The following is a 243,326-nucleotide window of genomic DNA, read 5'->3' as shown; positions in this document are numbered from 1 at the left end:
ATTCAGGCCCTCGTCCTCCGCCGCCGGGGGCGGCGCTGATTTATCGCGGCTGTTATTCCCAGCCGCGGGACTCGTCGCCGTGGGCGGTGTTCCGCGCTGTTGCGCGGCCACAATGCGAGAGAGAGGCAGCTGCCGCCGCCGGCCGCGAGGATAACTCAGCCGCCAGCGCTGAGCCGCCGCAGTCAGTCCGGCCGCGCCGCAGATGGTGCCGGACCGAAGTTCGCGCATACTTCTCCGCAGAACAGCCCGCGACGGACGTACAGCTGCTTCCCGAACTCGGACCTCTTGAACTTTGCAAAATTTCTCTGTTTTTCGGCGTGAGTTGTGGAACGCCTTGATCTCTGGAACGTGCTTGGTGATACACGACGGTATCACTCACGCCACAAGTGTTTGTGTAGGGTGGTGTGGAGAAGTATATAGCTCCATCACTCACACTATATGCACGATGCACATATGAATCAAGATATCTATTTTACCCCGAATATACGTGAATAAACAGAAAAAGAATAAATAAATACCGACGCACAACGAAGGAATTACCCGAATGGGACAGAAATCGATACATATCACGTACGTGTACAAATAAGCAAGTGATGACAAGTTCAGAAAAATGGAACTTTTTTCAAGAGAAAGAAATTCACAAACTGAGAAAGTCAATAATGCGTTGATCCACCTCTGGCCCTTATACAAGCAGTTATTCGGCTTAGAATTGAATGACAGAGTTCCTGGATGTCCTCCTGGGAGATATGGTGCCAAATTTTGTCCAACTGTGAAAATTCAGAGCTGTTTGGAGGGCCCTGCACATAACACTCCCAACGTTCTCAACCCACCAATGTCTGGGGAATCTTCAGACACGCTTTCGCTCGTGATCGGGGCCTGGAATCTCATTAAATGGAGTAGAATTGTCTTCAGTGATGGTTCCCGCTTCGGAATGACTCCTGATGACCAGCTATGTGTGTAGAGCACTTGCCCGCGAAAGGCAAAGGCCCCGAGTTCGAGTCTCGGTCCGGCACACAGATTTAATCTGCCAGGAAGTTTCAGCGACGTCCCAGACAGTGGTGGGATACCAAACAGACTGTCATCCGCCATACGTCCCAACAAGCAGGAGTGATGGTCTAGGGTGTCATTTCATTACATTGCAGGGCCCATTTCGTTGTCATCTGTGGCACCCTTGCAGCACAGCGGTTCGTCGACGATATTCTACACCCGTTTTGTTGCCCTTTGTGGCACTGGGCGTACATTTCAGCAAGATAATGCCCTCCCGCACACGGGGAGAATTTCTACTGCTTTTATTTGTGCTTGCCAAGGCCTAACTCGGTCAGCAAGTCTCTCCCCAATTGGGAACATTTGGAGCAGTATGGTCAGGGCCTTCCAAGCAGCTCAGGATTTTGGTGATCCAACGCGCCAGTTGGAAAGATTTTGACACGATATCTCTCAGGAGGACATCCAACAACTCTAGCAATAAATCCCAAGACGAATAACTGCATGCATAGGGCCAGAGGTGAACGAATGCACTCTTGACATGCGCCATTTGTCAAACTCTGTCTTTTGAATAAATCATCCAATTTTTCTGAAAAGTAACTACTTGTTCGTTTCTACATGTCCGTCGTATGTACCGATTTACCTCCCATTCGGATAATTCCTCCGTTGTCCTTGGTTTTTTTTGTCTTAGAGTGTAGTTTGACATACGTGTATTCATGCATGCCAAGTTTAAAAGAACCAAAAATCTCCGAGATTAGCGGCGTTTTACTGAAACTCAAACCTTAGAGCACACGTCATTGGTAGATGTTTTTAATAGTTTCCACAACCAAACTGTACCTCGAAATCTTACAGAAGATCCGAAGAGATTCTGGTTGTAAGTAAAGTTCACCAGCGGCAAGACACAATCAATACCTTCATTGCGCGATAGCCAAGGTAATGTCACCGATGAGAGCCCCACTAAAGTGGAGTTACTGAACACGGACGGCTTTTCCGAAACATCTTCACCAAAAAAGACGAAAATAATATTCCAGAATTCCGTCAAGAACAGCTGTCAACATGAGTAACTTATAAATTGACATCCTGTAGGTCAAGCAACTCTGCTTCTCCGTTTTGCAACAGATGGCAGTAGCGGCAAGTCGTGGTGCACGTGGTACGTCGTAAGCAAGCTTAGGAATTTTTAAGCATAACGGCAATCAAATATTAGTCGTTTTATGATTGCGTCATAAAGTTATTCTCGAGTTTAGTATGTCCCTTACGAGCCCAATTCTCATCATTTTTGGGAATTTTAAATTTCCTGCTTTGATATGAAGAAATCTGCGACTGAGGCTCATTAAATTTTAGGTGAAACCTATGATGAGGCACCTGTTAGTGGAATAATGGGTAGAGCATAGTCTCCACCCTTCAAAAACTGTGATTCTGACGTCGAAAGCAATTAATGCGTTTGATCAGAGCACTGAAAGACGAACAGTCACAGTACGGCAATAGAAATGAGACGTGATTTTGCAGCATGAGAGTGCTCGACCCCATATCGTAAAACGTACTTGGAAATGATGAAAATACCGCGCCGGCCGCTGTGGCCGAGCGGTTCAAGGCGCTTCAGTCCGGAACCGCGCGACCGATACGGTCGCGGGTTCGAATCCCGCCTCGGGCATGGATGTGTGTGATGTCCTTAGGTTAGTTAGGTTTAAGTAATTCTAAGTTCTAGGGGACTCATGACCTCAGAAGTTAAGTCCCATAGTGCTCAGAGCCATTTGAACCATTTGAAACATCAACCACTTCGCCTATCTTGGTTATGGAAGCACACACCATTCTAGCACCAACTATTTGCCTCGTGTGAACTCAATCATAACCGTCATAAAGCACTCACAACTTCACACAACGCCGTTCTTATCATGACTGTCGCTTGGGACGTACTGAAAAAATTGCTCAGATGCCATTCGTGTTCAAGTACAGCAGCGCCACATGCACGTTTGGCTAGCTCCGGCATTTATGTTCAGTATGCATTACTCACGGTGTTTCCACATTTTTGTCCGACCGTTGTGTGACGCAGTGGTTAGGTGCCACAGCGCTTCCACTGTGGTCAGAAAAGTGTCAATGACGAAGAATGAACTGGCGGACCATTTGTGAAATGTAGGAAACCGCAAAATAAATGGAGGCCGAAGTGCTCTAAAACCACCGTTTCGCAATCGAAGCTGTAATGGAAGAAATGAAAATCAGCAATTTTACAACATCTTCCAAATGCATTTTGAACATGACAAAATCCGTTGTTGTAGGTGGTGTGGGCTACCAACACAAGTACAAGGCCGCCACCTCGTACCTTGAAAGGTCTCTTGGATTCCTTTCATGTTAATTTCTTAAATCTGTTGTCATTTACGGCATGAATTCCTCTTCTAAATTTACTGTGGTGTTTCTGACTATCTGGGAGGAGGCTGGGCAGTGAGACGTGTTACTTTTACACATAAACAGAAAGATCTGTCACACTACTACACTTTAAAACACAGTTTATATGTAATTCATGTCACACAGTCTCATACAGAACCTACATCCGCTTTCTTTTATATACTGTATATGATAAGATACCGTCATCCCCGGCCGGCCGGTGTGGCCGTGCGGTTAAAGGCGCTTCAGTCTGGAACCGCGTGACCGCTACGGTCGCAGGTTCGAATCCTGCCTCGGGCATGGATGTGGGATGTCCTTAGGTTAGTTAGGTTTAATTAGTTCTAAGTTCTAGGCGACTGATGACCTCAGAAGTTAAGTCGCATAGTGCTCAGAGCCATTTGAATCATTTTGAACTGTCATCCCCCTTCCCTTCTGTGTGAGAGGATGAATGAGCAAATGTATTTCTAGTTGCTTGCTTGATGGTAGCAGACAAGCCTGTCTGCTAGAGAACAGTAGGACCAACGTTGGAACAGGTAGCTACGCTTTCTAAAAGCAGAGAGGTTTCTATTCTTAGTATGGTCCTGTCCGTCCCTTGTCATGTTGGTATAGCAAGCTGCCTCTCTGGTCACTTCCGTTTGTATCTGTTAAGCACGCTCAGTAGGGGCCCAGGTCAGTCTGTCCGCGGCGAGCGTCTGAAGTGGTAAGATCTCCGGCTAAGCGCGTGTCTGCGAAGTCCGTAAGACAATGGATTTCTAAAGTTCAGCCTAACTGAAAATTTAATCACCTTTATTTCAGGTTTAGCTCTAAAATATCTAATGTTATCTTAAATTGCAACGCAGTGTAATTCCAGTGTGAAGTTCAGAATATCTTCCGGTAGTTGCTTTGTCACTACTTTGTGAGTAAAGTGGACCCACGTGTTGATCAATAACTCTAACTAAGATCATCAATCTTAAATGCGAATGTGCATGAGATTATAACGTCACGTCTTGACAATATTTTTCAATATAGCAACTTTTCTTTATGTTCAACCCACGTGGGGTGTACTTTGTGAGACCAGTACCACGTGCTTATACAATTGTTTGACCCATCAGGTTAATAGTAAGACGATAGTAATCAGTTCGATGTTTTTCTTTTGTAAATTGCGTTTCGATGTAATTTATTTTAATTATCAAAATTATTGTGGAGTTACACTCTTTGTGTAAACCAAGTTGACCACGTGAAGCATGTGGTGTAAGCATCAAAGTAGCCCTCAGCTATTCTTTTCGGGAAGATTTCACAGAGAGTTAGTATGAATTTAGTATACCAGTATATGGTAATTTCATGACGGACAGGATTGCGCTACGAACATAACTTCTTTGGGTGAAAATTGAATCGGTTGGTTGTGGTTAATTTCCTCTTGCATATGTTTCAACGTTCTTCGTGTGATATTTTATGAATGCAGTGATGTATGTAGTATCCCAATCTTGGCTCCCTATTTGATGTGTTTCGTAAGATTACAAACTCACATTTACACAATCCTAAATAAGGCACCAGTTCAGTTATGAATCAAGTTTGATATGCTGAAATTTTAACGGAACAATGATCAATATTAAAATAAATGTCCAAATATAAACTGATTTATTTCTTTTTATTTAAATTGTCTTTTTATATATATATCACCGGTTATCATGAGTACTAAAAGATTATAATTAATGTTAGTCTGGTTGGGAATTTGGTAAGCTACACTGGATACCTGGTGAAACAGTTGCGCAGTAATGCAAGGTTAACTTCCTCAGATAGCTCACAGCTTTTAACCCACTTTTATGGTCTTGAACATCAGCAACGCTTGCAGAACAAGTTAATGCAACAACATTACAACCTCATCACACGCCTCCAGCTAAGCTCCGGCCAGCGATCACACATGGAAACAATCGCCTAACGCCAAAGCGCCGCCTGGGTGAAAACTCAGCACTAAGATCGATACGGACTTGGAAATAAGCGAGCACCGTAACAGTAGGGTTCCGCAACAGCTCACAGCTCGCCGAATCGAGTCAGTAGTGGAAATTTTGCAGCTGCGTTAGGCCAGTCCAGGTAGCTTCGTTAGCAGCCTAATCACCATGGACGAGTGCTGCGCTTCTATACTGGTAAAGGCAGATGTTGGGAAAGATCAGCTTGGGTTAGGCCTACTGAGCCCACGATTTATCGCAGTTTATAACACTTGTTGATCTAGAATACCCCTTCGTAGTTGAGTGGTTAGCGGCTGAATGGTTCAAATGGCTCTGAGCACTATCGGACTTAACATCTGTGGTCATCAGTCCCCTAGAAATTAGAACTACTTAAACCTAAGGACATCACACACATCCAAGCCCGAAGCAGGATTCGAACCTGCGACCGTAGCGGTCGCACGGTTCCTTTCCTAGTTCCGGGGAGTGAAGTGTGTTCTGCCGACGACGAGTGAACAAGTTTTTAACATAAAAATTTTCTAACATATTGCAGTTGCACATTCATTCGTGTTTTTTTTTCTTCTGTTTAACGTGTAGTTATTTTAATCGTACAATAATCACAACACCCTCCAAGTGTTATTCAGTGTTTGATTGCTAAAGCACGATATACTCCTCCGCCACTGTTCCTTACACCAAATCGGTTTCGATCATAGTAAAAATGCTTCTGCGTCTCAATATACGATTAACACAATACCGTGATGTGTGTTGAACTAATATTCACCAGTTTCTCAGCTTCGAGAAGCTTGTGATCGAGCGCAGTAACATAGTTCAGAACGTCTCGTAACAGACGATAACATTCGAAAATCTTTACCCACTCTTCCTCCATAAGTACAGTCGCTATCATCATTAAGTAAAAGGGCAACTAGATGACCGACACCATGGAAAAGTCGGTCACTAAAGTATGTGACTTGTTTTATAATCTGATCCGCCTTAAGCTCTCACACATTATAAAGACGAAAGAGGTCTGCACTGGAACTTCCTGGTAGATTAAAACTGTGTGACAGACCGAGACTCGAACTCGGGATCTCTGCCTTTCGCGGGCAACTGCTCTACCATCTGAGCTACTCAAGCATGACTCACGCCCCGTCCTCGCAGCTGAACTTCCGCCAGTACCTCGTCTCCTACTTTCGAAACTTCACAGAAGCTCTCCTGCGAACCTTGCAGAACTAGCATTCCTGGAAGTTTGGAAGGTAGGAGACGAGGTACTGGCGGAAGTAAAGCTGTGAAGACGGGGCGTGAGACTTGCTTGTGTAGCTCAGATGATAGAGCACTTGCCCGCGAAAGGCATAGGTCCCGAGTTCGAGTCTCCGACAGGCACACAGTTTTAATCTGCCAGGAAGTTTCACACCAGCGTACACTCCACTGCAGAGTGAAAATCTCATTCAGGTCTGCACTATCTGATCAAAAGTGGTCCTACGAAATACAGAATTCACCGCTAGATGTCACGAGCGGTTGATCCGCCACTGTAAAAGAAAGTGGAGAGTGCTTCGTTGCCAGTGGAGAAACAGTAGCTGCATAATGAGTCGGTCAGGAGAGCACAGTAACTTCGAATGTGGAATGGTTACCGGAGATCATCTGAGTAACAGATCCATCAGGGATACTGCAACCCTTCTAAAGCTGCCCAATTCGACTGTTGGTGATGAGACTGTGAAGTGGATGTTCTAAGGAACTATCACAGCTAGATCAAGGGCAGGCAAACCTCATGTACTGAGGAACATTGACCATTGAGCACTGCAGACGGTAGCTGTAAAAAAGCGGGAGGAATGTATTGTGACTTCAGAGGGCTACCAGTAGTCCAGCTAGTGCAATACTTGGGCGCAGCGATTTAATTAGAATAGTGCACAGCTGTCCAGCAGCCCCTCACAAGCCATATATTTCTGTAACCGTTGACGTAAAGACCGACGCCACTGGCCAGTGGATGACTGGAAATGAGTGATTTAACAAAGAAATTCGCCAAACAGCCGTGCAAATCGAGAAGTTATTTTATTTTCACTACCAGTTTCTGAAATTCAATATGCCATCTTCAGGTTCCAGATGTGCCTCTCAAAAATTACTGATGTCGGCATGCTGGCGCCATCTGTTTCTGGATGTCGTGAGTTCTTACCTCCAGTGCAGTTGCAAGTCAAGTCTTCGAAGGAAGCACTTCAGGCAACAATTCACGACATCCAGAAACAGACGGCCCCAACATGCCAATATCGATAATTTTTTAGGGGCGTATAGGGGGCTTTAATTTCCGAAACTGGTTGCGAAAATAAAATAAAATATCATCTTAATTTGCACTACTGTTTGGAGAATTTCTTTGTTAAATATTTGACCATTCGCTGTCCCACGTCCACAATGGACTAACAGAAACAAATGATATGGGGTGATGAACCACGCTATATCCTGTAGCAATCCGGCAGAAGGGTCTGAGTTTGTCGGTTGCCTGTAGAACGTTACATTCCACAATCTGTAGCGAGGAGGAGTGGGTAATGTTATGGTACTGGCATGTTTTTCGTAGTTAGGGGGTGGTACTCTCAGGCGCTTAATGGAATGCTAAATGCGGAGGGATATGAATACGTTTTACAGCATTACGTATTGTGTACATTACAGGAACAATTCAGGGATGACGATAGTTTGTAACAGTCTGACACTACACCACGTCATTACGCAGCAACTGTGAGGCAGTAGTTTGTGGGCGATAACATTCTTGAAATGGACTGGCCTGCCCAGAGTTCTGATCTGACGCCAATGGAACATCTTTTGGATGACTCAGAATGTCGTCTTCGCTCCAGCCCCAGCGTCTAACTTAACTACCCTCTCTGGTTTAGAATCTTGAGGAAGAATGGGTTGTCATTCGTCCACAGACGTTCAGACACCACATTGAAAGTGCCCTCACCAACGTTAAAATCATGATAAAGGAAAAGGGTGGACACATCACATACCAAATTACATTAATAGGTGTGAAACGCCTGGTTAAATCCGCAGGACAGAACAGGTAGTTGGAATTGTGGAAAGGGGCCAAAAATGAGTGGCTGTCAGTTACACTCGAACACATATAACTTTTATAATTGCGTAGGCTTCCGCGACCAGAGTCAGTCGACATAAAAGTTTTCTGGGTTTGGTACCGTGTCATAATGTAAAAACTACTGCTGCTATAGAAAAGCCAACGTTTCGGCCACGATTGCAGCGGCCTTCTTCTGGGTCTAATGGTGCGTTCTAGCTATGCAGTGTCGAATGAGAAGTTTGCTGTTGTTTACCAACTGCTGTACGTCGGCCGCGCGGTGGCAGTTACTCGCCGGTAGTGCTCGTGCCTCGTGTTGACAGTGCGGTCTGTTGGGCTCTGATTGCTGGCAGCCAAGATGGGGCAAGCCTGAGTCCATCCTCCCTGTTCATGTTGTTAGGGTGTTTAAGTATTTCGATGGCCTCTCTGATTTTGCGTTTCGTCATAATTGGCTGCTTGGCCAACACAGAGGCTTCGCTGAATTTTATTTCTTTTCCGCAGTCATGGTGATGTTCTGCCACTGCGGATTTATTGTGTTGCCCTAGACGAATGTAACGCTCGTGCTTCAGAATGCACGTTGCTATTGGCCTACCAGTCTCGCCGATGTATGCCTCTCCACATTCGCATTCCACCTTGTAAACGCTTACAGTGTGTAATGCATCCACCTTGTCCTTGGTGGAGCCTAGCACGTCCTGGATCCTACGACCACTATAGAAGACAGGCTGCACTCCAACGCGGCGAAGGTGTTTGCCTATTCGGTCAGTTACGTTTTTCACATACGGTAAGCGTACTGTTGGCTGCAGTTTGTCTATTTCCCGCTTATCTTTCTTGCTTGTGATGGTCGACAAAGCTATGTTTATCGACTTATGGCTGTAGCCATTGGCTAAAAACATTGTGTGTAACCTTTTGAGCTCAGGTGTGATGTTTTGAGCATCACTTAGGCGCTGAGCACGGATTGCCAAAGAGCGGATGAAAGAGTTCTTCTGCGCTGGGTGGTGGTAGGATTGGGCATGCAGATACCTGTCAGTAAGTGTAGGCTTACGATATACTCTGTGCCCCAGTGTGCCCTCCGTTCTCCTGTACACTTCGACGTCTAGAAACGGGATAGTACCATTCATCTCTACTTCCAGCGTGAACTGTATCTTCCCATGCATACTGTTCAGATATTCGTGGAACTTGTGTAGCTCCGTTTCACCATGAGGCCATATAGCGAACGTGTCGTCCACGTATCTAAACCAGCAACGTGGTCGTAAAGGAGCTGAACTGAGGACCGTTGCTTCAAAGGCTTCCATGAATATGTCGGCTGCCAGCTGAGTTAGGGGAGACCCCATTGCTACGCCGTCTGTCTGCTCGTAGTACTTTCCTTGCCATTTGAAGTACGTTGAAGTCAGGCATAACTCACCCATGTCTGGCGGGACATGCTCCTGAAGGATGTGGATGGTTTCATCTACTGGCACGTTCGTAAACAGTGATTTCACGTCAAAGCTGACCATGATGTCCGTAGGTAAAATTGTTTCTCCCTTTAGGCGTTCTATAAAGTGTGTCGAGCTCTTCACATAAGAGTCCGTCGTGCCAACTAGACGTCTTAGTTTGCAGGCTAGGTACTTTGCCAAGTTGTAAGTAGGCGAATTGATCCCATTCACTATTGACCACAAAGGGCAACTTTCCTTATGTATCTTTGGAACACCGTAAATTCTAGGAGAGACTGGTATTCTGGGAATAATACCCTTGGCTGTGTCAGCGTCAATTCTCGAGTCCTTAATCGCGGCCTGCGTCTTTAGAATTATCTTCGCCGTAGAGTCCGCCCTTAGTTGCTTGTAGATGGGATCATTTAATAATTCTTTCATCTTGTCTTCGTACTGCAAGGTGTCTAAGATGACAGTAGCATTGCCTTTGTCTGCTGTTAATACCACAATTTCGTCGTTGTTCTTCAGTTCCCTGATAGCTGCTCTTTCCTCTCTGTTAAGGTTGTGTTTCTGTGGCTTGGCACGTAGTAGGACTCGAACGGTTTCCTGTCTAATTTTCTCAGCTTCTATCGCAGATGTGTGCCGGAGTGCTGTTTCCACGGATTCGATAATTTCTTCCTTGGGAATCCGCTCAGGTGTGACGGCAAAGTTTAGTCCTTTAGCTAGTGCTTCTGTAGCTGCGTTGCTGATGGGATGAGAAGAGAGGTTCACCACTGTTCGAGACGTATCCAGTCGAGGCGTAGTGTTCCGTGTTGTCTTTGCTAGCTGCTCAAATTTCTTCTTCTGGCGAATGGCGGCGGTTTCACTAGCTGCATACGCTTGCAGGTGAGTGATTCTGTCGATGTTATTCCAGTCGGTAGGCGATAACGTAGATGATAGCAGAAGATGTATTTCCAGCAACTGTTTGTTTTATCACGTAATGAAATCTTATATTAAAAACTATACATAGATAAAGGAGAGAAAGAGAAAGAGCGAATGAAAATAGAGATAATACTAATAATCCTCCATTAGTCTAATTTTTCGCCTGTCTTATCACGGATCAGCCAAGAACTGGGAGGGCCTTACTTTACTGTATAGACTTATGTGTGAAAGTGAAGGGATCTTGAAGACAACAGATACACGTCTGTACAGACAAGACATTACACAGAGATAGCGGCTAGCTGCATTGATAATCTATTCTTAGATTAAAGAGACGGCAACTTATTATCCGAACATTTAAAATGTTAAAAGCTGCACTCGACTTATCAAGTGCAACAAGATGCTCGAATAGTATCTCCTGCCTCCATTCATGCAGGGCTTTGTATCAGTTTCCGATCGTTCAAAGTAGCGTCCTGCGTGAAATGGTGTTGCCGCCGAGATGGTAACCAGTCAGCGATTTAGATCACCGAACAGTTCCATTCCTTTTGAGTAGCTACGTGTATGCACTGAGGTACCGAAGTGGTACGTACATAGTTTTCGACGTCATACTACACAAACACCCACAGTGAAGGTAATACCTCTGACATTTAAGTGCCTAAGGGCGCACAGGCGATTTCATTTTTATTTATTTTAGTTAATCTGCCAGCTTTACACAATAATAAGTTGCTACAGCGAATAGTGATTCATCCTTCAAAATCACTTGTTTCCAGGCATCCAGACTGCCTGGACTACTGGTAGCCCTTTCAACGCACATTTCTTCCGCTGATTTATTAAGATTTTTTACAACCATATACTTAAAATGTTTTAGTATTTTAATAGTTTTACAGCTTTATGTACTTCGTCGGTTGATTTGGGGGGAGGGGACCAAACAACTAGGTCACTGGTCCCATTGGATTAGGGGAGGATGGGGAAGGAAGTCAGCCGTGGCTTTTTAAAGGAACCATCCCGGCATTTGCCTGATGCGATTTAGGGAAATCACTGAAAACTTAAATCATGATGGCTGGACGCGGGTATCAACCGTCGTCCTCCCGAATGTGAGTCCATTGTGCTAACCACTGCACCACCTTGCTCGGTTTTATGGACTTGAAAACCTCAAACTAGTTAGGATGCGGAAATGCTTAAAGTTAACAGTATCTGTATCAAGGTGTTAGAAAAATAGGGACGCAGGTAAGAATTTATCTTTGCAGACTGCCACCAGTGACTTGACGCGACGACACGAAATCTCCGATGAGGAGAAGAAATTAGTGTTTCAAACCCTTCTTATTACCTGCAGTAACGTCATTAGCAGCTTTGGAGTTGTCCGCAGTTCCTCAAAGTATTATGTATGCAATTGATTTACAAGTCAAGTATGTCGACTCTGTGAGAAGCCTACAGTCTGTAACGAAGGTACCCTGATACTAAAGTGTAAAAATCTGTGGCACACGATACGCTGAGAAGTCCTAACAGATCAGAGGAACCACATAAACTGATTCGCCTTCAGTGGATACAGTGTTGGTATAAATACTAGCGAATTCGCTGACCAGGTGGTTTTGAGGCTTCATACGACCTCAGGTATTTCAAGGTGACCTCACGACGAAAGACACTGTTACTTTTGAGACTGTTTGAGTTTGTCGAATGAGTACCGTTATATTTAGTACGTTCCCAAACTATGGTTCCTGCCCTTTGAAATATGTATTATTGCAATAGAATGAGATAAATAAATAACGAGGGATCAAATATGCTATACAATGTTTTAAAAATTACTGACTGTTGTTCTCTTAGGCTAGCTCTTAGCCCCTTAGGTAGATCCACAGGAAAAGTAGCAGTGTATCTCTTCAAAATGGCTTTTCCTGAAACCAATAAAGTAAGATAATAGAAAATACCTATTGTCGACTAATTTCGTGGCTCTTAGTCCTCCTTAATTGAATCTGCTGCTCATAGAATGCATGATTAAAAATTGTTTTCGTATTCTGACCAGTTAAAGAACGAGAATGTAATTATCTGATCTCTGCCTGGGTTTGGCCACGTCTAAGATTCAGTATGTTGTCGTACAGTGAATGGTCACATTCGACAAAGTTGGCTATTCTCGGTGTCTCATTCCGACGCCATCATCTACCTTCCCAACCTCAGATGACGGTACGCGAGAACCCCAGCGCTGAGTATTTAGTTCTGTTTTGATTTAGTTTAGCACTTTACACTTTACACTTTACATTTCCCGTGATTCATAATGTAGAACGTTTCAGCAGGTTTCTCTGTGAAAGCATGAGTACACGCTGGATTTATTTTTCGTCTTAATAAAAAATATATATATAAATGTAATAACTTTAGCTTTTGTGCGAGAGTAGGCTTCAGTTGTGTGTAATGGAGAATATTTTTGTGCCTAATTGTATTATTAGGAATGTTCTGGTTACTTTCAAGTTGCATCTCATTCGTCACAACAAACTTCAGAAGTTTGGTGTTAGAGGATGGACGGTAGATACTATCCTTACATCAAATTTCTGTTCACTGACTTTTTTGTATCTTTGTACAGTTGGCTACGAGTATTATTACATTTGACGTCAATGAAGGGAAGCAGGCAAGGTAAGGTAATTCACTAATGTTCTAACACGATAATTATAAATCTAAATTAGTGCAAATGTTGCCGAACTAAAGCGTTTCAGAACATATGTCATTTGAGATTTCCTATTCCTGTTCCGATCAGTATACACACTCAAGAATTTTGAAGAGCCACTTTTGCATTTCTTCTTTCGTACGTGACGTACTTTTACTAATAATTGGACATCTCGCCTCGTGAAGAACTGAATGAACCGTTTTTATTTTTAAATTAAGTGATTAGTCGTTTACCGAAAGCGAGTCAACAGCACTTTTGAATATTTAATTTCGCTCCTTCTATTTGTAGCTCTGTTGGACTTGATTATGATGGCACTAGTTCTGCTTTATCAGTGTAACCTCGTATGCCATTTATATGTGGAAAGAACAGAAGTGGTTCCAGAATTGAACTCTGTGGAAAGCCAGCAGTAATTCGTCCATATTCAGAAGGAGATTCGTCGTGAGAGTTCCGTGGGCTCTCCAACATGACTCTTTGCGTCTTAGCAGTTAAATGTGAAACGAACTAATTACCCATTGCTCTTCAGAAGCTAAATCTTCAAGTGTCTCCAAAAGAATGATGCAATTTGCACAGTCAGTTCTGCAGTAATGATGTGGTAGCAGCTTGCATAAGCCCAGTATCAATGTTTCATATGTTTCCTGCCCTCTGTTGTTATTTTCTTCCTCAGTATTAGCCCAATTTATGGAAGCCAGTGGGCTTGCATAAAACCAGCAACGTTCTTACAGAGTGTGATTTGCTTGGGTTGACGGCGGTCCAGCTCTGCATATAGTGCCGACCAATGAGCGCTCGACCATTCGTCTGGATACAACGCCGGCGTCGAGTGGCGCATAAAGCAGGCACGGCGCCGCAGGAAGCGTCGCATAAAAACAAACGGCGGGGGCTAATGCTTCCGATGCTGCGCTCCGCTGTCTGCGCCATCGGCATAGCCGTCGCCGTCGCCATGGGCGTCGCCGTTGCCAGAGACGCCGTCGGCGGTAAACTTGGGGCTGGAGCCTCGACAAGGAGCCTGCCGGATCCGAAGGCAACTGCTGTGACAGTCGTTTTCGGAAATGTCACTTTAATTTGCTTCGCACTGACACACCGTGCTACGAAATTATAATGCTTCTTCTCGTCAACGTCTAGTATGGATTCCACTGTACTCAAGTTTTGGTAAATTTATTTTATTTATTTCTGCAGCCTGATACCCTTTCTGTCATCGCACTCGTCAGTTACCTTAGGGCATGAAGTCTTATACGCCGATTGTCTGTAAACTGCGGGAATTTCGGTCCGTGTGTTCGTGTGTCGTATTTTCTGAGGTGGAAAGTGGGGACCAGCCCAGCATTTGCCACACTTTGCCTGGCCAGTGCATCGGTAGCGGTAGTTAACCCACCGCACAGATTCGATCCGGGTGTGAATCACCTTTCTGTTTCGCGAACTATCACACTACGTGTTGCGCTATACAAGCAGGTCGAGCTACACCTCTCACATCAGTAGCTTTGTTATGATGAGTTATCCTGAGGAAGCCACCATCCGTTCAATTATCGTGCCCGCAGTTCATTTTGTCAACTTGAAAATCAGTGTACTTCAAGCTGGCGCAATGGATTGTGGGCACAGTAATAAAGATATCTTTCTGAAAGGTAGCTAAATTACTCTTGGGGCATGTCCGCAAGTAGTAACATCTTAATTTTTTATTTTAATTTAGCCGTTCGCGGTGGCCGAGCGGTTCTACGCGCTTCAGTGCGGAACCGCGCTGCTGCTACGGTCGCAGGTTCGAGTCCTGCCTCGGGCATGGATGTGTGTGATGTCCTTAGGTTAGTTAGGTGTAAGTAGTTCTAAGTTCTAGGCGATGTTCAAATCCCATAGTGCTCAGAGCCACTTTAATTTATTCACTAGTTATTGCAGAAAACGCGACCAAAGACGCACGACAAAACCACAATTTTGTTTCAAACGACCGTCATTTTAATATCTTTTTTTCAAATTTGAAAAAAATTGTTCTCTTACACCGTGCGCGATATTCTATAGATCAAGAAAATTTTTCGTTCTTTGATTTCAGAGAAAATTTGCTGACCGTATGACTTCCGTCGTACATACGTCTCATTTTGGACAGAAACCCTAAAACATTGTCCAAGAATCAATAAATAATGTGCAGAGAGCTTTGCGTTGTTTGCCTCTTTAGTTTCTCCAAGAAAATCGCTATTTTATAGGATGACAGGTGACTGGACCTTCGAATCACATTTTTCATGACTACATATAATTGAAGATCGACACATAAATTTAAAATTTTCCTGGACATATGCAAATTTGGGAAAGTAAAAGCAGACGTTCCGTGATGGTTACGAGCCCAAAATCTATTACAGCCTTAACAAGTTTATTTAAGTTTTATTTTATTCCCAATGCTTCTGTTCGTTCATTCATCTTGCGTATTGTTTCCTGAAAATCACTTTCCGAGAATATAATTAGTTTCCTACGTATCAGTATTACTCCCATACATATTGCAGCCATTGCTTTGAAAAGGGCATCTCCAGATATCTGTACATTCTTTAACCAACACATGTACGAATTAAAGTCCTCTTGTGTTGTTTTATAAACTGTTCTATCCCATCAGGTTGAAATGTTTATTGTTTATTATTACAAAAAATGCAGTAGTTTACTGTCACCGTCTTAGTAAATTTGCCATCAAATCACCATAGTATCTCCAGTTCATCTCTATTCCGTACTGTTTCGTCGACAGTAACATACCAATCTATCGACTGTTCCGCTGTCTTGTTATTGTCACGTATACCGAAAACAAAATGGCATAATAGCGGAACGTTTATCAATAATCGAAAAGACGTGCAGGTATCAACTAAACAAAGCTTAACAACGACATTTTCAGACACAGAAAGAAGAGCAAAAGACGTGATAGGCATGCAAACAGTTGCGGTAAGAGATAACTGTTCAGCACTGCTTATACTTACAGTATACTGACACATCGAAACCACACTCAAATCCAAAACTGAAGGCAGGTTCATCAGGGCAGTGCAACACTTAAAACCGAAAGCACTTCTGAAAGCACTATTATTGACACCAGCGTACAGCCAGAACAGAATTGACCTCCTGGAAAGAGGGTATGGCTATTTACACAAACATAGAGAATGGCAGGATCCTTATATTTGTTTAAAGATAGAAAATTCAGGGATATACAAACACCAGAATGAAAAATTCTCCTATCGTAGCACAAAAAGAGGCGTATATGTCCTGGGAAGAGTTGGGGATGTAAAAGAAGGGAACTAGCTTTCCGACTTATCTGGCAGCTTCAAAGACATTTAAAACAAAACATTGCTCTTCTGCTCAGGACATATCCGTCTTTTTTGTGCTGCGGTAGGAGCGTTTTTCAATCTGGTTCTCCATTTTTACTCTACAACAATTTTGACATTAGACCACCATAGATTGACAATCACTGTAGATTTTTGTTGACTCAGGCGACGACTGATCCGGTATACATCTTTTATTGGCTTTTATTGCTTATAGCGTCCGCCCCCGGTAGCTGAGTGGTCAGCGCAGCAGAACGTAAATCCTAAGGGCCCGGGTTCGATTCCCGGCTGGGTCGGAGATTTTCTCCTCTCAGGGACTGGGTGTTGAGTTGTTCTAATCATCATCATTTCATCCCCATCGACGCGTAAGTCGCCGAAGTGGCGTCAAATCGAAAGACGTGCACCAGGCGAACGGTCTATCCGACGGGAGGCCCTAGTCACACGACATTCTTTTTTTATTGCTTATAGCGTGGTAGTGGATAACGCTTTCACATATCCAAAGGACGAACATTAATTATAGGTCTTTGCCTACCTTCTTATAAAATTTGAACCGATTCCTAAACGTCTGAAACATGGATGTGGTGCACGAAAGAAAAAGAAAGAAAGTGGATTTTGCAGGTAAAACCCGAATGAAGTAACAGATCTGAAAGTGAAATTTTAATTTTATTGTAAGAATGCATGTTTTATTGATTTGATTCAGTTTAAAGTGTTTCCATACATTCAGTTCACGTAATAAGAATGCTTCCTGCTACATTTAGCTCGACGTTAAACCATCGTATCTCGACAACGGATGAAAACCTTTGGATAAAAAATTTCATTTTGATTGTTCCCATTTATCTACACACGGGCAAAGTTTAAACAGAAACGTACAAATTTAAAGTATGGAAATGGTGCGCTTCGAAAATCTCCCAGAAAAACATTAAACCATCGTATCTCGAAACGGATAAAGATTATTGGATAAGAAATGTTGTTTTAACATGATCCACTTACCTGTCTCCGTACAAAGTGTGAACCGATTCTTAAAAGTTTAAAGAAGTGGCGCGCCCCAAAAACCTTCCAGGAAAACGCGTTTTTTGCATGTAAAACCCAAACAAAATAAGGTTTTATTCCAGATGGGTAAAACGTATCTTAGACCAAGGTCCCAATCACGGTGGACCAAAGATCATCTATCAGTCTCGCTCCAGTCCGGAGTTATTTAACGGTGACTGTTTTTGCACGTAAAATCCGAACGGTGGACATACAGATGGTGCCACTCGTTGATCAATTTCATCCCAATACAAATCTTTTGGAAAATAAGTTAATCGATTCGTGTAGTTTGTCCGGGTGTCAGCACCGGTTGGTCGTTCAAAACTTATTTAATATACTTAACATAGCTACATTAAGACATATGTTCTAATGATTGTACATATGGCCGCTGATCAGGGCTAAGCCAGAAACTTTTTACCCCATGTTCCTAGCTCAAATATGAACCGAGCACCAAGACCCCCCCCCCAAAAAAAACCGCGATTCTGTGGCAGCCTTTTCAGACATGTGTTTCAGAAATCTTAATTACTATCTAACTAATAATTCCTAGTGGTTGGATTTGAAATGGTGACCAACAGCATGCCCACCATCGCTGCTAACCACTACCTTACACTGCCCACACCAGAGCTCTCGGTGGTATGTTTCCAAAGGTGTCACATAGTAAATAATGGCCAATAAATCATATTCTGTATCAGATATGAGCAACAGAGAGCTAAAGCAGTGACACGTAAGAAATGTAAAACAAAAGAATAAGAGTATGTCCACTGATGAGGACGAGCTATCAGCGAAATCTTTTTGACCAAAGGAAACAAAATATTTGCATTATTATGGACCCTCAAACTCCAAAGTGAAAAGTATTTAACCCTGAACCTACTCTTGAATGCTCAAGTACGACATTAGTGTTACATTTCGTTCGTTCATTGATTGATCGCGTTAGTCCTTACACTCAGTGAAGCAAAATGCTACCATACATTCTATATGTTCTTCTTCAGTTTCTTAATCATCGGACTCCTCAATACCTGTCATCAATTCATAGCTGTAGAAGAACATCTGGTACTAAAATGATGGTAAAATGTGCTAACGACTAACAGAACTACTACCGTTTCATCAAATAAATAAGAAGTGTCGTTCCTTCTCTGTCTTACCTCGACCCAGTCATCACTGTATATATATCTATGTACTCTTTACTATGCTTAATTATGACATAGCTCTCTGAGGCACTCAACTGCTTCTACACTGTATTTTAAGTAAACTTAAATGGGTTATTGTCTGTAATCCATTTGAATGCCACTAGGCCCCCGTATCACTTTGCTCACGTATACATAACAATAACAACATACACTGGAAAACAAACTTCTCTAATACTTTGAAACATCCCCTTAGAAAAATTTATGAATGATTGTACTGATAAACCCCTTACGTTGTTTGATTTTCAAACAGCTGAGCAAAACTGAACGTACTCAGACATTTCTCTCTTTACTTATTCTGATCATCACTAAACTGACACACAATCTTTTTAGCGCAACGCAATCTGACTTTCAATCATCTCTACAAAAGAATGGCCCTGACTAACAATAACCTATACCTTTCATGAATCACTTACCTCACAAAAATCTTCGTTACTCGAACTACTGCAATAAAGCGAGCGACAATATTGCCAGCTAAATAAAAGATTCTAACTACTGAAGGCATTAACTACTGACAGGCATAGTTATTTTGATAGAGAACAAACAATGTATTTACCGTAATAGTGTTCAAAAGTCTAAATATATATATATCAGTTCATGACATCCAAGTCTTACAAATTTACTGTCTATGATGGACACACGTCCAGATCAGCCGCTCTCAAAATTCTGCCATCTCTCTCCCCACATCCACCACTGTTGGCACCTCACCTCCAACTGCGCAACGCTACGCGCTGTTCACATCCAACTGCTCAACACTACAATAACGAATATTACAACAATGCCAACCAGCCACAGACGGCACACTGCACAGCCAGTGATTTTCATACAGAGCGCTACGTGGCGTTACCAATATAAAAGCTTAAACAGCCTACTTACATAGCCCCCACACTCCCCACAAAAGATTTTACAAATTGTTTTGGGCACTGGACAATACATATTTGTTAAAAAAAATTCATATTAACGCTAACAAATATATCAAATGCATACACTTATCGATACAATGTTGGTCAAAAGCTAAAATTTTCTCGCAGTCCATAAAGACAGTCCTGAGCATTCACCACACTATGAATTACAATTTTATGCACAAAGTCTGAGCAGTAAAAGAAAATTCACACGGAAGTAGTGGATTTCCATGCAGTCTTGACGAAGTAGTGTTGTCCTTTGAACAGAAATATAATGCTGATTCTTGACATGGAGACAGGTAATAGTCCACAACAGAGCAAACCCACAGCAGAGTCAGTCGAAGTTAAAAAATATTGGTAGGTAGGTCATCACAGAGCAGATCCCTGTAGTCCAGTTAGAGATTACGGTATTGGTGGGGCACCAGAGGTGCAGAACCACTGCAGTCCTTGTAGAAATAATGGTACTCGTGGGCCATCAAAGATGCAGACCCACTGTAGAGACGGCCAGCAGCCATCTGTTGCGACTGTGCAGGTGCACAATCGCCACCAAAGAGTATTGCAGACAATATAGCAAGTCCATTAACCTCCACTTGTGCACTCACAAAGTATTTGGAATTGTCCTTAGAACCAGCAATACTGTTAACCAGTCCCTTGCTGAATTATTAACACATGTGCGAACACTAATAGTCCCAACTTCTCACATATTGTGCATATACTATGACCAACAGAAACGTATTCAGTGAAATGAAACTTAATTTGAAGAACTGGTGTCTATACAACTATAAATTTACAACATAAGCATACAATTACAAAGGTACAAAATACATCATTAAAGAACATAACAATACAGATAATATTCTTAGTAATACACGCATTACAAAACATGTACATCAGTGTTACAGGAATTATGAGATAAGTTGTTTGTTGTTGTGGTCTTCAGTCCTGAGACTGGTTTGATGCAGCTCTCCATGCTACTCTATCCTGTGCAAGCTTCTTCATCTCCCAGCACTTACTGCAACCCACATCCTTCTAAATCTGATTAGTGTATTCATCTCTTGGTCTCCCTCTACGATTTTTACCCTCCACGCTGCCCTCCAATGCTAAATTTGTGATCCCTTGATGCCTCAGAACATGTCCTACTAACCGGTCCCTTCTTTTTGTCAAGTTGTGCCACATACTCCTCTTCTCCCCAATTCTATTCAATACTTCATCATTAGTTATGTGATCTACCCATCTAATCTTCAACATTCTTCTGTAGCACCACATTTCGAAAGCTTCTATCTCTTCTTGTCCAAACTATTTACCGTCCATGTTTCACTTCCATACATGGCTACACTCCATACAAATACTTTCAGAAACGACTTCCTGACACTTAAATATATACTCGATGTTAACCAATTTCTCTTCTTCAGAAACGCTTTCCTTGCCATTGCCAGTCTACATTTTATATCGTTTCTACTTCGACCATCATCAGTTATTTTGCTCCCCAAATAGCAAAACTCCTTTACTACTTTAAGTGTCTCATTTCCTAATCTAATTACCTCAGCATCACCCGATTTAATTAGACTACATTCCATTATCCTCGTTTTGCTTTTGTTGATGTTCATCTTATATCATGCTTTCAAGACACTGTCCATTCCGTTCAACTGCTCTTCCAAGTCCTTTGCTGTCTCTGATAGAATTACAATGTCATCGGTGAACCTCAAAGTTTTAATTTCTTCTCCATGGATTTTAATATCTACTCCGAATTTTTCTTTTGTTTCCTTTACTGCTTGCTCAATATACAGATTGAATAACATCGGGGATAGGCTATAACCCTGTGTCACTCCCTTCCCAACCACTGCTTCCTTTTCATGCCCCTCGACTCTTATAACTGCCATCTGGTTTCTGTACAAATTGTAAATAGCCTTTCGCTCCCTGTATTTTACCCCTGCCATCATTAGAATTTGAAAGAGAGTATTCCAGTCAACATTGGCAAAAGCTTTCTCTAAGTCTACAAATGCTAGAAATGTAGATTTGCCTTTCCTTAATCTTTCTTCTAAGATAAGTCGTAAGGGCAGTATTGCCTCACGTGAGATAAGTAAATAAATAAAATAATGAGAATAGTTTTTGAAACATTAATTTCACACATGAGCATTAAAGCAGAACAGATAACGTCTAAACATCTTTACAAATTAAATAACATATTATTCTACAACATAACTCTTATCAGATAAACATATAAGGACAGGAAGAACACAAATACACAAGGGTACACAAACACATAGCGGAAAGGAAAGGACAGGGTTTGTTTTACTGCAGCATTTTGCAAACAAAACTTTCTTTACTTCTTGGAGATCTCCCTTCGTTCATCATTATTCCCAAAAAGTCCTATCTATACCTGCTTTCTGTAATCTATTCATATCCTCTTCCAAAATAATTATTTTTCATTGTAAAGTACCCTTTTTTTAAAAAAAAACTTTTTTCGTATAACTTTTCAATGCATTTCTTCCAATTCATCACAACTCATTTTCTTATATAGCCTACCCCCTCTTAAGCGCCGGCCGAAGTGGCCGTGCGGTTAAAGGTGCTGCAGTCTGGAACCGCAAGACCGCTATGGTCGCAGGTTCGAATCCAGCCTCGGGCATGCATGTTTGTGATGTCCTTAGGTTAGTTAGGTTTAACTAGTTCTAAGTTCTAGGGGACTAATGACCTCAGCAGTTGAGTCCCATAGTGCTCAGAGCCATTTTTGAACCCCTCTTAAGCCATCTTAAGTCTACTGAGCTCAGATGTATAAACTAAGGGGCAAGGCAATGCAGCACCACAAAACAATTAACACAAACAGAGATGACAAAAAATGCAAATTGGCAAAGCAAGCAGCATTATATCTCAATTAGCAAAGCAAATGCAACATTGCAACTAATATGAGCCAATGTGCAGCAACAACAAAAATAAATCAGTAGTAAAACTGGCTTAACAGAGTAATACAAAGTGAAATTCAGTAGCACTATGCCTGGCAAACAGCAGCAGCAAATGCAATAACTTATACTTAAATATGACATAGCTCAAGCAGAAGAAATAGTACACTAAAGACGACAATGCAGATAAGGGAAACGTCTATTCACATCTTAGTGTCATGTCATTAAAGTGTTGCACCACAACAACTTATTCTATCAAAAAAAAAATTACCAAGTAGTTGAAAAGAAAATTACGTATGCAGTTACTGTTATTAGTCCCTTCTTATAATTCTTTCCTTTCCAAGTGTTCCTTTCTCGAAGAATGTGGATCATAAAATTATTATTGAAAAGATCTGTTGACACAAAGTGTTCACATTAGCAAATGCATTTAATTTTATTTTATAAAACCAATGCTGCAACACAGCTGGAAACCAGATATCAAATGAAATAAGCAACTATGTAAAGCAAAGCATAAAAACACCATTCAATAGCCATGTGGCGTTTCATAAGTCAGTAGAAATTCTCTCAACTCTCGTAGAAAGATACTTGTCATAATCAGGTGTGTAGATGTAAAAATATTTCCCATCAATTCATAAGTATTTCAGTAAGTAGCACAAAGTAAGTTCTCCACAGTAAAATCATATGTTTCCAAGTAATAGCGTGTCATAGTTGCGATGCTTTCTACAAAGGAATGTCAATAGCGAGGTTAATGGCCTCTTTTTTCCCCTCCTAATGGCTTTTTCTCCAGGCAACAGGGACAACTGGGCACCCACAACGCATTACGTGAAGGTCACTTAACTTTCTTACCGAAATATTTACGACAGCAGTTTCCGCTACATTGACATTCTCATATTAAAAAAATTGACACATCGAAAAATTACAGTAGAAATGCGTAGAAACGAAATCTCATGAATAGCAGTGTTGTGATACATTCACACATGGACACACAAGTCATAACTCTTAAAGTACGATTCTTGGGTTCCAACATCCTTTTTCACAAACCAGAGTCCCTAACCACTACTCATTATTCCTTACCTTATTACACATACACATATTCGTGGACACTTCTTCAATATTTCATCATAATAAATATGTAGCATTATCAAATTCCTTGTATAGCATCAGCTTATTGATCATAAACATACCTCAACAGCATAATACGCATCATCGTCGTAATAATAACATCATAACACACCAGTCAAATCTCAAAAACGTCGTAGCTTTCTGCAATAATTTCAAAACCTAAAAAACATATTCTCTGCTCATTTCAATAGTGTCATCTACCTCAAACGTACTTTAAAAATAATGATCCCATACCAAATACATCATTCAAAGCTCTCATAGTATCACAATGGTTCCGAAAAAAATATGAACAGTTCACAAAGTACAGACAAAATACAATTTCACAAGTTTGAAGTTATCCAACTGTATAATTGCGTAAACATGTGTCTCTGACATAGTAAAAAAAAATGTTTGTCTCTCTCAGTTAAATGATCAGATAGCTGTGTAATTCTGTATTACAGAAATATGGTACCAATGTGTAAAGTTGTATAAGCAAATACCATATTAGCTAGGGCTCCTAGCACTCGCTACACACTTAGTACACAAAGTAGGATTAATGTAATTATACCCTGAGGATTAATGTGATTATAGCCTCAGGTGTTACAGATTACAGCAATGGAGTGAAATGTATCATGGAAAATATTTGTATATTTGTAATTCAAAAATCTTTACAAATAAATGTTTTAAGTACAAAATTAATTGCACAGATACGTGTACTGTAGCGCTAAACTGTGCGTCTTGTAAGATAATCTCTGTCATTACTTAAGGATAAAAAAATGTGCCGAGTGTCGTAATTATCGTCAACCGTAAGCAAAATTCTGTAGAAGTCAATGTACTTACCTCGTAATAAACAAAAGCGAAATGCTATGCGTATAGATATCGTAGTTATTACGTGCAGTACCGTGATCAAAAAAGTATTATACTGTAATGTATTGTTGTGCTACGAAAAAGGCTGTCTCATTGTAGCTATACCACAAAGGTTACTACTAAAACATGTTTTCCTTTCCGGAAGAATTCAGAAAAACTGTACAGGTATAAAACAGATACACCGCAAAAGCAACAATGTAAACTGTGTCACACATTAGTAGCATCGTGATATAATCGTGTAGCTATCAAATAAACTAACCACTGTGTCATCTGGTATCTCTCAGAATGTACTTTAATCTTAGAATGTAATTTCCAAAATGTTGCATTAAAATCTCATTAGCAGTACCGGTATATGTTCTAAGTATGTAAGCCTTATAGTTGTTACGTAATCATGCAATGAACAAGGAAGAATGTACACACAACAACACTGTGTCACCTGTTCACTATAGAAATACATTCGTAATTACTTTCTAAATAAGTAGCCTAGGTTCTTGACTGGACAGTTAACTTTAAATCATTGATGCATGTTAACAGTTTCTAAGTGTGTCAAAGCGTACTAGTAATGTGAAGTGAAAAATTTTATAGCAAAGACTAAATTAAAAAACAGATTATCTCTCAATAAACGGATTTACATGTGAAATGTGGTGCAATCTTTTACTCTTCCTAGTACGCAGAGTTTCAACTTCAACGCAATTATCATGCGGTATACGTCGGATTCTGTAAGGTCCATCGTAAATCAGAAAGAATTTGTGACTCAAGTGTTTCTTCTTACGTGACAGTGAATGAGCTTTAATGAGAACTTTCGGACCAATATATAATTTCTTTGCATTTGCTTTACCGTGTAGTTTTCTCCTTTTGTCTGCAGCAGAATTTATATTTTTAATAGCCAGATCAATTATGTCTTTGTGTCGAAGTTTACGTGTATTCGGAAAAGGTACTAGCTATCTGATTCTGTTCAGTGGTTCTTCATTCTTCAGTACAAGAATAGGTGGTAAATCAGTGGAGTCATGAGGCATTTCATTCAGCACGTTTTGAAATAAGTGTAAATATCTGTCCCAATGCTGATGCTTCCTGTGACAATAAAGTCTGCAAAGCTTATTGACTTCCTTCATCATCCGTTCAGACGGGTTACAATGAGGTGAGTACAATGAAATAAAAACAGGTTTGATTTTATGATTCCGAAGCATGCGTGACAAACAGCAGACCTGAAATGCGGTCCATTATCTGAAATGACTTTACCAACGTGTCCAACTTCACGTAAGAAACTTTTAACAAAGGCATTGGATACAGACCGTCCAGTGGCTCTACGTAACGGTGTGGAAGAACAAATTTTGAAGTAAGTTCAACAGCGACTAGAACGTACGAAAATCCATTAAATGTTCTGACAAGGGGATCCAAGCGATCAACAGCAGCAAATTCTTTTAATTTAGAAGGAATGATAGGAAACAACGGAGCACGATGTGAGATGGTAGATGGTTCAGCTTTTTGACAAAAATTTACAAATAGACAAGACTCTTCGAATTCTCTTTTCTATATTGTTAAAATAACAAGTCGTCCGAACAATATGATAACATTTTCGTGGACCAAAATGTGCGTAGCTGAAACGAATGTACCAAATGAGCTTATTAACAAAATGTTCAGGAATACAAAGTACCCATCGCTTGTCACCAACAGTGCAGCGTTTGAAGAGTATGTTGTTTCTAACAAGATAATAATGCCGAATCTGTGTGTGTGTCATTTCATGCCATTTGCTCTTGATGTCTTTCCAAATTGGATCTTTATCTTGTTCATGAGCAATGTCCTTTAAAGATGTGGTGATGAAGTTTTCAAAGGCGACTTTCTGAATGTAGAGAACACTGAAATTTTTCTCGAGGTTGCCTTCTGTGTTACTTTTCTCAAGCCCAGCCGGTGCGCGTAACAGTGCGTCCGCAACAATGTTCTCCTTGCCGGAAATGTAGACTATTGTGAAGTGGAATTCTTGCAGAAACAGTGCCCAAAGTTTTAACCTGTCATGATTTAATTTTGAAGACATAAGAAATTGTAATGCACGATGATCATTGTATACTTTTACGTGCTTACCAGAAAGAAAGAAACGGAATTTGTTAAATGTCCAAACGATAGCTAAAGCTTCTAATTCAGAAACGGAATAATTTTTCGGATTTTGTTAGCACTCGGCTAGCAAAAGCAATGGTTTTCTGAACAGTAGTGTCATTTTCTATGCCTTCTTGAAATAAATGGGCACCAAGACTGACTTTCGAAGAATCCGTGCTAAGGTAGAAATCTTGTGACAGATCTGGATGAGCTACTATTGGAGCGTTAAGCAGCGCTTCTTTCAAAGAATTGAATTCCAACTGTGCTTGTTCGTCCCAGGTACAAATAGTAATTTTTCCAGTGAGAGAACAAAGTTTTGGTGTAACTAGAATATGCATAATCAGAAAACGACGGTAAAAATTTACGAGACCTAGAAAACTGCGGACTTGTTTTTTTGTGGATGGAACTGGAATGGCTCTGATTGCTTCTAACTTTTCAGGATCCGGCTGAATACCTTCAGAAGAAATAATATGTCCCAAAAACCTCACCTTTGACCTACCGAATTCAGACTTTTCCAAGTTAACTGTAATTCCAGATTCTGCATAAATACGTAACAAACTGTTGAGGATGCGATTATGTTGTTCCCACGAGGCTTCTGCTATTAGAATATCGTCCTCATATAAGGTGATGTGACGTTTTAAGAACACAGGTAATATGGAATTTAGCCTGCGAATGAATGCTGCCGAAGAAATGTTCAAACCAAAAGGAAGTTTACGAAACTGATAACAAACGCCGAAACAAAGGAAAGCTGTGTATTTTCTACATTCTGGATGAAGTTCGATCTTATAAAAGCTGGATCTGAGATCAATAGAAGACAACACTTTTACACCATTAAAATTTTGAAGAAGTTCTTCCAACGTTTGCGGCCTGCCTGTTTCAGGAATGATGATAGTATTGATTTGTATCGAATCTAAAACAAGCCTGATCGATCCATTTTTCTTCTCAACAACATGTAATGGATTGTTGTATGAGCTTACTGCAGGCTCAATAATGCCCTCGTCAAGCATAGATTGTATTTCTGTTCTAACACGGTCCCTATAATGTGCCGGAATTACGTATGGTCTAATACAAAATTTAGTATGCTCACGAACACGAAATTGGTATTGAAATCCCTTGATTGTTCCTGTTTTGTGAGTAAAAACTGTGGAATGTGCTTGTAAAATCTCAAAAAGGTCTTGCCTATCAGTATCATTACAATTCTCAATTGTTTGAATTTTATTCTGAATTAACTCATTAGTATCAAATGCGCCGTCGATATCATCCCTGTCAGTACTTGCAGATTGACTGTTAGTGTCAAGTTCCGTCGAAAATTCCGAACTGTTGTCTAACAAGAGGTAAACCCGATTAATTTCTTCGTCATGGTTTGAGAGCCAATCTTCAAATTTCAAAGTTATTGACTTTCCTTCTTTCTCTAAACTTATTTCAGCATCGTGAAAGTTTAAGATTGCTTTGTATTCATTCAAAAGTCTACTCCCAATATAATTTCCGTCGACAATAATGGAACAATAAGAAAATTCATAGAGAAGCTGTGGCTTTGACAAAAGAATTCTAAGTAGGTTTGTTGGCGTACATCTACACATTTTCCGAAGATTGCACCTTGTAATTTAATCTTACGTAACGGAAGTGTGGGGCAATCGTTCGATTTGTTGCATTTGCTAAAGGCTGTTTCACTAATTACTGAAATGGGACTGCCAGAGTCAAGTACTGCCGTAAATTTTACGTCATTTACTGTAATGTGAATTACAGGATATGCAATGTTGTTATGTTATACGTCGTGTTCCTGGAGTAAGATGTCCCTAATGTCTTCCATTTTTACGTAATTACTAGCCACCGCAGCTACGTCGTCAGCTTCATAAGTACGTTTTGTGGCTGCCAGCGGTGTGAGTCATTGCCTACTGTCTCTTTGTTGGCGCGTGTCATTATTGGGATTAGGAGACCTAACTTCTACAAATTCACCTTGTCGAGAGGACCCTGCCCTGTTTGAATCCCGCCAGTTCTGATGACATTCAGGTCTGTCGTTATGTCGGTAGTTTCCATAGTTTCTTTCTAGTCGGTCATGTGGTGGAGAATTTCCCCCGGAATCGTAGCTGCGCGGTGGACCGCTGCGTCTCAAATTGTTCTGTCTCACTTTATAATAATTATGTTGGTTCCCATATTGTCGTGATTTTCATGAACAATAGTTTACAGTTCCTTTATGGCTGCTTCGTGATTCTATAATACATTTTCATGACGCTAAAAAATAGGTTGAAAATGCTCACAAATTTGTGTTTTTACATTACAGTCTTTTTGACATTTCGATTCGATTTTAAGTAACTCAGCAGTTAAACCTTCACGTGTTTGTTCAAGCATTTGTTCCATTGAGTCTAACTTTTCAAGCTGTTGCTGTGTTTGTCTCTGATTTTGTTCCATCGTGTCTAACTTTTGAAGATTTTCTTCCATTGTGTCTAACTTTTGAAGCTTTTGTCCCATTTGTTGCATTAATTGTAATAACAACGCACTGGTGTCTGAAACATGTTCGGCAGGGCTATTCGGCAGTGCATTTGAAGCGGCATTATTCGCATTTCGAAAAGAAGAAAAGGTGTCTTGACTTATTTGAGAAAAGGGTTCGGACGCAAAACCTGAATCTACAGTGTTTGCAAGATTCTGTCCTGTCATTTCGGAATCGTGAGGCGAGCTGTTGGCGACCGATCGATCGATAATGCTACCCTATTCATTAATTGTTTCACTGTCTACACCATTATTTGCCGCCCGCTCCATTTCCCTATGCACAATTACCAAATTACTACTTTGAATGACTATTAATTGGTTCAAATGGCTCTGAGCACTACGCGACTTAACTTCTGAGGTCATCAGTCGCCTAGAACTTAGAACTAATTAAACCTAACTAACCTAAGGACATCACACACATCCATGCCCGAGGCAGGATTCGAAGCTGCGACCGGAGCGGTCTCTCGGCTCCAGACTGTAGCGCCTAGATCCGCACGGCCATTCGGCCGGCCGTCTGTTAATTCATTACACGGTGGTGCTGATAAGCTACGTTTATCATCACTATCATTTCTCAACTTACTTTGGAGCCTAGTGTTACGTTTTTTACACGCCATAATTATCACACGATAACAAGAAAAGCACAATTTGAAGAGCAAAAATAAGAAAACACATTAACATAGCACTGAAAATAATATCTAGTTAATTGCAAGCGCAGCTGCGAAATACTTGGTGCAAATCTACATGAATGCCACAACTGTTTTACTGTACAACGGTGAAATACTACAACTCAAAGGAAATTCTCTCTATAATTACACGCTAGCAATAAACAATAGCTACACTAATTACACAAACTACAAGAAAAAATCAGAAGATTCCAGTGAGGTATCCTTGACTAAGGGTTGACATATGAAACGTCCCCTTAGAAAAATTATAAATGACTGTGTTTAAACTGGCACACAATATTTTTAGCGCAACGCAATCTGACTTTCAAAAATCTCTACAAAAGAATTGCCCTGACTTACAACAACCTATAGCTTTCATGAATCACTTACCTTACAAAAATCTTCGTTACTCAAAGTGCTGCAATACAGCGTGCGCCAATACTGCCAGTTGAATAAAAGATTCTAACTACTGAAGGCACTAACTACTGATTGGCATAGTCAGCAAATGAAAGATTTTGATAGAGAAAGGACAATGTATTTGCCTTAATAGTGTTCAAAAGTCATAATATATATACCAGTTCATGACATCCATTCTTATAAATTTACTCTCTCTGATGGACACACGTCCAGATCATCCGCTCTCAAAACTCCCCACATCCACCACTGCTGGCGGCTCACCTCCAACTGCGCAACGCTACGCGCTGTTAACAGCCAACTGGCCAACAGTAAAATAGCAAATTCCAACAATGCAAACCCGCCACAGACTGCACACAGCACAGTCAGTGATTTTCATATAGAGCGCTACATGGCATTACCAACATAAAAACCTAAACAGTCTACTTACAAAATTACTAATGATATTCAGCAAGTTCTGTCTGAAGCGCTCTACAATTACAGATCCTGACCCAGGTGGTCTATAAAAGCATCCGATCACCATTTTTGACCGTTCTTTTATACTCAGTTGCACCCAGATTGATTCACATTCGGAATCCATGATAACCTCGATAGATTTTTATCGAATTTTTACTGCAATAAACGCGCTGCCACCATTGACGACTAACTTATCCTAACGGTAAACATTCAAGTCTGAACTTAGGATTTCGTTGTCATTGACGTCTGGTCCCAACCAGCTTACTGTTCCCAATACCATCTGTGAATTACAACCTTCAATAAGCAATACTAGTTCTGGGACCTTTCTTTGGATGCTCCTGCAGTTTACTAAAATCATATTAACCTTTTCTATCTCTGATCTGCGAGTACCAAGATTCTCTGAGGTCGGCGTGGCTGATTTAACAGTCAAATCGTGTTTGCTCCCAAGGGAGGGGTTCTCTAACCTAAAACAGTCCCGTGTGCATGCCACACGTACTCCGCTACCCTAGTAGCCTCTTCCCTACAATTCTGCACCCGATAGAGGAGGTCGAGAAATTCGCAGACTCGCAGAGTCGTCTGAACCTCTGGTTTTGACCTTCCACTCTGCTCCAAACTAGAGAATCGCGATCAACCTTGGCTACGATGCTACAAATATACAGCTTAGCCTGCACCCCGCATGCAATGGTAGTTGCCTTCACCAAATCAGCCAACCGCCGAAAGGAGCCGAGGATGGCCTCAGAACCCAAGCGGCAGGCCTCATTCGTGCTGACATGTGCCACTACACGCAGCCGGCTGCACCCTGTGCGCTCGATAGCCGCTGGCAGGGCCTCCTCTACATCAGAGATGAGACCTCCCGGCAAACATACCAAATGCACACTGGAATTCTTTCCCTCCTTCTCTGCTATCTCCCTGAGGGGCTCCATCACCTGCCTAGCATTGGAGCTCCCAATGACTAACATACCCACCCTCTGGAGAGGCATCCCGTGCTGGCTCAGAGTTATCATCAACACTGGGAAGCACCTCGTACCTGTTGCTAAGACTGAAACGTGTACCCCTTGAGGATTAATGTAATTATACCCTCAGGTGTTACAAATTACAGCAATGGAATGAAATATATCACGGAAAACCCTTGTATCATTGTACTTCAAATATCTTTAAAAAATAAATGTTTTAAGTACAAAATTAATCACTCAAATACGTGTACTGTAGCGCTAAACTGTGTGTCTTGTTGTAAGATAATCTCTGTAGAAGTGTCGTATTTATCGTCCTCCGAAAGCTAAGTTCTGCAGAAGTCAATGTACTTACCTCATCATAAACGAAAGTGAAAATCTTTGCGTATAGATATCGTAGTTATTACGTACCTGACCGTGATCAAGAAAGTACTATAATGTAACGTATTGTTGTGCTACAGAAAAGGCTGTCTCATTGTAGCTATACCACAAAAGTTACTACTAAAACATGTTTTACTTTCCAGAATAATTCAGAAAAACTCTGCAGAACTAAAACAGAAACACTGCAAAAGCAACATTGTATATTGTCACTCATTAGTAGCGTCGTGATAAAATCGTGTAGCTGTCACATAAACTAACCACTGTGTCATCTGGAATCTCACAGAAAGTACTTTAAATCCAGAATGTATTTTCAAGTAAACCAAAATGTTGCATTAAAATCTCATTAGCAGTACCAGTATATGTTCTAAGTATGTGAGCCTTATAGTCGTTACGTAATCGTGCAACTAACAAGCAAGAATGTACACACACAATAACACTGTGTCGTCTGTTCACAATAACAATGCATTCGTAATTTCTGTTTAAATAAGTTCTCTTGGTTCTTGACTGGATATTTAACTTCAAACATTGCTGCATGTTAACAAGTTCTTAAGTCTGACAAAGCATACTAGAAATGTGAAGTGAAAAGTTTTATGGCAAAGACAAAGTTTAAAAAGCAGATTATCTCTCAATAAATGATTTTACATGTGAAATGTGGTGTAAACCTTTACTCTTCCTAGTACATAGAGTTTCAACTTCAAAGCAATTATCATGTTGTATACATCGGTAAAGAATGCTAAAATTTTTCTCAAGGCTAGCGTCTTATGTTACTTTTCTCGGAGCCAGCGGGCGCACGCGGCTGCCTGCTGTGCGAGTCATTGTCTGTCTCTTTGTTGGCGCGCGCCGTTATTGGGATTAGGAGACCTAACTTCTACAATTTCACTCTGACGAGAGGGCCCTGCCCTATTTGAATCCCACCAGTTCTGATGCAATTCAGGTCTGTCGTTACGAATATATCGTCTGTCGTCATGTCGGTAGATTCCGTAGTTTCGTCCTTGGCCGTCACGTGGTGGAGAATTTCTCCCTGAGTCGTAACTGTGCGCCGAACTGTTGCGTTTGAAGTTATTCTGCCTCCCTTGATAATAATTGTTTTGGTTCCCATATTGTCTGTTTCTCTGATTGTCTCTGTGATAGTCATTACTACGGAAATGCGATCTTTCTCTGTAACTATTACTCTGCCAGTGGTTGTCATACGGGTGGTGTCTGTTTTGGTCACGATTTACGTTGTAGGAATAGGCTTGTCGTGTCCAGTTATTGCTTCTGTCGTCACGGAATTGTGACGGATGTGACCTGTAGTGATTGTTTTCCTGTTTTCGCATCCCGCGACTGTCTGTGTCAATTTCTAATTCTTGTAAGAGTCCCTGAAAAGCTTCAATGTCGTCTTTGCAACGTCCTGCCAAAATAATATGTCGTAAATGTTCAGGTAATTTGATTAAGCAAATGCGGATGAGTTCTGAGGGGCTGTATGGGTTTGACAGGCACTGATTCTTGTGCAACATGTCTTCAAAATATTTCACAAGACTGGAGTATTCAGATTGTTCAAAGTGTTTCATCATCATGATGCTATGTTTTACTCGGTCTTGTGTAGCTTGAGACCAATATGCTGAGAAGAAGGCATGGTAAAATTCTCCTTCACTGTGACAATCGTGAATGACCGATCGCATTCTTACAGCTGGTTCATTCTCTAAGTAGCCACACATAAATTCTAATCTGTGTTCTAACGAACAGTTGGGAGGAAAACAATGAGAGAATCGATGGAGCCATGCTTGCGGATGAGTGTCGTTGCCAGAATTCTTAAACGTTTTGAATTTACGTGTAGTAATGAACAGCTTATAGTCAAAGTCATCATGTCGGCGAGTCGCATATCGGTCATTGTTACGTCGTTTCGGCGGTTCCATTTCAAAATTCGGTGCACCTTGCCAATTTCTTTCATAATTTCCGAAATGCGCTGTGTTATTATTTTGTGGCTGTTCCGTATTTCTATGTCCCTCTTCCTGTATTGGGGCGCGAGTGTCCTCTGAAATACGTAATTCTTGTATTACCTGTGTCAGCTGATCTTGTACTTCCCGGATTCCTCTTTGGTGTTGCGTATTAATTTGATTCTGATTTTGTTTGAATTTCCTAATTTGTTTGCACTCTTCTGTGTCATTAAGATTATCACCTACCTTCGTAGATAAATTAGTGAACTGATCCGAAAGTTCGGCTACTTTCTCCGATAGTGTACTTATTTCCTCAGTGTGTTTTTCTGAACCACGTTTCAGAGTGTCCATTTGTGTTGAAATCGAATCTACTGTGTCCTTTAAGTTTTCTTGAGTTTTTGCAAGTTGCGTAACCAAATCGGTAGATGCAACTGAGTCAATTTTAGCTTGCAAGGTGTCGTGATTTTCTTGAACAATAGTTCGCAGTTCTTTTATGGCTGCTTCGTGATTCTGTAATGCATTTTCATGCCGCGAAAAAATACACTCCTGGAAATGGAAAAAAGAACACATTGACACTGGTGTGTCAGACCCACCATACTTGCTCCGGACACTGCGAGAGGGCTGTACAGGCAATGATCACACGCACGGCACAGCGGACACACTAGGAACCGCGGTGTTGGCCGTCGAATGGCGCTAGCTGCGCAGCATTTGTGCACCGCCGCCGTCAGTGTCAGCCAGTTTGCCGTGGCATACGGAGCTCCATCGCAGTCTTTAACACTGGTAGCATGCCGCGACAGCGTGGACGTGAACCGTATGTGCAGTTGACGGACTTTGAGCGAGAGCGTATAGTGGGCATGCGGGAGGCCGGGTGGACGTACCGCCGAATTGCTCAACACGTGGGGCGTGAGATCTCCACAGTACATCGATGTTGTCGCCAGTGGTCGGCGGAAGGTGCACGTGCCCGTCGACCTGGGACCGGACCGCAGCGACGCACGGATGCACGCCAAGACCGTAGGATCCTACGCAGTGCCGTAGGGGACCGCACCGCCACTTCCCAGCAAATTAGGGACACTGTTGCTCCTGGGGTATCGGCGAGGACCATTCGCAACCGTCTCCATGAAGCTGGGCTACGGTCCCGCACACCGTTAGGCCGTCTACCGCTCACGCCCCAACATCGTGCAGCCCGCCTCCAGTGGTGTCGCGACAGGCGTGAATGGAGGGACGAATGGAGACGTGTCGTCTTCAGCGATGAGAGTCGCTTCTGCCTTGGTGCCAATGATGGTCGTATGCGTGTTTGGCGCCGTGCAGGTGAGCGCCACAATCAGGACTGCATACGACCGAGGCACACAGGGCCAACACCCGGCATCATAGTGTGGGGAGCGATCTCCTACACTGGCCGTACACCACTGGTGATCGTCGAGGGGACACTGAATAGTGCACAGTACATCCAAACCGTCATCGAACCCATCGTTCTACCATTCCTAGACCGGCAAGGGAACTTGCTGTTCCAACAGGACAATGCACGTCCGCATGTATCCCGTGCCACCCAACGTGCTCTAGAAGGTGTAAGTCAACTACCCTGGCCAGCAAGATCTCCGGATCTGTCCCCCATTGAGCATGTTTGGGACTGGATGAAGCGTCGTCTCACGCGGTCTGCACGTCCAGCACGAACGCTGGTCCAACTGAGGCGCCAGGTGGAAATGGCATGGCAAGCCGTGCCACAGGACTACATCCAGCATCTCTACGATCGTCTCCATGGGAGAATAGCAGCCTGCATTGCTGCGAAAGGTGGATATACACTGTACTAGTGCCGACATTGTGCATGCTCTGTTGCCTGTGTCTATGTGCCTGTGGTTCTGTCAGTGTGATCATGTGATGTATCTGACCCCAGGAATGTGTCAATAAAGTTTCCCCTTCCTGGGACAATGAATTCACGGTGTTCTTATTTCAATTTCCAGGAGTGTAGGTTGAAAATGCTCACAAATTTGTGTTTTTACGTCATTACAGACTTTTTGACATTTCGATTCAATGTTATGTAACTCAGTAGTTAAATATTCACGTGTTTGTTCAAGAGTTTGTTCCAATGAGTCTAACTTTTGAAGCTGTTGCTGTGTTTGTCTCTGATTTTGTTCCATCGTGTCTAACTTTTGAAGCTTTTGCTGTGTTTGTCCCATTTGTTCTATTAATTGTAATAACAATGCATTGGTGTCTGAAACATGTTCCTCAGTGCTTTTCGGCAGTGAATTTGCACCAGCAACATTCACATTTTGACAAGCGGAAAATGTGTCTTGACTCATTTGAGAAAACGGTGAGAACCCAAAACCTGTGTCTACAGTATTTGCAATATTGTGTTCTGTCATTCCCGATTCCTGAGGCGAGCTGTTGCCGACCGATCGATCGATAATGCTTCCCTGTTCACTACCTGTTTCACTGTCTACACCATTATTTGACGCCCGCTCCATTTCCCTATGCACAGTTACCAAATTACTACTTTGAACATTAGTAAATTCATTACTCGGCGGCGCTGATAAGCTACGCTCGTCGTCACTATTATTTCTCAGTTTACTTTGGAGCCTAGTGTTACGTTTTTCACACGCCATTATTGCCACAATATTTCACACGATAACACAGAAAAACACAATTTGAAGAGCAAAATAAGATAACACATTAACATAGAAATGGAAATAATGTCTACTTAAATACTTGGTGCAAATCTACATGCATGCCACGACTGTTTTACTGTACAACAATGAAAGACTGCAACTACAAAGGAGATTCTCTCTACAAGTACACACTAGCAATAAACAAAAGCTACACAAATTACACAAACTACAAGAAAAAAACAGGAGATTCCAGTGAGGTATCCTCGGCTAAGGGTCGACATATGAAACGTCCCCTTTGAACAATTATACAATGCTGTGCTTAACCTGACACACAATATTTTTAGCGCAACGCAATCTGACTTTCAGAAATCCCTACAAAAGAATGGCCCTGATTAACATTAACCTATACCTTTCGGAAATCACTTACCTCACAAAAATCTTGGTTACTCGAACTACTGCAATAAAGCGAGCGCTACTACTGCCAGCTAAATAAAAGATTCAAACTACAGAAGGCACTAACTACTGATAGGGATAGTTAGCAAATGAAAGATATTAATAGAGAACAAACAATGTATTTACCTTAATATCATCATATGTATATATAGCAGTTCATGACATCCAAGTCTTACAAATTTACTGTCTCTGATGGACACACGTCCAGATCAGCCGCTCTCAAAACTCCGCCATCTCTCTCCCCATATCCACCACTGCTGGCGGCTCACCTCCAACTGCGCAACGCTACGCGCTGTTCACATCCAGCTGCCGCTGCCCAACACTACAATGGCAGACAACAATGCAAACTAGCCACAGACTGCACACAGCACAGCCAGTGATTTTCATACAGAGGTGGCGTTACCAATAAAAAAACCTAAACAGCCTACTTACAAGACGTAGGGTGCCAGCCGCACGGCCTGCTCACTCTTTCGCCTTCCGCCCAGTCGAACCCACCACTGTCTGCCACCCACTCTGGAGTGAGGACGGGCCGGTCAGATGTTGCTTATCGTAAGCCATAGCGACGTCCGGATCACAGGGTATTTCATTGGCACCAAAGGTATCGCAGGTCTCGTCAATGGCGTCCCGACGTCACCGCAACTTTGAGCATTAGCTAGAAGCTCGTCGGCGGTAGCCAACGCAGCCTCCAGCTGTTTATGGACAGCAGCAAGCTCTCCTTGAAGTCCGCTCACTTCCCTCAGTCCCTAGCCATATCGTACTGTGTACAAAAGAGATATAAGGTCTCAAATGGCGCTACTGATTTTGAAAATATACAAAAGGAGAATAAAGTAACACTAAAAGTTGGTGTGCAGATTTCTCACTGTACTCTGCGACCGCAAGCTATTAGACAGAGCCGGCCGGAGTGGCCGAGCGGTTCTAGGCGCTACAGTCTGGAACCGCGCGACCGCTACGGTCGCAGGTTCGAATTCTGCCTCGGGCATTGATGTTTGTGATGTCCTTAGGTTCGTTAGGTTTAAGTAGTTCTAAGTTCTAGGGGACTGATGACCTCAGAAGTTAAGTCCCATAGTGCTCAGAGCCATTTTAAACGTTTTTTATTAAAGAGAAATAAATATCTCTACTGAAGTTGATGTATTTACACATACCTGATATTAGAAATCCTGTTTGCCGAAAAGTTACTGCACGAGATAAATATTCAAACTAGAATGCACTGATCTAAGCTGTATGCTGCCTACTAGCACAAAATTAAAACTCAGTGGCGAGGTGGAGTTTCTGGCGACGGGAAAATTTACACTAGCAATCCGCCCTACATCGGCCGGTGTTTGCGAGCGGTTCTAGGAGCTTCAGTCCGGAATCGCGCTGCTTCTACGGTCGCAGGTTCGAATCCTGCCTCGGGCATGGATGTGTGTGATGTCCTTAGGTTAGTTAGGTTTAAGTAGTTTTAGGTCTAGGGGACTGATGACCTCAGATGTTAAGTCCCATAATTCTTAGAGCCATTTGAACCAAACCGCCCTACACAAGGATATACACAAGACTTATGCAACAAGAGAAACAGCGATTAATTTTCTAACCATTAATCTACGCAGTAAAATACACAAGTACAATTTACTTCTTTGTAGAAGTACGTGAACAAGAAAACAAAGACTAAATTAATCTACAGTTCATCAGACAAGCGCTGCTGCTTCTCTACTGCGCGTCCTCTCGGCGTGGCGGCTGCCGTTACACTCACACTACTGAAGTTGGATTGGTTGCTGTTAATCGGAGCCTATTTTCAATGTTTTGCACTGTAAGTTTAATTCATTTTTATTATATCATTTCGAGCTGCATAAGATTTTGGGGCGCAATTAATTCGCTGAGCCAGACTGATTTAGTGACGATCGCAATGTTGGGAATCATCGTAAATATGCTTTTATTATCGTTATCCGTCTACTGACAAAGATGCATTCCCGTGAAGCTCCTACCTCTAACTGACGACAGTTGACTGTAGCAGGATGCCGTGTGGTGTATCTCTGGACCATGTGGTGTTTCAAAAGTCTAATCAGGAAACATCGCGTTTCTTTACCGCTTGAGATGATCCAGTGGGGACTCCAGACGCGGCGGACGACGAGAGCTAACCACTATTGCATCGTAGTCGACGGCCGGCGCTGGAAGAACCGTTGAAACATCATGCTGACCATTATTAAAATATGTTTTATGTTTTTTTATAAAAGAAAATGGAGTTCAATGTTGAATGTGGATGTCAATTAGTTATCAACTGTTAAATAAACTTCGAGTTGGAAGATAAAACATTCAGTTGACTCTGTTGTTACGACATACATCGTAAATATTACTTATGTGTGAAATTTGCAAATTTTACTAAAAATCAGACTTCTTGAAGAGATTCTGGCAGAATTTTATCAGGAGTGTGGACGATCTTCAATAATTAACTAGTTTAAAGTTTTATTAATGAGAAGTCGACTAGTATTGATATTTTGAAAATAATCGATACTGTGAAGTGTACTAAAATTCTGTTTTAAAACTTTATCGGCGATTGTGGTCAAGAAAATCGATTTTAAAGTGGAATATTTCGTTAAATGAGAACAAGATTGATTCTTTAGTGACATTAATTAATTATTTAAGGAAAAATTAGGAGAATTTCAATTTATTCTGGCAAAGATAGCAAGGAGTGTCAGACCGCACAAAGAACATATATAAACTCTGTGACTTTGTTGAACTGTGAAAATTTTTTTTATTATAAAACTTTTAAACAACAGGGACTGGTGAATTTTGCTGCGTCTATCCTTATCTTCTAGGTTGAATCTGCTACAGCTTAATGTTTTTCTTTGTGGATTTTTCAAGTAACTAGGAAAAGAACTTATAATTTGATCTGCGGTGGACCGTCGATATTGGGTACACGGTTAGGCTGTTGTGAAGCCTGTTGGTTTGCAGATTGCCTTTCTTTCCCCTGCTGCAGACTTCGTTGCTGAGTTGCTGCGAAAGAATCGGCGGTTCATCGCAACCAGTCTTCCGTCGCTGACCGGAGACAGCTGAGAAAATGTCGGCGTCTCCAGTTCAAATAAACAAAATTTACTTAAAATTCATACAGTGAAGATTCCACTCCCGTCAATATTTTGATGTACATCGATATCTTGAATGGACCAGGGAAAACTTCACAATGAATTTAGATGGAGTACACCGGTGAAACAGAAGTTATTTTCTAACTGTGAGCGCTCGCACTATTGATACATTTGGTGAACGAAGTGCACATTCATTGAAACCTCGCACTCCACAGACAGAGACGCACAAATGATGAAAAAGTTCTAAATTGGCCATCATTTACGGAAGTAAACACAGTAGTCACTGATTCAGATAAATAGTTCGTTGATCTGTCACAGTGCATTTGCACAACACTGCCTTCATACAATTAAAACAGGGCTCTGATGACCTCGATGTTGAGCGCCCATAAGCCCCAACACACCACCACCACAATTAAAACAAATAAAGTTTTACTTGTGAGCGTATTCGTCGCTTTACTCTTGTTTCATTCCTTTCGTATACACGTCTTCAGAGTACAGGTAGTTATTGAAAATTCAACTTGACATTGCTGCCATCTGCAATTTCTTGAAATATATTCACTTTAACTCTTTTTCGTTAAAGTAGTTCCGCCCACACTATAAATATTATATGAAAGTATAGCGTCCTTCCTCGTTGCATGAACCGCTCCTCCGCTGAAGTACAACCGTCAATCTCAGTTCGCCATCAACTTTCTCTCTTTTCCTACCGCGATTGCGAAACACAGCAGTTAATTTTTAAATTACATACATTTACGAGGGAAGAATTAATTTACAAATAAAGCTTCACTGACCTTTTACATTTGTATTAAGAAAATCGGTAAACAAAATGTACTAATTTTGCATTGAAAATTCAATTCACAAAACAGGGACTATTATCAAATCAACACCAAGAAATTACACAATAGGAAGCAAACTCTGTCACAGTACATCCGGCATCTTGGCTGTGTCGATGTCTGGTCTGTTTCTTATCGCATTGAGCCTTCAAAGCCAAAATCTGTTCCGCTGTCATTAAATAGCTATGAAGTTGGGAGCGGGGAGGACAGGTTATTAATCCCGCTCTCTCGTCCCAGTAGAAGAATTCATGGACGTGATCTGCCGCTGCCTCGCTCCCAACACTTCCTCTGTCTCTTTCGTCATTTCATCTGTATTTCAGTGAATAAACTACCCAATAACTTGCATATATCTAATACAGAGTGCTCAGAAAAAGAGACTGAAAATTTCATGTATGTTCCGAATGGTGTGTCTAGGGGGTAACGTTGAGAATCTGTTGCTCAATGTGTGCCTTCAGTTCAGCTACGATCATACTTGGAGCAGTGAAAAGATAAACCCACAACCATAAGACACACCGATGAAGAGCAGGTGATATGGATTTTCCTTTAGGGCAATGGCGGCTGGTAATTCTAGAGTTTACGAAATGCCTCTGTAGAAGGTGCTTCACTGGCTGTGCAATGTGCGGGGAAGCGCCATATTGCATAAAGATTATTCTACCCAGACATCCACGCTGGTCGAGGATTGGAATGACTTTGATGCGCAAAAGACTCTCATTGGGTTTACCAGTGACGGTATAGGTAGCAGGATCTGCAGGACTCATCTCCTCCAAAAAATACTGCCTTACAAAAAACTGCCGTCAAACCGCACCACAGCCATTTTTGCAGAATGATGTGGTACCGGTCGGTGTGCGTTCAGATTTTCCTTTGCCCATATATGGAAATGGACTTCATCTGTCCACAAAATGTTCCATGGCCATTCACTGTCCACTTCCATGCGAGCAAGAAATTGACTTGGTCAGCAGGAAGCAACTCCTGAACATTGGTAATTTTTTATGGATAGTAATGAAGCATGTTGCGTAGCATTTTATGCGCCATGCTCCCAGGCATGTCAAACATCCGGGCAATTATCCATGCACTGCATATTTGTTCATCACCACACGACTCTTCCTGCAATGCTGCGGCTACATCTTCGACAGAAGTCGCATCAACTGCTTTCCTTCCTCTGTTCCCTTGCACTTCAAAAGAACATGTCTTTTAGAATTTTGTAATCATTTTCTCCAGATCCTTAACAGACATTGGACGAATGTATTTTTTTGTACCCTTGAATGTCCAGAACTTCTTCAGGTTTACTGGCTCACAATCACCGTTCTTACCAGCAGCACCCGATCCTTTGTGGAGACAGTCATTTCACGTATCTCAGAAGGCAAAGTGAGGAACAGCGATGTGCCGTGCTTCTGTTAGTGTGCATACTCTGACACAGGCAGCGCTCTCTATTGCTTAAATTTTACCATCTTTTTTTCCGTGACGTTTCCCCCCGTGTAAATAACAAGCGTTCAAATCTGACGTAATTTTGAGTTGTGATCCTCTTTCTACAGCGTTTTGAAACTGAAACTTTAGTTATGGACGCCAGTATATATGGTAAACGTGCATGTACAACCGACGGGATACAGCGTATCGAGCTTTTAAATGTGATTCTGACGTAGCGACAGTCAAAATGTGTTAAGGGGTACTTAAAAAGTGAATAAATAAAGAAGTAAAATAAAGATATAATAGCGATCAAGAGGGACAACTACACTGATTAATGATAATGATGATGGACTTGTATAATGATCTTATGTCTTTTGTAGACAAAATAATCTTGAATAGTGATTCACATATACGTGGTGTCAGGGGTATATGTATGGAATATCTATTGATGACTGGCAGTATACCAAACAACTTTACATCGGTATTTCCTTAATTTACAGACTCATCATTGCAGCTGTTATGAGTGGTATGTTTTCAGTATAGTTAGTGCCTGTAAGTATGCAACGCACAAGCAAGCCATAAATGTTTATTTTCTCCTGCGCAGCAGGACAGGTTCTGAAGGACGGATGCGTGGAAGCAAAGCGGTAAGTCTATACAGACAAGTGTAGTCCACTTCGTGGCACAGTTACGACCATGCAGAAAATATCGAGTCGTAAATTATGTGATGTGTCTGCGGGAAGACTGTTAGACACAAATAAAAAACAAGTAACATACTGAAGTGCGTACATATTGACGAATGAGTAATCACAATATCTGTACCTATACCCCTACAAGCCTGTATAAATTTATGAATATTAATAATACCTAGTAACATCATGCTCCTTCGATGTAATGATCCTTACTGCAGTCTTCCATACTAATGTTCATAAAACTACAGATGCACTTTATCTGGAGGGGGGAGGGGGAGCGGGCGATGGGGAGGGGGAGTCAGAATTGCGGCTGCCTAAGGGATGCAAAAGCCAATCGGGTTTTCGTGCACTGAGATCATGTAATCTGAGAGCTCTCTGGTGCTGTATATGCGTGGCACACCTCATCGGAGAGAGTGCGTGATGGAAGGGTGGTCTTGCCTGGCGATGCGCAAGCGGGAAACTTAGAAGTGTCATCTCTCCCATTGTCCTGAGCAGCATGCAGCATTCTGGGTCAATACCGGAGCGTGAGATCTTTGCCAGTATTTATTGTTATTTTGCTGTTTTTATTCAGGGTTGATACAGTTAAAGCCAAAGGCCTTGCCGCAGTGATAACACCGATTCCCATCATATCAACGAAGTTAAGCGCCGTCGGATGGGTGACCATCGTCTGCCCAGCGCTGTTGGAAAGCGGGGTGCACTCAGCCCTTGTGAGGCAAACTTGTAACCTCCCCCTCACTTACCGGCCTTAATGACAGTGAAAAATGAAACCGCGTGTACCTAATGGGAGTTTTGGAAAAGCAATCGTCACCGAAGTTAACCTGTCGGTAAAGAGGGAGGAAAGGGTTACATCTAAATGAAAGGAAATGTGCTAATGAAACTGGTGGAAATTAATTTTGAAAAGGGGTAAAGTTAATAAGGAAAGTAAATGTGCAGCCGTTACGTTAACAATTAACTATCGGTAATTAGGTATTTGAGATTTGGGGGAAATTACGGTCGCCAGTCCTAAGGACAATTACTATAGTAACTGAAAAAGAAAGGTTATTACACATATAATTAGCACTAGAAGCGTGGCAACTGAAGGTTGACACGTGTAGTGTGAAAACTGAAAGTTTGTCAGAAGTAATAAATTTCGCTACACCCTGACTTAATTTAGCAAAAGAATTAATAACCGGAAAATCGAAAGTTAATTTAGTGACTGAAGTTAATAGTGAGCTTTCTTTCTGAAGCACATCGAAATTCAGTAAAATACGGTTAGTCTTGGACTACCTCAACAATCATTTCAAAAGCTACTTGAATCTACGCAATTTAGAAAGAAGAGATTTAACTTTGAACTTGAATTAAATGATTCTGAACAATTAACAATAGTAAAATTTAGTACGTACCAAGCTGAGCTGCAGTCACAGGTAAGCTAAAATACGGTAACAAAGCTCGCACTCTTAATTCGTGCTTGTGTAATCTGAATATTGTAGCCAGCTATTAATGCCATAATTGAACTTTGAAATTAAAGCAGTGAAAACTAATTATATTATTTTAATGCTGGCGTTTGAATTTCAACGACACTCGGGTTCATTTCGGAAAAGGAAGGGACCCTGCTTGGCAATGCAATTGGGACAATGAGCAACAAAGGTTCATGCTAAGTTGCTGTAATTTTGCGAGGCAAATGGAACAATTTGAAAAGCTGAGGTCTGCCATACAGTTCTGAAACTTTACGTGCTTTTAGTCTTCCTTGTTGGTTGATTGAAGGTTTGAAGCCGTCGATCGAGGAGGTGGCGACAGTCACTCATTGTCGGCCGTCGCTGTTGCAGAAGCTGGATGTTGGCGCGCCTTCTTCTCGACACGGTCACCAGGCGAAACGGGCTCTTGATGTGCGCTAGTTAATGTTTCCCGTCCGCGACACCATGTCAGAAACTATCATCGCGAGTCGAGCGCAATTACATGCTGCCAAACCCCGAAAGCGCGGCAACTCGCGGGAGCTTCACACAACACACCTGCTCCACTCGCTACTCCCGCCAGACCCTCACTGCTCAGCCCGCGCTCCACGCGGCAGAGTTAACACTACCAAAGATCCTACACACTTTGATTCTTCACACGACCTATCGACGTAATCGTTCGATAGCAGTTTTCCCTAGGCAAGACCCAGCGTAAAAATACAAATAATATTTACGAAACAAACCAATTATACATCGACATAAGTGCATAAATATATATATATCCAAACAGTAAAGCAATTACAATATATGAAGAGACAGAAATGTCATATCTTGAGGTAACAAAACAAGGAAAAAAATAATAGTACAATAGATGGAAATAGGAGGATATGCATTTCCGGAGCTACTTGATTGGTCTCGTAAACTCACATACGGCTGGAAGAGCGCTGTGCTGACCACACATCCCTCCATATTAGCATTCAGTGACGCCTGTGGGCTGAGGATGATACGGCGGCCGGTATGTACCGTTGGGCCTTTATGGCCTGTTCGGACGAAATTAAGTTTTTAGTTTTTTTTTATATAATTAAAGTGCAGATATCCATGGAGGTCCCATGTGAGATGTAACTATCGGATGGTAGTGAAACTTGATGGACATGCTAATGCGTTAACATGGAGCCAAATTATCTGGAAAAAAATAGTTCTGATTTTGGTCACCAGGCGCAAATCTTGCAGTGTACAGTATCTAATCGACGTCTCTGGTGCTTGTATTGAAAAAACTGTGTGACTGCAGTTAATAATAAAATCAATATTGTGCCTTTCTCACTGGTTTGACTTCTTCCGCCTATGTCCCGTTCCTAATCCACTAAATATGGAAATATTACTATACATCTCTCTTACATTCACTGCGCCAGATTTGCACCTCGTGGCCGTAATTGGTAGTAACTTTCTTCCATGGTAAATCAGTTCTGCATTAACGTATTACAATATCTACCAAGCGTCACTACCACACTGCATCTCTATGAACAGCTTCACTTTATGTATAACCATCACACTTACACATCTACATACTTTTATCAGGTACCTGGGGAAAATTATTTTCTTCGTTACTTAACAGAGGTTCTCTCTGTGGATGCGGTGAAATGCTTTGGTATCATAATGGGGTCTATTGATATATGAGTGGCTTCAGTTGCATTTGGCACACCCGGAGCAAATTATGGATTGTCTTCCTCTTTGGATTGAGACAGTAGCTAAGGCTCTGTTCATCACTGACGATCAACGGCATGAGATGCAGAGGGCAATGGAAACCGCTGCATTAAAGACAGGGCATCTGGCCTGTAACTGAAAAAGTGTCATGATGATCTATCCAATGGCAAAAGATTCCGGAATAGACCCCTATTCGGATCTTCGGAAGGGGACAGCTAAAGGGGAGGTGACCATGAGAAAAAGATTGAATAATCAACGAAAGGATAACACTCTACAAGTCGGTACGTGGAATGTCAGAAGCTTGATAGTGGGGTAGGGTAGCTAAAAAATCTGAAAAGGGAAATACAAATGCTCAATCTTGATATGTTAGGGCTCAGTGAAATGAAATGGAAAGAAGAGAAGGATTTCTGGTCAGAAAGAAAAGGGTACTATCAACAGTAGCAGAAAATGGTACAACGCTAGTATTATTCGTTATGAATAGGATGGTAGGATAGAGAGTGTGTTACTGCGAACAGTTCAGTGATACGATGTTCTACAGCAAGCAACGCCAATGATAGAAAATGTATTCATTCCGACGTTATGCTGAAGATGAAGAGTTAGAGAAACTATATAAGGATGTTGAAAGGTAATACAGTACGTAAAGGGAGATGAAAGTCTAATACTCATGGAGGACAGGAATGCAGCTGTTGAGAAAGGAGAAGAAGAAAAGGTTACAAGACAATATGGGCTTGGGACATGGAATGAGAGATAAGAAAGACTAATTGAGTTCTGTAATAAATTTCAGCTAGTAATAGCGAATACTCTGTTCAAGAATGGGAGGTAGCTCATGTCCCTAGTTTAACCTTAAAATACCCTACACGTGCCTCCTGGGTGGTGCTAATTGAGCAACAGTGAATACAGGCTGCCAGACTATCCATAGGATCTCCTGGAAATGACATATCAACTAAATTGCAGAAAAAGCTCTTTCCAAAGCCCATTAATAAGAAACATTGGACCAACTATCAACTGAATATCGAAAGCATTAGCAGGGCAAAGTGTGACTACCTATCAACATTTTTGCTCGACAACAATATCGATGTCGTCGCCATTCAGGAAACTCGCGTTTCCAGCAAAGAAGTATTTCGAAGCCGAGGTCGAATTCCTGGATATTCTACACTTGGTGTATGGAAATTCTATGTAGTCCGTAACAACATAAAGGAAGCTTCACTGATTTCTGTAAGTGTGGAGGCAGATATACATACAGTTGTCATAAATTGCACGTAATACTATTACAAATGTTTACAAACTACCCAAAACAACATGTCCCGATTTTGTCCTACACTCAGCAGAACATCCTGCAATTTACACAGGAGACCTCAATAGTCACCATGAACTTTGGAAGTACTCACGGAATGATGAAAATGGGAATATGCTTGCAGAATAGGTTGAAGAGGATAATCTTCATCTAGTGTTTGTTGCCAAAGATCAAGGTACTTTCAAGTCAGCTGCTTGGAGCAAGGATTAAGATCATGACTTATGCTTTGTTAGCTGCAACGAAAGTGGCTTTCCCATCAACGCCACAAGAAAAGTGGTAGATGCCTTTCCTCACAGCCAACACAGACCTGTAACAATACAAACTGACTGCACGGTTCCTGTCATACGATAAACCCCGCATACTCGATGGAATTTCCATGAAGCTGACTGGACGATGTTTGCGACCGGGCTGGAGAAGACCATTTGCTGGATCCCTACACCACTTAAGGACTATCAACGCTTCATTGGTGCAGTAACAGCAACACCTAAAAAGTGTGTGCCAAGAGGATACCGGAAAGAATATGTTCCAGGATGGAATGATGAAAGCGAAACATTGTACCACCACTTCCTGCAAAGTGGTGACCCAAAGACAGACGCACGGAAATATTGTCCAGCTTGGACATGTCTCGGAGGCAGAAATGGGCAGAAACAGTCGAAAACATGGACTTTACCCACTCGAGCAGGGAGCATGGAGTCTTCTGAGAAGACTGCGAGAAAGTGCACCAGTATGCAGAAACAATCAGACCAAATTGCTTCCCACATCGTTACTACCTCAATAGTGCCTCCCGACAAAACATGCAAGACATATCAGACGACAGCTTCGTGACCTGAAAAAGACGGCATCTCGCTCATCTGAGTATGCCCGTCTCTTCACAGTTTCAGATACTGACTCTGGACTCAAAGACTTCAAACCTTTTAAGGTGCCTGGATTCGGTGGTATCCATCCAGTATTCCTAATGCATATGAGAGGAAAATCTAAGAAATGGCTGGCAGAATTCTTAACTCACAGCCTAATGACTGGTCAGCTTCCATTGGAGTTTAAAAAGGCGAAGATAATATATGTTCTGAAACCTGGCTAACCCAGCAGCGTGGTAGAAAGCTATCACCCCAATGCCATACTTAGCTGCTGCATAGCTAAAAGTTTTTTGAAAGGCTAGTATATAACAGAATAAGTTGCGCTGTCCTAGAGAATGTTCCAGTTGATCAGGCACGCTTCAGACCAGGGCGTTGACCAAGTATTGTCTCTCGCATCCCTCATCGAGTCAGGATACCAAATGAAGCAGAAAACATCTGTGGCGTTTGTTGACCTAACTGCCGCCTTCGACACTGTGTGGACGGAACGCCTTATCTACAAATTTCTCCGCATTATACCCTGTAGAACAATGGCTCGACTGGTTAACAGCATGCTAAGCGATCGGAAGTTCGAGGTACTCATAGGAAGCGAAATAAGTAAGGAGAGAAAGCTAAACAGCGGATTGCCCCAAGGATCAGGTCTCCCACCATTACTGTTCAATCTATATCTATCTGACCTACCTGACACTTCTGCTACGCCTAGGCCTGTCTTTAGCTGTACAACACCAGGAAATGATGACAACAGAAAATATTCTAACCACTGTCCTGTCTGTATTAGACAATTACTTCAAAATCTGGAGACTCCAACCCAGTGTGAGTAAAGCAGAAGTGTGTTGCTTCCATTTAAATAATCGGCTGGCGAACGTAAAACTGGAAGTAAGTTTCAGAGACAGAATTCTTCGTCATAATGGGAACCCAAAATATATTGGTGTCATGCTGGACCGTACACTATGATTCAAGCAACGCCTTCTTAACTTAACTCAAAAGCTGAGGACTCTAAATAACATCCTCCATAAGCTAAGCGGAAATAGCTGTGGATCTTCAGCAACCACCCTGCGATCTTCAGGTCTTGGTATGTTGTACTCGAGTGCTGAGTATTGTGCACCAGTTTGGATGAACAGTCATCATACATGGCTTGTTGATATCCAGCTGAATATGACAATGCACATAATATCTGGCGCAATCAGATCTACCATAGTTTATTGGCCTCCACTGTTAACCGGTATGATGCCTCCTGATCTACGCAGATGTACTGCCCTTTTGAGGGAATTCCACAATATCTCAAGGAATTCTAACCTACCCGTTCATAGCGACTTTCCACTTTTAAATCGTAACAGACTGAAATCACGCCATCCAACTCTGTGCGATGCTGCTGACGTGGTTGCTAAGGATTTCAAACCCCTTGAAGAACGGAAATGTCGGTGGGAAACACTGACAGATGTGTGCCTGCATAACATCTTCTCAGGTGCGAAACTTCCAAGTGAATTCGAGCTACCACGCAAGACCTGGACTACCGTCAACAGAATCCGTACCGGCCATGGCCGATGTAGGGATGCTCTCTTTAAATGGAAGAAGCTGTCTAATCCAGCCTGTGACTGCGTGGTTCCATACCAGACTGTTCACCACAGTGTCAGTGAATGCAGGATTCGAGCCTATCACGGAGCCGAAGGGGACTTCCGCTAGCAACTCCAGATACAGTGCGCTGGATTGAACGACTGGATATTCAGTTGTAAAGTCAAACTTAAGTTTCTTGTATGTAAATATGTACATATGTATATGTAATTAAATTTTATGATATGTCTGTATTAGCTATAAGCTAAATAAATAATAGTCAATAATCACAAGAGGAGGCAGTCATACTTGGAAAAGGCCGGGTGATACGGGAATATTTCAGTTAGATTACATCATGGTCACACAGAGATTCCGAAATCAGATACTGGGTTGTAATGAGTGCCCAGGAGAAGATATAGACTCAGATCACAATATAGTAGTGATGAAGAGAAGGCTGAAATTTAAAATATCAGTAAAGAAGAATCAATACGCAAAGAAGTGTGATTCGGAAGTATTAAGGCTATGGAAACAGCAATAGGGAATAGCTCAGTAGGCAGTACAGTTGAAGAGGAATGGATATCTCTAAAAAGGGCCATCACAGAAGTTAAAAAGAAAAATATAGGTACAAAGAAGGTAACTGCGGAGAAACCATGGGTAACAAAGGAAATATTTCAGTTGATCTATGAAAGAAAGAATTACAAAAATGTTCAGGGCAATTCCGAAATTCAGAAATGCAAGTCGCTGAGGAATGAAATAAATAGAAAGTGTAGGGAAGCTAAGACGAAATGGCTGCATGAAAAATGTGAAGAAATCGAAAAAGAAATGATTGTCGGAAGGGCAGTCTCAGTATACAGGAAAGACAAAACGATCTTCGGTGACATTAAAATCAAGGGTGGTAACATTAAGAGTGTAACGGGAATTCCACTGTTAAATGCAGAGGAAAGAATGGACAGGTGGAATGAGTACATTAAAGGCCTCTGTGAGGGGGAAGACTTGTATGATGTGACAGAAGAAGAAACAGGAGTCGATTTAGAAGAAATTGGGGACCCAATATTAGAATCAGGATTTAAGAGAGCTTTGGAGGACAAAAATCAAATAAGGCAGAAGGGATAGATAATATTCCGTCAAAATTTCTAAAATCATTGAGGGAATTGGCAACAAAAAGACCATTCACACTGGTGTGCAGAATGTATGAGTCTGATGATATACCTTCTGACTTTCGAAAAAAATCATCCGCACAATTCCGAAGACTGCAAGAGCTGACAAGTGCTAGAATTATCGCACAATCAGCTCAACATCTCGAGCATCCAGGTTGCTTACAAGAATAATACACTGTAGAATGGAAAATAAAACTGAGGACGTGTTAGATGACGATCAGTTGGCTTTCGGAAAGGTAAAGGCACCAGAGAGAAATTCTGACGTTGCGGCTGATAATGGAAGCGAGACTAAGGAAACATCAAGACACTTTCATAGGTTCAAAAAGGCTCTGAGCACTATGGGACTTAACTTCTGAGGTCATCAGTCCCATAGAACTTAGAACTACTTAAACCTAACTAACCTAAGGACAGCACACACATCCATGCCCGAGGCAGGATTCGAACCTGCAACCGTAGCGGTCACGCGGTTCCAGACTGAAGCGCCTAGAACCGCACGGTCATACCGGCCGGCACACGTTCATAGGATTTGTCGACCTGGAGAAAGCGTTCGGCAATGTAAAATGGTGCAAGGTGTTCAAAATCTGAGAAAAATAGGAGTAAGCTATGGGGCAAGATGGGTAATATACAGTATGTACAAGAGCCAAGAGGGAATAGTAACAGCGGAGGACTAGGAAAGAAGTGTTCGATTAAGAAGAGTGGAAGACAGAAATGCAGTCTGTAGCCCCTACAATTCAATCTGTACGTCGAAGAAGCAATGATGGAAATGAAAGAATGGTTTAAGAGTGGATTTAAATTCAAGGTGAACGGTTATCAACGACAGGATTCGCTCATGACATTGCCATCCTGAGTGGAAGTGAAGAAGAATTGCATGATCTGCTGAATAGAATGAGCAGCGTAATGAGTACAGAATATGGATTGAGAATAAATCAAAGAAAGGCTACAGTAATGAGAAGTGGCACAAATCAGAACAGCGAGAAACTTAATATTAGGATTGATGGTTACAAAGTTAATGAAAATAATCAGTGACGGACGGAGCAAGGAGGACATCAAAAGCAGACTAGCACTGACAAAAAAGACATTCCTGGACAAGAGAAGTCTACTAGCATGAAACATAGGCCTTAATTTGAGGAATAAATTTTTGAGAATGTATGTCTGGAGTACAGCATTCTTTGGTAGTGAATCATGGACTTTGGGAAAACCAGAACAGAAGAGAATCGAAGCATTTGACATGCTGTGCTACAGTCAAATGTTGAAAATTAGGTGGACTGATAAGGTATAGAATGAGGAGGTTCTGCGCAGAATCATAGAGGAAAGGAATATGTGGAAAACACTGACATGGAGAAGTGACGGAATGATAGGACATCTGTTAAGACATCACGGAATGACTTCCAGATGGAGCTGTAGAGGACAAAAACTATAGAGGAAGACAGAGATTGGAATGGATCCAGCAAATAATTGAGGACGTAGGTTGCAAGTGCTGCTCTAAGATGAAGAGGTTGGCACAGGAGAGGAATTCGTGACGGGCAGCATCAAACCAATCACAAGACCGAAAAAAAAAACAAAAAAAAGAAGAAGAAGAAATTGGCTACATCTACATGGATACTCTGCAAATCAAATTATTTAATTGCCTGGCAGAAGGTTCATCGAACGACCTTCACAATTCTCTATTATTCCAATCTCGTATAGCACGCGGAAAGAATGAACACCTATATCTTTATATCTTTCCGTACGAGCTCTGATTTCCCTTATTTTATCGTGGTGATCGTTCCGCCCTATGTAGGTCAGTGTGAACAAAATATTTTCGCATTCGGGGGAGAAAGTTGGTGATTGGAAGAATTTCGTGAGAAGTTCCGTCGCAACGAAAAACGCCTTTCTTTTAATGATTTCTAGCCCAAATCCTGCATCATTTCTGTGACACTCTCTCCCATATTTCGCGATGATACAAAACGTGCTGAATTCCTTTGAGCGTTTTCGATGTACTCCGTCAGTCCTATCTCGTAAGGATCCCACACCGCGCAGCAGCATTCTAAAAGAGGACGGACAAGCGTAGTGTAGGCAGTATCCTTAGTATGTCTGTTACATTTTCAAAGTGTCCTGGCAATAAAACGCAGCATTGATTATCCTCCCCCACAACATTTCCTATGTGTTCTTTCCAGTTTAAGTTGTTCGTAATTGTAATACCTAGGTATTTAGTTGAATTTACGGCTTTTAGATTAGACTGATTTATCGTGTAGCCGAAGTTTAACGAGTTCCTTTTAGCACTCATGTGGATGACCTCACACATTTCGTTATTCAGGGTCTACTGCCACTTTTCACACCATTCACATATTTTTTCTAAATCGTTTTGCAAATTTGTTTTGATCTTCTGACGACTTTATTAGTCGACAAACGACAGCGTCATCCGCAAACAACCGAAGATGGCTGCTAAGATTGTCGCCTAAATCGTTTATATAGATGAGGAACAGCTAGAGGTGGTGTTACACGGCATAAGTTTTACGTCTCCTCGGAGTGATTGAATTTTTTGTGGTTTTGGCTTATCCGCCATCTTGTCCATACGTATGCAGTTCAGTGGAAGCTTCACGGGCAGTGCAGAGGCGCAGGCAGCGGCCGCGGACGTTCCGTCAAAGTTCGCAGACGCCTGCCCACAGGCGCCGGTGGGCGGCGCGGCGCAGCAAATCGCATTAACGTGTCCGGCGCTTGGCCGCGGATTCGCCGCGCTGCCGCTGCTGCTGGTGCTGGTGCTGCAACTGCAGCCCGGCCAGAGGGCGCCACAATCGCATTGCGGTCAAGGACCAGTGCGCGGGGCACAGTGGCACCGGCCGATCCTCTTTGTGGCCGCTGGCGGGCCCCGGATTTGGCTTCATTAGCGGGACTGGCCCCACAGCCGATTGTGGGCGGCAGAGAGCGGCCGGGATTAAGCGCTGCGCCGCCTGTCCGGCCGGGGGCGGCGCCGGCGCCGGGGGCGGCGTCGACGTGCGCGCCTCTCGGCCGCCGCGACCTGCGGTCCCCGCAGGGGCATCGACACGGCACGGCCGGCCAGATTACCGCTCCGTGTTATTACCCGCCCGTCATACGACTGGACCCGCACGCTGCAACCGCTGCAAAGCCGGCTCAGCGCTTTGTCAAGGACGCATTTTACCAGGCACGGCTGGTTGTGATTCAATTAAGACCCTACAGTAAGATTTCTACGCTTCACGAGATCCGAAAGGTGACGCATAGCGAAATTACCGTACTAGAGCGAGCTGTAGAGGGTAAAAACTGTAGAGGAAAACAGAGACTGGGATACATCCATTAATAACTGGGGGTCTAGGTCGCATAGTTAAAAATGGCTCTGAGCACTATGGGACTTAACATCTGAGGTCATCAGTCCCCTAGAACTTAGAACTACTTAAACCTTTTCTTTGCTTCGAGATGACTCGGTGTTGTCATCATCATCATCATCATTCGTCTTCATTACGGTCGGAGGAAGGCAATGGCAAACCACCTCCGCTACGACCTTGCCTAGTCGCCGGGCGGGTCTCCCGCATCGTGCCGTACGCTCCTCGGTTGCAAGTACTACTCTGAGATGGGGGAGGTTGGCACAGGAGAGAAATTCGTGGCGGGCCGCAGCGAAGAGTCAGAAAACTGACAACTGAAAAAACAAAAGAAAGGATATCCGGACGCGGCCTCCCCTACCGCTTATTTACGCCAGTCTTTTACCAGTAGAGGATGTGCTGTCACCGCCAATCAGGCAGTGCCCTCTCCGGCAGCTTTCGTTTCCGCTCAGTTTCGTACGCTATTAGAGTTCTACATACTGTGGGCAATGGAAATTATTAGAACAACGAAAGAGAACAATGTCTACTGGACGATGTCATCACTACCAGGTATAGAGAAATGTGATCAGCCTACGAAATGTATGTGCACGAATTCCAAAAGGAACAAGTGCAGACGCCGTTTAAAAGCGGAAAATGACAGATTAGAATCATGGTTGAGCAGGAGCATTCTTGCCCCCATGACGAAATAGAAGTGCACATTTAAATGTGAATGCAGAAAAGCAGGAAAAGAGTCCGCAAAGGAAGGATGGTGGTTGTTGTCCGATTTTTCAAAGTAGAATTTCGAGAATTGAAAGACAAAGTTTCAGATTTTCTCCCAAATATGCCAGTTTGTGAGATTCAGTGTGCAAAGACATTTTGAAGTTAACTGACGATAATATTTGTTTTGCAAATTGACCATGGGTCGGTTCATGACAGAAGAGTCTTATTCTTCTGTTCTGAAGAAGCAGTGACAATCGTGTTTGGAAACGGAATTGTCCTTCTGGACGGAACATTTGCGAGTTGATCCAAATATCTGAAACATCTGTACACGATATATGTCAACATCGAAGTACAGGAATGAAGGTGGTTTCTGTTTTACTTCCTTTCCTCTCAGACATGATTCAAAATACATATGAAATACTGTGAATATTAGCTTATCCAGTCCGTTGACGCAAGTCGAGAGCGTGGAGTGTGAGTTGTTTTTATCCAACACTTAAGAGTACGGTTTACTGATGCAAGACGAGCGAATGTAATGCTCGTTGCTTTGACGCTGAATATGAGGAGAAACTACGTAGTACTGATATAAGACGAATGGGTGCAATACTCGTTCCTTTGACAAAATAACAGGTAATTTATTATTGCAATAGGCCACTCTGCACGAAGAAAACGCCGACATGTTGAAATGAACCAACTGGGAGTACAACCGATAAAGGATCTTGAAATCTAAGTCAAGACTGGGATTACAAGTTATTTATTTGTTCTAAAGATTGACATAAATGACAATGAGATTCATAGAGAACAAAGTTCCGTATAATTAAACTTAAATTACAGAATGACGATAACGTAGTGGGAGTACAAAAACTGCGGAAGGCCCTATGGAGCTTATCTGGGCGCCTAAATAATCGAAGTCAACACTGCAACAAGACGCCACGAATGTAACCAAAATAGGCAACACAAGTCAAAGTATGCAAGTAACGAATGTACTACGGCAGTTGCGCTATTTATGTTTCCTTAATCCTTTGACCACCATTGGGACTTAGTGTCTCGTGATAGGTTATTAGAGAAACAACTGGAAATGCTTACATATGCCACTGGTAAAGGGAAGCCTACTAATGGTTAGCAGATTGCACCTTTAGGTTGTCTATGCTCAAGATTCATTGTCAACAGTTGTCTCCGTCTTGTCACATCGAATTAGTTGGCACATGCATCCAGGCAGCCCAGTTACTAGATACGCAAAACGGGTTGCCTTCCCGGACACACGAACTGACTCTTACCAAATATCATATGAAGCCCATATTGAGGACCTGTAGTGTGAGTTACCAACTCTTGTCCACTAATATGTGTTTGTTTTCGGTATGTCTTGTAGTTTCTGCGCAATCGTCTTTTCAGGCGCTGAGGTACTCTTGAATAATTCTGTACGTCCTACACCCCACCCCCAACACTCTTGGAAAACCAAAGGGCAGGAAATATTCTTTTCTATATTGTTACTTCTGACTAAGTCAATAATTAAAATAACCATACATTAATGTTTTTCAAATATAATTGGTAGTCAAAGAGTTAAACAGGTACCATATATCGAGAAGCACTAAACAATTGCTGGAGATGATGCTCTCGCTATGGGCCTGGAGCAGAACGGTCCCCCCACGATGGCCCTGAACGAAATGCGCAGAATCCAAGTTCATGGCCCTCAACTCTCTATTCTCTAAAATACTATACATGGAGGGGATGTTATTGCCAATGTGACTGGCGAGAACTGTCGCTAGCTTCGTGAAAAAGTTGGGGAAAGCACGTGTAACTTCCTTTCTTATATATATAAGATGCACAATTTCGAACAAGAACTTGGTACTTGGCTGAAGCAGTGTCCCCGTAACTGCTCATCCTTACGCGTCAAGAACTCTGTCCAGACTGACTCAATACTGTTGGATGAACCAAATTTTTACGGCGAACGCAACAGACTCTCCCACACACGTGAGAAGGTGCACGGCATCTGAACTTTTCAAGTCACACAGAAAAGAAAGAATGTCGTGCTCAGTTATTCTGGAGGGTCTGAGGGGCGGACGTAGTGTGCACAGACCCCAGCGGTGCAGGAGCTACCCCGGCTTTCAGTAGCCACGCACCGGGTCGTTGACCATGTTCCACGAACTGCCCATTCCCTTCGGCCTAATGAGATTCAGCGGCTGTCTCTCTGCCGACAAGGAGGCTATAGAGGCGCTTCCAGGCGCACACCATCCTCCGTGGTGACCTCAGGGCTGCCATCTCAGACACACTCCACCAGCATACTCACCAGGTAACTGAAAACGTCATATTGTGACAGAAACGTCTCAACTCTTGTTTTTTTCAAATTTAAAAATGTTCATTCAGAACAGCAGTGCTATACTTTGAAATGGCTTCAATCCAAACTATGACAGCAGTGTTCCCCAAAACATCTCTTTCTGGTCGAGTTTTCGCTTAGACCGATGTCTGTGGGAGAAAAAACAAGAAATGGATGAATACTGGATAGAGAAGCAGTTCGACTGTTTTGCCGCATGTGTTCTGCAGTGTCATCTTCCACGGAACAGTGATGAAGCGTGTTTCGTAATAACGATGAAAATGCCCGATGGAGAAAGATCACGCAATTTGCAGACTATATGTTCAATCAATGGATGGAAAATCTTAGTATACCAATAGAAATATGAAATTTTCTTGTCAGAGGAACAGGACATGATCGCTGCAAAAGGTTGACCAAGAAAACCAAAGATCTCAATGAATCAATAACATCCAAACGCATACTTTCCGATAAATAAAGTGAAGGAGGAAGAAATAAATCCTATGCCGGAAATTAAGAAAGATTCCATTGGCCCGATTCTTCGAAAAAGGGAAAAAAAGATAGAGAAATCTTAACAAGAGATTAAAAAACATTATAAAAATGTGTGTCTGAAGGATTTGAAAAGATGTTACAGAACTAAGGCTTTCTTATAAAAATTGACTGAGAAATAAAAATTCATAAAATAAAACATAAAGCTGAATGATTTGCTGCAACAGTATTGCATAAAGAAAAGAAATAAACAAAAATTAAATTAAATTATAAAAAACACATTTAAAATGCCGATGTACTTTGTGGATAGCCAATAAAATGAGAAGGGATATCGGAAAATCTACGGTTACATCACGTTGAAGTCACCCTCATAGGTCGCAAGGACCATGCATGCATGTCCAGAGGAACACTGCATTGTGATTCTGAACAACACATGCACTGCAGTATCGTATTTATTGGTCGACACTGGCAAGCGGCTTTCAGTTATTATGTCTCCCCTGCATGGGAATATTTGTACATAATGAATGTACGGTTGCAAGTTTTAGACACATGATTAACGAACGACATATGGATGTTTGGGTCGGGCCTTTGAGCGTGCTCAGATATCCTAATGGTAAGGCGACCGCTCGTGATTAGCGGGAGACCGGAGTTCCAGTCCCACTACGACACAAATTTCCGCTGTCGTAATTCCATTATACACCAGGTGGTCGTCCATATTCTCAATGCGCATACATTATGTGTAAATTCAGTAATTCTAAAAACTTCAAATTGTCATTCGGTATGTAGCTTTCAGATTTCTGCGTACTTGGAGCAATGTACCATGGTCTGTTCTATGTCTTCTTAAATGAAATCTAAAGGACTTTATACAGATTAAATTTCGAGAAAAGATATGACTTCACTTTTTAACATGTTTGAAAACCAATTTTTAGTATCTAACATTTGAGTAATGGAAATAAAAATTCAGTTTAATTTTCTACACGCTTCCCAATAAGATCGCAGAATGATCTAATTTCTTCCCAAATTCCATGTCTCTAGTAATTAGTTACAGCGCTTTGTTCTTTCTGAATAATGGAAGTAAAATTCAGATCAATTTACCCTTTTGTAGTTGATGGGACACACGTTACACTAAAGTGATATGGTCTAGCGGTATCGTCTGTGATTCATACTCAAAACGTCTTCGGTTCCGGCTTTCAGTCCCGCCGCTGCTTACATTTTTTATTAATAATCAGCATTGGCGGCCGAAGACTTGCGCCATAAGAAGTACCCCTCATTCTGCCAACGGCCTTGTCAAAGAGGGCGGAGGAGCGGACAGAGGTTCAGAGCACTCCCCCGTCCTATTCTCGTCCTAGGGGTGGGAAACTGCCCCTAAAGGCGGAAGAATCAGCAATTATAAACGGCATAAGAATGCAGAAGGCAATGGGAACCACTGCAAAAAGACACGTTAAGTGTATCCATAGAACATGTGGCCTGTAATTGAAAAAGTGTCCGGATGATCTCTCCATTGGTAAAAGATTCCGGAATAGTTCCCCATTCGGATCTCCGAGAGGGGACTGCCAAGGGAGAGGTTACCATGAGAAAAAGGTTGAATAATCAACGAAAGGATAACGTTCTACGAGTCGGGGCGTGGAATGTCAGAAGCTTTAACGTGGTAGGGAAACTAGAAAATCTGAAAAGGGAAAAGCAAAGGCTCAATCTAGGTATAGTAGGAGTCAGTGGAGTGAAGTGGAAAGAAGATAAGGATTTCTGGTCAGATGAGTGTAGGGTAATATCAACAGCAGCAGAAAATGCTATAACGGGAGTAGGATTCGTTATGAATAGGGAGGTAGGGCAGAGAGTGTGTCACTGTGAACAGTGCAGTGACAGGATTGTTCTTATCAGAATCGACAGCAGACGAACACCGACAACGATAGTTCAGGTATACATGCCGACGTCGCAAGGTGAAGATGAAGAGAGAGAGAAATTGTATGAGGATATTGAAAGAGTAATACAGTATGTAAAGGAGGATGAAAATCTAATAGTCAAGGGGAACTGGAATGCAGTTGGGAAAGGAGTAGAAGAAAAGGTTACCGGAGAACATGGGCTTGGGATAAGGAACGAGAGAGGAGAAAGGCTGATTGAGTTCTGTAAAAAGTTTCAGCTAGTAATAGCGAATACCCTGTTCAAGAATCACAAGAGGAAGAGGTATACTTGGAAAAGGCCGGGAGATACGGGAAGATTTCAGTTAGATTACATCACGGTCAGAGAAAGATTCCGAAATCAGATACTGGATTGTAAGGCGTACCCAGGAGTAGATATAGACTGAGATCACCGTATAGTAGTGATGAAGCGTACATTGAAGGGAAGTTAAAGACATTAGTCAGGAAGAATCAATACGCAAAGAAGTGTGATACGGAAATACAAGGGAATGACGAGATACGGTTGAAGTTCTCTAAGGTTATTGATAAATACGGAATAGCTCAGTAGGCAGTACAGCTGAAGAGGAATGGACATCTCTAAAAAGGGCCATCACAGAAGTTGGGAAGGAAAACAGAGGTACAAAGAAGGTAACTGTGAATAAACCATGGCTAACAGAAAAAATACTTCCGTTGATCGATGAAAGGAGGAAGTATAAAATGTTTCAAAAAACTCAGGAGTACGGAATACAAGTCGCTGAGGAATGAAATAAACAGGAAGTGCAGGGAAGCTAAGACGAAATGGCTGCAGAAAAAATGTGAAGACATCGAAAAAGAAATGATTGTCGGACGGACAGACTCAGCATACAGGAAAGTAAAAACATCCTTCGGTGACATCAAAAGTAAGGGTGATAACACTAAGAGTGCAACGGGAATTCCACTGTTAGATGTAGAGGAGAGACCGGATAGGTGGAAAGAATACATTGAAAGCCTCTATGAAGGGAAGACTTGTCTGATGTGGTAGAAGAAGAAACAAGAAGCGATTTAGAAGAAATTGGGAATCCGATATTAGAATCAGGATTTAAGAGAGCTTTGGAGGACTTAATATCAAATAAGGTATAACGAATGGATAACATTAAATTAGAATTTCTAAAATCATTGGGGGAAGTGGCAACAAAACGACTATTCACGTCGTTGTGTAGAATGTATGAGTCCGGCGACATACCATCTGACTTTCGGAAAAGCATCATCCACACGGTTCCGAAGATAGCACGAGCTGGCAGGTGCGAGAATTATCGCACAAATCAACATAACAGCTCATACATCCAAGTTGCTTACAAGGATAATATACAGAAGAATGGAAAAGAAAAGTGAGGATGCGCTTGATGACGATCAGTTTGGCTTTAGGAAAGGTAAAGACACGAGAGAGGCAATTCTGACGTTGCGGTTAGTAATGGAAGCAAGACTAAAGAAAAATCAAGACACGGTCATAGGATTTTTCGACCTGGAGAAAGCGTTCGGCAATGTAAAATGGTGCAAGATGTTCAAAATTCTGAAAAAAGTAGGGGTAAGCTATAGAGGGAGACGGTCATATACAGTATGTACAACAGCCAAGAAGGAATAATGAGAGTGGACGACCAAGAACGAAGAGCTCGCATTAAAAAGGGTGTAAGACAAGGATGTCGTCTTTTACCCCTACTGTTCAATTTGTACATCGAGGAAGAATTGATGGGTATACAAGAAAGGTTCAGGAGTGGAATTAAAATTCAAGGTGAAAGGATATCAATGATACGATTCGCTGATGACAGTGTTATCTTGAGTGAAAGTGAAGAAGAATTACATGATCTGCTGAAGGGAATGAATAGTCTAATGAGTACAGGGTATGGATTGAGAGTAAATCGAAGAAAGACGAAGATAATGAGAAGAAGTAGAAATGAGATCAGCTAGAAACTTAACATCAGGATTGATGGCCACGAAGTAGATGAAGTTAAGGATAAACACCCAATCTAGTACAACACAAAAAAACAAAAATACATAAGAAAAAGGACATACATAAGTTAAGTAAGGGAAAATTACTCAAAAAGCCAAAGAAATCATCAAATTAAAAACAGGAGAAAAATAATAATACTTTTACCTTGGCAGGAAAATAACCAAAGACGGACGGATCAAGGAGGACATAAACAAGCAGGCGAGCAATGGCAAAAAGGGCAATCCTGGCCAAGAGAAGTCTACTAGTATCAAATATAGGCCTTCATTTGCGGAAGAAATTTCTGAGAACGTACGTTTGGAGTACAGCATTGTATGGTAGCGAAACATGGACAGTGGGAAAACCGGACCAGAAGAGAATCGAAGCATTTGAGGTGTGGCGCTACAGACGAATGTTGAAAATTAGGTGGACTGATAAGGTAAGGAATGAGGAGGTTCTGCGCAGAATCGCAGAGGAAAGGAACATGTGGAAAACACTGACAAGGGGAAGGGACAGGTTAATAGAACATCTGTTAGGACATGAGAGAATGACTTCCTTGGTACTAGAGGGAACTGCAGAGGGAAAAAACTGTAGAGGAAGGCAGAGATTGGAATACATTCAGCAAATAACTGAAGATGTCGGTTGCAAGTGTTACTCTGAGGTGAAGAGGAGAGAAATTCGTGGCGGTCCGCATTAAATCAGTCAGATGACTGATGACCAAAAAAAAAGAAGTGATATGAAGTTTTGAGTGTTTGGACGTCTATATCTCACATCTATCTGATGATAGCTTTCCGAAGTTGGATGAAAATACCATGGGCTATGGGATGGATATATAGACGGCTCTGAGCGATCAAATGGGGCGACGTTGTATATAGTTGTTCTGTTTCACGAAAATCAGATGAAATCACCATCTTCTCCATTCCAAGAAAGTGTGAAGTAACTAATTTTGTTTTCTCTTACATCACAGAGATTGTTTTGAAACATTACTACACATATCAGTAATTCTGCTGAGCTGTACATCATGTAACCTCCACACTATACGTTTCTGTATGAAATTCATCCCAACTTTACCCCCACTCTCTAAAAGTCTATATAAACTACGTACCCACAAACTGTTATCCAAATTAAACTCGTATGCCGCGCGGGGTAGCCGTGCGGTCTAGGGCGTCTTGTCACGGTTCGTGCGCCCCAACCCGTCGGAGTCGAGTCCTCCCTCGGGCATGGGAGTGTGTGTTGTCCTTAGCGTAAGTTAGTTTAAGTTAGATTAAGTAGTGCGTAAGCCTAGGGACCGATGACCTCAGCAGTTTGGTCCCATAGTCCTTACCACACATTTCAATTTCAATTTAAACTCGTATGCTAACATTTGACTGAACGGAACCTAATTTGAGCTGAACTGTAACTGGTCTGAATACAGCTTGTCTTTATATTAAATGCGCAAAAGAAGTAAAACAATTATCTGACCGTAATTATGATTTCCACTTACCTCGCGTCTTGACAGAATTGTTCTCGAAAGTGCAACAGCAAACAGTAAGCGGGCAGCTACTAAGCTAGATTTCTGTTTCTAAATAAATATTCAAACTGTTGCGTACCACATGGTGCAACTTGCTAATGGGTAACGATAAACCTTCTTTAAACATTGGGGTGGGGATAGTAACTATTACTATGAAATGATATGCCAAGACAACTATTTTAGAATAAAGTATGTATTCAAAAACACAGGGTAAAGCTTTCCGTGATCTTCATGCATACACATACACACACACACACACACACACACACACACACACACACACACAGAGTCACGCATACACACTCACACGCTCACACACACACGCACGGACAAGTAACATTGGTCGGAACAATACTGTGCTTAACAAAATGATTTGAGAAGAGTATGATGTTAACAGAGAATTTCTATAAAAACAACTCAGCTTAATCAGTTTATATCTTAATGTATGACTTAGAGAAGTGGGATGGTCTTTCTCTCAGCTCTGAGCAAGTTAACTAGCTGCCAATAATTATTACAACAAATTAGCTGATCAGTGCTGCCGTCTTACCTCAGATTTCTTCTCTTCAAAATTATAACAGTATTCAAAATTTATATTCTCTTCTTCTTCCAACATATACATCATATTTATCCTTGCTGTCCTTTACAACAAATATTTCTTCATCTAACAGATACAATCCAAGTCAACACAGCACTACTGAATAGGACATCACCTACCGCACGTCAACTAATTATGTATTAGACTGCGCAAAGGCAAAGCCTGTGCCACAACAAGACCAAAGACCGCTTAACAATAAGATAACTTGCTCTCTCTCTCTGAGGTGAACATGGATAACTTACAAAAATCAAAATGATATGACGACCTTGTAATAATTTGTATGTAGTGGGACGTATATGCCCCAGGAAAACTTCCTAGAACGTAGAAAAAGTGTGTGTGATAAGTCAAAGCCATCTTCAATTGTTATGTTGAAAACTTGTGTGCGATATTTGATGTTTTTCATTGTCAGAAGAAAACATGTGTTTTAGTACTAGTTTGTTACACTTTTTTCATAATTTTCATCCTGATGAAATCATTCTAAAGTTAAATATTGAACTCTGGTAACCTTATATGGACATGGAAACAAGGTTCTAGTTATGTTCACGGGCCACACGTGTCCCACTTTTCAAAATCTATCTGCTTAAAATGTTTTTTAACACGGGTTTTGACCTTTTATTTTTTTTAAATACGCTAAATTAATTTTAACGATGAAATAGTTAACAATGCTTCTCGATGATATTGTAGAATGGGCTAATTTCTTTCCAAATTACATCTCTCCAGCATAAGTTAATGTACTTATCTCTTCCTGAAGTTATTAGTTTTTGTAGAATACACATCACTTGAATTTTAGTTTATAATGAATTTAGAGGCTGTCGTTGAGCTTACGTACCTTTCTTTGAAGTAACATCATTACTTTGCTCCAAGAGATCAACATTATTTGTACCATCTGTAAAACATAGAGGCTCGGTTCTGTGATTTCGTGTTTCAACGCCTCGAATTTTATGTTTGCGAACTGCAGTTCCGAAAACAGCGTGACTTACATTTAATTCTCATAGGAAACCACCAAAAACCTGTACCTGCTTTGGCAATTATTGTAGATCAACGATCGTTAATCCTGCACATCATTGGTGTATCGTTAAAACTATATGACCAGGTCATTATGAACACTAAGGTACTAAGTATGAAATATTTTCAGTGCATTTGTGCTGGCGTAGGTTGTCACTAGTACACAGGTCGGCAAAGATGTAGCAAGAAGATCGATAGTAGGCGCTGGATGAAGCGCGCCTATCAGGAGGGAGGCCAAAGAGAGACTCGCAAGCAACAGGCCGCCAACGCCCTCTCGACCACAAGTTTTTAGATCGCCCCTGTGGACCGGAGGGATCAGTCTGCCTCAGTCAATCAGTCAGTCTCCTTTCCAGACTCAGTTACTAGCTCACAGACTCAGGCACTAAAGCAGTCGCTCCATCACTAGCTCAATCACTGGCGCACTAACTCGCATTCTAGTTTGGCGTCTGTCATTCATCGCTTAGCGGGACTTGTACTCCACCAGCAGTCAGGCTAACGTGGACTAGTAGTGAAGAGCTTGTACCACAACACATGGCCTCTTAAATTTAAGTAGCTTGCTGTTTTTGTAAATAAAGAACCCTGTCAATACAAGTGTGCAGTTGTGTTGTAGACAGAGGATACCGGCCACCAAACAGCAACCTCTCCCTTGTTTCCTATGGTATAAGAGTCTACAGGGTCGACGAGGACGCTAAAGCATTTGTGCAATATTCCCTTCTCTCCTGCCTTTCGAGGATTTGCGAAAGAACTACAGCCACGCGCTCCAGGTGACGCACTATGTTATAATATTCCGCTGCCAATAAAAGAAACAATTGTTTGACAGATCTGTACCAACGGATACAGGACGAATTTCATGTTTCTTTTGCAATCCACTACTTGAGATATAGCATTAATAAGACAAGACACAAAGGAATTAATGACATTCACTGCCACTGGGCATTGATTTAAATAAATGGGGAAAATCGAAAATTTGTTCCAGATCAGGATATTAACCCGGATTCCTGCTTACTAAACGGATGCGCAACCTCTCGATCTGTTAGAAAGAACAGACGCCGCATATATATAATTAAGTTGACGACGGTCAGTGGTCCCTTCAGGCTGGATGCACATGAGTTTCGAACGCTTATGGGAATCGGCAAAATGGCGCGAGTAATGAAGAAAATGGGTAAGGGACACTTCATTAGAAGTGTGTGGATAAGTTAAGAATTTGGGTCTTATGAGATGCGTGGTAGTGTAGGCTGGGCAATTGCGATGGCCACTCATACCGGATGGCTAAGAGGTCAGAGCATCTGCCCAGTAAGCAAGAGACCTAGTTTCGAATGCTGATCCGGGAGAAATTTTCAACTTTCCCCGTTGATATAAGTCAATGCCCACTTGCAGCCAATGTCTGTAATTCCTTTGTGCGTTTAGATATCATATAGTTTAGTTCCAGTTTACTAAAGCAGAACGAGCCCTCTCCTTTGGCTACAACCTTCTCCAGCTAATTACTGGTTCTAAACAGTGGCACATGACGGTAACCAAAAGTAATGCACATTAGACCGCAGACACTATCAAGTCCCAACAGACAGCCTCTTACAACAGTGGCCCGCAAAAAAGAATGCCAGTTTCACACTGCTTCTATCAACTGAAATATTGCTACAACTCTTGACTTTAAAAAACCCTAAAGAAAAGTTTATAACAACGGTTTCAAATCCAATGTATACTCGTCAACGCCCCTGCTCCACAAGAGTTCATTATAGACATTAAGACTGCATAAATATGGATCAACTCAGAAAAGTGTGTAACAAAATGCTTTCAGCCAATCGATGCCGAAGTTCTAGAGTAATTGACATTTCTTTCAATAATGGGTATTTCCTATCTTTCTGTGTGCATTCACTCAGCGCCCTAGTTACTGAGCCTTGCTGTGGCTCGCATTGGTGCTGTTTGTAGGTTTCTGCCCTCTGTTGGAGGCCAGACAGTATCGTTTAGTTGGCATGGTTGCGATTGTTTGTCTTCTTCTCGTGTTGACTGGTGCCACTCGGTTTCACAAGCGTTGCCCGTCCGCTAGTGGCAACAGCGGCGGTTATCGATATGTAGTAATTGTTGCACTATCTTAGGGGCGACGTCGTTGTTTTGCCGGGTCGTGTGAGTGTGTGAGTTCGGTTGGGGACTGAGAAGAAGCGAGGTCCACGCAGTGCGAAAACACGCCGGGACCGCTGGCAGCACGTATGGACTGCCGGATGGAAGGGCTGTGGTCACGAGGCTGCACGACTTTATCGTTAACCGGATCCTGCAAGCTTTAAGATGAGTGCATTTCAATCCAAGTAGAGAAACTTTCTTGATGCAATAATTTATCAACAGCCGTATTTATTGTGGAAATTTATTTTATGAACTTCTTATGTGCTACCAATTTCGGCATTAGATTGATGCCATTTTCAGGCCCCTGTACAATGAGTAGAACAAATGTACTATTATAAAAATATAGAACATACTTTAATACTTGACAGGTATCGTGTCAACTATGTAAGTGGCTCAAAAAGACATATTGTATATCATTAAAACTATATGTAACATTAGGGCAAACATGCTTCTGCCTATGTCATGCTGTTGTTAATAGTTTTCACTGTTTTACTCGAATATAGCATGATAGATGATCATATGTATACGCTGTTATTCATAAATCCGTACCACATAGTTGTAACAGGCCATGCAACATATCAAATGTACTGCATACAATCATATGCCCAGTGGAAGAATATTCTTTAAATAATTAACTAATATAAACAAATAATAAAATAAATTAAAATACAAGAAAATGTGACATAACTATGTCAGAACACGTAAGTTACATATGTGTAGCCTAGGTCGTATTATGTCTGGTACGACAAATATCTGCCACAATGTTATCGATAAAAAGCATAAAAGAGTTTGTCTTAAAACCCAATTGCATTCACGAATTAAACCAATGCAATCGTACTTTAAAAATCATCAAACACCTGGTCATCATAGAGACTTCATTAGAACTCCTATGTAAAACCAACCCGCACTGTGCTGAGTGGATTAATGCACCGACAGTAGCTGCCGCATGTACTCATAGTTACAAAGAAGATTCTCAATCTCTGTATATCCCAAAATGTCTGTCTCCCTACATATAAGTCCTATACAATTATGTAGGATTACAGCAAGTGGAATTGAACGAATAAAAAGGAAAGAAAGAAGAAAAAGAAAAATATAGGAGGCCGCCTGTAAGTCTAAACATAAACCTCCAAATGAAATGTATAGTATCCCTAAGACTAAGACATAACCATGTCAAGTCATTCTCAAGGTTGCATTAAGGCCGCGTGTAGTAATGTATGAGATGACTATCAGGATCTTAAGTACATCATCCAGTGTCATCATATTCTATCTAATGACCTTAATGAGTCGGAAACTGTCAGCATTGGTAAAAATGTCACGGTACCTAAAAGCTGGTCAAAATATTTGAGTAGCTAAAATCAAACAATAACGAATTTATACCTATCAGCTAAGTATCAAGGAATGCAGTGTTACATCAGGTATAAAATTGGTTAAGTGGCAACTCAAGAGTGCCTTATATTGGCAAGAGTGCCTTATATTGGCAAATATCAAAATATCATCTAAGTGTATAAGCAAAATTCCAAAGTATTATACTAAAGTCCCCATGATCATCAGTATTTAAGTATTACAAGTATCTCATTTGAAGATGTATAGCAACATTGACCTAACAATATCTATGAGAGTATAAGTGATTTTGCTGGTACGTCACTGATGACCAGGACCAACAAGCTAAAATATATGTCACTGCCTATTTATACATACCGATATCATTAAATCTTGACAGGGTAACACCTATAACGCTGTGTCTGTAAACTGTTCATTCATCCTAGGTACCAGGTTTAATTCGTGAATGCAAGTGGGTTTTAAGACAAAATCTTTTATACTTTTTATCGTTAATATTGCGGCAGTTATTTGTCGTACCACACATAATACGACCTAGGCTGCACATATGTAACTTATGTATTCCGACATAGTTATGTAACATTTTCTTGTATTTTAGTTTTATTTAATTATTTATTTATATTAGTTAATTATTTAAAAAAATATTCTTCCCCTGGACATGTGATTATATGCAGTACATTTGATTTATGGCCTATTACAACTATGTGGTATGGATTTATGAATAACAGCGTATACATACGATCATCTATCATGCTATATTCGAGTAAAACAGTGAAAACTATTAACAATAGCATGACATACGCAGAAGCATATTTGCCCTAATGTTACATATACACTCCTGGAAATTGAAATAAGAACACCGTGAATTCATTGTCCCAGGAAGGGGAAACTTTATTGACACATTCCTGGGGTCAGATACATCACATGATCACACTGACAGAACCACAGGCACATAGACACAGGCAACAGAGCATGCACAATGTCGGCACTAGTACAGTGTATATCCACCTTTCGCAGCAATGCAGGCTGCTATTCTCCCATGGAGACGATCGTAGAGATGCTGGATGTAGTCCTGTGGAACGGCTTGCCATGCCATTTCCACCTGGCGCCTCAGTTGGACCAGCGTTCGTGCTGGACGTGCAGACCGCGTGAGACGACGCTTCATCCAGTCCCAAACATGCTCAATGGGGGACAGATCCGGAGATCTTGCTGGCCAGGGTAGTTGACTTACACCTTCTAGAGCAAGTTGGGTGGCACGGGATACATGCGGACGTGCATTGTCCTGTTGGAGCAGCAAGTTCCCTTGCCGGTCTAGGAATGGTAGAACGATGGGTTCGATGACGGTTTGGATGTACCGTGCACTATTCAGTGTCCCCTCGACGATCACCAGTGGTGTACGGCCAGTGTAGGAGATCGCTCCCCACACCATGATGCCGGGTGTTGGCCCTGTGTGCCTCGGTCGTATGCAGTCCTGATTGTGGCGCTCACCTGCACGGCGCCAAACACGCATACGACCATCATTGGCACCAAGGCAGAAGCGACTCTCATCGCTGAAGACGACACGTCTCCATTCGTCCCTCCATTCACGCCTGTCGCGACACCACTGGAGGCGGGCTGCACGATGTTGGGGCGTGAGCGGAAGACGGCCTAACGGTGTGCGGGACCGTAGTCCAGCTTCATGGAGACGGTTGCGAATGGTCCTCGCCGATACCCCAGGAGCAACAGTGTCCCTAATTTGCTGGGAAGTGGCGGTGCGGTCCCCTACGGCACTGCGTAGGATCCTCCGCTCTTGGCGTGCATCCGTGCGTCGCTGCGGTCCGGTCCCAGGTCGACGGGCACGTGCACCTTCCGCCGACCACTGGCGACAACATCGATGTACTGTGGAGACCTCACGCCCCACGTGTTGAGCAATTCGGCGGTACGTCCACCCGGCCTCCCGCATGTCCACTATACGCCCTCGCTCAAAGTCCGTCAACTGCACATACGGTTCACGTCCACGCTGTCGCGGCATGCTACCAGTGTTAAAGACTGCGATGGAGCTCCGTATGCCACGGCAAACTGGCTGACACTGACGGCGGCGGTGCACAAATGCTGCGCAGCTAGCGCCATTCGACGGCCAACACCGCGGTTCCTGGTGTGTCCGCTGTGCCGTGCGTGTGATCATTGCTTGTACAGCCCTCTCGCAGTGTCCGGAGCAAGTATGGTGGGTCTGACACACCGGTGTCAATGTGTTCTTTTTTTCCATTTCCAGGAGTGTAGTTTTAATGATACACACTATGTCTTTTTGAGCCACTTACATAGTTAACATGATACCTGTCAATTGTTAACGTATGATCTATATTTTTTATAATAGTACATTTGTTCCACTCATTGTACAGGGACCTGAAGATGGCACAATGTAATGCCGAAACTGGTAGCACGTAAGAAGTTCATAAAATTAATTTCTACAATACATAGGCTGTTGGTAAATTATTGCATCAAGAAATACATGCCAGCCGTTGTCCCACAGTCCATAATGGATCAACGAAGATTAAAGTAGAGAGACTTCCACCACTGTGATATCTCGCGATTCTCCAGTGACATGGGTTCGTGTTGCTGCTCGTGGAGACGCCAAGGCGAACAGCAGCGAATGGAGTGGTTGGGGAAGGCCTATCAGATTAGCTTTCCTCGACTTCTTGTTATTATTTACTGCGTTCAACTTGTTACAATTTGTTAAGTTCAACCAGAGGTAATTCTTCTTGCCTGGTGGCCGCTAACGCCCCAGTTACCTGCCCTGGGGGTTAGTGTATGAACCGGCAGTGTAAATTTCCTCGTCTTGCCACTGCTGTTCGGTAAGGCGTGTAGTTTTGACAGCTTTCTTGATAGTAGGCCGGTTGGTGATTCTTCTACTCGCGTGGTAATGATTCCTTTCTCGTTCTGGGCGCTCTAAACACAACGCAGTAATTTGGACGTAGTGCAGACCGCCGGTTCCGGCTTTGGCGTATTGTTCCATCGTTGCATTTGATTTATCGGACGTCAGGTAGCTTCAGCAATATTATCATTAGTCATTCGTTAGACTGCCACTTGTCTGAGTTACCATCTTGTGAAGTGAATGCAACTCTTGGCTGCCTATCTCTTCGCTCGCGAAAGTGTTTGATGCCGGACCATCTCAGAGGTCGATTCCTGGAGCACGGTCCAGACCAGTTCCTTGTTTGTTTTTTTTTAATTATCTTTTGCTATTGTATTTGCTGTTTTACAGCAGGTTTCAAATTTTTTTATATTATTGCCGTTACTGGCGTGTAAGGCCTTCAGCGTGATTGTGGTCATTTGCCTTAAAATTCTAATTTGGTATTTGTATTTTAGCAGTAAGCCTTAAAACTTTATTTACTGCCATTCCTGGCGTCTGATGCCTTCTGCTGTGTTTGTGGAGGCTTGCCTCTAATATTTCAGTACCTGTAATTTGTAAGTTGCAGCGAGTTTTAAACAATTCTTAATTTATTTCCATGGCGTGTAAGGCCTCTGCCCAGATCACAGTGGCTTGATTTTAAAACATTATCTGTTGTATCTGTATTTAATGGTGATTTGCTAAATTGTAACTCACTGAAACACTTTTATTTACACAGTTGTTTATTCTTTCATTAATAACGTGTGGTATTTTTTATTTATTGTTGAGTCTGGAATTATTGGTTTAAAATGAATTCTATGTAACTGTAAAAGGCAACCAATAGTAACTGATTACGGCCCCGTCCACAATCGTAACAGAATCCTGCCTTGCCTTGACTACCAGGTTACAGTTACTATTACTCGTATTTATAGTCAGTGACACCAATTTAGTAAAATACCAGATGTTTGGTACTACTGACGGCCTTGGGAGAGCCAGTCCTGTCAAAACTCTACCATCTGGTGATAAAGATGTATGAAACAGGCGAAATACCCTCAGACTTCAAGAAGGATATAATAATTCCAATCCCAAAGAAAGCAGGTGTTGACATATGTGAAAATTACCGAACAATCAGTTTAATAAGCCACAGCTGCAAAATACTAACACGAATTCTTTACAGACGAATGGAAAAACTAGTAGAAGCCGACCTCGAGGAAGATCAGTTTGGATTCCGTAGGAACACTGGAACACGTGAGGCAATACTGACCTTACGACTTATCTTAGAAGAAAGATTAAGGAAAGGCAAACTACGTTTCTAGAATTTGTAGACTTAGAGAAAGTTTTTGACAATGTTGACTGGAATACTCTCTTTCAAATTCTAAAGGTGACAGGGGTAAAATGCAGGGAGCGAAGGGCTATTTACAATTTGTACAGAAACCAGATGGCAGTTATAAGAATTGAGGGACATGAAAGGGAAGCCGTGGTTGGGAAGGGAGTGAGACAGGGTTGTAGCCTCTTCCCGATGTTATTCAATCTGTATATTGAGCAAGCAGTAAAGAAAACAAAAGAAAAATTCGGAGTAGGTATTAAAATCCATGGAGAAGAATTAAAAACTTTGAGATTCGCCGATGACATTGTAATTCTGTCAGAGACAGCAAAGGACTTGGAGAGCAGTTGAATGGAATGGACAGTGTCTTGAAAGGAGGATATGAGACGAACATCAACAAAAGCAAAACGAGGATAATGGATGTAGTCGAATTAAGTCGGGTGATGCTGAGGGAATTAGATTAGGAAATGAGACACTTAAAGTAGTAAAGGAGTTTTGCTATTTGGGGAGCAAAATAGCTGATGATGGTCGAAGTAGAAAGGATATAAAATGTAGACTGGCAATGGCAAGGAAAGCGTTTCTGAAGAAGAGAAATTTGTTAACATCGAGTATAGATTTAAGTGTCAGGAAGTCATTTCTGAAAGTATTTGTATGGAGTGTAGCCATGTATGGAAGTGAAACATGGACGATAAATAGTTTGGACAAGAAGAGAATAGAAGCTTTCGAAATGTGGTGCTACAGAAGAATGCTGAAGATTAGATGGGTAGATCACATAACTAATGAGGAAGTATTGAATAGGATTGGGGAGAAGTTTGTGGCACAACTTGACCAGAAGAAGGGATCGGTTGGTAGGACATGTTCTGAGGCATCAAGAGATCACCAATTTAGTATTGGAGGGCAGCGTGGAGGGTAAAAATCGTAGAGGGAGACCAAGAGATGAATACACTAAGCAGATTCAGAATGATGTAGGTTGCAGTAGGTACTGGGAGATGAAGAAGCTTGCACGGGATAGAGTAGCATGGAGAGCTGCATCAAACCAGTCTCAGGACTGAAGATCACAACTACAACAACCAGATGTTTGACCGGTGTATCTATACAAACAGAAATATAATTGTAAAAATCATAAAAATGTTCAGTTAACATCATGGGAGTGTTCTTGATATTTATGCGAACCCAGAAACTCTTAGAAGTGCGCTGTACGAATAATGGAAACCTTCCACAGCAAAATGGATTCGACGTACGGGAATATACTCAAACACCAGGTGAACATGAATTTGAGGAGATTCTTGCCTAAAACACTGAGCTAAGGCGGAAATCTGCTGAATACTGCGCACAGTCTCACCAAGCAGAAAGTAGTCATTGTCTGTGGCGATTTTATGAACGGTACGGAAAATAAACAAACCAAAGTTCCAAATTAGAACATCAGGTCGAATAAGTAGCTACCACTATGACTTCATAAACCATGGTTGCAAAATAGTGACAGCCACTATTTACTGGAGAATGGTAGAAGCCGACCTCAAGGAAGATCAGTTTGTGTTCTGAAGAAATGTAGAAACAGGCAAGGGAATACGGACCCTGCGATATATACTGAAGTACGAAAAACATACGTTTACAGTGTTTACTGAAATCTTTTGATAGTGTTGACTAGAATACACTCATTGAAATTCTGGACGTGGTAGGGATAAAATACAGGGAGCGCAAGGCTATGTCCAACTTGTGTAAAAAAAGGAGGCGGTTATAATAGTCGAAGAAATTGAAAGAGAAATAGTAATTGGGAACGGAGCAAGACAGACTTGTAGCCTATCCCAAATGTTATTTCATTTGTATAATAAGCAAACTGTAAAGGAAACCAACAATAAATTTTATAAGGGAGCTGAAGTGCACGGAGAAGGCAAAAAAATTTTGAGATTTACTGATGACTACATCTACATCTACATCTACGTGATTACTCTGATATTCACAACAAAACGCCGGGCAGAGGGTTCAATGAACCACCTTCAAACTGTCTCTCTACCGTTTCACTCTCTAACGGCGCGCGGGTAAAAAGAGCACTTAAATTTTTCCGTGCGAGCCTTGATTTCTCTTATTTTATCGTGATGGATCATTTCTCCCTATGTAGGTGGGTGCCAACAGAATGTTTTCGCAATCGGAGGAGAAAATCTGATTCTGTCAGAGACGACAAAGAACTTGGGAAACAGTTGAACGGAAAAGACAGTGTTTTAAAAAGAGGTTATAAGAAGAATATAAAGAAACGTAAAACATTGGTGATGGCGTGTAATCGAATTAAATCAGCCGATGCTGAGGGACTTAGATTAGGAAATGATGCGTCAAAATCAGTAGACGAATTCTACTTCTTGGGCAGAAAGTTGACAGATTAGTGGAGAGGACATAAAACGCAGATTGGCAATTGCAAAAAAATATTTTTTGAAAAACAGAAATTTATTGGGATTGAATATTATTTTAAGTGTTAGGAATTTTTTCTGAAGGTATTTGTATGGAGTTCAGCCTTGTAATGATGTGTAACATAGACAACCAAAAAATTCAGAAAACAAGAGAAGTTTTTGGAGTGAGTGCTACTGAAGATTGATGAAGATTAGATCGGTGAATAGGATAGGAAATGAGACGGTACTGAATAGATTGAGGAAAGAAAACTTGATCAAATGATGGAATAGATTGGTAGAGCACAGAGGTTCAAAGAATATTTACGAGAGGCGAGAAATGCAACACACTTTTTTTCTAGAAGCAGGTTGGTGTTAGGATTCCAGTACGCCATACTATACCCCACTCTTTTGGTTATGGCCGGCCGTGATAGACGAGCGGTTCTAGGTGCTTGAGTTAGGAACCGCGCGACTGCTTCGGTCGCAGGTTCGAATCCTGCCTCGGGCACGGATGTGTGTAATGTCCTTAGGTTAGTTAGGTTTAAGTAGTTCTAAGCTCTAGGGGACTGATGACCTCAGATGTTAAGTCCCATAGTGCTCAGAGCCATTTGAACCATTTTCTTTTGGCTATGAAACTCTATTTTTCACCATAACCTCCTTTCAATGCGACGGCCTTACGGCACTTTCCTGCGAAGACCCGTATTCCGCATGGCACCACTTTGCCGGTCAACGTCGGAGCCAACGTCTTGTTTCGTCAATAACTTCCCCCTCACCCACGTACTGCTTACCGCGGAGTCTATCCTTCAATGCGCCAAACAGATGGAAGTCGGACGGTACGAGATCGGGCCTTAGCGAGGATTAGAAAAAACAGTCCAATGAAGTTTTGTAAGCCCCTGTCGGTGCGTAGACTTCTGTGAGGCATGCGTTGTCATGGCGAAGGAGAGGTTCGTTTGCATTTTTGTAGCAACGAACACGCTGAAGTCTTCTTTCCTTTTTTCAATTTCCTGAAGGTAACACAATACATTGCCCCGTTGAGCGTTGCACTGTGAGGGAGGACATCAAACAGAAAAACTCCTTCAGAATCCCAGAACACCGTCGCCTTGACTTTACCGGCTGAGGGCGCGAGTTTGTACTCTTTCTTCCAAGGAGAGGTGGTTTGGTGCCACTCCATGGATTGCCGTTTTGTTTCCGGTTCGAAGTGGTGAAGCCATGTTTCATCGACTGTGATGATATCGACAAAAAATTGTCACGATCACCCTCGTAACGCGCAAGCAATTCTACACAGATCGTCCTTCGTTGCTCTTTACGATCTCCTGTTAGGAGGCGAGGAAGTTAGTAGTCACACAGCTTCGAGTAACCCAGTTGGCGGACGCGTCCGTCAGTACTACCGACAGAGACGTCCAGTTGATCGGCGAGCAGTCTGACTGTTAACTTTTTATACCTGGTATTCACAGTCATGTAGAATTTTATAAAAGACATTATATTTACGCCAGTGACTGTAACATTTTCTTTATTTCACGATTGCAATTTCGGCCTTAGGTCATTATCAAATGAAGATGTTATGGCTATTAGGCTCATTTTAGGTTGACATGGCCTAATAGCCATAACATCTTCACTTGATAATGGCCTAAGGCCGAAATTGCAATCGTGAAATAAAGAAAGTGTTACAGTCACTGGCGTAAATATGATGTCTTTTATAAAGCGTCTGACTGTGATCCGTCAATTACCCAGAATGAGAGTTTCCGCACGTCCTAGCATTACAGGAGTCACAGCTATGTGGGGTCAGCAGACGTGACCTTTGTGTGCTGATGACAGACGCCTAGCCCACCGGCTCACCGTACTTTTGTTCGTCGGCAGATTTCCGTAGGCATTCTGCAAGCGCCTGTGGCTATCTGCGATGCTCTGGTTTTCCACCAAAAGGAACCCGATGATAGCTCTCTGCTTGGAACACACCTCCGTTACAGACGCCATTTTGAAGGGTACCTATAGCGCCGTCACCTGTCGGCGCTTCATGAAACTATAGGGGCTAACGCGAGAATATTCCACGGGTGTACCATAACAAATTCCGTATATCTTCAACCGAAATTGGCCAAACAAAATCTGGTATCGATAGCAACGATGCCACGGCATAGCTTCAACGGTTGGCAGTATCACGAGACACCGACGACAGCGCTCTCTAGCTGGTGCTGTTCAGCTCTAGGAGCTCCGCTGCAGATTTAGCCCATTTCATCAGGTGCAGCCAGCCAGGGAACTTCGCTTCAGCTTTGCTCTACATACGACGGGTCTAAGACTTCGCATCTGTACAAAGTTATGTATTTTTCTTGCTCCAGTAAACCACTTTTTCTCACTGCAGTACCGACGTAATTTTTCCTGCTCCTGCTCCTACCCACGCTCCGCCTTCCAGGCGGGATGCAAAACAAAATGCTTTGCATTACTTACTGAACGCCCTTCTTTATTTGGTAATGGGGAGAGTAGTGGGGGATGGGAACTGTAGAGTGACTAGTTTCATCGCGTTCAGAAGGATGTACATTGCGGCAGTTATGCAGGAATTAAGAGGCTGCACAGATTGGAATAGCACGAAGAGATGCACAAACTGGTCAGCGCTGAAGAGCACATCAACACGTGGGTTCTAAAGCCGATAAAAAGTCGTCTTAGTTTCTGGAAGGTTGTGGCCCGCTTTCCAGTGCGCGACATAATAAAGCGCCGGTCGGCTGGGAGCCGCGGTCGGCAGCGTCCGGAGCCCACGACTCGGCGCCTGCGCCTGCGCCGGCACCGGCCAGCCACGCCCATAAATCAGCGGCGGAACAATGCGAGCGCTCATATCGCCCGCGGCCGCCCGCCGGGATATCTCATTAGGAGAGCTCAAAGGCGCCGCCGCCGGCCGCTGATTCCCGATACGCGACAATTTACATGGGAGCGCGTGGCCGGCTCTCTGCGCAGCCCGGCTGCGGCTCCTCAGTTCACTGTCCTCCTACTGGGCGGCCACCAGCGCGGAGGCGCCAAGCCCAGTAGCCGGCGTACTCTCGCGACTCTTCTATACGTGAAGCGTAAAGTGTACTGAGTATACATCTTACGGCTCCTTCCCTGAAGTTGCAGTTTTATCAGTAATAAAACGTCATGAAATGAATTTTATCCATAGTGGATGCTGTCGAACTCCGTGACTGTTCCTTTATAGGGTGTAGAAAAATATCCGCTACCAGTCACAATAAAAGGTTATTTATTTGTTTTGCAAAACTATCACCACAGCATAACTCTAATAATGGTGCTTCATATTTATGTAAGTACAGATATATTTTCGTGAAATGCTGCCTTACCACTTGCAATTGCCCCACTTGTATCTTTGTACTCTCCAGCAGATATTTTTTTTGTATTTATACAGTGATCTCCAACAGTATAAACATGTACATGAATGTATAAACACCTGAGGATGGGCGCAAGCCCGAAACCGGTCGTGTGACAAATAAATAACATTCTATTGTGACTGGTAGCGGATATTTTTCTACACCCAATAAAATGTCATACTTAGACCAGGGGATTTCGAATTACATTCTAAGAAACAAAAATCGATACACCACGAAGGAATTATTTCAATAGGACAAAAATCGGTAGATGTGATACAGCGCTAATCCGCCTGAAACAGGAAATGTTGGAACAGTGCGCCAGTTCTTCACAGAGTTCAAAAATGGTCCAAATGGCTCTAAGCACTATGGGACTTAAATTCTGAGGTCATAAGTCCCCTAGAACTTAGAACTACCTAAACCTAACAAACCTAAGAACATCACACACATCCATGCCCGAGGCAGGATTCGTACCTGCGACCGTAGCCGCCGCGTGGTTCCAGCCTGAAGCGCCTAGAACCGCTCGACAACAGCGGCCGGCCTCCTCACAGAGTCAAAGCCGTTTTGCCTGCAGTGTGCGCCAGTAACTGTATGTCGCCGCATGAAAGGCTGTTTTCTGTAACAGTATTGACTGGACTGCCATAGTTAGAGAATACAACCTAACAAATTAACGTGTACCACGCACAATAACGTGAAATCTTAAATTCTTTATGTTACTTATACAAGAACATAGGATATGCCGTCTGTTGTAATCAAACATTACTGGGTTATTTCGCAAAATACTGATTTGGCACGTCTTTTGAAGTGTCTGCGCATGAGGCTATTTCGCCCTGTACACGTGGGGCTATTTCCGCTCGGTCAAATTATTAGTTTAATAGATGTTTAATGCAAAATTTTAGAGAACATGTTTTCTTCATTTCTTTTCAGATGGTCCATAGATGTCGTTATTGTTGTCTTCAGTCCAGAGACTGGTTTGATGCAGCCATCCATGCTACTCTATCCTGTGCAAGTTTCTTCACCTCTGAGTAACTGCTACAACCTACATCCCTCTGATCTGCTTACTGCATTCCTCTCTTTGTCTCCCTCTACAATTTTTACCCTCCACGCTTCCCTCGAATACTAAACTGGTGATACCTTGATGCCTCAGAATGTGTCAAACCAACCGATCCCTTCTCCTAGTCACAGGCAACGGAAGACAGCAAAACGAAAGCTGAAATTTTAAATTTAGCATTTGAGAAATCTTTCACGCAGGAGGATCGTACAAACATACCGCCGTTTGAGTCTCGTACAGATTCCCGTACGGAGGACATAGTGATAGACATCCCTGGGGTTGTGAAGCAGCTGAATGGGTTGAAAATAAATAAATCGTCAGGTCCTGATGTGATTCCAATTCGGTTTTACAGAGAGTACTCTACTGCACTGGCTCCTTACTTAGCTTGCATTTATCGCGAATCTCTTGCCCAACGTAAAGTCCCGAGCGACTGAAAAAAAGCGCAGGTGACGCCTGTATATAAGAAGGGTAGAAGGATGGATCCTCAAAATTACAGACCAATATCCTTAACATAGGTTTGTTGCAGGATTCTCGAACATATTCTCAGTTCGAATATAATGAATTTCCTTGAGACAGATAAGTTGCTGTCCATGCATCAGCACGGCTTTAGAAAGCATCGCTCCTGCGAAACGCAACTCGCCCTTTTTTCACATGATATCTTGCGAACCATGGATGAAGGGTATCAGACAGATGCCATATTCCTTGACTTCCGGAAAGCGTTTGACTCGGTGCCCCACTGCAAACTCCTAATTAAGGTACGAGCATATGGGATTGGTTCCCAAATATGTGAGTGGCTCGAAGACTTCTTAGGTAATAGAACCCAGTACATTGTCCTCGATGGTGAGTGTTCACGGGGGTGAGGGTATCATCTGGAGTGCCCCAGGGAAGTGTGGTAGGTCCGCTGTTGTTTTATATCTACATAAATGATCTTTTGGATAGGGTGAATAGCAATGTGCGCCTATTTCTTGATGATGCTGTGGTGTACGGGAAGGTGTCTCGTTGAGTGACTGTAGGAGGATACAAGGTGACTTGGACAGGATTTGTGATTGATGTAAAGAATGGCAGCTAACTCTAAATATAGATAAATGTAAATTAATGCAGATGAATAGGAGAAAAAAGTCCTGTAATGTTTGAATACTCCATTAGTAGTGTAGCGCTTGACAGTCACGTCGAGTAAATATTTGGGCGTAACATTACAGAGTGATATGAAGTGGGACATGCATGTAATGGCAGTTTTGGGGATGGCGGATAGTCGTCTTCGGTTCGTTGGTAGAATTTTGGGAAGATGTGGCTCATCTGTAAAGGAGACCGCTTATAAAACACTAATACGACCTATTCTTGAGTACTGCACGAGCGTTTGGGATCCGTATCAGGTCGAATTGAGGGAGAACATAGAAGCAATTCAGAGGCGGGCTGCTAGATTTGATACTGGTAGGTTTGATCATCACGCGAGTGTTACGGAAATGCTTCAGGAATTCGGGTGGGAGTCTGAAGGAAAGGAGGCGTTCTTTTCGTGAATCGCTACTGAGGAAATTTAGAGAACCACCATTTGAGTCTGACTGCAGTACAATTTTACTGCTGTCAACTTACATTTCGCGGAAAGACCACAAAGATAAGATAAGAGAGATCAGGGATCGTACAGAGGCATATAGGCAGTCATTTTTCCCTCGTTCTGTTTGGGAGTGGAACAGGGAGAGAAGATGCTAGTTGTGGTACGTAGTACCCTCCGCCACGCACCGTCTGGTGGATTGCGGCGTATGTATGTAGATGTAGATGTAGGTTCCTCTTCTCCCCCATTCTGTTCAGTACCTCCTCAGTAAGTTTCAGGATTCTTCTGTAACACCACATTTCGAAAGCTTCTATTCTCTTCTTGTCTAAACTAGTTATCGTCCATGTTTCACTTCCATACATGGCTACACTCCATACAAATACTTGCAAAAAAAGACTTCCTAGCACTTAAATCTCTATTCGATATTAACAAATTTCTTTTCAAAATGTTCAGATGTATGTGAAATCTTATGGGACTTAACTGCTAACCTCATCAGTCCCTAAGCTTACACACTACTTAATCTAAATTATCCTAAGGACAAAAAGACACACCCATGCCCGAGGGAAGGCTCGAACCGCCGCCGGGACGAGCCGCACAGTCCATGACTGCAGCGCCCGAAACCGCTCGGCTGATGTCGCGCGGAAAATTTCTTTTTTTCAAAAACGCTTTCCTTGCCATAGTCAGTTCAGATTTTATATCCTCCCTACTTCGACAGTAATCAGTTATTTTGCTTCCCAAATAGCAAAACTCATTTACAATTTTAAGTGTCTAATTTCGCAAACTTAATTTGACTACATTCCATTATCTTCATTTTGTTTTTGTTCATATTCATCTTATATCCTCCTTTCAAGACACTGTTCATTCCTTTCAGCTGCTCTTCCAGGTTCTTTGCTGTCTTTGAGAGAATTACAAAGGCGTCGGCACACTCCAAAGTTTTTATTTCTTCTCCATGGATTTTAATTCCTACTCCAAATTTTTCTTTTGTTTCCTTACATACAAAAGAAAAACGCCATGCGCTTCCTGGTCCGATGAAGTAATGAAACACGCAATAACAAGTATTATAAGCGGAGACGTGAGTGTGAGAGGAGCTGCTGCATTGTTCAAAATTCCTTATTTGACATTTAAAGATAAGGTAACTGTTTATTAAAGGACAAGCCCGTCTCGTCAACATTGAAGAGAAAGAGTTTCACAAAACTGAGCAAGTCAATAACTCATTGGTCCAGCTCTGGCTCTTATGCAAGTAGTTATTCGACTTGGAACTGATTGATAGAATTGTTGGGAATCCTCCTGAGGGATATTGTGCCAAATTCTGTTCAGGTGGATCGTTAGATCGTCAATATCCCGAGCTGGTTTGCGGGATCTACCCATAATCCTCCAGATGTTCTCAGCTGGGGACAGATTCGGCAACCTTGTTGGCCAAAGTAAGGTTTGGCAAGCACAGGCGGCATATCTCGCTGAAATTAAGCAGGTCACCATGAAATGCAATAGAAATGGGCATAGAGTATCGTCGACGTACCGCTGTGCTGTAAGGATGCAGCGGATGAGAATTAAAAGATTCCTGCTGTGAAAAGGAATGACGTTTCAGACCACCACTCCTGGATAGCGGACCGTAGTGCAGGCAACTCACAGCTTGGTATCCCACCGCTGTTTCCGTCGTTTCCATTTATTTTCGCTGGCCGTCGAGGCTCAGGTCGAAGCGGTACTCATCAATGAAGACAATTTAACTCCAGTAATGAGACTCCAGGTCGAAGAAGTGTGTGAAGACGCCCTGGACACTGGTGGGGTACCAATCCGGCTGTCGCCCACCATACCGCCCGACAACCAGATGTGATGGTTTGGAATGCCATTTCACTTCATGAGAGGACCCCTTTGGTTGTCATCCGCGACATCCTTGCAGCACAGCAGTACGTCGACGATATTCTTGTTATTGTTGCCTGGGTATACATTTCAGCAAGATAATGCCCGCCCGCACAAGGCGAGAGCTTCTACTACTTGTTTTCGTGCTCGCCAAATCCTACATTGGCCAGCAAGGTTGTCGGACCTCTCTCCAATTGAGAATGCTTGGGTCATTGTGGGCAGGGCTCTCCAACCAGCTCTGGATGTGGAAGATCTAACTCCTCAACTGGACAGAATTTGGCACAATATGCCTCAGTTAGACATTCTACAACTCTATCAATCAGTTCCAAGTCTAATAACTGCTTGCATAAGGGCTACAAATGAAATAACGCGTTATTGACTAATACAGAGTTATTTCTCTTGAATTGTCCAATTTTTCTGTAATTGTAGTGACTTGTTTGTCTGTACGTGTATATTACGTCTACCGGTTCCCGTCCCTTTAGGATGGCTTAGAATGCAATTTATATATATTAACAATATTGTACTCTGTGTGTTTGTGAATACATTTAGCCGCCCAGTGTGTCCGAGCGGTTCTAGGCGCTTCAGTCTGGAACCACTTGGCCACACTGGCCGGCTAAATGTATTCCCAAACACACAGAGTACAATATTGTTAACCGCTCGACCGCTACGGTCGCAGGTTCGAATCCTGCCTCGGGCATGGATGTGTGTGGTGTCCTTAGGTTAGTTAGGTTTAAGTAGTTCTAGGGGACTGATGACCTCAGATATTAAGTCCCATAGTGCTCAGAGCCATTTGTACCATTTTTTGTGAGTACATTTACATGGAAGCACACACGGACAAAAAGTGAGTTTTAACAACAATATAAATAAGCCATATTGGAAGAATATACAGGGTGGAGAAAAAGAACGTAATAATAAAATCAGAGCGGCGTCGAAAAGAGCAAAATTTAAAGATGTGTCAGGCTAGCAGATTCCATATCATCAAAATTACTAACAGCGCTAGAGGAGGCTCTCTGATCCAAAAACAGGAAGAAACAAATTGTGATATTGTAAGGTCAGTGCTATTTACAATGAAATCTAAAGACTGTAGGATTTTAGATAATGTACAGAAAGTATAAATTAATTTTTTACTCTAGCAAGCGCAGTAGATCAATAAAATGATGAAAAATAAAGAAGAAATAAAATTTTAAACAATCTTTCACCCTCAAATCAAATTTTTAAAGCAAATGCTCGAAATCCCTGCCTCCCACGTCAGAAACAAGTACAGGATAACACAGCAGCAGCTTAAATTTTGGTAATTTCCTAATTAAGGATCTGAGTAAAAGAAAAAGCAACGAGAACAAAGAAGATTGATCTCACACAAGTAATCAAGGTAACTATTAAGTACTTCTGATTTTGCTTCTCATTCTCATGTATTCTCATATCATGTGCGTCAGACTCATTAAAGTGCGAAATAATGTGCAATTTGTATTTGGTAATCTTAAGAATTGAGAGAATGCAGAAGTTCCACACTAGGTTCGCATTCGAAAGGACGGAAGTTCAAATATCCATTCGGCCAATCAAATTTAAATTGGATAACTTAAATTCGGTAAGACTTGAATTACGTTGGAGCGTCCCTGCGTGGGACCTTCGAAAATAACACGTCTGATTTCCTTCCCATTCCTTCTCCAAAGCGAGTATGTGCTCCACCCCTAATGATCTCGTCGTCGACGGTGCATTAAGCCCTAATCTTTCTTCTTCTTCTACTACAAGTCGTGATACTAGTAGGGAATTCAGACTGTAACGATAACTCGGTCCAGGGTATTCCATATCGCCCAGACTGTTACCAGCGCTGGAGGAAATTCTCGGGACCCTGAACTGGAGTAGAAAGGCAAAAATGTTAATGAACGTGTCTGAACACGCCCTCCCTTTTGCTGATGACACTGTATTACTTGTAGCAAGTGGAGATCAACAACAAATAACTGTAAAAGTTAGCAGACCAAATTTAAAAGTAGGGTTAAGAAGCAGTTACAAACAGAATAAAATGTTATTAAAAAGGTGATTATCATCCTCTCGATTACTCTTCTTGAGACCCGTATCCCGCATTTTTTTTAATTTGCCAACCACATTTCTGTGGTAAATATTCAATATTTGTCAGAGGAGATGTACGCCGTGTAGCAGGCACAAACGTCCAGCAACATTACGGTGAACCACTCTCACATGTGACATGTAGACTGCGTACCTCGTGTCATATGCTTCCTGACGTTCCTTGGCGAAGGGGTACTTGTGGACTAGACATCCTCACTTTTCCCAAGTACTGTTCTAGGTAATGAAAGCGATTGGTCCAGTTAGCAGAGGGGAACGGTCATCAGATTTCGTATGAGGGAGGAGAAAATTTATGGAACACTTTACTGCTTAATTTGAGTACCCTTGTCGATAAGCACATGGTGAATGATACCATACAGCATAACAACCGTGCAAGTTGCGGGGTTCTGCGTGAGACCGAATATCAACTAGAAAAGTTTACTATCTAGATAAACCTGGCTTTGCAAGGCCTTCCTCTCTACCGAGAGAAATTCGTTGCTTGTGGATTGTGGAACTTTGTAGCAGAATATATCGTGTCTTTTTTTTCTGATTGGTTTGATGCTGCCTGCCACGAATTCCTCTCCTGTGCCAACCTCTTCATCTCAGAGTAGCACTTGCAACCTACGTCCTCAATTATTTGCTGGATGTATTCCAGTCTCTGTCTTCCTCTACATTTTTTCACTCTACAGCTTCCTCTAGTACCATAGAAGTTATTCATTGATGTCTTAACAGATGTCCTATCATCCTGTCCCTTCTCCTTGTGTTTTCCACAGATTCCTTTCTTCTATAATTCTGCGCCGAACCTCCTCATTCCTTACCTTATCAGTCCATCTAATTTTCAACATTAGTCTGTGGAACCACATGTCAAATGCTTCGATTCTCTTCTGTTCTGGTTTTCCAACAGTCCACGATTCACTACCATACAGTGGCCGTGCGGTTAAAGGCGCTGCAGTCTGGAACCGCAAGACCGCTACGGCCGCAGGTTCGAATCCTGCCTCGGGCATGGATGTTTGTGATGTCCTTAGGTTAGTTAGGTTTAACTAGTTCTAAGTTCTAGGGGACTAATGACCTCAGCAGTTGAGTCCCATAGTGCTCAGAGCCATTTGAACCATTTGAACTACCATACAATGATGTGCTACAAACGTACATTCTCTGAAATTTCTTCCTCAAATTAAGGACTATGTTTGATGCTAATAGACTTCTCTTGCCCTTGTTGCCATTGCTAGTCTGCTTTTGGTGTCCTTCTTGTTCCGTCCATCATTGATTATTTTAGTGCCTAGGTAGCAGAATTCCTCAAAAATCAAAAATACCACCTACCTAGACGTTGTTTTCATCCTCAAGACACGTTGAAACCCCACAAAAACGAGATTTTAAAAATTTTCTTTTATTTCCCTCCTCCTTCGGTACAGAGATTGAACAGTAGGAACGAAAGACTACATCCCTGCTCCCACTCTTATTATTCCCCCTTGGGTCTTGTACATACTGCATATCATTTGTCTTTTACTACAGCATACCATTATTTTTCTCAGAGTTTCGAACATGTTTGCTCCATTTTACACTGTCGAACGCTTTTCTGAGATAAACAGATCCTATCATCGTGTCTTGATATTTCTTCAGTCTTGCTTCCATTATCAACCGCAACTTCAGAACTGCCCCTTTCTTTACCTTCCCTAGAGTGAAACTCACCGTCGTCTAACAGATCATCAGTTTTATTTTCCTTTTTTCTGTATATTATTCGCCAGCAACTTGGATGCATGAGCTGTTAAGCTCACTGTGCGATAGTTGTCGCACTTGTCGGCTCCTGATATCTTCGGAATTGTGTCGATGATGTCTTTCCGGAAGTCTGATGATATACCACCAGTCTCATACATTCTACACACCAAAGTGAATAGTCGTTTTGTTGCCACTTCCCCCAATGATTTTAGAAATTCGGATGAAATGTTATCTATCCCTTCCGCCTTACTTAATCTTAAGTTGACCAAAGCTCTTTTAAAATGTGATTTTAATACTGAATCCTCTGTCTCTTTTCTGTCGCCTCTCTGTCGCCTCCTTGCCACGTAATCAGACAATTCCTTCCTCCGCTCTCTCCTCTGCTGTTAACAGTGGATTTCTCAGTGCACTCTTAATGTTACCACCCTTGCTTTTAATTTGGTTTAAATGGCTCTGAGCACTATGGGACTTAACTACTGAGGTCATCAGTCCCCTAGAACTTAGAACTGCTTAAACCTAACTAACCTAAGGACATCACACACATCCATGCCCGAGGCAGGATTCGAACCTGCAACCGTAGCGGTCGCGCGGTTCCAGACTGTAGCGCCTAGAACCGCTCGGCCACTCAGGCCGGCTTGCTTTTAATTTCATTGAAGGTTGTTTCGACTTTTCTATATGCCGAGTCAGTGTTCCCGACAGTCATTTCTTTTTCGATTTCTTCTCATTTTTCATGAAGCTTTTTCACCTAAACTTCACCACACTTTATATTTATTTCATTCCTAAGTGACTTGTATTTCTGTATTTCCCTACCGTTTTTGTATCTTCTTCTTTCTTCGATCAACTGAAGTATTTCTTCAGTTATCCATTCTTTCTCCGCAATTACCTTCCTGGAATATATGTACAAAAAAAAAATGGTTCAAATGGCTCTGAGCAGTATGGGACTTAACATCTGTGGTCATCAGTCCCCTAGAACTTAGAACTACTTAAACATAACTAACTTAAGGACATCACACAACACCCAGTCACTACGAGGCAGAGAAAATCCCTGACCCCGCCGGGAATCGAACCCGGGAATCCCGCGCGGGAAACGAGAACGCTACCGCACGACGCATCTATGTACAGAGTGATTTTTTTCCACCATGTACAAACTCGGGATTGATCGATGAAAGGATACGGAATAAAGGAGACCTAATGAACTTACGTCCGGAACTGCACGGTTTCTATGCTAGAGACCATTTTTTCAGTCATACTTTGTTACAGAGACTGCGGTCTAATACGCGCTGTACCATGTAGCTACAGTTAAATTATACATGGTTTCCTCCTAGAGGGTGGTACTGTTCCTCTCCTGACATTGTAATTCGCAGTGTTGTGTCTCATTCACTTTTCTTGCTGACCCAGCTTGTAATGGCTGCGATGCAGCGTTGCACATAACGCTTCCGTGTTCGAATCGAGAGCTTGCCGAGATGGTGTTAACTTACGGTATGGATATGGCAGCGGGCAGCGGGCAGCAAGGTCTTATCTGGAGACCTATCCCCACCGACAACAACCACAAAATTTAATGTTTGCAACAGTGTTGCGCCATTTGTCTGAGATATTGTCGTTTCAGAAAGTAGGAAGACACGAAGGGCGTACCCGAAATATTCGAACACCAGACTTTGAAGAAAATGTGATACTGTGGAAGGCGACCGCCCTGTCAGTACCAGGCAGTTGGCTCACCAGTACGGGATAATCCAGGAGACGGTGTGGAACATTGTCCACGACAATATTGTTACTACCCTTATCACTTACAGCGTGCGCAGGGCTTACTAGCGACAGACTTTCCACATTGAGAGCAGTTTTGTCACCAGGCATCCACGATTCCGGGATTTGCGTCATCTATCCTATTCACAGATGAGGCGACCTTTATGCGGAGTGATATCTTCAACTTTCATTACAGACATCTGTGGGATTGTATCTAGAACCCTCATGGTATGGTGCCAGCGAATCATCAGCATCCGTGCAGCCGGTATGTGTGGGATGGGATAATTTACGACCGTATTTTGAGACCAGCCTTCCTTCCACGTCTCCTAACAGGCCGGAACTATCGGCGTTTCTTGCGGGTGAATTTACCTCCCCTGGTGCAAGAAGTGCCATTGACGATTCGAAGTGTTTTGTGGCTGGTACATGATGTTGCACCAGCCCACTTCGCCGTTAACGGTCGGACGCTTCTCAATCCTATCTTCCCTTGTCGATGGATCGGACGAGGGGGTCCAGTAACATGTCATGCTAGCTCACCGGATCTCAAAAAGTGCGATTTCTGGATATGGGTCCATCTCAAAAGCATCGTAAATGCATAGCCCTTTCTAGATGTGGAGACACTGGAGCAGCGTATTCGTGCTGCCTTTGAAACTCTTCGTACGCAGACTGGCCGACGTGAATGTGTGAAACAGAACATGCTACAACGCGTACACGCTTGCATATGGAACCCATTCTCAACGCATACTGCAACTGTGGCTGCCTTCCCGCGAACCGTTCGTGCTGGTACAGGGAACGGGAGAAAGTGACATCTGTACAGAAAGCACCCTCATCCACACAACATAATTTTTGCTGTGGAGTTTAGATGTAGATGTTGATCCCTATACTGAAGTCGAGAAACTGCGGAATCCGTTACGGTAGAAGTAGAACTCAAGTTCAAAAAAATGGCACCGAGCATTATGGAACTTAACATATGAGGTCATCAGTCCACTAGAACTTAGAACTACTTAAACCTAACTGTGGTGTCACCGCCAGACACCACACTTGCTAGGTGGTAGCTTTAAATCGGCCGCGGTCCATTAGTACATGTCGGACCCGCGTGTCGCCACTGTGTGATCGCAGACCGAGCGCCACCACAAGGCAGGTCTCGAGATACGGGATAGCACTCGCCCCCAGTTGTACGGACGACGTAGCTAGCGACTATACTGACGAAGCCTCGCTCATTTGCAGAGCCAATAGTTAGAATAGCCTTCAGCTAAGTCAATGGCTACGACCTAGCAAGGCGCCATTAGTAACATTGCATGTATCTAAAGAGTCTCACTTGTATCGCCACAATCTCCAGATGTACCAAAAGGATGGATTAAAGTTAAGTATTCCAGAAGCTACGTACTTTTCTTTATAGCATTCATTACGTATCCTGTTTCAGACCTCACGCCATCCTGCTTTAACTTAGCGCGTGCCTTTCGGCTTCCTCTCATTGTGTCTAGGCTGTCTTGTCTAGACACAACACTAACTAACCTAAGGACATCACACACATCGATGCCCGAGGCAGGATTCGAACCTGCGACCGCAGCTGTCGCGCGGTTCCAGCGCCTAGAACCGCTCGGTCACAGCGGCCGGCCAGAACTCGAGTTTCCTAGGTGTTGACTGGCCAAATGGAATGACACTGATGCTGACAATAAGAGAACAGTGGGACTGAGGATAAATGCTGGTGCGGCCGTTTGAGGTGGCGGAACTTTCTAGTACCCGATGTCTGTTTGGGGCGACTGGGTTACCTCCAACTGCTTGTAGACTGCGCATTCTCTTGTATGGGACCGCGCGGTATTAGCCGAGCGGGCTGGGCGCTGCACTCATGGACTGTGCGGCTGGTCCCGGCGGAGGTTCGTGTCCTCCCTCGAGCATGGGTGTGTGTGTTTGTCCTTAGGATAATTTAGGTTAAGTAGTGTGTAAGTTTAGGGACTGATGACCTTAGCAGTTAAGTCCCATAAGATTTTACACACATTTGAACATTTTTTTTCTTGTATGGGAATAACAGGCACATGATCTTCTCACAATCAACCAACATTATAATGTGATTTCTAAATGAGAACCGCTTTATGTTCTCTTTCATACAGAATGTAAATGTAATTACTCGCTGTGGCCGAGCGGTTCCAGGCGCATCAGTCCAGAACTGTGCTGTTGCTACGGTCGCAGGTTCGAATCCTGCCTCGGGCATGGATGTGTGTGATGTCCTTAGGTTAGTAACGTTTAAGTAGTTCTAAGTCTAGGGGACTGATGACCTCAGATATTAAGTCACGTAGTGCTTAGAGCCATTTGAACCATCTGTAATTACTCCTGCCCACTTCATGCGGTTGGTCTCAAATATTAATTATAGTTTAAGTTTATTGCACTCGTTTTCCTGGTACTGTGTTAAAAATGGCCAGCAAAGCATTAAGTGTGTATACTAACTTGCACCGCCAGATGCATTGGTTTGTGATCTCCTGGCTCAAGGTTACTTTCCATAAGATATGAACTTTTGGTGGCTCATCCCTCCCTGACTCTCCCACCCACGTGGGTTTCCGCAGCCGTTAGTGTCCGGTGCCGCAGCGCCGTCGGTCACTGCCCGAAGAGCGACGCGGAGTCCCGCAGCACTGCTGTTTGCCCGCCCGTCCTGAGCAGCAGATTGCAGAATCTGGTTAGCGGCGTCTCATTTGGCGACTGCTTTGTTAATGCCGGCCAGAAGAAGCACGGGCGGGCTTCGTTAACCGGCCTCGGGGGCAGGCGGCCGTGGAACGCTGTGCGCCGGGCCCGGCCAGCCGCGTCCCCGCTACTAACTCCGGATTTCATTTGCAGGAGTCTCCCCCTCTCAACCCCGCCGCCCACCACATCCGAGATGCATTACATGTGTGGCTGCGCCTTCGCGAAAGAAGGGGGGAAAAAAGACAGGGATGCGTCGGGCTCGGTAAGAGGATTGCCAGGCCTGTGTCAACAGCCTCGTGGCCGAATCCTAATTGCGCGGCGTTCGGTAGCCGCCGATCCCCAGACTCTGCACTGGCGATTCAGGCGGTAGAAGGAAACGCTGCAACCAAGTCTGGTGCACCGGCCGCTGCCCGGGGAAACGGCGAGAAGGCGTAAACGGGGCCTATGAAATTACAGGTTCCACAATACCTGACAGAGGAAGGAAGAAGGACTAGAGTATAATGGTCTGTCGACAGCGCGGTCGCTACAGGCGAAGCACAGGCTCGGATTACGAAAGGACGGGGAAGTAAATCTGCCGTGGTGTTTTTAAAGGAACCATTCCAACATTTACCTGGAGCGATTTAAAGAAATTACGGTGAACTACTTTACTTTACTTTACTTTACATGTGGCAAGGGCCTTATTGACCATACGCCTGTTCTATGAGCCTCTTCCACTTCTGCCTGTCCAATGCGCTGTTTGTCCGGTTGCTGTTGCTGTTCATCCTAGTTGTGTCCTCCCGAATGTTATCCCGCCATCTGATTCTGGGTCTCCCTCTTCCTCTCGTTCCATCTATTGTTCTGCTGAATGCCATTCTAGGTAGTCTATTCTCTGTCATTCTTGCTATATGGCCTGCCCAAATCAACCTTCTCCTCTTGGGCACTTCGACGATGTTGTGGCGTTTGTATAGCCCTCTTAATTCTTCATTTCTTCTCATTCTCCATTCCATGTTATTTTCGTCGTATACAGGTCCAAAAATTTTCCTTAGTACTTTTCTTTCGAGTATTAACAGTTTTTCTTCGTCTTTCTTTCTAAATATTAATGTTTCATATCCATATAACATCACAAGTATAATGGTCGATTGGTATAAGTGGATTCTGAAGTTACTACTAAGTGATCTTTTTCTTAGCATTTTGATGAAACTAAAAAGTGTCTTGTTTGCTGTTGATAAACGGGCATCTATTTCTATATCAGTTCTGTTGTTATTACTAAAAAGTCTTCCTAGGTACTTGAAGTGGTCAACAGTCTTGACGTTGAATCCATCTACAGTCAAACGTGCATCTTTTCTGCTTTTCTTAGTTATGGACAGGTATTATGTCTTTTCTTCATTAACATGTAATCCTGTTTCCTCAGCAATTTTGTAGTAATTTTGCATCATTCTGATTAATTCTCTTTTGTAACTACTTATTTGTGCTACGTCATGTGCATAGGGAAGTCTTGTAATGTTCACATCCTGAAGCTGGATCCCTTGTGGACTGGTTTTAGAAAATTCTCTATCGATCTTCTCTAGGACAAGGTTAAATAAAATAGGTGAAATGGCATCCCCTTGTCTCAGTCCAGTGTACACCTTAAAATCTTCAGTTTCTCCTACCGGTGTCTGTATGCGACACAAAGTTTCATCTATACGCATTTTAACTAATCTGATTAATTTTGATGGTATTTTAAATTCCTTCATTATATTTAGGAGTGTCTGTCGGTGTATGTTATCATAGGCCTTTCTAAAATCAACGAATAATATGTGGACATCTACAGTGAATTCCCACGCCTTCTCAGTTACTTGTCTTAGGGTGAATAAGTGATCTAATGTGGATCTGATTCTGCGGAAACCGCATTGGTAGTCCCCAATCAGTTCTTCTGTTATTGGTATCAGCCTGTTTAATAGGCAGCTCAATAAGATTTTGTAGGTGACATCCAGTACGGCAATACCTCTGTAGTTACCACAGACTAATGGATCATTCTTATTAAATATGGGGCACACAATTGCAGTTTTCCAATCTGCAACAACAAAACGACGTATTCCACGAAGTTATAGGAAATGATACACCCCCTGCTGGAGCAGGGAGACGAAATACCTACACAGAGAATACCAAAGAAGGGGCAACCCAGCCCTGGGAGACAGGATCTTACAATCTGTCAATGAATCGCGCAAGAAAAGGTGAACAGAAACTACAGAAAATCTAGATTTCACTAATAGAAGTAGGAAAGCATGGTCCCTCCTAGGAAGCAAGGTGGAGGAACAGTCATCGCAAATCAAGAATCTGACGTAGCACCTTCCTAAGTAACGCTACATTAAAGAAAGGCACAAAAGCGTAAAGTTGATCCCGTTTTCGTAAAAGGAATAAAGAAACAACTCAAGGACAAGAGAGAAAAATAGAAGACCACCATCTCTCCTTATCTTTCACAGAGGAGGAACTTGACGTAGTAATCAAATCCCTCAAAAACAGGTAAGCTGATGGACTGGATGGTAAATTTCCCGAGATCATTAAACAACTAGGAAGGAAGTCACGACAATGGCTATTACAATGTTACAGTGAAATACTGGATAGTGGAAAAATACCTCAGCAGTTTAAAATCACAAAAACTATTGCTATATTAAAGCCAGGAAAACCTAAAGAAGTCTCAGCAAGCTATCGCTCAATCGTACTACTAAGCATTTGTTACAAAACGCTGGAAAGACTTCTGTATAACCGAATACATTCAATAACTGATGACGCAGCCCCCAGACACTAAGCAGCATTTCATGCGAACCGAAGCTGCTGCGGGCAAGTTTTCTCCCTAACATCATTTACAGAAGCAGACATCCAAAATAAAAATAAAACCTCAGTGGCATTATTGACCTCACAACAACCGTATGGCCGGATGTATTAATAAATCACCACTGACAGTGTACATTTTAGCTACACCGATGACCTAACGACTGCAGCTCAAAGCAGCACATCCGAAGAAGATGAAGAAACCATAGCGACCTGGAAAAGCTCGACCAACATTACAAAATGTGGAGACTTAGAGCGAATCCTCATAAAACAGGGGTCAGCTCATTCCATCTAATCAACAGAAAGGCAAACAAAGACTTGAATGTAATCTTCTACAACAAAAGAACTACGACGTTGTCGACACACCAAATATTTGGGTGTGACTCTCGACAGATTCCTAACATTTAGCTAAAATCTAGAAATAACACATTAAGAAACCTGGTACGTGCCAGCTGGGTATCTATCGCAAACACCTTAAGTACTCCAGCACAAGCACTTCTGTATCCTGTCGCCGAAAATTGTTCTCCTGTTTGGAGCAAAAACAGGCATGTTTACGGATGTCTGTGTAACCACAGTTGTATCCAGGCATGTACTTCTTCGTCCGAAACAAATCGACGTCCATGAATGTCTTTCATTAGAGCCTCAAAAATATGGAAATCACATGGGGAGAGATCGGGACTGTACGGTGGATGTGTAAGGACTTCCCAGTGAAACAACCTGCCAACAAATTGCCCAAGAATGCATATCACTGGATCTTTATTCTGGCAGTCGTAACTTCAAACAGCCATCTTGAGGTTATTCATGTATGATTTATTCATTAATTACTAAACGATAGGGTGCTTGGTCAGGGTAAGTGGAACATGTTGGTTTTTAGACTTGGACATATAACAAATCAAATTTATTGATAAAAAATTAAAACATTGCGTTTCGATGCAAGAAATAAATTACAATCAGCCAAACTGTAGCAGATTAATAGCCATACGTTTTTAGGTAACAAGACAAATCAATCGTCATCTTCAAAAACACTGCAGGCAATTAACTCCAATTTTTACAAACCGAGCTTCCAATCCAAAGCCTCAACCACATAAATTACAAGAATACATGAAACACACACACACACACATACACACACACACACACACACACACACACACACACACACACACACACACACACACATACATAAAGTTTACTACAATGACTTCTTATGGTACATCCATTGGGTTTGTACAGTACCTTATTAAGAAAATAAACATAATTTCTTACGAAAACAAGAACAATTTTGATTAGTTACAAAAGGTCGTTACAAAATATAGCAGGGTCTCTCCTAAGTGTATATCTTGAAAACAAAAACAGTGAAAATCTTTATCTCATGACGATGATTATCAGTCTTCCCCACGCAGGGATGAGGTCTTCCACTCCGCCAGGCACGCTCTGGATGAGACCACCAAGTTTGTCTTGGGGTATGAGGTCCCTCTCCTCAGTGGCAGCTTCAGTGAGATCCTGAAGATTGCCAGGTGGAGTCGGACGCTGAGCAATGGCCAGCTTCAATAGGTCGCATGCACTCTCAATTTCGTTCATGTCTGGAGACTGTGCTGGTGCAGGCATTCTGTTGATGTTGCGTCTTTGAAATACCGAGACCTTGGATTCTCTTCGACTAGAATGAAAGAAAAGCCACTATCTTGGCTCTGTCAAAGTGTTGTATGCCTCTTCGTGGCATTTTGCTGCACTGCTGAACATAAACTGAATGAAGCTGTTGTTGATACTGAATTGCTCGCGGTGGACCGCTGCCGCAGCGGTATGTTTACATGACTGAATGAGGTGCCTAAGCCAATGAGACCTCGAATATCGCAGACTATATTTTGCGATAGTATTCCAAACTTTTGTTGAGAATATGTTTCCATGTATTGTAGTAATTTTTGTGCTCGAGGCGTTGGATTGGTTGCTTGGTCTGTAAAAATAGGAGTTAACAGCTACTCATTTGTAAATGCCTGTAGTCTTGCTCCTCAAATGTTGTATGGTTTTCACAGAATGGATTGGTAGTCAGGGGCTCGTAATCTTTGATAGTGTACTTTTTGTACAAACGTACAATTTATTAAATGGAACAATGCGTATTGATATTACCAAAACGAATGTAAGGTAAATTAGAATGGTAGTGGTGTTTGTTGCAGGATCCTAGTGCGAGTCGTTTACAAGATATCGTATTTTGAGAAGTTCCCACACCGACATATGGTTGTGCCATTCAACCTGCGTAATTGCTAGGTACGACTTTGTTATCTTTGCTTACAGTGTGCTAGTGTGTACCCTGACTGCATTGTAACTTGCTAGTCAGTTACTGCCTGACTGTCCATGCAGTAGATCGTGAGTGGGCGATGGGATTTACCAGGTCAGAAAAGGCCGAGACACTCAAGGTGTACTTGGGGTCTAGGAATAATCCAGTTCGTTCATGTGCGGTATATGCGGCGAGGTTCCCAACAGACGTCAGCCACCTCGGCAATTATTTATCAACCAGTTACGTGAAAATGGTAGTGTAACACCTAGACAACGTAACAGAATGAAACAAATGACGACAGAAGAAGGGGGAGAGGAGGAAGTGAATGTCCCTGCTGCTGTTGCAGCTGATCCGCACTTTAGTTCCCACACACGAGGAAGTGGCATGAGCCAGGCAAGTGTCCTATGCAAGCTACTTCGACATAGGTCCCATCCCTATCACATCTCTGTCCATTAAGAGCTATGTGGAAACGATTATGTGAATCGTGTTACCTTCTATACACGGGCATTAAGACAGGATAATCCAGATGTATCATGTAATTGTTTAATGATGAAGCCACACTTACCAACCAGGGCCACGTCAACCGCCGAAAGATGCACTACTTGTCTTGACAATCCCAGTCAGCTTCGTCAGGTGGAACGTCAGCGCCCATGGAGTGTAATCATGTGATGTTGGATAGTGGACCATCTGCTCATAGACAAAACACTGTACGTGCAGAAGTATTGAAACCTCCTAAGAGATCGTCTTCCATGGAAAAAAGCAGACGTTCCTCTGCAGACTACCAACATGATCGCTGTCCAGCACATAGTTCTCGAAGTACTGCAGCATGTCTTAAAGAATTGATTCCAAATCGTTGGATTGGCTGCAGAGGTCCTGTACCTTGGCCTCCCCGTTTCCTGGCTTTTACTCATGTAGACTTTTTTCTGTGGGGAAACCTGAAAGACGTTGTTTACAAGGACATACCAACTATACCCGATGAGTTGCAACGATCTGTTATTGTGTCCTGCTCGGACATTTCCGCTGAAATTCTAGCATGTGTGTAGCATTCGTTCATTATCAGACTGTATTTCCGCTGCCGGTGGTCATTATGAGCACAACCTGTGATGGTCAGTTGTCTCGTCACTGGCCAGAACCAACATAACTAGTGTATGCATTTGTGTTGTTCTTTAGTGTATGCTACCATAGGTACTGTACAAGTGTCGGTGCGGGAACTTTTCAAAATAAGATGTTTTGTAAACGACACTATAATTCTGAAGCAAACACCACTGACATTTTAATTTCTCTACTTTTAGTTGGTTATTGCCAACAGGGATTTTTCCATTAAAAAGTGAGTGCTTGCATAAAAAATGCACTTTCTAAGTATTGGAACATCAGCGACCTTGGCGGGTTAATGTATTGTGCGGCATTATGGGAGGAAGGATACTTGGCCCGCATTTTATCGATGGCAATCTAAATGGTGCAATGTATGCTGATTTCCTACGAAATGTTCTACCGATGTTACTACAAGATGTTTCACTGCATGACAAAATGGCGATGTACTTCCAACATGATGGATGTCCGGCACATAGCTCACGTGCGGTTGAAGTGGTATTGAATAGCATATTTCATGATAGGTAGATTGGTCGTCGAAGCTCCATACCATGGCCCGCACGTTCACCGGATCTGACGTTCCCGGATTTCTTTCTGTGGGGAAAGTTGAAGGATATTTGCCATCGTGATCCATCGACAACGCCTGACAACATGCGTCAGCGCATTGTCAATGCATGTGCGAACATTACGGAAGGTGAACTACTCGCTGTTGAGAGGAATGTCGTTACACGTATTACCAAATGCACTGAGGTTGACGGACATCATTTTGAGCTTTTATTGCATTAATGTGGTATCTACAGGTAATCACGCTGTAACAGCATGCGTTCTCAGAAATGATAAGTTCACAAAGGTGCATGTATCACATCGGATCAATGGGAATAAAATGTTCAAACGTACCTATGTTCTGTATTTTAATTTAAAAAACCTTCCTGTTACCAACTGTTCGTCTAAAATTGTGATCCATATGTTTGTGTCTATTACAACGCTAATTAAAATTTTCATATTTCTTTACGTACTACACGAATATGTAATAAAAAATGGGGGTTCCAATTTAAAAAAAAAACACAGTTGATATCCGTTTGACCTACGGCAGCGCCATCTAGTGGGCCAACCATAGCGCCATCTGGTTTCCTCCTTCAAGCTAGACGAGTTTGGTGCTTTGTAGTTTTTTCGTTTGATGCTTATTTCGTGAGATTTTTGGCCCGGTCACTATCAGTGGACCACCCTGTATATCCAACCATCTTTGTTGTAATCCTGATACCAACAGTGCACTAAACATTTAAAAGAAAATTAAAATGGTGTAACTTTAATAAAGTAGTATGTTGGCATCTGCAGCCCACTGAATATTTAAAAACACTTTAAATTAATAATCCTTTTGGTTAAAGTGTTATACACTCCTGGAAATGGAAAAAAGAACACATTGACACCGGTGTGTCAGACCCACCATACTTGCTCCGGACACTGCGAGAGGGCTGTACAAGCAATGATCACACGCACGGCACAGCGGACACACCAGGAACCGCAGTGTTGGCCGTCGAATGGCGCTAGCTGCGCAGCATTTGTGCACCGCCGCCGTCAGTGTCAGCCAGTTTGCCGTGGCATACGGAGCTCCATCGCAGTCTTTAACACTGGTAGCATGCCGCGACAGCGTGGACGTGAACCGTATGTGCAGTTGACGGACTTTGAGCGAGGGCGTATAGTGGGCATGCGGGAGGCCGGGTGGACGTACCGCCGAATTGCTCAACACGTGGGGCGTGAGGTCTCCACAGTACATCGATGTTGTCGCCAGTGGTCGGCGGAAGGTGCACGTGCCCGTCGACCTGGGACCGGACCGCAGCGACGCACGGATGCACGCCAAGACCGTAGGATCCTACGCAGTGCCGTAGGGGACCGCACCGACACTTCCCAGCAAATTAGGGACACTGTTGCTCCTGGGGTATCGGCGAGGACCATTCGCAACCGTCTCCATGAAGCTGGGCTACGGTCCCGCACACCGTTAGGCCGTCTTCCGCTCACGCCCCAACATCGTGCAGCCCGCCTCCAGTGGTGTCGCGACGGGCGTGAATGGAGGGACGAATGGAGACGTGTCGTCTTCAGCGATGAGAGTCGCTTCTGCCTTGGTGCCAATGATGGTCGTATGCGTGTTTGGCGCCGTGCAGGTGAGCGCCACAATCAGGACTGCATACGACCGAGGCACACAGGGCCAACACCCGGCATCATGGTGTGGGGAGCGATCTCCTACACTGGCCGTACACCACTGGTGATCGTCGAGGGGACACTGAATAGTGCACGGTACATCCAAACCGTCATCGAACCCATCGTTCTACCATTCCTAGACCGGCAAGGGAACTTGCTGTTCCAACAGGACAATGCACGTCCGCATGTATCCCGTGCCACCCAACGTGCTCTAGAAGGTGTAAGTCAACTACCCTGGCCAGCAAGATCTCCGGATCTGTCCCCCATTGAGCATGTTTGGGACTGGATGAAGCGTCGTCTCACGCGGTCTGCACGTCCAGCACGAACGCTGGTCCAACTGAGGCGCCAGGTGGAAATGGCATGGCAAGCCGTTCCACAGGACTACATCCAGCATCTCTACGATCATCTCCATGGGAGAATAGCAGCCTGCATTGCTGCGAAAGGTGGATATACACTGTACTAGTGCCGACATTGTGCATGCTCTGTTGCCTGTGTCTATGTGCCTGTGGTTCTGTCAGTGTGATCATGTGATGTATCTGACCCCAGGAATGTGTCAATAAAGTTTCCCCTTCCTGGGACAATGAATTCACGGTGTTCTTATTTCAATTTCCAGGAGTGTACTTTATCAACATTGCCGAAATGACACACAGTAGGAACACAAGTACCCAATACAAAATCACCAAGCCTAATACTAATCCGCAAGTAAAAGGGGACGAGGAAGTATATTTTTAATAAAGACAAAAATCTCATCTACTCATGCTAAACACAAATACACTGAAGTTTACAGCTTGAAAATACTCGTATTTTACTGTAGGAGGTAAGAGGAGCAAGAAATTACATCCCACACTGGCTGGGGCCACAACTAAGATAAACAACTCCGTAAAGAAACCGAGGGTTACAGCATCGACTTAAAAAAAAGCGCCGTGAATGAACCGAATGCCTGACGAACAACACCGCCCAAACGCCGATCAGGCACAATATAACCTTCTAGTCACACTACTGTGTCCCCCTCAGCACGAACATACTGAATAACCTTTACCAACAACAGTCATATCGTTGAGCACAGCCAACTAGCAGACAGCTTCCTGCAGGCTGAGCCGACCGCGGTGGCCGAGCGGTTCTAGGCGCTTCAATCTGGAACCACGAGTCTGCTACGGTCGCAGGTGCGAATCCTGCCTCGGCCATGGATGTGTGTGATGTCCTTAGATTAGTTAGGTTTGAGTAGTTCTAAGTGTAGGGGACTGATGACCTCAGCTGTTAAGTCCCATAGTGCTCAGAGCCATTTGAACCTGCAGGCTGATTCCACTGGCAACAACAGCTGACAATCACGCTAACATGTAACCCCTTCAATTTAGTATGTAGTAAGTGGCATACGTACTTGCACCAGTGCACCATCTTCCGTACACAGCAGCGTGAGGGAAAGAGAAAGAGAGAGAGAGAAGGACGGGTGGAGAGTGACACCCCTGCCGCCTGTCACTTGCAAGCTGCTCCTGCAGTTTGCCTGCGGCGCTCCGAGGTTGCACTTCCGTCGATGTCGCCCACCGGCTGACTCCCTGCTGATTTCCAGCACCAGACGAAACTACGTATAGTTCTTCGTGTCCGAAGAGAATCCTCAGCTACAAAATCACTTGCTGCGACACTTCTCTGGAAACGATAACAAGAGATGTTCCCCGAACGGCTCAAATTAAATGGTTGAATCTTTCTCCCGTGCAATCCAACTAAGATACTGACTTTTCCATGATGGTCTCGAGACTGACGAAACGTTAAACCGTTGTAATCCTACTAGCGTCCTCAGCGGCGCCAGGAAAGACGTAACAAATCTTTGTAACCAATACATTTTAGAAAGCGTATCTAATCCACGACAGTGGACCCTTAAAAACTGTCAACTCTTTGCTTAATGTGTGTGACGACAATTAGTGATGTTTCAGTGCAGATGCTCTCTTAGTCCAAATTCTCGAGGGAAGCAGTGTATGGTTGCGAGCAAACAGGGCAATGGTGTGGGCAGTACATCTGTAGTGTGCAACAATTTTGAAATTTAGGTTGGACGACAAGTGCATTCGAGTAGCCCAAAGGGTTAGGGCAACCGCTTTAGTAAAGCGAGAAATCCGAGTTCGAATCCCTGCCGCCCCAAATTTTCACTTGTCGCCATTGAATTTATCTGAGTGCCTGATTGCGACTAAGATCGGAATTTCAATTTCGTCATGTACTCTTTAGCATTGTTGCTATGTCTGAGCTACTTGCTAAACACCATACATACGAGAGAAACCGTAAATTTAAATAATACACTGGTGCGCAAAACCTAAGGACTTACGTAACTTTGGTTTTATTTCTCACCACCAAGTAACATAACTCGACGAAACTTGGACTATTTGTAGAGAGCACTGCTACAGTATAGTACGAAACCAACTGAAAGAAATACGCAATGAGACGAACAGAAATGACACCTTTGTTCAAAGACAATAATTACATTGAATACACTGCGATTTATTATCGTCCAAAAAAAATGGCTCTAAGCACTATGGGACTTAATATCTGAGGCCACTTAATGTTCAAATGTGTGTAAAAACTTATGGGACTTAACTGCTAAGGTCATCAGTCCCTAAGCTTACACACTACTTAACCTAAATTATCCTAAGGACAAACACACACACCCATGCCTGAGGGAAGACTCGAACCTCCGCCGGGACCAGCAGCACAGGTCATCAGTCCCCTAGACTCAGAACTACTTAAACCTAACTAACCTAAGGACATCACACACATCCATGCCCGAGACAGGATTCGAACCTTCGACCGTATCAGTAGCGCGATTCCGGACTGAAGCGCCTAGAACCGCTCGGCCACAGCGGCCGGCTTGTGATAGTTCCCTGGACATTACAGACAGTGTGGTTCTTAATACACCGTCGGAGAAAAAGTTAGTGTACCATTTTAGAAGTTTCCAGTTCATTCCAGATTTATTGTTGCAACAGTGCATATCGAGTACATGAAATTATTACAGTTGTAGATCAATGGCACAAGCGGTTCTGGGATACCAGGGTATCGACCCACACAGAAACACCCTTATTGATACGTAGTGCAGCCTCGACAGGTGACAACGCAGGCGCTGACTGCGGCATCCAGTCGATCGAACAGGTGCCGAATACTGTTTTGGGATACGCTATTCCACCCCTGCTCCACCTGTTCACGTAGTTCTGCAAGAACTGCTAGCTGAAGGGTCGCAGGAGTCGCTTCTCATCTCATCATATCTCACACGTGCTCGAGATCGTGCTGACCACGGGAGTTGCTGCACGTCTTGCAGAGCACGTTGAGTTTCACGGGCCGTGTGTGCAGGCATTATCCTGTTGGAACAACACAGCACATTCTTGTTGCAAGAACGGAAAAAGAACGAGCCTTTGCAACATTCTGCACGTACCGAGCGCTGGTTAGCATCTCCTCCAGAAATATCAAAGGTGAACGACAGTTGTAACTTATCGCACCGCAGACAATGAGCCCTGTCTACGAGATAGTGCTGACCACGTCCACATCGCGCAGGCAAACCACCTTCACTTTCATGCAGGCTGAATCTCCTTTCATCGCTGAAGACCATGGCACGCCATTCCATCTTCCAAGTGGACCTCCGATGACACCAGACGTCGATGCTGTGGTGTGAAGGGAAGACGGGCTACATATGTGCTTGCCCGTGGCACCCACTTCTAATAACTGGTTCGCAACAGTTCGTGCTAACACCCCGAGGCCCGTCAGTCCTCCTATCAGTGCTGTGGTAGCTGTACGATCGGCCACTGCTGCCCTCACAACACGATGAACGTGACGGGCGTCTGTGCTGCGTGGACATCCAGAATCTAGGGTACGACTGTGAGAATGTTCACGTGCCCACTGATATCAGCGTCGTTGCACAACTGACGCAGCAAGACATATGCTTTTGGATAGGGTCCACCTTTAGCAAAACACAGAATAGGCAACATACCCAAAAAAACAAGGGGTAAAAATAGACTACAGGATAGACAACTCAACACAGAGATAACTAAGGACAACCAACACAAGTACAGACAAACACAACACATCTGGTATTTACTAACTAACATGACAGGACTGCAAATCAGTTTATATAGGGCAGACAAGCTGAAACTTTAATATCAGATACACAGAACAGCATTAAAAAGTAGCAGCAGTCTTTCCACATTTGTTGAACACCTTATGGACAAGAAACATAACCCAACAAACATCAGTTCTGATTTGAAAATTCTCAAATGTAGAAACAGACCATCACAAAAACTACTAATTGAAGAAAATTATCAGATACAAAATGCCTTAGTGGAAGGAAAACAAGTGATAAATGAATATACAGATCTCTGCAACAGAACTCTGTTCTCTGCCCTCAAAGTATTATTATTCAAGACCAACCTATAGAGCTCTCACCCCCTTCCCCCCCACACCCCCCCCCTCACACAAAAGTACTTATAATAATAATAATAATGAAACTTCCTGGCAGATTAAAACTGTGTGCCCGACCGAGACTCGAACTCGGGACCTTTGCCTTTCGCAGGTAAGTGCTCTACCAACTGAGCTACCGAAGCACGACTCACGCCCGGAACTCACAGCTTTACTTCTGCCAGTACCTCGTCTCCTACCTTCTGCTGTGAGTAGCGCGCGTGAGTCGTGCCTCGGTAGCTCAGTTGGTAGAGCACTTGCCGGCGAAAGGCAAAGGTCCCGAGTTCGAGCCTCGGTCGAGCACACAGTTTTAATCTGCCAGGAAGTTTCATATCAGCGCACACTCTACTGCAGAGTGAAAATCTCATTCTGGAATAATAATAATGATGAAAAATCCTCAAACCTGAAATCTCTCTCTATCTCTCTCACACACACACACACACATACACAAATGCACAGACACCTCTGAAAGATTCAGAACAACTTCCAGGAGCACCTTCAACTGTTGCACCATCAGCCATCTTGTTTTTGCACCTTCAACTGTTCCATTGCCCGCCATGTTTGTTTTTATAGCTGATAAACAGTGAAACAGTAACAGTGACAGTGACTGTGACAGTGACAATGACATCTCAATATACAGTGTCTGACACTGATGAAGATGAGGGAAAAGAAAACGTAAGTGAAACATAATGTAAATAGACAGACACGCACATACAATTAATTAATTTCAGGCATAGAAATAACAATTGTTAAATCTTAATTTTGGCTTAAAAAATTTATCTACTTTAAGGTGTAAGTGGTTACAGATGACAAATTGTGGAACAAAACAGTCACTGTAGATACACAATACATCAGAAAAACCACACCATGTGTTAAAAAGGTATGAATTCATAATTTTTGTGTTTTTTCAAATATCTGTAATTACGGTTGAAAAACTACTAATTACATGTATACGAACAGTAAAGAACATTCTTTATCTTCAACAGACATAAAATAAAGCGCACTGAAGGTGCTGCAACTGCAGTAAAACATGTTTGTGTTTTGCTATCCAAAAACATATGTATTGTTAAAGCAAAGACAGAAAAACGAGCTACAACCCCAAAATGATTATTATGACCCAGCAAGTCCAACTTGCGTGGCAATTCCCCGGAAGGACCATCCCGTCACGAGAAAGACCACTATTTGACCTAAACTCGCTCAGATGGCTGTAGAATGTACGAATAGGACGCACGAGTGTGTCCCCGTGGCATGGTTCCCTGCTTCCTTCACACATCTGCACCACACTGAGCCTTCTGATAGTGAGCAATGCCACTAAGCTATCTGTTGGCGGACGACGCTGAAATCATTGTCAGTACACCTACTATAACCCAGGTGGCATTTCCGTCATCGAATCAAAATCGACTTCGTCTTTCCGGATGTAGTAATTTTTTTTCCGCCAGTGTAGGTTGTTTGATCACGGCAGACAGTAACGCGCTTCCATGTTCTCCGTAAGTCTGGGAAGGAATTCTTGACATAGAGCGTTCCATTCTTCAACAGATATGATTCGTGACTCACTGTCTGTGCATGAAGTAACTTACAACAAGCGCAACGCAGTTCTGCAATGTGTGAAAGGCGCTCCGTCTCTAACAGGCCCACCTCTTGCCACTATCATATCACATTATCACCATCTACACTCGGTCTCTCTTACGTGTCATTAGAAAACGTGTCTCCTCACATACCTAGACGGTACCCAACATCAATAGTCCCCACCTGCATGCTGAGAGATTCGCGCTCGGAAATCTTGTCCATCGCGGTTTGTGCTAAATTAAAAATGCTCTGCTAGGAGGTTGCCAAAAGTGTATGTCGACGGTGCGTGTTGTCGAGCTCAGAAGTAGTGCAGCTATCGTGGGCGGCTGGACAGATGGCTACCGTGCGACGCGGTCCGATTTACGGCGGCCGTCCGGAATTAGCATGCGGTGGCGTGAGGCGGCCGCCGGCCGGCCCCACCTGCCGCTGCTCCTGTTTGCGGGAATTATTGCTCAATCCGTGTTCATAACTCGGAGTGCCGGTTTATGTGAGATTAAACACCCGACGGCGGCACACATCTGAAGGAGCGGGCTGGCGCGCGTTAACGACGGCCCGGCCACTGCATCGCTCAGCGCGGCTCCACCGCACGCTACCTGCAGCCAGCCTTCCAGGCAACACGGCCCGCTGCTGGTGCACACCCCAGAGATAAATCCTGCATATCCTTCCTCTCCTCCGACTCTTCTAGCTTGGGAGCGGCGCTTTTGCCGCACACTCTGAGGTGGTCTCGAGTTCATTCCCCGGTGGAGGCACTAATGTTCGTTGCTAACACAGCGTCACAAGACTCTAAATCCTACACTGACGGTAATAAAATGTGACGCATAGTATGGAGTCAAACGTGTGTGCGCAGTGTACAGAGCGCTCCTTTTGCGTCGTCAAACTGTTCATTCCTTAATACAGAAGTGCATGCTCTGTGCCTGAACATCACGCACAGTGGAGTGAGGGGTGAGAAGTGAGACAGATCAATAGCTGTGAAACTTCTGCCATTCGCATGAAGCATGTAGCCATAATTGATACTAAAGAACAAAAAGCATGAGGTCATCCAGAAGAGTTCAAAAAAATTGCGTTTTCGATCATACGATGTCGTTATTGTTGTGGTGGTGGTCTTCAGTCGAAAGACTGGTTTGATTCAGCTCTCCATGCTACTCTACCCTGTGAAAGTCACTTCGAGTACCTACTGCAACCTACATCCTTCTCTATCTGCTTAGTGTACTCATCTCTTGGTCTTCGAGTACCTACTGCAACCTACATCCTTCTGAGTCTGCTTAGTGTATTCATCTCTTGGCCTCCCTGTACTCCAGTACATCCCTCCAGTACTAAATTGGTGATCCCTTGATGCCTCAGAATGTACGAGTATCCTATCAATCGATCCCTGCTTCTAATCACATTGCGCCACAGATTTCTTTTCTCTCCAATTCTGTTCAGTACTTCCTCATTAGGTACCTGATCTACCCATCTAATCTTCAGCATTCTTCTGTAGCACCACATTTCAAAAGCTTCTATTTCTTCTTGTCTAAACTGTTTATCGACCATGTTTCACATACATGGCTACACTCCATACAAATACTGACACTGACATCTATACTCGATGTTAACAGATTTGTCTTCAGAAAGACTTTCCTTGCCATTGCCAGTCTACATTTTATATCCTGTCCTTCAACCATCATCAGTTATTTTGCTCCCCAAATAGCAAAACTCATCAACTACTTTAGGTGTCTCATTTTCTAATACAATTCCCTCAACATCGCCTGGTTTAATTCGACTATATTCAATTATCCTCGTTTTTCTTCTGTTGATGTTCATCTTATAGCCTCCTTTCAAGACATTGTCCATTCCGTTCAAATGTTCTTTCAAGTCCTTTGCTATCTCTGATAGAATTACAATGTCATCGGCGAACGTCAAAGTTTTTCTTTCTTCTCCCTGGATTTTAATGCCTACTTCAAAGTTGTCTTTGGTCTCCGTTATTGCTTGTTCAGTGTGCAGATTGAATAACACCGGGGATAGGTGGCGACCGAGCGGTTCTAGGCACTTCAGTCCGGAAACGCGCAGCTGCTACTGCCACTGGTTCGAATCCTGCCTCGGGCTTGGATGTGTGTTATGTCCTTAGGTTAGTTAGGTTAAATTGGTGCTAAGTCTAGGGGACTGATGACCTCAGATGTTAAGTCCCATAGTGCTTACTGTCATTGGAACCATTTGATAGGCTACAACCCTGTCTGACTCCCTTCTCAACCAAAGCTTACCTTTTACCTGTATTTTTTCCCCTGCCACCTTCAAAATTTGGAAGAGAGTATTCCAGTCAACATTGTCATAAGCTTTCTCTAAGTCTACAAATGCTATAAAAGTAGGTTTGCCTTTCCTTAATCTAGCTTCTAAGATAAGTCGCAAGGTCAGTATTGCCTCGCGTTTTCTTACATTTCTACGGAATCCAAACTGATCTTCCCCGAGGTCGGCTTCTACCAGTTTTTAAACGGTACATCACATAAGTTTAAAGGTTGTCGACTCAATGATATGCCTAGGGATTACTATTACTTACATGTTAAACTGGAACCGTCACATAGAAGACGAACCAAAGACTGTGTTTCATTAACAGAAAACTTAGAAGATGGAAAAAAATCTACTCGAATGCCTACACAACGCTTGTCTACCCTCTTTTTTTGCTTGCGCGATATGGGATAAAAGCAGATAGGACTGACGGAGGCCATCGATAGCGTTCAAATAGGGCCCGGCTCGCGTTGTATTATCTCGAAATAAGGGAGAGTGTCACGGACATGCTAAGCGAGTTGGGGTGGCTGTCTACATCTGAATCTACATCTAAGCACCGCAAGCCACCTTATGGTGTGTGGCGTAGGGTAGTTTGGGTAGCTCTATCACTTCGCCCTCTTCCTGTTGCAGTCACGAATAGTTCGCGCGAAGAACGATTGCTAACAAGTTCCCGTGTGCGCTCGAATCGCTCTCACTTTACCTTTTTGACCTTTTCACTAGATATATGTAGGAGGAAGCAACACATTTGTTGATTCTTCTACGAACGTACGCTCTCGTAACTTTAGCAGTAAACCAGACAGTGATGCAGAACGCCCCTCTAATCACTAAAAGAACGTTGTTTTCGTTCAGGCGAGATCTTTTCGAAAAATTACCATTACCAACTTTCTCAGAATTCCTAAATAATTTGTTGACTCCCACCTACGCAGGAAGAAACGACCACCGTAAAAAAGTAAGGAAAATAAGACCTCTCACGGAAAGATTTAGGTGCTCACTTTTCCCGCATGCTACTCGTCAGTGAAACAACCGAGAAATAGACTGAAACGGTTTTTATGCATCCTCTGGAAAACATTTAAGCGTGATTTGCACAGTATTGGAGTAGATGTATGTATATGGTGTTAGCAACATCTCCTGGAGTTTGTGTGTCTAGATTCTGTGTTACCTACGCAGCTTCGAAATAGAAATTAGAGAGAAGTGCTAAGCCCAGTCATCGTCCAGCTAGCCGTAAGAAACCCAGCTCTACCTCTACTTTTGTGCTCCGCGAGCCGTCTTACACTTTGTTGTGGATGATACTTCTGGTACGACTATCGCTTTACCCCTTCACTGTTCCATTGGCGAAAAGCTATAGGAAGAATGTCTATCGATAAACTTTTGTATGAGCGCTCGTTATCTCGTCGCCTGAGGCCGGACTCTTATAGGAACGAACGGTCCCGGAATTTCAACAGTAAACCTCTCAGTGGCGCGCAACGCCTCTCCTGTCGCGCGTCCGCAGCTCGTGGCCGTGCGGTGGCGTTCTCGCTTCCCGCGCCCGGGTTGCCGGGTTCGATTCCCGGCGGGGTCAGGGACTTTCTCTGCCTCGTGATGATTGGGTGATGTGTGATGTCCTTAGGTTAGTTAGGTTTAAGTAGTTCTAAGTTCTAGGGGACTGATCACCATAGATGTTAAGTCCCATAGTGCTCAGAGCCATTTGAACCATTTTTTTCTTGTCGCGTCTGCTTCCTGCACGCAAAACGTGGTGTCAGGCACACTCCTCAGCTGCAGCTCAGAACTTCCGTTGCAGCTTTGACTGAATTCGATAACAGGAAGACCCATCGAGAGACATTACACCGCACACTTCATAGGCGTAATGATGTAGGGAAGTAACTGATAGTAAGAACTAGTGCGAAGCCTCGTCTTGGATGGCACAAAAAAGGCTATCGGTGGTCTGCAGAACCGATGAATAGATCAAAAGAAGATGTTTCTCTGCTACCATCGAATATGGAGTAGTATGAACAATTTAGAAGAAGTGTTGCTAATGCACCGAGAGAGGAGGTCTAATATAAACTTCCGATCTATAAATTCGTTTAAATTTTTGATAAATTCCCTCGAAAAGTATACACCATAATTCAAGTCAGGCAAACTGAAGCCAATGAGGACGTATTTTCCTGATGATCACAAAGTATGAGTATGTGAGTAATGAATCAATTTTATTAGAAGATAGTTTCTTCCAATTTACAAGTTTAAAGTTTACTAACGGGTGAAACAATAACAGAAGACACGAACCAAATTACGTAAGTATTCCGATTTATATTTGGCAACTGACGAGCTACTGCTTGTTGATGTGGTCGAAAACTTTCGTATCCCATGTTGTAAGACATATGAACTAGATCCTGCTCATTACATTACTTCATCTGGCTTGAGTGAAAAAAAATGGTTCAAATGGCTCTGAGCACTATGGGACTTAACATCTGTGGTCATCAGTCCCCTAGAACTTAGAACTACTTAAACCTAACTAACCTAAGGACATCACACACATCCATGCCCGAGGCAGGATTCAAACCTGCGACCGTAGCGGTCACGCGGTTCCAGACTGAAGCGCCAGAACCGCACGGCCACACCAGCCGGCGCTTGTGTGAATTGCAGTTTATTCCCGATACCGAATAAGTTCATTTGTTGGAAAGGGAATTGCAGGTGATAGCCTTTATCTTGATGAGCACCACAGCTGACAGATTTTAAGGATTAATGGAAACCACACCAGGTGCATAATTACTCACCTATTGTGACATCAACAGAACTTGGCAGCTTGAAGACGTGTTAAAACGGAAACTGGTCGTAAAACAATGGCGTGTAATTACACAGCTGAGGTGGTTTTCATTAACCATTGAATCACTGGAGAGGGTATTGTTCATTGTTCATGCAGACATGAGGTTGCAAACAACAGATTCATGTCTAGTTATGATGAAAAAAACTGACGAATATTACATTATGTATCTTGATGTGCATAGCCTTTCCAATTGGGTAATATTACAGTATCTTCAAGTGACCAGTTTTGTATGGCTTTCTGCGTAGAGTGTTGAAACTTTTAATGTGAAAAATGTACCAAACGATTCTGACGTAGGATTTCAGAAGAGGATCTTGAATATCCTGAGAGTATTCACGATTTTCGTCAAAGCTTCAAACATGCACCGTACATACACTTTAGATTTCCCTGTAAAACACAGATTTATTATTCCATTTGTAAAAAAAGGAGGTTGGAATACTGAAGGATTAACTGAATGGTGAAACTATTACTGAATTTGTTGGTCTGCAAACTAAAATAAATGCACTCGAGAGTGAGTCAGGGCCATAATATGTAGAGCGAAGATGTGAAACTGTCTTCTGTTAATGACCTATTCAGCGATGGTTTCTGGTAACGAGTGTTGAAGTGTGAAGTTAAAACAACTTTACATTAAGTAATTCAATCCAACTACCAAGTAGTTCCTACTGTTAAAGAGCACAAGTAGCTTTATGAGCACAACATGATAAACGTTTCCTACTTCCTGATCAAGTAAATATCTTAGCTTGGAGATGGTGATTGATTTTATTGTGTGTGCTTTTCACATGAAAATACTATACTACGACTGTGAATATCTTTACATACACTCCTGGAAATTGAAATACGAACACCGTGAATTCATTGTCCCAGGAAGGGGAAACTTTATTGACACATTCCTGGGGTCAGGTACATCACATGATCACACTGACAGAACCACAGGCACATAGACACAGGCAACAGAGCATGCACAATGTCGGCACTAGTACAGTGTATATCCACCTTTCGCAGCAATGCAGGCTGCTATTCTCCCATGGAGACGATCGTAGAGATGCTGGATGTAGTCCTGTGGAACGGCTTGCCATGCCATTTCCACCTGGCGCCTCAGTTGGACCAGCGTTCGTGCTGGACGTGCAGACCGCGTGAGACGACGCTTCATCCAGTCCCAAACATGCTCAATGGGGGACAGATCCGGAGATCTTGCTGGCCAGGGTAGTTGACTTACACCTTCTAGAGCACGTTGGGTGGCACGGGATACATGCGGACGTGCATTGTCCTGTTGGAACAGCAAGTTCCCTTGCCGGTCTAGGAATGGTAGAACGATGGGTTCGATGACGGTTTGGATGTACCGTGCACTATTCAGTGTCCCCTCGACGATCACCAGTGGTGTACGGCCAGTGTAGGAGATCGCTCCCCACACCATGATGCCGGGTGTTGGCCCTGTGTGCCTCGGTCGTATGCAGTCCTGATTGTGGCGCTCACCTGCACGGCGCCAAACACGCATACGACCATCATTGGCACCAAGGCAGAAGCGACTCTCATCGCTGAAGACGACACGTCTCCATTCGTCCCTCCATTCACGCCTGTCGCGACACCACTGGAGGCGGGCTGCACGATGTTGGGGCGTGAGCGGAAGACGGCCTAACGGTGTGCGGGACCGTAGCCCAGCATCATGGAGACGGTTGCGAATGGTCCTCGCCGATACCCCAGGAGCAACAGTGTCCCTAATTTGCTGGGAAGTGGCGGTGCGGTCCCCTACGGCACTGCGTAGGATCCTACGGTCTTGGCGTGCATCCGTCCGTCGCTGCGGTCCGGTCCCAGGTCGACGGGCACGTGCACCTTCCACCGACCACTGGCGACAACATCGATGTACTGTGGAGACCTCACGCCCCACGGCAGTACGTCCACCCGGCCCCCCGCATGCCCACTATACGCCCTCGCTCAAAGTCCGTCAACTGCACATACGGTTCACGTCCACGCTGTCGCGGCATGCTACCAGTGTTAAAGACTGCGATGGAGCTCCGTATGCCACGGCAAACTGGCTGACACTGACGGTGGCGGTGCACAAATGCTGCGGAGCTAGCGCCATTCGACGGCCAACACCGCGGTTCCTGGTGTGTCCGCTGTGCCGTGCGTGTGATCATTGCTTGTACAGCCCTCTCGCAGTGTCCGGAGCAAGTATGGTGGGTCTGACACACCGGTGTCAATGTGTTCTTTTTTCCATTTCCAGGAGTGTATATCAATAAATATGTCAGGTCATTTGGATACTTTTGAACATGGCTCAAAATGCAGATCTTTCAGATATATTTGAAAATGACAGTTACACCCTGATTGGCTGTTTCGTTTCAGTGCTCAGCAAAATACCACTCTGTGATTACCTGTTTCGTTTTAATGGCTGGTAAAATACTAGGCTGTGACTGTCTGTTTCGTTTTGATAACTGGTAAAATAGTCAACCGTGATTGGCTGTTTTTTTGGATTGTTTAAAATTTCCTGTCTGCGATATGTTGAATTTTTTTTAATTTCCTGCTAGCGTCATCTCGGACTGTGACGTCATCGTCGCTGCATATAGGCAACCCGTAAATTTTGACAAAACAGCCCTCAGCGGCTCCTGAACCCCGGTCTGAAGGGTGGGCCAAAGAGTATCTTGCTACTGTACTGCTACGTCTCCTACTTCGACATCAAACCAAAATCCAAAAACATATTCTGTTAGACTGCAAAATAAAAAAGTATATCAGACGGTTCTTGCTTGGTTTTGTGGCTGAGCATACTGCCATCAACCAGGTACAAAAAAACAATCTACGTGGAAAAATCTCAATAGAAAATATCAACAAAAGAAAACAAAATAAATGGTTTCTGAGAAAGCACGCAAAGAGAACATGCCACCGTCAGTACTACTGGGCAATTATACTTCTGAGCAGAGACGAGCAATTTAAATATCTGGTATCTCTTATGAAATTAAACGGAGATTAATACCAGTCAGTAGATCTTATTTTGCATTAAAACCTAACTCTCCTCAAAGTTCATAACTCATATTGCCAAATTAATGATTTGTAAAACACCTTTAAGATCAGTGCTTAAATATGCCTCGGAAAGTTGGTCATTAACATCATAAGATATTGGACTGTCAGATGCCGTTGAGGTATAGGTGCTTCGAAGTTCGTAAGCACAATCTGTGAAAGAAGAAGATGGAGGAGGAGATAGAGTGATGAGCCGTACACTTTATATAAAGATCCACCGTTAGAATAACAATGAAATAAACCAAAATGAGATGGGCAGGGCACTTGGCACTGATGAATGTCAGAGAAGCCGCTTAAAGGACGTTAGAAGGAACTCCAGGGGATCAGAGAGGACGGGGTTATCCGAGAACCAGATGGAGTGATGGAGGACTCGCAGAAAATGGAACGCTCGAGCGTTGGATCGCGATAACTGGCTGAGAAATGTTGAAGAGTCAAAGGTTAAAAATGGAGTATGGGCCCACAGAAAAAGTAGAAGAAAATACCAAAAACGACACATTAAAAGATTGCAAAAATAGAGAACAAAAAACAGAGAGTGAAATGACAAAGTTTCATGCACTTTAATGCTCTCATACAGACATGATTACATAAAATCATGTCGGATGAAACCAGTTAAGTCTCTGAAACGGTGCCGCTTTATTTGCATAAGTATCCGCTCCTGGGTTTCAGACTGGATCCCCATTTATATTCAATGCCGAGGTGCTATTCCAGAACATGAAGAGCCTCAGAAACTCTGTTCGTGTGTAGGGGGGAATTTAAAGTAGATCGGGGTGGCAGTGAGAATTTGGATCGAGGAGTGGGGCATGCACTTGTGTGAACCACTGGGCCAATGGTTAACGCATCTACTTAATAAGGAGGAGATCTGGACTCGATTCCCGGCCGCTTCAGTCTATAAACATAAAAATGCAGAGTCTGGGTAGCATACACTACGAAATTAATGCATTACTGTAACCACTGACAGCAGGACCGGCGCACTTGTTGGGAGTGACATCTTCATTTTTACAAAACTGGCGGTATCCGTTTTCGCTGTGCTTAGAAAAATCTACAAGAAAACAAGTGGATAGCATATCTTTATTTCTTCATTCACACAGCTCAAACTACGCAGTGAAGGGATTAAAATCGTGATTGGTACACATTCTTACAAGTGTAGATATTAATATCCTGCTCAGGTAGAAATTCAGAAACAGGGAGAGTATTCTGATTACGGATTGAAGATCTATATTGACATTTGTGACAGTTAGGAATCATTCCTCAGCTTCTTCCTCATCCACCAATTTTCCTAACATTACTTTGAAGTCAGAATGCGGTTGAGCATTTTTCATTAAAAGGCCAGAAATACAGACTTCTTTCGCCAATTGGCACTTCTCGTCATTCTAAACGAGACCTATCTGAGCTGAGACGGACAAAAGATGACTTACCCACGTCTCTTCTCTTCTTCTGTAGTGCAACTCACAATATTGTAGGTGCCCCGGTGGTCCCAGTCGCCTACAGTGGACTGGATGGCCGAGCGGTGACCTCTCCAGTTGTCAGGATGCTAGGAAATGACTGTGGACACGTCATAAACGCCAAAGAAACATTATTAATTCATAACACCTTTATTCCTGCCGAGTACAATGTGGCTTGGTGATATCAACGACCTTCCCCGAGTCCTCACTGACTCGTAGTGATGACATCAGATCCGGGCTGCACAGTCTTGCTAGCGCAGCGCCGCGTCCTGTGACGTAGCGGAGGAATGTCCTTACTTCGTACTTCGGCCGCGCGTGGGTGGTGGCGCCCGGCTGGCCGGCCGGCTCGGCTGCGGACGGCAAGCCACTGAGTGTAGGAGGCTCCGGGTTGGAGTCCCGGCGCTGTCGGCACGAGAGGCGTTCTCGTAGTGCGGAGTGTACTCTATCCCACCCCGTCTTCTTCCCTGCTCCTGCTGGTGGCTCGTCTGCGGTGGACGGGCGGAACGGGCTGCAGTCCCCCAGCGTCGTCGGCTCACCCGGTTGTGACGGCGGATGCACAGACAGGGCCTAGGCCCTGCACGATCTCGACGATGGCTAACTGATGTGGTCAGCATTGGCGGCGAGCCAGTCTGCCACGATGTCTGCTAATCCTGGGGTGATGATTGACAGCGGTAGCAGAGAGGACCAGAGTTGGTACTGTCCACTCACGTCTGTTGCTGGATGGGCCGCCCTTTCTGCAACGTCTCCTTAATAAAGATTAGCAAGTCGATCACCGAGCTGAGCGCTGCGCAGCGTCCCAGTGCACATCTAACTGCAAGTCTAACTGCGAGTGCCTTGTTGCTAACGAAGCTGGCGTATTTAAAGGAAGCACGAGCGACGTCCTGACGTCATGCTCGTTTGTAATGACCGCATTCGTTCCACTTATACTGCTGATTCATCTGTCGCACTCGCCCCTTCGGTGTTCTTGCGACAGAGTTACGGGTTGTTATGGCAGACTTAGGCGAAGTTGTGAAATGCAGTACAGCTGACGCTATACCTCTGTCTTGCACTCTACGAAAGTCTCCATCTAACACAAACCCACGTGCTAAGCAATTCTCTCTCGTATGCTGTGTGTAACCAGGCCATTGCCCCTGCGTGATGACACATTCCGATATATGTGCAATCCTCTTACCTCTTGGCTAACGTACTGCCTCTGGCTCTCGGCATAGGCAACGAAACTTTGACAATATTCCACGTTTCCAACTCTTTACTACTCCGAGACACTACACATCCCCCTCCTTTAAGAAAATTCGTCCCGAATTTTACAATTCTGTACTTACTGGTTGTGCACGCCATACTTCCTTATACTCTACAGGTATCTTACAACTACTCCTTCCACACTGTCAAACTTTTCTTATCCGCTAATAATCTATTTACACTTAATACTGATTCCAATCTTATCATTGATTATCTATTTATATTACTTTCCACTATTCCTGATTCATCCCATAGGTATTTGATGTACGGTTGTCATTTCAGAACGAGACATCTTTTTCCGTACACAAAAGTAAGTTGCACGAATAAACACTAGAACTAAGATTTTGCTAGTCGTTGACACACCAAATATAATTGTGTTTTGCTTACGTTTCTCCCAATATTGCTGCACGTGCTGCAGTAGTTGATTAACTGAGATCTGCTCTTTTTCTGAGATAATCAGGCTATCTAAAGATTGTAGCAATGTGGGATCCAAGGACTCGTTAATAAACGTGAGGTTCTGGCGAGGCAATATGTGTGGTGGTTCCTCTGGATAATACAAGATAGGCTGTGTCACGTTAATCATTGTTGTACCTGTGAAAGTAGCTGTTAGGTGATAATGCTTCCCCACTATTTCACATCCAGTGCCATTAATCAACAACCCACTGCCCTGCAATTCAAGCTTTGATATATCTGTCAATCAACCATTTCTGTAACAAGTGGCAACTACGGTCTCTAGTTCGAACACAGAGTAAATCCAATGTTCCCCAACTTTCTGAAATTTCGGTCTCGGAAGTAACACCTTCTTTTCGCATTCTAAGGTTCCCATATTCCCCAAGAACAACTGCATCTCACACGAATGATTGTGGGTTGCCACCTCCTTTGCTGGACGAATAAAAACACTTCCCCTGAAACAGTCTGTCAAATCTTTCGTAGACATTACCACAAGAGCACTCCTCCGTCTTGAAACTAACAACACTTCCCGAGTTTTCAGTTGCATCCACTGTACTATTTAAGCTCCTTATATCTTTCTCGTCCGCGGTTCCAAACACTGTTTTCAGCAATTTTCCCCCTGCATCCAACCACCCTCGTTCCCAGCGAACGAGCGTTTGCGGGACCACTTCCGTTACTTGTTGCAGCTGCCTTCTCAGCTTTTTGTATGAGAGCTTCAATTCCTGATACTCGTTCCGTATGCTTTGAAACAACCCCTCCTTCTCCGTGGCCGCCTGTAGTGCCGTAAACTTATCATGTAGTGTCCGTACATCATTCTTCACTCCCCATATATTATACGTGAACACACGGCTTGACAATACCACATCTAATTGTCCTGCAAACCAAATTCCCTTATCTAGTGGTTGCACCTGCACCACCTCTCCTCTGCAACAGTGTAGCAGTACCAGACTGACGAAAAGTCTGACGGCACCTGACGGCACCTGAAGGAAAAGGAAGCCATGTCAATCGCTCCCTTCCTTACCACGTCTAAAACACACAAATGACAAGTAAAAACTACACATACCGTATTACCTAATAACAATAAATACAACATGCTCCTCCCCGAGGACACCTAATCTACTTATCCCTAGACCTAAGTGCGTAAGGAACGTTCCTCTGCTGTTCTTTTAGCTTCGGTACCCTCACACCCTTTGTTACTGCTGGAGGAATCTGCGGTACGCATCCACTGCGCCCTTAAACAGCTTAATCCTACTCACATGAACTACTGACGACTTGGTTGGTAACTGCAACTTTACGTTCACTGGAGACACTATTTCATTTACCTGATACGTTCCAGAATATTTCGTCAAAAACTTCTTCGTTTTACCCTTCGGAACATGAGGATTAGCCAACAATACCCATTGACCAATTCTGTATTGCGGCAGTTTACCTGTTCTTTGCCCAATACTCTCTTGTTTCTCCAAAGCTTTAGTATTATCACGCCGTACCCTTTGCCAAATCTCTCTCAGTTTCTTGGCTAAATTCTTCACTGACTCATCCTGTGAACCTACCTAAGGTTTGAGCACATCAGATGGTGATGGCATTTTCCGACCATAAATTACCTCAAACGGAGAGAGCCCACTTCCTGTATGAACTTTCGCGTTATATGCGCTTGTCGACAGATTTAAATACACGTCCCAATCCGTGGGTTCTGAATTTACGTAATGACTAATCATCTTAACTAACGTCCTATGAACCCGTTCTGTTCATCCATTCGACTGAGGATGAAATGGGCTTGTCCGCAATTTCTTAACTTTCAATAAACGGCATAACTGCTTCATCAACTCCGACTTAAAGTTACTACCCTGATCTTAATTATAGTATCAGGCACACCATACTTCAGCAACCAGTTACTAACTAAGGCTTGCGCAACAGTGCTTGCCTTCTGATCTGGAATAGCTACCATTATCAGGTATCGGGAAAAATGATCTAATATTGTTAATACGTATCGATTACCCGCTTGGATCTTGTTAAATGCTCCGATTACGTCTAATTCTATGAATGCGAACGGACGATCCGCTTCAGGTAGTCTCTGTAACTGAATTTTCTGATGACTTACATCTGCTCTATGCGCACACGGTATACAATTTTGCACATACTGCTCTACATCATTGCGACGTGTCTTCCACCAAAACCTTTCAGCTTCCCGTCTATCAGTCGTTCTTTTACCACCATGACCCGACAATACATGGTCGTGCGCTTGTTTCAACACTTCTTCCCTCAGCGTAGTTCGCACTTCGTCTTCCTGCAAAGCAACCTATCCTGCATTTCAAACTGCGGTTGCGTTCCGAACAATTGACACTCTCTGTCAGTGGCTTGCGCCTTTATCCACTCCTTCTCACTTATGCCCACAACTTGTACAGCTGCTATTTTTCTACTAAGCGCATCTGCATTCGTATGTTTTACCCCTGGTTTGTGAATTACCTCGTAGTCAAATTCACTTAGTTTCAGTGCCCATTTCGTTAAACGACTCGAAGGATCTTTCAACCCCAACAACCATTTCAATGCTGCGTGATCCGTAATCACTTTGGCTAACGTACTGCCTCTGGCTCTCGGCATAGGCAACGAAACTTTGACAATATTCCACGTTTCCAACTCTTTACTATTCCGCGACACTACAATATTTCCAGAATATGGAAATAGATTCAGTTGTCCCTCTTCAGGTTTTCCATAGATTGCAATACGCATTTTGTGTCTGATATCTAAAATGGAAAGAGTTACACCATGAAGCACCAGTCCGGTGTTAGTCAAACTTCGTGGAAATGTTCGTCACATAATAGGTATTATACGATTAAACTTTCATCCTGTTCGGAAAAGTCGTCAATCATCAACATCAGTGTTAGTGCACTCGTTTATTCGCTGTGGCATGAAGGAAAACTGCCTCCAAGTGCACATGAAACACATGTTGCGTCAGTTAATGATGATTGCTGGCTAGAGGCTGGTATGAAACCATAAGTCTTCCCATTATATCCCATACATGCTCGATGGCTAATAGGGGATTATGCAGGCCAGCCAGCCAAGTATCCTTAGAGCCGTGGAAGTGTTTGTGGAGTGAACTGCAGTGTTTTTTCTTGCGTTGTCCTGCTGGAACATGCCATATGATACAGTGCTCATGAAGATGTTTCAATGCGGTTTACCAATCTTACCACATACTGACGAGCATTCAGCCACCTTGCAGCAATTTTCATATCAGTCCTATTGTCATATCCAGTAGTTGTCCGCCCCGGTAGCTGAGTGGTCAGCGTGACGGAATGTCAATCCAAAGGGCCCGGGTTCGATTCCCGGCTGGGCCGGAGATTTTCTCCGCTCAGGGACTGGGTGTTGTGTTGTCCCAATCATCATCATTTCATCCCCATCGACGCGCAAGTCGCCGAAGTGGCGTCAAATCGAAAGACTTGCACCAGGCGTACGGCCTGCCCGACGGGAGGCCCTCGTCACACGACATTTCATTTCATTTCATCCAGTAGCTAAACGCACCAAGAGTTGGACAGGCATGGGTCTCGAGAATCGCCGCATCCTGTGACCTTTGAGCAGGTCTTTTGTGGAAACGCTGGCATCGATCCGAGCGTCACAAACAAAAGTGGGACTCATTGCTGAATACCACAGAATGCCACTCAGTGTTCGAGTTGTCTCTGTCTCATGGAAGTGGCGTCAGTGCAGATGGTACGTGGCTGCTGGAGGTCACAACACAGATTTCAACAGTCCGTCGGAGTGTTCGTGCTGACCTCTGCTCGGAATTCAGCTATAGTCATTCATCTGTTTGCCAGAAGCGGCCGTACACTATTTCCATCTTTTCGTGATGTAGTCCCTCTGGGATGACCTGTGCGTATCCTTCTTTACATTTTTTTCTCCTGAATCCATCTCGTCAACACTCATTCTGCAGTCATTACACCACATTTCTCTGTGCGATCTGTCTGTGTCCTTCATACCAACGTCTAACGTCCATAATAGCCGTCGTGTGTATATGTGTATCCACTTGTAGATAGGCTTCTTTTTTGTTCTGAAAATAAGCTTACATAAGGATGGAATTTTAACCAACGTATCCCACAGACATAGAAACACTGTGGTACCGGTTTGATAGATTTCGGTCTATGGGTTTACGATGCAACACTTTCTATTTGAGTTACATGTGAAGGTCTTTCACACAAACCACGAACCATTGCGTCATATACGGCACAACAAAATTATAGAATTATTTTTTCGAAACCCTGCAATTGTCTCCAATTCCGACGCATAAGTCTAAGGAAAAACTCATCCAAGGAGTGTCGAAGGCGTTGCCTAACCCTCAGTTGTTAGAGCAGATGCGAGACTAAATTGGTGTCGAAGTTCCAGACGGGTTTTTAAAGGGTTCGACAAAAGTGCGTGGGTGGCAACGAGGATGTAGCCTAACTGGTCAGTCTGAGAAAGACCCTTTGGCATTTTATTCACGTACGTGGCAATGTAATACCCCTGCCTCCCAAACTCTGTGATCGCACAACAGGAGGGTGCATAACAGAAGCACTGAAAAAACATAAAACGCCTTTACTGCTTAGGATCACGTTCAAATTTCGCCTAATAGCTTTCAACGGTCTCTAGTGGTTCCACCCTGTATACCGAAGCCAAAATTGCACTCCAAAGACGTCAGATCACGTTCGATAGGGCTGCAGCTCCTTTATGTCCTTAAAGTAAGGTTGAAACGCCAGGGGTGGCAGCAGTGTCGAATGTTGTCAAGAACGTCGTCCTGCTGCTCGTCACACAGAAAACTGTCGTTTTTAACAACGAAATTCGTGCGGATCAACGCGCGTAGGGAAAGGGTGGTTTTATTGACGCCCTTTACGCCACCCCTTGAAGCCTCTTCAAGTCGGTTCTGAAAGACGGTGTATCTGAAGTGTTTCCCTCGTCCATCCATGAGAAAACAGCGTGATTTTAACGCTGGATGTCGCGGTTCTGTCCATCGTAGAGGCGGCACAAGAAGGAGTGTGTGTGACACTCCACTATGGCGCTGGGCAGAATTGTGGTGGAATTTGGTGCCAATGTGACATCATTAACCCACCTCGTAGCTCACATGTACTTCTGAGCGTCACCGAGTCCGAGATGACGTCGCAGGGCGACACGCTCCTGCACCATTACAGAGGATGTTTGTACAAACTCCTGAGCCAAGTTTCAAACTTACGAATTAAGGCAAATAGTTACAGGGTTTCGGAAAAGTGATCCTTTAATTTTGTTACAGTGTGTTGTAAAGTAGCAGATTTTGCACCTTACATTATGCTAAATCAGTACTAATACACCGAATAATAATTGATAATTGGTCCACCGGTAGGAGAGAATGGACACAGAAAAGGAAGTTGTGTGTGTCATGTCAAACTAACGAGATGGCCGCAGAGGCTGTAACACGGCCGGAACCCCTAAGGAAGGTGTTTATGTCATGTCAGACTAACGGGATGGCCGCGGCCGGACCCCTTTGTCGGCTGGCACTTCAGACCACCAAAGACGTTCGGAGAGGCTGGGCCATCACAACAAGAAGCGAGAAGGAGCCATATGCGAAAGAGAGAAAGACGATTTCGCGCCACAGTGGAAAATTTGCGGAAGACTGTGACGGGATTAGCGCAGAGCGCGTAGAGATACATATCAAAAGTTTGACGGCAACAGTAACTGCGGGAGAATTCCGTGTCGTGGTTGGATACAAACTCTCACGGATACATGGTAGTCTGTGTCGTGATTGGCTACCAACGCGCACGGATCCATGCGGCGAAGAACGGCCAGGTTTGCAAAAACTCTGAAGGAGGACTCTGGGGTCGGCAGTGGACTAGAGCAGTCGCGGTGTCTGGCTGCCCTGCTTGGAGAGCGTGGAGAGAAGTAGGTTGGAGAAATTACCGGCATTGAGTCCAGTGGTTACTCTCCAAGTCTGAATAGTGTAGAGCATACGACTCCACACACGTAGCATTATCTGTTCCTCCGAGGAGAGAAACAGACTTGTACTAACTTGTGGTGTTCATATGCAATCTGAAGTGTACCTTTGCTGCCGCGCACTTGAGTCGACCAACTACTCTTGGCATTAGTGCAAGTAGCTTGAGTATTGACTCGTGACGGACTCCGCAATTGAACACTTACGTACAGGAGTTTACGGACGCAAACCACGTCCACGTTGCAGGTTAAAGCCCAGCTCGCTCATGGGAAAGACGCCATCAGGACGTTGGCAGGGCCGACCGTCGTAATCATTACGGAGAATTACGGTGATATTAGCAATCATCTGCCAAAGTAGGGCACTGCAATTCTAAATGAGTTCGTATTCCGCTAGCTCTTTGACTGGCGCTCTCTGAGTCTGTGTCCGTTCAGGCAGAACTTCAATAGTCACTTGCGGGTTCAGTGTTGAGTTAAGTAGTTAGGAAAAGAGGATGCATTGTGCCAGTGATAGCCCAGTTAGGTTAGCGAGTGTATTGGAGTGTCATGTTAGGCTAGAAATGTGTTGGACTGTCATGTTAGGCTAGAAATAATGCTCATCCTGTTTTCTGAATAAATCTTAATTTGGTATCATATTCTAATCATCGCATTATTGATTTCGTAGCTAGCAGTCACCATATTTTTGTTTAATAATTAGAGTGTAATGATAATTTCGACGCAAATGATACTGGGGGCATAACCGCGTGTTTAAACAGACCCAACTTAAGTTAGATAGCAACTCATGGTCGACTAAGACTACCAATAGATATTTTTCAGTATATCGATAATTTTACAATAAACTCCCCGTACGTTGCAGTGTAACTCGAAAAAGATGGTGAACATTAAAAGTAAATCGACCTCCAAGCCGGATGCTGTGTGTGCATGGTGTTGATCTGAGATTCTGTTATTCTGCGCAACGGATTAATCTGAGATGTACTCTTTACCCTGTGGCTCCTGCAAGATGCAATTTCCACCCCCACACTACTACAGAAGTCAGACAGACGCTCCTAACGTTCTAAAGAGAAATGCGTGAAAAACTTTCAGCAATAAATATCTTCTGGAGTCGTCTGCTGTAAGGCAATGACCCAAATTCACAAAATTTCTAATGTAACTAGTGGGATACTTGGGTACTGGAGTAGTGTTAGTTAGTGTAAGAAAAACATGAAACAAACGAAAATTATTATTTATTTTGCAAAAATTCTGAGATTTCACAATGGCACTTTTAGTTATGAATTGAACAAGTTATATCCTGGTTCTTTTCGGAATGTGAAGTTACCTCCCAAAGATAGGATTCGCTAATGAAATTTCTATACAAAGTTTAAGATGGTTGTTGACTTGGCAGAATGGCTGAGAGGCGTGCCTACTCAACTTGAATAATTATCCTTTAGAATGTTGCTAAGTACGGTCGAGGCTGTCGTGTGTGAAATGCAGTGAAGTGTACTGTTGTGGAGGAAATATGGGGCTCGCAATAGCTTTAGCGCACAATACCGTAAGCTGCGATGACTGCTGTCTGCACCGCTCGCTGCTGACATATAAGATAACTCTCGTTCTGTCTGGATTGACCTTCGCCAATCAAATGCTCCCTACACCTTGATGAAGTCAAGGATTCCTATTCGCCCCTAGTCTAACTATTGGCATGGTACACCGGTCAGATAACCAGTCCACCGCAATGCCACTCAAAACTTCGCTCGCAGGCGTTTAACTATAACTCTGTCCGATCTCACCGCACAATAAGTGTGTCGGCCAACACAGTGAACAACGCTTAAGCGCAAGGACTCAATATAGAGAGTCGCACTTCGATTCACTCTCGACAGAGGTGCTCTCCCAGTGAAGTACTGAGGAGAGACTTGTTCCTCGCTCCAAGAGCAGCAACAGAACGGCACCTCTCCACGCCAGACGTGAAAGGATATATCTTTCGGTCTCTTCCATTAATCCTTCAGCTCAAGGCGTCAGAAATATCGTTTGCCAATCATCATTGCTCTTCTAAAATGGGAGAATTGTAAGTAGGCTGTTTATGTTTTCTTATTGGCAACGTTACGTAGCGCTCTGTATGAAAATCACTGGCTGTGCTGTGTGCAGTCTGTGGCTAGTTTGCATTGTTGTCTGCCATTGTAGTGTTGGGCAGCGGCAGCTGGATGTGAGCAGCGCGTAGCGTTGCGCAGTTGGAGGTGAGCCGCCAGCAGTGGTGGATGTGGGGAGAGAAATGGCGGAGTTTTGATATTTGTAAGAATGGTTGTTATGAACTCCTATATATATTATGACTTTTGATGACTATTAAGGTAAATACATTGTTTGTTCTCTATCAAAATCTTTCATTTGCTAACTATGCCTATCAGTAGTTAGTGCCTTCCGTAGTTTGAATCTTTTATTTAGCTGGCAGTAGTGGCGCTCGCTGTATTGCAGTAGTTCGAGTAACGAAGATTTTTGTGAGGTAAGTGATTTGGGAAAGGTATGGGTTAATGTTAGTCAGGGCCATTCTTTTGTAGGGATTATTGAAAGTCAGATTGCGTTGCGCTAAAAAATATTGTGTGTCAGTTTAAACACAGTCATGTACAATTGTTCTAAGGGGATGTTTCAGAATGACGTTTCGTTTAAGGCGACCAATCCGGAAATCTGTAGTATCAGCGTTTGGCGTTTGTCGTCTCCCTGTGAAAATCTCTGAAAGTGCGTACTATGTGTAAAGAATGCGTAGGCTGGCCCCTCCCACACAATGTAGCGGAATTTGCTTTTAAGCAGAACACGGGGTCGTTCCTCCTTTCCCTCGGGCGAACGCTGTCTGCTCCATGGGCGTCCACTGGCCGACGTAGATGGGTTGGGACTGGCCTCCTGGCGTGCGGTTGCCTCTCTCGAACTAAAAGCTCCTGTGACCGTCGTGTCTGGAATGTATGTGTGTACGCCAGCCTCGAGTATTTCAACCACGGTGGGCACTTGGGATTTATTAGTTATTTGCATATGGTTTACATGAATTCATACAACATTGACTTTATCTTATCGAGTTTGGGATCGAATGAAGCGTCTTGATGTGCGGAACATGATTGTGAGGGCGGAGTATGTAAGCAATGAAGGTCAGGAGACCACGAGGTCTTACAGTTGCCTGCAGTCACGTTTCGACTGTCGGCACATCTTCAGGGCATACAGAAAATCGTGGTAGTGCGATCTCCATGCTGCCATTTGTCAGATAGTGCCAAAGTTATAAGCCTGGGTGTGTGTGTGTGTGTGTGTGTGTGTGTGTGTGTGTGTGAGTGTGTCTGTGTGTGTGTTGAAGAGGGGAGAGGGGGTGGAGGGACGACCACTCCTTGATCCTCGGTCGGCCTGCATGACGGACGACCCATATCAATGACTTGCAAAGGGCCGCCGCAGCCGAGATTACCGAACAAGCCACTCGATTCGCGACGCGCGGTGGGTTCGAGGGAGAGGCCTTTCGCCCTCTTGCAGGGATTTTTGCTGCTTCCCTTCCCCCCGCGGCGCTTCTATTGCCCTCATCGAATTAAGGAGATCCCCGGTGATGAGGGATGGCCGGGCTTAGCGGAATGCGCAATGCGCACCCCGGGGCGCAGCGGAGCGCCGTCTGAGCCGCAGGGACAGGCAATTAGGGCGGCGCTGATCCTGTTAGCTGACCTCTGGCTACTTGCTCCGCAAACACCGCGTCGTTAGGTCGGCGCCCGCTCCTCACAAGAGAGGCGGAGACCTGCACGCCGACGGCACGGAGCGCTCGGCAACACGTGGTCCCCCACCAAAAGAGCAGCTCTGCGACGTATGAGACTAGAGCTCAATGTGTATGGCCGCTGAGGAAAATTGAAAAGTAGTCTTTGTAGTAGTGGACGTTCATATTACCTTAATTAAAGATGACCTTTTAGTAAAGTGAATGAAACCCCAAAGGAGGTTATTTTATACACGCTCTGGATGGCCCAAGGTATAATTCGTTACATACAAGCATATTTCGTACAACGAACATTCTTTGGCATCTAAATTTTTTTACTGTTGATAACTGATTAACTTTATCATTAGTGAACCTTATCTTGTCTCCCGTGAGCAACCTTTACAGTACACCTAATCAGCAACATACCCGTGCATATTACAAAAAAGGCTGTACGTGTGTGTGTGTGTGTGTGTGTGTGTGTGTGTGTGTGTGTGTGTGTTTGTGTCGCACATTTCCTCCTAAAACATATCCCTTACTGTCAGGCAAAAATCGCCGTGGGTGTGACAAGCACTTACTTATCATATTTCAGGAGATATATGCCGGCCGCGGCAGCCGAGCTGTTCTAGGCGCTTCAGTCCAGAACCGCGAGACTGTTACGGTAGGAGGTTCGAATCCCGCCTCGGGCATGGATGTGTGTGATGTCCTTAGGTTGGTTATGTTTAAGTAGTTCTAAGGTCTAGCGAACTGGTGACCTCAGATGTTGTCCTATAGTGCTTGGAGCCATTTGAACCATTTGAATAGTGTCCACTGGTGCGCGTTCCTGTTACACGGCACCAAATGTCCATTTTTTTTTTCATCATGGAGTAATTGCTGACACACAATGTTAGGGTTCTTCGTTCCCCAGTACCTCCTGTCCTGTGAATTCACATGGCCGGAAAGTTGAAACCATGCTTCATCACCGACCGCGTTACCGCGCCTTCTTCGCCAATTACCTACACGCCATCTTTACGTCACACGTGCTCAGCTGGATGCTGCCACATGCCGACGACACTCTCCACTCCCGCCCCCCCCCCACCCCCCCCACCCACCCCCCACCCCCATGGTGACATCTGAGACTCTCCGCGCTACTTTCTATTTTGTAACCCACAGTGGAATAGGTGCATGGACACACGCCTACTTTCTTTTATGCACTATACCAGAGCACGCTGGTCATTCCCCCAACTTTACTGTCTAGTGCTTCACACCTCTTAGCTCACTTCAATATTATTGTTATTATTTTTTCCGACACATTGTTAATAAAGACTTTTGGTCCCCTTGTTCGAGTGTAATGTCTCGTGTTGATTCCTCTGAAGGATGAAGTTTCTGTTGTGTTTATGCTTGCACAATTAAAGATATTTTGTTTACTTACCCTGTTCCCGGTACAAAAGAAAATTAGAGGAGACCGATTCAGGAATGGGAAGGGGTACGCATCGTGGCCAGGCCTCGGGTTTCGATCCCTGCCCGCCTTGTCTCCTTGAGCTCAGAATTGACCACTCTACTCTTTATTCCTTAAAAAAAAAAAAGGTGCCTAGCGCTGCTGCCTCTGGATCACGGGGTCCCAGGTTCGATTCCCGGCCAGGTTGGGGATTTTTATCTGCAAGGGGACTGGTTGTTTGTGTTGTCCTCATCATTTCATCGTCATTAGTGAACGGACTGTGACTGTGTAAAGATTGGGATTTTTTACGGGCGCTGATAGCCGCGCAGTTGAGCACGCCACAAACCAAACATCGTCTTTGGTGTGATAGTGACACCGCAACAAGGATTTCAGTTGCATCCATATGACTGGTATTCATAACAACATTCAAGCTAGGTAGAATCATGTTGATTTCGCGTTATCTTTTACATTCGGACTTCACGTGCAGAATACTGGGACTTTGTTCTCATTTTCAGTTGCTTCAGAACGTGTGGTGATTTGAATCCGTGTTTGTGCGAGGCGTCATTACAGTCAAGTGACACAAACCGTTTCCTTCAGTTCGATTTGTATTCACAGCCGCGATGGCAAAACTGGATATTTAACCTGCCCGTAAATTATATTGAGTTTCTGATACATTCAGACTTCGCGTGGTGATCTGAATCCGTCTTCGTGCTAACCGTGCCAAGACACACAAACAGCTTCCCTCAGTTCTATGAGCCGGCCGCAGTGGCCTAACGGTTCTAGGCGCTTCAGTCCGGAACCGCGCAACTGCTACTGTCGCAGGTTCGAATCCTGCCTCTGACAGGGATGTGTGTGATAGCCTTCGCTTAGTTAGGTTTCAGTAATTCTAAGTTCTAGAGGACTGATGACCTCAGACGTTAAGTTCCATAGTGCTCAGAGCCATTTGAACCTCACTTCTATGTTTCTTCACAGCCGTCATGTTAAAACAGTATATCTAAACTGCGTCTAAATCACATTGAGATTCTGACATATTTAGATTACGGAATCCATTATCTCACATCTTTTTCCTGGAATTGCGAATTCCATCATATGTACTCGTACTTGCCTCCATGTCTGAATCGTTAAACTTTGTTTTATGGGGAAACGTATTTCTTACAGTCACGTTACATTTGCTTGGAAGTTACACTGCCAATGCGTTCTTGACTAGTATTCGTTTTTGTGAGAAATTTTCAGCAATAAAAAAGTTGACGTTCATGGAATTGCCCGAGATATCCTGCGACTGAAACAACGTAACTGCAAACCGTTGTATTCACCACACCGGATGTTCTCTGAATATTGTGCAATACAGGTAACTGACTTTAACGACCCAGCCTACTCTGGGTCACTACGTGTCAGGATGGGTGAGAGAAATGGTGAGAGAGAGGGCAGATTCGCTCTGGGCGTGCAGTTAAGCTGTGATAGTATTGATAGGTGTTTATTCAAGTTGCCTAGTACAGCGCGCTGGCTGGCCTCAAGTCTGTACTATATGTGTGCAAATGCAGCCAGTTGCGGAATACACTGACACCCCGATGGCGTCCGTGACGTCCATTTTCCTGGTTTTGGGGCGGCAGCTGCCCCGGTGACGTGTGGGTCGCCGGAAGGCAAAGAACGAGTGCGACCCCTCAGTCCCTATGGAGTTTCACCGGCTAAGAACCCCTGTGCGTTCTCGTGAGCCCCACGTCGCGATGTTACGCGTGATAGCCAACAAGAGGTTCCAATGGGCAATGAGTTCTAGTGGCTAGTGTGCTTCCCCCCCCCCCCACCCCTCCACCCCCCCGAGCTGGGTCATAGCTTGGGGTCTGTTGGCCTAAATCTATCAGAGGGGGGGAGGGGGGGAGGGAGCTGGCTGCACATCAGCTTCCCGTAGCGATGGGGTTTTCCAAGTCCCACAGCTTCCACGCCGCAAGTACAGTGCACCTCATGCTGGAACTCAGTGAGCTAGCAGACAAGTAGCCAGCCGATCTTCATCACCAAGTGTTAGCTGTGGTTTCTTTGCAACTCAATATCTGTCATTCTACCCAGTTTAAGATGCAGAAAGAATAGCGGCATGACTGAATGCCTTGAGTACTGAGTCACAAGATGTTACTTCAGTCTTGGTCACACTGTGTTGCGGCGTTAACTATTCAATGCTCCTCAGCCATGACCAGTGTCACTAACTCCACTTGGCCGGAGTTCAAAAAATGGCTCTGAGCACTGTGGGACTTAACTTCTGAGGTCACCAGTCCCCTAGAACTTAGAACTACTTAAACCTAACTAACCTAAGGACATCACACACATCCATGCACAAGGCAGGATTCGAACCTGCGACCGTAGCGGTCACGCGGTTCCAGACTGTAGCGCCTAGAACCGCTCGGCCACTCCGGCCGGCCTTGGCCGGAGTGTTTTGATGTAATACCCAATGGCTTACGTAATTAGCACATCAGTCAAGCTGGCCCTAATGCCTAGTATGTGGTTTGCATTTTATACAGTTTTTCAGTATTCAGTTCTGTTATTTCCATTTTTGTTACACTTTGTGTAAGCATTGTGTTATGTGGCAGTTTATTCCCAACTTGTAATACAACATATTTCATATTGTAATATGCATACCCAAATAGTCAACATAGTCGATTCTTTAAGGCTGTATGACAAATGTAGACAGTACTCAAAAAATAGCTCTGAGCACTATGGGACTTAACATCTATGGTCATCAGTCCCCTAGCACTTATAACTACTTAAACCTAACTAACCTAAGGACATCACACAACACCCAGTCATCACGAGGCAGAGAAAATCCCTGACCCCGCCGGGAATCGAACCCGGGAACCAGGGCGCGGGAAGCGAGACAGTACTCACTGCTGCCAGTTATTACACAGGTAATTATTTCTTTATTATAGTGAGGGGGACCTGTTATTTTTGGGAGGTCTTTCTAGCTGGCTCTGAACATACACGTTGACTTGAATGCACCAGATTCATAAAGTTATTTGGAGCTGAAAGCAGCCCTCCCAAGCAAGTAGATGATAAAGAATTTGCTATGCTCCAATTCTACACATTAGGCAACTGGGGTGGCTTGTCCACTATAAAACTGCTTTGTGTGAGATGCTAGGAGGAATGCTTTTAGAAAAGATAAAATCTAAAAGCCAGCTGTAGCCCTCAGAACAGCAAGGTAGAGCACAGTACCAGTATTTCTTGGTGGATACACCACAGAAGAATGTTCATGCAAAATCCTAATAACAGAGTTTCTAACAAAGCCTGTTATTGGCTCACAATAATTATTTCTGTAGAAGACATGGTCTCCTGTGCATGTGTAGATGTTAGCCTTTTGGTTATCTGGGACTAGAAACCTATCATGGACTGGGAGGGATTTTTCTGCCTACCTCCCCAAGGCAGACCATCATTGGTTAACTATAACAAAATCCACAAGAGTCGGAGTTAGTTAAATTGGCTCCCAACATTCCTATGCAGAGAGATCCAGTTAAGTTTAGCAGAGTTAAGGTGGAAGACACTTACTGCTGGGGCATGAAAGGAAGTACACGTGCTACCAAGAGATTGACGAGTACACGCTTGCTGCCGAGGTGTCACGTCTCCATGTTAGGACTGAGTGCACAGGGCGAAATGGGCTCAGAATCTCCAGCCGCTACTACCACCATCTGCACTCACAACATTTAAGAGTGGTAAGAACCAGTTGGCGATGCATTCAATGAATCAAGCGGAGCATGAGGCTATTTAACTTATATCATGGTTTAATGGCACAGTTTTAATGTTTGCAACCAGCTAGCTGCTTTCATCGCGCACTTCGGCAATTCCATTGGTGTTCATACTTACTTTCCTTCAAGCCCTAACCGTTTTTGCAGTCTTTGGGCATATCCTGATATAGCTTCTGTTATACTTTCATGCAGGCTAAATTCCACTACCACAATCCTTTTGTCCACCAGTTAAATATTGACACACATAATTCAGTGGATAATTCATTTATTTTTTGTTTTATGGTTTATTTTTGAGCCATCAGTCTTCTGACTGGTTTCATGCAGCTCGCCATGATTTCCTATCCTGTGACAACCTCGTCATGTCAGAGCAGCACTTGCAACCTACATCCTCGATTATTTACCGAATGTATTCCTATCTCTGTCTTCCTCTACAGTTTTTGCCCTCTACATCTCCCTGAAGTATCATGGACCTCATTCCCTGATGTCTTAACAGATGTACTATCATCCCGTCCCTTCTTCTTGTCAGTGTTATCGATATATTCCTTTCCTCTCCGATCCTGCGCAGAACCTCCTCATTCCTTACCCTATCAGCCCACCTAATTTTATATTTATTTATTTTACACGTCTAGTTCCGTAGGACCAAATTGAGGAGGAAATCTCCTAGGTCATGGAACTGGCCAGTACATGAAACTACAACATAAAGGTTACAACAGATAAAATAAAACCTTTATCAACTAAAAAAAAAACAAGGCATAAATTTAAGTAAATTCAATCAACAATATAACTTAGGAATCAGCTTAATTTTTTAAGGAACTCCTCGACAGAATAGAAGGAGTCACCTATGAGAAGACCATTCAATCTCGATTTCAAAGCGCGTGGATTACTGCTAAGTTTTTTGAATTCTTGTAGTAGCTTATTGAAAATGAATGCAGCAGTATACTGCACACCTTTCTGTACAAGAGCCAAGGAAGTGCGATCCAAATGCAGATTGGATTTCTGCCTAGTATTAACTGAGTGAAAGCTGCTAATTATTGAGAATAAGCTGATATTGTTAACAAGAAATGAGAGTAAAGAATATATATATTGGGAGGCCGATGTCAGAACAGCCAGACTTGTGAACAGGGATGGACGAGAGGTTCGCGAACTTACACCACTTATTGCCCGAACTGCCCGTTTATGAGCCAAAAATATCCTTTGAGAATGGGAATGGTTACCCCAAAATATGGTACCATACGACGTACATAAATGCAAATAAGCAAAGTAGACTACTTTTCGTGTCGAACGATCATTTACTTCAGATACCGTCCGAATAGTAAAAATGGCAGATTAAGTCTTTGAACAAGATCCTGAATATCGGCTTTCCATGACAGTTTACCATTAATTTGAACATCTAGAAATTTGAACTGTTCCGTTTCACTAATAAAATGTCCATTCTGTGAAATTAAATGTCCGGTTTTCTTGAATTCTGTGTTAGAAACTGTAAAAACTGAGTCTTACTGTGATTTAGCGTTAGTTTGTTTATTTTTCTTCAACCCAAGAACTTACTTCATGAACTGCACTATTTGAAAAAGAGTCAATGTTGCAAACAACATCCTTTACTACCAACATTCGTCTGTAGCACCACATCTCAAATGCTTCTCCTCTGTTCCAGCGGTACTAGTCCATGTTTCACTACCATATAATTCAGTGCTCCAAACGTACATTCTCACAATTTCTTCCTAGTGGATTTCTCTTGACCAGGAATGCCCTTCTTGCCAGTGCCAGTCTGCTTTTCATATCCTCCTTCCTCAGTCCGTCATTGCTTATTTTGAAACTTCCTGGCAGATTAAAACCGTGTGCCCGACCGAGACTCGAACTCGGGACCTTTGTCTTTCGCGGGCAAGTGCTCTACCATCTGAGCTACCGAAACACGACTCACGCTCGGTACTCACAGCTTTACTTCTGCCAGTATCTCGTCTCCTACCTTCCAAACTTTACAGACGCTCTCCTGCGAACCTTGCAGAACTAGCACTCCTGAAAGAAAGGATACTGCGGAGACATGGCTTAGCCACAGCCTGAGGGAGGTTTCCAGAATGAGATTTTCACTCTGCAACGGAGTGTGCGCTGATATGAAACTTCGGTAGCTCAGATGGTAGAGCACTTGCGCGCAAAGGCAAAGGTCCCGAGTTCGAGTCTCGGTCGGGCACACAGTTTTAATCTGCCAGGAAGTTTCATATCAGCGCACACTCCGGTGCAGAGTGAAAATCTCATTCTGGAAACCTCCCCCTGGCTGTGGCTAAGCCATGTCTCCGCAGTATCCTTTCTTTCAGGAGTGCTAGTTCTGCAAGGTTCGCAGGAGAGCTTCTGTAAAGTTTGGAAGGTAGGAGACGAGGTACTGGCAGGAGTAAAGCTGTGAGTACCGCGCGTGAGTCGTGCTTCGGTAGCTCAGATGGTAGAGCACTTGCCCGCGAAAGGCAAAGGTCCCGAGTTCGAGTCTCGGTCGGGCACACAGTTTTAACCTGCCAGGAAGTTTCATATCAGCGCAGAGTGAAAATCTCATTATGGATTGCTTACTTTGCTGCCTAGGTAGTAGAATTCCTTAACTTCAGCTAGTTCGTGGCCATCATTCCCGATGTTAAGTTTTTCGCTGTCCTCATTTCTGCTACTTTTCATTATTTTCGTCTTTTCTGATTTACTCTCAATCCATATTTTGTACATATTAGACTGTTCATTCCGTTCAGCAGATCATGCAATTCTTCTTCACTTTCACTCAGGATAGCAATGTCATCAGCGAATCGTATCATTGATATCTTTTCACCTTGAATTTTAATTCCACTCCTGAACCGTTCTTTTATCTTCATCATTGCTTCTTCGACGTATAGATTCGTTCTTGTTCGTCCGCTCTTACTATTCCCTCTTGTCTCTTGTACACAGTCTGTCAACCGTCTCTCCCTACAGCTTACCTCTATTTTTCTCACAATTCCAGACATCTTGCACCATTTTACACTATCGAAAGCTTTTTCCAAGTCGACAAATCCTACGAATGTGTCTTCATTTTTCGTTAGTCTTGCTTCGATTATCAACTGCAGCGTCTTAAAGCCAAAATGATCGTCATCTAAGACATCCTCAATTTTCTTTTCCATTCTTCTGTATATTATTCTCGTCAGCAACTAGGATGCATGAGTTGATAGGCTGATTGTGCAATAATTCTCGCGCTTTTCAGCTCTTGTAATCTTCGGAATGGTGTGGATGATATTTTTCCGAAAGTGAGATGGTATATCACCACTCATACGGTCTATTCCTTTCTTCTTATTTGTTCTTAGGTCCTCCAAAGCTCTCTTAAATTCTGATTCTAATACTGGATCCACCATCTCTTCTAAATCGACTCCAGGTTCTTGTTCCATCACATCAGACAAATCTTCCCCGTGATAGAGGCCTTTAATTTATGCTTTGTATCCATCCGTTCTCTCCTCTACATTTAAGAATGTAATTCCAGTTACACTCTTGATGTTATCACCCTTGCTTCCAATTTCACCGAAGGTTGTTTTGACTTTCCTGTATGCTGAGTCAGTTCTTCTGACAATCATTTCCTTTTCGATTTCTTCACATTTTTCATTGCAGCCATGTCGTGTTAGCTTCCCTGCACTTCCTATTCATTTCATTCCTCATCGACTTGTATTTCTGCATTCCTGAATTTCCCTGAACATTTTTGTACTTTCTTCTTTCATCGATCACCCGAAGTATTCCTCCTTTACCCATGGTTTCTTCTCAATTACCTTCTTTATACGTATGTTTTTCTTCCCAGCTTCTGTAACTGTCCTTTTTAGAGATGTCCATTCCTCTTCAACTGTACTGCCTTCCGAGCTATTCGTTATTGCTGTATCTATTCCCTTAGAGAAGTTCAATCGTATAGCGTCATTCATAAGTACTTTCGTGTTCCGTGTTCCACTTCTTTGCTTATTTATTCTTCCTGACTAACCTCTTAAACTTCAGCCTGCTCTTCATCACTACTGCATTGTGAGCTGAGTCTACATTTGTTCCTGAGTACGCATTACAATCCACTATCTGGTTTCGGAATCTCTGCCGGACCACGATTTAATCTAACTGAAATCTTCCAGTATCACCCGGACTTTTCCAAGAATATCTCCTCCTCTTCTGATTCTTGAACAGAATATTCTCCGTTACTAACTGAAATTTATTACGGAACTCAGTTAATCTTTCTCCTCTCTCATTCCTTATCTCAAGACCAAATTCTTCTACAACCTTTTATTTTACTCCTGCCCCTACAATTGCTTTCCAGTCCCGCATGACTAAAAAATTTCATCTCCCTTTACGTAGTATTATCCATTCAGTATCCTAATATACTTTTATTGTAGCAAACGAAATTGTTATAGTTATTGCTAGTTTCTTTTATAGGAAGGTGAGACCTTTCATTAATATATACATATGTGTTGTGTGAGACGTGGTCGGCTCGCGTTAGTGCCCTTTTTCCTTTTGGGCATTTTGTCACCGTCGAGTGGCATCTTATTCCTCCCTCAGTTACTATCTGAACGAGTTGCTCTCTTGCCTCTGTCAGTGGCAGCGGCAGCGTTTTTGATACTAGTACCGCTATAACTTCTTTGGTGCGGCAGTTATATTTCCGTATCATGGTGTGTGGGGCATGCGCCCGTCCTGTCCACCTCACCCTCACCCTCACCTACCTTGGCCTCACCATTGAGCGTCACCTCACCTGGATCCCTCATCTCCACTCCATCCAGTCCAAAGCCCACAACCGTCTCCGACTCCTCAAAGTCCTCTCTGGCCGGATATGGGGGTTGCACCCCTCTACCATCCTCCACACCTACAAACCCTTAATCCATCCCATCCTCTGTTATGCCAGTCCTGCCTAGATATCTGCCCCCCCCCAAATTCTATAAGTCCCTCCAGATCCTTGAGCGTCATGCACTCCGCCTCGCCTTCCGTATACGCCTCCTGTCCCCCACAAGGATCCTCTATGATCTCATTCCTTTCCCCCATCTGCTCCTATTCCTCGAACATATCCGCATCCTCTACACCTCCCGCCGCCTTGATCCCCCTCACCCCCTGGTTGCTCCTCTCCTCTCCCATCCCCGCCCCCTGCCACGTCTTCACTGTTGTGTCCCCCCTACCCTCCATCTCTACACCCTTCATCTCCTTTCCCAAGGTGGCTTCCATCAACTCCCCCTCCCAGATGATGCCCTCTCTCCCCCCCATTTATCCTTCCTATCAACTCTGATCCTCACTCCCCCTCCTTTCCTCTGTCCTTTTCCTGGGTTCCCTCTCCTCCCCTTCCATCCTCTTTTTTCCCCACCTCCCCTCTCTCTGCCCCCTTCTCTCCCCCGAGTCCTTTTGCATTTCCTTCCTCTGCCTCTTCTCATTCCCTCTCGCGTCTGCCCTGCCCCTCTCCCCCTTTATGAGTCCTCTCCCTCCTTGGTTCCCCCCCCCCTTTTCGTTTTTTCCTTCCTCCCTCCTTGTTCTTCCCCCTCCTCCAGCGTGGCTCGGGAGTGTCATCTTTGTGCCGCCATTTTCGTGCAGTGTTTTACAGTGAGTGTTCCATGTTGTGTTTTTTTTTGGGAAGTGTTGCGAACGGCCATCATACTGTCGCTTCGTGTGCTTTTTATCTCTTGCGAACAGAAACCAGACTGTCGCCATGTTTTTTAATTGTGTGTGTACTACATTACTTGTCTGATTCCTGTGTCTTTTATTGTCATTGCCAACCCCTTTTGCTTTCTGTTTTAACTTTCCGCATTTTTCCGCCATTTTACACTTTAAGTCACCGTTTTATCGCCTGTTTTTCGTATTTCTTTTCTTCTTCCGTTTTTTTAAAAAAAAGTCTGTAGGCTGTAGAGCAGCGTACTAAGCTGCTGTCAGCCCGCCCCCTTCGGGGGGAATTGAAAATCAATAAAGAAAAAAAAAATGTGTGAGGCAGTTAGTCGGTTGCGGCGGAGCAGCGAGGAAGTCTCTGCGGCGTGTGATCCGGCCGGGGCCGCTGACGGCGTGTACGCGAGGTCGGAGTTGTGTGCTGGAACTGAGTAATCAGTGAACCTGTCATGAAAGCCCAACCATTGTGTCATCTCTTCGTTGATTGCTGGTTGTTGCATCCTGGGCTGTCCCCGCAAGCAGCAACGTGATGGTGTGTTGGAGTCTGCAAAATTTTGCACCTGTCTCCCTGTATGGTGTTTAACTTTTGAAATGATTATAATTTATTAGTGAGGTGCACCAGCGATATCTTCTGCCTTGTGGCCGTTAACGTTCCAGATACCTACCCTGGTCGTTTGCGTAGTTTTGTGGCAATGTGTTTTCCTCGCCGTGTTGATGCTGTCCAGCACGGCGTGAAGTTCGACAGCTTGGTGTTGTTCTCCTTTTCTGAATGTTTATTGTGCCTTGATTGTGTTTATATGCTAATTATTAAGACATAATCCTGCTGCAATCCTCGTCTTTGGTGGTACTTTTGGTTCTCGTGCTGTTGGTCGGGTGGAAGGGAATTGATTAGGCGGCTGGTTGGTTCGTCAGCCGTCTGTAGGTCGTGCTGCAACCCGATTGATTAGTGTTACGCTTGGCTGTCTGTCTCAACTAAACAGTGGTCAGAGTTTCCTCCCCAGGCCGACCCTTGGAACATTCCTGAGCACCACTTTTTGTTGTTTGTGATTGTCATTTTATTTGGTCGCAGGTACTGTGCCAGGCCTTCATATTGCTTAATGTATAATGGCTCCAGGAAACATCATGACAAAAAATTGCGCTGATGAATTTTTCCCCCTCCATTAGCTGACATCCATCAGCTTTTGAGATTACTTATTATTATTACTGCACATCAGCATCCAACTGAAGAATGTGAACGACGTTTGTGATAGTTCTGTTCTAAAGAGAAGTTGGCAGTGTTAGACATTAGGTATTAGACAATTTGGCATTAGCCATTAGCGATGAAGCATTAGCCATTAGCTTTTAGACATTAACCATTAGGTATTATCCATTAGCTGGTAGGCATTAGCCATTAGCTTTTAGACATTAGCCATTAATCACTAACCATTAGGCATTCTGCATTAGCCATTGGGTGTTATGTGTTAGCCATTTGATGTTACGCATAGAGTGTTAGTTGTTAGCCATTACCATTAACTGCTAAGAGTTACAAGTTAGGGTTAGCTGTTAGCCATTAGCCATTAGATGCTATGCATTAGTTGTTAAGTAATAGCCATGAGGCATTAGCCATTTGCCATTAGTGTTTAGGTGTTAACTGTTACGTGTATTTGATGCCTCATTGTGCTTACAAAGTGTTGAAAATCTCACTTATCAAAATGGTTCAAATGGCTCTGAGCACTATGGGACTTAACATCTATGGTCATCAGTCCCCTAGAACTTAGAACTACTTAAACCTAGCTAACCTAAGGACATCACACACATCCATGCCCGAGGCAGGATTCGAACCTGCGACCGTAGCAGTCGCGCGGCTCCGGACTGAAGAGACTAGAACCGCTAGACCACCGCGGCCGGCTCTCACTTATCATACAACTTTATTTGTGCTCATATGTTCAATTAGGTCCTGCTTGTTAAGATAAGCATGCAAGTTATGCATATTTTAATAAGTAATACAGACAAGTTAGGTACAGAAATATTTAACTTGAACGTTCGTTGTCTTACAAAATGTGAGACATCTCATATAAATGATAAACAATTTAATTTTTTTTCAGATATGGACTCTGACATTTTTGTATGAAATGTCATATCTTTCACTGTTACCGTCTTCGGACGTCTCTCGTGAGTGTGTTTATAAAAAATTCATGTTGTTTTGAAGTAGCATATAGTAATAAAACATCTTATTCCTTCCCAAAATTGAACACCATATTCCTTTCTTCCCTAAAAAATCCTGATGTGTGTGTTTGTTGGGCTACTTTTACCAGACGCTGATGTAGTTGATTAAAATATTGCTTTTTTTTCCTTGTGATGCTTTACCTTCATTCACCCCTTCTAAACTGGTGATAAACAAAAGTCAGGTGATGACAACAAACACACATTGTCAGACTGCACACGTTTTATATATTTAGATACTGCTGCAGTGTACACATTTCATACGCTGATGAATTTTTAGAATAGTGTGAGATTTTTCACAAGCATCATAGATGAGGTGAAGCAATTAATTTTAGCCATACAAGGATTTTTGTACTTATCCTCAAACTGGACCCCAAACAATCATAATAATAATTATCCATTTATTGTTCTACTGACACATTATCTTCACTCTACCCTCTCCCTGGCATACTTTTTAGAGTTAATAATCGTGATTTATAGAGAATAACATTGCGGCAGTCGGTGTAAACATACCCCTTTTGCATTGTCGACGCACTTTGAGGACAATTTTGAATATTGTGACACCATAGATGTCTGAAAAATAATTAATTTAAGGCTCTGTTGTGTCTTACATCCATTGAGGTCCATAGACTGAAATTTGAACTTTTTGCCAGTACAGACGGGTGGGGGTCAGTGAGAACAATTTGTGGTATAGAGCTCGAACGTTTGTCACTTTTTAAGTTGAAGTTGTGGTAAGTTCCTATGGGACCAAACTGCTGAGGTCATCGGTCCCTAGCCTACACACTACTTAATCTAATTTAAACTAACTTGCGCTAAGGACAACGCACACACCCATGCCCGAGGGAGGACTCGAACCTCCGACGGAGGGAGCCGCTCGGACCATGACAAGGCGCCTCAGACCGCGCGGCTCACTTCTTAACGGTGGAGCCATCTGTTGAAAGTAAGTAAGTAGGATATTAAACAGCAATTGATTTTATTTCACATTTTCGGGGTGTACGGAGTAGTATTTAAGGTAAAACTCATGTTTGACAATTATAAATTCCTAAGTAGGTATTTATATTTTGTAGGCAGATGCTGCTTTTTATATTTATACACTTGTTCCAGTACTGCATAGCGAATGATCCACAGCTTCGAATGAAATTTGCTGATGTGACTGATCAGTCATTTATAAATGACTTTCTGGAAGTCACTTATGACAACGTAGATGACAACACTCAGCATTTTAAGTAATGCTTTGACGTATTTTTTTATAACCATATTGAATACTTTTGAGAATAGCCCTGATCTAGTCACGCTGTAGTAGTAATACTAGGCCCTGATTTTCTGATAAATAATTGAGATCGTTCGGATACTTTTGACCATATCCCAGTGGGATTACACTGTAGTTAGCCTTTTATTGCTAGGCTCTGACTGGAGGAGAGCAGAGGTTAGTGGAACACTCTGCAATGTATGTGCGCCATTTTACTTACATAATGCACTTGTTTGACCTTGCATTCATTTTATTATTATGGCAGAGGTAGAAATCTCTACACAAATAACATAGTTTCACACACCTTTCAGCGAGACGTAAATGTCCTTCAGAATTAATGAATGTCTCTGACTTTAATTTGAGGGTTACGTAAGTTTTTACTGCGTATTTGGCTGTATATCTCAGTCGTTCGAGGAAGGAAAGTTTATGTCGGAAGTGATGTAATTTGACACCATTATCACACACTACACTCTGGTTGGAAAGAAGAGTGAGCTGTAGAGTACATAGCACACAGTTGGTTTGTATGATGATAAAGAGAACTGACTTGTGAGACTGGTTGGAGAAAAGAGGAATGGACGGTTTTTTTTAATTTTCTTCTAACGCAATTGGGCTATTTCCACCGTCTTGGATCTATAATACTGCGCTCTGATTGGTTGGAGATAAGGATATGCTTGGCTTCCCACTTACGTGGATGATGAGGTCGCTGATAAAGGCTATGACATCACTGATGACATAACTGATAAGAATGATGGCATGACGTCACTAAGGAAAACAAAGTGGGCCAAGATGCTCACGCCGTTAATACTGTTATTAAGATTTTGCTTTCGTGGAGATTTACATCCCTAAGCGTTTAATTAAAGAATGCATTGTACGTTGTAGGTTGCATTGTGCTTTATTAAAAGCGTACTATTAGCTAATTTTGGCTGTGACTTATGAGCAAGCTCATTTGCTATGTCGCTTGTTACAAATAGTGCGCATCACATGTACACTGAAGAGCCAAAGAAGCTGGTACACCTGCCTAACATCGTATAGGGCCCCCGTGAGCACGCAGAAGTTCCGAAACACGACGTGGTATGGACACGAATAATGTCTGAAGCAAGTGCTGGAGGGAAATGACACCTTGAATCTGCCAGGGCTGTCCATAAATCCGTAAGAATATGAGGAGATAGATAACTCTTCTGAACAGCACGTTGGAAGGCGTCCTAGATATGCCCCATAGTCTTCGTATCTGGGGAGTCTGGTGACCAGCGGAAGTGTTTAAACTCAGAAGAGTATTCCTGGATCCACTCTGTAGCATTTCTCGAAGTGTGGGGTGTTTGTCCCGCTGGAATTTCCCAAGTCCGTCAGAATGCACAATGGACATGAATGGATGCAGGTGATGAGACAGGATGCTTACGTACGTGTCACCTGTCAGAGTCTTATCTAGACATATCAGGGGGTCCCATATCACTGCAACTGCACACGCCCCACACTATTAGAGAGCCTCTACCAGTTTGAACAGTCCCCCGCTGACATGTCTCCGTACCCATATACGTCCATGCGCTCAATACAATTTGATTGGATTGGATTCTTTGGGGGGAAGAGACCAGACAGCGAGGTCATCGGTCTCATCGGATTACGGAAGGACGGGGAAGGATGTCGGCCGTGCCCTTTTAAAGGAACCATCCCGGCGTTTGACTGGAGTGATTTAGAGAAATCACGGAAAACCTAAATCGGGATGGCCGAACGCGGGATTGAACCGTCCTCCTCCCGAATGCGAGTCCAGTGTGCTAACCACTGCGCCACCTCGCTCGGTAATGCAATTTGAAACGAAACTCGTCCGCACATGCGTGCTAAAGCCCATATCGATGTCGTTTCGTTGAATGGTTCGCACACTGACGCTTGTTGATGACCCAGCATTGAAATCTGCTGCAATTTTCGGAAGGATTGCCCTTCAGTCGTCGTTGGTCTTGTTCTTGCAGGATCATTTTCCGGCCGCAGCGGCGTCGCAGATTTGATGTTTTACCGGGTTCCTGATATTCACGGTACAATCGTGAAACGGTAGTACGGGAGAACCACCACTTTACCACTACCTCGGAGATGCTGTGTCCCATCGCTCGTGCGCCGACTATAACATCACATTGAAACTCACTTAAATCTTGATAACCTGCCATTGAAGCAGCAGTAACGTATCTAACAACTCTGCCACACACTTGTCTCATACAGGCGTTGGCGACCGCAGCGCCGTATTCTGCCTGTCTGCATATCTCTATATTTCAATACGCATGTCTATACCAGTTTCTTTGGCGTTTCAGTGTATAAAAACCTCTTCCCTCTGGACCTGAAAAAGAAACTTGCTCCAAAATATTTGCAGTTATTGATTACTGTGATGTTATCCTGCAAGATCTCTCTCCATAAAGCTCACAGCACCAAGAACTGGTTATGAATGCCTGTGTCTGTTATATCTGAAATGTTCAACTCTTTGATCAAATTTCACCATCACATGCACCGCTGTCCTGATTGCGTGCAGATAAGTGCAGAGATATTCGTAACCTCTCTCTTCTCTAGCATCTTATCAACGTACACTGTCGCTCACACCCGTCCTATGCCGTAACGCTCTTGTCTGGACAACACGGCAGCAACACCATCACAGCAATATCCTTCATATCCCACTCTATCGATCAGCCACTTTGTCGAAGTCGTTCTCAGTAACAGGAATCTGACTCTGGAATAACCTCCAGAATTACTTTAGAGATCTAAATGACATCTCAAGCTTCAGAAAACAGTTAATGACATATCTACTGAAGCAACAATAATTATTACCATTGTCCATGTATGCACTGCTTACCCTTTTACATCCTCCTTTCCAATCAGATCTTCCTCGTTTACCAGTATTCTTGGATGGTGCAGTCTCCTTTTCTTTCCCCAGAACTCGCTGTATCTTAAAACTTCTGCATTGTACACCTATAAATTCTTTTTATATGTCACCATAATTATTGTTATTATTGTCATTATCATTATCACCATCATTATTATTACAGTTATCATTGTCACTGGCGGCAGCAGCAGTAGTACAAGTACTGACAGTACTGACTATTAATTCATATTCGTATTATTTACTCACATTGTCACTTTAGATACTATAATAATTTTAATAGTATTTGTCATATTAAAATCGTTATTTCTTAGGTAAGTATGATGTAAAAAGGTACCGTATGTGTGAAACAGATCAGGTTAATTAACGTGATTTTTACACCTTTGTTGAAGGTGGATTGCAGGGCATAAATGCTAAATATTTTATGGCTGTAAGCTGATGTACAGTGCTGCATTATTTGTCACAACGGAATTCATTTGATTGTATTTCCTGATCAATGCCCGAATGCTCACATTCTTATTACTAACAATGGGCATATGTCAGTGATCACCAATTTTATTATGGGGCCGTATGTCTGGGTAGTAAATAATGTAACTTTGTGAATTGCATTCCGTGAAATCACATATTGTTGTGAACACTCTTTGTGCCCTGAAATACATTCCAAGACAGTGAAATAACCGACTGATAATGCCATCTGACTTCTTATGCACTTGACACATTCCACATCGTAACCATCACCGTGATATTCATCAATGGAACACGTAACTAACTAATAGGACGACAAATGTGAGTTGTCAGATGAGTTGTTAAGCACGGTCCTAAGATGCTATAAGTCTGAACCTCATGACCTACAACGAAGTGAACCTTGCCATGAGATCATCCAAATTTAAGAAAAAACCTACCGTCATACAATGGAAATGTCCTAGTCAACTAAAACTATTAGTGGTGGCCCAACTAAGCATGAACGTAGGGTTACCACAATGAAATCTGGTTTCGCAGGACAGAGCGGATCAGGTTGTGCAAAGGGCCCAAGGTCAATTACTGTTAGTTATACAAGAACACACACAGCTTTATTCCTAAAATCCATGCACAGTTTTCTCTTTAAAACAACAAAGATCAATTCACGGCTGAGGACCTAAGTAACGTCTCCAGGATTTAGAGTAATAGATGAAGGTCTTACTTAAGTAAAATTACAATATCTTCTCGGCTAAAGGCCAAAATAATATTTCAGATCAGCTAAGGAAATTCCCTAAAAGCCAAACATTTACAAATTCCGGCTAAAGCCCTTATTAAGGAAAATTCAAGTTAATTCTTCGGCTGAAATCCAGATCCCAGATCACTATCTTCTCTGGTTTCAGTCCTTGAGGAAGAATCATAACTCCTTCGCAGACATTCGACATCTCATTGAAAGTATCCCCCATTATAGCTAGAGCTGTCACAAAGGCGTAGTGTAGGCACACTCCATGTTGATGAGAGGTGACTTAGTGACGTTGAAAGTGACGGCAGTCCAGAGTAAAAACCACTTTAGTCTGTTATCGAAAGTATTTGTTTTATTCAGTGACGAGTTTCAGTCATAATGATCATCTACATATAGATCTAAAAAAAGAACGTCATATTTGTCAATAAGAGATTTATGATAGTTACCAACATTAACAAAAGAGGCAAATAAAATATATACCCATGACTTACATTGTCACATGGTATAAAAATATGATGAATTTTGGTAAACAGTCGTGGCGAACAAGGTTCGGTCATTACCACACAGTTTATAGCTGCAGTACAAACAAGTGAGGGAGCAAATAAAAACAAGGAAGAGTGGTAATCCAGGTCGTCAAAATCTTGACAACAGTGCTTGTACTAGCTATAAACTCAACACAACATTAAATGTAAAACTGAAAGCAGCGTTCACGAAAAACTGGGAGTTAAGAAGAGCTGTAAAGTGGCTAACCCGCCATTAAAGATATAACCATTCCTAAGTATGCAATTTTGCTACCATTAATATCACTAAGTCTTACACCAATGTCTCCATTAGTAAAACTATCGAGATTATAGAACGTAATCTGATGTCTCACAAGAAAACCAGCACAGCAGAAATCATAGAGCTCGTTGAAATGCTTCAACTCGTGCTGTCCTGTAATTACATATTACTAAAAACAAGGCCTCGCAATGGGAAACGGCGTAACTGTTACACTGGTAGATATTTTTTATCAGTGTCTTAGAAACAAAACTTTTTAATACATTCGTAGTCGGTATATGTCTAGTACTTTACGATAAACGTTGGGTACACGACATCTCTGTGATGCAAAAAGGTAGTAGTGAGACATCGATGATTTGACGCTATAATTTTGTTCTGCCCATCTCAAAATTAATTTTAGCACCGAAATAGAGAAAAATAGCTCTATGAACTATTTCGAGTTAACGATCACTAAAACTGACAGTAGACATACTTTCATCATTTATATATAACCTACGTATACACACGACGTTATTCATCCCAAATCTTGTCACCCAATGCGGTACAAAAGATACTTTTTTATTTCCATGATTTATGAACTTATTCACTTACCATTAGACAGACAAGAGATGCGTACAGAAACAGCCGTGACAAAGGAATACATTGAGAGTTTTGAGATGTGACAGTATACTAAAGTAAAGAAAAAATAAGAACACAAACACTCAGAAGAAGAGCAAGCAAGGAAAAGTAGGAGAAATTTTATGCAGATGACATGTTATATAAAAATTTATCAGTAGTTAGAGAAATAACTGAAGAACACAACCATCAGACGCGATTTTCAAATAAATAATACTGTGAGACTACGGTTTGGACACTAGGTAGACCACAAACGTAAGAAATTTTCTAATTCAGGTATCTATAAAATACTTTGTGATGATTCTGAGAAATTTTATAACGAAGAGATAGGCATGAATTTTAATATCACGTTTAGGGAACACCCACAGAACAAAAGCGCATTTGGACGACACCCGACTGAACACGAGCGTACTGGAAACATATCTTGTAACATGCAAATCGTACATACTGCACCAAGGGCCGCCTATTGAACCTTTTCGAGGAAATAAATGTCTACGGGAATAAGAAATGTACCTCTCAAAAACTTCTGAATGAACAAAATGAACGTTCTCTACACGTCTATTTTTCACTTTATGACAGGGTGTTGCAGCTCTTGCATGTCGTGATGCTGTGCTCGTTTCATTTGTTTTCTGCCCTGGCCATGCGCTGCCAACGTTTTCTTGGCTCTGTTCTTGCGAGCCAACTTGTGCCGGAGGCTTTTTTCGTGCTTTGAGGTGCTGCTTTCAGTTAACTTCATTGCATGCTGCTATGTCGCAGACACCTATTTTAGAGGTAGCATTTATATTTTACCTAACATTTTACGGTGTACCCGTCTTTACGCTCTAGTTCTTTTTTAGGTGCATTTTAACTTATGCTATTTTGATTCATACAGGATATTAAAACATTGTAAACAGTGCTTACGGTCAGCGACATCTAGCTGCCAAGGTTCCTCAGCTGTTTGTGCTGCAGCTGTAAGCAGTGTGTTAAGGACGGTCCTACATTACGGGTCATCAGTGTTAACCATAATATTATCATGTTTTTATACCACGTAACGATGCTAGTCATGCAAATAAACGGGGTGACTGTAAAACCAGTACCTATTTGTAACAATGAATATTTCAATATCATAGTTTTATTTTAACTGGATACATTATTAGGGCGTACAATTTGGTTATTAAGTTACATTTCAGCATATGCATCCGCTTTTTCCACACAACTTTTGAATCTTTTAGGATCAGAACCCACGGCTTTTCTTAACATTCCATCTGGGACACTTTCAAATGCTTCACGGATTTTTGTTCAACACGATTAATGTCGTTCGTTTTTAACTTGTACACTTCGTCCTTGGACCAATACCAAAGAAGAAGTTGCATTGAGGCTCAATGAATCTGCTTGACATAATCGCCCGCATCTCGTGGTCGTGCGGTAGCGTTCTCGCTTCCCACGCCCGGGTTCCCGGGTTCGATTCCCGGCGGGGTCAGGGATTTTCTCTGCCTCGTGATGGCTGGGTGTTGTGTGACGTCCTTAGGTTAGTTAGGTTTAAGTAGTTCTCAGTTCTAGGGGACTGATGACCATAGATGTTAAGTCCCATAGTGCTCAGAGCCAGCCATTTGACATAATCTCACGCCAGATGGTTACTTTGAGCCTTCACTGAATTTTTTCGTTACATTTGAATCCAAATTTGTCTAATAATTTCAAATGCGACGCTTCATGGAATCTCCAATGAGAGATATCGCTTCATTGCTTCATTATACTACAGGATATCTCGGCCGTGCGAGATTAGCCGAGCGGTCTCAGGCGCTGCAGTCATGACTGAGCGGCTGATCCCGGCGGAGGTTTGAGTCCTCCCTCGGGCAAGGGTGTGTGTGTTTGTCCTTAGTATAATTTCGGTTAACTAGTGTGTAAGCTTAGGGACTGGTGATCTTAGCAGTTAAGTCCCGTAAGATTTCACACACACACTACAGGATATAGCCGTACCGATCGAGACAATCATCTTCCCTACAAATGAAAATCTCGCAAAATTCTATTCTACGGTTATCACCGAACAGTTGTTGCACGTAATGCGGCTTCCAAGGCCGCAAAAATAGCTCACATTTTAAAATGATTGTGACGTGACAGTCCCATTTCGCTTAAAGCTTGTTTGGTTGATTTTGAAGGACTGTGTTCAAAAATGTGCTGAACCAAATTCATTTTGTCTTCCGATTGGTTGTTAAGGGTCTTCCAGATAGACTTGTATATTACACACTAGTAGTTGTCATTAATTTCTTAAAACCGGTTTTTATTGTCTTATGCGTTGCATTGCTCACTCGCTCTTGCTTCCATCATTTCTGAACTTACACCACAGACTCCCAAACTTCATACCCGGCGATACTGTTACCTCTGTGTTCTACTATGAGACACAAGCAATTTTTTTGTTTTTTACTCGATCAAACCACTGACATCATAAATAGTAAACATTACATTAAAATGTTCAAATGTGTGTGAAATCTTATGGGACTTAACTGCTAAGGTCATCGGTCCCTAAGCTTACACACTACTTAACCTAAATTATCCTAAGGACAAACACACGCACCCATGCCCGAGGGAGAACTCGAATCTCCGCCGGGACCAGCCGCACAGTCGCTGACTGCAGCGCCCCAGACCGCTCGGCTAATCCCGCGCAAACCTCACATTAGTCAACGTTATTACACCCCAGCAAGAACTGATGCTACTTTCTAGAACAGTCAAAATTAAAAACAGCTATTTACTTTACAACTACCCTGTATTTCATTTGCCTCTTTTGTCAACTTCAAGAACACACATGTGTTTACGAACTTCCAGCATGATGGAGTAATTGCTGGGCAGCAACTTGTGTTAATCAGTCCAATGGAGATACATAAAAAGTTGCAAATTTCACTTTTATTTACTCGATGACTGTCAACAACCTTGCCGCAATGGTAACAACAGTTCCCGTCAGATCACCTAAGTTAAGCTTTCTCGGAATTGGTTAGCACTTGGCTGCGTCACATTCTGGGTCTGACGAGTGCTGGTGGCAAGCGTGTTGCACTCCGCCCTTGTGAGGCTATTTGAGGAGAAACTTGACTGAGAAGTAGCGGCACCGGTCACGGAAACTGACGTTCGGTGGGCTGACCACATGCCCCTCCATATCCGCATCCGGAAATGATGTCTGAGGGCTGAGGATGACATGGTGGTCGGTCAGTACCGTTGGGTCTTCACGGACTGTTCGGAATTTTTTTCTTTTTTTACTTGATGACTAGTTTCGAGTCGGCACCCATTTTCAAATAATTCAAACAATCAAAATGGCATTTTCCAAAACATACGAACCATTCAACGTAAGAAACATATACGTATAACATCGTGCAAATGAACAGTTGCAGAGCAAGTAATCAAAATAGTATTTCCCGAAATATAAGAACTTTGTTAAGATAACAAACAAATGCGTGCAACAAAGTGCAAATGATATGCTCTGTAACTGTTCATTTGCATTTTGTTGCACGCGTATGTTTGTTATTTTGACAAGGTTCTTGCATTTTGGGAAATACCTTTTTGATTATTTGGATGATATGAAAGTGGGTCCAACCCGGAACTAGTTATTAAAGAAATAAAAGTGAAATTTGCAACTCTTCTGTTTTTGCGTTTTACAGGTACGTTTGTTAGCTCCTGTCCGGACAACATGAATCACAGTAATACTTGCGGTTGATAACTTATCATAATGATATTATACATATATGTGCACATTCCTTTTCAGATGAATCCGAAGATGATGGTTACTATTGGAACTGGTCACTGTATAAAACAAAGACTTTCGATCACAGAATATTATGATTTTAGCATAAAGACGCTCGATATTAACGTTCACTAATAAGTGTCAGGATATTTTTGAGCAGAGAGTAAGTTCGATCCGACGTAGTGATATTCCTCTTTTGCAATAATATTCTGTACATATATGTGCTTGCTTTCCTATATAACTTTTTTGTTAAGATTTTAACACAAGATTATGCCCCGTAATGAGTAGATCATGACATCAGTTTAATTTATGCATTAAATCAATCTTTATACGAAACACTGAAAAACAAATGTTTGCTGCCGATGGAAGCCATCAGACGCACAAATTGTCACTGGGAGAGGGTGACAATTTCAGCCGTTTAGTAACATATACTGACGTCCAAAATTCAAACAACAATCGGAAATTTTGCGAGGTTGCGTTTATTTTGTCACAAAACAGTATAAACATGTGATGGTAAAGTAGAGGCAATGTAAATAATACAGAATGCAAGCAACTGCAACATGTATAACGGTAGACAAAAACGTTTGTTTTTCTCCAACTTGACGGGTACGTATACAAATTCTGACAACTGCTTAATGTGCTTAGTATGAGTTGTGACCACCTCTGACAACAATACAGGCTTGAGGACGACGGGGAATACTGTGAATGATGTCATCAGTCTCATACTGAGGCAATATCGCCTATTCTTCCTGCAGATCTGCTCGCAAGTCTTAGAGGATGATTGGTGGATGTTGACGTGATGCAACCTTCCTCCCTCGTGCGTTCCAGACACGCTCTATGGGATTCAAATAGGGAGAGCGATCAGGCCACACCATGAGTGCAGCATATTCCGTTTTCAAGAAAACATCAACCACCAGTGCTCCATGAAGTCGAGCATTATCATCCATTAGTACGAAGTGTGGACCCACAGTACCTCGTGACAAGATCTCGTCGCAGTCCCTGACAGCAGAGTCACCTGTACAGTTTCACGCAGAGGTGTTAGAGCTGTCAACGTAGTCCCTGCTCACGATACTAGGGATCCTCCTCGATATCGGTCTCTTTCCACAATTTTTGGATCTCGAAATTGTGTTCCTTCAGATGTGAATCCATCGAGAATCACTCTCCAGACGAAATCGGGACTCATCTGTGAAAAGGACATTGTCCCACTGTTCGACCGTCCAGGTGGCATAGTGACGACTCCAATCTAGACTTCCCATCTGTGAAGACCCGTCAGAGGTACACATACACCATATCTCCGACAGTAAACGCCACTCTGCTGAAACCTTCTACGCACCATTTGCCTCGACACAACACGCCCGGTGGGTGATTCGGTCAAATGCCAGTTGTCTTTCAGTACTAAGGCGGTACCGTCGTGCCCTTGCGGCCAAAGAACGGTCCTCTCTTTCTAATGTTATACGTGGTCGGCCCTGCCCTCGTCTTCGGGATACAGCTTCGGTCTCTATAAAATGTCGTCACATCCGAGAAACAACAGAACGATTCACAGGAAGCCATCGGGACACATCAGTTTGCGACTGTCCTGTTTCCATTCTTCCTATGGCCCTTCCACTGCAGAGAGTCTGGTAGGTATCTTCTCTGCGCCATACTGCTCCGTCTATGGCTGTATACACTGCCATTGCGGATGTGGTTCTACCCAGCAAACACTACACCGTTTGATAGGCGTCCTTATCTCACCGTTGGGAGATTGTCCGTTGACCGGAATGCCATCTCTCGTGCAGAACGCGATCGTAGTGACGTCTGTTGACTGTATGATTATATCGTGGATTAGACACAGAACGGGGAAAAACCGGCTTGTTGCTTTAATTTTGGACACCAGTGTAGATACGGCGTTTAATTGTCTCGTGCAAGATCCATACAGGACGCTTATCGCTTTATAAAATCTATCACCTTATCGATACAGGTTACTTATACGTTCCTAAAATCGAATAACTTATTCGCTCGTTCCCTAAAAAAAATGGTGTTGTGAATGTGTTTGTGCGTGTGTGTGCACGTGGTGGTACCTTCATTAAATGTTGATGTATCTGTTTAAAAGTTCTTTGACAAGCCATAGTTCCGAGTGCAGGAGAATTTGTTCGTAACGCTTGTCATTTATTGTTTTATTTTTCTTTCCTCGCCATGCATTATCTTCCCCCCCCCCCACCCCCACCCCCCGCAACCTCACAAACCGGTGATGATAAAAGAAAACCAGTTAGATGATGACGGTACACACATGACAATGAATACACTTTACGTATTTAGATACTGCCGCAATGTAAACAGTACATATTCTGACGATTGTGGAATATTGCTACATTACTGACAAGGATCATAGATGAGGTAAAGCAATAAATTTCAGCCTTTCAACGGTTTTTTTGTGTCTATATAGGTTTCCAAATTTTTTCAATAATTGCTAACAACTATATGATTCTAGTGATGCATTATCTTCACTCTCCCCTCCCCCTGACACATACTTTCTAGAGTTCACAATCGTGCTATATGGACAAAGAAACGTAGCACTGCCATAATCGATGCTTACGTAGGACACACGATCAAAAAGCAAAGTGAATTTTTTTTTTCTTAAAGAATCTCTGGTTCTCATCAACAACACAATTCCCTCAGATAAAATACGCTTTTGCGAGCGCTATTACCAATCTTGGAAGCACTTCTCGAAGTCACTTTTAGGTATGGTGTTCAGCGATTCATTTTTATCTCATCAGTGACGGAAAAACGGCGTCCTTTCATAGTTCTCTTCAGCCTCAGGAATAGGAAGTAATCGAAGGGGACTACTTCTGCCAAATACGGTGACTGACGCAACATAGCGGTTTTGTTTTTTGCCAAAAAATTCACAAACAAGCATTAAGATATGAACAGGAGCATTATCGTGATGCAATTTCCACGAGTGATTTTGCCAGAATTCTAACCGTTTTCTTCATATTGCTCCATGGAAACGGCGCAGAAATTCGAGGTAGTATTCCTTGTTCACTGTACCACCGTAAGGCAGGAACTTACGACACACTATCCTAGTGTACTCGAAGCAAGTAGTGAGAAAAAGGTTCACATGTGATCGATCTTGGGTTTTTTTCGGTCTTGGCTCTTCAAGCAGTTTGCATCGGGACGACTGGGTTTTGATTTCGACATCATACCTAAATACCCATGTTTCATCAACTTTTATAACCTTCTTTAGAAGTTCTGAGTCATTCTCGACTTCATTCGGCAATTTCTGATTGATGCCTACACAATGTCACTTTTGGTCGAAATACAACAATTTTGAAACAAACATTGCTGCTACATGTTTCATGACGAAAACGTCCAAAATCATTGCTTCGAATGAGCAAACGAATATGCAGAAATCATCATCAACCTCTCTGACGGGGATTTGGCGATTTTTCACAACCATTTTCTTTGGTTCTTCCACATTGTTGACAGTAATTGATGTGCTAGTGTGTCCAGGGCGGTCGTCGTCTTCAGCGTGTTCTCGAACCTCTTTGACATGTTTATAACATGAACTCTTGTCTTACTCATAGTAGATTCGCCAAAAGCCACACCTCAATATTTCGAACACGGTGCTGCTCTTTATTCTTTTTTTCCACTCAAACTTCGAAGCAAATTCATTGATCCATATCTTTCGAAATTAAGAATTTGATGAGCACTCGAAAACATGTACAGCCTTTTAGACTGTAAACGATAAAATAAATATTCAAAACAGCTGAAAATGTAAACATACATTAGGAACATGTGTACCAACACAATAAAAATATTTGAAAACTGGATTTATAGAGGTCATGAAATTAGAAAATTTCCGTTACTTATTGAACACACCTCATATCTTCCAGACAAATTAGAATATTGAGACACCAAGACGTAAGAAAAACAATTTAAGACTCTGTTGTATCTTAAAACGAGTGTGGTCTATATATTGACCTTGTAACGTTTTTACCAGTACAGACACCTTGCGGGGACAGCGAGAACAATTCGTGGTACAGAGATCGAACTTTTGTCGCTTTTCAACAGTGGAGCCATCTGTTGGTGAAAGTAAGCGACTGAGATGTGAAACAGCAGTTGATTTTTGTTTTCGGGGTTTACTGACTAGTATTTAACGTAAAACCTATGTTCGACAACCATCTATTCCTAATTTGCTGTTTTTATTTTATAAGAACATAATGCTTTTTAATCATTTATAGATAAAACGTCGTATACTCGTTCTAGTACTGTTGTTGTTGTTGTGGTCTTCAGCCCAGAGACTGGTTTGATGCAGCTCCCCATGCTACTCTATCCTGTGCAAGCTTCTTCATCTCCCACTGCAACCTACATCCTTCTGAATCTGCTTACCGTATTCATCTCTTGGTCTCCCTTTACGATTTTTACCCTCCACGCTGCCCTCCAATACTAAATTGGTGGTCCCTTGATACCTCAGAACATCTCCTACTGCAACCTACATCCTTCTGAATCTGCTTACCGTATTCATCTCTTGGTCTCCCTTTACGATTTTTACCCTCCACGCTGCCCTCCAATACTAAATTGGTGGTCCCTTGATACCTCAGAACATGTCCTACCAACCGACCCCTTCTTCTAGTCAAGGTGTGCCAGAAATTTCTCTTCTCCCTAATTATATTCAATACCTCCTCATTAGTTATGTGATCTACCCATCTAATCTTCAGCATTCTTCTGTAGCACCACATTTCGAAAGCTTCTATTCTCTTCTTGTCCAAACTATTTATCGTCTACGTTTCACTTCCATACATGGCCACACTCCATACAAATACTATCAGAAACGACTTCCTGACACTCAAATCTATACTTGATGTTAACAAATTTCTCTTCTTCACAAACACTTTCCTTGCCATTGCCAGTCTACATTTTATATCCTCTCTACTGCGACCATCATCAGTTATTTTTCTTACCAAATAGCAAAACTCCTTTACTACTTTAAGTGTCTCATTTCCTAATCTAATACCCCTAGCATCACCCGCTTTAATACGTCTACATTCCATTATCTTCGTTTTGCTTTTGTTGATGTTCATCTTGTATCCTCCTTTCAAGACACTGTCCATTCCGTTCAGCTGCTCTTCCAGGTCCTTTGCTGTCATTGACAGAACTGCAATGTCACCGGAGAACCTCAAAATTTTTCTTTCTTCTCCATGGATTTTAATTCCTACTCGAAATTTTTCTTTTGTTTCCTTTACTGCTTGCTCAATATACAGATTGAATAGCATCGGGGATAGGCTAGAACCCTGTCTCACTCCCTTCCCAACCACTGCTTCCCTTTCACGCCCCTCACCTCTTATAACTGCCATCTGGTTTCTGTTCAAAAATGTTCAAATGTGTGTGAAATCTTATGGGACTTAACTGCTAAGGTCATCAGTCCCTAAGCTTACACACTACTTAACCTAATCCTAAGGACAAACACACACACCCATGCCTAAGGGAGGACTCGAACCTCCGCCGGGACCAGCCGCACAGTCCATGACTGCAGCGCCCGAGACCGCTCGGCTAATCCCGCGCGGCATCTTGTTTCTGTACAAATTGTAAATAGCCTTTCGCTCCCTGTACTTTACCCCTGCCACCTTTAGAATTTGAAAGAGAATATTCTAGTCAACATTGCCAAAAGCTTCCTCTAAGTCTAATATTGTATAGCAAAAAATTGGGATGAAATTTACAGAGTGGCTGGTGAGACAGTCCATAAATGAGTTTTTGGAAGTCAGTGATGCAACATAGTTGACAATATTTTCGGTAACACCCCTTGTTATATGGGACGTTCGGTGACCGTGGCCGCTGCACTAATTGCGCTGCGGCGCGGCTCGGCACCTCCGGTCGGTCCCCGGCAGCCACGACAAGAGCGACACAAAGGGCCGGCGCGCAGCACGCGAGGCTCCTCCGCCGTCCGGTCCGCCCTCGCGGAGGCGAGTTATTTAGTGGCCGGCGCGCATGCGCCGTACATTACAAGCTGGTCCGGGCGGCCTAAGCGATAGCAGGCAGGCTCTCAAAGAGCGCGGCTGCAAACGAGACGCCGCCGTGAGTCAACGCCGCAGACGCACGCGGCGTCGGCACCCCTTTTGTCGGCGAGGGCGCGCGCGCTCGCCTACCAAAACCTCACACCGGCCCAATTAGAAAAATATGAGTTATCGCCGGTGCGCGGCGATTCATAAGGGGGGCCCCGAGACCGGACCCGGCTCCGGTACGGGCGTCGCGGCGGCGGCGGCGGCGTCTGTGGCCGCGCGCGACAGCTCACAACAAAACCAAGAGGCCGCCCCCGCCGCCGATGTATTCGTTATTGTTTTAAATATGTTTTGGTCTTATTTACGGTCGCGGCGGCCTGCCTTTATGCCGGCCGGCGCTCCAGGGAGGTCCGGCCATCCTCCGAGGCTTCTCTATAAATCAATAACCCCTCCCTCCCACCTCCATACCGCCTCCCCCACCACTCCTCCTACTCGCGTCCTCCCACTGCCGCCGAGTCGCAAGGAATCTCTCGCCGCATGCCCGCTGACCGCCACACTCGGCCCTACGTCTCCCGTCCTTCCAATACCCATCCAGTGGGTGCAGTCACGCGATCGTTGGAGCGCTCCACACACACACACACACACACACACACACACACACAGGTACGGACTTAAAGTCGTGTGTACAAGCTTAGTTCAAATTTTAGGATGTACACTACTGGCCATTGCAATCAAAATTGTACAGTATTCTTTTCGAATTTGGAATACCAAAGAAGTATGTTAGACTTACAGAAGCGAGTTTGAAAAACACGAAAGATAGAGTACACGTGGGGAAATTGGAGTCAGAACAATTTGTAGTAAAGAACGGACTTAAGCAGGGAGATGCCTTGTCTCCGCTACTTTTTAATTTAGTCTTAGAATATATTGTAGGAATGGCAGCAGATAATTCAGAGGGTGTGGAGTTAAATGGAAATATTAAGACATTAGGGTATGCAGATGATCTAAACATCATTAGCGATACGAAAGAATGTGTTCAAAATGGTTCAAATGGCTCTGAGCACTATGGGACTTAACATCTGAGGTCATCAGTCCCCTAGAACTTAGAACTACTTAAACCTAACTAACCTAAGGACATCAGACACATCCATGCCCGAGGCAGGATTCGAACCTGCGACCGTAGTGATCGCGCGGTTCCAGACTGAAGCGCAAAGAATCTGTAACAGCAAATGCGAATGCGTTAATCAAGGCTAGTGAAGATGTAGGTCTAAGGATAAGTGAAGACAAAACTAAATACCTGGTTACTACTAGAATGCCAACAGTAGTAGATCAGGAAATGTTAAGAGTTGGAGACATGCACTTTGAAAAAGTGAACACATTTAAGTATCTAGGCGCGGACATCACTTCGAGAAATGAGATTGAATACGAACTGAAGAAGAGATTACCGGCGGGAAATGCGTGCTACTTCTCACTGAATAGATTACTTTCATCACGGATATTGTGTAGGAATTTAAAGATTAGAATATACAAAACTATTATTCTACGAGTTATGCTGTATGGGTCTGAGACTTGGTCTCTCACTGTGCAAAACGAAAATCCGTTTCGAGTATTTGAAAGCAAAATTTTGAGGAAAATTTTCGGAGCAAAAAGGGATGACATTAGTGGAGAGTGGCGAAAACTGCATAACGAAGAGGTTCACGAACTCTATTCGTGCCCTGACATAATCAGTATTGTTAAATCACGTAGGCTGCGTTGGGCGGGTCACGTAGCTCGAATGGATGAGTTCAGGGCAGCACGCAGAGTACTGGTAGGGCACCTAGAGGGAAAAAGTCCCGCGGGGAGACCGAGGTGTAGATGGGAGGACAATGTGAAGGCTGATTTGAGGAGCCTAGGTATTGAAGGTGAATGGGAGGAAATAGCCCAAGACAGGGACAGATGGCGAAAATACGTTGCTGCGGTAATGGACTCTCGAGTCCGGTATGATCAGTGAGTAAGTAAGTAAGTACACTACTGGCCATTAAAATTACTACACCACCAATATGACGTATTACAGACGCGAAATTTAACCGATAGGAAGAAGATGCTGTGATATGCAAATGATAAGCTTTTCAAAGCGTTCACACAAGGTTGGCGCCGGTGGCGACACCTACAACGTGCTGACATGAGGAAAGTTTCCAACCGATATCTTATACACAAACAGCAGTTGACCGGCGTTCCCTGGTGAAACGTTGTTGTGATGCCTCGTGTAAAGAGGAGAAATGCGTACCATCGCGTTCCCGACTTTGATAAAGGTCGGAGTGTAGCCTACCGTGATTGCGGTTTATCGTATCGAGACATTGCTGCTCGCGTTGGTCGAGATCCAATGACTGTTAGCAGAATATGGAATCGGTGGGTTCAGGAGGGTAATACGGAACGCCGTGCTGGATCCCAACGGCCTCGTATCACTAGCAGTCGAGATGACAGGCATCTTATCAGCATGGCTGTAACTGATCGTGCAGCCACGTCTCGATCCCTGAATCATCAGATGGGGACGTTTGCAAGACAACAACCTTCTGCACGAACAGTTCGACGATGTTTGCAGCAGCATGGACTATCAGCTCGGAGACCATGGCTGCGGTTACCCTTGACGCTGCATCACAGACAGGAGCGCCTGCGATGGTGTACTCAACGACGAACCTGAGTGCACGTATGGCAAAAAGGCCTTTTTTCGGATGATCCAGGTTCTGTATACAGCATCATGATGGTCGCATCCGTGTTTGGCGACATCGCGGTGAACACACATTGGAAGCGTGTAATCGTCATCGCCATACTGGCGTATCAGCCGGCGTGATGGTATGTGGTGCCATTGGTTACACGTCTCGGTCACCTCTTGTTCGCATTACACGGCACTTTGAACAGTGGACGTTACATTTCAGATGTGTTACGACCCGTGGCTCTACCCTTCATTCGATCCCTGTGAAACCCTACATTTCGGCAGGATAATGCACGACCGCATGTTGCAGGTCCTGTACGGGCCTTTCTGGATACAGAAAATGTTCGACTGCTGCCCTGGCCAGCACATTCTCCAGATCTCTCAGCAATTGAAAACGTCTGGTCAACGGTGGCCGAGCAACTGGCTCGTCACAATACGCCAGTCATTACTCTTGATGAACTGTGGTATCGTCTTGAAGCTGCACGGGCAGGATCTATACACCCAAACTGCATAAAAATGTACTCACATGTCAGTTCTAGTATAATATATTTGTCCAATGAATACCTGTTTATCATCTGCATTTCTTCTTGGTGTAGCAATTTTAATGGCTAGTAGTGTACGTTTTATAAATATTGTGCAATTTACACTGGTCAACAACATTTTTGTTGAATTCTTCATTTACAATTCCTGAGGGAATTTTCTTCTGTCTTTCCAACTACAAGAAAATGCATGTTTTTTGTCACCAGTTTCGTTTTATTGAAGTAAAGTGTCATCAGTGCTCAGTAGTTAAAGGTACTTGAAATTTGATTTGTTTTTAAGATCGAGGAACAGTTCGTTAACAATTTGTTGGTTTTTACTTACGGTGATTTCTGATGCTTTTTCGCCTACATCAGGAAATGCTGTCTGCTAGCATGTCTCTTGTTTCTTTCTTCATAAGACACTATACTTCGAACCCAATTTTTCACTGCTTTGCAGAACTACGCATTTTTATCGTTTTACAGTTTTTCGTACACCACTGTTCAATGTTTATTTGTGTACTTCTAAGCTTGGAATTTTTTTTTAGAGTTTCCAATATTGTCGCTAACTGTAGTTAACAAATTTCAACTTTTTTTTCTTCATATGATAACATCCACAGAAATAGCCTATACAATGCTATGCGTGACTTCAGAATCCCTGAGCAGCTAGTGAGAATGATGCAAGCTTGTATGGAAGGGTCAAAGGCAGCAGTACGTTTCCGAGGAGCCACATCAGAAACATTCGAGACTGAGACAGGCCTCAGAGAAGGGGATGCTCTCTCATGTGTTCTGTTCAATGTCATTTTAGAGAAAGTAAAAAAAGAGTGTAGGCAACAGTAGTGGTTTGGAGTAGAGATCTACGGAAACTTCAGTTGTCTCGCATATGCAGATGACATAGTACTACTAAGTGAATCAAAGCACGAGTCGAAAGAAATGTACCAGAAAATGGACAATTATGTACAGAAGATAGGACTCAAAGAGAATCAAGACAAAACAGAGCTCATGCAGTTAGGAAGAAGACAAGAGCAGGAAGAATTTCTTGAGATAGATGGCAAGATCTTCAAGATAGTACACCAGTTCCAAAAACTTGGGATCTTGGTTTACCACGGACAATAACATAAAAATGGACATCAAGGAAAGAATAGCAGTGGGAATGAAATGCATGCAATTAATTAGAGAGACGCTGGGCTCTAAATCGATCTCAGTGAACACTAAGATGAAAATCTACAACACGGTGATATACCCAGCAGTAATGTACGGTTCAGAAACATGGAGCATGACTAAGCGAGAAAGGGAAAAACTATTAATATTCGAAAGAAGAGTAATGAGGAAGATATGGGGACCAGTTGTAGATAACGGAGAATGGAGGAGGAGGACAAACGAGGAAATCTACCTTCTGATGCGAAAACCAATTATCCTACAGAAGATAAAGAGCAAAAGAATACAATGGGTGGGCCACGTAGCCCGTATGCCAGATGGAAGACAGGCGAAGATGGCACTAGCGGGAAAACCAAACACCAATCGCCCCATTGGACGACCAAGACAGCGCTGGATAGACGACCTGGCGAAGGACCTAGCAGCCCTGGGAATCGAAGACACCTGGAGCAACCGGGCACAAAACAGGAAGGGATGGAGGCAGTTTGTGGAAACAGCGCGTGGTCTGCAGGGCCTGTGATCGCTGAACATCTGCATATCTATCTCTCTATCTTTTCTGCATCTGGTTTGTAAATGGGTTGATTTACCTAATTTTGGGGGTGCTGAATACACTGGTAAAATCAGTTTCTCTCTATGACGTCTCTAGATACAAAGCAGAATAAATAATGGTAATAGCGAAAATTCACAGAATTAAGTCAAACAAAGACACACATTCAGAATGTTTGAAATCAATACTGTTTTGTATGTATATATATGGGCATGGTGCCAATAGAAGATCCAAATTAGCTCAGAAGATATTTTCACCTTTAATCATCTTTGGTTTTTGAAAAATGCGACGACAGAGCTCTTCTTTTGTTTGCCGTTTCATTACTCTCCCTAACAAGACCCCAGCAGTAGTCATCCATCACCGAAGGGTTCTAATGACCTTGGTGTTCCATGGCAAGAATCTATTGGTGAAAGCGTTCACCACGCTCATCGCTTACAGCTCCCAAATTTCCCGGAAGGAAATCGAGGTGAGAATGTAAAAAGTGAATTTTAAGAATCATTCTACACCCCATGTTCTTATAGTTGTCCAACAGATCATTCACAATGGGAACATAATTTTTGTCTTTTCTGTTACCCAAAAAGACCTTCACACTTGCTTTAATGGAAGACCAAGAAACTAATTGGATATCTGTGAGTTTGGTATCAAAGGTTGGATCTTTCAACAATTTTCTTATTTTTGGTCCAACAAATACACCCTCACTTAATTTGGGAAACTTTTCTTTTAAGTGATTGAAGGCCTCACCTTCTTTATCCAGGGCTTTTACAAAGTTCTTGATGAAGGGGAGGCAAAATGATTTTTTCGGGCTCAACCAATGGGGTAGTGTTCACATTTATGTTTCCAGGAACATATGACTTCCTTGTAGGCCATTTCTTGACTATATAGTGGTTCTTGGTGTCACGGCTGTCACAAAGGCACAAAAAGTAGCAGTATTTCGTGAATCCTGCCTCTAAACATGTAAGCAGTGCAACAACTTTTAAATCACAGCAGAGCTACCATTCATGATCCTTATATTTGATTGCCTCTCGCAGCAAAACCATGGTTTCATAAATTTCTTTCATGTCTACTGCGCAAGCCAAAGGCACCGATGGGAGTACACTGCCATTATGCAGTAGTACTGCTTTCAAGTTGGTTTTACTGGAGTCAAAGAATAGTCGCCACTTCTGTGGATTATGTTGTACACCTAGCAGCATCATCAAACCATTGACATCTCTACATATAAACACTGAATTCTGCATATCGAAATACTGAGCGAAGGAAGCATCTCTTGATCTGAAACAGGAAATTTTTGTCCCTGGAGCTAGAAGGTTCCGTCGTTGCAGTCTCGAACCCAAGAGTTCAGCATGCTGTTTCGAAAGTTTTAGATCGCGAACCAAATCGCTCATTTCCTTTTGATTAAAGAGCTGAGGCGAAGTGTCATGATATTGAAGGCAGTACTTTTCTATATGTTCAATACTTTCTGATTCACTTGACATGGTGCATGGTTCCGTGGCTTACAAGTTACAGACAGAAACAGGCAACACCTCATCACGGGGCACAGCAAAATGCACTGGAGATACAACTGGATACTTTATTTTATGTCTAGTTTTGCTTGAATGTCCAGAAATATTTGTAAGACAGAAGGAACAGTCTGAATAATGGCCATTAGGCTCGCACCTCACCATCGAAAAAGCGAATTGCATGGCTCGGTATTTTCCTTTAAACCACTCGGTTAAGGTTGTAGTACAGGCTATGTAGGCAATATGAGGTGAAAACTTCTATCTTGATCACCAACAGGACAATCAAAATACATTTTACATGCCTTCTTAACCAAATCAGTGACTGGTTTTCTTCGGGCTTTTGTAGTGAATTTCCCACACACGTTTTAAACACAAAAAGGTATCACTATCTTTTATAGGAAACACTCACTAAGGACCTCTTTCACACCACTGGATTACCACACCAACCATTTACTGACGATTTGTAGATCATCTAGCTCTCCTCTGCAAATCAAAGCAGAGAAACAACAAAAAGCGAAATAGTGAATACCAAAAATAAAAAACCTTTAAAAACTCAAAAATGTTAAGTGTTAGAACATTTTGAAAGGTACATTCGGATTCTACATACCAAGATAGATACTATTTGATGTATCACATCCCAGATGCAATATTGCTGTGGATTAGTGTAATCTACATCTACATCTACATCCATACTCCGCCAGCCACCTGACGGTGTGTGGCGGAGGGTACCTCGAGTACCTCTATCGGTTCTCCCTTCTATTCCAGTCTCGTATTGTTCGTGGAAAGAAGGATTGTCGGTATGCTTCTGTGTGGGCTCTAATCTCTCTGATTTTATCCTCATGGTCTCTTCACGAGATATACGTAGGGGGGAGCAATATACTGCTTGACTCCTCGGTGAAGGTGTGTTCTCGAAACTTCAACAAAATCCTGTACCGAGCTACTGAGCGTCTCTCCTGCAGAGTCTTCCACTGGAGTTTATCTATCATCTCCGTAACGCTTTCGCGATTACTAAATGATCCTGTAACGAAGCGCGCTGCTCTCCGTTGGATCTTCTCTATCTCTTCTATCAACCCTATCTGGTACGGATCCCACACTGCTGAGCAGTATTCAAGCAGTGGGCGAACAAGCGTACTGTAACCTACCTCCTTTGTTTTCGGATTGCATTTCCTTAGGATTCTTCCAATGAATCTCAGTCTGGCATCTGGTTTACCAACGATCAACTTTATATGATCATTCCATTTTAAATCACTCCTAATGCGTATTCCCAGATAATTTTTGGAATTAACTGCTTCCAACTGCTGACCTCCTATATTGTAGCTAAATGATAAGGGATTTTTTTTTCATTTCTGTAGCTAACTACACTGACGCGCCAGTGAAACTGGTATAGACATACTTATTCAGATACAGAGTTATGTAAACAGGCAGACCACGGCGCTGCTGTCGGCGACACCAATATAAGACAACAAGTGTCTGGCGTAGTTCTTAGATCGGTTACTGCTGCTACAATGGCCAGTTGTCAAGATTTAAGTGAGTTTGGACGTGGTGTTACAGTCGGCACACGAGCGATCTGACACACCATCTCTGAGGCAGTGATGAAGTGTGGATTTTCCCGTACGACCATTTCACGAGTGTTCTGTGAAAATTAGGAATATAGTAAAGCCGGCCGGAGTGGCCGAGCGGTTCTAGGCGTTACAGTCTGGAACCGCGCGACTGCTACGGTCGCAGGTTAGAATCCTGCCTCGGGCAGGGATGTGTGTGATGTCCTTAGGTTAGTTAGGTTTAAGTAGTTCTAAGTTCTAGGGGACTGATGACCTCTGAAGTTAAGTCCAGTAGTGCTCAGAGCCATTTGAACCATTTTTGAATACGGTAAAAAATCAAATCTTCGACACTGCTGCGGCCGGATAAAGGTCCTGCAAGAATGGAACTACCGACGACTGAAGAGAATCTCGTTTCAAATCGTATCGAGTAGTTGGACATGTACGGCGACGGAGACAATCGCAGGAATCTATGGACCCTGCATGTCAGCAGGGGACTGTTCATGTTGTTGGAGCCTCTGTAATGGTGTGGGGCGTGTGCAGTTGGAGTGATACGTCTAGATAGGACTCTGACAGGTGACACGTACGTACGCATCCTGTCTGATCATTTGCATCCATTCACGTCCATTGTGCATTCCAACGGACTTGGGCAAATCCAGCAGGACAATTGGATACCCCACACGTCCAGCATTGCTACAGTGTGGCTCCAGGAACACTCTTCTGGGTTTAAATACTTTCGCTGGCCACCAAACTCACCAGACATGAACATTATTGAGCGTATCTGGAATGCCTTGCAACGTGCTGTACGGAAGAGATCTCCACCCCCTTGTACTCTCAAGATTCATGGTGTCAGGTCCCTCTATCACTACTTCAGACGTTATTCGAGTCCAGGCCACGTCGTGTTGCGGCACTTTTGCGTGCTCGCGGCGGCCCAGCACGATATTAGGAAGGTGTACCAGTTTCTTTGGCTATTCAGTGTATATCACCTCTCTTGTAGTGTCTGGTATCGGAGTTTCTTGAGCTTCACCGTAAGTGAGCTTCTTAGTAAGCGATTCCATGATGGACGTGTAGCTCCTCGTTGGTTCTCCTCTATCAAACCAACCTGGTAAGAGTCCCAGATTAGTGAGTAATGCTCAGTCAGTAGAACGGCATAGCTTGTCGCTCGCCGATCAGTACACACGAGACGCCTGCACTTGTTCGCAGATTTGCGGGCAGCCGGGCGCCTACCGAGCGGCGGCCAGCGGCTCGGGTTCCCACGCTGGACGCGCTGCGCTGCGCCGGGCTGCAGATGCCCCGGCGTGCCTCTGTGTCGGGCGCCGGCGCCACGGCGTGGACCCGCGGGCTGCCCAAGGACGCCCACCTCGCTGCGCCTCGCCTGTTCCGTCCGCGCCGCGCCGCGCCGCGCCGCGCCGGAGCGCGCGGGGAGCGAGGAATGTTACGGGCCCGAGCTGTCAGCCGCCACTTCCGCGGCCGGGACCACAGGTGCCGCAGCTCCGAGCCACAGCCCGGCCTGGCCCCGTCTTCAGAATGTGGTAACTTAGGGCCTGAAATTGTTCGTGCGCGAAGAGCTGGGCGAGTTGTGTGCCGTCACAGCGTAGAATTTCACGCCACACTACGACTAGGATAACTCGGCGCAGAAAGGAAATCTTAAGGTTTAACAATTTTTGTGAAATCAAGGTATAAAAAATTACCTCGTACAGATTCCCGTATGGAGGACATACTGATAGACATCCCTGGGGTTGTGAAGCAGCTGAATGGGTTGAAAGTAATAAATCGTTAGGTCCTGATGGGATTCCAATTCGGTTTCACAGATAGTACGCTACTGCACTGGCTCCTTACTTAGCTTGCATTTATCGCGAATCTTGTGCACAACGTAAAGTCCCGAGCGACTCGAAAAAAGCGCAGGTGACGCTTGCATATAAGAAGGGTAGAAGGACGGATCCTCAAAATTACAGACCAATATCCTTAACATCGGTTTGTTGCAGGATTCTCGAACATATTCTCAGTTCGAATATAATGAATTTCCTTGAGACAGAGAAGTTGCTGTCCATGCATCAGCACGGCTTTAGAAAGCATCGCTCCTGCGAAACGCAACTCGCCCTTTTTTCACATGATATCTTGCGAACCATGGATGAAGGGTATCAGACGGATGCCATATTCCATGACTTCCGGAAAGCGTTTGACTCGGTGCCCCACTGCAGACTCCTAAGATACGAGCATATGGGATTGGTTCCCAAGAATGTAAGTGGCTCGAAGACTTCTTAAGTAATAGAACCTAGTACGTTGTCCTCGATGGTGAGTGATCATCTGAGGTGAGGGTATCACCTGGAGTGCCCCAGGGAAGTGTGGTAGGTCCGCTCTTGATTTCTATCTACATAAATGATCTTTTGGATAGGGTGGATAGCAATGTGCAGCTGTTTGCCGATGATGCTGTGGTGTACGGGAAGGTGTCGTCGTTGAGTGACTGTGGGAGTATACAAGATGACTTGGACAGGATTTGTTATTGGTGTAAAGAATAGCAGCTAACTCTGAATATAGATAAATCTAAATTAATGCAGATGAATAGGAAAAAGAATCCTGTAACGTTTGAATATTCCATTAGTAGTGTAGCGCTTGACACAGTCACGTCGATTAAATATTTGGGCGTAACATTGCAAAGCGATATAAAGTGCGACAAGCATGTAATGACAGTTGTGGGGAAGGCGGATAGTCGTCTTCGGTTCATTGGTAGAATTTTGGAAAGATGTGGTTCATCTGTAAAGGAGACCGCTTATAAAACACTAATACGACCTATTCTTGAGTACTGATGTAGCGTTTGGGATCCCTATTAGGTCGGATTGAGGGAGAAGCGATTCAGAGGCGGGCTGCTACATTTATTACTGCTTGGTTTGATCATGCGAGTGTTACGGAAATGCTTCAGGAAATCGGGTGGGAGTCTCTGGAGGAAAGGAGGCGTTCATTTCGTGAATTGCTACTGAGGAAGTTTAGAGAACCAGCATTTGAGGCTGACTGCAGTTCAATTTTACTGCCGCCAACTTATATTTCGCGGAAAGTCCATAAAGATAAGAGAGATTAGGGGTCGTACAGAGGCATATAGGCAGTCATTTTTCCCTCGTTCTGTTTGGAAGTGGAACAGGGAGAGAAGATGCTAGTTGTGGTACGAGGTACCCTCCGCCACGCACCGTATGGTGGGTTGCGGAGTATGTATGTAGATGTGGATGTAGAACATAACGTACCTTATATGAAAATCACTTAAAACTGTATGTTACGTATATATATACAGGGTGGTCCATTGATAGTGACCAGGCCAAATATCTCACAAAATAAGCGTCAAACGAAAAAACTACAAAGAACGAAACTCGTCTAGCTTGAAGGGGGAAACCAGATGACGCTATGGTTGGCCCGCTAGATGGCGCTGCCATATGTCAAATGGATATCAACTGCGTTTTTACAAAAATAGGACCCCCCGTTTTTTATTACATATTCGTGTAGAACATAAAGAAGTATGAATGCTTTAGTAGGACTACTTTTTTTGCTTTGTGACAGATGGCGCTGTAATAGTCACAAACATATAAGTACGTGGTATAACGTAACATTCCGCCCGTGCGGACGGTCTTTGCTTCGTGATACATTACCCGTGTTAAAATGGACCGTTTACCAATTGCGGAAAAGGTCGATATCGTGTTGATGTATGGCTATTGTGATCAAAACGCCCAACGGGCTGTGCTATGTATGCTATTCGGTATCCCGGACGACATCGTCCAAGTGTCCGGACCGTTCGCCGGATAGTCACCTTATTTAAGGAAACTGGAAGTGTTCAGCCACATGTGAAACGTCAACCACGACCTACAACAAATGATGATGCCCAAGTAGGTGTTTTAGCTGCTGTCGCGGCTAATCTACACATCAGTAGCAGACAAATTTCGCGATAATCGGGAATCTAAAAAACGTCGGTGTTGAGAATGCTACATCAACATCGATTGCACCCGTACCATATTTCTATGCACCAAGAACTGCATGGCGACGAATCTGAACGTCGTACACAGTTCTGCCACTAGGCGCAAGAGAAATTACGAGGCGATGACAGATTTTTTGCACGCGTTCTATTTAGCGACGAAGCGTCATTCACCAACAGCGGTAACGTAAACCGGCATAATATGCACTATTGGGCAACGGAAATTCCACGATGGCTGCGACAAGTGGAACATCAGCGACCTTGGCGGGTTAATGTATGGTGCGGCATTATGGGAGGAAGGATACTTGGCGCCCATTTTATCTATGGCAATCTAAATGGTGCAGTGTATGCTGATTTCCTACGTAATGTTCTACCGATGTTACTACAAGATGTTTCACTGCATGACAGAATGGCGATGTACTTCCAACATGATGGATGTCCGGCACATAGCTCACGAGCGGTTGAAGCGGTATTGAATAGCATATTTCATGACAGCTGGATTCGTCGTCGAAGCACGTTCACCGGATCTGACGTCCCCGGATTTCTTTCTGTGGGGAACGTTGAAGGATATTTGCTATCGTGATCCACCGACAACGCCTGACAACATGCGTCAGCGTATTGTCATTGCATGTGCGAAAATTACGGAAGGCGAACTACTCGCTGTTGAGAGGAATGTCGGCATACGTTTTGCCAACTGCATTGAGGTTGGCGGACATCATTTTGAGCATTTATTGCGTTAATGTTGTATTTACAGGTAATCACGCTTTATCAGCATGCGTCCTCAGAAATGATAGGTTCACAAAAGTAGATGTATCACATTGGAACAACCGAAATAAAATGTTCAAACGTACCTACGTTCTATATTTTAAGATTTTAAACATGGCTGAAACAGCAACTGTTGAAATCCTTTATCCTTCAACTGTTTTGGCTGTCATCATTTATCGTTCTGTATTTTAGTTTAAAAAACCTGCCTGTTACCAACTGTTCGTTTGAAATTGTGAGCCATGTGTTTGTGACTATTACAGCGCCATCTATCACAAAGCGAAGAAAGTGGTCCAACTAAAACATTCATATTTCTTTACGTACTACACGAATATGTAATAAAAAATGGGGGTTCCTATTTTTTTAAAAACGCAGTTGATGTCCGTTTGAACTATGGCAGCGCAATCTAGCGGGCCAACCATAGCGCCATCTGGTTTCCCCCTTCAAGCTAGAAAAGGTTCGTTCTTTGTAGTTTTTTCGTTTGACGCTTACTTCGTGAGAAATTTGGCCCGGCCACGATCAGTGGAGCTTGCCTATTTCCCTCGCTGCCTCACCCACGGGACAGAACGGTATAAAGCAATTTTTGTGAAATTATTGCATAAACGTTGAAATCATTAGAAATATCATCTTCAAACTAAGACATAATGCTGTTTAATGAATCAGTTAGCCTAAGGAATAAGGAATCCTTAAAAATCATTAACGTTAAGAAAATATTTTAGTTTAATTTTTAAAAGTGGACAAATGTGTTGTCTAATGCCAGTTGCTTAATACCAGTTGCGGTTATTGTTACTTTATTGAGTCCCATAGCTCACGACTGGACTATTGAAAAGAAGGATCGGATTTCGAACATTTCTTGGTTCCAGACTACAAAAGATACTAACACAATTTCAACGTTCCTGGAAAGAGAAGAGTTCAAATTTTTATGCATTCAATATGAACACCATGTGTTATGTGACAAATATCAACACGGTGGCTCATTCCCTGACATACACGAAGCATCTGGCCGCTCGTTACCGAATTCAGTGCCCCAACAATACGATACCGCAGAGTTTCAGGAGTGCCCGGCACAGGGCGGATAGAAACGCGGTCTTTTAGGTAACATCACCGATAAAAGTCAGAAGATGTGAGGTCTGGAGACCTAGGTGGCTACGTGCGATAAAGTTCATCTTCTCGTCTTCCAGTCCTTGAATGATGCCATTCAGCTAACGTCGAACGTGATTAGAGAAAGTACGCTTTCATGTGCATGCTGCTTTTTTTACGCAAATCCACCCACAGAAGCTCACTGGCAGACTTCAACTTTAGAGCTCGTCTTCGAATTAGCATTACTCGAAAAGTAGTGCCAGACATTAATTCTTTAGTCGAAAGCAAAATAAGTGGTGGTGGTGGTTAGTGTTTAACGTCCCGTCGACAACGAGGTCATTAGAGACGGAGCGCAAGCTCGGGTTAAGGAAGGATTGGGAAGGAAATCGGCCGTGCCCTTTCAAAGGAACCATCCCGGCATTTGCCTGAAACGATTTAGGGAAATCACGGAAAACCTAAATCAGGATGGCCGGAGACGGGATTGAACCGTCGTCCTCCCGAATGCGAGTCCAGTGTGCGAACCACTGCGCCACCTCGCTCGGTGCAAAATAAGTCATATTCATTGACATTCTGTGTTTTCTGATTAACGGTCAGATAGAATGGAAACGAAATATAAATTTGTCAATTTAAATTTCATCCTAAAACGGTTACAACAATCGTAAGAAATACCATGTTCCGTACTTAGCTGCCCCTCATCATCAAAACAGTAAAAGAGATGTTTAATTCCATTGTCAGTTCTCATTATGTTGAATTTCATTGTAAGTTCTCATCAATGCGATAATGTCAAAAATAAATTTGCCGCGAAACGCTTTAATGAGCCACCCTGAAGCGATACAAGATTGTTCACTGCTGTGATGCGAGAGCGAGGCAGCTCGCACGAGCAGTTGTGCTGAACTGCTAGACTTCTTAGTGTGCCTGTATCCGTAAGAAGCCAGATAGCCCGGCGAGAGCCCCAGGCTCTGTGCAAGTGCCGCTGCATGCATTACTTTGCGCAAGTGTTCCAACCGCGAATTTTCTGGCTTGCGAATAGACAACGGAGGATGCCTAGCAATAAATGCTTTAACCAAGTCATACCTAGCTAGACAAGTTTATTTGTCAAATCTGTATGTTATACCACTTCTTTCCGCTAGTTGATAGGCTAATGATCAGACAATGAGGCGATTCATCGATCGGCTAAAAAGTCTTGACTTCAGCTATGCTATCAGAGTAATTACAAATCTATTATCAACAGTTTCGTATTGAAACCTGGTAGTTAAGGGAAGGCAGGATTAGGTTACGACTGCGGACGGGGCCGAAATCAGTTACTATAGGTTGCCTTTTACAGTTACACACAATTTATTTTAAACCAGTAATTCCAGACTCAACAATAAACCAAAATATCACACGTTGTTAATGAAGGAATAAACAACTGTGTAAATAATAGCGTTTTCAGTGAGTTACAATTTAGCAAATCACCATTAAATACAGATACAGCAGATAATGTTTTAAAAGCAAGCCACTGTGATCTGGGCAGAAGGCCTTACACGCCATGGCAAAAAATTAAGAATCGTTTAAAACTCGCTGCAATTTAGAACTTAGATGTATTGAAATTTTAAAAGTAAGTCGCCACAAACACAGCAGAAGGCATCAGACGCCAGGAATGGAAGTAAATAAGGTTTTAAGGCTTACTGCTAAAATACAAATACCAAATTAGAATTTTAGGGCAAATGGTCACAATCACAGCTGAAGGCCTTACACGCCAGGAACGGCAATAATATAAAAAAATTACAAAGCTGCTGTAAAACAGTGAATACAATAGCAAATATGAATTAAAAAAACAAGCAACTGATCACCAAACGGGTGAAATAAGATGATGGTAAACTTTGTAACACAATCCTTAACGTCCAATAAACACTATACTGCTAGATTTATTCCAGACGGCGACCAGCACTATTAACTAGACATATATAACTTTTAATGTAGACATTGTATTGTAATAAATAATACAATAATAAAACACAAGGACCAGTACATAAGTTCCATAAAGGGCACTGAGACAGATTATACCCGCAGAAGGCGTGGACTGAAGGACCCTTACACTGAACTACTGGCCTAAAGAACACACATGTCTTACAAGAACCGAGGGGCCACAGACGGTGCTCCAAGAATTCACCTCTGAGGAGGTCCGGCAACAAACAATTTCGCGAGCGATGACGTAGGCAGCCAAGAGTTGCATTCACTTCACAAGATGGTAACTCAGACTAGTGGCGGTCTAACGAATGACTAATGATAATCTTGCTGAAGCTACCTGACGTCCGATAAACCAAATTCGACGATGGAACAATACGCCAAAGCCGGAACCGACGGTCTGCACTACGTCCCCAGAATACTGTGCTTAGAGCGCCCAGGACGAGAATGGAATCACTACCACCAGAGTAAAAGAATCACCAACCGGCCTACAATCAAGAAAGCTGTCAAAACTACACGCCTTACCGGACAGCAGCGGCAAGGCGAGGAAACCTACACTGCCGTTACATACACTTAACCCCCATGGCAGGTACCTGGGGCATTAGCAGCCACCAGGCAAGAAAACTACCGCTGGTTGAACTTAACAAACTGTGACAAGTTGAACGCAGCAAATAGTAATAAGAAGTAGAAGAACGCTAATCAGATCCGCCGTCCCCAAGCACTCCACTCGCTGCTCTTCGCCTCGGCGACAGTACGAGCAGCAACACGAACCCAAGTCACTGGCGAGTCGCGAGATATCACAATGGTGGAGGTTTTTCTACTTGGATTGAAATGTACTCATCTTAACGCTTGCTGGATGCGGTTTACGACGAGGTCGTGCACCCTCGTGACCACAGCCCTTCCATCTGGCAGTCCATTCGTGCCGCCAGCAGTCCCGGCGTGTTCTGGCACTGCGCGGACCTGGCTCCTCCTGAGTTCCCAATAGAAGTGACCCACTCACACCACCCGGAAAAACAACGACGTCGCCCCAAAGATAGGGCAACCGTTGCTACATATCGATAACAGCCGCTGCTGCCACTAGCGGACAGGCAACGCATGCGAAACCGAGTGGCGCCAGTCAACACGAGAAGAAGACAAACAACCGCAACCATGCCAACTGAACGATACTGTCTGGCCTCCAACAGAGGACGGAAACGTAAGTTCACACTACCTGGAAAAACTAGGAAAAAAGAAATGTGTAGGTTGAAACCCTCTTGCTGGGTGTATGACAGCGCAGAATGAGACACTGTCCCGTTCTCTCCTGTCCCGTTTCGTCCCAGGAGCGCATTTCAGGTGAACAAATTTTATGCAGTACAATAACTGACGGGCTACTGCGTAAGTAAAGCATAGTGAATGACGTATCATTTAAGGGCGTACAATTAACACATAACGGCTTATCTCGGGCTGGAATTCATCAAAAGTTATAAGAACACTACTGGAAAAGTGAACGACAACCGTTCACTTAGATGTTGCACTCGAAACGAAACTAAAATGGTTGTCGAACATTCCCACTTATAGTTACCTACCACTAAAGCAGGTCGCAGCACTCTCCAGTCTAGAAAACTGCACAATACTGTTGCACCCCGCTATCCCGCTTCTGCCCGAGTTTTCCTACATCTCGTAGTATGACAGGAAGAACGTGCCAAGTCGGTTTTTTGCCTCGTGGAGAGCGAAGTCGCCAGTTGGATGCAATATTGTTTTTACGTCCCAACCAGAACTTAGGTGACGCCATATTGCAATAAGTCATTAAGGAGTTTAACTCAGTGTTTGAGTGATTTTTATGTTTATGGCGTACGTGCTATGAATATAAATTGCTTCAAAGGGCCGTCACATTGCGGATCTCTCTGAAATGTGTCGTTTTTTGCGCGATTTGTTATAATAAAATGGTGGGAAACTAATATCGGTAGCTAAATGTTTCTTGTATCTGACGCTTTTCGTATTATAATTTGTGTGCTATGAAAGTATGCAATTGCAGTGCTACGGCGCTTTCATGATTTGGCAAAAGTGCGTCGCTTTTTGTTACAGTTTGTGACAGTTAAGCGTCAAATAATCACATCTATGGTTATAGCTGTAAACATTTGTATAAGTTTTGCAGTGCAACTAAACACTTCTGATGTGTTGAAGCTGTAGCATAATTGGTACAGTTGTGAGCTGCAAAGCCAGCGATTCCAGGCTAGTGTCAATTTGTTTTTTAAAGGTTCTCAGAGATTTTTATTAGCTTAATAGAAATATTATGTGCAATATGCGATGTTCTTCTCCTTCTCCTTCTACTTCTTCTCCGCTTCAAGGCTTAGGCAGTATACATGCTCCGACTTCACATCATTAACCCCATCTCTTTCTTACCCATCCTCTTTTTCACCTCGGGGACTTGTTTACAACGACAGTCTTCTTGAGGCAGCTTCATTACTTTCTGTACTCTGTAACCTTCCCACATAAATTTCCCACTTCTGCGCAGATGTCATAATTTTTGTGTGGTCCGTCCTTGAGTAGTCTTTGGCATTTCTTAAAAATCTCACTTCTGCTGACTGTGTTTTATTTTTATCTCTTTTTCTCTCAATCCAGTATTCGCTGCCATAAAGTAGCATGGTCACTGCCCTCGTTTCATACAGTTTCAATGTTGTGGCTTTGCTAACTTTATTTTTTAGAGATTTGTTTATCGTTCCACATATCTTGAAACTTATTGGGTTTTTTTTCTATGTCTCTGTCTATGACAAGACTTATGCCACTGAATCTCGAGACTTGCTTAAACATCTTGTTTTCGAAAACAGTCTCGGATCGAAGTGGGTATTTTCTGCAGTGGGCCACAACTTCTGTTTCAGTTGCAGATATTTCTACATTGCAACGTTTTCTTCGTATCTCATATAATTTATTATATTATTTATTATAAATAAGAGTACTCATCCAGGAAATATTTGTTCAGTTTTGTGAATGTGCCAGGGAACATGGCTTGCAAGACCACCGCCTATGTCATTATCTGATTCCCTCGCAGCTGAGAACAGTTTATACCACAAAGAGAATCACAGCAACAAATGGACGACAATAAATGTGTGTCTTAATAGACCAAATCAAGGAGCAGCAGTGCTCTTATAATCTTAAAATTAAGAGTTATGACATCAAACGTTATCGAGTCGAGGCGCTATCCCACCTGTTTGAGAAAGAGAAATGTGTCAGGGCGAACCTACTGACTTCAAAGGAATGTTAAACAACGTGGAAAGTAGAAAAAAATAAGGGTGAGCAATAGAAGAGCAGCGAGGGCAGACTATGTAAGTATTTTTTTCTTTATTGTTATTTCACCCCCTTCCCCCCCACCCCTCCCCCCTCCGCCACCCCTTCCGCCGCACCATATTGGCAGGGGGTGGGCTGTCAGTGGGTACAATTCGTCGCTCTTCAACGACATGACATTAGAGGAAAATTTTAATAAACGTAATATAAAACCTGGACAAGGTGTTTAGCAAAAATGAGCGTTTTGCATAATAAAAATACAGATCGTCATCTGCATAAGTCGAAATATAAAAGGTTCATTCGGTAATTAATTAAAATATGGGCACAGATGAATGAAAAATGAGTGTCGCGCGCGAAGATGTAAAAGCAGATAGACAGTTGCATACACTGAAACGGAAATGAGCGAAGAGAGGAGTGGAAATGGACTGCCAGGAAGAAGGGTATCAGGGGAAGGTAGCATTTAAAGACAGTGCATAGAAGGGGGTTTGTAGGTGGATGTTTGGAAATGGGATGAGGAAGAGTGGATGCGGTTCCAAACCAAGACTTAGGAAATGAGTGGAGAGAATTGGAGGGGAATGGAGCCCTGAGTAAGATTGGGTGGTAGGGATCACCTAGATCGCTAACAGAATGGGTATACATTAGGGCGGATTTCATGGTGGGGTAAGCGCCGGCGATTAACGTTTCGTTGGTCGAGGATGTGGAGGCTATGGAGGTGTAGTGCTGTTTGAGAAAGAGAAATGTGTCAGGGCGATAGGGGTGCGGCAGAGTACCAGGAGGGGGAAACTAGGGGGTGAGTAGCGCCAAATTTATGGGTAACATAGGACATTCGGGTGTGTTCACGATGGAAGAATAGGCTGAAGAATTTGATAAGTCAGTAGAGATCGAAAGTGGGGAAGGGTAAGCGGCTGCGAAAGGTTAGGTGGAATGCATGTCGTTCGAGGATCTGTAGGGCCTGATAAAAGAAGGGCCGAGCTTTGACATGCAGAGGATGGGTCGGATGAGGGCTTTAGAGGTGGTGCAGAACTGTGGAACGGAGAAATCCGCATGATGTAGGTATTTTACTATTAATAGCATATTTTATAGTATAATTTTAGCCAGAAGTGATTTATAGTACATTCTGTTTGTCGTTATCAATTTCAGAATGTGTAGTGTTAGCAGCACGTCGCTATTCAAACCATACCTTTTCCAGTACCTTTTCTCCGATTATAGTCGCTCTTTTTCGACGATCGCTAACAGAATTAAAGCAGCCATTTTGTACGTGACCATTTTCATTAACAGACTGTGTGATTTGCTTCCATATGCAGCTGACAACTGCCGCTGGAGACTGCTGCGGTTGCAAATCACGCCGAGCAGCACGTTATGTCCCGTGAGATTTAGCTGGTCGTTTCAGAACGTGCAGTGACCACACCAGACACCACGACAGGCGTGATTAGATACAAGAAACCCGTCTCGATTGAACACGGCTTTAGGGGCTGATTCGGAGAGGTCGTCACCCCACGTCGCATAAAAATGTTCCACAATGAAATTGCAACACATCGAAGTCGGCATGCAATGAACGTTAAACAGGCATGAACTGTACGACATGCTTCGAAGTGCAACATAGTAACAACCAGAATTCACCAGACGGAAGGAAATCACAACACGAAAAAGTAATTAAAGCAGAGAAATGAAATTTCGGGAATACATTTGTTTAAGTATACATACTGAAGTGATTAATATTGAAAGATCACAGCTTAATGAAAGGGCGAGATAAGTCATTGCAAATGTGAAATGCTGGTATATTAACAACCAGTGTAACCATCAGAATGTTCAGTGAAAGCAAGCAAACATTAATGCATTGCGTTGTACAGGCGCCGGATGTCAATTTTTGGGACCCAGTTCCATGTTTTCGTATTTGATCGGACAATACCGGGACGGTTAATGCTGTTTCTGGATGACGCTGGAGTTGTCATCTGATGATGTCCCACAAACACTCGATTGGAAACAGGTCTGGTGATCGATCAGGCCAAGCAACGCGTCGACACGCTGTGGAGCATGTTGGGTTACAACAGCGGTATGTGGACGAGCGTTATTCTGTGGAAAAACACGCTCTGGAATACTGTTCATGAATGGCAACACAACAGGTCGAATCACCAGAATGACGTACAAATTTGAAGTCAGTGTTCGTGGGGACACCCACGGGAGCGCTCTTGCTGTCTTACGAAATCGCACTCCAGACCGCAACTCCAAATGAAGGTCTACTGTGCCCAGCAAGCTGACCGGTCAGTTGCAAGCCCTCAATTGGTCTCCTTCTAACCAGCACACGACCGTCACTGTCACCGAGGTAGAACCAGCTTTCATTAGAAAACACAACTAACCAGCGTCCTGCCCTCCAATGAGTTCTCGCTTGACTCCACTGATGTAGAAAATGGCGGTGGTTCGGGGTCAGGGGAATACAAGCTACAGGGCGCTTGGCTCGGCACTGTCCTTAAAATATTCGGTTTGTAACATTCGTGTGCCAGCTGCTGCCTAAATTGCAGTACGATACTACAGAGCCATATGCCGAACATGATGGTCATCCATGTCTTGTATATAGTACCACGCGGCCGTCGGAGCCCGGTCATCTTAGACAGAACATTCCCGTGACCACCGCTGCCAGCAAACATGCACAGTGGTTAATTCTGCAAAATCTCAGAAAGAACATACAGCTTCTCGTAGCCCTATTACACGACTCTTTCAAATTGTGTGAGGTGTTGTGAAATGCCCAACTTAACCCGCAGGACAAGACAAATAGAATAAATTGTGTAAAGGGGCCAATATAAGGGACTGACAGTTACACTCGAACATACAACTTTATTACTTGGTCAAAAATTACAAGAGCACAAAAAATAATTTTTAAACACACAGCTTTAATCTTTGGGACCTAATTACCGGCTGAAAGCCACTTTAATTAAAAACGGCTGAAGGCCAATAACTTAAAAGAGAAGTCTTATCTTAAAACATTTCTTTAATTAGGCTGAAGTAAACAATTTAAATTCAAATCGGCTAAAGGCCGAACACTTAAAACTCCAAAACATTATTTTTTTTAAATACCAAGGTCCTTACGTGCAACAGGTCTTTAATTTAGGCTGAAGGCCTTAAGAACAACTGAAACTCAAGCTGGCTGAAAGCCGAAGACTTAAAAATTCAATAGGTTGAAGTAAACAAGTCAAATTCAAATCGGCTGAAAGCCGAAGACTTAAAAATTCAAAAATTTTTAAAATGGTGAAGGGCTTACGTGAAACAGTACTTTAAGCTAGGCTGAAGTCGTTAAGAGTAAAACAACTCTAATTTAAAACACAAAACCGGCTAGAAGTCATACAAGTACCAACAACAAGAACAAATTTTTCAAAAATAAGGCAGTACACACAAGGGCGCCCAGATGTTCGAGGGTCAGCCTGTAATTCAAAGCCGGCCGAAGTGGCCGTGCGGTTCTAGGCGCTGCAGTCTGGAAATGCGAGACCGCTACGGTCGCAGGTTCGAATCCTGCCTCGGGCGTGGATGTGTGTGATGTTAGTTCGGTTTTTACTAGTTCTAAGTTCTAGGGGACTAATGACCTCAGCAGTTGAGTCCCATAGTGCTCAGATCCATTTGAACCATTTTTTTGTAATTCAAACACTAACGCTCGCTTAGGTGAGACAGGCAGTCGGGCCAATCCTTCACGATCCGACGACAACCCAACAGACCGACAGTCAGCGGACCCACCGACAAGATAACTTACACTTCACCCAACCAGGGCACAACAGGGAGTTCAGTAGAACATCGTAGAAGGTATTGGCGCCCATAACCAATCATACACGGAGCTTTCAAACTACACACCGTGCTGGACAGCACAACACGATGAGGAAACTACACTGCTGAAATTTACGTCAACGCCCAGGGCAGGTAACCGGAAAGTTAACGGCCACAAGGCAGAAGATTCCGCTGGTGCACTTAAATTCAAATAACCAAATGCAGTGAAACTCCACCGGAGGGTGGCTACAATTTTCCAACTTGAAAACCACGTTGTTGCTCGTGGGAATATCCCAACAGCCCACAACGAACTCCAAACGACACAATGTGAACGGTCTTGTCTTGCCGGTAGGTTAAATCAAAACTCAACTTTCGTATCCAGGGTCGGTGAGCCACGGACCTCGTAGCAATGGGAACAGCGCCACACTCTCCGACACCGCGTAGAGACCTCCAGCAGGCCCCGGCCAAACTACGCCCCGCCGAGAATTCCTCACTGCTCCACGCCAGCCGACCGACTCCTTAGAGCCAGTACGCCGACAAAACTTAAAATAACTTATCAATCAAAATCACACAAACTACACACAGTTTCACGAACACTTGCACGAAAAAGTAGACAATGCTAATGGCAGTGCCTGTACAATAACAGAGACGAATCACGCGTCGGCAAACACAGCCAACCCACAAGCGATCGCCGGACAAATACACGTCATCAGGCAAGACGACCGACAGACGACCAACCGGAGTCGTCCCCACTCCAATCATGTGTGTCGGCAACCGTCGGGCGAGTCATGGCGGTCCGGACCTCAATGCTGCCGCGCCCCGACTGAACTTGTGCCGCGTGCCAACTCAAACACTGCCAGGTCCGAACTGCACTGCTAGCGCCTCCCAGCTCACTGGCAGATCCGAACTAACTCCCAACGCACGACAACCGGGAAGTAATAGCAGTCAGTAAAGATAATACGCCGGGGCTTATATCGATAAGCCGCTCACGGGCAGGCAAGGCGGCAACTCAGTGACACCAGTAATTGAAATTAACGTAACGAGGTGGTAGTACAGTAAAAACAGGATATCGAATGAGATGTGTCACGAACACGAGCCACGCACGGCTCATGTTGAAAGTGGTGTCTTTGTTGTCTATAAGGCATTCTTGAGTAGCATCAGCTCACCATGTCCCATCTCAAAGGTAACTGATGCTCACGACCGTTACACCGTGTACTTCAAGCACATCTGGTTTGCATCCTCATAGAAGCGCTATTAGCGCTAACCATATGCGTCTGCCGCGAAATCTGAATAGACGTCATCTTTCGATGTAAAAACACGCCTACCAACTCTCTTCCTTCTTGGTGTTGCAACTATTTTCCATCACTGTAGTTTAGAAAGAGGTTTTCATCTAAGGCAACCGATTTATATTAGATCGACTGGACGCACCCGATCTCCGATTTATGAAGAAAAAAAATGTTCAAATGTGTGTGAAATCTTATGGGACTTAACTGCTAAGGTCATCAGTCCCTAAACTTACAAACTACTTAACCTAAATTATCCTAAGGACAAACGCACCCAACCTTGCCCGAGGAAGGACTCGAACCTCCGCCAGGACCAACCGCACAGTCCATGACTGCAGCGCCTTAGCCGGCCTGTGTGGCCGAGCGGTTCTAGGCGCTTCAGTCTGGAACCGCGCGACCGCTACGGTTGCAGGTTCGAATCCTGTCTCGGGCATGGATGTGTGTGATGTCCTTAGGTTAGTTAGGTTTAAGTAGTTCTAAGTTCTAGGGGACTGATGACCTCAGATGTTAAGTCCGATAGTGCTCAGAGCCATTTTTTGCAGCGCCTTAGAACGCTCGGCTAATCCTGTGCGGCATGAAGAGAGCAATGAGTTCAGTAGAATTACATCACAGCGATACTGTAATTCCTCTTAAATTTCTTAGGTTGAATGCCTGATCTCGAGAACCCTACAATCCAGTCGTAACACAATTTTCACCGTTCACTCGTTCCGACAAAAATACAGATGCGTTGGACGTGGACTCGGTCACCTTTGGATCTGTAGCCTCGCGGCGGACAGAGGGCGTTGTCCGGAAATGTATTTGTCGCGTAGTGTAGGCGCAAATGCGGAGGCGACAGATCCCATTACCACAGGACGGGAGAGTGTTGACAGCCACGACGGCTACGCCCGCAGTTAACTGCGTACAGCGGCAGTCGCCTCCGGCGCTGTGAGACCAGACAGCTCACACTGCTGCGTTGCTCTTACCGGTGTCCAGCGAGGCTGGCCGGCATTCCACAGTAATCGCGTGTGGCGCGCCCTGGGCTGGTGTGTGCCGTGGCGTGGCGCCTGCTGTTCACATACCTCGTTAAGACGCACTGGCGCCAGGACTTGCGGAACAGAGCACTTACGAGTGGAATGTGTTGCTACTGACGCGAGTTTTGGAGCACAGTGTGAAAATTACAATTTTCAGTACCAATAAAGCATTTTCAGTTTTTCATTTCATTTATTACATACACTGCTGGCCATTAAAATTGCAACACCAAGAAGAAATGGAGATGATAGACAGGTATTCATTGGACACATATATTATACTGGAACTGACATGTGATTACTTTTTCACGCACTTGGGTGCACAGATCCTGAGAAATCAGAACCCAGAACAACCACCTCTGGCCGTAATAACGGCCTTGATACGCCTGGGCATTGAGTTAAACAGATCTGGTGGCGTGTACAGGTACAGCTGCCCATGCAGCTTCAACACGATACCACAGTTCATCAAGAGTAGAGACTGGCGTATTGTGAGGAGCCAGTTGATCGGCCACCATTGACCAGACGTTTTCAATTGCTGAGAGATCTGGAGAATGTGCTGGCCAGGGCAGCAGTCGAACATTTTCTGTATCCAGAAAGGCCCGTACAGAACCTTCAACATACGGTTGTGCATTATCCTGCTGAAATGTAGGGTTTCACAGGGATCGAATGAAGAGTAGAGCCACGGGTCGTAACACATTTGAAATGAAACCTCCAGTGTTCAAACTGCCGTGTAATGCGAACAAGGGGTGACCGAGACGTGTAACCAATGGCACCTCATACCATACGCCGGGTGATACGCCAGTATGGCGATGACGAATACAAGCTTCCAATGTGCGTTCACCGCGATGTCGCCAAACACGGATGCGACCATCATGATGCTCTAAACAGAACCTGGATTCATCCGAAAAATTGACGTTTTTCCATTCGTGCTCCCAGGTCCGTCGCTGAGTACACCATCGCAGGTGCTCCTGTCTGTGATGCAGCGTCAAGGGTAACCACAGCCATGGTCTCCGAACTGATGGTCCATGCTGATGCAAAAGTCAGCGAACTGTTCGTGCAGATGGTTGTTGTCTTGCAAACGTCCCCACCTGTTGACTCAAGGATCGACACGTTGTTGCACGATCAAATACAGCCATGCGGATAAGATGCCTGTCATCTCGACTGCTAGTGATACGAGGCCGTTGGGATCCAGCACGGCGTTCCGTATTACTCTCCTGAACCCACGGATTCCATATTCTGCTAACAGTCATTGGATGTTGCGATACGATAAACCGCAATCACGATAGGCTACAATCCGACCGTTATCAAAGTCGGAAACGTGATGGTACGCATTTCTCCTCCTTACACGAGGCATCACAACAACGTTTCACCAGGCAACGCCGGTGAACTGCTGTTTGTGTATGAGAATTCGGTTGGAAACTTTCCTCATGTCAGTACGTTGTAGGTATCGCCACCGGCGCCAACCTTGTGCGAATGCTCTGAAAAGGTAATCATTTGCATATCACAGCATCTTCTTCCTGTCGTTTAAATTGCGCGTCTGTAGCACGTCATCTTCGTGGTGTAGCAATTTTAATGGCCAGTAGCGTATTTAAAGACATTGAACTGTTACCGACCACATTTTTATACCTCACAAGTGAAGCAGGCAATGCTTGGCAACTGCTAAATGTGTATAGGAATTGAATGTACGTCATATACTCCATCTCCTCCCCGCTCTCTGTCCACTCCGGGCGCTGATAACCTCGTTGTTGTGCGCCCTAAAACACTAGTCATCATCGTCTGTTCACTCTCTGTCCCCACTCTACACCGCGTGGTCTCAGGAATCTTGCACCGTTCGCGCGACTTCCCCCGTCCGAGATTCGGGTCCTCCTTCGAGCATGGTGGGTTTGTGTGTTGTCCTTAGCGTAAGTTAGTTTAAGTTAGATTAAGTAGTGTGTAAGGCTAGGAACTTACCATCACCGCCTCCTCACCCCACTGCCTTTGTCCATCACCTCTTCCTCTGTCTCCATCTGTCTGACACATCCACTCCCCACTCTCTGTCCCTCTCCTGACCCTTCCCCCCCACCCCCCATCCAACCTCTGTCCACCTCTTCCTCTCGCCTCTTTATGTCCAACTCCTCCTTCCCTCTCTCGGTGTCCTGTAAACTGCACCCAGTGAAAACTTCACCCAGCGAAATACGCCTCCAGAAAAGATCGAGGAAGGCTCCACTATTCCCCCCGTCCCAATTCCGCAACTTACCCGCAAGGTAGAAGAGCCCAGGGACCGCCCCGTACATGTCACAATTCACTGAGGAGAAAAACAAACTGGTAAACCTGCCTAATATCCTGAAGAGCCCCCGCGAGCAGGCAGAAGTGCCGCAACACGACGTGGCATGGACCTGACTGATGTCTAAAGTAGTGCTGGACGGAATTGACACCTTGAATCCTGCAGGACTGTTCATAAATCTGTAAGAGTACAGGGGATGGACATTTCTTCTGAACAGCATGTTGCAAGGCATCCCAGAAATGCTCGATAATGTTCATGTCTGGGGAGTTTGGTGGCCAGCTGAAGTGTTTAAACTCAGAAGAGTGTTCCCATGAGCCATTCTGTTGCAGTTCTGGACGTGTCGGGTGTCACATTGACCTGCTGGAATTGTCCAAGTCCGTAGGAATGCACAATGGACATGAATGGATGCAGGTGATGAGGCAGGATGCTTAGGTAAGCGTCACCTGTCAGAGTCGTATCTAGACGTATCAGGGGTCCCAACTGCACACACCAGAGCCTCCACCAGTTTGGACAGTCCCCTACTGACATGCAAGGTCCATGGATTCATGAAGTTGTCTCCATACCCATACACGTCCATCCGTTCAATACAATTTGAAACGACACTCGTCCGACCAGGCAACATGTTTCCAGTCATCAACAGTCCAATGTCGGTGTTGACGAGCCCAGACGAGGAGTAAAGCTTTGTGTCGTGCAGTCATCAAATGTACACGAGTGGGCCTTCGGCTCCGAAGGCTCATATCGACGCTGCTTCGTTGAATGGGTCGCACGCTGACGCTTGATGATGGTCCAGCAATGAAATCTGTAGCAATTTGTGGAAGGATTGCACTTTTGTCACGTTGAACGATTCTCTTCAGTTGTCGTTGGCCCCGTTCTTGCACTGCCGCAGCGATGTCGGAGATTTGATATTTTACCGGAATCCTGATACTCAAGGTACACTCGTGAAATGGTCGTACGGGAAGGTCCCCAATTCATTGCGGCCCCGGAGATGCAGTGACTATCGCTCGTGTGCCGACTATAACACCACGTTCAAACTCACTAAAATCTTGATAACCTGTCAGTGCAGCAGCAGTAACCAACCGATCTAATATCTGCGCCAAACCCTTGTTGTCTCACATAGGCGTTGCCGACGGCAGCGCCATATTCTGCTTGTTTACGTATCTCTGTATTTGAATAAGCATGTCTATATCAGTTTTTTAGCGCTTTAGTGTAGGACTACACTGGTGTACAGGCAGAAGGAAACTCCTCCTGCCTGTACAGCCTGTACTGCTGGCCGTTTGTTGGATTATAACTCACCTAAATGCACTCAAGACGGCTATTTACAGCTGAAATCTGGATATGCAAGAATAACAAGAAACCAGTTGGGTTACGACTGTCTGCTGTGTTCCTATCCTTCCTTATAATAACATACAATCGCTATGCACAACTGTTCCATATGCAGTCATGGTGGGCGATTACATAATAGTTTACAAAAAAGCATCATCAAGCGTACCTTATGCAAGACTACATCTACGAAGCGACATCTATTTCAATCATTATTTCTAATTTCTGAAATGAATACTTCTGATAAATGAAGGAGGAGCACTAGTGCATAGAAAAATTAAAAAAAATCAAAGCACACTCATTAGAATATAAAGGCTTACATAGTCTCATATGAAAATAGATAAATAGACTAATTGAACAAATGCCAATGAAACGCACAAATGAAGGTGTCAATGAAGCAAGGGAGACTATAAGTATTAGTGTTAAGAAAGGAGCTCTTAGAACTACTTAAAAGCTATAATAAGCAGAAATTAAGAATATAGAACGAAGAATTAGAAAAAGGAAGAGAGGGAATGGAAGCGTGTCTAAAATATCTACAGAAAAAAAACAGAATTAAGAGCAGAATATAATCCATGAAGAGCAACTGGTAAGCGAGGATTTAACAAAGTACACAGAGCAAGTTGGGACATACACGTAAGTAATCTAGTAAATGACATTCATTGACATACATCTGCCTATAAAGCAATCAAACATTTAAACAGGCAGGAAAAAGATACATTAAAAATTGACACAAACACAGAAAAGAATGGGAATGACATAATAAAAAGTTGATACCACGAAACTTGAGGGAACGTGCTAAAATTTATGAAGCTTCTAAGGTTAGCAGAGTTACAAGGTTCTTTAAGAACAATGAAAAACGAAAAGGCAACTGCTATACGTGGCACAAACAGGGAATTATTAAAATATTGTAAGTTGGATATCTGCTTAAAGTAAGATATGACCTAATGAGTGCTGCAACAAAGAGAGGTTATAGAAAATCTAGCCAACAGCTGTTGTAAATTAAATTTTTAAGAAATGAGATCGAAAAAACTATAGTGTTAAGGGGAATAAGTGTTTTAATAGATGGATATAAGATATATGCAAAAATTTTACTCTAAAATTAAGACCAACAGCAGAAATAATTTTAAATGAAAAACGCTGTGAGTTTATATTTGGACGAACAACAATGGATAGTATATGAAGGGCTTATTTCAATAGTGGTACAAGTCCATTACCTCCACTTTTCTTCCTATAATACTTCTGAAATTAATGATCCACACAAACAGAAAGAAAGGTTCATTCTAGCAAGAAGCCATATGCTTGAATATTTCTGGTATCTCAACTACAGATTTTTCACGGCTCATTTAACGTCAGGACTCTGTATCTCAAAATGAACAAAAATGGACTTATACCACTACTGAAATAAGCCCTTCACATTTACTTCTAAGATATTGATAAATAAAAGAAGAGAATTTAATAATGAGTCAAACACAGCTTTTACCGCCTACGTCAACGCTTTTTCAGATTAAACAGGACAAAAATCTGGTCAATTTTACAATAAAATTCAATTGAATCCCATTCGATACGAGCCATACAAAGTTTATACACTGAAACTAAATTTGTACTAAAAGGGGAGAACAAAATAAGTAAGACGGAAATTATAAATAATCAAGGAGTTTAACAAGGTTGCAGTCTTTCCCCAATTTTGTTCAGTTTATAGGTAAATGACAAGATTTTAAAGTGGCATGAATGAACAAAAAACAGCAGATGAATAAAACTAATTAAGAATCATTGTATAAAAAGCATTACTGTAAGCTGAAGACCAGACTACACCAGATACTTCAGAAGAAAAAGTGCAAATAAATATTTCTAAATTAAATCAAATTGACCAAAATAATAATTTCAAAAAGGCCTACAGAAAAGACAAAAGTAATGACATTCCGTGAAAAAAAAAGGCAATCGAACAAGCAAGTAATTTTAACTACCTGGGCTGCGACTTTTTTTGCGCACGATAAAGATATATGAATAAAATAGTGAAATGTCTGTGGAACAATAGAAAGAAAGGTACACAAAAAAACTAAAGAAAAGCAAATTAAATTCTATAAACTAATGGATCTTCCGCTGCTACTTTACGAATCTTGAGCTTGGACAGCAAACAAGGAAAACAAAATACGAATATTGACGTCAGAAAGGAAATTTCTCAGATCAGTTAAAGGATGTAAACTAGAAGGCAGAATAAGAAATAAAGGCATTAAAAATGAGCTTAAAATATTTGCAGCAACAGAAAAAATTACTAAACAGACTGCCTACATTAAACTTAGGTGACCGGCCGTTGTGGTCAGGTTGTTCTAGGCACTTCAGTCCAGAACGGCGCTGCTGCTAACGTCTCAGGTTCGAATCCTGCCTCAGGTATGGATGTGTGTGACGTCCTTAGGTTAGTTACGTTTAAGTAGTTCTAAGTCTAGGGAACTGATGACCTCAGATGTTAAGTCCCATAGTGCTCATTTTTGAACCATTTTTGAACACTGAGGTGACAAAAGTCATGGGGTAGCGGTATACACATGTATACAGTGGCGGTAGTAACGCGTACACAAGGTATATAAGGACAGTGCATTGGCCGAGCTATCATTTATACTCTTGTGATTAATGTGAAAAGTTTTCCGACCAGATTACAGCCACACGACGGGAAGTGAGAGACTTTGAACGTGAAGTGGTAGTTAGAGTTAGATTCATGGGACATTCCACTTCGGAAATCATTAGAGAATTCAATATTCTGAGATCCACAGTGTGAAGAGCGTGCGAGAATACCAAATTTCAGGCATTACCCCTCACCACGGACAGCGCAGTTGCCAACGGCCTTCACTTAGTGAACGAGAGCAGCGGTGTTTGTGTCTAGTTGTCAGTGATAACAGACATGCACCGCTGCGCGAAATCACCGCAGTAATCAATGTGAGACGGACGACGGACGTATCCGTTAGGACAGTGGAGCCAAATCTGTCGTTAACGGGCTATGGCACCAGACGAAGTACGCGAGTACCTTCGGTAATAGCACAACATCGCCTCCAGCGCCTCTCCTGGACTCGTGACCATTCCGGTTGGACCCTAGACGACTGGGAAACCGTAGCCCGTTCAGATGAGTCCAGACTTCATTTTGTGAGAGCTGATGGTAGGGTTGGACTGTGGCGCAGACCCCCACTAACCCACGGACCCAAGTTGTTAACAAGGCAAGGTGGTGGTGGCTCCATAATAGTGTGGGCTGTCTTTATATGGAGTGGATTGGAACTGAACCGATCAGTGACTGGAAATGGGTATGGTCGGCTACTTGGAGACTATCTGCAACCATTCATGGGCTTCATGTTTCCAGATCAACTATGGAACTTTTATGGATGGCAATGCGCCATGTCACTGGGCCAAAATTGTTTACGATTTGTCTGAAGAATATTCTAGACAATTCGAGCGAATGACGTGGGCACCCACATCGCCCAACATGAATCCCATCCAACATTTAGGGGACATAATCGGAAGCTCAGTTCGTGCACAAAATCCTGCACCAGCAACACTTCCGCAATTGTGGATGGAGGAGTCGTAATACTATGTATCAGTTTATAGATTCGGCAATATAGCTGATTTTATTTGGATGATCATCTGTCCCTGTGTAGGTGAGAGATTGAAATTTCATTAAAAGATCTCGTCGCAACGAAAAAACGCCAGATTAGCACTCCAATTCGTGAATCATATCCGTGGTACTCTTCTACCAGTCCGGTGGCACGTCGTGATATCTAGTTGATTGACTAATTAGCTAAACTGATCACGAGAGTCCCTATACATGGTGAGTAATTTTTTTCCTGCAGTGGGAGAATCTTCGCCAGGTAACCTTTGCGGACACTTTTGTACCGTCTCTGGGGGCTTCTTACAGGCCGATACCAAAATGTGTGGTAACGGCCGTCAAACAACTGAAGATATGCAAAGCTAATCACGTTCTGTCTGTCGGTTGTCTTTCAAGCTGGTGTATGTAAGTCATTTCTTCTGATACACTGCTTCTTCTGGTATACTGTTCGTGAACTAATCCTGCTGAGACCTGGCAGTAGGTTACTTCACTCTCCCCTCCACCCACGCAGCGCCTCGCTACTGTCCCCGCTGCCGACACGGAACCGCATACGAGCAGCAGGCACCGGCGCAACCGCCAATTGCATATGACACTACAGACCTGGGGTTCCCTCATAATAAAGCTCTGTAGGAGCTCCGATATTGGCTCCCGCCAAGTTAGTGGCAGGATGGTACGAGACCTCAAATGGGAATCACTGGAGGAAAGGTGATGTTCTGCTCAAGGAGCACTACTGAGAACCGACATTTGAAGCTGACTGCAGAAGGAGTCTACTGCCGCCAACATACTTTTTGCATAAGAACAACGAAGATAAGGTACGAGAAATTAACCCCCATATGGGGGCATGTAAATTGTCTTTTTGCCATCGCTCTATTTGCAAGCCGCGCGGGATTAGCCGAGCGGTCTGAGGCGCTGCAGTCAGCGACTGTGCGGCTGGTCCCGGCGGAGGTTCGAGTCCTCCCTCGGGCATGGTTATGTGTGTTTGTCCTTAGGATAATTTAGATTAAGTAGTGTGTAAGCTTAGGGACTGATAACCTTAGCAGTTAAGTCCCATAAGATTTCACACACATTTGAACATTTTTTTCTATTTGCAAGTGGAATAGGAAAGTAAAGACTCGCAAGAGGTATTCTCTCTCTCACTCCCTGCCATAGAAACCATGAGTGCGTGCGTGTGAGTGTGGGGGAGGGGGATTACTTGTTCAGTACATGTACATGCCTGTGATTCATCATGTCTGCTTGTTCTGCTTAAATATGTTTTAGCAGCCTTCAGCTTCTTACTACGAGTCCAACTGACGAACACTTTCAGATGTGTGTGGTAGCTTTAGCAGCTACCTACGTGGTAATTTCCCAAGTTCATCTCCGTCAGGGCTGAGAAACCATATCTTCCACGTGGTGATGAAATGTAGTGCAAGCAAAGATAAAACCAGCAAGAAAGCATCTCAAGACCTGTGAATCAAACCACATAAGTTGGAAATGGCTGACGTAAAAATTGCTGATCTGATGGAGAAGATGTCTGGAATATCGCAGTAACTGCCAGTGTTTAAAGTTTTTTTTATACTTACGTTCTTAGAATTTCAAATGTCTGTTCACCACCTCATCGGAAATCCACCCTTCTGGCAGTGACTGTGTCACAGATCCTTGTAGTGGTCATATTGGAAGAAACTGTGAAAAGCCGTACCAGAAAATATATCTCCTAGACCTTCCAGGGGTAGCGGTACAGTGGTGGATGTAGGTCAGAAATAGCATGCTTCGTTTAAATGGTTGGATTGTCACAAGCGAATAGCACGTTAGAAAAAGCAATAACTATGTCTGCCGTTGTAACAGCTGAACTGTTAAATTCCACCTCGTGTAAACTGTGGCAGCAGGAAAGAATCTAAAGACCCACGATCAAGCCATATACGTTGGAAATGGCTGTCATTAAAAACTACTATTCTGACCAGTTGTCTGGAATACTGCAGTAGCTACTAGTTCTTACATTTCTTTTTCCTACAGTTTACGCTTATTTTCTTAGAATTTCAAACATCTAGTCACCACTTCATCGGAAATCTACCTTCCCGGCAGTGAGAGTTGCAAACTCTTCCCGCTGCTGTCGGAATGTGAAATGAAGATCCCTCTGCTAAAAAGAATCTAGTTTTTAAGCTCAGATTTATATTTATGGAAACGGACTGTTCGAGTTTGGCCCTGTCTAAATACGAGCGATACGGAAGTATATTTCGAAAATCAGTGTGTGATGTATATGGCTCAAAATGGTTCAAATGGCTCTGAACACTATGGGACTCAACTGCTGAGGTCATTAGTCCCCTTGAACTTAGAACTAGTTAAACCTAACTAACCTAAGGACATCACAAACATCCATGCCCGAGGCAGGGTTCGAACCTGCGACCGTAGCGGTCTTGCGGTTCCAGACTGCAGCGCCTTTACCCGCACGGCCACTTCGGCCGGCATGTATATGGCGCCGAAGAGTGTAGTTTTAATGGAATATTTGTCAGTGATGAAAGGGAGTACCGTACACAGCATCACTGTACTTAAACATCCCCGACAGCGAGCTGGGATGTATGCTACATGCATCTGATTGCAATGTACCGTAGGACTACTGGAGGAAACATTCTCATTGATTTGGTCTGGCTTGTACTTGTTGGTTAACTGCCTCTCGGTTCGACAAGCGTGTAAAGTACTGGGTTTGCTTCTGAAGGAATAACAACTAGCATTAAGTTTATGCGTACTACCTATGTGCATACACCACTCTGCTCGATACAGAATACAGTATCATGGTCTGTCCACTATCGAACAGCGCGTGTGAGTAAGAAAAAAGAAAAAAAATACTTTGATCAAGTCCCTAATCTCCCCTTAATCTTGCAATAGCTCTGAATTATGATGCATGGAGATGTGAGGCCGTTGTATCAATGAAAATTATTCAATAGCAATATATTGGAAGCTCTTAGATGCTGTTAAATTCGTATTACGGATACATGCTCCATTCGAAAAAAAGATGATGTACTTCTAACGAAACGCTACACTATCAACGAAGATTCTGACGCCATTACACTGTCGTATTTCTAGCGTACTAGCCGTAGGAATACGATAAAGGAGATAACGACACGTGCAACGAAATATTTATAGACAATCATTTGATATCTATGAACTGTAGGTGTTGTGCTTCTGAATTTATTTCTGCAGTCGGCATATACTCTGTATGGTTGTGAATTTCCTCCTGTACGTTAGTGTGCTATTCTTCTCGTTGTGATAGCTCGCTACCTAGTCAGTGACAGGTGGAGGAGGACTAGACTGCCTTCTATCCAATGGACAAGTGCTGTCGAAACGTGATGGGATTTTGAAAGAATTAGCATGGGTCTGTGACTTTGGATTCAAATGCTATATATCGAAGACTGGAAGTTTCGTGATAATACGGCAGGTAAGGGATACTCTGACGAAAGAGAAGTTGAGAGATGAGCTCTATACCATTTCTTCTAGATTATGTCAACAAACATATTACAACCTCTGTCATATATCTCACGAATAGCTGTAACGTGAAAATTAGGGGCTAATTCGAAACTTTTCATCGAGAGACAATCAGCATCAAAAGTTCAGTCTTTTGTTTTCTCGATAAATAAGAGTCAACATTCTTCAGTGATTTTTCTATGCCTATAAAAGGGTGGTGTGACATCCAAATACGAGACTAAATTTACATCTAAATCTATATGCTTACATCGCAAGCTATCGTACGGTATGTGGCTAAGGGTACCTGTATCGCTACTAGTCATTTATTTTTTTTATTTCGCTCGCAAACAGAGAAATGGAAAAAAAAGACTGTATGCCTCCATTTGAGCGCTAATTTATCGTATCTTATCTTTGCAGTCCTTAAGCGAAATGTATGTTGGCGCTAGCAGAAGCCATCGGCAGTCAGCTTCAGATATCGGTTCTCAGTAGCGTTACTCGTGAAGAACATCACCTTTCCTCCTGCGATTCCTACTTGAATTCTCGAAGCATCCTGCCACTACTTTAGTGGGAGCCAATAGGAATGCTTCTATAGGCCTGTATTTTGAGTGAAACTGAGGTCTGCAGGATCACTCACAATTAGCGATGGCCGCAGTGGCTGACGTCGGTGGGGACGGTAGTAAGGGCGTAGCGGGGGTGCAGGAGAGTGTGACACGTCCTGCAGCCCCCATAGACCGGCAGTAGCAGTATACCAGAAGAAGCAGCGTAGCAGTAGAAGTAACTTATAAAAGCATCTGTAAAGCTTACCTGGTGAGTGCAGTCCGACTGCAGGAAGAAATTAGCATGCATAGGGACTCTCATAATCTACACTCCCGGAAATGGAAAAAAGAACACATTGACACCGGTGTGTCAGACCCACCATACTTGCTACGGACACTGCGAGAGGGCTGTACAAGCAATGATCACACACACGGCACAGCGGACACACCAGGAACCGCCGTGTGGGCCGTCGAATGGCGCTAGCTGCGCAGCATTTGTGCACCGCTGCCGTCAGTGTCAGCCAGTTTGCCGTGGCATACGGAGCTCCATCGCAGTCTTTAACACTGGTAGCTTGCCGCGACAGCGTGGACGTGAACCGTATGTGCAGTTGACGGACTTTGAGCGAGGGCGTATAGTGGGCATGCGAGAGGCCGGGTGCACGTACCGCCGAATTGCTCAACACGTGGGGCGTGAGGTCTCCACAGTACATCGATGTTGTCGCCAGTGGTCGGCGGAAGGTGCACGTGCCCGTCGACCTGGGACCGGACGGCAGCGACGCACGGATGCACGCCAAGACCGTAGGATCCTACGCAGTGCCGTAGGGGACCGCACCGCCACTTCCCAGCAAATTAGGGACACTGTTGCTCCTGGGGTATCGGCGAGGACCATTCGCAACCGTCTCCATGAAGCTGGGCTACGGTCCCGCACACCGTTAGGCCGTCTTCCGCTCACGCCCCAACATCGTGCAGCCCGCCTCCAGTGGTGTCGCGACAGGCGTGAATGGAGGGACGAATGGAGACGTGTCGTCTTCAGCGATGAGAGTCGCTTCTGCCTTGGTGCCAATGATGGTCGTATGCGTGTTTGGCGCCGTGCAGGTGAGCGCCACAATCAGGACTGCATACGACCGAGGCACACAGGGCCAACACCCGGCATCATGGTGTGGGGAGCGATCTCCTACACTGGCCGTACACCACTGGTGATCGTCGAGGGGACACTGAATAGTGCACGGTACATCCAAACCGTCATCGAACCCATCGTTCTACTATTCCTAGACCGGCAAGGGAACTTGCTGTTCCAACAGGACAATGCACGTCCGCATGTATCCCGTGCCACCCAACGTGCTCTAGAAGGTGTAAGTCAACTACCCCGGCCAGCAAGATCTCCGGATCTGTCCCCCATTGAGCATGTTTGGGACTGGATGAAGCGTCGTCTCACGCGGTCTGCACGTCCAGCACGAACGCTGGTCCAACTGAGGCGCCAGGTGGAAATGGCATGGCAAGCCGTTCCACAGGACTACATCCAGCATCTCTACGATCGTCTCCATGGGAGAATAGCAGCGTGCATTGTTGCGAAAGGTGGATATACACTGTACAAGAGCCGACATTGTGCATGCTCTGTTGCCTGTGTCTATGTGCCTGTGGTTCTGTCAGTGTGATCATGTGATGTATCTGACTCCAGGAATGTGTCAATAAAGTTTCCCCTTCCTGGGACAATGAATTCACGGTGTTCTTATTTCAATTTCCAGGAGTGTAATTAATTAGTCAATCAATTGGATATCAATGACGTGCCACCGGACAATTGGAAGCGAGGGCGAGAGTAACATGGATGTGATTTACGAAGTGGTTATCGGCTTTTTATCGTTGTGTACAAGTCTTTCAATGGAATTTCAATCTCCCACCTATACAGGGAGAGATGATTATCATAATAAAATCGGCTATATTGCCAAATTTATAGTCTGATACATAGTGTTAACCTAATATTTATAGCTCCTCTGTGCTGATAGAATAGGAGACTTCATAGGAGACGAGGCATTTTGTTACTTTAATAGAGTTCGAAATTGAGGAGGCGTCCAGTGACAGAGGTTGAACATGTTCTTAACTCTCTATCCTGAGCCCAAAATGAGTTTAATATTCTAGTTTGTGATGCAGCATGTAACAGATATCAAGCTGAAACTTCCTGGCAGATTAAAACTGTGTGCCGGACCGTGACTCGAACTCGGGACCTTGAAGTTTCATATCAGCGCACATTCCGATACAGAGTGAAAATCTCATTCTAGATATCAAACTGATAAGAACAGATTTTTTTACCTGTTGCGAGTAGGAAATATAGCCTATGCCGTACTGTTGTACAGGATTTTCACAAGAAGTAACGATGCTTTATCGATGTGAAAATGCGTATATGCTCCAATTTCTTCTGTACTCGAAAATAGCTCGTGTAAATGGGAGGAATCTACATTTCACGACAGAAATTCTAGGTGTATCGATAACAATGACCCCGTTTTGGATTGGGTAAAGCGGATCTTTTAAACTGAGGAGTCTAAGTTGCAAGTGGAATTGCAGTTAGAACTATACGTCCAAGCTGCAACTGCTTGTCTCACAGCATGCTGCTGCCAGCAGTAGGATTGGGCACGAGACTTTGGCTGACCAGAACCCGCTGCTTAGCTTTGCATGACCAGTAGGTACAATGAATGCTCTGACCTGCTGGCTCTTATCCACAGCGATGGGGACAAGGTACAGCGTCCTCTGGAAGACAGCATAGCGAAGTTGGGTTGGGCTGATTTGGAGGAAGAGACCAAACAGCGTGATCATCGGACCCATCGGAATAGGGAAGGATGGGGAAGAAAGTCGGCCTTGCCTTTTCAAAGGAACCATGCTGGCATTTGCCTGAAGCGATTTAGGGGAATCACAGAAAATCTAAATCAGGATGGCCGCATGCGGGATTGAACCGTCGTCCTCCAGAATGAGAGACCAGTATACTAACCACTGCGCCACTTCGCCCAGTAATAGCAAAGTAACCAGTATGCTGGCAGAACGGCTTCAGAAGCAGACGTGTTTGTTGCTTAAGAAGACTCAGTATGGTATGTGTGGTGGTTATTCCCCTCATGTAAATTGACTGGTTGGCTGCTTGGTCATGGTGACAGTCTCTCCAACCTCTGAGCATCTGGCATAACTGCTGGCATGTCTAACATGAGTGTGGTTCCCACTAATGTTCATGTCTGGGGAGTTTATCGGCCAGTGTAAGTGTTTAAACCTAGAATAGCGTTCCTGGGGCCACTGTGTAGCAATTCTGGACGAGTGGGGTGTCGCATTGTGCTGTTGGAGTTTTCCAAGTCCACCGGAATGCACAATGGACATAAAAGGATGCAGATGATTAGACAGAATGTTTGTCTACGTGTCGCCTGTCAGAGTCTTATCTAGACGTCCCATATCACTCGAACTGCCCAAAACCCAGACCATTACAGAGCCTCCACCAGCTTCAACAGTCCCCTCCTGACATGCATTGTGCATGGGTTCAAGACGTTGTCTCCATACCCATACACGTCCATCCGTTCGATACAATTTGAAACGAGACTCGTCCGACCAGGCAACATGTTTCCAGTGATCAACAGTCCGATTTCGGTGTGGACGGGCCTGGGCGAGGCGTAAAGCTTTGTGTCGTGCTGTCATCAGGATTATACGAGTGGGGCCTCGGCTCCGAAAGCCCATATCGAAGATGTTTCGTTGAATCATTCGCACGCTGACACTTGTTGATGGCCCAACACTGAAAACTGCAACAATTTTCGGAAGGGTTACATTTCTGTCACGCTGGGCGATTCTCTTCAGTCGTTGATCCCCTTCTTGCCGAATCTTTTTCGGGCCGCAGCGATGTCGGAGATTTCATGTTTTACGGGATTCCTGTTATTTATGGTACCCTCGTGAAGTGATCGTACTGGAAAATCCCCACTTCATAGCTATCTCGGAGATACTATGTCCCATTGCTTGTGTCGCGACTATAAAACCACTTTCAAACTCACTTAAAACTTGATAACCTGCCATTGTAGCAGCAGCAACCTATCTAACAACTGCGCCGGGCACTTGTCTTATATAGACCGTTGCCGACGGCAGCGCCGAATTCTGCCTGTTAACATATCTCTGTAATTGAATATGCATGCCTATACCAGTTTCTTTGGCGCTTCAGTGTATAACGAAGACGGCGCATTTCGCCACGAGATATTTTACTCACCGCGAAAACTTTACAGAGCTGCTAAACAAGTTTCAGTGGCAGACGTTGCAAGAGGGCTGCTTTGCATTGAAATTTCGAGGGTGTACGTTTTAGTCGGCCAACATTTTACCTCGTCTCGCAAACGCCTCGCGAAATGGTCACACGCCATTCATAAATAGGAGAGGCAAAGGGAGAAATCATAGCGATACCAGAAGTTCTATCTACCACACACGGTGAGGTGTCTTGCGGAAAATAGGTGTAGATGTAGATACTTCTCGTCTCAAACTAGTCTGCTTGGGGTCTTCGGCCACCTACACAGACTTTAAAAATGCACGATCAAGTTCCGCATACAGACTTCCTGAAAGATGTCCGATTGCAAATGAGAGTCAAATAGAACAGAAACCCTTCCTGTCTACGTAACGGAATGTCACTTTATAACCATGGTAGAGCCGGCCGCGGTGGCCGTGTGGTTCTGGCGCTGCAGTCCGGAACCGCGGGACTGCTACGGTCGCAGGTTCGAATCCTGCCTCGGGCATGGGTGTGTGTGATGTCCTTAGGTTAGTTAGGTTTAAGTAGTTCTAAGTTCTAGGGGACTTATGACATAAGATGTTGAGTCCCATAGTGCTCAGAGCCATTTGAACCATAACCATGGCAGAACTCTGAAAGCTATGCCAACAAGACTCTCCGTTTTAACCACAGGGTGTATAAGAAGGGCTTCATCGGCACGGATGGGTGGAGTGACACCATTGCAAATGTAGTGCGGAGATGGAACAACGGATGCCGTCTGCGTTCACCAAAAACCACTAACCAATTGCTTTACTACTGTGTCTAGCAGTGCGCGCTAACCCAGGATTCGGAGCCAGTGTCGTAAGTGTCGTGCTGAATGCCTCTGAGGAGATTTGATGACTTTATGACACAAAGCTTTACGCGTCTCTTGGCCAGTCAACACCGACATTGGACTGTTGCCTGGTCGTACGAGTCTCGTTTCAAATTGTATCGAGCGGATGGACGTGTGCGGATATGGAGACAACTTCATGAATCCATGGACCCTCCATGTCAAATGGTTCAAATGCCTCTGAGCACTATGGGACTTAATTTCTGAGGTCATCAGTCCCCTAGAACTTACAACTACTTAAACCTAACTAACCGTCAACATCGACATTGGACTGTTGCCTGGTCGGACGAGTCTCGTTTCAAATTGTATCGAGCGGATGGACGTGTGCAGATATGGAGACAACTTCATGAATCCATGGATCCTGCATGTCAAATGGTTCAAATGGCTCTGAGCACTATGGGACTTAACTTCTGAGGTCATCAGTCCCCTAGAACTTAGAACTACTTAAACCTAACTAACCTAAGGACATCACACACATCCATGCCCGAGGTAGGATTCGAACCTGCGACCGTATCAGTCACACGTAGTAAGCATCCTGTCTGATCAGCTGCATCCATTCATGTCCATTGTGCAATTGCCCCCAACGACTAACGCACTGTCGAACATACATAAAATATGGGGTCCTAAATTTAACTGGTTTCAATATTCGAAATATAGACTTCTTACATTGAGCCAAAAATACAGTTTCATAACGCCTGTATGGCATCTACGCAATCAGCGAGTGCTTAGAAATGTAGTTCTGTTGTCTTATGTATAAAATTATTGAAATTACGTATTATCTATATAGATTACAGTAAAAGAGTTTGTTACTCGTGTTGGTATTCGAGTTTGCTTAATAGTCGATAGTGGACCATGAATGTATATCATGTGAGATACGGCAGGCAGTGGCGACCGTGACAGGACGTTGTTTACAACCTGCCAGATCTCTCGCCGACGCACCCCTGCCACCCTCCGCGTGTCGAAAGCGCACAGTAACAGGGGCGGCTCGTGTGTCGGGCGCCGCACAACAAATTCCCCGAGTTCCAACCCCCGACAGTGGTATCGCGCTCCGCCCGACTGGGGTGACGGTGCTCCGCGGTCGCGCTGACGAATGTGCCGTGTTATTAAAGCATTTGTCACAGCGGCGAGGGGCCGGGGAGGGGCACGGAAGGAGCGGCGCGACAGCGCTGCGGCATGTCACAGTCGGCATATTGGCAGCGGCGAGACATGTGGGGCGCCACCGCCAATAGTGTCTGCAAATATATCAGCCCGCCCTGCACACACACGCGCACACACACACACAGCCGGAGCGACAAGCACGACATGGCCCAGCTTCGAGCATTCCAGCGGCAAACCGCGCGTCCGCTGCTGCTCTGCTATCTGGGCCACGGCGCGGTGCGGCGCTGGATCAGATAGACGCGTCGCCCGCCGTAGCTGTCGACCCCAGACGGCGGCGTAATTGCCCCGGGCAGCCGCCTGCTTGGCGATTGCCGGCGCCCTCCTTCTCTCCTCCCCCACACTCCCTCCCTCCCTCCGCGGCCCTCAAGCAGCCGCTCTCCGGCTTAGCTCTCTCTGCTCGGACCGATGCCATTTCCTCGCGTCGCAGGGCAGTTTCGTAATTTCGCGAGAGAAGCGCGCCAGCCGACAGGGCGCCGAAAGAGATAGAGATAAGCGGACAATGCGAGCCCCGGCTCTCGCGGATACGAGCCCGTTTCTCTGCCTCAACTGGGATGCTGTCAGGAAGAAAGCATCGTTTCCGTTGAAAGTCGGCTGATGCTAACCAATTACTACCGAATTACTTCTTTAATTCCAACAATGACTGCAAAAACTGTCGCCATGTTATCGATTTTGGGCAACAGTAACCCTCAACACACATTAAAAGCGCCAACCTAATGAATAAACTACGGGAGAACAAAACATCAGGTCAGCTTTATGACTGGACTAGTTCCCAGCAAACAGAACTCAGGATACCTTTCTTAAGGAGAGAAATCTCCTGACGTAAAAGTGTAGCAGGCGTACTCCAAGGAAACGTGATAGGACTATTACTGTTCACAATATTTGTAAATTATCTACTATACAGGATGAAAAGTATTTAAACCGACAAATTCTGGGAGGTTGTAGGGGACATCAAAACAAATATTTTTCCCTAATGTCATTTTTTCCTATGGGGATTATTTAAACCAGTGGAGGCCGTATTACGCTCTTAAGTTGTGAAAGGCCGTATTACGATCTTTAGTTGCTAGAGCGCGTATTACGCTCTTTAGTTGTAGGCAACTGCTGTCCTCCAGTGTAGTAAGGCATTGTCTCTCTTTACTTATGGAGCAGTACACCTGGAGTGAGTTCACTGATATGGTTGGTGCGTACTACGTACGCACAGCGAGATTATCAACAACAATATCCTAATCGCCGTATCCCGCATCATACGAACTTTGCTGCTGTGTACCAACGTCAGAGTGAGACCGGGTCATTTAGCAGATTACCTGGACAGGGACGCCGTCGCACGGTAAGAACACTGCAATTTGAGGAATCTGTCTTGCAGCATGCGGAGCGGGATCCTTCAATCAGCACTCGTGCGATTGCACGTAACATGGGGACGAATCAGACGACTGTAAGAACAGTCCTTCGAGAGCAATTGTAACGTCCATTTCACTTACAGCGTGTCCACAACCTGAAACCAGTTGATTATCCACCCAGAGCACAGTGTAAAATGTATCCTACATTTCCATCCTCTGTGTTATTTACCGATGAAGCAACGTTCGGGCGTGATGGAGTCTTCAACATGCATAATTCGCATGTTTGGAGTGAGGATAACCCACATGCCACAGTTATTAGCGCTCATCAAGTGCGGTTCTTCGTTAATGTGTGGGTCGGTGTTGTTGGGGACTGTTTAATTGGGCCGTATCTGCTACCTAGGCCATTAAATGGCAGGCAGTATTACAATTTTATCGCCAGAGCACTGCCAGAATTTCTGGAAGACGTCCCGCTCCCTACAAGACAACGCATGTGTTTCCAATATGACGGGGCGCCGGCACATTTCAGTCTTCGTGTGTGTCGATTCCTGGGCCGACAGTTCCCAGAAGCGTGGATTGGCAGAGGTGGTCCTGTACCATGGCCTGCTCGATCCCCAGATATGTCCGCTCTGGACTTTTTTGTGTAGAGAGAGATGCGCAACCTTGTTTACGCAATTCCTGTTGCATCAGAAGAGGATCTGGTTGCCCAGATAGTAGCAGCAGCAGGAACAATTCAGGATACTCCTGGGGCTTTTGCCCGTGTCAGACAGAACATGATCCGACGGTGTAACCTTTGTTTACGTGTCAGTGGAGGCATTTTTGAAAATCTACTGTAACTGAAACTGGGTTGTGTTAATGTGTTGTCTCTTGGTCATATAAAAATGGAAAAGTATTTGTTGGTTTAATTAATTTGCCGCCAGAGAAATCTTCCTCTACCGCTTTAAATAATCCTCATAGGAAAAATAACATTAGGGAAAAATAATTGTTTTGAAGTCCCCTACAACCTCCCAGAGTTTGTCGGTTTAAATACTTTTCACCCTGTATAATATCCGAAGTTACATGTCGCTGATCGCGGGAAATGTTACTGCATATAGTGAAGTCGCACTGCTACAAAACTGTAGCGGAATGCAAGGAAATCTGCAGAATATCGACCATTGGTGCCGTGCTTGGCTATCAGAAGCACACATCGACACCCAGTGGTCTTGGCCCCTTTCAGCGGTTGGTACTACAGCTGCAAGTACGGTGTGCTAACGACGGCCGTACATCTCGGGCGACGAGTACTCATCGCAGTTTATTCATGTTTTCACAATATGTGACAACGTCAGTTATGGCTACAAACTTTATTTACCTATTTTACTAAGTTTAAGGAGAGAATTATGCTGTTTGGTAGATGTTTCTCAGATAATGTGAATGAACACTGCTACTTACAATAATGCTCTAACTCATAAATGTACACGTTCTGCTTTAGATCAGTGAGATGATGATGATCATAACTACCGAAACCGGTTACTGAATTGAACGAAATAAATTTGCAATCAAAGACTGTTTTGGTTTCCACGTATCCTCAAACAGCCTAAATGAGGACTGGAACATCTTGGATTTCCGAGTTCTCTTAGCCTAAAATACGCCTCATAAATATTAATATTTTTTTCAACATTGATCTTCTTTCCTGTATAAACGTAAAAAAAAACAAATGTGCTGACTGACTGACTCGTCACCGCTCAGCCCAAACTGCTAAGGAGAGAAACTTGGAATTTGAAGAAAGTGTGGATCTTATACTGTAAGCGTCGTTCAAGAAGGGATTTTCCGAAATTCCAAAGCTAAGGGGGTGAAATAGGGGATGAGGCGCTTTTTGGAAAATGTCAAAAATGGCTCTGAGCACTATGGGACTTAACATCTGAGGTCATCAGTCCCCTAGAACTTAGAACTACTTAAACCTAACTAACCTAAGGACATCACAAACATCCATGCCCGAGGCAGGATTCGAACCTGCGACCGTAGCGGTCGCGCGGTTCCAGACTGAAGCGTCTAGAACCGCTCGGCCACCAGCGGCCGGCTGGAAAATATCGTTGTTATGGCAATTTTGAAGCTTGGCCTACGAAAATTGGTATTTGGTTTCTCGGTCAGAAATAAAGAAATACATGATTCAGCATTTTTGGAAATTTAACCCTTTGCTGGTGGTGGGTGGGAATAGTGGGTTAAGCTTTTTTAAATATACCATTATTAAAGAATTACTAAAGTATTTTTAAAGCTACATCTATGAACATTGGTATTTGACTTCTCAGTTACATATAATAAATTCTTGATTCACTGCTTTTGGAAATTGAACCCTTAAGAGGGTGAAATAGAAAATGAGATTTTCTATGAAAATATTTTACTATGAAAGCATTTTTAAAGTTAGTATTTGAAAATTTAAATTTGCTTTCTCAGTTAGAAATAAAACATGTGTTTCGTAGTTTTTGAAAACTAAACTCCTATGGGGATGAAACGGGGGATGAAAATTTTCATGGAAATATTTCATTGTGCAAGCATTTTTGAAGCTAAATCTATGAAAATTTCTATTTTGCTTTTCTGTTGAAAATAAAAACATATGCATGTCACCTGTTTTGGAAATTCAACCACAAAGGGAGTGAAATACGATCTGACTGATTCACTGACTCATCTTTGCTCAGCCGGAACCGCTAAGTATAGAACTAGTTTGCAAACCGTGTGCATCTTATACCATAGCCATCGTTTGAGAAGTCATTGCCCGAAATTCCACTCCTAAGGGGAATAACTCGAAGATAAAAGGCTTTTTGAAAGTATCTCATTAAGGGAAATTTCGCTGCTAGAACTACGAAAACTGGTACTTGTTTTGTCAACCAGAAAATAAAAAATACATGTTTCAGCATTGTGGGAAATTCAACCACTAAAAGGATGAAATAGTGGGCGAAAATTTTTGAAAATAAATAATTACTAAACAACTCCTAAAAGATTTTAAGGCTACATCTATGACCACTGGTATTTGACTTCTCGGTTAGAAATAGAAAAAAGAACGATTAAATAAAAACAAAAAAATTCTCTGCAGGCCTTACAGTGTACACGATTGAAACATCGGGCGCTACGCTAGTTTCTCATATCAGCATTAAAGCGCTAGTAAGTTTACAAGTCATTCAATAACAGTCGTACCAGTCACTTTCAATGTACTTACGATTCTAGTAATTAAGATGCATCACGAGAACAACTGTAAAATTACAAACACCTTCAGCCGTCTACATCTTGAACTAATTTGTTTTCGCGACAGGTTTTGGCGTTTCACTACGCCATCTTCAGGCTCCCTGACCAACGTGTAGGAGGAATGCTACATCGAATTAGGACTGCGCTGTTGAAACTAGAAGTCTATGGATAAAAGTTAATTAATTCTGGCATCTATTTCGATTGCAAATAAGGTTAGAGTTCTTCTACATGTTTGTCAGGGAGCATGAAAATGGCACAGTGAAACGCTGAAACTGGTTCCATAAATTAATTGCATTCAAAATACAGTCAGCTGAAAGCGTTCTTAATTTTACGTTTTATACTGAACAGCCGAAGTCCCTCAACCATCTTGTTTAAAGATGGACTTTCAGACTCAAAAACACCTGATCTCAAAATATGGATTTACGGTAGCGTCACTAATATTCTGAGTTCGCAACAAAGACAGGCCAACCAAAATATATCCAGAATTAGTAAATACACATCGCTGAGGTTATCGGTAGTTTACATCGTACAATGTAGGGAATTTTCTGACGCACGCAAGCAATTTATAACTATTATACCTAAGAGGATGTAGATGAAGATGAAATGGGAGATATGATACTGCGTGAAGAGTTTGACAGAGCACTGAAAGATCGGAGTCGAAACAAGGCCCCAGGAGTAGACAACATTCCATTGGAACTACTGACAGCCTTGGGAGAGCCAGTCCTGACAAAACTCTACCATCTGGTGAGCAAAATGTATGAGACAGGCGAAACACCCTCAGACTTCAAGAAGAATATAATAATTCCAATCCCAAAGAAAGGAGGTGTTGACAGATGTGAAAATTACCGAACTATCAGTTTAATAAGTCACAGCTGCAAAATATTAACGCGAATTCTTTACAGACGAATGGAAAAGCTGGTAGAAGCTGACCTCGGGGAAGATCAGTTTGGATTCCGTAGAAATATTGGAACACGTGAAGCAATACTGACCTTACGACTTATCTTAGAAGTTAGATTAAGGAAAGGCAAACCTACGTTTTTAGCATTTGTAGACTTAGAGAAAGCTTTTGACAACGTTGACTGGCATACTATCTTTCAAATTCTGAAGGTGGGAGGGGTAAAATATAGGGAGCGAAAGGCTATTTACAATTTGTACAGAAACCAGTTGGCAGTTATAAGAGTCGAGGGACACGAAAGGGAAGCAGCAGTTGGGAAGGGAGTGAGACAGGATTGTAGCCTGTCCCCGATGTTATTCATTCTGTATATTGAGCAAGCAGTAAAGAAAACAAAAGAAAAATTCGGAGTAGATATTAAAATCCATGGAGAAGAAATAAAAATGTTGAGGTTCGTCGATGACATTGTAATTCTGTCAGAGACAACAAAGGACTTTGAAGAACAGTTGAACGGAATGGATAGTGTCTTGAAAGGAGGATATAAGATGAACATCAACAAAAGCAAATCGAGGATAATGGAATGTAGTCGAATTAAGTCGGGGGATGCTGGGGGTATTAGATTAGGAAATGAAAGGGGTTTTGCTATTTGGGGAGCAAAATAGCTGATGATGGTCGAAGTAGAGAGGATAAAAAATGTAGACTGGCAATGGCAACGAAAGCGTTTCTGAAGAAGAGAAATTTGTTAACATCGAGTATAGATTTCAGTGTCAGGAAGTCGTTACTGAAAGTATTTGTATGCAGTGTAGCCATGTATGGAAGTGAAACATAGACGATAAATAGTTTGGATAAGAGGAGAATAGAAGCTTTTGAAATGTGGTGCTACAGAAGAATGCTGAAGTTTAGATGGTTAGATCACATAACTAATGTGGAGATATTGAATAGGATTGGGGAGAAGAGAAGTTTGTGGCACAACTTGACTAGAAGAAGGGATCGGTTGCTAGGACATGTTCTGAGGCATCAAGGGATCACCAATTTAATAAAGGAAGGTAAAAATCATAGAGGGAGACCAAGAGATGAATACACTAAGCAAATTCAGAAGTTGTAGGTTGCAGTAGTTACTGGGAGATGAAGAAGCTTGCACAGGATAGAGTAGCATGTAGAGCTGCATCAAACCAGTCTCAGGACTGAAGACCACAACAAACAACCTGGTGAATTGTAATACCGACTTTTTAAATGTAGCTACATTCTTTTTGCTGCACTGGAAATAGCCGTCGAGGAGATATAAACGACGTAGTATACATGGAACTTGATCATGTAGTAACAAGATAAAAGCGCCCCTTAACCACTGTCGTTGCATCAGGAGATGTCCCATGAATGTGGACGCATCTGTACCAAATATAAATGTTCGTCAGAACAATTGACTCATAGTCCGCTATAATTCAACGAAAACTGCAGCTATCGGGTTATGTATGGCGTCACACGCCACATCTTCACCTCATGGTACGAAGCGAATATTGGGTACCGATAGGTTCAGTTGACACAACAAATCAAATGGCTCTGAGCACTATGGGACTTAACACCTAAAGTCATCAGTCCCCTAGAACTTAGAACTACTTACACCTAACTAACCTAAGGACATCACACACATCCATGCCCGAGGCAGGATTCGAACCTGCGACCGTAGCGGTGGCGCGGTTTCCAGACTGTAGCGCCTAGAACCGTTCGGCCGCGCCGGCCGGCGGACACAACATGTCGATACATTTATGTGTTCTGATTTGGGGCAGCCTGTCTTTGCTGCCTCACACTGTACGATCTGACTCAATAAATCACCATCAACGGGGTCGTTTGTCTAAATTGAATCAACGCTCCGATTTCGATTGCTGACATTAACGGTCCAAAGATCAGTGTGTTAACAATACGTTCGTGCAGTATTAGGCTAGGGAGAGTGTACGTTACTGGTTGACTGACTGGTCATAGCCCGACGAGATCATTACTAAGTTCTCTTTTTATAGTTAACTGCCTGTATCACAGTGAATTCTTAGATCTCATTCCCAGTTGAGTTACTGTAGATAAACAAATACTGTATCAACCTAGGTATGTCTAAATATTTTTGGTGAATAAACCGTAGAGTAATCGTTCTATACTCTAATATTAACACATGCAGAAATTTAGTGGACGGAGGTTTATGCCTCGCCAGACAGTGCCTGTTGATAAGCAACACGACACATGACAGATATGATGGCTTCCACACTTCGCACATGTGTGTATCAGCATTTCCGTCATCCACCAAACTGCTGTGCCACGTCAGTGCCTTGTCTCTTAACATACGGTGTCAGTGAGATCCAACATGCTTCACAACTGATTCTTTTAAGAATCACAGATATCGAAATAATTACGCGACCGATGAACCGACTACTGAATATCTCTCAACAGACGCTATTGATAGAAGAATGCAATAAACAGTACGTTAATTGCGAAAGTAGTAAGAATTTCACGCAGAAGGTTCGAAATATTAGTTACAAAAACTGCTAGCAGATGACGCTGTAATCGTAATGTATAGTGTCTGTAAATTGTAATCTGAAGTCTAGAGCGATCAGTTCCACCTTTGAAACTTGAAAGGAGGTTAGCGTAGCGAAGGGGTTGAAATGGTGTACTCCAGTGAGCAATACTGTAATATCGCTGGTTAGAACACGGTATCACTGCACTCGCATTCGGGAGGACGACGGTTCAAACCTGCGTCCGGCCATCCTGATTTAGCTTTTGCGTGATCTCCATAAATCGCTTCAGGCAAACGCCGGGATGGTTCTTTTGAAAGGGCACGGACGACTTCCTTCCCTTATCCGTTGGGACCGATGACATCGCTGTTTGGTCCCCTCTCCCAAACCAACCAATCAACACGGTATCACAGCAACAAGGCATAGTTTCCAGACATGATTTAATGTTCCGAAAGGACGCGACGTAAAAAAAAAGCATTCTCAAGCTCTTCACCAAATTCAGAGGGACTGTCAGTGTGGCTGATAATATGGTGGGGAACGTTGATTCCAAACCAACTGCCGTTACCTCCGAAAACGGTTTATGGAATTATTCAGAAAAATCCAAGGAAATACGTCTGAAAGATATTGTAGTAGAGATCGGTCTGAAGCGTCCCAACACGCATACCATACTCGGCAACAGCTTGTCCATTCAAAAGCCATGGTTTCCAGGTCCTATATATTTACTACAAAGGGTCGACTCTGCGAACGAGATACTCACAATGAGCGACAACGAAGGATTAGATGTTTGCTGCATCTGATTCCCAGACGAAGCTCACTTCGACCTGAATAGATTCGTGAATAAATGAGATTGGCGATTTTGGGGTTCCAAAAAATCCCAATTTGTGTCAAGTGAAAACACTGTATTCTACATTAGCTGGGGTGTGGTACATTGCAGAGACGCCATCGGGGAGTTTTCATGCCAGATTCGATAACTAGTGAACGTTGCGTTGCAATTTTTTAAATATTCGACGCCACACAGCAAAACTTGGACAATCGAGCAGTCATCGAGTGGTCCATGGAAAATGGGAAAATGGGCCTGAAACATCACACAGGTGTTTCGGTTTCTTGATGAATACTTCAGGAATAGTCTTTCTTTCGTTGTATTACCAAAATTTACTGGCGCAGCGTGGATTTGCCACCACATTCACCCGATCTGACTTCTAATGGCTACTTTTTTGTAGGGAACATGGAAAGACACTGCCTATTGGAACCATCCCACCATGCTGGAAGATTTTCAGTCATCGATCTGTGTGGCACCAGAACACGTTTCAGTTGAGACATTACAAGATAATTGCGAAAGAGTTCCTGCTGCAGAATTTTGTGCACAAACTGATTTCTCCATTATATCCCAAAAAATGTTCGATGGAATTCATCTCGGGAAATCTAGGTGACCAAATAATTCGCTCGAATTGTAAAGAATGTTCTTCAAATCAATTGCGAATAACTGTGGCGGGGTGACATGGCGCATTATCATCCATAGAGATTCCACCGTTGTTTGGGCTGAAAATGATCTCCAAGTAGCCGACAATAACCATTTCCAGTCAATAATCATTTCATAGGACTGGAGGACCAGTCCAGTCCATGCAAACACAGTGCTCCACCACTACTGAGTCACCAGCAGCCTGCACGGTGCCTTTTTGTCAACTTTGGTCCATGGCTTCGTGGGGTCTGCGCCACACTCGATCCCTACCACCAGCTCTTACCAACTGAAATGGGGATTCATCCGACCAGGCCATGGTTTCCAATCATCTCGGGTCCAGTCGTTATGGCAGGGGCACAGGCGATGTCGTGCTGTTAACAAAGACACTGGCGTCGATCGTCTGCTGCCACAGCCCAATAATGCCCGATTTCGCAGCACTCTCCTGAAGGATACGTTCGTCGTTCGTCCCACGCTGATTTCTCAGGCAATTTCACCCAGTGTTGCTTGTCTGTTATCAGTGTCAAACGTCGCTGCTCTAGGCCGTTAAGTGAAGGCCGTCGGCCACTGTGTTGTCCGTGGTGAGAGGTAATGCCTGAAATTTGTTATCCTCGGCACGCTCTTGACACTGTGAACCTCGGAATACTGAATTCCCTAACGTTTTCCGAAATGACTGTCCCATGCGTCTAGCTCCAACTATCATTTCGCGTCCAGTCTGTTAAGTCCCGTCCTCTGGCCATAATCACATGGAAACCTATTCACATGAGTCACCTGAGTACAAATGACAGCTCCGCCAACGCACTGCCCTTTTGTATGTGTACGCGATACCATCACCATCTGTATATCATTATACCATGACTTTCGGCAACTCAATGTATGAGGAGTAGGGTTGCCAGTTCCTTAGCTTGTAGTAGATAATCGTGAAATCTGACGTCCTCCCTGCAGTTCGTAAAATACACAGTTGTGTTTTCGAGTAAGTCAATAGCCTTTCTCTGACAACATTGAAGTGGAGTAATATATCATAGCGTATCAGCACTAAACAAAGGGACGTAAAATCAAGGTGGAGGAATGCCAAACTGCCAGCCCCATGTGCAACTATTCTTTTCATACTTTCGTCTTCGCATATTTTAATCATTGCGTCATATATCTGTGCTATACCTAAGAGAGGCGACACCATCAATCGTGCGTTCCCGTTTTGTTGCACTCGATGGCTTCCACGATGGGGAAGATGTGTGATCATAGAACACTACTCAGAGTCGCGTAGACGTAGAAAAGCAATCATAAAATTTTCTCAGCAAACGAAAAAAAAGAAGCTTGATGTCTCATGCTTTTGCAACGTCGTTCTACTGATTATATATTCGTCACTGAGCAAGAAAAGGGAACGAGGGCACATTTAAAAAACAAAACAGACAAAAATAATGTAGAGGAGCGTGCAAGAAAACATGTACATATGTGTGTGCGAAATCTTATGGGACTTAACTGCAAGGTCATCAGTCCCTAAGCTTACTCACTACTTAACCTAATTCTCCTAAGGACAAGCACACAGACACCCATGCCCGAGGGAGGACTCGAACCTCCGCCGAGACCAGCCGCACAGTCCATGACTGCAGCGCCTGAGACCCTCGGCTAATCCCGCGTGGCGTGCAAGAGGAATAGCAGTGCAAATAGTGTTAAGGACAAAATGGTTCAAATGGCTCTGAGCGCTATGGGACTTAACTTCTGAGGTCATCAGACCCCTAGAACTTAGAAAAAATGGTTCAAATGGCTCTGAGCACTATGCGACTTAACTTCTGAGGTCACGCGGTTCCAGCCTGTAGCGCCTAGAACCGCTTGGCCACACCGGCCGGCTGTTAATGACAGATCCGAATGAAATGGGAGTGGTTATGTAGGCTCTTGGAAGAAACTCATGCAGCAAGACACTCCCGGCAAGCTTTGCTAGGCGTATTTTGCACCGAAGGCCACCAACTCCGATGCTGTATTTTTAATCTGTTTCACAGTATAGCAGATAATTTCCAGTAAGACATTAGTTTTTATGAACGATTTTTATTTCCAACTTCGTCTCACACTTCTTCATTTATGCAAAACTTGGATTCTCTCGTTTAACTCATCTTTTCGGAAACAAATTAAGATTTAAGATTTTGAAACTTCCTGGCAGATTAAAACTGTTTGCAGGACCGACACTCGAACTCGGGACATGATTTTAATCTGCCAGGAAGTTTCATATCAGTGCATTCTCCGCTGCAGATTGAAAATCCCACTCTGGATTTAAGATTTTGCCGCCCCCCCCCCCCCCTCAGTCACCATCTAACACCTAACACCCCTCCCTCTCTGCCCACTACGCTCGCGCTGATGTTAACGCTGGAAGTGTAGACCAGGGTACTCTAAACCTGCAGTTTTCTTTTCCTTGCTGTGCGTGCGACTCTGCACATACTTAGCCCATAGCCACCAATGTAAATTCAGCATTGAGACCTAGTAGAGGACGGACGTTCGGGGTTCTGAGAGTTTTTTTTAATTATTGACGAAAAAACTTTTTGAAGGGACAATATGAGTCCGGTGCACACACTGTGTAACTTCTGTAGATGAGTACGAAGACCATCTTCGAGAAAATAGCACGTAACAATAAGATTTTACTAACGGAAGATTCTATACGGTAAGCACGGAATCGTGAAACTGACGTAATTGACTCTCGTGATGAAAGTCATTCTGAAACTGATGCTCCTCCAGCAGTTATGAACAATGGGGATCATTTTGTCGAATCCTCAGACAGCTATGAAGAAAATACAGTCGTCAACGCTAATAATGGCAATTGTTGGAACATATCTGTCCCTAACAGAGAAGGCCGATAAGTTGTCGGTAACAGTGTGCTCTAAATTCCCAAGAATGTAGAAATAATGAATGAACGGTTTTATGAATAATTGGAAACACTTGAAAATATTCATGAAATATGTGCATTTCATTCATGAATAACATCTTCATCCAGTGAAACTCCAATTAATGTCTTTAGACCCGGATCACTTTCAAGTTTCCTCATGGATAAGTGTCTACGACAGTTTTTACTCAGTCTCGAATTATGGATCCATTAATACTAGTATTGATCGAAAAAGTGCAAGGGAGAGTTGATATAAAATGAGTTTAGTACGTAAGAGTCCATTTTAATTATAAAATATTGTATTTTCTGGCAATGTCTCCGGCAAATTATTGAGGGTCGCTGTGACCCTGTGTAGACTTGTGTGACAATTCTAGAGGTGCGTACTACAAGAGTTAAATATTCTTCGCGCCCGGGGCCTTACGCACATTACGGCACAGACTTAAACGATCTCCTTTAACGATTCCGTCCAAATCGAAACGACAACTCCCACAGACCAGCGAGGTTTAACGTCGCTGCAGATCACAGAGTCAGTATTTATTCTACTATTGATAGATGCAGCAATGGTGACGTCACTCGGTGAAAGGAGTGGTATAACCTGTTATTGCGTTCAACTGTGCAGTCGGCGAATTTTAAGACGTAGTTGCGCAGTTCGTTTGTCTCGTGATTGACGTTCGGTAACCGTCACACCGCGCGCCCTATCTATGAGTGTGAATCACTCAGAGTTCAAATGGTTCACATGGCTCTGAGCACTATGGGACTTAACTTCTGAGGTCATCAGTCCCCTAGAACTTAGAACTACTTAAATCTAACTAACCTAAGGACATCACACACATCCATGCCCAAGGCAGGATTCGAACCTGCGACCGTAGCGCTCGCGCGGTTCCAGACTGTAGCGCCTAGAACCGCTCGGCCACTTCGGCCGGCGATCACTCAGAGTATCAAGTGGCTGCCGCGCGAGTCACGCTCTTGGTTGTGTTCTGTCTGGCCGCCCACACTTGTGCCTGGTCCGTGACAGACCGACACCTGCTAATTACGCCGCCACATGTGACAGCCAGAGCCAACTAACACCAGCCAACAGTCTTCACAGGCGGATGCGCGTCACGTCAGCTGCAGCGCCTGATGGCTTCGTTTCACGCCTGTTGACTCGGCGCGCGCGACGGCTGCCACGCGAACGACAGCGGGAGCGAGTAATATCTGGCCAGTTAGCACCCCAACAGCCGATCCCTGGGCGTACACTACAACCAGATGGCTGTCATTAGGCTCATTCGAGTGTCAACGTGGCCATCGCGTAGCTTATAGTTTACCCTCTCGTAGTAAGTGTTGACAGGCAATGAGCAATTAGCACCAGCTAAGAAAAAAACTACCCAAGTGTGAGTAGGACATGCGAACAGAGGGTTCTGTGCAAACGAACGTTACAGCATACAAATACAAAGTATTAGTTGTAATCATATTTTAGCAAGTAAATAAAACTATTTTATTAAATCTTCCTTTTGTATGTTCGCGCTGATCTGAGGAACTACTGTAGAAATTTCTATACAGTCTCGGAATTCCTGGTACCATTATCTTGCTAGTATCTGTATCGAAAACAAGCAGAAATTGTTAAGCTTCTCAATTCCCTGGGAATTTGCCTATTTTCGATATAGATACCCTTGGAATTGAGAATCTCGACTATTTTTGCCTGTTTTCAAATGGTTCAAATGGCTCTGAGCACTACGGGACTTAACATCTGAGGTCATCAGTCCCCTAGAACTTAGAACTACTTAAATCTAACTAACCTAAGGACATCGCACACATCCATGCCCGAGGCAGGATTCGAACCTGCGACCGGAGCGGTCGCGTGGTTCCAGACTGTAGCGCCTAGAACCGCTCGGCCACACTGGCCGGCCTTGCCTGTTTTCGATATGGATACTAGAAAGATACTGCTCCCAGAAATTCCCAGACCGTATCAAAAATCTCTAAAATAGTTGCCCACGATGGAGATGCGGGTTTCCGCATCACTTCACCTACGCTTATCTCCTGACTATGGGACTGCTTCGACTCCCTATCAGCCCTGACCAATTAGAGAAATGCACCGAAGAATGGTATCTGCAATGAATAAAAAAGTATTAAGTCTTCCAGTTGCACTCCGTCTTCGGCCACGAGTGGCCCACCGGGACCATCCGACCGCCGTGTCATCATCAGTGGAGGATGCGGACAGGAGGGGCGTGGGGTCAGCACACCGCTCTCCCGGTCGTTATGATGGTATTCTTGACCGAAGCCGCTACTATTCGGTCGAGTAGCTCCTCAATTGGCATCATGAGGCTGAGTGCGCCCCAAAAAATGGCAACAGCGCATGGCGGCCTGGATAGTCACCCATCCAAGTGCCGACCACGCCCGACAGCGGTTAACTTCAGTGATCTCACGGGAACCGGTGTATCCACTGCGACAAGGTCGTTGCCCTTCCAGTTTGAAGGAATTATATTAAAGTACATCGTAATTTGATCTTTCAGTATTTCTCTGCGCACTTGATTATCAGTGTGCTCCAGGGCGTTCAGCAGAGTTGTTAATTTCATTTCATTTTTATATTTTCAAGTGCAAAATTTCGACGACCGACCCAGGCGTCTTCTTCAGGGTCTGGGAGCTGTGTTGTTATTAGAACTCACTGGCTGGACTTCAATCAGACTGTCAAGTATTGATGTCGCGTCGCTATTTACGTAGCCTAGTTCGACTCCCGACGCGCACTAATCCCTTTGTTGCTCTTTTGTTTTCCAGAGTCCGCACTTATATTCTTTGAAATGTACATTCTCTCAGCGTTTCCAGCCTTGCTGCATGATATGGAGGGCGACATTTTAACAAACTGAATGCCGAATCCCAAGACTTGATTAAATTTAAATCGCCGTCCAAATTTGATAGCCTTGATAGGCTTCTTAATTAAGCAGTCTCAAAAACAGTGTATTCACTGCTTTATTGGTATCGTTGTGTTTCACGCTTTGATTACATCTGAAGCATTAAATGATTTAATAGTTGAGAGTGTTGCTGATGTTCCACGGAAGTTCTAATAGTCTGCCCCACGTATTTCTTTCTTTTTTTATTTATTTGTTGGCCTTTGAGTACACCTTCACACACACCCATCCACGGAAGTAAATTATGATACACAACTCGTGTGAATACGAAGTAAATTGATAAAAACGAACATCAAGGATGATGACATAAAACGAAGGTAAAAGCGACTTCAAATAATACATTGATATTACACAAATTTATTTAGTTAATGTGAGTTAGTTCTTATTTTTGTTTTCGCTTTCGTCTGAAAAGAGGAACGTTCTTTACAGACTGCAAATTCTGTGGTTGCCAATAACGTGGCTCAGATGGTAACTGGTATTTCTTGCTCATAACATACGTTAACAACCGTCATATTTCGGGCTTGCAGCCGGATCACGTTGACATCTAGGCACGATATTTCGGCTAACAAACATGCAGCCATCTTCAGGTGAGTACGAGACTCCTTTACTAGCCTGGCTCTAGTAAAGGAGAGGATTTACTTCACTCGCCGTGAACTGGATCTGATTTCAGTGATCGGTATCACCTTCATTTGGAAATAGCATCCAGTCTTCCTTCTTTCACCTGGGAGTGGGTTGACGGAGTCACTTGGGCCAAAGCGGACTGGGCGCACAACAAGTCATCTTCTAGGCAGTCATCGAAGTTTGCACGTCTATCGACAGCATCGCCGCAAGAAGGCACTTTTCGACGCTCCGTGGTTAATTTCACGGATAGAGTTTTGGACAATGCGACGCTGTCTGTACTCGGAAAAGGACTTAACTTCGCTCCTACACCTAAGACTCCACCTTTCGCGGATTTCATAAGTGCTATTGAAGAAGCTGTTAGACCCCTTCCCAGCGACGCAGCTGAAGAAATCAGGAGTGAAACATGCCGTGCACTTAAGAAAGCGACTCCTCTGAAGAACAACATTTCTTCTAACGAAAGGGCTGCACTTCGCAAACTACGTGAAGATCCCCACACTGTGGTTCTCCGAGCGGACAGGGGCAATGCGACGGTACTTTTGACACGAAACATCTACAACGAGAAGATTTATAGCCTCCTTGGTGAATCCACATATCGGAAGATCGACAAGGATCCGACGAGCAGAGTAGAAAGAAAAACGACAGTTTTGTTAAACTCTTCTACGCTTCCACCTGAAGTCATTAAAAGACTGAAACCGCATAGCTCTGTTCCACCGAGGCTTTATGGTCTTCCGAAAATTCATAAAGAGGGACTACCATTATGCCCTATTGTTAGTAATATCGGTGCGCCAATCTATGACTTAGCAAAACATCTGTCTTCGTTACTGAGACCTTGTGTGGGCAAGTGTCCACATCACATTCGTAATTCTGCCGATTTTATTAGTAGACTGAAGTCGCTCCAACTCCACAATTCTGACTTATTAGTGAGTTTTGATGTTGTCTCTTTATTTACTAAGGTTCCACTGATGGATTCACTGGTACTCATTAGCAGAAGGTTCAAAGCCGACATAACAGCATTATTTCATCATTGCCTGTCCTCAACTTATTTCTTATTCAATAATGAATATTTTGAGTAAGTTGACGGTGTTGCCATGAGCAGTCCTTTGTCCCCTCTGGTAGCAAACTTTTTTATGGAGGACTTTGAGGAGAAGGCACTCGAGTCGGCTGAATTTAAACCGAAAGTCTTCTGGCGTTACGTGGATGACACATTTGTAGTTTGGCCCCATGGAGAAGAAAAACTGGCAGGATTCTTAAAACATCTGAATTCCATTCACAAGAATATTCAGTTTACCATGGAGGTCGAAAAAGACAGATGTCTGCCGTTTCTGGATGTCCTTGTCAATCGTAGAACCGATGGATCTTTGGGGCACTCCGTCTACCGGAAGCCCACACACACAGATCTATATTTGCAGGCGACAAGCTGCCACCACCCTGCACAAACCATGGGTTTGCTGCGTACTCTGGTGCACCGGGCACATGTGGTATCTGATAAGGACAGCCTTCCTAAAGAATTAGAACATTTGCAATCCGTCTTCAGGGAGAATGGATATTCTACACGCCAAATCCGCACAGCTGTAACAAAGAAGAAATGTAAAGAGAAACAAGAAGAAGAAGACAAAGAGGTGGTCAGGTCCAGGGCGTTTCTTCCGTATGTGGATAACCTCTCCTCTAAAATAGGAAGGATTTTAAAGAAGCATTGTGTTAAAGTGATCTTCCGACCACCTACGAAAATATCGGCTTTGCTTGGCTCTGTGAAGGACGATCTGGGTCTGAGGAAGGCGGGTATTTATAAGATCCCTTGTCAATGTGGCACAGTACGGGAAAGATGCGGGGAGCATGAGCGCCACACACGTCTACTACAGCCCAATAAATCAGCCATAGCAGAACACTGTATTTCGACGGCACACTCCATGGATTATTGTGGAACAAAAATTTTAGCGACAACTAGATCTTTTTGGGAATTCATTATCAAGGAGTCCGTGGAGATACGATTGGCAAAAGATCTTATTAATCGAGACGGCGGCTTTCAGATGGATAAAGCATGGGATCCTGTAATTTCTTTAATCGCTTCACAGAGACATGGGTCTGCATCTAGTGCGACGGCTGACGAAAATTGATTTTATACTTTCGACTACCGCGCCTCAGCTGCGCGAAGGCGCTTTACGACAGATAGCGCAAATGTAGGTACACCAATACGCATGCGCGGCCCGCTTCTGCTGCAGAGCGCGCCAAATTAGATAGGGGGCGCGGTATTAGCCTTCTGCACTGCGCAGGCGCCGCCGCGCCAATTTTCGGTATATATAGAACGACGCGCACCAGTAATCTTCAGTCTCGTACTCACCTGAAGATGGCTGCATGTTTGTTAGCCGAAATATCGTGCCAAGATGTCAACGTGATCCGGCTGCAAGCCGGGAAAACTTCAAGATACACATACGTTAACAACTTCGATGTGAGGTCTCACCTGTTCACGCATACAGAAAATATGTGATTGTGTCTTCCACTTCGCCGCAGTCAAGAATTGAAAGTGGTACAACGCATATGCAGTGAGGGTGCTGAGCAAATCGACATTGGTCGAACTTCAGCTGCGCTATGATAACTGAAATCTCCGCGAACACGCAAGTCCAATGACACAAAGGCTTGGTTGATACCGCTGATGAGCCCCACATGACACGCCACTCACATGGAATGCGGTACATACCTGAGTTTCGAAGACCTGTATCTTTAACAAAGAAAATATGGCATCCTGTGTGTTTTGCACATTTCAATAAAGATAAAACTTCTCTGTAATTTTAAAGATTGTCTAAGTCTAGTAGAGTATACGCATAGATATAATTGAATTTTGGGCCATCCATAAATTGATCATAGTTTCCATTCAGAAAATAAATTAAAACCTTACTTTGAATTCTTTAAAAAAAAAGAAAAGAAAAAAAGAATAATTTCTTTACGTCACAAACTAGAGCCGAAAAGGAAACAATAAAATGCAGAGTAGCTTTTCTGATCTTAGTTGCTACTTTCAGACAAACAGAAGAACTACAAGGGAAATTTTACTCACGTAAGCTAGTGCATTTCATTACAAGGTGGTGTGTAGCCAGTGTGGTGCTGGGCCTGACTCACATGTAGCAACTATTAGATGATAGTCAATGACTGCTATGTACATGAGTGCGGTTGTGCTGAACTGATCACTGTCATTTGTATTCATGACCTTCCAGTGTCTCCGCATTAAGCTTAGCAGCAAAGCGTTTTATAACAAGAGCACAGAGGAAACTCTTGTCCCACCAATGTCCTGCAAAATCAAACCCTTTTCTCACCAATGTCCTGCAAGATCTTGCACTGGGCGTATCCTAACTTTTGATTACCCACCTTACGTTCTTCGTCCCACCATTTGAATAATCTTTAGCAACTTTCATCACTGTTACGTTTCTCCACATTAAAGGCACATTTACAAACAATGTCCCTTGTAAAAGTATTCCAGAGCAATTCTTACATCTCAGATATCTCTCGCAGTATTTGCGATCCCTATACTGCAGTCCAACGACATGCAGAAATGCCTCCTACAACTCTGATGGTACTCGGTACTTGGCAAGGATCCTGGACCACCTTCGCCTGGTGATATACTTCTTTCCTTTTGTTTTCCTGCCACTTGTTGGAAAGACACAACACAAAACAGGTTATTTATATGTACCTTCTCGGTTTCAGAAATGATTGCACGAAACCTGCAAGGTATGCAGAAAAATGACAAATATCAATGGTTAGAGCTCCTTTCCAAGTTTCGATTCTTAATATGCCCATGGTGTAGTTGCAGACCGCACCACTAGGGGGCAAGTATGTCAGAATAGAGCTCCGTATTGTAGCATCGAATTAGTTCACGCCCGCAAGGATGTAACCTTCCAAAGTGCTTAGTTGTCGTTGCACCTTCTCGGCGGCAGCAGTAACAGCAGCTTCAATAAAGAGCACGCTCTTACAGTTGGTAGAAACACAAAAAAGCACAACACCTTACCATACCTAATATAGTGTGGGAAAAATTTTACCGATCAGAACAGCTTCCAGTTTTCTCGAAATGGATAAATACAGATCCTGTGCGGTTTTTGAGGGAATTGTATTTCATTCTTCATGAAAAATAGCGATCACCCATCTTCTCTCCACATTAGAGCACACAGGCTCAATACATTGAGATCTAGTGACTTTGGTGGCCAGGGAGATGCGACAGTTCATCCTAGTGCCCACAAAACCAGTCGTGGATGATGCAAGATGCTTCAGTAGAGGCCCTACCTTCTTGCAACACAGCACCCACATTGGAAAACAAACATTTTACCATGTTATGGGTACGATCAGCCAAAATGTCACTTAATACACGGAGTAACCATGGAGTCCGTGTAACACCACGATATGGCTGCCCAAATCTTCACAGAAACCCTGTCCTTGGGACTTGAACCCGGCCAAAATCGGAAACAATGTGAAGCAAAACTCATCCGACTAAATGACATTCTTTCATTGCTCCTTAGATGAGGTTTTAGCTCCGGCACCATGTTTTTCCGTTAGGGGCAGCTGCATCACTTACGAGTGGTTCTGGACTTCCAGCTCCCCCTGTATTTTCCTAGTTCTGGAGCTCCTTTCGTCTTGCTTTAGTGCTGACATTCACTTCTCCAGTGACTTGCAGCTGTGGTACCTTTATTTTTCGTCTGTGAACGCTCAACGCACACTTTTGTCTGCGTTGTGACTTATCATAACGCTTCTCCGCTTTCTCTGCATGTGGTATGAATCTTCGATAGGGGGCCTCTTGAAACATCAAAAACGTAATCTACCAAAGCTCCCACCATACCAGTACCTACAATTTGCCCACTTTCGAATTCACTTCGCTTCAACATAACGCACTCACAACTCATAGCACACTGCTCTGACCGCAACTGGCATTTGCAACGTATTGAGAACACTGCGCAGTTACCGCTAGCGACCAAATAAAACATCACAACCTGCAGGCTTCGCTAGCATTTGTACTCATGTTCTAGCATGAATTTCTGCTGTGTTTCGATATTTCTGTCCAACCTCTGTATTTATGTTTGCACATCACAAAGTGTGCCCAACCTGAGAGTATGCTGTGTGAGTTAAAAATTTGGAGAAGAGATACCTCCAATGATATGAGTCTGTTTTGTGTGACTCATAGTTTGCAGTCGTCTTCTGAAACGCCAGACGTACTTATCAATAGCCCCCCCTTATCCATCATAACACAATGGACGTTAAAGTACATTACACTTCTTCTATAACCCGTAGAGGTTGAGAAAAATAGCAAACCATGCCCAACAGCACCTAGTTCAGAACAGCAATAGATGCCTTCTGCACTGTCTCCAGCATTCCCGGCCGATTCAGCACTGACTTTGACCTTGATATAAATAAATGAAATTAATATGTAGTCGATATGAGGGCTAAAATGTTTCTTGTCCCAGTAGAAACAATGAATGAGAAACGTAGAGTTTTTCAGCATCTCTTGTTAAGACGATACATCAAAAACAGCGAACAAACAGTAAGAGTCTCCATCAATAATTATGTATAGGCGGAATGATATCACAAAATTGAAATAATGCAGACGAGACTGAAAAGTGACTGATCTCTTTTTAGAACTTCCTGTTTTTTACTGTTGTTGACACAAAAGTAACTGCTAACCTAAGTTGCTAATGCATTAGAAGGAGTCAGTGTTCAGGTTGCTATAGGCAAACACACTAATTCTACAAATGTGCTGACAGAAGAGCTATTAATGCCAGTTACGTACTTCACTATCTAAACAGTGCACTAATGTTATGAATGCTGCAACTCTTACGTCTCAAATCACACTCAATTTGGTATTATTTCCCTATGTGTTCCAGAATTTCTTTCTAATTTTGAGTTCCTACAAATTCATGGCTTTGCTAGATGCACACTGAATATATCAAATACATTAACTTTGTGGATGCACATAACAAATGGCTCTCTATAAAAGAGCAGGTAAAAAAGAGAATTTTTAACACGTCTGAATAATTTGTATCAGTGGCAGAAGCTTTAAACACGATATTACGACATCCATTCACGTGTTACGCTAGTTAGTTACGTGTTCCATAGAACATATAAACTTTAAGATGTGAAATACGTTAATCAAATAAAATTTGTGCCTACTTCATAAAAATACTTTTGCATGGGTATCTGTAGATTTGTAATTGACTGCTTATTTCTGTTCAAACGGCCTTTTATGGTACAGAAGTAACTGTTAAGGAGAAATAATTTTGTTCTGCTTTATATAAGACTCTTAAACCAGTTTACCAGGCCACCTGAATGTAGCATACCGTTTATCGTGGCATTTGGAACCACAGTGCAGCTTATCATTTATCACAGTAACAGGTCATAGCCAGAGATGAAAGCAGAGACAAATAACAAAAAGAAAAAAATCCTAAGAACCTGTATGCCCGCATCGTACCACTCTACCGATTGACAGCGGAGTTAACGTCTTGCTGCATCATTAACTTCCTCATCATCGATGTACTGTTCGGCGCAGAGTGCATCAATCATTGGGCCATAAAGATGGAAGTCGGAAGGTGAGGAATCCCCCAGGCATACAACTTTGAATACTCTAACTGGTGGACGAGTGTGTCAGCACTGCCAACAGAGACGTCTAGTTGAGCAGCTAGGTGTCTGATTTTGATCCATCGATCACCTCAAACGAGAGTGTCCGCACGTTCCAGCAATGCAGGACTCACAGCTATCTGCGGTCGGTCGGTTACGTAGGACATCGGACAGGTTTGTGATACCTTGTTGCGAAGATTAAAGACATCTCGCCCAACGACTCACCGTGCTTTTGTGCACTGCTCAGTATCTGTAGATATTCTCAAGAGCCTATGAATATCGGCGATGCCCTGGTTCTCCACCAAATGAAACGCAGTGACAGCTCTCTGCCAGGAACGCATCTCCGTTGCAGACAATGTTTTGGAGGCTACGTATAGACCGCGACCTATCGGAACTTCAAACTATAGGGACGGAAGCGCGAGTATTCCACGAAGTCCAACAACAAACTCTGCATTTTTTCAGCCGAAACTGACCAAGGGAAAAATGTTTTGCATTAATTATTGAACGGCCCTCGTAGATGTAGATGGAAAGATGACAACACTACCAGCAGCAGAGGCATTCGTCGAGGACTTAAGCATTCTATCAGATCTGACACAGTGTTTATGCCATAAACGTAAGAGAGCTAAGTGCAGTGGCCTAACCACACAGGGGAAGCCACTCTCGGCGACCTGTCCCCAGACCCTCGCAGTCATTTGGACAGAAGAGCGTCCCTCCTGCGCCGCACACCTGCCGTCCAATAACAGCAATAAAGCGAGAGGAGCGGCGCCAGGCGGTGACAGATGCCAGCTCCACCTGTACACTCGCTGGCCGCTCCTAACCGACCTCCAGTGATACCGGTACAAACAGCAAGCAGCTGCAAAAGAATCTGCGCTACTAAGCGTCAAAGTTGCAGCAGCACGAAGGGTAGCAAATAACGAAATTTTACTTACTGTGCGGAAACAGTAAAGTTGGAAGAACAAATGACAAAATGTGTAGGACGTTTATCAGTATACTGCCAACACTGGCACCAACGATCGCTTTAACCCGGACGAGCAGCGAGTTTAGCTCAGCTTGGATCACAGATACGAGTACGCCACTCAATGAGGTTCAACCAGATGCCAGAATTTAACAGTTGTACCGAGCCTGGTGTGTGGTGACGTGCCATTCTCTCCGCAGCCGACAAGTTGCTGTTTTCAGTGTATGATAAATCTGAAGAACGTGCCGACCACGTCAAAAAGTCGAACACCCTCTGCGTCGAGGTAGCACAGAACATCACAGGCAACATCGGATTTCCGTGCTCTTGGTGGAGGACTTAGGGCACAGGTCGTTGCTGAGAAGCCTATTTCCTAATTCAGTGTAGGTGACATGGCTGTCCGAGACAACACCGATGAGTGAACAATACATCCCAAGCGCTAGCTGCGTGGCGTTGACTATGGTCTTCCTCAAACCACTGATTAGACATTAGTACGAGAATAGTGGGATTCCGACCAACGCAATAGCGCTAAACCGCTGTCTCAATAGACCAACATCCTGCAGCTGTCGAAACACGTGTGCTGGTGGGCGTATCCTGTTATTACACGCGACACCACCCGATCTTGTAGAAAACAACCGACGTTCAAATGCGGTTTCTAAATGAGGAACCAGATGCGTAACGTTTCCTTACGCAGTATGTGGTAAGAATTGCCCCCACCTAAGATGTGCTCCAAAATGCTGATTTGCATACCAAAGCATACGGTACACCTACGATCGAACCATTAGATTTCCATAGAGTCAGCAATGTATCTTTTTTCCCTGATGCAAAGCACACATTTATGTTACAATTTATATCTCTTTGTAAATTCAGAATCTCTACTGTTTTTGTACAAGGTGAAGTACGTTGCATTGTCTTCTCTTCCTTGTGACGACTGTCACACGAGAAGGTCCTGTACAATTTGTTGTCGCAATATTACGTTGAGACAGTCATTATACAGGGTGGTCCATTGATCGTGACCGGGCCAAATATCTCACGTAATAAGCGTCAAACGAAAAACCTGCAAAGAACGAAACTTGTCTAGCTTGATGGGGGAAACCAGATGGCGCTATGCTTGGCCCGCTAGATGGCGCTGCCATAGGTCAAACGGATATCAACAGCGCTTTTTTTTAAAATAGGAACTCCAATTTTTAATTACATATTCGTGTAGTAAGTAAAGTTTTCGCTTTGGGATAGATGGCGCTGTAAAAGTCACAAACATATGCCTCACAATTTTAGACGAACAGTTGGTAACAGGTAGACACGCCAGGTTATCAGAGAGCGCTAATGCGCTGCTTCCTGGACTTGGGTAGACACGCCGGCCCCGGATCGAATCCGCACGTCGGCTTAATGACGGAGGCCGGTGTGCCGGCCACCCTGGATGTGGTTTTTAGGCGGTTTTCACATCCCACTAGGTGAATACTGGGCTTGTCACCACGTTCCGCCTCAGTTGCAAGGCTCGGAGACATCTGAACACATTCGCACTATTCCATGGACTACACTAGACACAGACAGTTGGAGTACACTAATTCCATCCCAGGGGGTTTGGGGTGGCGGCAGGAAGGGCATCCGGCCACCCCTTAAACCTCGGAAATTCCGATTAACCATGCCGACCCTGCATCATTGCGGGAGAAAGGCACAAGCAAAAGAAAGAAAGAAAGTTGGTAACAGGTAGGTTTTTTAAATTAAGATACAGAACGTAGGTATGTTTGAACATTTTATTTCGGTTGTTCCAATGTGGTACATTTACCTTTGTGTACTTATCATTTCTGAGAACACATGCTGTTACACCGTGATTACCTCTAAATACCACATTAATGTAATAAATGCTCAAATGATGAACGTCAACCTCAAAGCATTTGGCAATACGTGTAACTACATTCCTCTCAACAGCGAGTAGTTCGCCTTCCGTAATGTTCGCACATGTATTGACAATGTGCTGACGCATGTTGTCAGGCGTTGTCGGTGGATCACGATAGCAAATATCCTTCAACTTTCCCCACAGAAAGAAATCCGGAGACATCAGATCCGGAGAACGTGTGGGCCATGATATGGTGCTTCGGGGTCCGCAGCTCGTGGTCGTGCGTTAGCGTTCTCGCTTCCCACGCCCGGGTTCCCGGGTTCGATTCCCGGCGGGGTCAGGGATTTTCTCTGCCTCGTGATGATTGGTTGTTGTGTGATCTCCTTAGGTTAGTTAGGTTTAAGTAGTTCTAAGTTCTAGGGGACTGATGACCATAGATGTTAAGTCCCATAGTGCTCAGAGCCATTTGAACCATTTGGTGCTCCGACGACCAGTCCATCTGTCATGAAATATGCTATTCAATACCGCTTCAAAAGCACGCGAGCTTTGTGCTGGACATCCATCATGTTGGAAGTACATCGCCATTCTGTCATGCAGTGAAACATCTTGTAGTAACATAGGTAGAACATTACGTAGGAAATCAGCATACATTGCACCATTTAGATTGCCATCGATAAAATGGGGGGCAATTACCCTTCCCTTCCTCCCATAATGCCGCACCATTCATTAACCCGCCTAGGTCACTGATGTTCTACTTGTCGCAGCCATCGTGGATTTTCCGTTGCCCAGTAGTGGATATTATGCCGGCTTACGTTACTGCTGTTGGTGAATGAGGCTTCGTCGCTAAATAGAACGCGTGCAAAAAATCTGTCATCGTCCCGTAATTTCTATTTGCCCAGTGGCAGAACTGTACACGACGTTAAAAGTCGTCGCCATGCAATTCCTGGTACGTAGAAATGTGGTACGGGTGGAAACGATGTTGCTGTAGCATTCTCAACACTGCCTTTTTTGAGATTCCCAATTCTCTCGCAGTTTGTCTGCTACTGATGTGCATATTAGCCGCGACAGCAGTTAAAACACCTACTTGGACATAATCATTTGTTGCAGGTAGAGGTTGACGTTTCACACGTGGCTGAACATTTCCTGTTTCTTCAAATAACGTAACTATCCGGCGAGTGGTGCAGACACTTGGATGATGTCGTCCAGGATACCGAGCAGCATACACAGCACACGCCCGTTGGGCATTTTGATCACAATAGCCATACATCAACACGATATCGGCCTTTTCCGCAATTGGTAATCGGTCCATTTTAACACGGGTAATGTATCACGAAGCAAATACCGTCCGCACTGGCGTAATGTTACGTGATACCACGTACTTATACCTTTGTGTCTATTACAGCACCATCTATCACAAAGCGAAAAAAGTGGTCCAACTAAAATATCCATATTTCTTTACATACTACTCGAATATGTAATAAAAAATGGGGGTTCCTATTTTTAAAAACGCAGTTGACATCCGTTTGTGCTATGGCAGCGCCGTCTAGTGGGCCAACCATAGCGCCATCTGGTTTCCCCCTTCAAGCTAGACGAGTTTCGTTCTTTGTAGTTTTTTCGTTTGATGCTTATTTCGTGAGATATTTGGCCCGGTCACTATCAATGGACCACCCTGTATGTTCAAAATGCTGTATGATTTACTCAGCAGAAAGATGATTACTGTTGCATTCCATTAATCAAACCTTCTTTATGTATTGTTTCATCCTGTTAGATACGTGGTCGCTCTGCTGACTGTGCTACTCATTTCAAGATTTACAAGTTGGGTCTGCCTTTGAACGAAGTCCGATTACGTATTATTGTTATCATCATGCAAATCACTTCATTGTACTGAAACTTAATATTAACACGGTTTTGTGTCGCTAAGCGTCCCACTTACCAACGACAATATCTGACATTGGAGTTCCCATGTGCATGGTAAAGAATGTACCCCGTAGAATAAATTCTAGCCTGCCTTAGAGGAAATGACTCACTTAATAATGAAGTATGTCTTTTTGAATTATTTATGCACATGGGCATTATCATCTTACAGCCAGTTATGTACGAGGTGCATTCAAGTTCTAAGGCCTCCAATTTTTTTTCTCCGGACTGGAAAGAGATAGAAACATGCGCATTGTTTTAAAATGAGGCGGCGTTCATTGTCAATACGTCCCAGAGATGGCAGCACTGTACGGCAGATGGAATTTTATCCCAGCGGCGAGAATGAGAACTGTTTTAAATACTTAAAATGGCGACGTTTTCCTTACTTAAACAGCGGGCAATCATTCGTTTTCTGAATTTGCGTGGTATGATACCAATTGAAATTCATCGACAGTTGAAGGAGACATGTGGTGATGGAGTTATGGATGTGTCGAAAGTGCGTTCGTGGGTGCGACAGTTTAATGAAGGCAGAACATCGTGTGACAACAAACCGAAACAACCACGGGCTCGCACAAGCCGGTCTGACGACACGATCGAGAAAGTGGAGAGAATTGTTTTGGGGGATCGCCGAATGACTGTTGAACAGATCGCCTCCAGAGTTGGCATTTCTGTGGGTTCTGTGCACTCAATCCTGCACGACGACCTGAAAATGCGAAAAGTGTCATCCAGGTGGGTGCCACGAATGCTGACGGACGACCACACGGCTGCCCGTGTGGCATGTTGCCAAGCAATGTTGACGCGCAACGACAGCACGAATGGGACTTTCTTTTCGTCGGTTGTGACAATGGATGAGACGTGGATGCCAGTTTTCAATCCAGAAACAAAGCGCCAGTCAGCTAAATGGAAGCACACACATTCACCGCCACCAAAAAAATTTCTGATTACCGCCAGTGCTGAAAAAATGATGGTGTCCATGTTGTGGGACAGCGAGGGCGTACTCCTTACCCATTGCATTCCAAAGGGCACTACGGTAACAGGTGCATCCTACGAAAATGTTTTGAAGAACAAATTCCTTCCTGCACTGCAACAAAAACGTCCGGGAAGGGCTGCGCGTGTGCTGTTTCACCAAGACAACGTACCCGCACATCGAGCTAACGTTACGCAACAGTTTCTTCGTGATAACAACTTTGAAGTGATTTCTCATGCTCCCTACTCACCTGACCTGGCTCCTAGTGACTTTTACCTTTTTCCAACAATGAAAAACACTCTCCGTGGCCGCACTTTCACCAGCCGTGCTGCTATTGCCTAAGCGATTTTCTAGTGGTCAAAACAGACTCCTAAAGAAGCCTTCGCCGCTGCCATGGAATCATGGCGTCAGCGCTGTGAGAAATGTTTACGTCTGCAGGGCGATTACGTCGAGAAGTAACGCCAGTTTCATTGATTTCGGGTGAGTAGTTAATTAGAAAAAAAATCGGAGGCCTTAGAACTTGAATGCACCTCGTACAAATACAATATGGCCGCGAGCACAAAGGACGTGTAAACAGCTGTTTATTTATTGTTGAAACAGCCGTAAGAAATGGGGATGAACTGATACAGATACGTTATCTTTAGACTGGAATTTATGATGTTGAGAAATGAGGAGAGATCTCTTTTACGTGGTAAAAAAACTTCCCATAGTCGTGATCGCATAAATAAATGAAACATGTGGAGCTAACCTAACATGAACGGAATATGTCAAACAAAAGTAAACAAATGTGCTATCGTACATTTTACTGTATTTTGTGTTTTAGGAACTAACAAATATCATTTTATATACTACTGTGACTACTAGGCATGAGGTTCCAACTCACAATGAACAAGTTTTACAAAAAAAAATTTATGAAGACCGGATGATGACAGCAGAGCCTGTCGAAAGCAGTTGTAAAAAAATAAAGAAGTTTGTATGCGATCTTAGCTCTAGAAGGTTTGTTATCATTAGAGTTTTCACCCAGTGGTAAATACATGCGTCGTGTTTGCTTTGAATTTTTCGTAGATCAGACGGAAGATACAAGGCAAGGAGGATGTCTCAAGAGTAATTAAAAGTATCTTACATATTTATGCTTTTTTGTTGTATGTAGGCCTAACTAAGCTTCTCTTATCTGAAATACTGGCAGTGTTTAAATAGTTTCTATGTATGTTATAGGGCTTAGTAAATCTAGTATCAATGGCCATAGCTTAATGAGGTGTTTTCGCAAGTTTTCATCAGCTTCGCCTTTTCTTCGAATAGTACGTTAGGTACGAAAGTGCTCCCATCAGAAGAAACTGTTATTCGTTGTTGTCACGAGTATTTATTCATCGATGTGTTCTTTCGAAAGCTACTATAAGCTTTAAACGTGTGTATATATAACTTAATGTCCTCCTCATAACCCGATTCTACAATAACATGTTAAATTCAAATAGTATGCAGATACTTGTTCAACTGTAGTACATGTTTCAACCACCTCGTAAACCTTACAACGTCTACATCTACATCTACATAATTACTCTGCAATTCACATTTAAGTGCTTGGCAGAGGGTTCATCGAACCACAATCGTACTGTCTCTCTACCATTCCACTCCCGAACAGCGCACGGGAAAAACGAACACCTAAACATTTCTCTTCGAGCTCTGATTTCTCTTATTTTATTTTGATGTTCATTCCTGCCTATGCAGGTTGGGCTCAACAAAATATTTTAGCATTCGGAAGAGAAAGTTGGTGACTGAAATTTCGTAAATAGATCTCACCTCGACGAAAAACGTCTTTGCTTTAATGACTTCCATCCCAACTCGCGTATCATATCTGCCACACTCTCTCCCCTATTACGTGATAATACAAAACGAGCTGCCCTTTTTTGCACCCTTTCGATGCCCTCCGTGAATCCCACCTAGTAAGGATCCCACACCGCGCAACAATATTCTAACAGAGGACGAACGAGTGTAGTGTAAGCTGTCTCTTTGGTGGACTTGTTGCATCTTCTAAGTGTCCTGCCAATGAAACGCAACCTTTGGCTCGCCTTCCCCACAATATTATCTATGTGGTCTTTCCAACTGAAGTTGTTCGTAATTTTAACACCCAGGTACTTAGTTGAATTGACAGCCTTGAGAATTGTACTATTTATCGTGTAATCGAATTCCAACGGATTTCTTTTGGAACTCATGTGGATCACCTCACACTTTTCGTTATTTAGCGTCAACTGCCATCTGCCACATCATACAGCAAACTTTTCTAAATCGCTTTGCAACTGATACTGGTCTGCGTCATTTCCCTTTCCGAAAATTGTAGGCATACCAAACTTCCTATCGCAGCCATCTTACCTCACCAGGCATCAGGCTTCAGTAAAAGCTACGTCTTTGGCAGTCTAGTGACATATGTCTGTGGCTTTACGCTTCACAGCTATTGGTCGTTCATCTTTGTCGCACGCATACTTACTGTCACAGCATTACTCCCGTTATCTTATGGCCTCACCTCCTATACGTCGTCCCTAGAACTCACCTGGAACCGCTTCTGTCTGCTTCTTGTTGCCCTTACGATACGGGTAAGCTTGAACGCGAACGTTCTGCTCGTGCTGAATGAAATATTTTACTTAGTATTGCTGTAAGAGTGAGCAAGGGCGGATTTTAGATGCTATAGTGGCCTCCGCTTCGATCCAAAATAATGGGTGCTACTAAGTTTCAAAGGATTTTTAATAGGGCAACGCTCCGCCCCATTACTCGTCCATACCGATCGATCACCTGACCGAAAAAAAGTCCTGTACCTGATTATGAGTGTTGACGTGTTCAAACCCAAAATGTGTGCATGTTCGCATGTGAAAGGTAGCAGAGACATAATTTCACGCAAGAGGTAAGAAGGTAAGAGAGGGCAAATCGAATATTACTTGGGGGCTAAGACAGAGTCAAAAATGACAAAGTTAACATTTTGAAACCAAACTAATTATGCTCCGTTTCATAAACTGCGGTATAATCAGCGCTATATTTTTGTGTTACCCGACCTATAAGTTCGGAGAGTTTCGCACGTGTTATAAAAATGATATGAAGACTGAGGCGACATCGAAATGTCCTGTCAGGCGATTGTATGCATGACATAGTACATCTCTGCATAATATGCGTTCTGTTAAATGTTTGAACCGTGGATCATTCTGAAAAAAATCACGGGACGTGCTTTGCATAGTTGCTGTGAGGGTTGTATCTACGTTCATGTATAGCCAATGATGCTTCGTGTATACGTGTAGAGAAAACTGAGCGAGGTGGCCCGGTGGTTAGCACTCTGGACACGCATTCGAGAGGACGACGGTTCAATTCCGCATCTAGCCATCCTGATTTAGTTTTTCCGTGATTTCCCTAAATCGCTCCTGCCAAATGCCACGTTGTTTCCTTTGAAAGGGCGCGGCCGACTTCCTTCTCCATTTTTCCCTAATCCGAAGGGACCGATGAAATGGTTCAAATGGCTCTGAGCACTATGGGATTTAGCTTCTGAGGTCATCAGTCCCCTAGAACTTAGAACTACTTAAACCGAACGAACCTAAGGACATCACCCACATCCATGCCCGAGGCAGGATTCGAACCTGCGACCATAGCAGTCGCGCGGCTCCAGACTGTAGCACCTAAAACCGCTCGGCCACCCTGGCCGGCGAAGGGACTAATGACCTCGCTGTCTGGTTCCCTCCGCAAAATCAATTAACCAACATTTTGTAAAAGGATTAAATAGTATGATAGGCTTTTTATTTTTTGAATACGATGTAAAAATTGGTACCATAAAATGGGATTACTTGAAACAGCGGGGTAACTGTATAAAATCTGAAGTTATATTGTTCTCATCATGGTACGCGCTTTATTTGGTTTTGTGTGTGGTTCTTAACAAACGAACTGTACAGGTGCAGGGATAGGGAGGTTGTGGCATCTGGCTTTTGACAACAATTAACGGGTGGTTGAGGGCTCAGGAATTATTAGGTGGACTTCTAGGGCTGACGTTAAATGATAGAATAGGAAACTTGAGAGGTTCGATGCCCTCTTTTGCATGTCTCCTCTCATTTTCATCAATTTTATTAATGCTCTATGTCATTGCTCGGTAGTAACAGACCGAATAAGGTTATTGTAATGAGAGTATTTGTACTGAGAGCTCAAAAAATACTTTTCACTTGATTCCTAAACATGTTGTTTTACTTCCCTGGGTGGCCTGGGCGAGGCGAGCATCGGAGGACGCGGCACACTGCGTTTCCGGTTAGGGGCTGCACTTACCTGAATTCCGAGGGGTTCGTACAATAGGCTTCAGCGCCTGGCGGACCGACTGACGTCGGGCGAGTTTCGCCTATTGTATGCAGGGCGAAACGACCTGCGAGACATCCGAGTATCGCCGCAGATTTTGTATTTACCGTTCCGGCGCGTCCGGAAAGAAGATTGCTGGCGCCGACTGACTGCATTGCCCTCATGATTCTAAGACTACTTGTGGACTGTGCCCTGCTGGGTGCGACTGTCTGGCACCAGATGGGCGGTGGTCTAGGCAGGTTGTTTTCGTAGCCGGTCAAACGGCAAGTTCAGTGCCCTCAGCTGAATAGCAGAGGCACGATTGGTCAGCTGAGGCTAGTTGACGTCATACATCCCTGCTCGAAATTGGAGGGAACGGTCGCTATTGGTGTTAATGATGTTCTGAGACAGTGTGGGCGAATTTTGGAATCAGAACTGAATGCTGATTCGCGGTTTTCGACGAGAGTAGGGAGCAGAGCAATGCTGGCTTCGCTGCTTGCATCACGTCACAGAGGGGATCGGGGATCTGATCTCCTCAGAGTTGGACGGTCTTTCGACTTGGTCGCTCGTTTTCGGAAGAACTTAGAATTCTCGGACAGCCTTCGAGGCCAGGGGTTGACACAGAGTCGCTGCACGGCAGAAGTCGCCGCCTACGTCATCAGGACGTTGCCTACCGGCGACGTGCTGCAGATTTCAGTCCTGGTACAGTAGTTTACGGCTCCGGCATTGTAGGACCTTATCAATTTTATACTGAATCCCTCAGCAGCATGCGCGATCGCCTTGGTACAGATCCACCTTGCTTGTTTCTCCATGTGATCCCATTTGACCTCTCACTACTAATTGCGATACTGCTGTATAGTCGGGCGATTGGTATTTGATTCATTAGGACCTTCGGTCATTATCACCCGTCTATTGCAGCACAGAGAGTAGGAGCCCCTTGTTCTCGAGCCAACTCTTATTCTCATAATTTTTCAGTATACCTTATCCTCTAACCTACTGTGTGTGTCGACAAACATGTACCTTTATGTTCTGATATATAATAAATCTCATTGTGATATTTAATCCGCATATCATTTCGCAGATACAGGCAGAATCCCTTTTCCTGTTGCTTATTATGATAAAGCTCTCTTTTTTGAGTAGATAACGATTTTTATTACATTATTGTGAGTGTGCACTCCTTATTTTACCAACTAGCAGGGTCCACCACCATTTCCTTCCGTTACCGTTGCGGCCATAATTAATTAGGTGGTAGATAAGAGAACATGCAAAATTCGTCTGAATTAAAGAGGTACAAACTCTTCTCCATATTATATCTCTTAAAAAAAGTAATGTAACTATTTATTTAGAGGAAACACTCTCCTAGTAAATTTGTTTGTCCTTTGATTTATCGTGATCTGTTACTGACTTTTAGTGGAGTTAGTTTTTACTTTTAGCTTTCAAAAAAAAAAAAAATACAAAAGAGATATAATAAGCAAAATAATGAATTTCGTAGGTTGCCAATTACGTATTATATCTGGTTTTATCGAACGCCAGGCTCCCTACAAATTACTGTAAATGCAATAGCATAGTATTACTCAGCTCCAGTTTACTATCATAGAAAATAGACACGTTTTAATAAAATTATTTCACTGGATTACTTCAATTAATCTCACTGAATATTTTTACATAATTTCTTTCGCTCCGGCTATCAGACATTGTGCTGCGAAAAAATATTTTTAAATGTACCGCGTAATGGCGGCTAATTGTTAACAATCAGAGATCACTGTTACTCGCTCCGCAGCAGCTGGAAACATGCTAAATAATTTTCATTAAATATTCTTTTCATAAGATAAATGTGGCGTAGGTTCTTGAAATAATACACGGAGATCACTTTATACTAATATATTCTTACTAGGACACAGTTTACACCATTAAATATTTGCAATTACGTTACGACAGAAACAAATGCTAGCGCAGCACAATAGTTTTGCGTACCTTATTCCAGCTAACACCAGAACGAACAGAACAAAACAGACTAGACAGAAGAATGAACATTGCATTGTGTTTTATACTCTTACAGAGATGATAATACTTATTTTAATTACTTACACATTATAATCTCATACATTAAAAATAATGTCTTTCTGCATCTATCGATCTATATTGTATATTTTTACAGTTATTGTTATTCCCTTTCGCAGATAAATTGATGTTTGCAGTTCATTTTCGGTCACATACGGTCATTTTTATTTATGTTCCACCTCGATAAGGGTGAATATTGCAAAAGGGACACTACATCCACCCAGGTACCTCGCTAACTGCTTGTAATGAAATCGGGATGCAAGGAGCGCGCCTAGGGTAAGAGGTTGCCAGGTGTCGGCCTGTCTAGGAGGTGGAACAAACTAAATAAAGTGGGCAACGGGAGGGGAGGCGATTCGTGTTAACTTCTGTTGAAGGCCTGTCACGGGGCGCAGAGCCAAAGGCTCTGTCTCCGATGATGGACGTCTGTTCTGCTCGAGGTCTGGATCACTAGAGAACGAAGGGACTGTGTTCTTCTCTGCAGAACCATCCAGCATTCAAACAGGTCACCTGCCTCCCAAACACGCTATTGGTCAAGCCGATGGCCGTGAATAACTTCAGCACAGGGTTGATGGCGTCTCTTGTCAGCAGCTTCAACCGGACAGATCCGCTTCGTTTCCGAAAACGCTGGAAACTTGTGTTACATTGGCACAGCCGAAGTTGTATGGGAGAAAACATTCAATGATTTGACTGGGGCCTTTGAAACAAAAATTTTTAAACCAGTTCCCTAGTTTAAATCAGTTCCCTAGTTTAAATCAGTTCGTCCCGTACAATACGATAACGTGTAGTTTTAGCAAGTAAATCAAGTAAATAAATGCAGTTACCAGCCTCCAGATATCGTTTATGTTCTCGACGATTAAGCCTTGAAAATTTGCCTTTGACATCTTTTCTACAAGCCAACTTATGAAATCTCTCATAATGAGTCGGCCGCGGTGGTCTAGCGGTTCTAGGCGCTCAGTCCGGAGCCGCGCGACTGCTACGGTCGCAGGTTCGAATCCTGCCTCGGGCATGGATGTGTGTGATGTCCTTAGGTTAGTTAGGTTTAAGTAGTTCTAAGTTCTAGGGGACTGATGACCATAGATGTTAAGTCCCATAGTGCTCAGAGCCATTTGAACCCATTTTTCTCATAATGTCATGAAACCAGTCATGATGTCACACCAGGCTTCTTTAAATTTTTTTTTTATCATTCCATGCGCGAATTTGAAACAACTTAAGATGATGAAGATGATCACTGATGCATTGATGATTACAGTACAATAATAATCTAGAATTCACTTTAAATATCACCGATAAAAAAATTATAAAATACACCTGTTCAGAACTTCACAATATACATGCAAATCATTTTACTGTGGTGTCCCTAAAGTGCGATGAACGCTCGAAGAAGCAGCCTCAAAGAGGTTGAGCTGTTTAAATAAATAAAAAAACTATTGTGGCTAGTGGCATTCTGTAGCCTTTAAAGCTATGAAGCAGATTAAAATGCCATAGCTACCGCCACATGTGACAGAATTACTAAAGTTTAATGGCTACGTTCAAGAGTCCTCGGATTTGTTGGTTTTCAACAACGTTTGCACAATGTTACTACCTACACCTGACGCTTTTACCATCCGATCTTACGTCAGAAACGGAAGTGTTTCAAGAAACCCTATATCAATGCGTAGCTTGAAACACCCGTTTTTTCCTGTTTTTTCAATATCAGATATTTAAGTACACTATGTGATCAAAAGTATCCGGACACTTGGCTGAAAATGACTTAAGAGTTCGTGTGCCCTCCATCGGTAATAATGGATTCCAGTAAGGTGTTGGCACACCCTTAGCCTTGGTGACAGCTTCCACTCTAGCAGGCATACGTTCAATCAGGTACTGGAAGGTGTCTTGGGGAATGGCATCCCATTCTACATGGAGTGCTGTACTGAGGAGAGATATCGATGTCAGTTGGTGACGCCTGGCACAAAGTCGGCGTTGCAAAACACCCCAAAAGTGTTCTACAGGATTCAGGTCAGGACTCTGTGCAGTCGTCCATTATAAGGCTGTTATTGTCGTGAAACCGCTCCACCACAGACCGTGCATTATGAACATGTGCTCAATCGTGCTGAAAGATGCAGTCGCCATCCCCAAATTGCTCTTCAGCAGTGGGAAGCAAGAAGGTGCTTAAAACATCACTGTAGGCCTTTGCTGTGATAGCACCACGCAAAACAACAAGGGGTTCAAGCCACCTCCATGAGAAACACGACCAAACCGCAACACCACCGCATCCGAATTTTACTGTTGGCTCTACACACGCTAGCAAATGACGTCCACTGGGCATTCGCCATACCCACACGCTGCCATGGCATCGCCACATTGCGTACCGTGATTCGTCATCCAAACAACGTTTTTCCACGGTTTAATAGTCCAATGTTTACGCTCCTTACACCAAGCGAGGCGTCGTTTGGCATTTACCGGCGTGATGTGTGGCTTATGTGCAGCTGCGCGACCATGAAATCCAAGTTTTCTCAACTCTCGCCTAACTGTCATAGTAATTGCAGTGGATCCTGATGCAGTTTGGAATTCCTGTGTTATGGTCTGGACAGATGTCTGCCTATTTCACATTACGATCCTCCTCAACTGTCGGCGGTCTCTTTCGGTCAACAGACGAGGTCGGCCTGTAGGCTTTGAAACGTCCCCTTTGAACAATTATACATGACTGCTTAAACTGACACACAATATTTTTAGCGCAACGCAATCTGACTTTCAAAAATCCCTACAAAAGAATGGCCCTGACTAACATTAACCTATACGTTTCACAAATCACTTACCTCACAAAAATCTACGTTACTCGAACTACCCCAATACAGTGAGCACCACTACTGCCAGCTAAATAAAAGATTCAAACTACTGAAGGCAGTAACTACTGATAGGCACAGTTAGCAAAAGAAAGATTTTGATAGAGAACAAACAATGTATTTACCTTAATATTGTTCAAAAATCATATTATATATATCAGTCCATGATATCCAGTATTACAAATTTACTGTCTCTGATGGACACACGTCCAGATCGTCCGCTCTCAAAATTCCACCATCTGTCTTCCCCACATCCAACACTGCTGGCGGCTCACCTCCAACTGCGCAACGCTACGCGCTGTTAACAGCCAACTGCCCAACACTACAATAGCCAACAACAATGCAAACCAGCCACAGACTGCACGCAGCACAGCCAGTGATTTTCATACAGAGCGCTACGTGGCGTTACCAATATAAAAACCTAAACAGCCTACTTACAGCTTTTGTGCTGTACGTGTTCTTTCACGTTTGCACTTCACTTTCACATCGGAAACAGTGGACGTAGGGATGTTTATACACAGATGTATGTCACAAGTGACATCCAGTCCCTGACCACGTTCGAAGTTCGTGAGTTCCACAGAGCACCCTATTCTGCTCTCTCTCTAGTGACTGCTGAGGTCGCTGATATGGAGTACCTGGCAGTAGGTGGCAACACAATGCACTTAATATGAAAACGTAAATTTCTGGGGATGTCCAGGTACTTTTGCTGAAGTAGTGTATAATTCTATTATCTACTGAAAAAAAAGGATGTAGAGGCTTATCTAACTAGGGGTAAGATAGATACTGCCTACAGGAAAATTAAAGAGACCTTTGGAGATAAGAGAACCACTGGTATGAACATCAAGAGCTCAGATGGAAACCCAGTTCTAAGCAAAGAAGGGAAAGCAAAAAGGTGGAAGGAGTATATAGAGGGTCTATACAAGGGCGATGTACTTGAGAACAATATTATGGAAATGGGAGAGGATGTAGATCAAGATAAAATGGGAGATATGATATTGCGTGATGAGTTTGACAGAGCACTGAAAGACCTGAGTCGGAACAAGGCCCCCGGAGTAGACAACATTTCATTGGAACTACTGACGGCCTTGGGAGAGCCAGTCCTGTCAAAAATCTACCATCTGGTGAGCAAGATGTATGAAACAGGCGAAATACCCTCAGACTTCAAGAAGAATATAATAATTCCAATCCCAAAGAAAGTAGGTGTTGACAGATGTGAAAATTACCGAACAATCAGTTTAATAAGCCACAGCTGCAAAATACTAACACTAATTCTTTACAGACGAATGGAAAAACTAGTAGAAGCCGACCTCGGGGAAGATCAGTTTGGATTCCGTAGAAACACTGGAACACGTGAGGCAATACTGACCTTACGACTTATCTTAGAAGAAAGATTAAGGAAAGGGAAATCTACGTTTCTAGCATTTGTAGACTTAGAGAAAGCTTTTGACAATGTTGACTGGAATACACTCTTTCAAATTCTAAAGGCGGCAGGGGTAAAATACAGGGAGCGAAGGGCTATTTACAATTTTTTACAGAAACCAGATGGCAGTTATAAGAGTCGAGGGGCATAAAAGGGAAGCAGTGGTTGGGAAGGGAGTGAGACAGGGTTGTAGCCTATCCCCGATGTTATTCAATCTGTATATTGAGCAAGCAATAAAGGAAACAAAAGAAAAATTTGGAGTAAATATTAAAATACAGGGGGAAGAAATAAAAACTTTGAGGTTCGCCGATGACATTGTAGTTCTGTCAGAGACAGCAAAGGACTTGGAAGAGCAGTTGAATGGAATGGACAGTGTCTTGAAAGGAGGATATAAGATGAACATCAACAAAAGCAAAACGAGGATAATGGAATGTTGTCGAATTAAGTCGGGTGATGCTGAGGGAGCTAGATTGGGAAATGAGACACTTAAAGTAGTAAAGGAGTTTTGCTATTTGGGCAGCAGAATAACTGATGATGGTCTAAGGATGTAGAGAGGATGTAAAATGTAGACTGGCAATGGCAAGGAAAGCGTTTCTGAAGAAGAGAAATTTGTTAACATCGAGTATAGATTTAAGTGTCAGGAAGTCGTTTCTGAAAGTATTTGTATGGAGTGTAGCCATGTATGGAAGTGAAACATGGACGATAAATAGTTTAGACAAGAAGAGAATAGAAGCTTTCGAAATGTGATGCTACAGAAGAATGCTGAAGGTTAAATGGGTAGACCACATAACCAATGAGGAGGTATTGAATAGGATTGGGGAGAAGAGAAGTTTGTGGCACAAATTGACCAGAAGGAGGGATCGGTTGGTAGGACATGTTCTGAGGCATCAAGGGATCACCAATTTAGTATTGGAGGGCAGCGTGGAGGGTAAAAATGGTAGGGGGAGACCAAGAGATGAATACACTAAGCAGATTCAGAAGGATGTAGGTTGCAGTAGGTACTGGGAGCTGGAGCAGCTTTCACAGGATAGAGTAGCATGGAAAGTTGCATCAAACCAGTCTCAGGACTGAAGACCATAACAACAACTGAAGAGCTCAACTGGGATCTTGCCCCAAAGTTTGGAATACATTTTTATTGTGTTTCCATTCATTGTTGGAATGCAGGATGGCTTCAGAGTTCAAAAGTGTTCCAAATAACTCCAAAATACTGTAGCGTTTTTATACGAGGTTCAGTAAGCACTTAACCTCTCACACGTATGCACGATCACACATGGTCATGGGTGTACAGTGGCTATCCTACCATCATCACTTTTGAAATAACGGAGCCGAAGGCGATTATGGTCGAACAGCTTTAACCTCCGGCTCTTCACTTCGTCAGTTTTTTAGCATCGTGGCCCTTTCTATAAAGTCCCCATATCGTGCTATGGATATGATGCAGCCCACGTATTCTGCTTTTGTGGTGCGAGATCGCATAATAACCGCATTCTTCTCCAGAAAGTACCTGATTCACTAGTTGCTCTGGTTCTGTGATCTGTAGTGCGTATTATTTCTGTGCATTATATCCTTCATTGCTCAGCAGTTGCGAATAATGAGACGAATAGGATTCCATGAAATGTCTAGAATCTTGCAGCAACAGTGAACCTGTGCCTCACATCAATGTCAACAGGTGGAGGGTGTGACTCCGTAAATTCATGATCAGTATAAGGAAACAATCTGTACAATGTTTTAAATCTGCCATCCAGCTTCTGGGTGACAAGAGTCGAAAAAAGTAGACAAATTCGTGCGTTGAAGTTTACAGGTTTTCTTTTTTTAAACGATTTTTTTTGTTCAAAATAACATTTCTCGAAGTATATGTAATACCCAGTATTTTTGACTGTACAAAACAGTTTAGTTTCTCCGTGATTATTTCTGAATTATTAAATTGAACCTACCTCAGTGGCCGAGGACGCGCACAGAATGGAAATACTCATGCGACACCATTGCCACCCGTGTGACAATATCCATTGCTCTCCAGCTGAGAACGGACAAGCATAGTCCAAGTAGCCTGTTTAGTTGAGTCGTTGCGTCTTCTAAGTATTCCACGAATGAAATACATTCTTTGCAGCGACTTCTGCACAACATTTACTATATGGTGGTTCTAATTTAAGTCATTTGTGATTGTAACCCCTATGTATTTAGTTCGATCGACAACCTTGAAAACTATGTAATTTGTCGTAAAACGCAAATCTAACGGATTATTTTTAGTACTCATGTGGAGAACCACACGCTTTTTAGTCCTAAGGGTCGGCTGATGATTTTCAGACCACACAGCTATCTTTCTTAAATCATTTTGTATTTATCTTTAGATTACTTTTTTTTCTCGGTCATCAGTCTTCTGGCTAGTGGCGCGCAATGAAATCTTCTTCTGTGCCAAACTTTTCACCTCAGTGAAGCACTTGCAACTTATTAAAACTAAAAACTAAGCTCCTCCCGAACAGGCCTTGGAGCGCGCAACAGTACCGACCGGCCGCCGTGTCATCCTCAGACCACAGGCGTCACTGGATGCGGATATGGAGGGGCATCTGGTCAGCACATCGCTCTCCCGGCCGTATGTCAGTTTCCGAGACCTGAGCCGCTATTTCTCAATCAAGTAGCTCCTTAGTTTGCCTCACAAGGGCTGAGTGCACCCCGCTTGCCAACAGCGTCCCGTACAATACGATAACGTGTAGTTTTGGCAAGTAAATCAAGTAAATAAATGCAGTTACCAGCCTCCAGATATCGTTTATGTTCTCGACGATTAAGCCTTGAAAATTTACCTTTGACATCTTTTCTACAAGCCAACTTACGATAATCTCTCATAATGAGTCGGCCGCGGTGGTCTAGCGGTTCTAGGCGCTCAGTCCGGAGCCGCGCGACTGCTACGGTCGCAGGTTCGAATCCTGCCTCGGGCAAGGATGTGTGTGTCGTCCTTAGGTTAGTTAGGTTTAAGTAGTTCTAAGTTCTAGGGGACTGATGACCTCAGATGTTAAGTCGCATAGTGCTCAAAGCCATTCTTGAACTAACTTGAACCTTATCAACTATCATTGCACAATCACACGCGGTCAGCAGGGAAAATGTCATCAATTCAACTTTCAAGTGGGGGAGTTGGTCGGCCAGAAAAGTGTTCGTCAGTCACTGAGTCGCAACAATTTTTGAACTTTTCTACCCACTTGAAAAAATTTGCAAGATCTGTACAACCTTAACCATAAACTTTAGACATTCAACAGTATATATTCACTGGTTTCTCGCCTTCAGCAAGTAAAAAACAAATATCAGAACGTCGTTAAACTAATGTGGACGTTTCAAACGGACTCGCCATCTTGAAATGTATTTTTGAGGTTATAAACCAAACAGTGTTGATACATCAGCTGATCAGTAATCATCCCAATTATGCCAACTTAAAGCCATAAAAGTACCAAATTTGCCCTACTAACAGTTTTTCCCCCAGACCAATTTGTCTCTTTAATTATCGAATGGCCCTCGTATTAACACATGTCCTATCACCCAGTCTCTTCGTCTTGTCACTTTTTTCCACATACTCCTTTCGCCGCCGGTTCTGCAGAGAACCTGTTTTTTTCTTGCGTTATCAGTCCACCTAATTTTCAACATTCTTCTGAAGCACAGCATTTCAAACTCTTCGATTCTCTTCTGTTCCGGTTTTCCAAGAGTACATGTTTCACTACCATACAACGACGTGCTCCGAACGTACATTCTCAGAAATTTTTTTCTCAAATTGAGACTAATGTTCGATGCTAGTAGACTTCTCTTGGTCAGGAATACCCTTTTTGCCTTTGTTAGTCTGCTTTTGATGTGTTCCTTGCTCCGTCCGTCAATGGTTATTTTACTGCCCAGATAGCAGAATTACTTAACCTCATCTACTTCGTGACGCACAATTCTGTTCTCATTTCCGGTATTTGTCATTACTTTCGTCTTTCTTCCATTTACTCTCAATCCATATTCTGTTCTCATTAAACTGTTTATTCCATTCCGTCATTGCTCCTTCATTGTATGGATTAAACAGTTGGGGGGAATGACGACATCCCTGCCTCATACGCCTTTTAATCCGACTGCTTGGTTCTTGTTCTTCCGGTCTTACTGTTGCCTTTTGGTTCTTGTACATATTGTATATTGTTCATTTCTTTCTCTAGCTTACCCCTATTTTTCTTAAAATTTCTAACGTCTAATAACATTTTACATTGTCAAAAGCTATTACCAGATCGAATAACCCTATGAACGTGTCTTGATACTTCTCCAGTTTTGTTTCCATTATCAACTGGATAGTCAGAAATGCCTTTCTGGTGTGTTTACAGGTTTACTGATTTAAGAAGAGCTGTAGGCTTGTAACCTGCCTTAGCGAACGCTGTTTCACGCGACAACTTTCCATCAAATACAGAAAACTCTAAATTATTACGGTTACAGTTCTTTGTGATGTGTAGAAAGACCACCTGCATGCATTATAGTTGTTCGTGTTTAGAGTAGTTATCAGGTCGTTAGCGTACCTAAGGTGCGTGACGTGCCGCGTTTGCATCAGCATCTGACAGGGATCGAAAAGGGCCTCATAGAGGATCACTATTTTGGCGGCTGGTCGAACTGTCCAGTATCCAGATTTTTGGCGCATTCGGATGTGACAGTGGCAAATTGGTGTATGGGACAAGAACGTGAGGAAAGGAATACTCGTTTATGAAGGTTGCAGTCGACCACATCTGAGCAGCACTAGGTAGGGTCACAGTACTGTGTGAGCCGTGGAAGGGGAACAAGGGGGGAAACAAATGGTAGCACCAAAATTTTTCTTTTAACAGGGTGACTTTATTGGACTGAACAGTTACACTAATTCTCAATCTTTCAAAACAGCTGTAGTTCTTTAAGGCAAGCAGCTGCGATTAGTCAAAACAACAAACACCTTTAATACAGTAGCAAAGGGCAAGCTGGGAAGACAATGAAATTTAAATAACAACTCTCCACAAATATGGCTTCACAGGTAAGATTAAATTTATGATTGTTAATTATTTAAAAAAAACTTTTAACAAATATCCCTTAATGCCCTTAGTAAAACAATAAGTGATAGGCCTAATGAGAAAGTGCAATCCACCCCAACATTTCCGTAGATCATAGATACAAGTTGCACAATTTAACCCCAAGGATTTGCCAAGATAAAATTTCCCCAAAACGTAAAAGATATATCATTACACTAAAATGCTGCATCAGTTATCAACATAAAAATTTACTAGGAGCCCAAGTGTAGGTTTTAACATTTCTGACATCGCAGCAGTAGGCAAGATAAAATTAGCTCAGTTACACCAAAACTCAAATACAAGTTAAAATTTAACACATACGGTGACAACCGCGAGCTTACAATAGTTCAAAACATTATTCAATCTCACAGGTACGCAGATGTCATTACCGATGGAAGTGTGCGAACCAACTTGAAGCAACTATAACATGGCATAGACCATATTACAGATTCGGCAGTCTATGCAGAGAAATTCGCAAGAAACGGTAAACAAGTCAGGAAACGATCACCGTCGCCCACATACACACTCGCGCACGCGCACAGAGGAGCCAACCTCAAGCCAGGGAGACAGGACAGGCAGGGTGCAAAAAAAAAAAAAAAAAAAAAAAAAAAAAAAAAAAAAAAAAAAAAAAAAAAAAAAAAAAAAAAATAATAATATTCGTCACGGGGCCCACCGAACCAAAATTCACTCACCTTAAACCTTACGTACGACGCCCGGGCGAGGAAACGGGAAATCGTACGGGCACAGGACAGCAAAAACCCCAGACAAACACACAGAATCCCATAAATTCCAAAACATAATTTAATCAATTATCCCCCAAAACCCCGGAACTTGGCAGAAGCGAAATTACAGGCCACAGGATCAAATGGCTCTGAGCACTATGGGACTTAACATCTATGGTCATCAGTCCCTGCCGGCCGAAGTGGCCGCGCGATTCTGGCGCTGCAGTCTGGAACCGCGAGACCGCTACGGTCGCAGGTTCGAATCCTGCCTCGGGCATGGATGTGTGTGATGTCCTTAGGTTAGTTAGGTTTAACTAGTTCTAAGTTCTAGGGGACTAATGACCTCAGCAGCTGAGTCCCATAGTGCTCAGAGCCATTTGAACCATTTTTTCATCAGTCCCCTAGAACTTACAACTACGGAATCGGATTTTGGGTTAAAAAATCGAATTTTTTTTATTGGCGTATTATATTCTGCCATGTTTCCTCTTTAAAATGACGTATCATACATAGCTCTACTACAATTATAACTATTTTATTTTTATATATTTGTGAGATCGGGTATTGCGCTTTAGTTATACACGTCTCTCGTGGCTGACCATGAACTTTTTGGCAGTACCTTTAAAGTGACATGAATTCAAATATCCCGGTTTCCAGCGACTATTTATACACTAGTTGCCCGAAAATGTTTCTCTCTGGTTTCCTCAAGTTACTCTTTGACTTTGTGGCGGGACTGTTTTGTAAACAGTGTGATATAAGAAAGTAGTTGTTGTTGAGTTATTTCGTATTTAGTGCTTCATTTTTCGCAGTGAAAATGCCTAGAGCTAAAGCAAAAGTATTTAAAAAGCGTGTGAACTGGCAAAAGAAAAGAAATAATGATTCATTAGCAAAGCAAAGCAGTTCATCATCATCACTGTTGGAAAATGTGAATCCACTTATTACTGATTTGCCGAACGAACTTACACCAAATGAAAACAGTGCTTCTCATAAAAAACTAAGAGATTTGGAAGAGAAATATAATTTACTTGATAGAGGGAATGAAGTTTTTGAACTCATTGATACGAATATATTGTGTGAAGCTCTTGAAAACAGTTTGTGCTGCAAAAAATGTCATGGAAACGTTTCTCTGAAAGTAGAATCCCATGTTGGCCTGGCTGCCCAGTTTAATTTAATATGCAGTGTTTGTAAATACAGCTGTAAGTTTCCAAGTTCGGTTTCAGTAACTGTAAATAATGGATACAAGAAAACTGAACTTTATAGTGTAAATATTAGGTTAGTTTATGGATTGCGAGCAATTGGTAAGGGCAAAGCAGCTGGTGATATGCTATGTGGTGTTCTAAATCTTCCAAGTGCACCTTCAAAGTTTGAAGCTTACAATTATGTACTAGGATCTGCAGTTGAAGATGTAGCACAGAAGTCAATGCAGGTTGCTGTGGAAGAAGCAGTGGAAGAAAATGACGGC

At 43.5% G+C, this 243,326-nt stretch overlaps 1 protein-coding gene across 1 annotated transcript; it reads left to right on the top strand.

Moving 5' to 3' along the window:
• Positions 1-53,476: 53,476 nt before the first annotated feature.
• On the top strand, positions 53,477-164,599 carry LOC124712165 (spidroin-2-like). The gene is made up of 4 exons (XM_047242460.1): positions 53,477-53,702; positions 53,786-54,069; positions 155,338-155,451; positions 164,267-164,599. Exons 1-4 carry the CDS (start codon positions 53,477-53,479, stop codon positions 164,597-164,599), a joined length of 957 nt encoding a protein of 318 aa, XP_047098416.1.
• The last annotated feature ends 78,727 nt before the right edge of the window (positions 164,600-243,326 follow it).

The sequence above is a fragment of the Schistocerca piceifrons genome, chromosome 8 (assembly GCF_021461385.2).
Source record: "Schistocerca piceifrons isolate TAMUIC-IGC-003096 chromosome 8, iqSchPice1.1, whole genome shotgun sequence".
Classification (NCBI taxonomy): Eukaryota; Metazoa; Arthropoda; class Insecta; order Orthoptera; family Acrididae; genus Schistocerca; species Schistocerca piceifrons.
Note: the sequence above shows the minus strand (reverse complement) of the source record. Positions and strands in the feature narration are given on the sequence as shown.

Bases quoted from the DNA above. Each gene is read 5' to 3' on its own strand.
- LOC124712165 (XM_047242460.1), top strand. From the start codon at position 53,477: ATGCAGTTCAGTGGAAGCTTCACGGGCAGTGCAGAGGCGCAGGCAGCG. The intron at 53,703-53,785 runs GTCAAGGACCAG...TGGCTTCATTAG, and splicing joins GGCGCCACAATCGCATTGCG to CGGGACTGGCCCCACAGCCG. The intron at 155,452-164,266 runs GTATTCGTTATT...ACTTGTTCGCAG, and splicing joins AGGCCGCCCCCGCCGCCGAT to ATTTGCGGGCAGCCGGGCGC.